At 40.9% G+C, this 208,314-nt stretch overlaps 3 protein-coding genes across 5 annotated transcripts; 2 read left to right on the top strand and 1 right to left on the bottom strand.

The window, feature by feature from the left end:
• The first annotated feature begins 936 nt into the window (after positions 1-936).
• On the top strand, positions 937-56,897 carry DHTKD1 (dehydrogenase E1 and transketolase domain containing 1). The gene is made up of 17 exons (XM_089686309.1): positions 937-1,159; positions 10,636-10,791; positions 11,467-11,678; positions 16,640-16,834; positions 20,394-20,663; positions 30,629-30,800; positions 33,207-33,405; positions 33,943-34,255; positions 35,014-35,098; positions 38,997-39,136; positions 40,037-40,187; positions 44,421-44,527; positions 46,475-46,639; positions 47,507-47,589; positions 50,011-50,180; positions 54,714-54,799; positions 56,610-56,897. Exons 1-17 carry the CDS (start codon positions 991-993, stop codon positions 56,709-56,711), a joined length of 2,775 nt encoding a protein of 924 aa, XP_089542435.1. The 5' UTR covers positions 937-990; the 3' UTR covers positions 56,712-56,897.
• Positions 56,898-82,717: 25,820 nt separating this feature from the next.
• NUDT5 (nudix hydrolase 5) lies at positions 82,718-119,901 on the bottom strand. The gene is made up of 10 exons (XM_089686322.1): positions 119,799-119,901; positions 107,597-107,663; positions 100,698-100,765; positions 95,675-95,727; positions 95,468-95,575; positions 92,332-92,427; positions 90,821-90,922; positions 86,012-86,020; positions 85,861-85,914; positions 82,718-84,475 (listed from the first exon to the last, which is right to left on the bottom strand). Exons 2-10 carry the CDS (start codon positions 107,657-107,659, stop codon positions 84,366-84,368), a joined length of 663 nt encoding a protein of 220 aa, XP_089542448.1. The 5' UTR covers positions 107,660-107,663; positions 119,799-119,901; the 3' UTR covers positions 82,718-84,365.
• A 282-nt stretch (positions 119,902-120,183) lies between these two features.
• On the top strand, positions 120,184-208,042 carry CDC123 (cell division cycle 123). 3 transcript variants are annotated; one of them, XM_089686287.1, is made up of 13 exons: positions 120,184-120,340; positions 130,147-130,218; positions 131,405-131,471; positions 137,474-137,506; positions 137,610-137,705; positions 146,560-146,666; positions 167,743-167,791; positions 176,909-176,984; positions 185,219-185,341; positions 189,013-189,041; positions 191,817-191,933; positions 201,687-201,824; positions 207,568-208,042. In XM_089686287.1, exons 1-13 carry the CDS (start codon positions 120,267-120,269, stop codon positions 207,601-207,603), a joined length of 1,017 nt encoding a protein of 338 aa, XP_089542413.1. In that variant the 5' UTR covers positions 120,184-120,266; the 3' UTR covers positions 207,604-208,042. The 3 variants fall into 3 exon arrangements, with proteins under 3 accessions (XP_089542413.1, XP_089542407.1, XP_089542421.1); XM_089686281.1 differs by having other exon boundaries at positions 131,405-131,477; XM_089686295.1 differs by lacking the exon at positions 185,219-185,341 and having other exon boundaries at positions 131,405-131,477.
• Positions 208,043-208,314: the final 272 nt, after the last annotated feature.

The raw sequence follows: 208,314 nt of genomic DNA, 5'->3' as shown, positions 1-208,314 counted from the left end.
GTAGTGCATGCACTGCTTTTGGTGCAGTGCAATTTCAGTCTGTTGAAAATGAATAAAGCTGAAATAGCACTGCACAGAACTGCATGTCAAGCGCACAGCGTTCCTGTGTGATCCACATGCAGTTCATAGAGCGAAAGGGCCCTAACAGAGAGATGAACTCATCCGTGTGCTGCTTCCTCTTTCACTTTTCAATCACAGGGTGGGGGAGAGGCAAGACCAATAAGTGTCACAAAGACAGGGCTGTACTTTAGGGCAGAACTGTATAAAACTCAGGACTGGATGGACAGAAGAACAAATCTTTTGTCAGGTGAACCAGATCCCATATACACTATGTTCATCATCTGGTTATTTAGCTGTCTGAATGGAGTTCGCCTTTAAAATGTATTTTGAAATAAAGGTACATAAAAACAGAGTTATGATAGTGATTGGGTGATTGTGCAAATATCGGGGCCCTCTGATCCCCCTGTATTCATTGTATTGTAATTGTACTGTCTGCCCTCATGTTGTAAAGCGCTGTGTTGGTGCTGTATAAATCCTGTATAATAATAATAATGAACGTGTACTGCTGTGCATGTGTCAATGTGTTGGCTTTACCTACATGCAGTCCTCTCCCACTGCCTGCTCCTCATTCATTATAAATACAAGGATCTCATGCTGTGCCTTGTAGTTCCCCATTAGTTGGCCCCGCCCCCTCCTCTTCACCTTCTGTCCTCCAGCTGTCAGTCCATCTTCCTAATCCCCTGTCCTGTCCATTCACACACAACAGCTCTTCTCCTCCACCCCTTAGTTTCACCAGCCCCACCCCTCCCCACCATTGGACAGCAACCATGCACGTTCGGCAACGCGCCCCCGAATCCAACCAATGGACTTTAGGGGGCGGTGTCCTCCACAACCAACCCTCCAGAGCTTGAAAGCCGCGCATGCGCTCTAACCTGCTATGAGTTGGGGTCATTAACACTTTAGTGTCTGCGGTGTGCGAGCTTGGTGACCATGTCGGCTTGGCTCGGTGTGTGTGTACGCGGGGTGAGACTGTGGCGGCCGCTTCTGTACCGAGGTTACCGCACCGAGCGCGGTGTGTACGGGTATAGACCGAAGAAGAGCGACCCCAATGGCAGCCGAGTGCGTGGACACCTCAGCGAGACAGCTGGTGGCAGTGCAGGTGTGTGTGGGGGCTGTCAGTGCTAGATCCACATGGAGTGTGTAGTGTACTGACGACTGATCACTGTGCCTGTGTGTCCAACCTAGAGAAGACCCCCTCTTCCCCATATGACAAGGCAGAGGGGGAGATCTCCTGTCTACAGTGTCAGCCCTGAGCCCGGCTCCTTCCATGTACACAACAGCCCTGAGCCCAGCATCCTCTATGTACACAACGACAGCCCTGAGCCCGGCTCCCTGCATGTACACAAGGACAGCCCTGAGCCCAGCATCCTCCATGTACACAAGGACAGCCCTGAGCCCAGCATCCTCCATGTACACAAGGACAGCCCTGAGCCCAGCATCCTCCATGTACACAAGGACAGCCCTGAGCCCGGCTCCCTGCATGTACACAAGGACAGCCCTGAGCCCAGCATCCTCCATGTACACAAGGACAGCCCTGAGCGCGGCTCCCTCCATGTACACGAGGACAGCCCTGAGCCCAGCTCCCTCCATGTACACAACGACAGCCCTGAACCCAGCATCCTCCATGTACACAACGACAGCCCTGAGCCCGGCTCCCTCCATGTACCCAACAGCCCTGAGCCCGGCTCCCTGCATGTACACAACGACAGCCCTGAGCCCGGCTCCCTGCATGTACACAAGGACAGCCCTGAGCCCAGCATCCTCCATGTACACAAGGACAGCCCTGAGCCCAGCATCCTCCATGTACACAAGGACAGCCCTGAGCCCAGCATCCTCCATGTACACAAGGACAGCCCTGAGCCCGGCTCCCTCCATGTACACAAGGACAGCCCTGAGCCCGGCTCCCTCCATGTACACAAGGACAGCCCTGAACCCAGCATCCTCCATGTACACAACGACAGCCCTGAGCCCGGCTCCCTCCATGTACCCAACAGCCCTGAGCCCGGCTCCCTCCATGTACCCAACAGCCCTGAGCCCGGCTCCCTCCATGTACCCAACAGCCCTGAGCCCGGCTCCCTCCATGTACCCAACAGCCCTGAGCCCGGCTCCCTCCATGTACCCAACAGCCCTGAGCCCAGCATCCTCCATGTACACAACGACAGCCCTGAGCCCAGCATCCTCCATGTACACAACAGCCCTGAGCCCTGCTCCCTCCATGTACCCAACAGCCCTGAGCCAGCATCCTCCATGTACACAAGGACAGCCCTGAGCCCAGCATCCTCCATGTACACAAGGACAGCCCTGAACCCGGCTCCCTCCATGTACCCAACAGCCCTGAGCCGAGCATCCTCCATGTACACAAGGACAGCCGTGAGCCGAGCATCCTCCATGTACACAAGGACAGCCATGAGCCCAGGCTCCCTCCATGTACACAAGGACAGCCCTGAGCCCAGGCTCCCTCCATGTACACAAGGACAGCCCTGAGCCCAGCATCCTCCATGTACACAAGGACAGCCCTGAACCTGGCTCCCTCCATGTACCCAACAGCCCTGAGCCCAGCATCCTCCATGTACACAAGGACAGCCCTGAGCCCGACTCCCTCCATGTACACAAGGACAGCCCTGAGCCCAGCATCCTCCATGTACATGATAGCCCTGAGCCCGGCTCCCTCCATGTACACGACGACAACCCTGAGCGCAGCTCCCTCTGTGTACAGCACCCTCCTCATCAGGTCACATGGCCTCATCTACTAGGAACCTGTCCTCCAGAGCTCTCATGTGTCCTGTAATAGAAGAATAATGGATGAATGTTCTTCAATTCTAAAATAATAAACCACATTAACTATAAACCTCTGCAGTATACACCCTTTTATTACCAGGACAAGTCCCACAAATTCTACAGGAATAACCCAAAACTGTAATATATTGCAGCTTATCAATGATTAGAAGTGGTGGCTGCATTCCTTTTCCTTTTTTTTTTTTATAAGGCTTTCCCCCCTCTGTTTTCACCTGGTGACACACATCCTGTACACCACTCTGGATGAAGGACCACAGGTGGCGTGTTTGGACAGCAGTGTAGGGATGGCAGTGTCAGATGTACTAGCAAGTCTGAATACACTGACAAACTAAAGCAAAATGCCAGCTTTATAATCAGATACAGTAGTTTTTTTTTCTTTAGGGGTAAAGGTTTTATCTGAATGAATAAAAGTTGATAATTTTAAACACCCCTGTCAGTGGTAAATGGTTCACCCCAACACTTCATCTGCAGGACAGCTTGAGCTGGTAGAAAAAAAAATAGACTTACTGGTTGGATCACCAGGTAAAAATAAAGGAAAGAGCCTAAAAAAAAGTGAATACAGCCATCACAGCTAAGAATTGGGAAACTGCAATATAATAAATGTTTGCTCTTGGGTTTAATGCCACTTTAATTTGTGTGACATTTTATATAATTGTTTTAGATTATAGATAGAACTTTTTTAGTGGTATTTATTAACCACTTTACAGTATAAAGCAGGGTCTTGGGTTAAAATTTACAGAGGTCCATTAATTAAAATGTCTTCTAGCAGAGGTTGAAATCTCATGTTTACATGAAAACACATCACAGCCCCCCTGTGCATTATTGTCTTTAGCAGGGGCGGACTGATCATTTGGAAATTTGGGCACTGCCCGGGGTCAGTAGGGGGCCCCATGAGATGCCCCTGGTACCTTTTTCATAGGCTTTTTGGAGTTTGGTCAAGGACACGGGCCCCATGATTCCCTATTGCCCGGGGGCCCCATGAGTTGTCAGTCCGCCTGTGGTCTTTAGCCTACCTTTCGCATCACAGTTGCCTTTACATTACAACCCCTTTAACATCACAGTTTGCCTCCTCACACACTTTATATCAGTGTCCATAGTACATCACAGACACCCTTCACATCACAGTCACACTCTCCTTCAAAGCAGTCCTACAGTGTCTTCTATTACCCTTCACATCAAAGCCTCTTTTACATTGGAGTGCCTCTCCACATCACAGCTCCCCTTTACACTGCAGCACCCTTCACATCACAGTGCCCCTTACAATACAAGTCTCTCCTGCTTAGGTCTACATTTGGCAGGGCATAGGCACTTATCAGTCTGGGGTGTGCGCCATTTTGCATGCCCCAGTTTTCGTACATCTTCACCTAAGTGTTTTTTTTTTTTATGGAGGACTTTAGCTAAAGTGCCATTGGTTATTTGTTTTAAGACTCCAGAGCAGGGGTCTCCAAACTTTTCAAACAATGGGCCAGGTTACTGTCATTCAGACTTTACAAGGGTCAGATTGTGGACAGAGGGGGTAGGTCCTGGGCCCAGCACTGGTGAGAATAAACATGGCCTCAGGGTTGGTGGTCAATAGGGCAGTAGTTACCCATGATTGGTATCAGTGGGAGGGATTGTGCCCCATCAATGATATCAGTGGAAGGGATTGTGCCCTGTCATTGGTGTCAGTGGAAGGAATTGTGCCCCATCGTTGTTAGTGGGAGGAACCGTGCCCCATCATTGGTGTCAGTGGAAGGGATTGTTCTCTGTCATTGGTGTCAATGGGAGGGATTGTGCCCCGTCATTGGTGTCAGTGGGAGGGATTGTGCTCCGTCATTGGTGTCAGTAGGAGGGATTGTGCTCCGTCATTGGTGTCAGTGGGAGGAAAAATGCCCCATCATTGGTGTCAGTGGGTGGGATAGTTCCCCATCATTGGTATCAGTGGGGGGGAATCATACCTGTGACTGTGACTAGGTGACTTAAAAGGGCCATTAGGAAGGCTTGTGGTATGGAGGTTTCAGAGAGCATTTCTGCATGATCTGCTAGTATAATGGCTTTGACAAATGCAAACCCATCAATGGTATCAATGGGAGGGATTGTGCCCCATCAATGATATCAGTGGGAGGGATTGTGCCCCGTCATTGGGAGGGATTGTGCCCCGTCATTGGTGTCATTGGGAGGGATTGTGCCCCGTCATTGGGAGGGATAGTTCCCCGTCATTGGTGTCAGTGGGAGGGATAGTTCCCCGTCATTGGTGTCAGTGGGAGGGATAGTTCCCGTCATTGGTGTCAGTGGGAGGGATAGTTCCCCGTCATTGGTGTCAGTGGGAGGGATAGTTCCACGTCATTGGTATCAATGGGAGGGATAGTTCCACGTCATTGGTATCAATGGGAGGGATAGTTCCACGTCATTGGTATTAATGGGAGGGATATTTCCACATCATTGGTGTCAATGGGAGGGATAGTTCCCCATCATTGGTGTCAGTGGGAGGGATAGTTCCCCATCATTGGTGTCAGTGGGAGAAATGTTGCTCCATCATTGGTGTCAGTGGGAGGAATGTTGCTCCATCATTGGTGTCAGTGGGAGGAATGTTGCTCCATCATTGGTGTCAGTGGGAGGAATAGTGCCCCATCATTGGTGTCAGTGAGAGGAATAGTTCCACATCATTGGTATCAGTGGGAGGAATCGTACCTGTGACTGTGACTAGGTGGCTTAAAAGGGCCATTAGGTAGGCTTGTGGTATGGAGGTTTCAGAGAGCATTTCTGCATGCTCTGCTAGTATAATGGCTTTGACAAATACAGAAAAAGCTGGTACCTGGACAGATTTGTAGGGAGACAACATGGACAAGCTTCTCTACGTTTGTCAAGCATTAAAGGTCGGGCTTGGCATCAGCCAAGAATTAGACATTTGGTTGAAAGGTCCTGCAGGCTGTTGTCCTGCCCTAGATGGTAAGTACTTGTTTATTCTCTCAAGGTGCTGTCCTGAAAGACAGACACTTTAGGAAACATTCGGGTTACATGTGTAGGTAACATGTTTTCCAGGAATCTCTGGGGACAGCAGCAACTGCCCACCCTTGTTGTGTTTGATTTGTGTTTGTTAAGGGTATGTTTTTCTTGTTATGTTGTGTCTCTTTCCAACTGGCTGACGGTGCTCAAGACAAACTAAAGGATCTGGCTAAAAGTGGCCTTTTAAAGACCGGGCAGGTGCAGTGTTTCCTGGGTAAAAAGGGGGGGGAGTCCTGAAATACACCTAAAAAAGATGTTACTGGTAAGGGTAACTTTTTTTTTTTACTCTGGCGCCATCCCTCACCACCATTCTTGCCTAGGCGAGAATGATGATATCCCCATCACATATTCCAGGAGGCTGTAGGAGCAGGGATACACAGCATCTGATGGCGGCACGTCATCAGGGGGCCAGCTGCAAGAACACAGAAGCAACAGCTTATTCTGATGACGTTGGAGAAGGTGGCAGTGTTTTGCAGCAGGACAATCATTGAGCTGGTGAGTATATGAATTAAGGATAACCGGCATAATGGATAGGAGGGTATAAAAAAAGAAGTGGGAGGGGGGGTGGGTGATGTTCTTCTTTAAGAAAGCAAGTCTATGATTGCATGTGTGCATGCACATGTGACCCCATAATGATGTTGTGCCACTCATTTACTGTTTCTGTTTATGTATAACTTGGTTCCAGGGACATGCAAAAAACAGACTATGATGTGTGAATGTGCTGATTTGCTCTGGATTTTAATTCCTGTGTATGAAGGTCCCACTGAATCTGAAGTGCCCTGGGCTCCCCCAAGGTCAAAATCTGGCCCCACTGGCCACTCCAGCTGTCAAATATTGACAGTCAAGATCTAGGATTCTAGAAATTTTCCCATTTTTGGGCATCGTAGAGGTGCACAGCTGAGCATGCTGCATAGTTTCTATATCCAAATCAGGAGCTTTTTTTTCTCTCTCTGAGGAATGATCTCTCACTCCACTAGTTGTCTGAGACATGAGGAAGAGCTGAAGCAGGCGTGGTAGAGGATGGCAGGTCATGACACATTTTACTGCCTACTATTCTGCTATTCTGTGGGCATGGGAAGTCACTTGCTGCTGAGATCAGCTGCTAGCATGTTAAAGGGTTAGCTCACCTTTACCAAAAACAGCTTATGCAGGTAAGGGGTGTCTGTAGATAAAAAACAATGTGTGCAGCTTTGACTTAAGGTGTAGGCCATTTACAGCATCTCACAGAAGTGAGTACACCCCTCACATTTTTGTAAATATTTTATTCTATCTTTTCATGTGACAACACTGAAGAAATGACACTTTGCTACAATGTAAAGTAGTCAGTGTACAGCTTGTATAACAGTGTAAATTGGCTGTCCCCTCAAAATAACTCAACACGCAGCCATTAATGTCTAAACCGCTGGCAACAAAAGTGAGTACACCCCTAAGTGAAAATGTCCAAATTGGGCCCAATTAGCCATTTTCCCTCTCCGCTGTCCTGTGACTAGTTAGTATTACAAGGTTCCAGGTGTGAATGGGGAGCAGGTGTGTTAAATTTGGTGTTATCGCTCTCACTCTCTCATACTGGTCACTGGAAATAACAGGACAGGTTCCACTTAGAACAGGGCTAGCCATGGTCGACCAAAGATGTTGAGTGCATGTGTGCAGCGTCATATACAGAGGTTGTCTTTGGGAAAAAGTTGAAGGGGTGGGGGGTCAGCCTGTCAGTGCTCAGACTATACGCCGCACACTGTATCAAATTGGTCTGCATGGCTGATGTCCGAGAAGGAAGTCTCTTCTAAAGATGATGCACAAGAAAGCCCGCAAACAGTTTGCTGAAGACAAGCTGACTAAGGAGATGGATTACTGGAACCATGTCCTGTGGTCTGATGAGACCAAGATAAACTGATTTGGTTCAGATGGTGTCAAGCGTGTGTGGCGGCAACCAGGTGAGGAGTACAAAGACAAGTGTGTCTTGCCTACAGTCAAGCATGGTGGTGGGAGTGTCATGGCTGTCGACACTAGGGAGCTACAGTTCATTGAGTAAACCATGAATGCCAACATGTACTGTGACATACTGAAGCAGGGCATGATCCCCTGATTTGGAGACTGGGCGGCAGGGCAGTATTCCAACACAGCTACCCCCTCATCCCCCCTTCCCCCTTGACATAACCCGCAGGGATTTCGTTGCTGCTCAAACTCCCTCCAACCCCATTCCCCCTCACTCAGCTACCCCTCTCCCACGGCCCCACCACTGCTCTGACCTCCACTTCCACCCCACCCTACATTCCTCATACTGAAGCTCCCCCAACACTCTGCACCTTTGACCTTACTACCATTGAGGAAGTCTCCAAGATTCTCTCTGATGCCCGCCTCACCACCTGCCCCCTCGACCCTATCCCCTCACAACTCCTTTGACCTCCCTCCCCCTCCATACTATGCTCCCTCACCCACATCTTCAATCTCTCCCTCTCCTCAGGCATTTTCCCCTCCCCTCTGAAACATGCACACATCACCCCCATACTTAAAAAGCCCTCCCTGGACCCCAATGACCAAACAACCTCAGACCCATCTCCCTGCTCCCCTTTACATCTAAACTCCTCGAGCGCCTCATCTACACCCGCCTATGCTCTCACCTCAACGACAACAACCTCCTCGATCCCCTACAGTCCGGCTTCCGTCCCCTACACTCCACCGAAACTGCCCTACTCAAACTCTCCAACGACCTGCTAACCGCCAAAGCTAATGGCCACTATTCAGTGCTCCTACTCCTTGACCTCTCTGCAGCCTTCGACACAGTCGACCACCCCCTCCTCCTCAAAAAACTACACTCCCTCGGCCTCAGATATTCTGCTCTCTCCTGCCTCTCATCCTACCTGTCACAACACTCCTTCAGCGTTGCCTATAATGCTACCACCTCCCCCTCACTCCCCCTCTCTGTTGGGGTCCCTCAAGGCTCTGTCCTCGGGCCCCTTCTCTTCTCCATCTACACCTCCTCCCTTGGCCAACTCATACACTCTCACGGCTTCAACTACCACCTCTATGCCGACGACACACAAATCTATCTCTCAACCCCCCACCTCACCCCCTCGGTCTCTGCCTGAATCACACACCTACTGAGCGACATATCAGACTGGATGTCGCTCCACTTCCTTAAACTGAACCTCTCCAAAACCGAGTTTCTTGTCTTCCCCCCAGCCTGGACACCACCCCCCATTGACTTCTCCATCATGTCCAACAGCGCCACCATCAAACCCGCCCTGCAGGCCAGAGTGCTTGGTGTCATTCTGGACTCCAACCTATCCTTCCAGCCCCAAGTCCAATCTTTAACAAACTCGTGCAGACTCCACCTTCGCAACATCGCCAAAATCCGCACGTTCCTAACCCCAGAAAACACTAAACAGGTCATCCACTCCCTCATCATATCACGACTCGACTACTGCAACTCCCTCCTCACTGGCCTGCCTCGCTGCTGGCTATCCCCGCTTCAGTCGATCCTGAATACGGCTGCCAGACTCATTCACCTTTCCATCCGCTCCATCTCCGCCACCCCCCTCTGCCAATCCCTCCACTGGCTTCCGATTGCGCAACGGATCAAATTCAAAATCCTAACACTGACGTACAAAGCCGTCCACCATACTGCCCCGAACTACATCACTGACCTAATATCCAAGTACCGCCCAGCACGCACACTCCGCTCCTCACAAGACCTCCTTCTCTCTAGTTCCCTGGTCTCCTCCTCCCATGCCCGCCTCCAGGACTTCTCCAGGGTGTCACCCATCCTCTGGAACTCCCTTCCCCAACCCATCAGATTATCACCTACTCTCCTCTCCTTTAGGCGCACCCTGAAAACCCATCTCTTCAGGGAAGCCTACCCCACCCCCTGCTAACTTGCCGACCTCCTCCACTCTTCCTACCACTCCATCCCCCACAGCTATCTCCTCCTGTACCACTATCCCCTCCCTCCTAGATTGTAAGCTCGAAAGAGCAGGGCCCTCAATCCCCTCATATTTTGCATTGTATTGGTATTGTTCTGTCACATGTTCTGTCCCCCTTTGTAATGTACAGCGCTGAGCGAACTATTGGCGCTTTATAAATACTGTATAATAATAATAATGTTGATGACCCCAAATACACCTCCAAGACGACCACTGCCTTGCTATAGAAGCTGAGGGTAAAGGTGATGGACTGGCCAAGCATGTCTCCAAACCTAAACCCTATTGAGAATCTGTGGGGCATCCTCAAACAGAAGATGGAGGAGTGCAAGGTCTCTAACATCCACCAGCTCCGTGATGTCATCATGGAGGAGTGGAAGAGGACTCCAGTGGCAACCTGTAACTCTCTGTGAACTCCATGCCCAAGAGGGTTAAGGCAGTGCTGGAAAATAATGGTGGCCACACAAAATATTGACACTTTGGGCCCAATTTGGACATTTTCACTTAGGGGTGTTCTCACTTTTGTTGCCAGCAGTTTAGACATTAATGGCTGTGTGTTGAGTTATTTTGAGGGGACAGCAAATTTACACTGTTATACAAGCTGTACACTCACTACTTTACATTGTAGCAAAGTGTCATTTCTTCAGTGTTGTCACATGAAAAGATAGAATAAAATATTTACAAAAATGTGAGGAGTGTACTCACTTCTGGGAGATACTGTACATACCTCCTAAAGCCTGACTGGAATACTCCGAGCACTTTTCTAGTTAAAGTGGTCAACTTGTTTGCATTGATTCTTTCATTATTTTGTGTGAGTGGTTGCCATTTATTGCTCTAGTGTGACTATTTGATTCCATTATGTTTTTTTGTCTTGCAGTAGATCATGGTCTTGTACGACTTGTTACAGCTTATCGTGAGCATGGTCACAAAGCTGCCAAAATTAACCCACTGTTTGCTGGCCAGGCAGTTATGGATATGGTACCAGAAATACAAGTGATTACTGAAGGCCTTCATGGACCCTTTCGCACAGCTGGTAATGTCGTCTACTTTTAAGCTGTTTTTTTTTTTTTTTTGTGACATCTTACCTTTTAATAAAGGATGTCCAATGCTGAGTAGGCAGCTGGATCTTGGAGAAATCTTCATTGTAGGGTTTGCCCTATCCTCTTCCTGTCTCCAAACCTCTCATGTGCAGGGGCTTAATAGCTATGGGCTGAGACGCTGTGAAAAAATCCTGGTGTGAACCCGCCCCCTCCTTTCACTGCCTGTAACAGGATCTGTGAATGGAGGAGAGAATTCTGTGACTCGTCAGACTCTCCCTCCATTCACAAATCAGGCAAAGCCAGTCAAATGCTGCCTTTTGGTGTGTGTTTTTTGTTTACATGGATTTACTTGAGCAGTGCTGCTTTCTAATACAGAGAGCAGCATATGTCAACACCCTTGCACACATTCTCATGGGCGACAGCGGTTTCCTGCAGCTGTTTCAGCCATCTGTGAGTGGCTAGCTGTGGCCGCCGAGCCCCGTATGTTTCAGTGACACATCGGTGGCCGTTGCAGTTATCTGTGTCTGTCCACAGATCCGGTGATTACCCGTGTTGATCCTTGCTGGACACTCACAAAGTCTCTTGTGCTAATGTAGCCTAAATCTGCTTATATATGCAGTACTCCCCTTCTAATTGCTCTGTCCATTATCATTTACCCTACTTTTTAGGGATACTGAATATGGGAAAGGAAGAAGCAACACTGGAGGAGATCTTGGAATACCTGGACCACACTTACTGTGGTCAGCTTTCCATTGAAACAAGCCAGTTGCAGCATTTAGAAGAAAGGGAATGGTTCTCTAAAAGATTTGAAGAGTTGAAAAGGGAAAACCTTTCCACAGAAGAGAGGAAGCACTTGGCCAAATTGATGCTGGAATGTCAGGTAACCTATATTTGACAAAAGTGCAGGACCTCTTTAATGTTGTTTTCTTTTCTCAGAGCTTTTCCTAGTTATTGGGATAGTTCCTAGCGCAGTACATCAAATGTGACCTATAAATATGCCCTTACTGGTAAAGGTCATCTTTACTTCATGCTAACATTTTATTGTAATTTAATTTGTTACATTTTAAATTAGATCAATGGAAAAATCAATAAAGTAAATAAAATTACTATGTTTTAATAAAAAAAAACTGTAGGCATCTCTATAAAAAGTTGCCCAAGCCTAATTTGCACTGGGGCTGTGTTCTGCACAGCTGGGGTGGTTCCTTGCCATCTGCTTATAAAGTTTAGTAAACCATACATACAGTGTATTGCACTTCACTCAGTAAAACTGGCAGGGCTCATGAAGCCTATTAAACTGTCATCTTCAGATACCCTTGAAACATACATTAAGTGTATGTATATTCATAACTTCTTTTTTTTTTGGCTAGTGTTGGGAAGGGTTATACCCCTGTCAGGTTATTTTTGTTGTTTGTGTCTTGTTAGTGAGAACGCATACAAAAATTGGTCAAACACTTAAGCAGCCAATACATTCATCCTTTTGTTTTTTTTTGTTTGTTTTTTTTTGTTTAATTTAACCAGAGGGTTGAACAAAAGTAAAAGATCAAATTCCTCTATCCACATAACCTTGCACTGTGTTATTGTTTTCTGATGGTGGGGAGCCTTCCCAGCCATTCGAATACAAGTTTCAGTGCTACCAGCTATAGCTGGCGGCACTGATCGATCAGGAAAAACCCAGCAGACTGGTTGTACAGAAGTCGATTAGTAGATGTGAATGTACAATATATATGTAAAGCACTCCGTAAATTGATGGTATTCTATAAGTACCTATAATTAATATATTTACTTTTATACAACCAGGTTGCCCACATATGGATCACAATTCTGCCGGTCCATGCTGAACCAGCTTAATTTCAATCCATGTATGGGCGGTTTAAGCCTAGCAGCTGAATAACTCAAGAAGAGTGCTATGTAGCACAGTGTAACACAATGCTTTTGCATTGTGAGTAATATATAAATAACACCTCTTTAAATAGTAAATAGGGTAGAGCCCTACCAACCCCTACAACAAATGTTCACTGCAACAATGCCCTATTGGTTGTGAATACCAGTGCACAATTAATCACTTTTATTGAAGACCACTGACAAACTTTATACTCCACAAAAGAAAAAAGTCTAGAAAAAAAATCCCCTCTGCTCATTAACTGACACATCCCAACAAATACGTTGGATGTTCTGACTGACGTTTGCTGTCATTACTTATAACACTAATGTAAGTTAGTGTAATTCAGAATTTTAACAAATGTGGCTCTTTGGAAATCTCTTAAAACTCCATTGGGAATTTTTTTTTTTTTAGTGGTTACAGCAGAATTAAACCCTCCTATTCTTTACAGCCAAAGGAGCTGTTGTCTTAGGTTCTGTTTCATCTGCAGTTGCCATGGTGCTGTATGTGAGTTGTGACACCAGCCATTTGATGTTTGACAGTTCAGTTGGGAGCACAAGCAAATGTGACTGTTATCATTCACAGCATCCTTAAATGTATACTTTTTTAGGAAAATATTAAATTGGTGGGTATATTTCCACTCTAAAGGTGTTTCCCATCAAATGTTTTTATAACCTTGAAGCAGAACTAAACCCATTAATTTAATGGTTTAAAAAACAGTTACATTCCCACTGGGAATGCTGTCACAATTGCTTGTATTCTCACCCAAACTGTCAAAGCATCAAAAATGTCTGGTGTCATAACTGATCACATGTACAGCATTTTGACACTTGCAGGTCAAATAGAGCCAAAGATGGCAGCTTCCTTGGCTGAGAAGGATAGGAGGGTTAAACTCCACTTTTAGGGCTTGTGTCAATGGCATCGGTTTGAGACACTCCTGAGTTTATTTAGAATTTGACAGATGCATTTGACCTATTTCTGACCTGTTTTTACATTCTTATAGAATTTGTATGGGAGTGCAAAACTTGTCTGAAGTAAGCCAAAGCCCACCAGGTCTGTACACTGTCTGAATGCCAGCTGTATCATTACGGCTCCACGCACACTAGTGAATTTTTTTACGCTCAAAAAACGGTGCACAAAAACCACTGGTAATAGCATTTTTAGTAGCGTTTAGGGAGCATTAGCGTTTTATTACCGTTTTTACAGTACATATAGAAAAAAAAAGAGAGAAGGCTAGCAAAAATGTAGTGCAGTGTTTAGGAGTGTTTAGGAGCATTTAGAAGCGTTTAGGGTTTTTTTTTCCTGCTGGAAAAATGCTCCAAAAAAAACTCTACAAAACAATTTTTTATTTTCTGCTCCTAGAAGCTGAACCTCAAAAACACTAATAGCCTAAATTAGTGTGCATGGACACATAGGATAACACTATTTAGCTTCTAGGAGTAGAAACAAAATGCTTTTAACAGCTTTTAAAAATGCTAGTGTGCTGTTATCTGAGCCCTAATTCAATCCAGCGCTGTGCCCATCTGCAGCTGTTCTCTCCCCCACTTCTTGGTCTCACTGGTTTTGCTGATGCCGCGTTTGATTGGCTCCCGCTGCTGTCATTCAAAGCTAGGGGTGGGGGATGTGACGATTGCGGCGTCAGACCCCAGCCCTTCTCACCAAACTCATGACCGAAGGACTAGCCAATCTAAAACCGCGCTGTCACGTGCGTAACAATGCCACGCCCAGCTGCACTTTGCACAACGATTTTCCAGCTAATGGACCACAATCAATGTACTTGCAGCCTGAGCGTGATTGTTACTGGGTCAGGTTAATTACGCAATTAACCTTTCACACTGCCACCACCTCCTTTTTGTACAGAGAAAGGGAAAACTCGGCAATATCAGCAATAACACTATGATGTTTGAATAATCGTCGGTATACCACTGTCACTGCAGGCAGCGATATACCAAAGTTTAAAACACGCACACAGTAGCGCTCTTCAGAGGCAGGGGTTTTTTAGTTTTCATTAAAGAGCTTTAGAAACAGTTCAACACTTTCAGAAAGTAAGATTTATTACTAAAAGGTCAAAAGGGTGCAATTAAAATATTTACAGAAAAAGATGTAGCCAATATATATATAAAAATATACAGAAACAATAGCACAGCAAAGAGATAACAGAAACTTAGAGGGTTAAAGTACTTGCCAAACGTCCTGGTTTAAGTAGATCAGGTTTCATGAGCCAAAAGGATTTATCTCCCACTATTAGTTCCGATGTTAAAAAGGGAGATTCTTCTACTTCTTTAACTCAGCTCAGCTTAGCTTTTTCTAGCAACTCCACAGGGTGTCTCCCTGAAACAGAGAACCGATCGCCTCATTTGTAGGTGGAGACCTCAGGCTATGACCAAAGCCTGCACAAATTATATTGTGGTTCATAACTTACCCTGGACACATATAACATTCTATCCACGAGTAGATTAACGGTTAGATATGAAATATCCGCTTGAATGGTTACAGAGATATAATTTTCTGCTCTCCTGTATATGCCAGATAGAGGGTGTGATATACCAGGAGACTTGTCTTAAAGTCAGCCGTCCGAATATGTGCTCCATGTTTATGTAATTATGTCCTATTTGAAGATATAAACTTATATGAAAAAGTGAGTTTTTAAATGTAAGTCTGTTTTTACGACTCCCTGGAATGCCTTTGAGCTCAGTGAGGACTTGGTTTATGGCTTTACGAGCCCTCTCTAGCAAGAGTCTAGCAGACATCGGGGCACCTAGCTAGTGAGGTTTATAGCCATGACGCCCTCCAAATGAGTTTGTTGCCTGTGATCTCTGCCAACACACACCGACCACATTCCTGAGGGAGGGGGAAATCGGAGGAGGGAGACTGATTTGGGAGAGAGAGATACAAGATGGATGGGTTTGGAGCAAAATGGATGTCCGCGTCCATCTCTGTGTGCATGATTACTACAGGGGAGCCTTACTGTCTGTGTCAATAACTGCAGACAGCGAGGCTCAGGATTGAGCCTGCACATGTGCCCTCATAGAAGAAGGTATCCTATGAGGGCACTTGGCTGAGGGGGAGGAGCCAGGAGTACCGACGGGTGACCCGAGAAGAGTAGGTTTGAGACCATTGCACAGAGCAGATAAGTATAAACCTGTTTGTTTGTTTTTTTCTTTTTTTAAAGTAAGCATTTACAATCACTTTAATGCATTCCAATGCAATAAAGTAGTTTCACTTTTTAGGAACTTTTCATGTGAAGCTAGCTCAGTCAGCTCAAACATTCTCTTAAATTATTTAAGTCCTTTTCACATATAGGCAATTCCAAATCTTAGCAAAACTTCCCGAATGGTACCCCAAACGTGTCGGATTTTGCTACAATTGTCATGTGACAAAATGCACACTTTGCAGCAAAGCAAAATGCACATGTAAAATTGTGCCTGGCTCAGGGCCAAAATTTGGTCCTTGAGCTTCTTTGGCATGACAAATTCCTATAGAGCAGCCCATTCAGGTGAATATGCTGCCCTATGCGCACCATCCATTTCCATGTGTGAATCACACTTTTAACTTGCTAGCGGGAACCCACATCTCTACTAAGCAGTATGTGAACAGGGAATTAAAATTTAATACATTATTTAGCTGTTGCTTCACTCCATCGGTATGATTTTAAGAGTTTGCCATTGTGTGGCTTTCACAAGTTTCTCCATTCCTGCTCCAAGAGCCTTTGTTAAGAATTCTGTAACATCTTTAACATTGTTTAGAGGTGGTCCAATCTTAAAGCCAGCCATAGATGGATGCGGATCTCAGCTGGTTCAGCAGGAATCGAGGGACCGGCCGAGATTCGACCATTCTGTGGGAAGTCTGGTTGTGCTGACGCTGACCTATCGGTTAATCAGCCATTTTCATTTCATTACTTGCAAACCATTATATAGATATTTGTGCTGTGCTTTCAGACTCCCAAATGTTCTTACCTACAGGAATTTGACCATTTTCTGGCAACCAAGTTTTCCACTGTAAAGCGCTATGGAGGAGAAGGAGCAGAAAGCATGATGGGATTCTTCCATGAGATGTTTAAGATCTGTTCCTTTAGCGGTGTGACTGATGTTGTTATAGGAATGCCTCACAGAGGGAGGCTTAATCTTCTAACAGGACTTCTCCATTTCCCACCAGAGGTAATTTTACTCCTCGTTCCTTTTCAAAGTTTCTAATTCTGTTTACTGTAAAGAAATCCTCTACCCCAAGCATTTATTCTATCAACCACGGGGAAACTGTGTGGACACAGTATAAGGCCCATTTCACACAGGCAGGCTCTACCAAGTGAGGGATCTGTCTGCTGATCCTCGATGAGCAAGCAGATGACAGATCCGTGTCCACTTCGCTTGTGCAGAGCAGACACAGACACAGGCTGCTGTTCTCTATGGGGCAGTCAGATGTAAATGGACCAGCTGTCTTTTTATACTGGCAGGCATCCAATTCGATCTGCTGGATGGGTAGGAAAGGGTTCCCATCCATCTATTTTTTAGCAGATAGAATTGGATGTCGGCGGATGTAAATGGACACATGCTTGCTTACACCTGCCGCTCCATAGAGGATAATGGAGGGTCTGATCGGGCCTATCAAAAAAGCATGACAGGTGGACCCAATTGGTCCACCCATGTGAAAGAAGACTAAGACTAGAGTTACCATTACCTTTAGAGCCCTTCATTTCATGCCTGTCACAGGAACATTCCCCTAAAAATCTGCTTCCTATGTGGCTTAAAGCGGCACTGATTTATAAAAATACCAAAAAAAAAAGCAATCAGGCAGGTATATATTGCAGAAGAGACAGATCCCAGTCCCCTTACCACTCCCCAATGTGAATGGGGTGAGTAGTACCTCTACTCATTCACCAAAAATATGACTAATGTAATTAAAAACAGCACACAGTTTTTGACAAATCTTTTATTAAACTAAAAAGAAAAAAACGCTCCTCCTGACAAAAAAAAAACGTCTTATGATCAATCCATTATCAATCACGATGAACACCACCCACATGAAGGAAAAAAAATGCTCCTCCTGACATTTTGGCTCCCAACGACTGAGACTTTTCTGCTCCCTGCCGCTTAAAGTGATTCTAAACACACACACTTGTACTCAAAAGTTTGCATACCCTAGCAGAAATCGTTAAATGTTTGGCAATGATATTGAAAATATGACTGATCATGCCAAAAAACTGTCTTTTTTATTTAAGGATAGTGATCATATGAGTCCACTTATTGTCACATAGGTATTTGGTTGCCTTTTAAATCATAATGATAACAGAAATCATCATCCAAATGGCCCTGATCAAAAGTTTTTATTCTCTGGAATGTTTGGCCTTGACACACACGTACGTACGTTAAAATGTCAATTAAAGGTTAATTTTCCACATCTGTGGCTTTTTAAATTGCAATTAGTGTATGTGTATAAATAGCCAGTGAGTTTGTTAGCTCTTACATGGATATACTGAGCCATGGTGAGCAGAAAACAACAAACATCAGCAGACCTGCGTAACAAGATAAGGGAACTTTCATACAGATGGGAAAAGGATACAAAAAGATATCCAAAGCCTTGAATTTGCCAGTTAGTACTGTTCAATCACTTATTAAGAAGTGGAAAATTTGGGGAACACTTGATACCAAGTCAAGGTCAGGTGGACCAAGAAAGATTGCAGCCACAACTACCAGAAGAATTGTTTGGGATACAAAGAAAAACCCTCAGGTGGCCTCAGGAGAAATACAGGCTGCTCTGGAAAAAGATGGTGTGGTTGTTTCAAGGAGCTCAATACTTGAACAAAACCGAGTTGCATGATCAAGTTAAAAAGCCCAGTTACAATATACTTGACAACACATGCTTCACAGCTTCTGGCACACTGCATTCTGGAGTGACAAGACCAAAATAGAGCTTTACGGCACAACCATAAGCACTTTGCTTGGACAGGGGTCAACAAGGACTATAGTGACAAGAATACCATCCCCACTGTGAAGCAATGTGGTAGCTCACTGATGTTTTGGGGAGGGGAGGGAACTCTAAAGGCATGGGGAGTCTTGTGAAAATTGATGGGAAGATGAATGCAGCATGTTATCTGAAAATACTGGCAGACAGTTTGAAATCTTCTGCTTGAAAGCTGCGTATGGGACACTCTTGGACTTTCCAGTATGATAATGACCCTAAGCACAAAGTTGACCCCCCAGTGGTTACAGCAGAAAAAAAGAAGGTCCTGGAGTGGCCATCACAGTCTCCTGACCTTAATATCATCGAGCCCAGATCTCAAATATACATTTCATGCAAGACGGTCAAAGACTTTGCATGACCTTGAGGCATTTTGCCAAGACGAATGTGTAGCTATACCACCTCCATACACATATATATATATATATATATATATATATATATATATACACACACACACATAATTTTATTTTTTATTAATAACAAACATGTAATACATACCTGCCCTGTGCAGTGGTTTTGTATAGAGCAGCCCCGATTCTCCTCTTCAATTTACTTGGCGGCCTGGGGAAGCTGCTTGTCAGTCGGTGAGAGCCAAGCACTGGGCAGTCACTTGCCTGGAGCAACGGTATCCCTTACATTGTATCCAAACACTGGGAGTGGCATTTTTGTTTTGTTTTTGTTAGTTTTTTTTTGTAATAAAGGATCTATCAAATCTGTGTGTTATTTTTTATTTATACTTACCCCATACTCATTCACATAAGTGGTGCCAGGATCTGGGGTTACCTCCCAGCACCCCCACAACCACCGGGCTAGGGTTTTGGGCAAGAGGTCTTGTCCTCATCAACATGGGGACAAGGTGCTTTTCCAGGGCCTACAAATACTGTAGCTGCTGATTTTTAATATTAGGGCACTTAGGGATTCAGCAGTGTCCTCACCCCAAACCGATTCTTCAATCGGCTGTCGGGTGCTAGTGCTTCCAGCTTGAATAAGGGAAACTGGCAATGAAGCCTTGTGGCTTCACAGCCAGTTTCCTACTGCACATGCATGAATCGCGCTGGGTTTTGTATATGGGCCACAGACATTGCACAGGTCCCAGAGGGCTGCGGGGGGAAGGAGGGGGGGCGAACGTCCGTCTTAGTTTGCCGAGGTGAACACTGAGCCGGAAGTGAAAACGGGTACCCGCCTCCCCCCCCCCCCAAAGGGTGCCAGATGTGGCAGTTGCTGGGGGGGGGTGTCTGGCAGGGGTTTCTACAGTTAAGCGGAACATCCACTATTTTTTTTTTTTTTTTGCAATTCTTCATTTAGACATTGTGCATTTACAAAGAAGTACCATCACACCAGAAATTCCACTTTTGAGTGGAGCTCCACTTTAACAACCTGCAGCCCTGAGTGGGACTGTCTCACATTTAGAAGTGGTAGGAATACACACATTAAATGTTTCACATCACACTGCAGCAGAAGTTCCAGAATGGTGTTTAAAATTACACCCAAAACGCATGTTAAATACAGCAAAATAACAAATTTAACTCTGTATTTAACATGCCATTTTTTTGTGAATTGCATGTTCATGAGCGTGAATATTGCATTATTTATTTCAACTTCATGTTGTATTTAACGTTTAGTGAATTGACCCCATTGGTCTTCTTAAATGATAATTGCATTAAATATGATATTGTTCATCAAGAGCTAATTTTTTTCAGACGTTTTAAAAATTATGTACATTTGAGGATTATTTACATGCCTATTTTATTTTTATAGCTGATGTTTCGCAAGATGCGTGGTTTAAGTGAGTTCCCAGAAAATTCTCCATCTATTGGTGACGTTCTTTCCCACTTGACTGCTTCTGTTGATTTGGATTTTGGTTCTGACAAACCTTTCCATGTTACATTGTTACCAAACCCTTCACATTTGGATGCCATCAACCCAGTAGCTGTTGGCAAAACTCGGGCAAAACAGCAGTCTTTGTCTGATGGTGATTATTCTTCTGACAGTCTTGCACAACCTGGGGACAAAGTTATATGCCTTCAGGTAGATAGCGGTTTTCATCTTCTTCTTGTTTTATTCTATGCTTATGTCATACAATGATATTCTAAACACATACAGTATTTTAACCAATTAGCTCCTCAGTAATAATAATTTGTTATTATTTATAATACAGAAGTGAGACACATTAGGTTTTTTTTTTTGCATTGTCTTCCAATAGTTATGTTTTAAAAGGCAAAATAGGAATGGATAAGTATGCTTTCTTTATCGTCCTTTGAGGGACACAGGAATTCTTAGACAGTTGGCTTATGTTGCCCCTACAGGAGAAATGGAAATGGGATATGTCCATACTCCAATCTAAGTACTTTTACACATAAAAGGGAATGCAAAATACAGTATTTGCTCATTGACAAAAGGCTAAAAATAAAACCTATGTGGCTCCCGTCCAAAGTTGAAATCGCTATAAATAATAAAAAAAAAAGAGCATTTTTAAAAAATCTAAAAATGGAGCACTGTCATATACTATTTAAAAGTGGCAATTAATATAACAATATGTAAAAAGTAAATGAAGGCCACAAAAAAATACAAATGAAAATTGGGAAGCTCAAGTCCATAATGGGGGTAGTAATTACATTACCCCAAATAATCCACCATATTTCAAAACTGATATGGTCCAGAAACATTTAGGCAAAATAAAGGTAAAAACCATTGTTGTTTTTTTTTCTTTTATAGAGACTTTTTTTTACCCTTTTACTATTAATTTAACCCTTTTACTGCTAATGGTAAAATATAAAAGATGGTGGGAAAGTGTTTGAAAATCTGACAAGCTGACTGTCAGATGAAAGTAGTCTGACTGACTGCCCCCACCATGATTTCCAGGCTCTGAACACCCATTTGTGGACCCAGAAATGGCATTGTGGGTGCAACCAGGTAGAGGGGAGGGAGATCAGTGAACGTATATTTGCTGATCTCCCCTTCCTGCTACTGGCCTGGGAACAATGTGTAAAATATCACTCCTCAGTTCTGGTGTCCCTTTCCCTGGAGAAAAAGCGAATGGAGTGTGATGTGTACTACATTAGCTTTATTGAAGGACAAGTGAGATATCAAGGGTCTTTTAGACCCCTGATGTCTCATTAAACAGCACCTGTCACCAAAAAATGCATCACATAGGGGACTCTTTGTCTTCTATGTGATAAAAACAAAGAAACTTTAGTAAATAAAATGCAAAACAATAAAGTTATACCCAAGCACTTAATCTCTCCCAAGAAAAATGTATGAGCTCTCCTGCAGCCCCAAAAACGTTGATTGCACTACACCTACACATGTTCTATATTGCCTTGCATGATGGAGTGAGAGCAATAATTCTAGGCCCATTATTCACAGTTCTCTCTAACTGATGACCTGTAGGGCTTTAAACGTCACCAATGAAAAATATAGGCTACTAAGGTTTGTCACTGTTTCACAGGTGCAAGCAATTTTAAGGCTTGGCATGTTTGATATCTATTTACTTATCACAACCTTATCTTTTATATTTTACCAACCAAATTATTAATATATTCTGTTTATGTGCCCTGAAATTAACTTTAATGATGGCCAGTTAGCTTAAGTTGTGTAGTCCAGAAGATACTTGAGAGTTTAATATAACATCACATAGAAGAGTTTGTGTTAGAAGGCAAATTTTGAACAATAGTGAGAATGGATTCATGAAAGACAGAAGTTATAAAAAAAAAGCAGATTTCTTTTTATGAGGAAGTAAGCAAACATTTTGAGTGGCTGTGGATGTAGTATTCTTAGATTTTGACACAGTTCCCCACACATGGCTAATATGGAAAGTAAAAAACTGGCTAAAAGACCGTATTCAGAGAGTAGTGGTTCATGATTCATACCCTGAGTGGTCTAAGATTATTAGTGGTGTACCCCAAGGTTCAGTGTTGGGACCCTTACTGTTTAATATATTTATAAATGATATAGGGTCTGGGATTAAAAGTACCATATCAGTGTCTGCATATGTCACCATGCTCTGTAGTGGAATAACATCCTAAGGGCTGATTCACGCTAGATGCATCAACTGCTTGAGGTGATTGTAGCCGTATTAGTGCATTTGCGACAGAAACAATTGAGTACTGTCCGTGATACGTTTTTTATTTGCACTAACATGCAATTTTGAGGACAAGCTTTTGGGGTATGTCCCCTTCTTCAAAGTCCAAGCAGTACTATTACAAATCACAAAGTTTAAGCAGAATGTTAGAAGGGATGAAAAAAAAAAAAAGGCTACAGATAAGATACAGCAAAAGCGAGGGGGGGGGATACAACACTTACACAGAGGGAGTCAAGCTTCAGCTAATAGTCATAAAACTGTCGGATAATGATTGAGGAATCCCATGTCCACGTTAAGGCGTTATCTCTTGTGTCAAATAGAATTATCATTCTTAGTTCAAAAGTTTTTCTTTCCTGAATGGATTTGAATGTTCCTTTCAGAACTAAAACATTGAGGTCTTCCATTGTGTGGCCTGGTTGTGTGAAATGGTGTCCTACAGGTGTGCAGAGGTCATCTTCTTTATGTTCCTTGATGGTATGTCTGTGCAGATTCATCCTTGTTTGCAACTTCAGTCCTGTTTCGCCAACATAAGATCCTTTGCTGCATTTTTGCACTGGATAAGGTACACAACATTACTGGAGGTGCAGCTGTATGATCCGGAAATATTGAAGATCCCTTTTGAGTGTCTGACACTTTTTGATGGATTGATTTGGTTGCACAGTTTGCAGCGTTTCTTATTGCAGGGTTTGCTTCCATTATTTGTGACATCTTGATCAGAAGGAAGTTTCCTACTGATTAGTTTATTTCTGAGGTTGGGGGTTGTCTGAAAGCCAGTATTGGGGGTTGCTGGAATATTTCTTTCAGAGTTCCATCCTCTGTTATGATGGGTTGTAAATCTTTGATTATTTTTCTTATTCCTTCTAGTGCTGGGTTGTATGTGGTTACTAGAGGTACACGGTTGTTTGTTTTTTTTCTCTTTGTACTGAAGTAGATTTTCCCTTCGTGTTCTCAAGGCTGTGTTTATGCTGTTGTTGATAGTTTTGTCCTTGTAACCTTTCTTATGGAAGGAGTCTGCTAGTGTCCCGAGATGTTTATCTCTGTCTCTTGGGTCAGAACATATTCGGTGATATCTAATGGCCTGACTGTGTATGATGGCACGTTTTGTGTGTTGGGGGTGGAAGCTGGAACTGGAACACTTTTCATCCATCAATCAAACTAAAAATGGAATACTCAAACACACACGTCAACTTCCTAGACACTACAGTATACATCAGGGATGATACGATTCACACCTAAATATACAGGAAACCCACCGACAGATGCAACTACCTCCACAGTTCCAGCTTCCACCCCCAACACACGAAACGTGCCATCATACACAGTCAGGCCATTAGATACCACCGAATATGTTCTGACCCCCTCCCCACCTCGCTTTTGTTGTATCTTATCTGTAGCCTTTTTTTTTTATTTTTCATCCCTTCTAACATTTTGCTTAAACTTTGTGATTTGTAATAGTACTGCTTGGACTTTGAAGAAGGGGACATACCGCGAAAGCTTGTCCTCAAAATTGTATGTTGGTGCAAATAAAAAAAGTATCACGGACAGTACTCAATTGTTTCTATACTGCATCAAAAATGCATGGACAGTGTTTGTTTAACCACTTCATATTTCCCCCCAGCATAAGCCTTGCACGGGCTACGCTGCGTTCTGATCTGTCACCCACTGGGTCCACCAAACACAGTCGATGACAGATCACTATACCAGCCGTCTGCCGGTACCATGTGATTGCTGTAACCAATCACAGCAGATTACCTGACAATTGTACACAATGGATGGCTTTCATTCATGACTTCTGTGTACTATTGTGTTCCTCGCTGTGATAGGCCTCAGTGATCACATGGTACAGACCGGGCCATACACAGCCCATCTGTACTATGTGATTTAACTGTGGCCCATCACAGATAATCATAACAAAACACATGAAATGAATCAATTTCATTCAGTAAAAATTATTGTTTATAAAGTCAGTTATAAGCAATCATAATGTGTAAAAATAAATAAATAATCCTGATATGACCTCCCCAATGTAGTACAATGTTACTATGGTAACACTGTGTTGCTCTGGTCACAGTATGTGTATATAAAAATAAACAAAAGTGTAATAAAGAAAAATATTTAAAAAAAGAGAATATATATATATATATATATATATATATATATATATACTGGTTATAGTATGGAGGAAAAAGAAAAATTGTGAAAAGAAATTTTTTGACATTTCTTCTTTTTCGAAAACATTGTTACAAAAAACAAATTTACAACTAAGTACGTTGGATTGTCTACTTTCCAAAAAGGGGTCATTTAGGTTACATTTGTACTGAAATTAAATTGGCTGCCAGTACGATTTTCAAATATATATCCCACAGTTTATAGACTCTATAACTTTCCTACAGACTAAAGAATATACACTGATTTGGGTTATTTTTACCAAAGAAATGTAGCAGAATACATTTTGGCCTAAACTTATGAAGAAAGATTATCTATTTGCAAAATGTTATAATGAATATGAAGACATTTTTTTTTTCCAGACTGTCAACAAAAGTATAATGCTTCAAAACGCATCAAAAACACCAGAACGCACATGTCCTCAATGAAGAAAAACATATATTAAAAATGCTTAATAAACATGCATACAAAAATGCATCTAGAATGCAGAAATTGTGGTGTGAACTGGCCCTTACAGGATGTTTCCAATTTACAAGCAGACCTCAATGCACTTTTTAGTTGGGCAATTGTGTGGCAAATGAGGTTTAATGTTGATAAATGTAAAGTTATGCACTTGGAAGCAAACACAATGTATCCAACATACATACTAGGAGGATAATAGCTGGATCAGTCAGTGGGTGAGAAGAACCTGGGTGTTCTGGTAGATTACAGACTTAATGAGAGCATGCAATGCTAAGCTGTAGTTTCTAAAGCTAATGTGTATATGTGTGTATGTATATGTATATATGTGTTCTATATTTATATATATATATATATATATATATATATATATATATATATATATATATACACACATATTTATATTTTTTGCATTAAAAGAGGTATACACTCCAGAGAGACATTATTTTGCACCTGTGCAAATCATCTGAAATATCCAGTTCAGTTTTGGGCACCATTTCAGAAAGAGGATATTGGGGAACTGGAGAGAGTGCACAGAAGGCGAGCAAACTAATAAGAGGCATTTTAGAGGAGCTCAGATCAGCTGAACTGGATTATCCTGAGAAGAGGGGATATGATCACCATAGGTGGTCAATATAGTGAACTTGATGTTGCAAAATTGACTTTCAGGTTGTTATAGTGGACAAGGGGGAACTCTTTACATCTGGAGGAAAAGGGACTGACCAGAGTGGTCTAGCGAGCGGGCCATCTCTCCTATCAGAACACAATCGCACAGCAAGGCGGATCGCTGTACTAACGTCAGATAGTATAGTGGCTCCTCCTGAGCTGTCAGGTTTTTTTTTTCATTCAGCCTGCTGGGTTAAACAAAAAAAAACTAGTGTGTACTAGTTTTTTTTTGTTTGTTTTTTGCCTTCCCCCTGGAACAACTGTGGGTATAGGATTGTATACATGGAGGTTTTCTATTTGTTTTGTTTTTTTACAGCGACTTGCTGTTGTGTTTGTGAATTGGACTTAACAGTTTATTGCAGTGGTTCTTAACCTGGGTTTGATCGAACCCCAGGGGTTCGGTGAGTCAGTCTCGCGGGTTCGGCGGAGGTGAAGACCCACACCCGACTCATATGATTCGTGCAGTAAATATTCATTATTATGTTTTTGTTTTTGTGTGAAAATCATGTTTTAATGGTTTTGTTCTTTGTTCTTAACGGTTTTGTTCATTTTGTGCACCTATGTATAAATATATACCTAAATATATACCTATGTTTTGAATTTTAAAAATCATATTTTATTTTTCCAATTAAGAAGGGTTCGGTGAATGCGCATATGAAACTGGTGGGGTTCAGTACCTCCAACAAGGTTAAGAACCACTGGTTTATTGCATTTTTTTTTTTTTTTTCTGGTATTTACTGACACATTTTTAATTTTGCGTTAAATACCAGAATGTGATAATTTATGCGAATGAGTCACGTTGGCAGTGTTATCGCATGCAGTAACCTTTAGTGAATTGACCGGTATGTAACCATATATCCATAAATGACTCTGACCACATGTTAACACTAAATAATTCTGTTAAACCTTCTGCACACTGCTCTGCACCCTCAAACATTTCTGGCAAACTTTGCATGCAAACAGGGATTTTTGGTTCACATATTTTGCATACATTCAAGCTGGCCAACTGTGTCTACGTAAACCCTCTCTGGCCAATCCCTACTCTACTGTACAAAATGCAAAAATACATGCTTATAGCATACTTCATTGGATATAGTGCCAATAAGAAGCAAATAGACAGAGTTAATTAGGAGAACTGCAAACTCCAGTCTGGTCACTGACTTGCACTATGCTATAGAAATAGGATGTCTGTGTTCAAATCCAAATAGCAACTGTGTCTATTTGCCAAATAGTATAATCAACCAAAAGAAACTGAAAAAGAGGGGAAAGGCCAATTTGCGGACTTTAAAGGCACTGCAACACAAATTAATTAATTTAAAATTACTTTTTATTTGTTAGCATTTGAGCCATTATAGTACATGACAAATATGTCCGCTAAGAATGCAAAACCCCCATGAAAGGGGGGGGGGGCAATACATTCTATGCAACGCGTAGATACATATAATAATTCAAATTTCATGAGGGTTTTACATTCTTAGTGGACATTTGTCATGTACTGTAATGGCTCATATTCTAGGAAATAAAAAGTGATTTTAAATTAATGAATTATTGTTGCAGTGCCTTTTAAAGTCTGCAAATTGGCCTTTCCCCTCTTTTTTCTGTTTCTTTTGGTTGATTATACTTGTTATGTAAGGACACGGTACTAGTCACTGGCAACAAAAAAAAGTTGATCAGCAGGATAACCTTGCCCACAACCATCATTCCTCAGTTTTTGCTAGTGTACTCCGAAGAGGGGACATGCTTTTTCATAACTCTGCTGGTCTTAGTTTTTTGCTGATTATATTTACCAGGCAGACAGTCCAGCCTCATCTGATGCCAGCATTTGGTCCTTTAGGCAGCATTCTGAGCTGCAGGCAGCCCCCAGGTTTCTGTTATCTTCCTGTGCCTGTTAGCCTTTGTTACTACAGTATGATGCCTTCCTCTCTGTTGGACTGCTTTTGGGTCACCTGACTAAGAATTCTAAAGCTTCTTGGAGCTCTCAATGGACAATAACGAAAATAGGGCTTTTGCATCATAGAATCCTATTCTTAGAGCCATTATTTCATGCTTTTGCTTTTACTTTGCTACAAAACAAAGGCATGGTGCTTGTGGGCTGGGTTATCCCACTGACTGTTTGTATTGTTGCCAGGGTCCATTTCTCCTGTAGGGGGCAGTATAAACCAGCTATCAAAATTAAAAACTGCTAGGGTTACAGTGACATTTACTTTGTGCTTTGTCCTGTTTTTCATGTCACCAAAATTATCTTTCTGGTACAGAGCATGGTAACATTATTTTGAGATGTAAACAAGGCACTTTTAAACTTGGGGAATTTTTAAGGTTTACACTACAAAAGAAAAACAGAAAACACATTTTTGTTTTTTTTGAAAGGTAGCTAAAGTGGAACTTTTATCAGAAAAGTAAATCCTGCTAGATCAATTCATGCTGGCCCCTTTTGCTGGTATAGCTATGTACTACATTAAAGTATAACTAAAGGCAAAACTTTTTGTTTAGTTTTGGATAGAGTGGAGATGTATTAGACCCCCCGTCAGGTTTTAATTGCTGTCTGTGTCCCTGTTAAGGCAATTCACACTCTCCATTTGCCCTATTTACCATTGTCATTGAAAGTGAAAGTAAAAAAAAATGGCAAATTTTGCGTTGTCCCCAGAAAAGTAATAGAGGGGTAATCTTCCAATGAGGACATTAGTTGTGGTGGCCTGGGGTCCCCAAGGAATTCCCCTAATTTGCAGTTCTTTAAAAATAAGCGGCTATACTGTTTAAAATCCAGTAATACACTGTTTCGCCCTGCCCTGCACATGCTCAGTTGCTCTCTATTTTTCGGCACTGTGCTGAAAATGTAGAGACCGATTTGTTGACAGCCTAACCATTTACTGCTGCTCAGGGCTTTAGGCTTTAACAAAATGACAGCCTCAGGGGCTGACTGACCATTTGGAAACTCGGGCACTGCCCGAGGGCCCGGGGGCAGTAGGGGGCCCCATGAGATGCCCCTGGTACCTTTTTCATAGGTTTTTTTGAGTTTGGGCAAGGACACAGGGGCCCCATGATCCCCTATTGCCTGGGGGCCCCATGAGTCCGCCCCTGGACAGCCTCCTGCAAGAAGAAACCGGAATAATGCTGTAGGTAATTTACAGCACACCGTACTTTTGGTAGCATAATTATTAATGTGGAATGTATGTTCCTTGCTGAAGAACATTCTTTTTTTGATCAAGTTTTTATGGGTAAAGTTGCACTTAAGGAAAGTGGGAAGGCAAAGAGTTAACATGTTCTATTTAGGTATAGCAAACAGTTAATCAAGGGATTTTCTTTTTTAGTTCTAAACTAGAGCTATAGTCAAATCATACAAAAAAATATTTAATGGAACAGGATAAGGCAAGCTTCATAGTGTTTACTATTTGTTTGCAAACAAGCAGAGTGTCAGTACTTGTAAAAAAGTTTTTCATTACATTGTTGTGTCACTCGCTTCCTATCATGAAGTGACCACGCTTCCACACACCAGCCCCCCCAAGCAGACTGTAGTCACTGTGTGCATCCACTTCATTGTTTGCGACTACAGTGTAGGTTGATGACCTCTACTGTCAAGTAGTACCAATACTCAACAACGTACTGCCTCCCCTTCTTCCTATCAGCGCACCCGCTCCCTCCCTATGAGGCAATGATGCCAAGAATGCTGGGAAATGTAGTTTCCCCAATCCTAGATTGTAAGCTCCAAGGAGCAGGGCCCTCAAATCCCTCTTGTATTGAACTGTATTGTTGCTGTATTGTCTCCCGTTATATTGTAAAGTGCTGAGGAAACTGCTGGCGCTATATAAATCCTGTATAATAATATAATAATAATAATTGCTCAGAGGGCTTCTAGAATGCAAGCTGCAATGCATATTAAACCAGCCCATCACACCCTTTCGATTTACTAAGTGGAGCACTGACCAGCGATTTGAATCACAGCTTTCTTCAAATTCCGATATTACACGTCATCAATGTGATTGGAGCTAAGCAAAGCGAGTGCATATGTCGCCTGTATTGCAGATGAATAGCACCACTCTGAGCAAAAAAACACTTTTTTCCTCCCTTCCATCCCCCTTTTTAAGCCATTGTGAAAGGAAATTTTTTGCCCGTACCTGGTTAAGGCAGCTATACTCCTCTAATTGCCCAATTTAGGTCCTTCTTTGCTGCCAGTTCTGGTGCGTGGGACCACTAATCCAGTACTGTGATGGCACCCCAAGACCACCGGTCCTCTGCTGTCCCCTTGTGAAGACATCAGCCTCTTCTCTCTCTGGAAAGGATCTTCCAATAGAAAGCGTCTGCCTTATGCATATTCCACTTTCATGTAATGGTTACTTACAGTATTCAGGCCAGTTCTGTGGCAGGTAGTCCTATCATTGCTTGTCCTATCATCCTTTACTCCAAAATGCTGATTTTACAGCTCGTAGTAACCACTGCTCAAGATGATTTTTATTTCAATATATTTCATTGGTGTGATTAAAAAGCACAAATGTCAAATAATGCAAGCATGATTAAACCAGTGTTGTGAGATATGGATGGGATTAATTATCTTCCAGTGACAGCTCTTAACCATTCTAATGGATTGATTGTAGATATTTGGATTTGTTTTGCTTTTTTCTTAAAGGTACATGGCGATGCTTCGTTTTCTGGTCAAGGAATTGTCCCTGAAACGTTTACACTTTCAAATCTACCTCACTATCGAATAGGTGGCAGTGTCCATCTGATTGTAAATAACCAGCTTGGTTATACTACTCCTTCAGACCGTGGCAGATCTTCTTTGTACAGTAGTGATGTGGGTAAGTGCTCCCAAGTGACACTCTAAGGTGGTTTATATGTACGTTTTAGCAAAGGAAGCTGTAGTGTACTAGGCCTACAATATTCTTTATGAACCTTGTGGATTTACCTTTGTACTGTCACTGATCTATCATGGCATCCAGGTTAATGTTTAAAGCTGTAGAATACATGTTTACTAGTAGGGTGCACTGTTCACTGCAGAGTCCTTTGGTCTTTTGTTTGCTGTTATCTGGTCAATAGGTTTGTGTTCATTGAACCTGAAAGTGCACTGACATAAAGTAGTTTGTTTGTTTTTCTTTTTTTCATTTGAGTATACTGTAAGAATAGTGTGTCCAAGCATGCAGCCAGCCTGTGGGTGGTATTCATATCTTCAGTTCTTGTCCAGAAATGGTGCAGCTTAAATTGGACCCTTCTTCATTCTCCATCTCCCCATGGGCTCAACTCAGATCTTTCTCCTTACCATTATTAACATATCAGAAAAAGACCAAGTAATAACTGCGCTAACCTGAATAAGTGAAATGAAAGATTACATTTGTTATATTTGCTTTATGCATCGTGCTTTTGAGTCAGAGGTCAATGGTCACATGAAGTCTGACATATCCCATTGTTTAACCACACTTGCTTTTTCTCAGCTCACCACAACAGTCTTAAATAATGCAATGCTCCATTAAAAATGAATTGCGAGTCCAGATACACTTTGCTTCCTCTTAGTCTCACAAATATCTCTTGATCCTGTCCGTAAAGGCTACCACATTCAGTTTCTTGTGATGGGGTAATAATGTTTTGTTGCTGCTGAGTTCAGAGCACTATTGTCATCCTCATGCAGGCTGTTTTTGATCTTCAGTGGGGTTGCAGGGGGCATTGCTATCAGCATTGACAATATTGATTCCTAAGTCTGTATATTGTCAGTAGGTACATGGCTTGCTGACAGCACCACCTCAGTTGGGGAAATCCTTCCACTGTATCCAGCAGTGTCTCAGAGGGGGGGAAACGAAGATGCAAATGAAGGATTTGGCTCACTCAGGAGAGGTTTTTTTTTTTTACTTTTGAGGCTTTTCATCACATAGTAATTGGATTGGGGACCTGTTTAGACTGTCAAACAGAATCCTTTAGATGTATTTTAAATGAAATGTCATCAACTAGGAGACTTTATTTGATGCTGTTATGTGCTGGGAGACAGTGTGTTGAGGCCATACAGTCGACAAGGCAGAATTTCAGACTTGTCTGACCTTTAACTTTAAAGCCAACCAGTTTTGTTCAGAAAGTTTAAAAGTAAAAAAAAAAAAAATCATAAGCAAGCCTCAGAAGAGAAGACATACTGTGTAGAACAGCTTGTAGAACCCATGTAAAATCATCCCTAGGAGCCCCAGCTGTAGTGTACAGCAGTACTTAGAAAGCAACTACAGGGTGCCGCTGTATACAGGCATACTCTGGTACTTGCATATCATGCATAGACATACAGCTGAGTCAAGGATTGTATGTCTGTGCACATTGCAACTTTATGCCAGTGTTGGCTTATGGCCACATACAGCCGCATCCTGTATTTGCTTTCCATGGATGCAACAGCTGGATAATTTTACACAAATTCTGTAACCTCATGAACGCTGTCTGGCCCCTTGCTGCAGAGCCCTAATGTCTTCAGTTATTATAACTGTCGAGGCTTGATTATGAAAGCTTTATATTTGTCCCATATTTTTTTTTTTTACTTTTCTGAATCAGCCTGTTTGGATTGAAAGTCAATTGTAAGCAGTCATCTAAGTCAGACAATTTCTGAATTTCTGCCCTGTCGACTGTATGGCCTCACAGAACTGTCTCCTAGCTTCTGAGTACACATAACAGCATCAAATCACAAAGTCCCATAGTTGTTGGCTTTTCTCTTAAAGTACGGTACATCTAAAGGGTCCTGTCTGACAGTGTGTGTGAGCCCCCCCCCAACAAAAGTTCATGCTTCCACTGAAAAGAATGCGTGATAACTTTTTTATACATAGAATGGAATGCAGTAAATTACAGAGCACTTATTTTTTTATTAGTGTAAAGTATTGGTGGCAATGGTGTTGAGGTACCTTCACTTACTGTTCTTTTGCAAGTGCTTAACACTTTCTTTTCTAGTTATGTTCATTATTTAACTCTCCTGATGTTGAGCCCTTTTTGTAGGAACATTTTATAAGGATTTTTGCAGCTTTATGTAGTTTCAGTGTCCTTCTAATAAAACTTATGAGCACATTTGGTCATAGATGGCCTCATTTACCAAGATGTCTTGCATAATGACTGTCTGTATTGCCCTACCTATCATGCTAAAATGTAACTGAACTTGTAGTGATGTCATAAAGTTTTTATTTGCTTTGCTAACATTTGCTAGTTTTACTAATGTGTATGTGGTGTAAGAAGTACTTTTTACTATGTTTTAGGTAAAATAGTTGGCTGTGCTGTAGTTCATGTTAATGGAGATGTTCCAGAAGAAGTCTTCAAAGCAACAAAATTAGCAGTTGAATATCAGAGGCTTTTTAGAAAGGATGTGATTGTTGATTTGTTGTGTTATCGGCAGTGGGGCCATAATGAACTGGATGAGCCCTTCTTTACTAATCCTGGAATGTACAAAATTATTCGGTAAGTCTAGAATCCTTAATGTTCCTTAATAGCAAACAATTCTGTGGATTTAGCTTTCTCTGGATGTGCCCTAAGTAGAGACAACCTGTATTGTCAAATATCTCTTTTATTATTGTAAATTCATTTCTTATCTGTTAATGATCTCTTCACCTTAATTTGATGTTTAACATATGTAATCTCTGCATGTAAAATGTGAAGAAAAAACTTTAGTTCGAAGATGGTAAATCTGCTAGGTTTATAAACAGATGTGGTCCTTGGAGACAAAGAGGCTGAATTCCTAAAGAAGTGAATCTATTTTTGTGAATGAGTGAAGAGTCACAACTCTAATTATCCAGTTATATGAGCAAACTCTTGGTATTTATTTTCATGTAATTGGGAATTCAAAGTGAAATCAGAGTGAAATCAACCCTATAGTATAGTGACATGGCTGTAGACACTGCAGCTCAGTTCCCTTTCCAATTGGTTGGTGATGTAGAGTTTATTCACAATTGCTTCACAGAGGTTCATCTAATCATATGCATGACTACTTCTGTTTAGATCTCGAAAAAGTATCCCAGACGTATATTCAGAGCGTTTAGTATCTGAAGGGTTAATGACGGACGATGAAATCTCAGACATTAAGACATCTTATTATGCAAAGCTTAATGATCATCTTTCCAATATGACTCTTTACACTCCTCCTCCCAACAATCTTCAAAATCACTGGAGTGAAATGGTAGAACCAAGTGCACGCATCACAACATGGGACACTGGTGTTCCTGCTGACCTGCTTAAGTTTATCGGAGCCAAGTCTGTGGAGGTTCCTGAGGAGTTTCAACTGCACAGCCATCTTCTCAAGATGCATGCACAGGTTGGTTCTAAATGAAAATTCTTAATGTGTCTGTGCTCAAAGGGACCCTTGCCATTTCTTTTGCTTTTACATTTAACAGTATCTATTCACAGAGCTTGTTGCAAGCTTTTATATTGCACTCTATATCCTGTCACAGTACTTTAGCAATCCTTAGATGGAATCTGGAAAACTGTAAAAAACCAACGTTAGTATTCCCAGATACAGTGATGTCCTCCATCCTTGACAAAATGACAGATTCTTTTCTAACAGAAAAGGGTGGCATCAGTGAATTAGGTGTGTGTTATTTATTTATTTATTACAGGTACTTGTATAGAGCTGTCAATTTACGCAGCACTATATATATATATATATAACACCCTCAAGCATATAATCTAAGGTCCCTAACTCCCATTCACACACACAAATACTAGGGCCAATTTAGACAGGAGCCAATTAACCTACCAGCATGTCTTTGGAGTGTGGGAGTAGTAGTAGTACCCGGAGGAAACCCATGCAGGCACAGGGAGAACTTACAAACTCCAGGCAGGTAGTGCCGTAGTTGGGATTCAAACCAACAACCCTAGTGCTGCCAGGCAGAACTGCTAACCATATAACCATTGTGCTTCCATAGGTTTTCTTAGTTATAACATCTCTATGATCCTGTGCCTAGACTGTTGTAATGGCAGACTACATTTCTAATATAGTTTTTGTATGTGATTGTAGATCTGCCTGTGTATTGCTGTTTTTTTTTATTAGAGGGTTACCTTTTTTCATCTTAGTCTAGAATACAGAAGTTGCAGGAAGGAACCAAGATGGATTGGGCAACAGCTGAAGCTTTAGCTTTTGGGTCGTTACTCTGCCAAGGTAATACAGTTACCTGTTTTCTCCAAATATATACTGTGAGGTGCTTGGGACTAGCTGGAACTAGTTTTCCAAGACAAATGGAACTTTCTGTTTGTGATAGGGATGCACCGATATATCGGTGGCCGAAAATATTGTTATCCATATTTTGCTGATAGGAATAAAGGTGCCAATTTAATGGCGTCTCTGTTTTTATTATTAAAGAAGCACAGGGTCGCGTCCTGTTGACTTTCATGCAGGGTCGCGTCCCGTTGACTTTCATGCAGGGTCGCGTCCCCTGGACTTTCATGCAGGGTCGCGTCCCCTGGACTTTCATGCAGGGTCGCGTCCCCTGGACTTTCATGCAGGGTCGCGTCCCCTGGACTTCAATGCAAAAACTCCCCCCATTTTCCACAATTTTTTTAAAACTGTCTGTTTCAGTTTCAGTGCATCCTGAGTTTGAGCCATGATTACTAGAGGCAATAATTATTGCCTATGCAGTTCTTAAAATTATCAGAATCACTTGCTTTTATCAAGCTCTTTAATGGCAGCTAGTGTATCTTGTACAGCGTTTCTAGTCTTCTTTGTTTTCCTGCAGTATTGTATATAGTTTTGGTTTTTTTTATTGACTTAATAGCAAGACACAAGCTTGAGCTCGACATCTTTTCAAAGCATTTGTAAAGGCCATTTTTTAAAATTAAAATAACAAACATGTTATACTCATCTGCTCTGTGAAATGGTGTTGCACCCCTCCTGTTCTGGGGTTTGCGATCTTGACTCCTCCTCTTCTGTGTCTGCCCCCATAGCAAGCACTTGTTATGCAGGCTTGATCCTGAGCTGATCTGTGTGCATTCAATGACATGCATTGTGGCTCATCTCGCACCCCACTCTGCTCACAGGATTTGATTGACCGCAGCAGGAGCAAATCATCCCCGGTGCTCTCAGCCAAACTTGTGAGATCCGGGAGAGGGGACAGAAGACCGGTGGACTGACACAAGACTCAGGTAAGTATTTGTTTTCTTAAAGGATACTTTCACCTTTCTTAACATGTTGCACCCATATTCAGTGTGTAATATGTAACATGTTATGAGCAGACCAGGCCCTGCAACCCCATCCCCATCGTGACAACTAGCAGGGGATCTTCTCCTCCCCACTAGCTGTCACAATTTGAAAAAAATGCTCTGCCTGCCCGGCCACGTAATTTTTTTCACTGTGTTCTGTGAATGAGTGAACTACAAGTCCCGACAGTCTTTACAGCTGTCAGCTTGTAGGCAATGAACTAACACGGTGCTGTGGTAGTTAATTTCATTGATTCTGTCCGTATATCTGCTTGTCTGTACATCCCCAACGAGCAAGCAGATATACTGACAGGTCTGCAGGAGACCTTCATGGTATCAGCAATCTGATTGCTGGTGCAATGCTTTAAAGGCTCCAAAAACAAGAAATAACAAATGCACATTTTTTTACCTGCAAAAAAATGTGCATTTATTATTTTTTGTAAAAAGGTAAACCTATCCTTTTAACTTTAATGCAAGGAATGCATTAAGGTAAAAAAATGCTTTACCTTTTAGTACCATTTTTAATTCTTTTATTTTGTTGTATTTTGGAAATTTCTGTATTGCAGGTCTCTGAAATATTTGCAATTAATGTGAATCCAAAGTAATAAATGGCATACCTCCAAATGTCCTTCCTTGCTCTTGATATAAAAAAATGTTTCATTAGAAGATTTACCCACCTAATTATGTAGAAAGCTGGGAGAACAATAGTAATTATACAGGAACATTACAAGTGGCCATCTTGGGTGATACAGGTTGAGTGGTGGTAAAAGATCTGCTGCGAAGAAACCAGTCACATTAGGTACTTCTTATGAAGACTAAAAAATAATGGAACAAGGGTGTGGAAATGTTTTTAAAAACTACTTGTCTAGTGACTAAATTGAGGTCCCAATCTACTTGTCCCTCATGACAATCTACTTGTCCTGATGAAAAAAAAAAAACATTTTTTTTGAAAGGTTGAAGTTTTTTATTCGGCAGAGGCGCTTTTAGGTATGTCTGGGGCTTTCAAAAATGAAAGGGGCTTTATGGTGACTTAAACTAACATTGCGCTGTTTTATCTCCTACTCACCTCTCTGCCTGTCTTCAGCACCGCACCCAGGAACTAGCAGGGAGAGGAGAGACCTTGCAGTGTGACCAGAACTGATTGGGTGCTCATCCGGAAAGGGGAGTTTCAGACTCTTAACGCTCAGGAGAAGCACATCTGCTAAGCATGTACATAAGACGCCAGCCCAAATGAGGAAAGAAAAAATAACTTTATTCCTTTCAGGCTATCCACGCACATGGAAGCACTTGGATGCTCAGTACTAGCACCTGCTGAGCAGACAAATCCAATCAAGCTCCAGTGTCTGGGTCATTGGGCCCCGCTCACACCTGGGTGTTTTGGGATTGCAGCAGAATCACTGCGATTCTGCCCCTAATCTCAAAACGCTCTACAATTGCAAAATGCAGGTTCAGGTGTCATTACTTTCAATGGCACCTAAAATGCGGAATTTTGCTGCTATTGTTGCATGATTTACTGCGTAACAATCACAATAGATTGCATCACTTGTTGCCTAAAAAGGAGGAGGAGCTTCTTTTGGGCGACAAGCTTCATGCGATGCGGATTGCCGCGATTGTCGTGTCATTTACCGCACGTTAATTTGCAGTGTGAAGCTTGTGACCCAAAAAGGAGCAAGATCTTCTTTTGGACGACAAGCTTCACGTGATGCAATTTGCCACACAACAACCGTAGCAAAACTGCACCACGTTTTAGGTGCTATTGAAAATAATGGCACCTGAACCTGCAGTTTGCGATCGCAGGTGATCCTTCAGTGATCCCAAAACAATGTGATTCTGGGTGTGATTTCAAATGCACAAATTCGCATGACAGGCTAGATATTATGTGTTCCTATTGAGGTGGCTCATTTTGAGTGCCATTATGAAAAGGTCCTATGCGAGTTTGTAGTGGTGTGTTCCAGATTTGCAATTGATAGTGAAGTGGCATGCGGAGATAGGTGTTCACATAGGATTGCTATTGACAGGAGTTTTTGCATTGAAGTCAATGGGGAGGACTGTTCGCTTTGAAGTCAATGGAGAGGCATGTTTGTTTGCATTGAAGTCGATGGGAGGCATTTGAGAGAGAGAGAGAGAGAGAGAGAGCTGGCAAAATTGCACCTGTACTGAAATCGCACAGGAATAGTATTCACATAGAAGCATTGTGATTTCAGCACACGTGTGTGTGAACCCAGGGTAAAAAGGCTGCTTTACCCACAGCAGGGCTAAGTGTCCAAAAAAAACCACGAAAATCAAAAAAACGCCTGGAACTGCACGCCCCGGGCGTCGGGCGATATGATTTGCGCATCCCTGCAGAAGAAGAAAAATAACTGCTTAAATGGATAATTTGCATTTTTCTTGATGGGGTGAGGGATACATTCAAAGCAAAAATGTTTCTTTTTACTGTAAGAGAGATCCTCTTTGCTGGACAAGTAGAAGGAATGGCCTGCAAAATAAAGGGAACATCTCGTTTTGTCGCTCTTATCCTGTGACAGCTGTAGTACTGTGGATTCAAATCACCTTTTGTCCCAGTGACTGTAGTCACCAAGAGAAATTAAGAGAGTGACTCTCCCCAACAGGACCCGGAAGGAAATTTAAATCTAACAGGGCTATGAACACTTCCAGACACTACCCAAAACTAAAAGTAATGGCGTTAGATTTTCTGATCAATATCAAATATGTAAGTGGGTAGATGGACATAATTGCAAAATTCAAAGCATTCCTTAAAAATAACCATTTGTAATAGGCTGTATATGTTACATCTAGCAGATATTTTACTGTTGGATCACAAGTATAAGTGTTAATAATCTGATGTTATTTCTGTTGTCATTAAGGGCTTAATGTTCGAATAAGTGGACAAGATGTAGGACGTGGAACCTTCAGTCAAAGACATGCAATGGTGGTTTGTCAAGAGACTAATGACACCTACATTCCTTTAAACCACATAACACCTGACCAGAAAGGCTTTTTGGAGGTTTGTAATATGCATAAGACAAAATATACTGTATATAGTACTTGTTCTTAGTGTTAAAAGGAGCTCTATCTTTAAAACAAAACACAGAACTGAAATAATGCATACTCGTATAGAACTGTGTATTCTTTAAATGTTTTTTTGGTATACTATTTGGTGCATAGTGCTGTGTTTGATGCAAATCTGAAAGTGAAATACGAGCAGAAGTCTAGTCATTATGTATTGTGTTTAGTTATTGTCATTCTTTACTGTTTCAGTGTAATTAAGAGAAAAACCAGCATTCACAACAATCCATTGTTTACTTGAAATTATCTGGAGTGTCGTCCCAATATTGACTGCGAAATGAAAAAAAAATACTACTGTTTGTAATATAACAGAGCTTACGATTTTTAAAGTGCATCTATGTCTCCCACACACAAAAAATGTAAACTGGCATTCTCCATGATGAACACATACGTCCAGATACCTGCATCCATCTTTATGCCCTGAAGAGTGCCTGGGAACCTCCAAAACCAAGACAGCTCTGTAATGCAACCAGTGATTAGGTAACATGGTTGCTGGCTGACTCCTGCTCTTCAATTCTTTTCTATCATGCTGTTGGCTAGTAGGGCTACCCCTCACAGTGATGGGCCAGTAGTAAAGTGGAAAACATGGAAGGGGACCAGTCAGAACCAGGGAGCACAGAAGATGGTTGCTGGTTGTATCACAGGGCAACCTGTGTTTTGTGGGTACCTGTTCCACTGTAAAGGACAGCAAAGCTGATATGTTTTTGTTCTAATAAACATTTGCTGCCAAAGGAACATTATTGGCAATGTTAAAAGGAGTTAAAAAAAAATCTGTTCTTTTTTTATTCAGCTTCTAGATGTAGTACTACTAAGTGTGCATTTTGTCCTCTCTCCAAAGGTAAGCAATAGTGCCTTGTCAGAGGAAGCTGTCCTTGGATTTGAATATGGCATGAGTATAGAAAGCCCTAAGTTACTGCCAATTTGGGAGGCGCAGTTTGGAGATTTCTTCAATGGTGCCCAGATTATATTTGACACTTTTATTTCTGGAGGTATGATGGTATAAAAATTTTTTTGCAGAAGTGTGAATTTCCATACAATTCACAGAGTTGTCTGCTCAATGCTTCTGTCTTGTTTACATCAATGTTATACACCTATCTACATCTTTGTAATCATATTGCTTGCTTTGAAAAATTCTTTGGGGTTTTACTCTCAAATGCTATTAAGATCATAAACTATATATCATATATAGTATATATATATCCTATCATACAGTACAGGACACAGGCACAGTATTCATACAACATGGGTTATAGGGATTATACCTCCATTAACTGGCAAAGCTTTATAGGACACACCTCTTACTCTGAGGACAGCCTGTAATCTTGCTTCGGGTATCCTACTTGGGGTGCTCACCTTAGCACTTGGTGCAACACCTTTGAGTTAGCCGCAGAGTTCTATACAGTTCCAGGGCAGTGGACCATCACTATGGAACCCAGTCCCTGAAGAGCTTTTCAGGGTATGCTCACCTTGACAGGTGAAGCCTGGACTTTATTTACAGTCCAGTGTTGTGGACAGGTAAGACACGGTCACCCTGTATCAATGACAATTACTGTTAAAAAAGGGCTATGCTTGGATTGTATTCATCTCACATTGTAAACTTGGCACTAAAATTCATCCACTCAGAGCTCAGTCTCAGATGGATAACTAGCTGTTACATCACACCACTGATCACATGCCTTAATACCACTTCCTCATGGAACCCTTATAAGATATTCAGGCAGTTCCTCCCGTCCTTTTGTCACAGGGATATATCACAAGATTAGACGGTCTACACCTTGGTTACTTTGTACTCCTTGCGGACATGCTTGACCTGTACTCCGAACTCCATTCAATGAGTATCCCACAGAGGAACACCCTCACTTGTAGCTAGACTACCACTATATTGAAGAGGAAGCTTCATGCAACATGCTTGCTAATGTTGAGAAACTCATTGCCTCTGGCCGCAGAATCCTTGGCATTGGACAGACTGATTCTCCTACATATCACCATGCCCTCTGTTTACGAAAAGATAGAATGTGCAATCTATTATTATTATTATTATTATTATTGTTATTATTGGGTCACTACTAAAGAAATTTTCACTTCCTCAAAATCTTTACTGAACTCTATCCTGTGGAAAAAAGAATTCACAAAGACGTGGAGACCTGTAGTTGATCCTGCTGTGTGTCCTCACCAAACATCACTTTTCATATTGGAAATTATTTTTCTTTCAAAGATTATGCTGATAGAAAATTTGGGAAGCTCCTAAAAGATTTTCTTTAATCTTGCAGGCCCAGCCCTGCATCTAGCTCTTGCTGCAACCTCTGTATGTATACATAGTTTATTACTTCCCACCAGTGTAAATCCTACCTCAGCTGCTCAAGAAAATAGAGGAAGAGAGGAAAATTGTGGTTCTATTTGTACCAAACTGGCCCAGAAGAAGCTGGTACACTGTCAAACTGTTAGCCGATGATCCCTGGGTCTTCCCAACAGGCCGGATATGCTATCTCAAGGTCTTCATCTCGAGCTCAACGACATTGCTGTTGGAACTCAGGTGTTAAGGGATAGAAGCGTTTCTGAGTCTGTGAAACTTACCTTGCTAAAAGCAAGAGAAGCCTCTTTTTAAAAAATGTATTATCACACCTGGAAATCCTTTTTGCCTGGTGTGAAAACTGGCATGTCAGTTCCAAAGATTACTCTGTACTTTACATTCTGGTCTTCCTACTATCAGGTCTTGACCAGAAATTGGCCTTTTAAGTACTCTTAAAAGTTAGGTCTCAGCCTTATCCATTCTTTTTAAAGACCTTTGGCTTCACTCTGCTTTATAAGAACCTTTCTTCAAAGTTTATCTCATATTAATCCCCCTTGTAGCACCCTGTGTTTTCTTGGGATCCCAAGTTAGTTCTCTCTGCATTGCAGAAACCATACTTTGAACCTATCAGGGATATCCCCCTTAAAGATCGCTCATGTAAAGTAGCCTTTTTGATTGCTATTGTGTTTGCAAGATGTGTTTCTGAACTGGCAGCCCTATCAGGTAAAAATCTTTTCCTCATTCTTCACAATGACAAAGTTGTCTTTATGCCCAAGACCCAAGATTTGAAGGTGGTTTCAGCATTCCACCTCAATGAGGACATTTTCCTCCCATCCTTGTGCCTTGCTTCTAAGTATCCAAATCTCTGCACATTGGCTGGATGTAGTCAGAGTATCTCTCAAGGCTACTGCTCCAATCAGACAGATTCCCTGTTTGTCCTGTTTTCTAGACTTGGCAAGGGACACCCTGCTTCAAAGTCCACCATTGCATGTTCAATGAGAAATATGATTGCAAGGTCTTGCATTCTCAAAGAAAAATCTCCCCCTATGCTTTTTATGCCCATTCCCCCAGATCAGTGCATTTCAGTACCAATCCTCTGTTGCCCAGTTGTATAAGGGCACCACCTGGCCTTTTGTTCAAACTTTTTCAAAAGTTTTATCAGGTGGAATTTTATTCTCCTGATGATGCAGCATTTGACCTCAAGGTTTTTGCAGTGGCTCTCTGAGGTTGGGTCTTTTGACCATTGTTGGGCTTGTTGGCACAGTTCTGTTTGCCTTATTGTTGCCCACCCTTCCTATTCATTGCTTGGGGACATAATATGGTGTAGGAATACTCTGCATATGACCTGTACTGTACAATTAAAATGGGAAGAATTTTGTCTTAACTGTAAATTCCATATTTTGGAGTACAGTACAGGACATGGGCTACCTTCCCTTCCATTTCTTGGTTTGCACTCCATTGCTTGCTACAAAACTGAGGACTGTGTGGAGTAGGGTTATAGGGGAGGTGCCCAGGGAGTGTGTCATCTAATGTTTTGCCAGTGTCCTATCACCAGAAAGTACTTGCCTATAACCCAGGGGTCAACAACCAGTAGATCATGATCTACCAGTAGATCTCGGCCAGGTGACTGATCGATCATGGTCGGCTTTCTGACCCGCCATCCCAGAAAATTAAACCGTGCAATGCAGAGGGACTACTTGTAAAATTGGAGCCGTAGAAGGGAGCGAGAGCACCATAAATTGATATCTTCTCTGTAGTGCTGGCTCCTACGCCCTGTCAAGATTGGTGGGTGTAGCACCTGCCAAGCATGACCCATTCAAGTGAATGAGGCTGCTCTGAAAAATCATGCATCCTTGTGCAGTACAGCAAACAAGGGGTTAAACAGGCAGCGGTGTGTTGCTTTAACCCCTTGGACCCTGCAGAAGCATGCAGTTGCAGGGAATTTGCAGTGTCCCCATTTACTTGAATGGGTTTCGACTGACAGGCAGTAGCACCCACCAGAAACAGGAGTGTAATTCCTGCTGCAGCATGTGTGTACCTTTTGGCTGCTGCCTCAACAGCTAAAGGGGGTAGGGATTGCAGGTGCGGTAAAACCATGCCTCAACCACAGGGTTTTACCACTGCCCAACTTTGCATGTGAACGAGCCCTAAGAATGCCGCTATCAGATGCAACTAAGGGCTCATTCACAAGTGCAGCAGGCACTTCTGCTCCTCTGCAAACTGATCCAAATGTGTTTGACAGGTGGTGATGAGGCGATATGTTGTCTCCTCACCACCTGATTTAAACCCTTGATTGCTGTGCAATGCATGTGATTGTGACATGGTAGTACTGCAAATAGAGGTTTAAATAAGGTGAGAGAAGGTACACTGGCCGACACTGTGCCCGGTGATCTTTGACGTCTCCCATGTTGTTCAGGTAGAACTCCACCTCTTTAAGGTTCCCTACCCCTGCTACAACTCATGGCGTATGAACACTCTGCATGTGTCCTGTACTCCAAGATTTGGAATCTACAGAGAAGTCAAAATTCTTTCTTTTTTTTTTTTTCCTGTAATATTTTTTTTTCTTTATTCTATATAAATGCATTTATTGTTAAAATACAGTAATTATAGCCACATAAATTCCACATAAATGCAGATAAGATTTTATAAAATGGGTGTATAGCCTAAGTGAATAGCTTATTGAAAAGAACAGATCTCAGATTGACTTTTAGCAGCTCAGTGCATGTAGCCCAGTAGTTTTTGACCAGTGGCTGTGATGTATTGTACATTATTGCTTCTTGTAATGTGGTATGTAATGGACCCATAGTTACACCCTTCTTTTTATGTAGAGGAGTAGAACTGTAAGCCAGAATGAATTATTTTCTAGAATAACGGTGCGTAAGCATGATATGTACCCCTCCTTATATTAAAAGCATTTACTTTACCTTAATAGGTGAGGCTAAGTGGCTGCTACAGAGTGGAATTGTGATTCTGCTTCCTCATGGTTATGATGGTGCTGGTCCAGAGCACTCCTCCTGTCGCATTGAGCGCTTTCTGCAGGTGAGATTCTACAGGTCATCTTGTTTGTAGGCAAACATATGATTCAGCCCAGAACAAAATGGTATAACAAAATAAAATATACAGCACTGGGTTTAGAATTTCCCAACTACATGGTATAATATGCTTGCAAAGCAATATGTTTTGATGGGATATTTATTTTAGGAGTTTATTAATATGGAAGTCAACTTTTATCTTTTCACCCCACTTAAAATTTTGTATCTCCCTTCAGTTTTTCTTTTTTTACTGATCCATTTGGTTTTCCCAAGCAGTACTTTTCACACCTGTCAATTGCAATAAACATACTGGATTGGGTGTAGGAGCTCAGTCATAGACTTAAAGTAAAAGTTAACTTTTTGCTAAAAAATTATAAATGCACATTTTTTTGCAGGTAAAAAGATGTGCATGTATTATTTTTTGTTGCAGGAACCTGTAAACCATTGCACTAGCGATCAGCAGATTGATGGTGCCATGCAGGTCTTCTGCAGATCTGTCAGTATACGGAATGTATGGGCAAGCAGATAGTTTGACAGGAAAACGCAATGAACTACCACAGCGCCATGCTAGGTCATTGAGAACTGTCGGGATTTGTAGTTTCTCATTTACAGAGGACTGTGGATGAGTGACGCGGCCAGGCAAACGGAGCCCCGCATGGCTGCTTTTTTTTTTTTAACTTTTGACAGCTAGCGGGAGGAGGTGATCCCCAGCTAGCTGTCAAAGCAGGGGAGCGGGGGCCGGTTTGTTCATAACATGTTACACCCTGAATATGTAACAAATTGTAACATATGAAAGGTGAACTTCTCTTTTAAACCCTTAGATCAGGGAGAGGCATTATGATGGGTATCCATTTCTACTGTTCTCCTTTGCAGCCACATTGTATATTTTACAAATTTTTGTGGCCAAAAACCACCAGTTTTATAAATGATTGATTACCATTTTAAATGAATAAACTTGCTCCAAGAAATAACTTCACATCGGAAGTCTCTCTATTACATCAGATCTCTTGCACCAGCCTGGTGGAAAAAAGAGAAAGGGGAGACATGATTGAAACCTTTAAATACATCAAGAAAATGAATAGGGTCCAGCAGGATAGCATTTTCAATATAAAGCCACAATCGAGAGCACAGGGACATGACTTCAAGCTAGTAAGAAGAAAGTTCATAATTAGTCTTAGAAAGTATTATTTTACCGAAAGAGTAGTTTATGCTTGTAATAGACTTCCTGTAGAGATAGCGAGTCAGTGAACGGTAAATGGGTTCCAAAAAACTCACAAGCACATTGTAAAAAAAACAAAGGTGTGCGTGTCACTCAACAGACTACCCAGTCTTCTTTTTCTGTTGTCAATCTTCTATGTTTTTTTTTGTTTTGTTTTTTCTTTAATCAGAAGCCCCTCATCACACAGAGTTCTCTGGTTCACATCAGAAATCCTCCATTTCATCTCAGAAGCCCTATTCCCCTTAACATTAGTGTCCCCCTTTTCAGATCAGATTTCCCCCATCATATCTGAGTTGCTGTGGGACAGGCAAAATCTTGTAGTGGCCCCCAGGCCAAAGTTTGGGGACTGCGGGTGTAAGTGGTTAATTTAAAAAGAAAATTTAGGACATTGCATGTAGATACCATGACTTAAAAAAACACATTTATAAAGCAAAGCTAGCTTCGAGACTCCATAGCCTGCAGAAATCAAATGGAAGGAGGAGAGTCCAGACACATAACCTGTCAGTCACATAACCTGTCAGTCACATAACTGGCTCTCTTCCAATCACAAAGCTCTCTCTGCTGAATTAAGGAGAAGACACTTGATAGGGTGCTGCCAGCTTCACACCACAGCCTGCATTTTATTAATGGGCTGTAAAATGCAGGCCATGGTGTTTATATCTCAGTTGGGTTTTAGTGAAATCATGTAATTGCTTGAAATTGAGCAATGACTATTATTTTTGGTGTTCCTTACAGATGTGTGACAGTACAGAAGAAGGTGTGGATGGAGATAATGTTAACATGTTTGTAGTTCACCCAACAACTCCCGCACAGTATTTCCACTTACTACGCAGACAAATGATTCGGAATTTCAGAAAACCTCTGATTGTGGCCTCTCCAAAAATGCTGCTCCGATATCCGGTAATCATTTTGTTAATTCACATAGTATGTATTGTAGGAAATATTTCACTATCGCATAAGTTTGAACATCAGAAAACTAAAAAGTGTTCCTTTGCAGAGGGGCTGCACCTGCACTTCAAGTTTTAACTCTTTGGTGCCTGTGAAAAAAGGTTTAATTACCTGATCCTCTGCTCCGGCAGGAATTAACTTTTTTATTACTAGACTTGCCATCTGGATTACTTTCTAGAAGTCATCCTTTACGAATATGATGTAAGTAGATATAGTAATTATATTGAATAAAATAGTAGACATAAGCCATATATGTTTAAGAAATTTCCTATGGCGAATGTTAGAGGTCAACCTTTTTCAACCATGGTTACCTTGGCAAAATGTGTAAAAATTGCACAAAAGTTGTATATAAACCAGTGGGTAGATGAAGCCTTTTAGTTACACAAAACCATGGGTTTTCATTGTGCGTCATTATAACCTTCCAGCCTCTGGCATCCTAACAACCAGTGATGTCATTGGGTGATGAGGAGGACGCCGGGCTCCTGCACAACATCCTTGTCTGCCCCTCTCCATCAGCACTGGGGTCACATTAGCTGAGTGAGGGAGAAGGGAAACACTGGAATATTAGTCAGTACCGGTGTGTACAGGAAGAATAAAGCTCGGTGTCGTATGGGTGTGGATGTTGCTGCATTTTTGTAAAACTTTTAGTTTAGTTTTTTACATTTTTGAATGGGGTGCCTCCAGGTTGTGCAGAATTTTAAAGGGTGCCTTAACTGAAAAAAGGTTGAGAAACCCTGTTATAGGTAATATCGAAAAATAACTAAAATTTTCATTCTTTGGTGAGGCATTTGAAATGTTCTACATTGTTTTATTTACAAGGCTGCTGTGTCAAGTTTTGATGAAATGGCACCTGGAAAGACATTTAAACCTGTTCTTGGGGAAGCTGTTGCAGATCCTAAAAGGTAATGCATTACGTTTCAGACCACTTTTATATGAAATCTGTTTCAAGGGAAAGAGAATGCGTAAAATCATGTATTGATTACAACACATGTAATTGCATGTAACAGAAAAAAAAAACAACCAAATCATTCTCTTCGTTCCTCCCAAGACTTCCCGCTCTCTAGCTCCCTTGTCACTTCCTCCCATGCTTGCCTCCAGGACTCTTCCAGCGTTTCTCCCAACCTGTGGAGTTCCCTACCCCAATCTGTCCAACTGTTTCCTACTCTGTCTACTTTTAGAAGATCCCTGAAAACCCTTCTCTTCAAAGAAGCCTATCCTGCCCCCAGCTAATAACTGTACTTTAATTTCTCCATCAGCTCCTCCAGTTATTCCCTTTTTGTATCACTTGACCCTCCCCTTTAGATTATAAACTCTAACGAGCAGGGCCCTCTGATTCCTTCTATATTGAATTGTATTGTGACTGTACTGTCTGCCCTCACATTGTAAAGTGCTTTGCAAACTGAGGCTACATGCAGTTTATACAGCACTCCCAGCCGCTGCATCTGTTAGTGGCAGTAAAAGTTTTGTTTTGGACCAGCTTGGTCCAAATAAAATATTTCAACTTCACTAAACCTGGAAATCACGCTACGCCTGACAGAAGGAAAACGCCTGCGTTCACATGCAAAGGTCTGAAAAGGACTTTATAATCGTACTAATTAGCACATTTGGAAACTACTAGGGCCAACTCAAACTAGGCATGCTGACTGTACGCTGTGTGGCAGGATGCCTTTTGCCTCCACTACTCCTTTCCCTCCTCATCTGTTACTGTTTGTCAAGAATGCTGACAGCTTCACAGCCAACAGACTCCTAACAACCTGTGAGGCTGACAGCAGACAGAGCCCAACAAGCTTTCAGAGACACGAGTTTCCCATCAGGGCCATTCTGTCTTTGTGATTGACAGCAGGCAGATAGGAGCGTCTATAAGCAATAGCAAGTTTTTCTGTTGGCAAAGGAATTGCCATCTCTGAATTTCCCATCAGGTTCCACCCACTTTCCTGCCAACTTTAGTCAAAGCTGCACAGTTTATGTTTATTTACAGTCCTACTTTACCTGCATAGGCAGTTTTTTTCGGTAAAGGGAAACTCTTTTTAATGTTTAGTAAAGCTGTAAAGCCTCTCAAACAAGCAGGGTACAATCTTTTTTTTATAGAAAAAAGATGGATGCAGTCTATTTATAGGACAAGCAGGTGCAAACTATTTGCAGAACAAGCTATGTGCAATCTATTTATAGAGATGGCATCATCCCTTCCTGCTTTGTTGCTAGGACGTTGCTAAGACACTCCCAGCAAATTCAAACCTATCACATGTGCTCTCTCATCCTTGTCACAGTAGCTCTGAGCTCAGCAATGCTGGGATGAAGGAGTGGTCCACATGTGTGGGGGTCTGAGAGCTCACTCCTGTGATAATGGGGTAAGCAATAATGTCACGTCCTAGCAACAAGGCAGGACTGGACGATGCCATCTCTGGGAGTTTTTCCAGTCAGGCTTTGGGAACTATCTAAATGGCCTTCACCTATAGCAACTTTATTTAAAATTACACAGTTTGTTTTTATCTACAAGGCATCCCTTACCTGCATAAAGAGAATTTTGGTAAAGGTGAACTAACCCTGTAAAATATTTCCGAACAAAGATCAGTTAATATTTATAACATACAAGGGTATATGACTATAAAGAGAAACAAAAGTTGTGAGACTTTGATAGGGCTTTAAAATTTGTTAATTGTTTTTGCCAGTCAAGTGACACAGTGATCTTGTTTCATATGTGACGGACTCCTAATTAAATAAGTTCTAAAACTAACATGTACCAAAGATTTTAGGAAAATAGTATCATTTACTAGTGCACCTTCCATACAAGTTAGGTGAAATGTCCCTTTAAAGCATAACTAAATTGTGCTAAGTGAGCTCTTGCTATAATGTGCAAGTATGCACATTTATCTCTCACAGTGCCCTCCGCCAGCGATGACAGGTCTAGGCTTAAGTCACATCCATCTCCCACCACTGCCATCTCCTCTGCTACTGCATCTGGCTATGCACACACGAGTTACATCCCTGGTTCCATTCTTGGTATCTTACTGATGCAATGAAAGACTGTACACTGCATGACACATGGAAACCTAGAAATAAAAAAAAAAAAACTGCTAAGAGCCAGCGGAAACTCCAACTCCTAGCAGTTTTTGTTATTGCTGGACCTGACGTCCGCTTTAATAAAGTACACATTCTGACCATCCATGAATGTGATGTTCTCAACAAAATAATATGTGAACAGAAGAAACAAAAAATTTATAAAAATCTACAGGTACAAACATATTTACATGAAAGGGCAGATTGTTTGTTTTATACTGTATCATTACTGTGCTGATAATCCTTTCTCATGTATTTTCATACAGTGTAAGCACAGTGATCCTTTGTTCTGGGAAACATTACTATGCTTTGGCTAAACAGAAAGAGACACTTGGAGATCAGGGACACAAATTTTCTATTATTCGCATTGAAGAATTGTGTCCATTCCCATTAGAAGCGCTCCAGCAAGAGTTGAGCAAATATCCAAAAGCCAACGGTAAGCCCAGTTTATTCTGACACACTTTAACTTTGTTTGGTATTACCTTAAAGTAGAACTATAGACAAAACTTTTTTTTTTTTCATTTTGGATAGAGTAAGAGAGGGTTATAACCCCTGACAGTTTATTTTTTGCCATCTATATCCCATTAGGAAGAATTCCCCTCACTTCCTGCCCCATAGCCAAACAGGAAGTGAGAGGAAATCACCGCTAATTAAGGGAATTCCTAGGGGACCCCCAGGTCACCAGAACTAGTCTTCCCATTGGAAGATTTCCCCTCTATTACTTATTTGACCACCCAAAACGTGGGATTTTCTTTTACTTTCACTTTCAATGATAATGGTAAACAGAACAAATAGCGTGCTCCTAGCAGGAGCACAAACAGGAATAACAATTGACAAGGGCTCTAATCAATCTGCACTTTGTCCAAAACAAAACAAAAGTTTTGCCTTTTAGTTATACTTTAAATGCCCCGAGCAAAGTTATATTATTGCTTCTGTGTGGCTGGAACCTGTGTCATGAAAATCAGTCAGTTTTTATTCATAAGTAAAAGTATTATTTCCTTTTTTTATATATCTGTAATATCAATACTTTTCTGCACACTAGCCTTTTCCACTCTTCTTGGAATAGAGATACTTTGCAGAGGTCAGACATAAATGTAATCATTTCTAACATTTTTTTTCGTCCCTTTGGGTGCAAGCTTAGGAAAAGCATTGGCTCTTCTGGCTGCCTAACCACAACTGTTTAAAAGGTGGTTCTTATATTCTTTATGATCAGTATTTTTCACCTTTATCTTTCAAGAAAGTAGATTAATGTAACAGTATACATGCATTGAAAAAAGAAGAGAGGAGTGATTGACTGCCAGTTAATCATTTTCTAAAAGCATATCCCCCATTGAAAAAAAAATGACATGATTAAGTAATGGAGGTAAACCTTAGCCCTTCTGTTCTGTTGAGTGCATTGAAGAATTCATAAATGTAGGCTCCCATTTGCACCTGAATCGGACTTTAGGCAGGTATCGTCTAATGATAAACCATATAACATGTTGCATTAGAAAACGTGTGTACGTACATAGTTACATCTGTTTGAACATAGTTAATCTGGTCGAACCAGACACAAGTCCATCTTTTTCAACCAATAAAAAGGAAAGAAAAATGTATACAGTCTTATATACACAATCCTATACCCACAGTTGATCCAGAGGAATGCAAAAAAACAGCAAAGCATGGTCCACTTTGCTCCAGCAGGGGAAAAATTATTTCTTTATCCCTCAAGAAGCAATCAGAATACATAAATAGATCAGCAGTATTTGAAATACTCAGACCAGCCTGTGTGGCACCAACAACCATGCCACGTTTAAAGTCATGTAATCCTGAGTGTGGCTTGGGGTTAATTTTCAGTATCAAAAGCGGTGACCCCAAGTCATACTCGGGATTACATTGTAGTGTGTGTTTAGTGTAATTTACCTTGTCCCTGCGATCCCCGATGTCCTCCTACTGTGTCCTGCGGCCGATGTCCTCCCACGGTGTCCTTCGGCCAATGTCGACATCCGTCTTCCGGGTTCCCTTCCCTGCGACAGCCGCGACGCAGGGGGGAGGAACCAGCGGGAGATTCAAAAGAGTAAAAACATGACATACACACAATACATTGTAATCTGTTAGGGTTACATTACTGTATCAAACCATTTCATCTCAGTTTTGTCCCTAGTGCTTTGTCCTGTGCCCTGCCTGCACTTTTACCGTTCTTTCTGCCTGATAACTTCAGAACGTTCATGGCATCCAAAAAGCGTCCCTTTAGGTCAAAAGCGGTTTTAGAACAGCTAGAAAACAGCAATAGTGAATTACAGTCACTTGCAGAATTGAGCAATAGTGATTCATGGGGAAATTCATCATCATACACTGAAATTTCCATGCAAAACAATGTACCGCTTTGACATTCAAAAATATTGACATATTCAGACCACCAGGGATGTTAAAGTGTTACTAAACCCAGGACCCTGCATTCACTATATCTGGTCTCCTACAATACACACAACATAGAAATGCAATTATTTTGGTAAATATAAACTGCTAAATACCTTTTCTCATCAGCAGTTAGGGCAGTCTTGTGACTTCTATCAGTGTTCAGCAGAGCACTGGTTAAAGCTTGTAGGAGGAGTTTTCTTTCTGTTCTAGGGGGATGCAAAAACCCTGACCTCTGTCTGAACAGTGCTGATTCGCCCTGTGCTGATCACATGCACTCTCCCAAGGAAAAAACCTCTAACAATACACACCAAGTTGAACACTGCAGAGTGTCTACACGCTATATGTCTTATCAGGAGATAAGAGGGGGACACTGGAAGAAGGGGAGGATCAGAGAAATCAGGATCAAAACTGCTTTTTACACATTGCGGATTAACCCCTTAGGTTCCACAGTGAGTATATCAAGCATGCTTTACTGCATATACAGACTGATTTTACTGTTGTGGGTTTAGTAACACTTTAAATCCCCTTTTTTTCCAATTCTGATGCTCGGTTTGAACTTCAGTAAGTCGCCTTCACCACGTCTACATGCCTAAATGCATTGAGTTGCTGCCATGTAATTGGCTGATTAGCAATTTGTGTTACAAAACAGTTGAACTGGTGTAACTAATGAAGTGGCTAGTGAGTGTATAAAAGCATAAACCAGTGCATAAGAAATTAAACAGTGTCCATGAAATGTGTATAGACAGTGATCGGCCCCATCCAAGAAGTGAGGAAAATCTCCATCACTGTGTGTAGTAGATATCACTCAGTGTGTCCTCTAACATCAAAGATAGTGGCAAGATGCAGGCTTTCCAGATTACAATGACCCCCTTATTCAGAGCAGTCAAAAAGCATGGGTGAGATACTCTGTCCCTAATGGCATCTCATTAATGGCATTTTGATGATGAAATGCGTAGAGCGGAGTCTCCTGCTGATGTCAGCGCATACCGCAAGTAATCAGAGTTTGATGGCTTTGGTCAATTTTTAAATGTGCATTGTTTGTTTTTATATGCCTGTGAGTGCAATTTTGAAGTTTAAGAAAGGTACCAGATGATAATTTACACTATGAGGGGCGCTTATATGCTTGCCTTTGCATGGGTTTATGCTGCCGGTGATCGAGCATGCTGCTTGGGGAATTTTGTCTGCTGAAGGTCTTGGGATGCGTGTGGAGAGACCGGAGTATTTCACCTCTGCTTTTTTTTGACCGCTCTGAATAAGGGGGGTCGTTGTAATCTAGTAAACCGACATCTTGCCACTAACTTTGGTGTTGGTGGTCCACACCAAAGATAGATGATCTCAGGGGATCATCCTGATTTCTTGAGTTCTATGGGACTTATCACTGTCTATATGCATTTCATGGGCTCAGTTTAATTTCTTATGCGCTGGCTTATGTTTTTGTATATCAGGTTGTTTTTCATTTATTTAAACATTTATGATGTTTTTTTAAATCAACACATTTAGTATTTATGTTCAGAGGTTTTGTAGCGCAACACGTTATATTGTTTATCTTTGGTATTTGGAGGGATATCTCCTTTTTTTGTGTTGTATAGTTTTGGATTTTGGGCACAATGGCATGGTTTCCTTTTAACTTTTTTTTAGGTATTGTCAAATGCAATCATTGTGTAGATTGCCCATACTTTAACATATCAAAAACAGAAGAAAAGTGTAACAGCTTTGTGTAAAATCTTTATTAAAGCTCTTTATAACCAGGCTATCTTGTACCCAAAGGTGCTTGATAAAAGCATGTAACATCCATCCATGTTGAGAACCACTCAATCGTCTGTCGAACCCGTACAACAATTTGTATTCGCTGCTCAAATGTGATTAGTGGTTTACACGTTTTAAGGGTGAACCCTCTTCTTCTGAGCTTTGAAAAAGTTGGTTCGCCTTCGAAAAGCATAAACCACTCTGCGTGTTTGAGGGAGTGATTAATTATTGTACGGGTTTGACAGATATCTGGATCCAGTCAATTGAGCGATTCTTAGCTTGGATGTATTTTATGTTATACATACATTTGCCAAGTACTTATACTTGTGAGTATAAAATATACCTGTTAATAAAAGTTTTATTGAAGATTTCACATGATGCTGGTGCATTTTCTATTTGTTTTATAGTATTGTTCAAGGATTCCCCTGTCTAGAGAGAGCTGCAGGACATGCATATTATCTTGTATTCTGCATACTTATGAGAAATATTGACTACATTCTGCTTGGAAGTAAACCACTAATTAATCTGAATCCTGTCAACCCTTTTTATTTGCTACTCCTGTTTTAACATATACTATATTGATTACCTGAAAGAGTAGTTTTCCCCAGACACAGGGATAATTACCAGCAGGTTTAGCCTAAAGTTTGGCAATAATTAGACAGGTAGGTGTAAAACAATCAATTTGTCATAACTGACACATGTATAGATGTCTTTAACATGCAACTTGATGCTCCATTGAGAGTAAGGCAAAACAATGCAATGTAAAATGTTCCAGTAAATAAAAGTTTATTTTGTCGGTTTTATTTTTTTCTTTTTGTCCAAGACTTTGTTTGGAGTCAAGAAGAACCACAAAATATGGGTGCATGGACTTTTATTGCTCCAAGATTTGAAAAGCAATTGGGCTGTAAGGTAAAACGTTTAGCTATACTATGACTGAACATTTCTGTTTTCTTTATTAAGTGGTTTTGCCTTATGAGTTTCTTACTTCTAATTAATAGAATTCAAAACTTGGCTACAAATAACACATGCAGATTTTTTCAAAAATCATATGTATTGAACAATACAGAGTGTAGGTGCCCTAATGCAGGAAGAGTGTTATTGGTCTAAAAAAGAAAACGAATGCAGTCATCACATCTGACTGGTAACCTGCAATGTTTACATTTTTGGTTTATTACCGCTTTAATGCTGAGAATGTATTAAGGTAATAATGCTAAGCATTTAGTAGTACTTTGACGGATACGTTCACCTTTAAAAAAAAAAAAAATGATAAATGCACATTTTTTTGCAGGTAAAAAAAAGTGCATGTACTATTTTTTTTTTTCTTAGGAACCTTTAAAGCACTGTATCAGCAGATTGCAGGTCCAGTGTCGGGCTCTTCCAGACTGCTAGTGTAGTCTTCTGCCTCCGATAAAGGCAGGCAGTGACTTCAGTCCTGGAAAAATCAATGAACTTTGAGGATGTTCACCAGCTTCCTCGTAGTTCATTGAGAACTACAAGTCATCAGCCACAAAAACTCTCGGAACTTGTAATCTATTCATTCTTTTAATGAATTACATGGCCCTGTTGGTGGAGCCCAGCGCATCTGTGCTCTTTTCAAATTGTGACAGTGGGAGCGGGGAGAAGATCATCGGTCCGCTATCCTGGGGGGTGGGGCGGTGCAGAATTGGGGGAGAGCTACAGGAGCGGTAACATGTTACATGTTCCACCCTAAAAACTGGTGGTATATGTAACGTGTTCCCAAACGTGAACTTATCCTTTAAGCTCTATTGTGAACACAGAATGGGTGCACAGGAAGAGGGGAGAGCAAGGAGCAGAGACCCAACTTATAATACTTTACAGCTTCTATTGTGACATTTGACAATGAATTCCTCCACCAAGCCTGCAGCTGCAAAGATAAGAGGGGACTTGTTTTAAAGCTTATTTACAGCTTGTTAAAAATACAGTATGCTAATACTTGAATGTTTATAGCCTGGCAACAATTCAACTTTTAGGAGGTATTTTTCATAAATGGTGAATGTGACATTCACCAAATATTCACTCCAGGTGTACCTTCCTGCATGTGTTTTAATTTTTACTGCTTTACAAATGTCCACCCTTAAAGTGGTTGTAAACCTTTACATATACCAAGTGAAGTGACTAGCCTCAGGTGATACACAGATGGAACAAGTCCTCCTACATTAGTTCTACCTGTTTATTTAAAGCCATCTCTTCTCTACATCTGTTCAAAGTGCAGAATTTATACAGCTTGTCTGAGAGTTCAGAAAAAAGGGGGCAAATAGAGCTGAGGCTGTCAATCTGCTGGAGCTCCTTCCCCTCTCACCATTTTTCTCTTTGTGTCAGGAAAACTGGTTAGAAATGATTCATGCTGATAGCAGAGATAAATGACACTTGGTGCTCTTAATTGAGACATAGTACATACTCTAGAGGGATGTATGCTTTGTTCATATTCCATGTCTGAGGTTTTCAACCACTTTAAGTGTCATTTAATGAACTCAATGAGTTCTATTTCTTACCCTTTACACCTTTTTTAACTGTGTATACAATATATGCAGTTGGTAAAAAGGGACATTTGGGAGTATTTCATTCAGCTAAATGTAAAAAAATAATTATTTTATCATCGTTTATTTTCAAATGATACTTGTGTAATATTTGTAATTGCGTTCTGTAGGAGTAGTATATGGAACACTATTAATTTATGTTGTTTCGCATGTCTTTATAGCTACGTCTTGTCAGCAGACCTGCTCTTCCTGCTCCTGCAGTAGGTATTGGGATTCTGCATCAACAGCAACAAGAAGATATAATTAAAAATACATTTGCATAACTGGACTAATTTTGGTAATACCTGGACTTCAACCTTTGAGTGTAACCGTTGGATAAAACAAGATTTTCTATAAAAACCTTTATCATGGGGATCAAAACACTAACGCGTTACTCAGTTTTTCAGAGTTTTTTACATTGCAACTGTATAACTTATTAGCAATATATCATCATTTAAAAAAATCCAAAAGTGATTTTATTTTTTTTTTTTAACTGAGCTCAAAGCAGGTAAAAAACATTAGTGCTGTTGTGTTAAAAAAGCTGCTGCTTCTGCATTGTCCAGTCAGCTGGCTGGGAGTATGTTGACCAAATGAAGGTGCTGCCGCATTGGAGGTAGAGAATGTGGTCATGCTGTCTAGCAGGCTTGCCTGGGTCACAAACCTGGTTGGTCAGAACAACAATATGTATGTATTTCACCTGTGATTTAGCTGTTTACCTGGAGCCCAATGCTAGACTAATTCTAGTCACAGATGATTCTAATATATAAAAGATGATGTTTGACTCCTGCCGATATCCGCTCGACTGTTTACATGTGCATATGGGAGTACTAAATTAAATTAGAACATTTCTAAGGGGCAGTAGGTTTTTTTTCTCAAGTTTGTTGCTGGAGTTATGTTTTAAAATATAACTAAAGGCAAACTTTTTTTTTTGTGTTGGAGTGAAGAGGGATTGGAACACCTGTCAGGTTTTTATTGCTGTCTGTGCTTCTGTTAGGGAAAGTCACCCTCTCTATTTGTTTAGCATCAAAAGTAAAAGAAATTTAAAAAATTGGGTTGTCCCCAGAACAGTAATAGATGGGAAATCTTCCAATGGGGCATTAGTTCTTGTGACCCTGAGGTTTCCTATCACTTTCTGTTTTAGCCATGAAACAGGAAGTGAAGGGAGATCTCGTCAATGGGACACAGATAGTGAAAAAACCTGATGGGATTATAACCCTTCCTTACTTGATCAAAAAAGAAATAAATCTGTTTTTCTTTATCGTACATCATGGGACACAGTGCAGGCTGTTCATGACTATGTGGGTTATAGGCCACCTATAGGTGAATGGACACTGGCCAACCAATCAGAGAGGAGGTCCTCCCCTATATAACCCCTCCTATACAGGAAGTACTTCAGTTTTCTTCGCAAGTGTTTGTAAGGTGGATGGTCACTGAAAGTGTTGCTTTGCTCTTGGAGCATGCCTGAAAGTCCAGAACGGTTCCATTAGAGAATCGGGGATTTTAATCAGATCAATTTGGAAAGCTGTGAGCCAAAATGGATGGTACTCAAGCCTCGCTGGATAAGGAAAAGAATCCTCAAGCTTTTGCCTGTAATGCAGGCCTAAGGCAGTAGACCCTGCACAGTTGAACCCTGTGCAGTTTTAAATCTGAGCAAGGCATTTCCAGTGGGGTGCTCTACAGGTTCAAAGCAGTGACCACACAGCATGGGGACTGAGTCCTTGACGGTCTGTATAACAATGCCTGCTGTGATAGGTGAAGGTTGGTACCTGATGGAAGTCAGGGACCTGCGATCAGGACTCGTAAGATATCAAACAAAGCTCTAAATTGGAGAAAAAAGGAGAGGGTTTGTTGTCACGATCGCGGCGTCAGACCCCAGACCTTCTCACCCAAACTCGTGACCAAAGGACTAGCTGATCTAAAACCGCGATGTGATGTGTGTAACAATGCCACACCCAGCTGCACCCTGCACAACGATTTTCCAGCTAATGGCCACAATCGATGTACCGGCAGCCTGGGCGATTGTTACTGGGTCAGGTTAATTACACAATTAAACCTTCACACTGCCACCACCTCCTTTTTGTACAGAGAAAGAGGAAACTCGGCATTATCAGCTATAACTCTATAATTATTGAGATAATTGTCTGTATAAAACGGTCATAACACAGGCCTGTTATACAGAGGGTTAAGCAAACAGTAGCGTTCTCTTTAGAGGCAGGGATTCGTAAATTGCAATACAGAGCTATAGAAACAGTTCAACACTTTCAGAAAGAAAGATTTATTATTAAAAGGTCAAACGGGTGCAATAAAAATATTTACAGAAAAAGGATGTAACTAAGATATATATATAAATATACAAAGAACCACAGCACAGCAAAGAGATATCAGAGAGAGGTGAAAAGGGTTAAAGTACTTGCCAAAGTCCTGGGTTAGCAGATCCAAGTTTCAGAGCAGAAGAGTGCTTTGATCTCCCTATGTTAAGATGGTCAATGGGAGAATTCTTCAACTTCCTACTCTTAGGCCTGACAGCCCAATTTGTAGTCCCCAGCAGGGGGTGGCTGTGCAGTCAAGGACCGCTTAGGGCATAGATTGATGGGTGGATGCCTCAACTAGAGCAAAAATCTCCCTTAACTCATATTTGGCCTATAACTTTTCATCTGCACAAGTGACTCCACCCTCGGGTAGATTGTTATGCAGCCAAGTCTGAAGATTGCTTAGATACGAATTATGAAAGTGCACACTGAACAGTTCGCAAGATCTATTTTTCTGCTTTCCTGAGTGTCCGAGACAAGGCGAGTGACCCACCAAAATGTTCGGCTCCTCTTAACCCATCTGGCAATATGCTCGGTTTTTATGTAAGTCTCTCATATTCCAAGATATGCGACATAGGGGAAAAATGGTTTTAACAGAGGTTATCTGATTCTGTCACCTATGCTGAATTAAGTTTTATGAGCTTGGAATCTCTCTCAACTCCAGAGAAAGCTTGCCTTATCTCTTCCAAGGTGTGAAATGGTACAGCTTTATTGGGACAGTGTGGCACCTCATGGCTCCCTGCTGGGATCTAGCCTGTGACACTTCTAACAGACACATATACTGCCATATGTCACTGTGCCTCATATGGAGGGAGGGGGGGGAAGAATAAGGGAGAAATATATTTGTCAGGACAGTTAACCCCTGTGCCAAGATGGAGGTTGAAACCAAAATGGTTGAACCGCGTCCATCTCTGGGAATACGCTGTTACATTTGTGACTGTTAGTTTCCACCAGGGGGAGTGCTAAAAATTGTTTCCGAGGTGTGCTTGCTCTTCTGTTTTCGGCCACTAGAGGGAGTACAGCCGGCGAGTGCGCATGCACAGTAGCAGACGGAAACAAAAGTTCACCATATTTGTTTATCTGGAGGCCAGTACACATGTGGGCTTCTGCTGCTGGGGAATCTCCTGTGACCGGGACACAGAGCGAGCTATTATGTAGGGGCACGTGCGTACTCCCCTGAGGGGGAAGGATGGACCAGTCAGTCAGGAGCCAACCTTAAGTGGCTCATAAAGTAACATTTGCATTGATTGTTTTTACTTCACTGCACCACTTGCATAGCTGTATCTTGAGATCTGTGTTTACTAGTGGAGGTGCACAGGTTTGCGCTATCTGAAAAAATGTCTTCCAGAAAGCGGAGTGGGGGAGGTGCAGCAGGAAAGAGCACTAATGTACCACCGCCAGGTCCTGAGGAACCTAGCCGAAGGTCCGCTGTAATATCCTCTCCGGGCAGGCCAGAAGCGACTGGGCAGTCTGAGCTGCTGCGTCTATCTGGCATTGTGGCTGCTACTGGGGCTTTTGCCTCAGCATACGTAACCAAGAATGATCTTGCTTCAGCCTTAGCTAGTTTAGAAGATTAGATCGCTGGGTTGATTGCATCAGTTTCTCAGGGGGCTAAGAAGCGGGATAGATCCCTGTCACTAGAACCACCAATCTTGGAGCAGGAATGGGTGGTGCCTGAGGATGAGGAAGAGCTGGAGGAAGGTCAGGCAGTAGAATTTCTGTCTAAGGAGTCACAGTCTGAGGAAGCAGGAGGTCCCTGCCTCCCAGTCTCAGAGATTTTTTTTTTTTAGTCCAGGACCTCACTGATATGGTGAAGTCTGGATTCTGGCTACTTCCCATAGACAAGTCTGAGGTTACATATTCTTCCCTGGGATCTGTGAAGCCTTCATAGAGTACTCAGGCCTTTCCGATGCATCCTCTTCTGGAGCAAATTATGTATGCTGACTGGGATCACCCAGACAGGGTTTTTGTTCCACCAAAGAGTAGTGGTGCACCGAAATTGAAACTCTGGTGCCGAAACCCACCCCTTAGTTTCCTTTAGCGGCAGGGAAAATGACAGCTCATTCTTGGAGCTATAGTGAAGGGGGAAAAAAAAGACAGTAATTACATTAAAAAACCGGCAGTGACATTTAGCAGTAGCTCACTGTATACACTGTTCCTCTCCTGTCTTTCTTCGCTTTCTCTCGCTTGGCCCTCTTGTCAGTGCACACATGCAGGGTTTTGTGGCTGTTGAGTTAGACAGCAGAACTGCCATGCAAAAAATAGTTGTCAGGTTTTCCCTTTCATGGGGAATGGCTGTTTGGGGAAGATTTGGACAAATATATCCAACAAATTTCAGGGGCTAAGAGTGCTCTTCTACCCTCTAAGAGGAAATCCAAACACCCTTCTTTTAAGGTGTAAGGGGCTTCAGTTTTTGGGCCCTCATCTACCAGGCAGTCGTCTCAAAACACAAGGAGGCTCTGGCTGCAAAAGTCGTCCAAGTGAGGGTTCTAGTCCAAGACAAATGGATCCACAATTTCTCTGGGATACAGGGTAGAATTTTGGGTATTTCCCTCTCCCCAGTTTCTAAGATCAAATGTACTAATAAATTCAGAGAAAAGAGATTGTTTTCAGGCACTCTATTGCCTATTGTCTCAAGAAGTGATCATGGAGGTTCCAGCAGACGAAAGATTTTAGGGGTTTTATACAAACCTGTTTACAGTCCCAAAACCAAATGTGGATGTAAGGCCCATTTTGGATCTCAAGGAGCTAAATCAGTTCCTAAATGTCCGATCCTTTCGTATGGAATCAGATTAGTCAGTAGTGGCCTCCCTGCAGGAGGGAAATTTTTTGGCATCCATAGACATCAAGGACGCATACCTGCATGCACCGATATTCATTCCTCACCAAAGATTCTGCGATTTTGCAGTAGGGCCTCAGTATTTCCAGTTCATAGCAATACAATTTGGGCTGGCCACGGCTCAAAGAGTTTTCACAAAAATTGTTGCTCCGGTGTTGGGGCTACTCAGAACTCAGGAGTATCGGTCACAAGTTATCTAGACTATTTCTTGCTCAGAAATCGGTAGGCGCCAGATGTGAAGCAGTATGTGGTCCTTATGATACAGTTCCTGGAACAGCTGGGCTGGGTGCTGAACCTCAAGAAGTCGGCCCTGGAACCAGTGCAGAGCCTGGAGTATTTGGGGATGGTCCTAGACACGGTTCAGGCAAAAGTATTTCTGCCTTCAGAGAAATGTTGCGCCCTGAAGAACGAAGTTTGAAGGCCAAGAGGTATCCTTCAATTCGCTTCTGTATGAGGTTTCTGGGAAAGATGGTGTCCTCGTTAGAGGTTATTCCCTATGCTCAATTCCACTCCAGACCGCTGCAAAGGTGCATTCTGTCTGTTAGGAACAAAAATATTCCGACCCTGGATTACTGCATATCTCTGTTTCCAGAGGTGCTGCAGAGCCTGACTTGGTGGTTGATGACTCACAATTTGGAGAAGGGAAGATCCTTTTGGCCAGTGGTGTGGAAGTTGGTAACCACCGTTACCAGCCTTTCAGACTGGGGGGCCATTCTGGAGGAGGGAACATGGCTTCCATGGGAAAGGTTTCTTCCAATTAAGGTCCTGAAACTTCAAGCAGTGAGGCTGGGTCTGAGATATTGGACATCCAGGCTTCAGAGGTGGCCTGTAAGAATTCAGTCTGACAATGCCACAGCAGTTGCATACATAAACCACCAGGGCAGTACCAGGAGTCTGGGTGCTCAGAAGGAGGTGAACTACATTTTGACCTGGGCAGAGAGATGTGTTCCAAGTCTGTCAGCAGTGTTCATTCCAGGTGTGGAAAATTGGCAGGCAGATTATCTCAATCACTAGCAGTTGATTCTAGGGGAATGGGCTTTGCATCCCGATGTTTTCAAGGAAATCTGCCAGTGATGAGGTTGCCCAGATGTACATCTATCGGCATCTAGGTTCAACAACAAGATAGGTCTTTTTGTGTCCAGGGTAAGGGACCCAAGCGCGGCAAGGGTAGACACCTTAGTGATTCCTTGGAACCAGTTCTCACTGATTTAAGCCTTTCCTCCAATCCAGCTGCTGCTGCGTCTCTTAAGCAGGATTCAGGAGGAGTCTATTCCGGTGATTTTGATTGCTCCGACCTGGCCCAGGAGGGCCTGGCACGTGGACATAGTGAAGATGGCAGTAGCCGTATCAGCCAGACCTGTTGTCTTAAGGTCCTATATTGCACCCAGCTTTACGGTCGCTAAATTTGAGAGAGTGGCTATTGAAACCCAGATCCTGAAGGATAGGGGAGTATCGGATTCTGTCATCCCCATCATGCTGGGTGCTAGAAAGGAATTGTCTAGGAACATTTATTACAGAATCTGGAAGGCTTAAATTGCCTAGTGTGAGGATCACAAATGGCACTCACGAAAGTTTGAAGAAATGACAGAATCCTGCCAATCACAGACAGGGTTGCAGAAGAATTTGGCTGTTGGTACCATTAAGGGCCAGGTTTTAGAATTAGCTATTTTTTTTTCCAGACGCCCTTTGCGTCTCACCCTTCGGTCAGCACCTCTTTTAAAAGGAGTGATGCGTATGGCTCCTCTTGTCAGGTTGCCTTTGAGTCCTTGGGACCTGAACTTGGTTTTGGAGGTTTTGCAAAAGCCACCATTTGAACCTATTGGAGAGATTACACTGGTCCTGTTGACTCTTAAGGTGGTGTTTCTAGTGGCAATCACTTCTGCGAGAAGGGTGTCAGAGCTGGCAGCTCTATCTTGCAGAGAACCATTTCTGGTTTTGCATCATAAGGTGGTGTTGCGACCTCATCTGTGCTTTTTACCAAACGTGGTTTCTAGCTTTCATCTCAATCAGGACATAGTTCTGCCTTCATTCTTCCATAGGCCTCTGTCAGCAAGAGAGATCTCTAGATACCTTGGATGTGGTACGTGCTGTAAGGGTCTTCTTGAACCGCACAGCACAGGTCATGAGGTCAGATGCTCTATTTGTGCTACCAGAGGGTCCTAGGAAGGGGCTGGTGGCATCCAAGGTGACTATTTCACATTGGCTATCATGGTGTCACCCTCCCCTCACATTTCTTATTACTTTGGGACATCCCACATAGTCATGAATAGCCTGCTCTGTGTCCCGTGATGTACGATAAAGAAAATTAGATTTTTTTTTCTACATACTTACCTGTAAAATCAATTTCTTGTAGTACATCAAGGGACACAGAGGTCCCTCCCTTCTTTCTGAAATTTTCATTGCTGGCTACAAAAACTGAAGTACTTCCTGTTGTATAGGCATTATATAGGGGAGGACCTCCTCTCTGATTGGTCAGCCAGTGTTCGTTCACCTATAAGTGGGCTATAACCCACATAGTCATGAATAGCCTGCTCTGTGTCCCATGATGTAAGAAATGGATTTTCCATGTAAGTATGTAGAAATAATCCAATTATTTTTACTTTTATGGTCTCAAATGTGTAAAATATGTCATGATGAAATTCACATTTTAAAGCGGTATTAAACCCAAATCCAAAAACTTTTTCTATGTTTAGGCTTTTTCCCCTCTGTCTTTACTTGCTGATCTGGTAATTAACACACATCCTATGTTAGCATGCCTACACTCTGGATGAAGGATCAAAGGGGCACCTTTAGACAGCAGCACTGTTAATCTGGGGGAAGGGGTATGTTAGATGTACTAGCAGATTTAGGTACACTAACAATTTGAAGCTGAACTTCAGCTAGCACTTTATAAGCAGTTACAGCAAACATTTTTTTTTCTTTTTGTTTTCCTTTTGAGATAAATAATAAATGAATGAAAGCTGACCATTTAAAAGCACCCCTGTCAGTAGTAAATGGTTTGTCTCAACCCTGAAATTGCTACATCAGCAGAACAGCAAAATATTTGATTTTGGCTTTAATACCACTTTTTACCAGAAGATTTTTGACTAAGGGAAGAACAATTTCTATGCAAAACATCTCTTTTCATTTTGTGTCCCATGCATTCATCCCCATTTTGCATCATCATTTGTACACTATTAAAGGAGGCATACAGCCAACACGCGTTTGGCTGTACTTCTCCTGTGGATCACAAGAGTGCAGTTGGTTTTGCACTCCTATGATCCATTTTCAGCTAACAGCAGGCTAAAGTCCGCTGTCAGCTAACGTCACTGGTTAAGGCTGGGGAATAATCCCGACCATGTGGTTGTGATCCACTCAGTAGCCTGGACGGCACCTGGCTCAGACTCTCAGCAAGCTGCTGAGAACCTGAGCCAGCCACTTCCGCCCCCCTGGGGAGGATGAACAGAGTAAAGAGCCAGAAATTGACAGTCCCGGCTCTCTGTCCAGAGCGGCAGGGAGAACTGAGTGATCAGCAGTGTTTGATCGCTCAGTTCTCACCCTTAGAACTGGCAGGGGACAGATACAGCATCAGATCGATGCTGCATCCACCTAGGTAAGTATGAAAAAATTTTTTTTCCATACTTCTCTTTTAAGAGGAGACAGAATATGAAACACTGCCAATTATGAAAGATGTGGAATCTCTTTTTTTTTAAATGTAGGCAACTTGGTTCAGCAGTTAACCCTACTAAAGCTGTTGGAGAAAACATGCAGAAAATCATTTATTAATCTAACATGTTGTATCTCTTTTGTTGGTATAGTTTACAAGTGAAATTTCACAAAGAACATGTCTTAACATGCAAGCAACTTGTATCACTTTGTTCCTCTAAACAGGTTTTATTGTATGAAAGTGAACATAATTGCTAAAATGCTGATTATATCATACTAGCTTTTACAAACTGAAAGAATGATACCTTGACATCAGGATAGTCATTTAATGATGCAAGTATTCATATGCTTCAGTTAGTTTAGATAGTTTGCATTTGAAGGCTACATTGTAAATCATTTGATAAGATATCTATTTTTCTGTAAGCTGAGGGTAAGTGTCACAATTTTTTGATATTGTGGGAAAAAGTTAATTGACAAACCTCTGGTGTTCTCAGGAGACTGCACTTTGTGTAATGCTGCAGAAGATTGTCAGCGGCTGGATGCATGTTACTCAAGAGTGTTAGTTTGCTAACACTCCAGCCTCCTCAATACTTCCAGTCCAGATACTGGACTCCAAAGAGCCAGACAGTAGGTATCAAATTGCTGCATGTGGCCCTTGAATAGCAGGTAGGGCACCAGGACTCCAACCCTTCCCTACAGTATCTGAAACTGGGAAAGAAAAAAACAATTATGCCTGGAGTCAGGCTTTAAATTTCAAACTACAATACTGCATGCAAACTGAAATGTAAACCATTGCAAAATAGTGGTGTTAAAAAGTGTTAAAAAATTGTTTTCTATATTGTCCATGGAGGGACACAGGAATTCATAAACAGTTGGTTATATTGCCACCTACAGGAGGTTGAGACTCTGGCTAACAAAAATGTTGAAGCCAGCCCCTTAAACATTGTCTAACTATAATTCTGCTAGCCTTTTTATTCTTAATTTTTCTTCAGTCAAGATACTTGATGCACCATAGATATAAACCATAGTTAACCATGAATGATAACCCTAGAATGATTGCTCTAATGCCAACAGGTCTCGTTGTGTGGTACAAAATGTGTTTTTGTACATAGGCTCACCCACCATGTCCTTTTTTTTATTTTTTTTACACTTAACTTTATTGCTACCACATAGGGGGGCCATATCCCTCTATGTGATAAAACACTACAGTATAATGACAGCTTCTTTTAATTGAGACTTCAGGGGTCATTCAGCTGCCTCTTCATCTTTTGGTATTATTGCACTCCATTGTGCATCTTCCAAGATTTGTTTGGATTCTCCATGTCCTGTGACCTCAGATTCCTACTTCATTAGAAGCCCATCCTTGCCCCCTCATTATGCGGAGCAGATCTCTTTCCATACTCTGTAGAGGAGATCGAAATACCAGGAGATAGGTCCGATTTCTGAAGCCGAGCTGCAATTTTATAATGACATCTCAATAGATTCCTCTCTTTGTTTATCAGGCAAACGTTAAAGAAAGTTCCTAGTTCTACTACTAGAATTCCTATTTCTTGCTCCTTAGCAGAAGATTTTTACACTTCACATGGGTAGGTTGGATAATTCTTAGATTACGAAATGGTTTGGCAGGTTTGCAGTGTGCCTATCACACCTCAGAAACACATATGGGTGTTGGTTGGAAGGGGTCCTACTCATTCTCCTGGTACTGGTATTTTTGTACACCTGTTTGAGTTACGATATATCCTCATCTCTGCCTTCCCTTTATTGCGGGTGTTCTTATCTTACTTATCTTGCTTCTCCTTCAGGAAGATTCAGGATAAGCACCCTTAAAATATTTTTTTAGGGTTTTTTTACTTTCTATTCTTTTTTTAGCTTGTTATGCTTTATGGACTCATCCATGGCTTATGACAGTTTTTCCCAACCTGAAGTAAAATAAAGAAAAATAGTAAAAGAAGAAAATTGCAGTGGTGTACCCTGTGACTGCAAAAAAAATACTTAATGCTGTGACGCCGGGTCGCCATAGCTGGGAACATACCTGGAATCACATGGTAATGTGATTACTCTTTTGTTTGGTTACCAGTCTCCAGTTTGCATACTAGTATGTCCAGCCTGGAAGCCTGAATGTTTGTAAGCATTAGTGACCTAATGTTGCATACATTCCAGAGACTTCCTCGTCTGGAGAGAAGAAGTATGAAGTATGGAAACAGCACAGAATGGCCGTGGATGATATCAGACAGGGGAAAATGACTGCTTTCCTAATTCTCAAAGTTTAGCTTTAAGTACATTTGCCTCTTACACAGAGTCGCAAAAAGATAAAGGTTAAATGCTTGTTAAGCCAGGGGGTGATGAAGAGCCCTACACGCCACCCCAGTGCTGCCCCCTTATTTAAGGGAGGTTAAATTTGGTATTACTCCAGATTCCGGCACCCCTAAATCTGACGAGCAGTTAACCCTTGCAGTGCATGGGGCCCCGAGGCAAGGGTATATTTTCACTAATTCTCAGAGTTAAGTTTTAAAATCAGCAGCAACGGGACTCACCCCAAACCTCACCTAATGCTGACAAGCTGTATACTTCTGAATCATAAGTAGTATACAGCTTATCAGTTTTAGGTGAATTGTAGAGTTCCTGTGGCTCTCATTTTAGGTACACTTACTACAGTATTTAAAAGATCAAACGTATACAGCTTGTTAGAATTGAGTGAGGTTTGGGTTAGTTCCTGGTGACTCTGTAGTTGTGATTTTAAGTACAGTTACTATAGTATTTAAAGGATCAAAGGTATTCAGTTATTATCACACTGACACTGTGAGAACATGTACACTGATTGAGTAAAGGTACAATTTATGGAAATGGACTGCCAAGAGGGATATGTAAGTAAAAAAAAAGATTGGGGCCTACATTCCTACGAGATTGATTGTCTACCCAGAAAACATGCTTCCATGAACATCCCTTTCTTTGAAGTTAGGCTGCTTTCACACTGATCCATTTTTCTTCCACTTTTGCGTTTATCTAAAAAAAAACAAAGCAGGAAGAGAAATGTGTAACCATGTATTCCTATGGGACATACTGATCTGTTGCAGATCTGGGGCATTTTTAAAATCATGCTTGCTGCATTTTTGGTGCAGGTTTGGTGCGGTAAAAAAAAAGCTCCAAAAACGCACCTCCCCTTTGAAATCAATGGAAAATGCGACAAGAATGCATTCTTTGTGCAATTATTTACTCGCATGTTGTGTAAAAAATACTGCAAATGCAGTAAAAACATTTTTGCTGTGGATCAGTGTGAAAATAGCCTTAAGGGTTAGGATGTTAAGTTTAAGTCTTCTGCTGTTGACTGGATATTCCTCTAGACTTGTTATATCTGTCTAAACAACATGAGGGCAGACAGTACAGTTTCAATACAGGAGGAATCAGAGGGCCCTGCTCGTCAGAGTTTACAATCTAAAAGGAAGGGTCAAGTGATACAAAAGGGAAAAACTGTGGGTGATGAGCTGAAGGAGAAAATAAAGTACAGTTATTAGGTGGCAGCAGGCTAGGCTTCTGAAGAGAGAGGTTTTCACGGATCATCCAAAAGTAGACAGTAGGAGACAGTCGGACAGATTGGGGTAGGGAACTACAAAGGATGGGAGAAACTCTGGAAAAGTCCTGGAGGCAAGCATGGGAGGAAGTGACAAGTGAGCTAGAGAGCAGGAGGTCTTGGGTGGAACGAATAGAATAGAAGAATGATTTTCTTCTTTTTTTCCTTTGCATGTAATTACATGTGTTGTAATCAATACATGATTTACACATTATCTTTCTCTTGAAACAGATTTTATATAAAAGTGGTCTGAAATGTGATGCATTATGTTTTAGGATTTTCAACAGCCTCCCCAAGAACAGGTTTAAAGGTCTTTGCAGGTGCCATTTCCTCAGAACTTGACACAGCAGCCTTGTAAAACAAGCAATGTAGAACATTTCAAATGCCCCACCAAAGAATGTACAATTTAGTTTTCATTGGATATTACCTCAACATTTTTTCAGTCAAGGCGTCCTTTAAAATCCTGGATAATCAAGAGAAACCCTATTCTAAAATGTAAAAAACTAAACTAATCGTTTTACAGAACACAGCAATATCCACATCCGTAGGACACCAAGCTTTATTCTTCCTTTGCACACTGGTACTGACTAATATTCCAATTCCTCCCTCACCCAGCTAACGTGACCTCAGTGCTGATGGAGAGGGGCAGGGAAGGGAAAACAAGGATGATGTGCAGGGACCCGGTGTCCTCCTTATCACCTCATTACATTATTGGTACAAGCCGAGGAACTTGTAATATGCACTTGTCAAGACTTTGGACTATGAGCTCTTTCCTCCCCCCTCTTCCATTCATAGAAACTATACTATAGCTTCCATGAATGAAAAGCACTCTATGAATGGAAGATGGGCAGGTGAATGAAAGGTCCGCCTTCTCCATTCATAGATCATTTTTCATTCATGAAGGCTATTGTATAGTGTCTCTAAATGGACTTCAAGATAAGATTTTTGTACTTTGTTTAATATCCTTATTTCATCACTGAATATTGTGGCTGCGTTTACATGTCTTAAACCCAACTCCTGGAATTACAAAATGTCTACCCTTGTAGTGGGGCCCCCCTTGTGCAGCAAAATGCTCATGAACCCTAGGGCTGGAGGAATAAGGTGTAATGCTTGGCTTACTCCTCCCTCTGGCAGGCTGCTTCCATGTACGCAACCAGTCCCCCACAACCTGGGATTCTCTGGAAGGTTGTTGCACGATGACGTAAAGTACAATGCAAAGCCAGTAGTTCTGCATTTTACAAAAAGACAGCAAGAGGCCACTCATAATCCGGAACAGGGGAGAGAACTGGAGTGAGGAATGAGGATATACTACATCCTCTTCTAGAAATGTGCCCTGATACTTTTGATAATTATTATATACACCCACTGGCCACTTTATTAGGTACACCTCACTAGTACTGCGTTGAATCCTCTTTTGCCTTGAGAACTGCCTTAATTCTTCATGGCAGAGATTCAACAAGGTGTTGGAAACATTCCTAAGAGATTTTGGTCCATATTGACATGATAGCATCATACAGCTGCTGCAGATTTATCGGCTGCACATCCATGGTGCGAATCTCCCGTTCCACCACATCCTAAAGGTGCTCTATTGGATTGAGATCTGGTGACTGTGGAGGCCATTGGAGTACAGTGAACTCCATTATCATGTTCAAGAAACCAGTTGATGATTTGAGCTTTGTGACATGGTGCATTACACTGCTGGAAGTAGCCATCAGAAGATGGGCACACTGTAGTCATAAAGTAATGAACATTGTTAGAAACAATACTAGGTAGGCCGTGGCCCAAAGTGTGCCAAGAAACACCATTACACCACCAGCCTGAACGCTTGATACAAGTCAGGATGGATCCATGCTTTCACATTGTTTACACCAAATTCTGACCCTACCATCTGAATGACCTCTGACATCAACAAGACATTTTCGTCCACACAACCATCGCTCACTGGATAATTTCTCTGTTTCAGACTATTCTTTGTAAACCCTAAAGATGGTTGTGAGTGAAAAACCCACTAGATCACCAGTTTTTGAAATACTCAGCCCGTCTGACACCAGCAACCATGCCACACTCAAAGTCAATTAAATCCCCTTTCTTCCCCATTCTGATGCTCTGTTTGAACTTCAGCAAGTCGTCTTCACCACGTCTTGGTGCCTAAATGCATTGAGTTGCTGCCATGTGATTGACTGATTAGCAATTTGTGTTACCAAGCAATTGAACAGATGTACAGTACCTAATAAAGAGGCTAGTGAGTGTAATTTTCTAATGAAGAGGGATATAAGGGCTGCTCAGATAAACTGTTTTGGCTCTACATACATGTAAAGTTTAGGGCAGTGAAAAGGAAACTTCTTCAGCTGGAAATGCACAGAATTGTTTTTTATGGGTGTACTAAGCTAAATGTATGATACTGTTGAATAAGTATTACTGGTTTGCTGAACAAAATAGGTACCGTGTGAATTTTTGTTTTTTTATCCTAGGGATTGCTAATGGATTTTTGATTACATTGCTTTTAAATATAAACATTATGATCAGTCATGATAGTACAGACTTCCACAATAATCCCATCATAATATTGTGACCTCTCCTCCAAGATAAAAACTACATTTTAAAATCTGTAATCTATTTTGCAATTGCAGTATTTGTGTGTGGTGTTTTCTAGAAAGTATATTTTGTGAATAAAGTATTGCAAACTTGACACATAAAAGGGCTATATTGTTCATGTGCTGTGCCACATCTGGCATGTAAATTCTGCACCCCTCCTATTACTTTAATGATCAAGAGTACATTACATATCTATTCTTTTTGTGGTCAGACACCCCAGCTCAGCATTCCTTGCTTGCCCTATACTTGCATGTCCCCTACTCCATGGTATTGTCCAGCTGGCTCATGTGCATGGCTGCCCCAGTCTCATTCAGAACAAGCATCTCTATAGAAAAAAATAGAGATTATTGAAGAGGCTGTGTGATACTATAATGTGAAAACTGAATTTTCTGCATTTTTCAATCTGGCTTGCAGGAATAACTATGGGGATATTTTGGCACTGACCTTTTTATACTATGTGGTTTCTGTAGTTTTAGCTCATTGTGAAGATGGTTTGCAACTGCTATCTGTTTAAGTTGTGGCAAAATCTGTTTTTTTGTTTTTTTTTTGATCCATTGAGGGACACAGCTTGATTGGAAGGAACCTAAGTTCATACTGCCACCTACAGGAGAACTGGACACTAGGCACATAGAAAACTGAAGGCCAGCCCCCTTAACGCTATAACCCCTCCTACCTCACACCCGCTCAGTTTCGCATTGTGTTCTTTTCCTTTCTTATATATTTTTTTCCTAAAGTTGGAAGATTTTTCTACTTTCAACAGCCACTAGGAGATTGAAGCAGGATGTCGGAAATGATGGAAATGTGTCCATGTAGCCAATGAGTGTAGGTATTCCCAGCTCATTAAATGTACTGGTGTTCTCATTGCATTCGGTAGTGGCAACCTGCCTGTGTTTCAGTTTATGAAGGATACTCCAGTGTTCATCCCAGGTAGTATATCAAGGAAATCCCTATAGAGGTACTGGGACAAGAACTGTGGAAGTTCACTATCCCAGTCTCTTAAGACTCACTGTTGCCAGTGGGTAAAACAGGTCTCCTGTGTTTGGGGAATTTTTCCCTTTTCATGTATCTGGGTTTTTGTGTGTGATACTTTCTTTAATAGCAGCTGTAGCATACTAAAAGCGGGACAGTTACTGAGCTGTGTTAACATTCCTTTTATTTCTATCTTGAACTTTGTATTTACCCATACAGGTTTATATGCAGGGCATTGTATTTATGGAGGTTGTGCATTGTATTTATGGAAGTAAAGACCCTCCTTTTTTACTTTTTGATCTTGGGTTGTACACCTCTGTGCTGTTTTGGTGGCTGAGCATTGTTTTTACCCACGGTTTTAAAACTCCCAACATTTTTTTTTCTCACAGCAGGGATCTGCTGGCATACTTCAAAGGAGTGAGTGTGCATGCACCAGCCTCTTTCTGCCACTGCCTTCTCTGACTCTGCCCACTAAGTGCTGTCATGTTGCATGATATTTGCCCTTCATTTCTCAGTCGCTGACTTTGGTGGCTGTGTTGAAGTAACGTGCTGTCAATGTATACCAGACATACAGTTGTGTTCAAAATAATAGCAGTGTGTTGAAAAAAGTGAATAAAGCTCAAAATCCTTCTAATAGCTTTTATTTCCATACACACACATGCATTGGGAACACTACACATTCTATTCCAAATCAAAACATGAAGAAAAATATATCAAATTTGTGTTGTTCCTCTAAAAAATTGAAGAAAAGTGAATATTAGACTGTTCAAAAAAATAGCAGTGTTTGTATTCTTCTTTACAAACTCAAACATTCACTATATAAACTTAAAAATGTTTAAAGATTTTGCTTTCCTTTGAATCACCTAATTAATATTTAGTTGTATAAGCACTGTTTCTGAGAACTGCTGTACATCTGTGTTGCATGGAGTCAACCAACTACTGGCACCTGTGAACAGGTATTCCAGCCCAGGATGATTGGACTACATTCCACAGTTCTTCTTTATTTCTTGGTTTTGCCTCAGAAACTGAATTTTTGATGCCACCCCACAAGTTTTCTATTGGATTAAGATCCGGGGATTGGGCTGGCCGCTCCATAACGTCAATCTTGTTGGTCTGGAACCAAGATGTTGCAGGTTTACTGGTGTGTTTGGGGTCGTTGTCTTGTTGGAACACCCATTTCAAGGGCATTTCCTCTTCAGCATAAGGCAGCATGACCTCTTCAAGTATTCTGATGTATTCAAACTGATCCATGATCCCTGGTATGTGATAAATAGGCCCAACACCGTAGTATGAGAAACATCCCCATATCATGATGCTTGCTCAACCATGCTTCACTGTCTTCACAGTGTACTGTGGCTTGAATTCAGTGTTTGGGGGTCGTCTGACAAACTGTCTCCAGCCACTAGACCCAAAAAGAACAATCTTACTTTCATCAGCCCACAAAATGTTGCGCCATTTCTCTTTAGGCCAGTCAATGTGCTCTTTGGCAAATTGTAACCTCTTCAGTACATGTCTTTTTTTCAACAGTGGGACTTTGCGGGGGCTTCCTGCAGATAGCTTGGCTTCACATAGGCATCTTCTAATTGTAACAGTACTCACAGGTAACTTTAGACCTTCTTTGATCTTCCTGGAGCTGATTGTTGGCTGAGTCCTTGCCATTTTGGCTATTCTTCTATCCATTCGAATGGTAGTTTTTCGCTTTTTTCCACGTCTTTCAGGTTTTGGTTGCCATTTTAAAGCATTTGTGATCATTTTAGCTGAGCAGCCTATCATTTTCTGCACTTCTTTATATGTTTTCCCCTCTCCAATCAACTTTTTAATCAAGGTACGCTGTTCTTCTGAACAATGTCTGGAACGACCCATTTTCCTCAGAATTTCAGAGAGAAATGCACTGTAACCAGCATGTACAATTGCTGCCTTCCTTTCTTAAATAAGGGCAATAACTGCCACCCGTTTTTCAAAGAATGAATGACCTCATTAATAGAACTCCACACTGCTATTATTTTGAACATTTCAATTAGTGATTCAATTACACAGAATCAGCAGCATGCATGTCATGACTGTTGGGTCTGTTGGATTTCTATTACTCTACTACACCTGCTAGTAAATTATTTGCCATGTAGAAATATAATTTCTACCAAAAACAGTGATTGATCAGGTTAGTGATGTCTGACTGCTATTATTTTGAACACAACTGTACATCAGCTTTATTGCAGGAATGTCTGGTCTATTTCTGCCCTCTGAAATCTGAGTGTGCAGATTCTGTAGGGAACTACAGTATGTGTGTTGACCAACAGGGCCACAGAGCTCACTACTTGCTAACCTTGGGTTTCTCCTCTGTCCCTAGCATTGTGAGATTGGAAGGCGATGAGCATCAGCTTTAATCCACTGGATCCTGAGGATCAGCCTTTGTCACAGGAATTGCATAGCTGCAGCCTGTACTGGACGATTTGGGAATATTAAAAAACAGATTTCACAGAGCTGGAAAAATGTTTCAGTTTTTCGTTGAACCACCTTCTGCTTTAAGCCTTTAGTCTGTTGTGATATATCTCTACTAACTTTGCACATCTAGACTTTGCAATATTTGCCAACTCTTCTTTGCAGAACTACTCAAGTTCAGTTAAATTAGATGATGACCATTTGTGGACTGCAGTCTTCAAGTAATTTCACAGATTTTCAATGGGGTTTAAGTCTGGGCTCTGAGTAGGCCACACAGGGACGTTCACTTTTTTCTCCTACCACTGCATGGTCATTTTTGCTCTGTGCTTTGGGTCATTATCATGTTGGAAGGTAAACCTTCTACCCCTTGACAACTTTCTGGCAGAGGGCAGAAGATTCTCCTCAAGAATTTGATGTTTTTTTGTCCCATCCATATTTCCTTCTATCCTGACAAGTGCTCCAGTCCCTGCAGCAGAGAAACACCATCATAACAGGATATTCCCACCTCCATGCTATACTGTAGGGATGGTGATATTTGGATGATGAGCTGTATTGAATTTCCACCCGACATATCATTTAGTGTTCTGGCCAAACCATTCACTTTTAGTCTCATCTGCCCATAATACCTTTTTTCATGTGGCCTCAAGATCTTCAAAGTGTGTTTTGGCAAAGCTCAGACATGACTGCGTATGGCCTTTCTTGAGTGGCTTTCTTTTTTTGCAAACCTCCCATACAAGCCACATTTTTGGAGAATTTGTGATATCATTGTCATATGCACACAATGACCACTCTTGGTCATAAATTTCTGCACTTGCTTCAAAGTTGCTGTAGGCCCCATGGTAGCCTCTCTGACCAGTTTCCTCCTGGCTCTTTCATCCAGTTTGGAGTGACGTCCTGATTCAGGGAGGGTCTGTGTTGTCCCAAATACCTACCACTTCTTAATAATAGACTTCACTGTGCTTCTAGGCATTGATAAAGCCTTTGAAATGTTTTTTTGTACCCATCACCTGACTTGTGCCTGTCCACAATTTTATCCAGGAGATCTTTTGACAGTGCCTTGCCACCCATAGTTGATTGCTTCAGTTGCACTATCAGGGACTGAAATTCTCTAGGAAAGCTTTTAATGCTGAGCTAATCAAAATGATCACAGCTGAAAGTCTAATTGCTTCGTGTGCTGTTGACAAGGTGATTAGCTACACCTGATTGAGTTTACAAGTAATTTTAGGAGGGGGGTGATCTTTTTTCCAACTCAGTGATTCTGTTTTGAATTTTATATTTTTTTCTGACATGTTGCTGTTATATCTTTCACTTAGATGTTATACATTGCACTGAGTAAATACAGCTGGATAAAACAAAAATGGTGTCTGTCTTCATTTCAGCCTGCAAAGCAACAAAATATGATTATTTTAAAGGGGGGTGATTCTTTTCTAAACCCACTGTATACATCTTTAGGTATGTTGGGCGTTTTTTTGGTAGCAAAACGTTCCTCTGAATGTGCTGGAACTGGGTTTCTTTTTTTTATTCCTCTAAACAGTTGTAAACACTTATGAGTGCAAGGACACATAGGCTAACATAGAGGGGCATTTAAAGCCAAAAAAAGCCCAAAACATCAAACACCCTTAAAAGTGCTGTTTTTGATGCCCAGTGTGCAAGAGGCTGAACAGTTGTCTGTTCCTGTAGTTGATCCTGCAGTCTTAAAAGGATCCTATCTAGCTGGATGCAGCATCGGTCCCCCACCAGCTCTGAGTGTGAGAACTCGGCAATCACATGAATTCTCAGTGCCACTGTGAGCAGAGAGCAGTGACTGTCAGTCACCATTGGCTGCTTACCTGGCTCTGTGTCCCAGTCCCACGACGATCCAGTCTAGAAAGCGCTGCTTCTTCATTCACTCCGGCTACTCCCTCACTCGATGTTCGCGCTGCCGCTCAGCTCCGCCTCCTCACTGGTGATTGGGCGCCAGAACTGTAGCTCAGGAAAGGCACACAGGCGGCCAATCACCTGCGTGGAGGCAGAGCCGAGTGGCCCTGCAAGCATTGAGTGAGGGAGAGGCCGGAGTGAAGGACAGCTGACAGGTAAGTGTGCCATGCAGATGGTGCTGCTGCAACCAGGTATGCTGGCTGCAGCAGCACCATGCTGGAACAGGGGTCAGCAAGTTAAGTGTCATTGTCACATTGGTGTCAGTGGGAGGAATAGTATCCCATCATTGGTGTCAGTGGGGGAAGAAATAGTGTTCCATCGTTGGTGTCAGTGGGAGGAATAGTGCCTCATCATTGGTGTCACTGATACTAATGATGGGGCATTATTCCTCCCACTGACACCAATGATGGGGCACTATTCCTTCCAACACTGACGCCAACGATGGGGCACTATTCCTCCCCCCACTGACACTAATAATGGGGCACTATACCTCCCACTGACACCAATGATGGGGCACGTTTATTCCCACTGACACCAATGATGGGGCACGTTTCTTCCCACTGACACCAATGATGGGGCACGTTTCTTCCCACTGACACCAATGATGGGGCACGATTCTTCCCACTGACACCATGGATGGGGCACTATTCCTTCCACTGACACCAATGATGGAGCACTATTTCGCTCCATAAGACACACTTGGGGGAAATGTCTGTGCTTTTTATGTAGCGGCCGGCCCAGTATTCCCGCCACCGTTATATATCTGCAGTCTCTGGTCATCTCCTGTACTGTGTCCGCATTTGTTCATAATTGTTTTTTTTTTTTTTAAACTATAGTCCGGCCCTCCAACGGTCTGAGGGACAGTGAACTGGCCCCCTGTTTAAAAAGTTTGAGGACCCCTGCCCTAGAACATGTCATAAGACAAATTTCTCAGAATGGCTCTAATGTCCATTCGCATGGGTAGAATCTTGTGGCTCAAAGCCTGGTCTGCTGAAGCTACCTGGAAAAAAAAAACAACTCACACATATGCCCTTTCAAGACAAAATTATTATTTTTTTTAAGGAGGCACTTGATTAATTCATCAAAAATGTCACAGGAGGGAAGGAGCGAACTACTCTATGCAGGGTTTAGCTTCAAAACCTAAGTTCAGCTCTTCCTTTCAGAGCAAGTCTTATGCCACTAGGCCCACTACCTCTTCATCGAAACGCCCTTTAGCAGGGCAAGGAGTCTTTGCTCGTAGATGGCTTCTTGGTGATGATGGCGATTCTGCCACAGTGCTGGTTGCAGCGGTCCTAGGTTTCTATGAAAGCCTGTGACTTCTAATGTATTGCGGTTAAGGAGCTGACTTTCCTCTTACCACTACTATCTGGGCTACAATCAAAGCTTGGGACACTTCCCACTACATTTTGGATTCTACCTCTATGCTTGTCTTACCGGCCTCCCTAATCTGGCTCCTGAGTCCAAAGTTTCCCCACTTTGCTTCTATATCTGACGCTATTATTTGGGCATCGAAGCGTATCAAGACTGTAGGGGATGTCTTCTCAAATTTGATGACCTGAAACATAAATTGCACCTTACCAATGTATATCTCCTCCATTATTACCAAACGAAAAATGCCACTGGCACCCAGTTGGGTTCCATTGACATAAAGACTCAGCCTTCCTCAGTTGAAAATGTTCGTAAAGATGAATCACTAAAAAAAAGTAATTGTGACAATTGTGCGCCAGAGAGGCATGGACGCTGTATGTGACAGCCATCTTGTTAGGTCTCAGCCATGTTCTCTCCTGTCCTCCCTCCTCAATGGAATGCATAGCTGAGTTGAAACGGAGGTCAAAAGGATCTCTTGTCTTAAATAAAACACAGATAGATCAGCTCCAGGGCTGTAAACCGCTAATTAGCCTGGTTCCAGGGGGTCTGCTTGAAAACCACTTTCCTCTGCCCGATCGTAAAACAATAACTCAGTCAGTCATGGCCTGTTAGGCCATTAGGGCTAGAGCGTGCCATAAACGTACATTCCACATGAGTAATTTTTCATACAATTCATAAACTGCAGCAGGAACTGGGCACATTAATATGAAGTATATATTCACATAGATCATTTTAATACAAGTCACACGAGACCTTACATCACTATATTAGTACCTAGAAGAGAGAAGAAGCAGTCTCTTTTATCCTGAGTGACAAGGGTATGCTATGTTTGGTATCTTTGCGTTTGGAATATAATTCTAAATATTAATCTGCTAGTTACTAGGATGCTACCTGTACCTATTGAAGGTTATTGACCTTAGTATGAAATTATAAGGGATTTGGTCATAACCTTGGTTACCGCCTAACACCCATCCCCAAACTGGATGATTGGTCATTTGTTCTCAGGAGACACCCCTATGATATGATAGAAAAGACTGACAGCCTGGAGAAAGACAGCTCTTGTTTAACATCAATCAGGAACCATCTAAGAGACTTGAGAGCCAAGGCAATCTTTTTGTTCGGACAATTGGACTTGTTTTATTTCTATATTTATATCTTTGTTACATCTTTTTCTGTAAATATTTTAATTGCACCATTTTGACCTTTTTAGTAATAAATTCTATTTTCTGAAAAGTGTTGAAATGGTTTCCAAAGTTTTTAATGCAAACTAAGGAATCCCTCTCTCTTGAAGAGTGCTACTGTATGTAATAATCCTCTGAATATATCTGTCTATGGTGACCGTGTGTATTACAGACGCTTATACTAATATTAGTGTTGCTGCTAAGATTTGTGAGTTTCCTCCTCTGTAAAAAGGTGGTGGCAGTGTGAAGGGTTAATTGCGTAATTAACCTGACCCAGTAACAATTGCTCTCAGGCTGCTGGCACATAGATTGTAGTCCTGTGAGCTGGAAAATCTTTGTGCAGGGCGCAGCTGAGGGTGGCATTGTTATGCAAGTGACAGCGTGGTGTGGGATCGGCTGGTCCTTTGGTCATGAGTTGGTGAGAAGGGCTGGGGTCGGACGCTGCTTTCCGTCACAGTCCTAACTTTATAAAGAACTTTTTCCGGTTCTTCCTCCTTCGGTGACTTGTTGCTGGGTAAAATGGGCAGAAGAAGTCCCAGATTTGGATGGAGAGGACTAGGACAACATATGGATCTCTCCATTTTCTCATCTGGTATCCTCTCAAGATAGACTGATCCATTTCAAACTTTTACATTGGATTTATTATACTTCTACTAAACTGGCTCAAATCTACCCACAGGTGTCTGTGGACTGCTGGCGCTGCTCACACTCCCCGGCAACCTTTGGACATCTCTTTTGGAATTGTCCTGTAATTCAAAATTTCTGGAATTAATTATTGCATTGTATTACTGAGCTTACAGCTGTACCAATACCTGTGACTGTGTCAGTTTGTCTCCTTGGCCTGGTAGAAGGTCTAGCTCCCACTAGGGCCCAACGCACCTTGCTTAGCCTTCCATTATTTTACACCTGCAAAAGCCTTAATTTTATATTAGAAATAACCCGGGGAACCTCTTTATCCTTCTGGAAGGGGTTGGTTAACAAAATGATGAAGACCACCTACAGGAGCAGGGGGTGCCCCAAAAAAACTTTTTAAAATGTGGCAAATCTGGCTAGATAGCTCCTCCACCACTGCCTAATACTGGGTGTTTTAATTTAAATCTGTTCCTTACTCTGGTGCCCTGAAGTCCCATTCAGATACTTCCTTGCTCCAGTTTATGGATTTTTTTCTCTCCCCCTGGTTTAAAGATGACGCTAGATGATTCTCCTATTTTATGAGCCCAATATTTTCTTCTTATTTCTGAGGCAAAGTTAGACATCTATCTTTTTCTGTGGCCCACAGAGTCTTTGATATCCTGTACTGCCATTATCTTGTAGGTTGGGATAGCCTGGTTTGGGACTTGTTTAGAATGGTACTATATTGTTAGAGTTATTACTGTCGTCACGGCCCTGGGAGGCTGCTGGTTGTTGTGTTTTTTGTTATTTTATTGTCAAGCTGTATGTATTTACATATTGAAAACTCAATAAAAAGTATTAAAAAAAAAGCTTGCCCTCCCATCTAATGGGCTAACTCCCTGGGTACTCCCCAAGAGAGACTTAGAAAGGAGAAGTGATATGGGCTCTGATCAGTCCAGGATTAGCATGAGAAAGGGTTCTTTAATGCCCAAGGCCACTAAAACCAACACTCTTCTGGTTGATTGCCACCAGGAAAGCAGTTTTCAGCAAGAGGTACCACAGGAGGCTTCTTTGATTGAAGGCATCTGATGCAAAAAAAAGTCCAATACCATGGGACCCACCATCCCTTATGGATGTTTCACACAAATTGAAGTTTGAAGAACAGTATAATTAAGTGATGGATGCTAGTAAAGGCAGAGAAAGCTGAAACATGAGCCTATTGAGTACTCATTCATAGACCTAAATCAAGCCCCATCTGCAGAAACTTCAGAACGTGATAGACCTGTGAAGAGCCCAGTATAAAACCTTGATAAGCAGCACTTCTTTGAATTTGTCATATTCTACTATAATATATCAATCTTCTCCATTCAGAGAGAAAAAAAACAAAAACAAGGGGGGCAGGCTTCACAGTGGCTGATCACTGACAGGCAATCACAGCGATCATGTGACCCAGAATCGGCAGGCCCGATCGCCACAATGGGACCCAGGGCTCTCAGTGACACCCTGGTCTTTGTGCTGGAAGAGCGCTGTATGGCGCGCTCCCACCACAAAGACAGGTACGCAAATATGCAGCTCCATGAAAAAAAAAGCCCAGTTCTGTAAGGCCGCATATTTGTGTGACGTCAGTGTCAAGGGGTTAATTGATTGCCTACATTGCACTACTACTTTTCTATGTACACTATCAATTAAACTGTGACAAGACTGTCATAAATTATGTGAGGCCAGTCCTGGTAGCCTATCTATAAATGGCAATGTACTTGCGCTTCAGTCTAAACTGAAAAATCTCAGAGTGATATTTGATACTAATTTAACCTTTGCTTCACATGTGCAAAATGTTGTCAGAACATCTTTTTTCCAGTTGATAAACATTGTTCAACTGCATCCTATGCTATCATACACTGTAGCTGATCCATACATTTTTGTTGTCCTGACTTGACTACTGCAATGCTCTACTCGCTGGTGTACCTAAATCCACTATTAATAGACTACAATATGTACAAAATTCTGCAGCCAGAGTCCTCACTAGGTCTGGTACAAGTGACCATATTACCCCTATTCTGGAGTCCTTGCACTGGCTACCTGTCTGGTTTAGTATAGACTAAGATCCTCTTGCTCACCTATAAGGCTCTTCATGGCTTGGCACCCCATTATCTGTCTGAACTTTTATCAACTTACTCCCTTTTCTCAAATTCTGGTCTTCTGTGTGTTGTTCCCCCCCCCCCCCTCAACATTCAATGGGAGACAGAGCCTTCCTCTGCTGTGCCCCAAAACTCTGGAATTCACTTCCAAGGAACATCAGAGAGTCATCTTCTCTAAACATGTTATTGTAGAAAGGCTTTCAGTTAATTGTCCCCTTTTTCTTTTGTTTTACCTGTGTTTTTCTTGCTCTTGTTTTGTAAAGCACTTTGAGAAGCTACCTTTAAAAGGCACTATATAAAATAAACTTTATTACTACACTCATTGCTCCTAGTCCCTGATTGCCATCAACTTCCTGTGTACCTGAGCTGTCAATCTCAAATCATATTACCAATGCACACTATACCACAATTCTCCCTGGTGCAGGTGCTTTAATGACCCAACCAGCATCTGGCACTGGGGATAACATCCCTATATCATCAGTCCACCATTGTGTTATGCAGATTTTTTTTATTTATTTTTTTTACTTCACACCATAAAGCACACGTTCGTTCATCAAAGCATGATAACGTTTTTCTAGACCAACACAACTTGAAGACACCTACACTAAACACTTTGTAGCACCAGGGCTCAAGCATGTCTACATATTTTGATTACTGTAAATATTAAAGCATTTTTACATCAAATTAAAAAGAATTAGAGACACACAGAATTTTTTTTCCAGCAAATAGTTTAATATAAAAAAATTCAAAAACATGTGCATTTAAATGCTATTAAAAATGTTAGAGTCTAGATTTTAGGATATGCTTAGACCAGTGTTTCTCAACCACAGTTTCCTTGGAACAGTGAAAAATGGTGGACTGATCTTCCACCTATATGGACCTCCAATGAAAGCAGGACTTTTTCCACTAACCACCAATAGAAGGGGTCACTTCCACACAGATCACTAATGTTAGAGAACACCACATTTTATTGTCTGCCTTTCCTTTCATTTCCAGAAAATTACTAAAAACTGTGTAGGGGTTGGTAATAAAAAAAAAAATGCACTTGGTGCCAAATACACTAGGAACTCAATTTTACTTATTTAAAAGGCTTGTTCACACCATATCTATTGAACTGCATCTTTCTGCATACCATTGCACATGTATGGTGTGAACATAAGAAATGGTACATAGAAAACAATTGTTCAACATATTGATGTAAAACATTCTTTAACTTATTGATCACACTAATGTACCATAAGTTGTAGGTGCAATTCTTTTTTTAGCAAGAACCTGAAAATGATTTCAAGAGCTATTCAGGGGTTAAAAGGTTGAGAAAGGCTGTTCTAGACAGTACATAAGCAAAGCTCCAATACTAACAACCGGTTTGAACCTTATGTTACAGTTCATAGAATTAAGAGGTAGAAATTATGTTATCAAAGTATATAGATGATTAAAATAAGCAGCAGCTGTCCCATCATTTTATTACATTTTCCTACATTGGTTTCTTTTGGGCTGACATTATTACATGTAACATTTAGCAATAGGTGGGTAATGCAACAGAAGTTAACTGACAACATGGATAATATTACTACATATGTCTTGATATTAAGCACACGACACACCCAGCCATTCTGATATCTTACAGTTAATTAAGACAGATACCATTTTTATCTTCTTTTCTAAATGATTAAAATAGCAGGACACTGACAAGAGTTAGTGGGGGGGGCAAAAAAAAAAAAAACACATCGGATGTCAAACTCTCTTCCTTGGATGGCAGCCAAATGAGTATCCTGTCTTTTTTCTTGTACAACTGGCCAAAACAGTTAAAAGTCGAACCCTTATGTTATTAACGTGTAAAATTATTCTTCAATCTACTGCAGACAATAAAAAGGATAACAGATTTTTATATTTGGTCCAAAATTGAATACAGCAAATTCACCTCCAAAGATCAATAATTCCTCTGACAAGGCAATCCTTTATAAAGATTTCAGAAAATGCACAGATTTGGTGAAGGACAAATAGTGTACAAAAGTGTCCTGCTACTTCTGAGCTAAGATTATACAGTTTCATTTTATTTATCAAACCTCTTTCTAGTCATGCAAAAGTCACATGCTTGAAAAATGTATAATCAATCTCTACAACAATGTTCCAGTCCATTTGAAAGTCACATGCTTTTGTTGTGTACCCAAGTATTTTGGATTTTAAACCTTAGGTTTATAGAAATACGTGTTCTATAGTGGATGGCATATGGAAGTAAAACTGCAAAGTGCATTAGCACTATGTTTGTGACACACATTGATGGGGCTGCTGCTGTTGTGTAATCCAAAGATGTAAACAAGTGCCCAGTATGGGTATGCAGGTTACAAACTAGCAACCTTAACCCTTTAGGAATGGCAGCTCATAAGGTTTAGCAACAGCATGTTCCAGAGCCAAGGCATAGGTGTAGACTCTTGCATCAACCACCAGCTTCTCTTTTGCCACAAGCTCTGTTAACAATTAAAAACATGCTGTTAGATAACATACCAATAAAGACAAATGTAAAAGCATTAACATAGAAAGTTTCTTTTGGAACTATTACATAATCATGCATGGCATAACCAAAGCAAACCTTTCCCCCATTTACATGGATTACGCACTCATTCAGTCTTACCTTGCAGTTTCAAAAGAAAGCTAGTTATTACTGAGCATATGCAAGAATTGTTACAGAGGTGTTGGCTTCTTTATGGAAGCTTTCCCCCTTGTTTACCTTGCTGAGTCTAATTCTTCAGTTTCATGGCTCATTCACACAGGATTTTACCCACAGCTGTGGCAAGAATCCAGTGTATTCCTCCAGATGGATTCACAGGTGAATGCAGATAGTTGCAGCCACTTAGGCTGTACAAAGCAATGACAGACTGGCAGCAGCTCTCTGCAGGTGTTCAGATGTAATTGCACATGGAGTGATTACCTTGTTGTTAGGGACCAACAATTGCCCCTAGATGCAAGCTGCTTGCTTTCAGGAACCGTCATCATTCCCTAATAGATGTTTCCATTCTGCATTAACATAATGGCTGCAATTCTATATTAAACAATGGCCATTCAATTAAACTTTATTAATCTGCGCTGAAACCAATTTATGCCCAGGCAATATCATGTTACTTTCTTTCTCTATCAAGTAAAGAAGAAATGTATCTAACTTGGGGAAGAAGGCCTTGTCCACTTGCAGAAAAACTAACGCGCAGATTTCACTTGCAGAGACATCAGTTTTCATGCACGATTCAAGTTTTATACACATTGCAGTTTCCTGCATAGGAAATCTGCATGTGATACCACTGATGTGGTGTAAACAGTGCACGGAGAACAATTGATTTTGTTTTGCCCTTGCAGAATGTGTGCAGGAAAGGCACACACACACACCTTTGTTATACTAGAGTAGTAGGCATCACTCACTGGTTCACTTTTACTCCACACAGTGCTGAAACCCTCAAAACCCAAACAGACATTCTATCATATTAATGAACCCAAATTAAAAATGCCAGAATGTTGTTTCCCATGCTTCAAAACAGAGGTGGCCAACAGAAAGGTGTAGGAAGGGGCAAGCCAAACGTTAACTTTACAGTTCAGTAAAAAATTTAGGCAGTCACAGGCTCCTTAAAATGATGAGCAATGAGGAGGTCTTATTGCAATGAGCAGCTTCTCAGTGAAAAATTTGGATACCAGATTCTCCGGGGCTTCAGGCTTCCCCGGATGGTCTGGAAGAAAGGTGAATCATTGCCAGACACCTGGAAATGATTTATACGAATACTATAAGATCCAAATATTAACATCCCCTTTTGAGGATCACCAATGTTGTAGAATAATATATTAATATTTAAAGGAGGAAAAAAAATACCATCGATACGCTTGTGCAGCTCAATTTTCGGCAACAAGATAGTTTCTGTAAATTCTGTAAACAAAATAAGAAGTTATTATAATGCTGTATGGAGATTGCATAGATAATTCTGTACAATGTGGACAGACTTCAAAGAAACAAAATCACATACCTCCATCAGCTAAGTGTAACAGGGTGATAAAATAAAATATAAAAACAGAAAGAGAGAAAAAAAATATTAATTTGGACACCAGCTAACAAATAAAACAATACATTAATAAAGGCAAAGCTTTTATTTTTTTCAGGGCATACTTAATACAGTGGGAGTCTTTCATTTACATAGACAACCTCGGCCTAACACAACATACTCAAATTCTCTCACTAATATTGTTTTAAAGAGTTACTGTAAATCAAAATAATCTCCAAATTCTCAGATTGCTCTAGGTCATCAGGTAGTTGACAAGTACTACACATGGGCCACATATGTAACATTTAAAGAGATGCAGAAAATGGAAATGGTTTGGTCTCTCCTCCCTTTCCATCTCATGGATATTTGTACTACTAAAGATATATTCACGTGGTTCGTCACTTCAGAGAACACGTCTCCAGTGCTCTACAGTCTTGTGACGGCATGCTTTACACCACTGAATTCGACACTTTGCATTGCATTTGGTGATGTAAAGCTTGGATGCAGCTACTTGGCCATGGAAACCCATTCCACGAAGCTCTCTACACACTGTTGTTTCTAATCTGAAGGTCACATGAAGTTTGGAGGTCTTTAGCTATTGATTCTGCAGACAGTTGGCAACTTCTGCACACTGTGCGCTTCAGCATGTGCTGACCCCGCTCTGTCATTTTACGTGGCCTACCACTTTGTGGCTGAATTGCTGTTTTTCCCAGTTGCTTTCACTTTGTTATAATATCACTAACAGTTGACTGTGGAATTTTTAGTAGCAAGGAAATTTCACGAATGGACATATAGACTCACCTGTGGCCATAGAGGTGATTGGAACACCTGAATCCAATGATTTGGAGAGGTGTCCTAATACTTTTGGCAATATAGTGTATATACCCTGCTCAAAAAAATTAAAAGGAACACTTTTTAATAGCATCAAGTCAATTAAACTCCTGGGATAGTGGGGTCTGGTCTGTTGAGTAGCAGAGGGGGTTGTTAAAGGAGAAGTTCACCTTTGGAAACATGATACACCCGTATTTAGGGTGGAACATGTAACATGTTCCCAATGCTGCAGCCACTCCCACAACTTAACAGATAATAATAATACATGAGAAGTCTCCCCCTACTATCAGTTTTGAAAAGTGAAGCTGTGCGGGGCTTCGCCCACACGGCCTCATCATTCATTCAGGGACTTCCATGAATTAATGAACTACAAGTCCCAACAGCCTTAATGGCTGTGGACTTGTAGTTTTCAATGAACTACCACGTTGCTCTACAGCACTATGGTAGTTCATTGAAGCTTCCTCTCAGAATATCTGCTTGACCGTACGTTCCTGTATGGCATGCAGATATTCTGACAGGTCTTCAGGAGACCTGCATGGCATCAGCAATCTACTAATCGCTGGTGCAATGCTTTCCAGGCTCCTTTGGACAAAAATAATAAAAGCACATTTTTCTACCTGCAAAAAAATGTGCATTTATTATTTTTATCTAAAAATGAACTTATCCTTTAATCAGTTTCAGCTGCTTTGGTGTTAATGAAATTAACAACAGGTGCACTAAAACGCGAATGGTATTACAGGTGGAGGCCACTGACAATTTTTTTCCCTACTCATCTTTTCTGACTGTTTTTCACTAGTTTTGCATTTTGCTAAGGTCAGTGTCACTACTGGTAGCATGAGGCGATACCTGGACCCTACAGAGGTTGCAAAGGCAGTCCAACTCCCCCAGGATGACAAATGAATACGTGCCATTGCCAGGTTTTCTGCGTCTCTCAGCATAGTCTCAAAAGCATGCAGGAGATAGGTAGTTACTCTAGGAGAGCTGGACAGGGCTGTAGAAGGTCCTAAACCCATCAGCAGGACCGGTGTCTGCTCCTTTGTGCAAGGAGGAACAGGATGAGAACTGCCAGAGTCGTACAAAATGACCTCCAGCAGGCCACTGGGGTGAATGTCTCTGACCAAACAATCAGAAACAGACTTCATGGGGGTGGCCTGAGGACCCAAAGTCCTCTAGTGGGCCCTGTGCTCACTGACCGACACCATACAGCTCAATTGGCATTTACTATTGCACATGAGAATTGGTGTGCTTTTCACAGATGAGAGCGGGTTCACCCTGAGCACATGACTGACATGAAAGGGTCTGGAAAAGCCATGAAGAATATTAAGCTGCCAGTAACATCGTTTAGCATGACCGTTTTGGTGGTGGGTCAGTGATGGTCTGGGGAAGCATATCCATGGAACTACGCACAGACCTCTACAGGCTAGACAAGGGCACCCTGACTGCCATTAGGTATCGGGATGAATCCTTGAACCCATTGTCAGACCCTATGCTGGTGCAGTGGGTCCTAGGTTCTTCCTGGTGCATGACAATGCCCGGCCTCATTTGGCGAGAGTATGCAGGCAGTTCCTGGAGGATGAAGGAATTGATACCACTGAATGGCCCCCAAGCTCGTCTGACCAAAATCCAATAAAACACCTCTGGGATATCATGTTTCGGTCCATCCAACGCTGCCAGGTTGGACCTCAGACTGTTCAGGAGCTCAGTGATGACCCTGTCCAGATCTGGGAGGAAATACCCTAGGACACCATCCGTTGTCTCATTAGGAGCATGCCCTGATGTTGTCAGGCATACATATAGACACATGGGGGCCATACAAAATACTGAGTACCATTTTGAGTTGTTGCAATGGTGGACTAGCCTTCTGCATCTTTTTTTTACTTTGATGGAAATTAAAATTATCAACCTACTGAGGACTGAATTCAAAGACACCCAGAAAATCAAACGATGGGGCATCCTTACATTTCTAACACATTACCCAGTCCATATCAGTATAGATATATCCAGCATGATATTTCTCCCTATTGAGATCTGATGAGTTTTCAAAGTGTTCCTTTAATTTTTTTTGAGCAGTGTATATGGGTTGACACGTCTTTCACTAAGATTTTAAAATTGAAAAATTGTAGAAAATGACACAAACACAAAAAAAAAAAAAAAAGAAAAGGGGGTCTAGCCACTTCAGGTGAAAAATGGGAGGCAGGACTAAGCTGCAAAAGGGTTAATTATCAATACACATCCACAACTGAACATCACGAAATTAGGTATAGAAATAATTATCACACAATGACAAAGCGGGTATGTTTTTTTGAAAGTCTGTATACTTACATTCTAAGAACTGACATTAAATCTACCACATTATAATTTGATTTGTACAATATTCTTTAGACTTACCAAAGACCATGCCATGCAAGGACCTGCTCAATTATATATACACACCACGGTAAGCCCACAGACTGGAAAATGTATATTATATAGGGCGCGCTTGTTGGAGCCCAACCTCTGTAGCTGTAAGATAAAGGTGCCAGATGGATATCAGGGATGGATGGATGGGAGCAGTAACACTGAGGCAGCTCTTCTTAGAGTGGAAACAAGACTCTAATGCAGTAACAAGAAAAAGAGAGGAAGGCGCCTCTAAGTGCAGTATTAACAATTTATTAGTAAACAATGGAAAATTTGCACTTACAAGATAAACGGTTAAAAAGACTCATCGTGTGGTAATTAGATCCAGGTGGCACATCCAGCCGTCCAGCAGCAAGCTATGCCTATAGGATCAGGAAGTAGAGTCCAGGATGTGCCTGTGCATCAAAAATGAAGCTTGGAGAGCAGAGTCAGATGTAGCAGGTGAAAGGGGCGGTTATGCATTTCGGAGCATGCTCAATAGGCTCCTTCTTCAGACCTCTGCACAGGCACATCCTGGACTCTACTTCCTGCTTCTATAGGCATAGCTTGCTGCTGGACGGCTGGATGTCCCACCTGGATCTAATTACCACACGATGAGACTTTTTAACTGTTTATCTTGTAAGTGCAAATTTTCCATTGTTTACTAATAAATTGTTAATACTGCATTTAGAGGTGCCTTCCTCACTTTTTCTAAGCCCACAGACTACATATTTAGTAAATTTAAATGAGATGGTAGACCAGACTTTAATGCATCACCAGTCTTAGAGATGCCGCAGCAACCAGTTTGCCCATTCTCCTCTGACATCAACAAGGCGCTTTTGTCCACACAACTTCCTCTCACTGGATATTTTCTCTTTTTTGGACCATTCTCTGTAAACTTGAGATGGTTGTGCGTGACAATCCCAGTAGATCAGCAGTTTTTGAAATATTCAGATCAGCCTGTCTGGCACTAACAACCATGCCACATTCAAAGGCACTTAAATCCTCTTTCTTCCCCATTCTGATGCTCTGTTTGAATATCAGCAAGTCGTATTCACCACGTCTTCGTGCTTAAATGCGTTGAGTTGCTGCCATGTGATTGGCTAATTAGCAATGTGTGTTACCAACCAGCTGAACAGGTGTACCTAATAAAATGGCACTATATGAAGAACTTTATTCCAAGCTCACAAGCTCTTACATGGGCTACTGTCACACGGATGCGCCTGAAAAACTCATAGGCGTTTTACCGTGTTTTTTAAAGGACACATGACTTAAACCTGCACCAAAAACACTTCTCAAAGGCTTTTTTTTTTTTTTTGATTTCCATGGGAAGAGGCGTTTTTGGGGCCTTTTTTTTTTTTTTTTTTTTTCTTTAACTCCCCAAACATGCTCCAAGCAGGAGTTTTTACATGGTAGGCAAGCACAACACCTCAGTGTGAAAACATACATAGATATACATTCACATACATAGGGAAGCAGTTTTCTTGAGATTTTCAGGCACTTTTTCTAAGTGTGAAAGTAGCCTAATGCGCTGGAAAGATCCTCTTTCTCCCTTGGTCACTGAACTCCTTATTAAAGTTAACATACCAAGCTTGGGTTTAGGTTTGCTGTTTACACAATCATCCCCGTTAATGTGCACAGTTACAACATAGGTTGTACAATTTGACAAGCCAGGATCCAAGCAAGACACTACAAAAAAAAAAAAAAGTTGGTGAACAAAAGCAAACTAGGAAAATATAACAAATGTCACTTTTCTATACAAGCCAACCTTGATGAGATTGCACAATTATATTTTCTTTATCATGAGTAAATACAATTTTTAGAAATATTTTTCTTCTCTAGTCAAGTAAATAGAAAGTATTACATATAAATAATTTCTATTTTCACACTAGTGGAGGTCTTGTTTTAGTTCTTTCCCATGTCCCCTGAACTGCCCTGTACTGGAAAAGTTAATCTTGCTCAAAGATCTTTTATGTTCAACAGTTCTGGGAGTGTCAGATGCTGACATTCCCTGCTGCACTCTGTGGTTCCGTCTGCTTTCCCCAATGAAGCAGGGGACCATGCATGCGATACACCCGGAAATGTACTAAGAGGAGACTGGAAGCATGAGCAGCAGGACAGGTGGATATTAAGTTCTTCCTCTGCAAGGATTTACACTGTTTAGAAAGTAACTTCACTATTGTTGTAAAAAAAAAAAAAAATCAATCGTCTCTTGGTGATTTGCATGGATTGTAATAAACGTTTAATATACTTTGTTGCTGATTCCAACCAGTCTCTGCTCGGAACGAAAATCAGTTTATTCTTCTATGTCTTCTGGATACTGCTTCTGAATAGGAATGATTTTTTTCATTATTGTTTAGCTGATGCACTTGCAGTGCTCTAATGAGGAAAGCTACAAGATCTCCATCCCTTTAGAAAATATTAGTCCTTTAGGAGTATCTCACCAAAAATGATTTTTTTTTTCGCTGCAAAAGGATGCCTAAAATCTGCTTTTTTCCGTGTAAATTTCTGAGAAAAAAAAAATATATCAGTCGGCTAATCATACTTGCAGGAAATAACATTTCTGGAGACATTCTATACACCAATTGTGTATAGAACACCTCCAGGTAGCGATTTTGCATTACATTTTACAGAAAATTACAGCACTGCAAACTGTAAAGGAAAGGTAATTTTTAATAGCATTAAATTACAGTATGACTTGTGTCCCAATTATATATGCTATATTTTTTTTTAAATCTCTATTTTTTTTCCCCCACAAAAGTGTAATTTACCATTTAACCACTTTGCACCGGCCGTACGCGTATACGTGGTCTCTCTGCAGATGGACCCTAACGCAGAGAGGACGCATATATGTGGCCCTGTATAAACAGATTACCATGCGGAGAGCGAGCTCCGAGCACAGTAGCCGGAGGGGATCAGTAAGCTCTCGATGCATACTTGCCATCAGGAGCTTTGTGATCATGTGACCACTGTGAGAGCCAATCACAGAGGTCATATGATTCGAATGCCCGCCTTTGGGGTTGACTTTTGAAAATAGCAACAGTTTAACTTTATTAGTCATTCATAGGGGAAAAAAAAGGGAAAATGTTCAAACACACCAGGAGAGCATTCCATAACTTCTCCTTTGTATCCAGTTTCTTCCTCCAGTTCTCGAAGTGCTGCCTGTTCTGCAGTCTCATTCTCGTCAATAAGGCCTGGCAAGAACCCAGTACACTGATTAAAATTGATATTTTATTAAATTATACAGACTCTATAATTTTTTACAGAACTGTTAAAGATATTCGTGTTTAAGTAAAAATAGACAAAAAAATATGCAAGCTACTAGGCCTTGAAATAAATTGCATAGAAGGTAATAATACCATAGTGGCACTTTCTTGGTACTGTAAAAATGATCAGGTGGCTTTACACCCACCAGGATCATTTTTACATGGCATACAAATTGCAAAACAATATACCAAACATACTTTGCTATGTAAAGTGTTAAAGGCCCTTATAGGTCATTGGTTTACAGTTAACAGTGGAAAATGGCCCTAGAGATACTGCTCTCACTCCAGCATCATCAGGGGTTTATTAGACCCCTGAGGTCTACCCTGCACGCCCTTGCAGCTAATACAGTTCAGTACCAGAGCATGGGATACAGTACATGATGGCAAGTGGGGAGGCAGTCCTGGTGCTTATGAAAGTGATTAGACAGTTTTACAGCTGTCAAGAGTGTAACTAAGGGCTGCAACTGCCACCAATATACAGTAGGGAAAATAATTATGTGATCCCCTGCAGATTTTGTACGTTTGCCCACTTACAAAGAAATTAGGGGTCTATAATTTTTATCATAGCTGCATTTTAAATCATAGAGACAGAATATCAACCAAAATTCCAGAAAAAAACACGATACCAATGTTATAAATTGAGTTGCAGTTCAGTAAGTAAAATAGGTACTTGATCCCCTACCAACCAACAATAAATTCTGACTCCCACAGACTGGCTATGTGCTCATGTGGTATACAGATTAGTCCTGCCAATTTAATAAGGTGCTCCTAACGACAACTTGCTACGTGTATAAAAGATACCTGTCCACAGAATCTCTTTCTTGGGCACCACCATGGGCAAGACCAAAGAGCTGTCAAAAGGACATCAGGGACAAGATTGTAGACCTGCACAATCCTGGAAGGGGCTACAAAACCATCAGCAAGAAGCTTGGTGAGAAGGAGACAACTGTTGGAGCTATTTGCAAATGGAGTAAACACAAAAAAAAAACCAAAAAAAAAAAACACATCAATTGCCCTCGGTCTGGAGCTCCATGCAGGATTTCGCCTCATGGGGCAAGGATGATCATGAGTAAAGTCAGGGATCAGCACAGGGGAGGAGCTTGTGAATGATCTCAGGGAGCTTGGGACCACAGTCCCCAAACAAACCATTGGTAACCCAATATGTCTCCATGGACTGAAATCCTGCTGTGCCCACAAGGCGGTGGAAACATTATGCTTTGGGGCCGTTTCTCTGCTAAAACTACAGGCAGACTTTGCCACATTGAGGGGCCAATGGACGGTGCCATGGATTGTAAAATCTTGCATGAGAACCTTCTTCCCTCTGCCACAACACTGAAGATGGGTCGTGGATGGGTTTTCCAGCATGAAAATGATCCAAAACATACCACCAAGGCAACAAAGGAGTGGCTCAAGAAGCAGCATGTTAAGGTCACGGTGTGGCCTAGTCAGTCTCCAGTCTTTAATCATATAGAAAATGTATGGAGGGAGCTGAAACTTAAGTGACAGCCAAGAAACCTTAAGGATTTAGAGAAGATCTGTAAAAAAGAGTGGACCAAAGATGTGTGCAAACCTGGTAACCAACTACAAGAAACATCTTACCTCTGTGCTTGCCAACAAGGGTTTCTCCACCAAGTAATGTTTTGCTTGGGGATCAAATACCTTTTACTCACTGAACTGCAACTCAATTTATAGCATTTGTATCGTGTTTTTTCTGGATAATTGATATTATGTCTCTCATTTAAAATACATCTATAATAAAAATGACAGACCCTTCATTACTTTGCAAGTGGGCAAACTTAAAAAACCTGCAGGGGATCAAATAATTATTTTCCCCACTGTCAACCTTATGTGGGTGACAGAGAATGGGTCAAAGGGCTTGCAGTCTGCCAGGACCCTGTTTTTATAGAAAAAAAAATGTTAATGCCGGTGTTGTAAAATTTGAACATTTGTTTCTCTACAATGCTTATAGATTCAGAGGTGAATGAGGGCTTGTTTTATAGTGCTTTTACTACTAGAATATGTATACACTTACTCTACTTCACTTTAACCCCTATTTTCGAATGCTCAACACATATGTACAGTGGTAAAAGAGTGGGCTTTAATGTCCACATGTGTTGCTGTGTAGGCTGTTTATGAGCTGAGAGCGCACTTAACTAAATGCTCCACTACAAAGGCCGAGCTGTTGAAGACATCTCTTGGTCCAGATTAAACTTCTGTAGCAGGTGGGACCAGCTTCCAATCATGTGACCACTATGACAGCACAGCAAACATGTACCACTACACAGTGTATTCAACTCCAGTGTGAAGTGAATGAAAGACAGGCTTTAGCGCAAGTCCCTACCCATAGGTCATGCTCACCCACACTGGGCGCTATGATTAAGCCCAATGTGGGTGAAACATTTTAGAAGGGCAAGACCAATGTGGGAGTACGTGAGCTGAAGCCTATCTTTCATTCACTTCACACTGGAGTTAAATATAGTGTGTGGCATTAATTGTATGCTATAGGAGCAAGATGTGCTCTGTCTCTGCCAGTACCTGTGTGTAAGTGAAAACCCACAAAAATAATACTGTGGGCTTGGATAGGCACTGATCTGTTATGGTACACTGTGACATCACATGATTGCTCATCCTTCCTGCCCCTGAACATTCAAAACTGCCAAGAGGAACACCATGTTGGGTAGGAAGGGGTTAAAGACCCATTTACGTGGTTGCCAAGAATGTGCACAAAAAAAAAATAGTGCATGCAGCATTTCAGCTCATGACAATGCTCATTCGTAGTGCGTTGAGAAGGTGCAATGTAGTGCTGAGCAAACACTTTGGCGCTATATAAATACTGAATAATAATAATGTAGTGTCATTCAGAATGAATGCTACTGCTTGTGGTAACACATATGTCACCACACTGGAATAGTGTGAATGGCTCTAAAGACAGACCAACTGACAATTAGGCTGGGAAAGCAGCACTGACCTGCAGGGAATTCCAGGCAATAGCAGCCTAAAGGAGGTCGAAACTGTTTTATGAGCACCATACATTCATAATGAAGAGTTCTCTGTAGTACTGGTATTATTGCTACACCTGTTGAACAACAAATACTTTAATAATTAACACACTTTAGATGAAACAATATTGTATCCTTCATTTTTAACAAATGAAACTCAACAGAAAATTGCTCACCATCTGCAGCATTTCCTTCTCTTCGGGTTGTACGTTTCACAGTTTCCCATGTTCTGATAAAAGTGATAACATGAAGATGAAGAAAAAACTCTTAAAACTTAAAATAATTGTCAAGCTAGAACATTTTTTAGGGTTTAGATTTGGGTAGAACTCTGGTTTTGTTTTTACTGATATCCAGGGATCCTTCCACCTTTTGTCCAAATTTCAATGATTTTAACAGACAGAAACGAAGGGAAAATCTGCACCCTCAAGAGACATGTGATCGGCCTGGAGATTTTAGAAAAGCCAAGTACAAAACAAATTTGCAAACCAGCGGAATGTTCACCAGAGGTTTTTAAATCTGTGGGGGGAAATGTAGTGTCTTGGATCAGACAACATCCTAAACTCTGTGTAGGAGACTAAATGCAGCACTCTTTTAGGAGCATTCAGACGGTGTATAAAAAAAAAAAAAAGAAAGTTTGAGATACTTTTAAAGCTTGCCATAAATTGATTGAAATTTTTCAAGATCAGCAAGGACTGGATGGATTTATATCATTGTGAGCCTGTCCCTGCTTGGCAGAGATCAATCGTTTGATCGACTTCTGTTGAAGGAGAATGTTGGAAAACTTTCTCATTTGGGGCCACAGCTTGTAATAAATTGTATTCTGACAGCAGCAGGAGCCACTATTGGCCCGAGGCAGGCAAATCCTCTATCCACCTTGTTTGTGTGGATAGAGGAATTCATTAACAGGCTGAAAAAATAAATAAATAAATAAAAAATAACCATCCATTTTGCGCAACCTCAGACATGAAATATGAACAAAGCATATACCTCTATAGTGTGCACTTGTGTCATTTAGGAGCACCAAGTGTTATTTATTTCTGCTGCTTATTTCCTCTGCTATCTGCATGAATCACATCTGACAAGTTTTCCTGATACCAACAGAAAAATGGTGACAGGGGACGTACTTCCACCAGCTTGACAGCCTCGACTCTATTCCTGTGCGAAGAGGATGCGTCTTTCCCCCCCCCCCAATCAGCTTTCAGAGCTCCCCTCACTGAGCTCTGCAGTGTGTAATTTCAGCTCTCCACCTCCTTTTTTCTGAACTCTGAAAAGGTTTATAAACTCAGCACTTTGAACAAACGTAGAGGAGAGATGGCTGCATATGAACAAGTACAACTTATGTAGGAGGATTTGTTTAATCTCTATCACCTGAGGTCAGTCACTTCACTGAGTATATATAAGAGTTTACTACCACTTTAAGAACTGTCCAGGATCCTTTGGAAGGCACTTGTGACCAATATGTTTCAAGCTGCATTTGCTTCCCCTTGGCTTGCATTCAGAAAAAGGAGTTTTGATGTGACAATGAGTACATATTGCGTGCAAAAGTCCTAAATGTGTTTCAAACAAAATGTGGATGTAACTATTATACAAAAAACACCTTCGAGCAATACTGAATCCTCCAAATCTACCCATGCTGTATTAAAAAAAAATTACTTTCGAGCGTGAAATGATTTGGTGCAAACGACAGTCAGAAAAAGAAACACAGCCTGATGTTATGCAAGATCACTTGTGATTTGCATGCTGCCTTATCCATACATAATTCATTTCATAACTTCACAGTAAATTAGAAATCCCAATGACAGAGCCTTTCTAAAACGCACATTTTTTAAGATCTTTTTCTATATAACCCTCCATTAGAAAAAGTCCACGTTATGCATTTGACAGCTGTGCAAGTTAAACCTACAGAAAATTCAGATGAGCATGAGTTTTTTGCACATATTTTAGATACCCTTTCTAAAATGTGTAAAGAGAAAAGTCACTTTCTAAACTGACTCAATTTTTAGAACTTGTCTATCTCAAATGTAAACCAATAAAGGAAATCCTTCTCTACCAATAACTGTACAGCATAAATGAAAGAAAAGGGAATTGGTGACCCTTCCATTATTATGTTTTATTAAAGTAGAACTATAGGCACATTTTTTTTTCATTTTGGATAGAGTAAAGGAGGGTTATAATCCCTCTGGTTTTTTTTTTTTTGCCACCTGTGTCCCATTAGGTAGATTTACCTTCATTCCCTGTCCCATGGCCAACAGGTGAAAGGAAGTCCCTGCAAATTAAGGAAATCCATTGGGGTCCCCTAGGTCACCAGAACTAATATCCTCATTGGAAGATTTCCCCTCTATTACTTTTCTGGGGACAACCAAAAAAGTGGGATTTTCTTTTACTTTCGATCATAACGGTAAACAGGACAAATAGCGAAGGTGAATATCCATAACGGGGGCCCAAACAGCAATAAAAACTTAATAGGTGTTCTAATCCTTCTCCTCTCTGTCCAAAACTAAAACAAAAGTGTTGCCTTTAATTACATTTTATTATTGTAGCAAGTAAGTTATTGAAGATGGAAACAAAGACTGCTAAATATAGTGAAAGCCCCCCGTAAAATCTGATTTCATTATAGCAAAATTTGGCTTAGGAGTTAGCATTGGAATAGAATCTAAGTAGTCCACTTCAGCCAACAGGCTCCCAATCAATTTTTTAGCATTGTTCCCATGCAAAAGGGAACAATGTAATTATAGTGAAACAGAATATAATTTAGGCCTAGCCAACATTTAGTATGTTGTGGCGCAATCAGTACAGAGGTATCGACCTTCAGTTATGGAGATGAAGGAAATATTTCTGAACTACAAATTGTGACGTCACACCTTCGGTAGCAAATAGGACATGTAGGAGCTGACTGGGAGCGATCCCAGACCTGGAAGATTCAACCGTGCTGAATTCAAACAGTAATATTGAAAACACCTTTCAATATGCTAAAGAAAGAAGGGGAAGGGGGTAAAATGTAACAAGGTCTAAAACATTTCACTGGCCTTTAAATCAGTATTAAAATGTGATGGTTTCTTCTGTCATAACTGCTTCTCCATGTTTGTCAGCAGTAACGTACACAGAATCGCACATGCGCACTTCAGGGTACATTAGGGCACCAGCCGACCCAACCTAAAGTTAGATTTCTATTTCTCAGGCTGTTATTTTGTGAAATGTACAGTATCTATGCATTCCAAGGCATAGTATTTGAAACCATTTACAAACCCCTTATTAATGGCCCATGCAAGGCAGTAGGGGAATTTCTACAATTATAACACACAGCATGCCCCCCCCCCATTATTTCCATAGCATGTACACAGTGTCACAGCAGCAGTCTCAGATCCCATCACTGCCACCAGAATTTGGTTTACTGAACTCTCAAGCCTCACCCTGCACAGTTTTTTTTTCAGCTGGCAGGGCAACAATCTAAGCATCAGAGTGAACATCGCAGCTACTGGCTAACTCTGCAGTTAACCTTTTAAGGTCAGTGGCAGTAATAATAACCCTCAGCATTGGTGTCAATGAGTGCAATAACCCGCAGAATTGATGTCAGTGACTGCAATAACAACCCTCAACATTGGTGTCAGTGAGTGCAATAACCCCCTTGCATTGGTGTTAGCGGGTGCAATAATAACCCCCTGCATTGGTGGCCAGTAGCAGTGAAAGTTAAACCCCATCCCCTACCCCACCTGGAGATGAAAGGGCAGTTTCATGTCAAGTAAAGCCAGATGTACGACAGCTATTCAAGTAGATAAACACAAAACCTCCTGTGCTTGAGTTTGGGCCCAAAGGTAATGTTAAACTACTTTCTCATCCTGGCTGTCTCAGATAGCACTTGCCTTGCTGCCTTCACAAGACTGGGGAAGTCTGGAACCAATGAAACCACAAGATAAAAGAGGGCGCACTGGCCTAGTGCATTATCCTTCTAACATGTCTTATTTTTCAAAAACGGTAAACATTTTACTCACAAAGTGGCAAGTGCACCAAAAGCTCATCATAACAACAACGGCATCCAGTCAAAGATACGTCATGGCAAATAACAGGACAAAGGGACCTCCAACAGCCAATGTGTTTTGAGAAACTGCCTCTTCCTGAGATCCCTCTGAAGAAGAGGCAAGTCCTTGAAACACATTAGCCTGTTGGAGGTCCTTTTGTCCTGTCATTTGCCATGACGTATCTTTGACTGGATGCTGTTTTTACGATGAGTTTTTGACGCAATTGTCAATTTGTGAGTATAATACTTACCATTTTTGAAAAATAAAACAGGTTCTAAGGATAACGCACTAGGCCAGTGCGCCCTCTGTTTTGTCTTCTTGGTACGACAGCTATTCGCAGGCTCTGGCTTAAGGGACATCCCACTAGTGGGGTTTAATGAAACAGCTGCATACCTCTTTGTGGGTTTGTGTTTTGTCAAGGATGCTTTAACAGGAATGTTTAATGAGATTTATGATGGCTCTGTTTTGTTTTGAGGTTACAATTTTAGGGGAGGGGTGTTACAATCTGATTTGTGGCTTTTTAAGGATGTCGCTTCTCTATAACAGATTTAAATATTTTTGTTTTGTCATTGACTTACACATTTTTGAGAAATGAGGGTGGCAGTTTGTTCAGGGCAACTACCTTTTTTGCCCCACTCAGTTTGGAATTCAAAAGACCTCATTATCATCACAATGGGTACTACTAACATTAAAATAAAATAATAATAATAATAAAAAAAAAAAAAAAAAAAAAAAAAAAACGCAATACATGGCATTTTGTATCTGGCTTCAATTTAGCTTTAACATGTTATTTGCCATTAACATTGACCAATGAGATCTCCCAAACATGTAAACTAACAGCTATACCTCTCATAACATATGTTTCATTTTAAACTGTCACTACAGGACAACCTGCAGTTCCCTTAAAATATGACCTACTTCCTTACACTGGAAAACAGGCACATGCCTACATTTAACACTGCCACCGCTTGGGCAATCTATTAGCTGGTCCTAAGAATAATAGGTTAATCTATGAAAATACCAATTTTGAGAGAGGACTGAACCTGGGCTGAACTGAAGTGCGAATAGTAAAATACAAGCTGATAACCGAGTACAAGCTGACAACCTACACTTTACTTTTCCCACATGCGATTGTGCAAAATAAATACCATGCTATTATGTAGAGCTGAAAGCTGATACCAACCTGGTTTCTCCTTCATGGTCCAAATATGTGGTTTCCTCAAGCTGCACCCATTTTCCTGTGGCAAGTGTCTAAAACAAAAACACACATGTACTTTAAAGTGACTTTACAACAGGAGCAAATAACCGATGAATTTTATTTAAACAGCAGTAAGTAATGTCATATAAAATGGAGTTTAATGCTCATCCAGTGCAGAAAAAAAATATCTGAAAATGAGAATTAGGTGTTCTGCAACACTTGTAAAGTGGACATTGTGGATAGTTGTTCCTAGACCAATTATCAGCCAAGACATGATACTTACCGTAACTGGCCCATCTGTAGGCGTATGCCTATTACCTTGGCACATTCTACCAAGTCAATATCCATTTGCATTTTAAGTAGCAGAATAAAATCATATGTAAGATAACCAACTCTTCCCATGTGACATCACTGTATGATGTAAATTATGCATACAGTGGAACTATATTTGTAGAATACTCACCTCTGTTCCAGCGAGCGTTGGATCCTATGAAGGCTGATGACATCTTTTCCTGGGCAACAGGTTTTCAATCACTTGATAGGTCAACGAGAATGAAGTGACTCCCATGCACATGAATTCTGGCTTAATGGCACCATTCCGAGAATGTACATTGGGCTGCATATTTTCAGCTCAATGTACATTCAACAGAAGATTGCAAACAGGCAGGTACGTTTGTTTCATTGCAGTATAATATATAGGTTTTTTTCTTACATTTGATGGGATTTTAAAGGCAACCTTTAAAAATGCACAAGAAAAACCACTTCTTTAAACACAAGCCTACAGGGCACTTATACCCCCTTCCTGCCCAGGCCAATTTTCAGCTTTCAGCGCTGTCGCACTTTGAGTGACAATTGCGCGGTCATGCAACACTGTACCCATACGAAATTTTTAACATTTTTTTGTGACAGATATAGCTTTTTTTGATGGTATTTAATCACCTCTGGGTTTTTTATTTTTTTTTAAACAAACCAAAAACCACTGAAAATTTTGAAAAAAAAATGTTTTTCTTAGTTTTTGTTATAAAAAGTTGTAAATAAGTGATTTTTCTCCTTCACTGATGTGCGCTAATGAGGCTGCACTGATGGACACTGATAGGTGGCACTGAAGAGGCACTGATGGGCATTGATAGGCATTACTGATGGGCACTGAAAGGCAGCACTGATACATGGCACTGATAGGCGGCACGGTTAGGCGGCACTGATATGTGGCATTGATGTGCACTGGTAGGCACGGATATGTGGCATTGATATGGCACTGATGGGCACTGGCACGAGGCACTGATGGGCACTGACAGGTGGCACTGCTGGGGCTACACTGATCATCAGTGCTCCGATGATCAGTGTACATGTCCCCTCCGGAAAGCCGATTACCGGCTCTCCTCTGTCAGCGTGACAGCTCGAGAGGAGAAAAATGCCGATAACCGGCATTTCCCTGTTTACATGCGATCAGCTGTGATTGCACACAGCTGATCACATGACCGAGCTCTTTCCATGGATTGGTGATCCGCTGTGTCCGAGGGACACAGCGCACCGCCAATCGCTGCGTGCTCCGAGACACGCATCCGCAGTGGGAATGGGAGGACGTCATATGACATCGTCCCAGAACGAGAGAACCAATTTGCGTACGTCATATTACTATAAGGCGGCCGGGAGGTGGTTAAAAGGATCAACATTTTATTTGTAAATCCAATATATAATTAAAAGTGTTTGCTCTACAAGCACATACAGAATGGATATCAAAATATTTACAGATACATTTCAGAGCAATTCAAGCTAATTAAAGTTCAAATATTATGTGTTCCAACATTGATCCAGTGGTATCCCCCATAGCTGATTTCCATCTTGCAGTTTCATTGCAGTAAAGACACAGCACGTCTCTCGTGCAGCAAAACGCTGTCTGCTCACAATTTTTTTTTTCTTTACTGAAGCTTTGTTCCACTGTGGTCAAGGTTCTATTTAACATATATCGTTTTTTTTCCAAATTTACAAGGCACTGAAACAGGGTTTATAAATTTGATTTGTTCTGCAACCCCACTACATTTCATAAACTAATAAAGCTTTATTTCAATGATCATCTAGTATCCCATCTAAACATTCAAGACGCCTTCTGTCTTTTACCTTTACAGCTGTTCAAGTGGTTATAAAGCTTGAAGGTATTTTACCTTTATGTATTCTATGCAAGGTAAAAAAAAAAAAAAAAAGCCTAGTGTGGTCTGCTCTCCCCCCCAGCCTCCTTTACACTTACCTTGGACCAATCTCGATCCAGCTACGTGCACGAGAACAGCGGCTCTCTCTCATCGGCTGAGAGACAGCCGAGGGAGCCATTGGCTCCTGCTGCTGCCAATGACAGCCAGTGAGGAGAGGTGGGGGCAGGGCCAAGCCACGCTCTGTGTGTCTATGGACACACAGAGCAAGGCTTGAAAGCAAGCACGCACGAGTGCTTGCTATGGGAGCACTTGGTGGGAGACCCAAGAAGAGGATCGGAACTGTTCTGTGCAGAAAGTATACCATGTTTGTTATTTTAAAAAAATAAAACATTATCCTTTACAATCACTTTAAGATTGCGTCTCCAAAATCTTAAAGAAAATGTTAATCTATGTCTGGCCAAGCATACATTACCATGGATATTATAGTATCCTACTGGACAAACAATCTATGTTTGGAAAGACTTGGGAACTAGGTTTTAAACGTGCAGATGTTGCAGCACTCTGCATAGCGTAATAATGTAGCAAGCCCTACGTTTTTCAGCACACCCAAACACAGCACATTGGTGTGAACTGAATTAATATGATATATAGCAAACTACCTTGTCTGTGAGTTGGGCAAAACTGCCTAATGCATATAGTGTGAATAGGTCCCTATTAAAGTGATACTAAAGGTTGTGATTTTTAAAAAAATAACAAACATGTTATAATTTACCTGCTCTGTGCAGTGGTTTTGCATAGAGCAGCCCCAATCCTCCACTTCTCGAATCCCTTGCCAGCGTTTCTGACCCTTCCCCCCTTCTGAATGCCCCCAGAGCAAGCTGCTTGCTCTAGGGACACTCATGTGTGTGCTCATTCCCGAGCCACCTGTGTGTGTCTATAAGACACAATGAGTGCGTCTCTGCCTTGCCCCTGCTCTCTCCTCACTGGCTGTGACTGACCGCAGAGTGAGCCAATGGCTCCCACTGCTGTGTCTTAGCCAATGAAGAGGGAGAGAACCGGGAGAACTGCTGCTCTCATGCATATTGCTGGATCAAGCTCAGGTAAGTATTAGGGGAGCTGCACACAAAAGGATTTTACCTTCATACATAGAATGCATGAAGGTAAAAACCCATCAGCCTTTAGAACCACTTCAACTTCATGTCCTCATTCTTGCTCTGCTTCCCGCCCTTTTCTGCTCAGTTTACTTCTTTAACTTGCCACTACCTTCTATAACCCTCTACTAACGCCATACTTTGTTTCATGCCCTTTTAGTCATCTGCCTGTACTATAGCCCTTTGTAATTTTTTAACAAGCATATGGCTCTGCTGTTATTATTTGGTTAGGGTGTGTGTGTGTACACACACACACACACACACACACACACACACACACACGAAACTCGAAAAATTAGAATATCGTGCAAAAGTTCATTTATTTCAGTAATGCAACTTAAAAGGTGAAACTAATATATGAGATAGACTCATTACATGCAAAGCAAGATAGTGCAAGCCGTGATTTGTCATAATTGTGATGATTATGGCCTACAGCTCATGAAAACCCCAAATCCACAATCTCAGAAAATTAGAATATTACATGCAATCAATAAAACAAGGATTGTACATAGAACAATATCGGACCTCTGAAAAGTATCAGCATGCATATGTACTCAGTACTTGGTTTGGGCCCCTTTTGCAGCAATTACTGCCTCAATGCGGAGTGGCATGGAAGCTATCAGCCTGTGGCACTGCTGAGGTGTTATGGAAGACCAGGATGCTTTAATATCGGTCTTCAGATCTTCTGCATTGTTCGATCTCATGTCTCTTATCTTTCTCTTGGCAATGCCCCATAGATTCTCTATGGGGTTCAGGTCAGGCGAGTTTTCTGGCCAATCAAGCACAGTAATCCCACGGTCATTGAACCAGGTTTTGGTGTTTTGGCAGTGTGGGCAGGTGCCAAGTCCTGCTGGAAAATTAAGTCAGCATCCCCATAAAGCTAGTCAGCGGAAGGAAGCATGAAGTGCTCCAAAATCTCCTGGTAGATGGCTGCGTTGACCCTGGACTTAATGAAGCACAGTGGACCAAAACCAGCAGATGACATGGCTCCCCAAATCAACACAGACTGTGGAAACTTCACACTGGACTTCAAGCATCTTGCAGTGTGTGCCTCTCCATTCTTCCTCCATACTCTGGGTCCTTGGTTTCCAAATGAGATGCAAAAGTTGCTCTCATCAGAAAAGAGGACTTTAGACCACTGAGCAACAGACCAGGTCTGTTTTTCTTTAGCCCAGGTAAGACGCTTCTGACGTTGTTTGTTCAGGAGTGACTTGTCAAGAGGAATACGACATTTGAAGCCCATGTCCAGGATCCGTCTGTGTGTGGTGGCTCTTGATGCACGGACTCCAGCCTCAGTCCACTCCTTGTGAAAGTCCCCAACAATTTTGAATGGCCTTTTCCTGACAATCCTCTCCAGGCTGTGGTCATCCCTGCTGCTTGTGCACTTTTTTCTTCCACACTTTTCCCTTCCACATAACTTTCTAATAATGTGCTTTGAGACAGCACTTTGGGAATATCCAACTTCTTTTGCAATTACCTTTTGAGGCTTTTCCTCCTTATGGAGGGTGTCAATGATGGTTTTCTGCACAACTGTCAGGTCACCAGTCTTTCCCATGACTGTGATTCCTACTGAACCAGACTGAGAGACCATTTAAAGGCTCAGGAACCCTTTGCAGGTGTTATGGCTTAATAAGCTGATTAGAGTGGGACACTTTGAGCCTAGAATATTGCACCTTTTCACAATATTCTAATTTTCTGAGATTGTGGATTTGGGGTTTTCATGAGCTGTAAGCCATAATCATCACAATTATGACAAATCACGGCTTGAACTATCTTGCTTTGCATGTAATGAGTCTATCTCATATATTAGTTTCACCTTTTAAGTTGCATTACTGAAATAAATGAACTTTTGCACGATATTCAAATTTTTCGAGTTTCACCTGTATATATATATATATATATATATATATATATATATATATACACACACACACATACACACACACACACACACACACTATATTAAAAAAAATGTCTGTTATTGTAAAAGCTGCTCTCCAGTTAGCAGTTATTGAGAAAAAAAGATTCAATGATAAACTCCAAGTTTTAGTAAAGGTAAAATTATCTGCTTGCCGACCGCCTCATGTATTTGGATCACGTATCCAATACGTTATCCAGCTATTCCGGATAGGGGCGCGTGCGCTCGCTGCCCCAACTGTGCTGTGATTAGTCACAACACAAGCCAATCAGCGAGTCCCGGCCAATGATTGCCGACCCGGAACCCACTGATTGGCAAAGAGGAAAACAGGACAGAGCTCTGTGAATGTAAACATGTAAACAACACAGACCTCTGTCTTGTCAGCGGGGATGTGCCTGTTTTTGTTTCTCTGCAAAGTGAAAAGTAAAAACACCACACAGTGAATGCAGCAAGCACTGTAGGCAGACAGGTAACCGTTTGATTGCTCCTAAATGTTAACCCCTTCCCAGCCAGTGTCATTAGTACAGTGTCAGTGTATATTATTAGCACTGATCACTGTATTAATGTCACTCATTCCCATAAAGTGTCAGGCAGTGACAGATTTCCCGCCATACTATTACAGTCCCACTTTAAGTCGCTGATCATCACCATTACTAGTATAAAACAATTAAATAAAAATCCCAGTATATATACACCATAGTTTGTAGACGCTATAACTTTCATGCAAACCAATCAATATACACCTATTGCGATTTTTTTTTACAAAAAATATGCAGCAGAATATACGATGGCCTAAATTTATAAAGAAGATTTTTTATTTTAATTGTATATGTTTTATAGCAAAAAGTAAAAAGAAATACTGTTTTGTTTTATAAAAAAAAAAAAAAGTTGTTTTTTTTGTTTATATAATAACAATTAAAAACCCAGCGGGATACCACCAAAAAAAAAAATTGCCATTTGTGTGAAGAAAGAAATATGTTATAAATTTAATTTGGGTACAGTGTTGTATGCCCGTGCATTTGTCTTTTAAAGTAACGCAGTGCCAAACAGCACTAACCTTCACTAACAGATGCAACGACTGTGTAAATTACATGTAGCCTCAGCTACATACAGTAAAAAGCAGTGAGATGGGAACTTCCGGCACAATATTTGAAGAAATTTGAGCTGGGCTGAATGTTGCTCAGCCATTCACAGGCAGCTTTGCATTCTATGAATGAATACAAAGCTTACTGATTGGCTGAGGCAGACAGTCGGGCAGATGTTTTCTCAATCTCTGCCTCAACCAATCAAAAGTTTGTATTCATTAATAGAAGACAAAGCTCCCTGTAAACGTCTAAGAAGGTGTCAGCCTGTCTCAATTTTGTCCTAGGAGCAGGAAAGGAAGTTCCCATCCAACTGCTGCGAACACAGCACTGTATAATGTATGTAGCCGAGGCACCATACAGTTTATACATTGCTTACAGTCGCTGTGTCTGTTAGTGAAAATAATAGTTTGTTTGGACTAGCTTGGTCCACTATTGAAACGTCACTAAAAGCTGGAGATCAACTTTAATGTTGAAACTGAAAACTTCATGTGTAACATAGGATTGTAGGTAGGGTCAGTGAAAGAAATCACCATAAACAAAATAAAGTTGACCTATCTAAATTGTGTAATAACTGCAAATATACCTTTTCTTTTATGATGGTGTCCTTTTTAGGATTTGATACATCTTCTGAATTCATGCTTTCCATTTCTCTGGAAAAAAACAAAATACTATTTATTCTTTCTCTACTAGCAATGGATAGCAAGAGAGACAGCAGCTCAATATTGCATTTAAAGCAAACCTATCATCAAAAAGCCACCATTTGATCATGTAAAAACACTTCGTATATAGAAAATAAAAGTGTGTGTATAATTATATATATATATATATATATATATATATATATATATATATATATATATATAGATATACACATACATACATACACATACATACACACACACACACTTATACACACACCTAACGGGTGGGAGGCCTCACTTTCGTCATTCACTGCACGCGCTGCTAGTAATACAGAGTCATGCCAGAGCTTACTGAACTTCAAAGAGGGCAAATTGTTGGTGCCCGCTTAGCTGGAGCCTGTGTGACTGAAGTTGCCAATTTATTTGCCATGTCATGAGGTACAGTATCAAAGGTTATGACAGCATATAGAGTTTCCAGGGAAATGTCATCTGATAAGCATAAGTGTAGGTGACATGGTCAACTGACCCAAAGAGGCAAAAGGACATTGCGCAGGATGGTGACCCAGAATAAGAAAACAACTGCTGTAAAAGTGACTGCAGAGCTCAATCTCAGTCTTCACGGGGCTAGGTCTTTTTGGGGCAACCTAAAATCTGAGATTTTCTTTCACTCTCGCATTTGATGATAATGAAAAGATATGACAGCTATAGTAATAAATATGACAAATAAAGGGGGTGAATCTTAACATGGACACAGACCGCAATAAAAACCTCCTGACAGGTGTTCTATTCTCTCTCCACTCTTTCAGAATAAAAAAAAGTTTTGCCTTTTGTTATACTTTAAGGTTCTTTTATTCTCAAAAAAGCACTTTATACAGTATATGACAGTTGACTGTCAATCTCCATGCGGCTGGAGGTGCTGCATTCAGGCAGCCCATGTAAGCCTATGAGAACAGAGATGCTGTACGGAAAGAGTCAGTTGTCCCAATGTGTCAGGCGGAGTAGGTGAGTGGTCCCAAATGCATACTATCTTCATTTGGAGCTATGCACTCACATGCCTTCCACATTATGACGAGCAGCTGTATCCGTACAGCTGCTGCATCCCCATAGACTTACATGGTCTGCCTGCCAGCAACAACTGGTGTCTCTGGCTGCATAAACAAGAGCAATAACAACAAGGCCTAAAAACTGACAACAGGCCTGGAATAGCTACTTCGGGTATTAGTTGCACTTTGTTACCGGAACCAGTCTTTCAAAGCTAACTCATACCATATTTCACTGTCTAGTGAAAGGTTTTTAAAAAAAACGTAAGGAAAACATTTGAGGAATGTAAGTATTTGTAAAGATATAAAAAAAAAATACTCTTCTACTGCTTGTGCAGATAAATGTCGGTACATTTCTGTGAGATAGTTCCCTGAAGTCAGCTGGTAAACCAACACTTCTGCGAGCATTGACCTTCTGGGTCCCCCACAGAGCTCACTGATTTTACTCTCGGACCTCAAGGCCACTGCTGAGCTTTGTAATGACATAGAGGTCAAAAAGACAAACAAGCAAGCTTTGTGGGGACCCAGAAGTTCTGACCCTCCAGGATTTGTCAGTTGCCCAGACTTAAGAGGGCAATTTCTCAGCAATGGATTGGAGTTCAGCAGTGCGGGCAGCAGGAGAGATACACAGAATTCCTGTAAAGACTGAGATTGAGCTCTGCAGTTACTTTTGTAACAGTTGTTTTCCTTTTCTGGGCCATAATCCTGCGCAATGTCCTTTGGTCTCTGTCAGTTGACCATGTCGACCGCGCTTATGCTTATCAGACGACGTTTTCCCAGGAATTGTATATGCTGTCACAACCTTTGATACTGTACCTCACAAAACGGCAAATAAACTGATAACTTCAGTCAGAGGCAACAGCTAAGTGGGCACCACCAATTTGCCCTCTTTGAAGCTCTATAGGCTGTAACACGACTCCATATTACTAGCAGCACACACAATGAATGACGAAAGTGAGGCTTCTCAACGGTTAGCTGGGTGTCTCATTACACAGTGGAAGCAAAAGAATGTTACATCACTTCCGCTTTCAACGCAAAATATGTCATCACTTTCACACCTGCAAATCATATAGCATTTCCATTTTTTTGTCCAACCCCTGTATGGGTCTACATCATGACTGTGCGGCTTTGCACTTCACGGTTTGATTAACTTGTTGCCGACCGCAGATAGCCGAATGACGGCTGCACTGCGGCCGGCCAGTTCTGAGTGGACGTCATATGACGTCCCCCCAGAACGCGCTCTCCTGCGCGCCCCAGGGGGCGCGCACCCGGCGATCTCCGTGATCGCTGTGTCCTACGGACACAGCTGATCACGTGATGTGGTAAAAGGCCAATCACAGCGGCCTTTTACCACCTGATCAGCGGTGTCCAATGACACGCTGATCAGAGGGAAATGCAAGTGCCGGTTCTCGGCTGCACTTTCCTCACGCTGTCAGAGCGTGAGGAAAGTACTGCCGAGAACCGGCAGTTGTCAGAGCGGGGATCGGCACCGATCATCAGGGCACTGATCATCAGTGCCCTGATGATCGGTGCCCAGCAGTGGCACCCGCAAGTTCCGCCCACCTGTGCCCAGCAGTGTGCCCACTAGCTCCGCCCACCTGTGCCCAGCAGATCACCCACCTGTGCCCAGCAGTGCACCCACCTGTGCCACTCTGCAATGTCACACACCTGTGCCCAGAAGTGCCACCTACCTGTGCCCACCAGTGCCACCCACCTTTGCCCACCAGTGCCACCCACATGTGCAGCCCAGCAGTGCTGCCAGTCAGTGCCCAGCGGTTGTGCCAGTCAGTGCCGCCAGTCAGTGCCGTCTATCAGTACCCATCATCAGTGTCGCCTATCAGTGCTGCATATTAGTGCCGCCTATCCGTGACACCTCATTAGTGCTGTCTATCAGTGCCACCTATCCGTGCCACCTCATTAGTACTGCCTATCAGTGCCCTTTAGTGCTGCCTATCAGTGCCGCCTATCAGTGCCCATCAGTGCTGCCTCATCAACGCACATCAGTGAAGGAGAAAAATTACCTGTTTGAAAAATTTTATAATAGAAACAAAGAAACTTTTTTTTTCTCAAATTTTTGGCAATTTTTTATTTATAGCGCAAAAAGTAAAGTGCCCAGCGGTGATTAAATACCACCAAAAGAAAGCTCTATTTGTGAGAAAAAAATTATCAAAATTTCATATGGGTACAATGTTGCATGACCGCGCAATTGTCAAAGTGCGGCAGCGCTGAAAGCTGAAAATTGGCCTGGTAAATAAGGGGGTATAAGTGCCTGGTAGGCAAGTGGTTAACAAGAATCTCTGGAATGTTACTGAACTTTGCCCAGCGTTTTGTCTCTTCAGCTTGCTTGCTTCTATGTCATTGTGCTACCCGCTGTTGCTGGTGCATGTACATGTGTTCATGGCTTCTAGCCTTCCATCTTCTCTGTGCAGCGACAGCTGTGTTGGTGTGGAGGTGTGCAGTCTTCCACCAGCACCATTCTGACACATAATCACTATACTCAGCTGACAGGCTGTCTGCATATGATGATACAGTATCCTAAAGCATAGTACATGATGTGCTTGTGACCTATGTGTATTGCAGGCTAATATGTAATAATGGACTTTATTTCATCCACTGCATGTTTCAGAAAATATGTACTAAACCCTGCAAACTCCCCACAGTATGTTACCTCACTTCTATTTTGATTATTTTTTAAGCTTTATTTTCTGCTGAACATACACACTTAAAGGATAAGTTCACCTTTTAGGAGCATGTCACATTACACCCATATTTGGGGTGTAACATGTACATCCACCTCCTGCTGCCAGCGCTCCCCTCTCTGTGACATAGGGCCTGGGATCTTCTGTCTGCACCCACTGTCACAATCTGAAAACAGCGCAGCTGTGTGGAGCTCCGCCCACAAGGCCCTGTCATTTATTCGCCATTTCCTGTGAATGAATAGACTACAAATACCATCAGCCATTGTGGCCGATGGCTTATAATTCTCACTGAACTGCGAGGGTGCTGGTGAACACTCTCGTAGTTCACTGATCTTTCTGCCATTCAGTAACTGCCTGCCCATACCTCCCGTATTGCTTACTGAGAGTCTGCAGGATCCTTATACTGCACCCTCCATTGTGACAAAAAAAAAAAAAAAAAAAAAACACACCACAATGAACGCACATTTTTTACCTGCAAAAATATGTATTTATTTATTTTTTACATAAAGGTGAACTTATCCTTTAAGTGGTTAACCTTAGACATGAAACAACAAAGAATATCCCTCTATACACCAAGAGATAAGTTGATGGAACGAACCTCCAGCTCAAAGATTGTGACTGACAGCCTTAGCTCTGCACCTGCATGCTGTGTAAAGTGTGGTGTGTACCTCTAATCAGCTCTCCTCACTGAGCTTTGCAGAATGTAACTTCAGCTCCCTGCTCATTGCTTTCTGGAAGCTCAGACAGGCTGTAAAAAGTAGAGGAGAGATGGCTACAGATAAACAGGTACAACTTATGTAGGAGGTTGTGTTTCATTTCTGTGTATCCCCCGAGGCCAGTCACTTCACTATTTGTGAAGGTTTACAACCTCTAACCTTTTTATGGCCAGGGCTGTTTGTGTTTTTTGGGCCTGAAGATTTAATCAAATTTTATATATTTTTTGATTAGCAAACCAGTCTACGAATTGCACAATTCAGTATAAAATACACTACATTTAATTATAGGGCACACAAATGCAATAACATTTCTTGTTAAATTAGTTGTAAAGGCTCAAGGTTTTTTTATTTTCATGCAATCTATGCATGAAGGTAAAAAAGCTTCAGTGTGCAGCAGCCCATGTTCTTAAACTTACCTGAGCCCCATCGTGATCCAGTGATGTGCACGAGAGCATTGGCTCTCCCCCTGCTCATTGGCTGATACAGCAGCAGGAGCTCATTGGTTCCCGCTGTCAATCAAAGACAGGAAACCAATGAAGAGAGAGCAGGGCCAAGCCGTACTGTGTGTGTGAATGGGCACACAGAACAGAGGCTTGCGAATGTGCCTGCTTGGGTAGGCCCATAGCCGCACTAGGCAGGAGGGGCCAGGAGCACCAGCAGGGGGACCTAAGAGGAGGATCGGGGCTACTCTGTACAATACCACTGCACAGAGCAGGTAAGAATGACAGGTTTTCTAATTTTAAAGAAAAAAAATGTCGTCATTTTAAGGGCATTTCCATTGTCCTGGTGCTCCAGAGCCTTCAAAACTGTGATACGTAGTCAGGACATTAGAGGTTTTATTTATGCCCCTAGAATGTCTTAAGGTGCTACTTGAATGTTGGGTCTCTGTATGTGGCCAGGCTGTGGAAAAGACTCACATGTGGTATCACCATACTCAGGAGGAGTAGCAGAATGTATTTTGGGGTGGAATTGCAAGTATGCCTATGTTGTGTGTGAGAAATAACTTATTATGACAATTTTGTGTGGAAAATTTTTTTTTTTCATATTCCAAACAACTTTCCTGGTATGTTAGGGCCTCAAGAAATGATATAGGCCATCAGTACATCAGGTGTGATCAATTTTCAATGATTGGTACCATAGCTTGTAGACATATGCAGGCCATAGACGGTTCGTTTATCGGCCGACTTTTCGTCCGAAAAACAAAACATCGTTAGTTCTGTTGCCATCAACGATTGCAAAAATCGACCGTTTTTCACAAATTTTCCAGTGTGACCAATAAACGAAATGAGGAGGAACCGCGAAAATAGTCCGATGCCATTGCCCCACTAACAGTGTGAAAATCGGCCAATTATTCTTTCCGATGAAAAATCGGCCGATAAATGAACCATCTATGGCCTGCATAACTTTCACACAGACTACATAATATGCATGGATTTGGGTTATTTTTATGAAAAATGTAGCAGTATAAATTTTGGGCTAAATTTTTGTAGAAATATTTTTTTTTGTAAAATTTTATAACAGAAAGAAAAACACGTTTTGTTTTATTTTCTGTATTTTTTTGCTTATATCTCAAACAATAAAAAACCCCACGGTGATGCAAACTGTTGTAATTCCTACACTGTTCACCTGATTTGGATGTAAATACCCTCAAATTAAAGCTGACAGTCTGCAGTTAAAGCACATCTTGTTCGTTTAATTTCAAATCCATTGTGGTGGTGTATAGAGCCAAAAATGTTAGAATTGTGTCGATGTCCCAATATTTATGGACCTGACTGTATGTGTTTTTTGCAGAAATGGTCTCCTATGGGACACGTTCACATCTATGCTTTTTTGAGCAGCTGCATTTTTGGAAAGGGTCAGGAGCTTCTTTAAATGCAAAAAGCAGCATTTTTGCTACAACAGATTTCAATGGAGATACTGCTGAAACACATGTAGTGTGTTTTTGCTGCGTTTTTATTCCGCCCAGCAACAAAACATTTCCACTTTAACAAAATAAAAACCCGCTGGAAAAATCTCGGCAAAAACGTGTGTGTAAAAACGTAAAGCAAAAGGCAAAAAGCATTACAAAAACAGATCTAAAGCAAACTGCATTGGTGCAAACCAGGCCTTAAAAGGTCATTAGTATAGCATTGCAAGGGAGCTCTGGTGCCAGAACTATTGCTCTCACTCCGCCGTACACAGCAATATGTAACATGTGTATCCCAATTGATATTTACGTGTGTAGGCGCCCTTGATGTGTGCATTTACGTTCATTGTGGACGGTGCCACAAAAATTTATTTTTTTGGGGGGTTATGAGCTTACGTGTAAACTTATTTATTTTTTTACTTTTTTTTTTTTTCATCATATAGGACAAAGTCCACTATGTGATGATTTTATGGTGACAGATCATCTTGTCTCACCTGTGCTGCAAAGAATCTAATCGAGTGCATATTGCACTGCATTATCGCCCAGTGCAAGTGGGTCTAAAACTTTAAACAAATTGGGACGTACTAAACTGCATATTGGGATGATTATTATTATACAGGATTTATATAGCGCCAACAGTTTGCGCAGCGCTTTACAATATAAGGGAGACAGTACACTTACAATACATTTCAGTGCAGAAGGAATAGGAGGGCCCTGCTCGTGGAGCTTACAATCTAAAGGAAGGGGGAGATGATACAAAAGGTGATAGCTACAGGAGATGATCTGGCGGAGGTGATTCAAGTACAGTTCTTAGGTGGAGGTGGGGTAGGCTTCCCTGAAGAAGGAAGTTTTCAAATATCGCCTAAAGGCAGACAGGGTAGGGGCTGACTGGACATGCTGTGGTAGGGAGTTCCAGAGGATGGGAGAGGCTCTGGAGAAGTCCTGGAGGCGAGCGTGGGAGGAGGTGATGAGGGAGCTAGAGAGGAGGATATCATGGGAGGAGCAGAGTGGGCAATTTGGGCAATATCTGCGGATGAGGTTGATGATGTAGCTAGGGGCAATGTTGTGGATGGCTTTGTAAGCTGTGGTTAGTATTTTGAATTTTATACGATGAGTTAGTGGAAGCCAGTGAAGGGATTGGCAGAGAGCGGCAGCAGTCGCTGATCGGTTGGTAAGGTGTATGAGTCTAGCAGCAGCATTCATAATAGACTGAAGGGGGGATAGCCTGTGTAACCCTAGACCAGTGGGGAGGGAGCTGATATAACCAAGGCGATGGGATGATTGGATTATTGGCTGCAATGCTCACTCTCATTAGGTGTCAGTCTATTTGAACACACACACATGGTAAGGACTTTTTTTTTACTCAAAATAGGTTTCTTTTCTGCAGTGCTTGATACTATGTTTCAAGAAGTAGTGGCTAATGTTTAACTCTTCACTTGCTAATATATATGCAGCTGTAAAGTAGAATCATTGTAAATTATACAGAAATAATGGAAACTTTACTCACTATATTTCTAGGAATAGATTTACTGATGTTATACAGTACATGTATGTGTGAAGCACTACATTTGGAATGGTTTTATTAGGAACCTTGAAAAAAGAGGTTTCAAAAATAAAGATTATAAATTACAAACATAGGTATTATAGATTAAATATAATGGTTACGCATCCCACATAATACATTTCACCATTTAAGATAAGAATATGGGGAAATTCTTTTATATGTGTGGATTATGGGTGTAATATCATGGTTATACTTAACAAGGAACATATTTAACCTATTTTGGATAAGCAAATGCATAAAATATTTTTCCACATGGGGATTATGGATGGAACATTGTGGATATGCATACCAATAACCATATTTGACCTGATTCTGATAAGAATATGAGAATAGTTATATTTCCATACGGGGATTATGGGTGTATTATTGCGTATACACAAGCAAAGGACCATATTTTACCTATTTCTGAAAAAGATTATCGGTATAGTTATTTTTCTACACGAGATTATGGGTGGATTGTTGTGGTTAAGCATGCCAAGGACCATATCTGACCGGTTTCTGATAAGGATATGAGAAAAAAAAAAACAAGGTTACAGTGGGCTAAAGAAAAGCAATCATGGACTGTGGATGACTGGATGAAAGTGATATTCAGTGATGAATCACAAATCTGCCATGGGCAGGGTAATGATGCTGGAGTTTGGTGCCGTTCCAATGAAATGTATAAACACGACTGCCTGAAGAAAACATACAAATTTCCACAAATCACTGATATTATAGGGTTGCATGTCAGGTAAAGGTACGGGAGAGATGACAGACAATCTTCAATAAATGCACAAGTTTATATTGAGATTTTGGACACTTTTCTTATTCCATCAACTGAAAGTATGTTTGATGACGATGACGACATCATTTTTCAGGATAATAATGCATCTTGCCATAGGGCCAAAGCTGTGAAAAACTTTCCTTCAAGAAAGACATATGTCAATGGCATGGTCTGCAAATAGTCCAGACCTCAATCGAATTGGAAATCTATGGTGGAAATTAGGGGTGCACCAAAATTTCAGCGGCCAAAACGTTTCGCCCGAAAACACCCCTATCGGCCGTTGGCCAATATGAAAATAAGCACCGATACAGGTGACGAAAATAACCCCGCCCCTCACCACTGCCACTCCTTGCCGCTCGGTAGTTCTGAGCCTTACCTGAGAAACCATTGAACGATCCTGGTGCTGGGCATATGGATAAGTGAAGGAAAGATGGCCTACACTCACCTCTATGCCCTTGGAGGACCAGAGCAATAATCACTTCCGGCGCCATGTAAACAAGGCCATTTTTTTTTTTTTTAAATAAAGCACTAGATCAATGTTTTTTATGAACTAATGCTTTACATTGCAGAGGAGAGATATGGGGGTCTTATTGGCCCCATATCTCTCCATAAAAAGTACCTGTCGCTAATTATGCATGCATTCCTTGTGATAGGAATAGAAGTGATTACATTTTTTTTTTTAAAGGGACCGTGTTAAAAAAAAACAAACAAAACAAAATAAACCCCTTCAAAAAAAAAAAAAAAAAGTTTAACGTGCCCCTGTCCTCGCATGTAGTAATGAACGCATACGTAAGCCACACACACATATGTAAACAGTGTTCAATGTTATAGGCGTTTGAAAATTTTTTTAATTCTTCCATATTCAGATGGTGCCCAGAGCCTTTTTTCGTCATGAAAAATGCATGCAAAGCGTTTTCCCCCTACTCAAATGGACCTGGTACACCATACTTTGATGTTTCGCATGAAAGAAAATACGTTAGACACTGCTGCAATAATTTCTGCATAGAAATGAGCTGGAACACATCCAAACACCACAAAAAAAGACAGCTAATCTCAACAAATACTGCTCTCTCTGCTTCTGCTCTCTCTGCACCACGTTCCAAATTATTATGCAAATTCTATTTAAGGGTCACAAAGATTAAATATTTTGTTTTTCAGTTTAACTCATGGATGGCATTGTGTGTCAGGGCTCTTTTGATCACTGAAAACAATCTTGGACACCTGTTATAATTAGATTGGCCGGTGAGCCCAATTTAAGGAAAAACTACTAAAAAAGGATGTTCCACATTATTAAGCAGAGCACCATTTTCAAGCAATATGGGGAAAAAAAGGATCTGTTGCCGAAAAGAGTGAAATAGTTCAATGCCTTGGACGAGGTATGAAAACATTAGATATTTCATGAAAATGTAAGCGTGATCATCGCACTATTAAGAGATTTGTGGCTGATTCAGAGCACAGACGGGTTCGTGCAGATAAAGGCACATTGAGGAAGATTTCTGCCAGATCCATGCATCAGATCAAGAGAGCAGCTGCTAAAATACCATTACATATCAGCAAACAGATATTTGAAGCTGCTGGTGCCTCTGGAGTCCCACGGACATCAAGGTGTAGAGTCCTCCAAAGTCTTGCAACTGTGCATAAACCTTCTATTCGGCCACCACTAACCAATGCTCACAAGCAGAAACGGCTGCATTGGGCAGAAAAATACATGAAGACTAATTTTCAAACAGTCCTGTTCACTGATGAGTGCCGTGCAACCCTGGATGGTCCAGATGGATAGAGTAGTGGGTGGTTGGTGGACGGCCACCCTGTTCCAACAAGGCTGCGATGTCAGCAAGGCGGTGGTAGAGTCATGTTTTAAGCCGGAATCATGGGAACAGAGCGAGTCGGCCCCTTTAGAGCCCCCGAAGGTGTAAAGATGACCTCTGCAAAGTATGTGGAGTTTATGACTGATTACTTTCTTCCCTGGTACAGAAGGAAGAACTATGCTTTCCGTAATAAAGTCATCTTCATGCATGACAATGCACCATCTCATGCTGCAAAGAATACCTCTGCATCAATGGCTGCTATGGGGATAAAAGGAGAGAAAGTCATGGTGTGGCCTCCACCCTCCCCTGACCTCAGTCCTATTGAGAACCTTTGGAGCATCCTCAAGCAAAAGATCTATGAGGGTGGGAGGAAGTTTACATCCAAACAGCAGCTCTGGGAGGCTATTCTGTCATCTTTTAAACAAATTCAAGCAGAAACTGTCCAAAAACTCACAAGTTCAATGGATGCAAGACTTGTGAAGCTGCTATCGCATAAGGGGTCCTGTGTTACAATGTATTGTGACCTGTTAAAATGTTTAAAAAACTGAAATGTTGTTAAAAGTTTGATTGAAATAGCTTTTGATTTCAGTAAATATGCTGCAAACACAACAAATGACAATTTTCAGTTCTTTACATCCTATAAAGTGTTTTGAAACTTACTGTGCATAATAATTTGGAACAGTGCATTGTAAGTGTTTTATGTTTAACAAAAATCCTGTTATCATTAGGAGGTTTGTTCAATAAAATGTGAATTGTACTCTTAATAGCTGATAACATGAGAATTATGCTGACTGTTATTTCCATCAATTATTTAGGTAAATGAGAAAAATATCATTTGCATAATTTGGAACACGGTGTATTTATTTCAAAATGTCTGAAATAGTAAATTTTTTACTGTTTTTCACTGCATTCTGGGCATTTTGGAAGGTCTCGAGGTTATCTTTAAAAAACACTTCTAAACGCAAACGCGGTATGCAAACGTGGCTAAACAGATGTTTTTAACCTCCGTTTTCCAGCAGTTAGTTTCCATCGTTCAGAAGTGTCCCGTGTACATGGGGCCTAAACAATTGAATGAACATTTTCCAAGAGTGGGGATTCCAGGGGTTGTACTTCTTGCAATACAAGAGGTGCAGAAGAGAAAAACACATTTTGAGTAAAAACATTACCATTTATGAGTGTAAAAACATACTGACACCTAATGAGAGTGCTGAGCATTGCAGCCAATAATCCAACCATCCCAATATGCAGTTTAGTACTCCCTCTCCCCTCCCCCCAAAATAAGAAGGGTTTTGCCTGTAGATCTCTAGTATTGATCCTGTGGCAGTGTGCTGTTATGAAGCAAAGGTTTTCTATAATAATAATATTGTCCTACAACCTTCCTGTACAGGAGGCTCCTTTCTCTATGTGGGGGACACCATACACTAGTGACCCCCTTTTTCTGGTATCCCCAGATTGTGTACACTTTCTCGCCATGTACTAAGCGAAAGTAAAAGAAACTCCCTCTCGTGTCACAGAGCACAATCTCCCTTCCAAGCACGGCACATTCCACTCAGCTAAAACCTAACACTCCGGACCTCCACTGCTGCACACAGGCCGGGGAAAGCTGGCACCTCTCCCAGGCACTGCCCGCCCCCTCCTCCTCACCTACCTGTACAGCAGGAACAACACAGCAAGACACAAGTCAGGAAGTGAGAGGACACCATGCAGCTACAACACACCCACCACCAGGCCACACCCCATCACTGCTGTGCCCGCCCCCTGACCAATCAGCAAAGAACCTATTGCGCGTTCCAAGCCTCCTTTCGAAAAGAGCTCTACCAATCACCTTCTCACGGGTCTGTGAAATGACATCCAAACGAGGCGTGACTCGCAAATGCCACATGACCGGCCCAGGTTTTAACTCTGCCAGGGCTGGAAATGTTGAGGCGTGTGTATGACTACGTCTCATTTATTAGAAATGTAGGAACGTGATATTACAAGGCTAGCAACGCTTTGTGGTGTCATTGAAACACTCTTAGCTCTGGTTTGTATACCACAAGAGGTACCTTTATTTCGTAGTAATGTTTTCTGGGGGAGGTACTAGGGAGGGCACACTTCCGGTCCCGGTGGTTCCAGCATGAAGAAGGAGCAGGTGGTGAACTGCCAGTTTTCTGTGTGGTATTCCAGGTTTAAGCGGCTAAGTATCAGGAGGTGAGGAGTGGTTCATGCTTCAGCCTGGAGAAGGGCCATGGCTCTTATTTAGGAAGGAAGACATTGTGCAGAGTACACTAACCCACTGATACTGTTCACTTTTCCTCATTCAGTCCCTAAACCCAGATTATGTTATGGAAATAAGAGGGGGGGGGGGTTCTTTAGTCCAGCTATCATGACAACACTACTTGGCATTTTGGTGCAGCAGAGGTAGAGTTGTCAGTTGACAACAGGAAGTGAGGAGCCTGGGCTTTGTAAGAATGTTCCAGGCTCAGAGCTGGGTTCTATGTGTCTTGTCATGCAGCCTGGGTGTCTTTAGTAAAGCTGAACTCCATTGAAAACATTTATAGTTTGGATAAAGAGGGGAAAGGTTAGAACTGTGTGAGGTTCTTATTGCTGTCTGTGCCCTAAATCTTGGAGATTTCTCATAACTATATAAGTACCTGAAATAAATAATAATTTCCTGTCAGGACAGAAGGTGATGGTAGCAATTTCAGACAACGTTGGTTTTTGTAGATTTAGAACTACTGATGTTGTTTTATTTGCTGTCTCTGTCCCACTGATCTCTGTATTTCTTGTCCTGAGTTAAACTCTTCCCAATCATAGGCATACCATATTTTTCACTCCATAAGACGCACCTAGGTTTTAGAGGAGGAAAACAAGAAAAAAAAAAATATTCTGAACCAATGGACTGCAGACATAGCACAGGAGATGACCAGAGACTGCGGATGTACTACAGGAGATGACCAGAGACTGCGGATGTACTACAGGAGATGACCAGAGACTGCGGATGTACTCCTGAGATGACCAGAGACTGCGGACATAGTACAGGAGATGACCAGAGACTGCGGACATAGTACAGGAGATGACCAGAGACTGCGGACACAGTACAGGAGATGACCAGAGACTGCGGACACAGTACAGGAGATGACCAGAGACTGCGGACACAGTACAGGAGATGACCAGAGACTGTGGACACAGTACAGGAGATGACCAGAGACTGCGGACACAGTACAGGAGATGACCAGAGACTGCGGAAACAGTACAGGAGATGACCAGAGACTGCGGAAACAGTACAGGAGATGACCAGAGACTGCGGACACAGTACAGGAGATGACCAGAGACTGCGGACACAGTACAGGAGATGACCAGAGACTGCGGACACAGTACAGGAGATGACCAGAGACTGCGGACACAGTACAGGAGATGACCAGAGACTGCGGACACAGTACAGGAGATGACCAGAGACTGCGGAAACAGTACAGGAGATGACCAGAGACTGCGGACACAGTACAGGAGATGACTGCAGACATACTACCGGAAATGACCAGAGACTGCGGACACGGTACAGGAGATGACCAGAGACTGCAGACATACTACAGGAGATGACCAGAGACTGCGCCCACGGTAGAGCGGGTGACCAGAGACTGCGCCCACGGTAGAGCGGGTGACCAGAGACTGCGCCCACGGTAGAGCGGGTGACCAGAGACTGCGCGCGCACGGTACAGCGGGTGACCAGACCTTTGGGAAGCGGGGGGGGGGGGGAGCGGGTACCCGAATTTGACCGGTACCTGCTCCCACTTCCGCGGAGTTGTCCTTCCCCCTCCTCCTCGTAGTCTTCTGGGACACGAGACAGGTCCCAGAAGACTACAGAGCCAATCGCAAAGCGCAGCTCCTCTCGCGCATGCGCAGTGGGCACCCGGCTGTGAAGTCGCAAGCTGTCACAGCCGAGTGCCCACACTAAAGATGCCAGGGAGAGAAGACAGTGAGGGCACCGCTGGACCAGGGAACGGGTAGGATCACTGGAGGTCTGCAGGTTCTGCTGCACAGAGCCAAGCGGCCGGCCCGGTATTCTAACACGGCGGCAGCAACGGGGAGAATACCGGGTCAGCTGCTCCATAAGATGCACAGACATTTTCCCCCATTTTTTTGGGGAAAAAAAGTGCGTCTTATGGAGCAAAAAATACAGTAAATAAAAACATGACTGCGATGTCAACTCTTCCCTACTCTGTTAACAAATGGCACGGTGTGGGCTTTAAAAACACATTTAATTTGTCTATGTGTAAGAAGCCTTAAAGTGTTCACATTTTCAGAAAAAATTAAAAGGTGAACTAACACCCCCCGCCCCCCCCCCCCCCTCCCCAAGACCCTGCTGTGCTCTTACCTTTGCAGGTGATGAAATGTCAATGCCCATGCAACTGATGTCCAGGGATTCAAAGTCCCCACTTATTACCCCCCCCCCCTTTCTGCAGGGCTTTCTGGGATGGATCAGACTGATTCTCTGTGCCAGCACTGACCAATCAGAATCACACTGATCTGTCCTAGAATCTCTGCAGAGAGAAGGGGTAGAGGAGCAGAGAGCATTGCCCTGGCTGCATATTCACTGACTGTTCATCACCCCTACGAAGGCAAATACAGTGGGGACTGGGGTTGTGGAGAGGGTGTAGAGTGTTAGTCCACCTTTTCATTTTTTTCTGAAAAGGTCAATTTACACTTTAAGCTGGCCATACATTGGTCACATTTTCTAAACGTTCCTCCCTCTCCCTTATCCTCAGTTGTTTTGTATTTCCAACCATCCAGGGGTACCCTATATAAGGTTCCTTTTCTTTTCACTGGCTCTGATTGTGGTTTTCTAGCTCCCCTCAGATGACTAGGTTCTGGTCTGTGTGGTTTACGTGAGCATTTCCTTAAAGTGATACTAAAACTAAAAATACTTTTTACCCTAATGCATTCCTTGCATTAAGGTAAAAAATGTGTTCTATTTCTATATCTTCCTCCTTTCCTGTGTCAAGGGGAAGAGAGTGGAGAATAGATCCTGTGGCTGTGCATGGCTGCATCTCCTCTCCACTCTTTCTCTTCACACAGGGACTCAAACAGCAGCAGAACCCATTGGCTCCTGCTGCTGTAAATAAAATCAGTGAGGAGGAAGTGGGGGGGGGGGGCAGGGCTGTGTGCGTCTATGACACACAGCTCGGGAGCGAGCAAACAGTGTGCCCCCATAGCAAACGGATTGCTTTGGGGACACTTGAAGAAGAGAAGGAGCCAAGATCACCAGCAGCGGACCTGAGAAGAGAACGATCGGGGACGCTCTGTGCAATACCACTGTACAGAGCAGGTGAGTAATACATGTTTGTTATTTTAATTTACAAAAAAAAAATAGACTTTAATAACACTTTAAGATTTCTGCTGGACCTTTGCAACTTGACCAATTCAGGCAACTCTGGCTACCCAATGCTTGATATCTATCACTTCTGATGAGGGGCGTTCTCCTGTAGGCACTCTGTGGCATAGGTGTCTCCTCTGTGGTTTTACTCAGTGGTGTGATGGAAAAGCTGTGGTAGCGTGGACCAAAAGGAGATACTGAGGGGGACCAAGATGCTGCTGGCTTAATTTGCTGCACCAGGTGGTTACGCACTTCTTTTGCATGAGGTGCACACTTCCACCAAGCTACTTACAAGCAAGGGCATGCACACTCCAGTGCCATTCATTGGGGTCAGCACCACTGCTAGATGCTGTTCACTGTAGGCAGTTGTGCGGTAGGCAGTGGTGCAGGAGCAGAACGTGTTCTACTGTGAGACCTTGTAATGGTCCCAGTCAGCAAACATACTATAGAATCTGCCCTTAAAGTCGCTTTAAGGGGAGGCACCAGGAATAAGTGAAACCCATGGGAAGAGTAAATAAGGATCCACCTCTGCGACCAGAGCCTTTTCTAAGGTGGACAAACCTATGAGGAAAAGATATAGGAATTGTAAAATCAAGGTTTCTGATTCTTATAGCAAGCTTTTGTGTTAAAAATGTATTATGCCTCGTAGCAGGTTTAGAATCTTCCATTTACATGAAAGATTTTATCATGTCAATGTGTGAGGAAATGCTTTCATCCTTCATGTCCTTCAGGTCACTTTTAGCAGATTTAAGGCCTTCCATTGGTTTCCAGGCAGTTTCTGTTCTGGAAGAGGGGGAGAATTTGGCTACCTCTTTTGAAGTGGGATCTGGTTTTAGATCAGGAAGATGCATGTGGAGTCAGTGCAGCTAGGTACCTCTTTCTGGTATAAAAATCTGATGAGCTTTTGAACGTTGTTTATTCATTTGAGCAGATTGAGGATAGGATTCACAGCCAGTCCTGTCAGTCCAGGATAGTATGTATAGGGGTTTTTGGTTGATGTAGCTGTGCCATTAGTGAGGGCCACGGCTAAAACTGCAGCCCTTTGGTAATTGAGCAAGAAGAGGTATTTGCTATAAGTCATAGGAAGGAGATTTAACCTCCAAAATTAAACTTTGTGGGATTCCTTTTTAAGGGAACCTTTTGTTTGGTACTGGGTTTGAAGCAGTATTAGTATTTTTCTTCTGAAAAAGGGAAGAAATTCCCACCAAGGCAAAAGAAGTTGCATAACAAGAATCCTTTTTGTCCCTTATGGGGTAAACCACAAGCTAACCTCAATAAAGACCAGTTGAGTTAGAAGAGATGTGAAGGAGAGTTATCAACTAGAATTTTTAAAACTCCTGCATCTGTATTTTTTCATTACCAAAATGCTGAGAGACCAAAGGAGACAAGTAGCCATAAAGGAAATGATTGCTCACCTGGGAGAGGAGCAGGGCATTATTCAGGTTCTACTCCCACGGCTTTTTAGTACAAAAACCTGGAACATTCAGAGTGATTATATACTTCAAAAGGTTCAACAAGTACCGGTATATTGTTTACAATTATGTATGAAAAACGTTTGGTAAGGAATTTAAATTTCCAAAGCATATTTATGGTGTCTCTGGACTTGCAGGATGTATATCTTTATGTTCCAATCAGCCAAGACTATCAGAAGTTCTTAAAGTTTGCAATTTATACCAAACTTGGTCTTCAGCAGCATTGTCAGTTCAGGGCTCTTCTTTTTGGCCTCTTGACAGCCCTCCAGATATTCACCAAAATGATTGCCTTTTTTGTCTGTATGAAATTTTGGTTAGTCGTTATCTGGATGTTTTCCTGGTTTTTTTAACCATGATAGGTAGCAACTGACATGATTCTCCCCACCTTCCCTGAGTTAAGTTGGAGTGTCATCTTGGGCAAGTCAAGTCCGATCTTATCTCAGTTGGTGGTCTTTTTTTCTATTTTGATACAAAATAGACACAGTTCAACATCTTTCTTATGAAGGAGAAGGTTCAAAGAATTGTCTCCATGGTGAAATAGATAAAAGCTGTATGTGAGTTTTTTTTTTCCCAACAGGTCATGCAGAATTTAGGGCTCACAACAGTGTGACTATTCCAGGTGTGATCTGGGCCAAGATGGACTCCAGAAATTTTCAGAGATCATTGTTTAATTCCTGGAATTGCAAGCATGAATTTATGAATGTGTTGGTAGGTTGCCCAGAATGGGTTCCCTGGATCTCTCTTGGTGGGTCAGCCTTGGATGCAATCTTCCCCTTGCAAAGCCACCAAGGATGCCAGTTCGTGGGGATGGGTGGTCTCATTGGGAGAGTCTGCAGGCACAAGGAACTTGGGATCCAGAGGAAGTGAAGTGGAGTAGTCCTCCAATCAGAGGGAGCTTCTGGCTGTAAATAAGGCATCTTTCTTGCGAATCTGCACTTGACAGTTGAGGGGGAGGACTGGACTGATGTTTAGCAGGCTACCTACAAGGTATTCCAGAACATTTTGGTCCTCAAAACTGTTTATGAAGTACTATTCAGTTGGTACCTTGTTCCTGAAAGATGAGCCAGATATGCAGGGCACCCACAGCCAGGTTTGGTGGACTTGGCCCTATTACGGTCCCTTTTGTCCAAAATCTTCCAAATCATAACCCATCTGTTCATTGTGACTATCCAACCAGGTTGCTCTGTTAACCGTGTGTCCTCCAGAGTTGACCAAAATTCAGTTTACACTCCTGCTCCCAATCACCACAGCTGCTAAGTAAACATTTGCCAGATCCTGGAAAACACTTGTGCTTGGTCTCCTTGAAGCTAAGCACAAGGTAACCAGGCAGTGATACACGAGAAGGTTGAAGCAATCCTGCAAAAATCAGGTTCGTAGTTACTTAAAACTGTGGAGACCAAGGGTAGAACATTTCTTCCCCCTGAAGTTGATGAATCCTTTGTAGAGCTTTGACTTTTTGATGGCTCACCATGTGGTATTTCCTTTGGTGGGTGCTGCAGCACTGATGACCCCTGGAAGCACATACCAATCGTACCCCTGATTCGAAGTGCTTTTCTATCCACTTTTCTGTTTTCACCAAGTAACTTAATATTTATCCACGTGCACTGTCTCTATGATTCCCCATTATATGAAGCATAGAAGGTCCTATGTGTTATGGGCACTGATGTGATGCAGTGCTATCTCCTTATTTTACATTGTTAACCCATCCCCCTGCCCTCCCTGCCCAGAGGTTATACATATATTCATTAAGACATTGCTTTTCTCTTTTGTACGATTTGCCAAACCTTTAATAAAACTCCTTTGCATCCAGGCAAAACAGCAAAGTGATAAAATATTTTTCCCTGGAATGGGAAGCCCAAGCTTTATGCACAGATGCCCTGTCTCATTATTTGGTGATTCAAGTTATTTTTTGCCATTCCCTCAATGTTCCTACTACCTCTAGTGGTCAGGAAGATTATCCAGGACCAAGCAGAGGTAATTTTGATTGCTCCATGGTAGCTGAGAAGGCGTTGGCTCTTTGGCCTGATGTCTTCGGCAATCTGTCCTCCCTGAATTCTACTAAATTATCAGGAGTTGTTATCTCAAGGAACGGTGTTCCATCTGCATCCTCAGCTCTTCCACTTGATGGCCTGGAGAATGAGAAAAGAATTCTCAAGATGTTCTGAAAAAAATATTAACACTCCCCCCCCCTCCCTTCCCCAAATAAAGTTCTTGTTTATCCTCACAAGTTGCTGTCCTGATTTTGGAGAGCCATGTTTTTTTTTCTTACCACTAATAGTACTTTACACCCAGAGGTTTCTAGTTTGAGATGGTGTTGGTGTTTTTTTGCTCATGACTTTGTTATCTAAATTTTCCACTTGTGCATGTTGGTGGAGGTTGTTTACTTAAAAAAACTGAGGATGAGGGAGGAAGGAGGAGCTTTATAACCTGTTTTTCTCTTTCAGGTGTGTGTTTCCTGTTGAGCGACCTTGAGTACAACCCCCATTTCAAAAAAGTTGGGACACTGTGTAAAATCTACATAAAAACAAAATGCAGTAATCTGCAAATATTAACAACCCATGTTTTATTCACAATAGAAAATAAAAACATATCAAATGTTTAAACTGAGAAACTGTACCATTTTATGAAAAAAAGTAAGGTAATTTTGAAATTGATGGCAGCAACACGTCTCAGAATTGGGACAGGTAACAAAAAGCTGGCAAAGTACAACCCCACTTGCAAAAAAACTTGGGACAGGAGGATGTTTACAATGATGTTGCATCCCCTCTTATAACCATTCCCTATAAACGTTTGGAAGCTGAGAAGACCAGTTGCTGGAGTTTTGGGAGAGGAATGTTGTCCTAATAATACCTGAGCATATGCTGCTTTTAAACCTGAATATATCTTTCAGCATTGATGGTGCCTTTCCAGAATAGGGGTGTGGAAATTTTCGAAAAAATTATTTGTCCAGGGACAAAATCGGGGTCCTAATCTACTTGTCCCTCGTGACAATCTACTTGTCCAGATGAAAAAAAACAAACATTTTAACAGAAACCGTTTTTAAATTGGAGGTGATTTTAGGAATAACATGGGGCTTTTAAAAACAAAAGGTGACTTATGGCGACTTAAACATGTAATAATTTTAACATTGCGCTGTCTCCAGCATCGTACCCTGGAACTAGCAGGGAGGGGGAGAGACCTTACAATGTAATGAGCACCGATTCGGTGCTCATCAGGAATGGGGAGTATCTGGCTTATCCTTTATCCCTTTTGCTTCCAAAGTCCTTTTTACGTTTTTTTTCACATGTTTAAAAAATAATTTGAGACTTGAAAATTACATAAAACCCCAAAAACATTATGTATTTTCTGAAAGCAGAGACCCTAGAGAACAAAATTGTGGTAATTCCAATTTTAAATGTCATACGATATTACCACAAAGGTCTAGGAAACTCAAAATTTCAGTAAAAAACTTGTATCACAATTGACATTTTCATGTGTGGGGCCCCGGTGTGTGTTTGTATGTGGGGGGGGGGGGGGGTGTTATGTGCTTGGGTGTAACTTTAACTTTTTTTTTACAATTTAAAAAAAAAAAATGTAACAACTTTTTTTTTCATCAGATAGGAGACTAAAAGTCCCCTGTGTGATGATTTTTGGTGACAGGTTCTCTTTATTGAGACATCCAGGACATCCAGGATGTCTCCCCTGTACTCCACTGGCTGTAATGCAGTGCACAACGCACCACATTACATTCTTTCCTGGCCTCAATTTGATGCACACTAATGCACACCCCCATACCATCAGAGGTGCAAGTTTTTGAACTGAGCACTGATAACAAGCCAGAAAGTCCATCTCCTCTTTAGACTGGAGCAATGGTTGCCAAAAAACAATCGCAAATTTTGATTTGTCTGACCACAGAACAGTTTTCCACTTTGCAGTAGACCATTTTAAATTATCTTTGGCCCAGAGAAGATGGCTGCTTTTCTGGATCATGTTCCGATATGGCTTCTTCTTTGCAGTGCTGTCCATTACAAAATCATGCCTGTGTTTAATGCATTGCTGTCTGAAGACCTGAAGATCATGGGCTTCCAAAATTGCACTTCAGCCTTCTCCCTTGCTCACAGAGATTTCTCCAGATTCTCTGAATGTTTTGATATGTACTGTCCATGATGATATAGATTCTTTTCAATTCTACATTGAGGAACATTATTCTAATATTGTTTGATAATTTCTAGATGCAGTTTTTCACAAATTGGTGAACCTCTGCCCATCTTTACTTCTGAGACACTCTAAGATGCTCTTCTTATACCCAGTCATGTTACTGAACTGTTGCCAATTAACCTAATTAGTTGCAAAATGTTCTTCCAGTTCATTATGTTACTACCACATACTTTGCCAGATATTTGTTTCCCTGTCCCAACTTTTTTGAGATGTGTTGTTGCCATCAATTTCAAAATTAGCAGTTTTCTTAAAAGCGTACACTTTCCCAGTTTTAAACATTGGATGTTTTCTATTTTTTACTGTGAACCTATAGGTTTATGAAATTTTCCATATCATTGCAGAGACAAAGCATCTCTTCTGCATTAAAAATCCTTCCTGTTCATCCATTTTTATGTACAACCTAAAATCCCACTATATTTATATGCAAAATTATATGCTGTAATTTAATTTATGAACTTGCGAGTACTAAGGGCTGCAGAGAAGGAGTGAGATCGTCACTTGTGGCTCATAATACATTAGATTGAAATGCTTGTTCTTTTTGACCTTTTGAGATTACTGTGTTTCATGGCCAGGGCATGTGACTAGTATAGCTATGGGTGATTTTCTGATTATATGTAAAGACTTATATTGTATATAATTGATGCATGTGTTTTTCTGCTTCTGACCTATATAGGGATTTATTTTGACTGTTCTTTTCGAGGAAGCATTGCTATCTGTAAAATGCTTGACAATCGGGCTGGGTGCAGGGATGGGGGAGGTGAGGAGGGCAGACCTGGAGCATGTTACACATTTCCCCCTAAATATGGGTGTAACTGTAACATACTCAGAAGGTGAACTTGTATTCTAAAGTCCCCAAACATGTTTTTCTTCTTTTCATAAGTGTAAGTAGCATATTATTTTTTTTAATCGTACTTGGGACTTCTATTGAGTTTTTTAATGCATCCTCATATATCACATTCCTCTCTCTTGTTTAGTGTTATAATCCCACTGCCAGAAAATGTGAAAGACTATTTACTTGATGATGGAACTCTTGTTGTCTCTGGAAGGTACCTTTTATTTTATTATTCCAAAAGTTATTTGCAATTATGTGTGTCTCTTCTTGTTATTGCATGTGTGCTTCTTGTGTATTTTTTTTTATGTGGATTCTTTTTAGCAGTTTTACTAAAATACAAATACAAAACATTTCCACTACAAAAACATAAGGCTGCACAGGAATAACTGACTGCACACGGCCTTGCAGACCGCTTAATCTAGAATAGGTATCCCCATGGATATATTTCTAGTCTATTCCTGTTACAATTAACACAAACCGTTTACTGATTGGATGAGGTGGAGATTGGGCTGTGGACCCCACCACCCACCCACCACCATTCCACCTCTTTTACTGAGAAAATGCTGTGTTCTCTGAATAGCGTCTTTGCTGAACAAGTGACTTCTGTGTTCACTAAGCAGCAGGGCAGTCCCTCAGTACGGGGCCTGAAAGCGTGCGGTATTCACTCTAGTAGTGGTGCCTATTACAGTGTTTATTAGCTTCCACTGGGATGGGCCAGGTATGTCACATGTATACTTACATTGCACCAAGCTGAATCAATGTAACTGTGAAAAATGTGCGTACCTAAACTTTAGCATGTACCTCTGGTTGGGAAACTATGAAATATAGTATTCTCTTCTTATAACCAATGGCATTTACATGTTATCACATCCTTCACAAACCCAAATTTAGGCATACCAGACAGAAGCATGCAAGTCTTTCCTGAATGCCCCCATGGCCATGTCTGTTTCCAGGACCAAGGGCTTATAGCCCAAATACAGTGTGTATAATAGTAGAAATAGGCACACCAAACAGAAAAATATTTACTGCAACAAATTCAAGCAATAGTCAAATTCGGTTTATTGTTTGCTATCATTGCCACATATGGAATTGCTTTGTTTTCTGGGTCTATTGTGAAAGTGGTGACAAGTAATTGCCTTCTGTTTAAAGAAGGAAATGATAATGTACTACCTTTTAGCTGTATCTTTACATGGTCTGACTTTATATACTGGAATGAATGGAATTTGGATAATTGGTTTTGTATATTGGGCTCAATATTTGCTATAGCACAGATACTTTTGATTAAGAGTTGACCATTGGGGTATACAATAAATATTTGTTTTGCTGCATCCTGTATTCTTATTTGTTTTTCTCTGCTACACAGTGATGTCATGAAGGTCTATAATTCTTTCTGTTTTTAGGGAGGATTTTGCTGGATGTTCCCACCCAGACATCAGACACAGTAATGATGATGAGGAGGAAGAAGAGGTACAGGTAGTGTTTCATTTTTACACTGATAATAGTCAAGGCTACAGTCACTACATTATCGTTATTCAGTTGTTAAAAATATAGTATAGCATAGTGCTATCTCAGAGGAAGTGAGTTTTGAGAACAGCCAAAAATATCACTGGCTGGCAACGAATAATGTAGTCCTAATAGTATAAGGTTTTTTTACCTTAATGCAGTCTATGCTTGAAGGCAGGGGTCCTCAAACTACGGCACGCCAAAAACATCCGGGCCGCCTGGAGAAGAAAAATAAAAATTAGGCGGGGGGTGGGGGAAGCCTTTGCGATGGCCGCCGGCAAATAGCTAGACTCGGCCATGAGGACCCAGCGAGTGGCAGCCTGCAAACCTAGGATTTCACTTGTTGCTGCCAGAGGAACAACAGGAAAGGAGGAGCGCACACCAGGTTCAGTGCATTGTGGTCATCGGTGTCATTGTACAGTGCATTGCTGTGTACAGTGCATTGCAGTGCCAGTGTACAGTGCATTGCAGTGCCAGTGTACAGTGCATTGCGGTGTCCAGTGTCAGTGTACAGTGCATTAGAGTCCAGTGCATTGCGGTGTCCAGTGTATTAGTGTATAGTGCGTTACAGTGTACAGTGCGTCAGTGTACAGTGCGTCAGTGTCCAGTGCATTGCGGTGTCCAGTGCGTTACAGAGTAGAGTGCATGGTGGAGTCCAGTGCATTACAGAGTACAGTGCATTGCGGTGTCCAGTGCATTACAGAGTACAGTGCATTGCAGTGCCCAGTGTGTTACAGAGTACAGTGCATTGTAAATATTGTATTGTCTTTTTCCCGTTATTTGCACTACAAATAAGATATGTGCGGTGTGCATAGAAATTTGTTCATACCTATTTCAAACTATAGTCCGCCCCCCCCAACAGTGTGAAGGTCCGTGAACCGGCCCCATGTTATGGTAAAAAACATTTTGTGTGCAGCTACCCCCCCCCCCCCTTATGTTTACCTGACGCTGATCTCAGTCCAGAGCTGTGCCTGAGAGCATTGGCACTCTGCGCTCTCTCTCTTCACTGCACATCGAGTCAGCAGTGGACTGCATTGGCTGCTGCTGCTCAGTCAGTCAGAGGGCTTGCAGTTAAAAAGCCAGGCAGACATGTAGTTAAAAATATCCAATCTGTGCAATGGCAGAACATGTCAAAATATATTGTAGCAGCAAAATTTTAAAATAAAGTGTACCTTTTTGTAATTAAAAGTAGTTCTTGAGCTTTTGTCATGCGGTGTCATCATTCTGCTGCAGGCAGAAGAGGACTTTTCTCAGTAACTCATCCCCTGGTAATAGGCTGAGATGGTTGTAACTTGCCTCCAGAACATGGAAGCCACCAGCAGGGTGCTGAAATGCGTGGGGCATCCTGTATAGACCCAGCCAAAATAGTGCTACTACAGAGGCAGCAGAATTTACATATTTGTATCATCTATGACTTGGCATCTTAGTCCAGAAAGTAAATGCTGACCCTAAGTGATACCTGCACATATAGGAATGGGCTTCTGAGTGGAAGGCCATAAATTCTTTGTGTTTTCCCAATACACATTTGTTTCGAGAAAGCCACTTGAACTTGTGGTGAAACATCTTCAATATCATTACAGTAACAAAGTCTCAGTTGCCTGTTTTCTCTGGAGATTTGTATCGGCTACATGTTTGTTGTTGTTGCTGGCTACAGTGCTTATCTATGCAGCTGCATTGGATATGGATAGCATGAGTAGCTGTGGACTCATGCTATCAATACTCAGCGAATAAGTTACAAATTGCTTGTAGTCTTAATGACATAGCACTTTCTTTGACTGCAGATCAGTTTTCCATAGAAAGTAAAAGGCAAAGAAGAGAAACTGTAGCTGATACAGATCGCTGCTACAGGACTGCCTGCATGACATCAGCCGAAGGGTTTCCCTTTTTCCTTAGGAAATCTAGGGGTAGATTTAATAAAACTAGTGCAGATGTGCATGGTAGCCAATCAACTTCTAATTTCAGCTTCATCAGTTAAGCTTGGGCAATAAAACCTGGGAGCTGATTGGTTTCTATGTAGAGTTGCACCAGATTTTGCATGCTCCAGTTTTAGTAAGCTTTTGTTCCATAAAGCTTAAAGAGAGACTGTTTATACCTGCCACCAATATTAAAAGTAGTTCTCAACTTTTATCGTGTTGTACTTTTTTTATTCAATTTTTTTTAGGGAGTTTTCATTTTACAGATTAGATATACAGCTAAAAGAACATAGCGTGGTCCATACAAAGGATATCCTAATCACATAATTTTGTACAAGTGCAAATGTCAGACTGACAGGGATTTAATCGCAAAAGTTATCGGTATGTCAAAAACACAGATAGTACCTGGATTCCAACATCATGCACAAGGATAGTAAATTGACAATCCAGATAGATAACAAACAAGATCTAGGACATCAAATTGTGTCTAAGAATCAGAAATTAAATAGAGAATGCCCCTGTAGTATAGAAGGCATTAATCTATGCCGCTAGTAAAGGAGGGTCATTCAGCAGGCAGGGTAAATAGACCAGCACAATAATCCAGCCAGGAATTCCAAATCATACAGGGGGAGACTTACTAAAGCTGGTTCGCTCAGAATCTCACGCACCTGTGCATGGTAGCCAATCAGCTTCTAACCTCAGCTTGTTCTGTTAAGCTTTAGCAATAAAATCTGTAAGCTGATTGGTTTCCACACAGAAGTACACGAGATTCTGAGTGAACCAGCTTTAGTAAATAAACCCCACAATGTCTTGTGGGAGCCTCTTTGTGCATAGGTTACTTTTTTCAAAGCAGTCAGTTTATAAAGCTCATTTACCCAGACCTCAAGAGAAGGTGGAGCAATGGAAATCCATTCCATGTGTAGTGAAGAGTGCCCTAGATGGGGTTGGAGCAGTGTGTGTAAATCTAGCTCTGATGGGTCAAATGAATCCAGTGCACATGTAAGCAGGGTATGGTTGTTGAGGCTGTAAAGACTATATTTAACGTTTTTTTTATCTGTTTATCAATAGTGCACCAGCTCAGGGCATTGCCATTTACTTTTCTTTAGTTCAATTTAAGCAATGCAGCTTCTTGAAGACTGATTGAACAGTAAAGGAATGGCAGCTCACTGCTGTGGTCCTCTCTCATCTGCATGCTCTCTCTTCAATCAACAAGTCAATTGTTATATTCCCAGAACTGTGCACTACAATGAAGCCTTATTGGCTAACAGCACTTTCCTTTCTTTCCTCCCTCTGAATGCTGGTGTGCTGAAATTACTTAACACTAGTATTTTAGACAGGTTGAAGTTTTTTAATGATTACATAACTCTAATAAAAGTGGGTGTTTTATATAGTAACTCCTTGAACTTTCATTTTACAGAGCAACTTCCATACCGGGCTCTTTTCCCCTCCTCCTGCCCAGGCCAATTTTCAGCATTCAGAGCTCTAACACTTCGAATGACAATTGCGTGGTCATGCAACGCTGTACCTAAACTAAATTTGTGTTTTGTTTACACAACTAGAGCTTTCTTTTGGTGGTATTTAATCGCCACTGGGGTTTTTATTTTTTGCTAAATTAACAAAAAGACCGAAAAGTTTTGAGAAAAACATGCAGTTCTTTGTTTCTGTTATAAAATTTTGCAAATAAATAACTATTCTTCATACATTTAGGCCAATATGTGTTCTGCTACATTTCTTTAGTGAAAATAACCCAAATCAGTATTTTAGCCTGTAGGAAAGTTCTAGAGATCACAAACTATGGGATATATCTGAAAATTGATCAATCCTAAAGTACTGGCGGCCAATCTAATTTCTTGAGGCCCAAAAATGTCAGGACAGTACAGATATCCCCCAAATGATTCCTTTTTGCAAAATAAACAGGTATTTAATAGGAGGCATTGCGCGTTTTTTGAAGTTTTCATTTTTTTGTTATATTTTGGAAAATTAAAAAAAAAACAAAATTCACAAATGATTTTTTTTTTTTTTTGTTTTTACATACTATCACCAGTGCAGTACAGCGTCCTCATATAACTGGTGTGGAGGTGATCAGGGACACTGGCATAAGTTCACCTTTAGGAACGTGTTACATGTTCCACTTGTTTTTAGGGTGGAACATGTAACATGTTCCCATAACCGCAGCCGCCGCTTTTCGCTCCCCCCCCCTCCTTCTGACATATAGTACGAGGGAACTTCTCCCTGTACTATCTGTCAAATTTGAAAACAGCGTGTCCGTGCAGGGCTCTGCCCACACGGCCACATCATTCATTCATGGACTTCCGTGAATGAATGAACTGCAAGTTCCGACAGCCTTAGCAGCTGTCAGCTTGTAGTTTAAAATAAACTACGATAGCGCTGTGGAGCGCCGTGGCAGTTCATTGAAGCTTTCTGTCAGAATATCTGCTTGCTTGTACACCCCGTACGGCAGATATTCTGACAGATTTGCAGGAGACCTGCATGGCATGGCAATGCTTTCCAGGCTCCTGTAGAAAAAAATTATAAATGCACATTCTTTTTTTGCCTGCAAAAAAATGTGCATTTATTATTTTTGTCTAAAAGGTGAACTTATCCTTTAAGATTTTTTTTGTCATAATACACTGTGACCAGAGTAGCATAATGTTACCATAGTAACATTGTACTACTTTGGGGAAGTGATCAGTATTTTTTTTTTTACACATTATGATTGCTTATAGCAAAGAAATCGCTTCATTCAGGTTTTTTTGTTGTGATTAGCTGTGATTGGCCATGGTTAATCACATGACACAGATGAGCTGTGATTGGCCCAGTCTGTATATGTGATCACTGAACAATTACAGCTAGTGACACATTTTTGTACAATGAATGGCATGAAAGGAAACCATCCATTGTTTACAATTGTCATTTGACCTGCTGTGATTGGTCACAGCAGGTAACATGGTACTGGCAACAGGCCAGTACACAGATCTGTCATTGGCTGTGTACACAGCCAGTGACAGATCTCGCCACAACGCAGCCTGGGAAGCACGCTCGGCCGTCCCGCTCAGCCGTCTTTCTGCTATTGGCCAGGTGAGAACAGGTTAAAGTGACCATTTCCTACACTGCATATTAAAGTATTAACATATTTGAAAGATGGGTAAAAGTAATACCAGCCCACATTCCCCTTTGTGGCTATAGGCATTGTGGGAGAAATTATAATTTTTTTTTGTTTTGTTTTTAACAATCTTTTTTTACAATAGAGGGATGAAATCAACAACTTTTTTTCTCTTTTTGCTTTCCAGAGAAACACAATCTCAGTAGCTTTTTTGATGTAAAGAAACATCAGATGCTTGTGAGATGCAAGGGGCTAACTGAAACCCAACTTTAGAGAGTGTTGTACTATTGGGGATCCTTGAGAATGAATTAATTTGCAGTACAAGTAGCTAGAAACTTTAATTTCCATAAACCTTTACTGTCCATAGTCTGGGCACAGGTGCACTTTAAGCATAATATAGCATTGAAATGAAGCACAATATAAATCACTAGGTGTAAGTACATCATTTCCTTGCAGGAGCTGTGCTCACTCCCTCTGGATGACAAAAATGCAAATTAGTGGAATCTCCTATGGCAAACCTGGTTAGCTGTGATATGCTATAGAGTGGAAGAGTGGCCACCTACATGCTTTTATTTTTATTTTAGTTTTTAGTTTAGTTAGAGGCATGACAACCACCTTTATTAAGTATTTTTTACATTTATTAAATAGAATTGGGTTGTGTTGTATGGCCAGTTTAGATGCAGACAGTATTTGGCTAACGATTTCCTTAAATATGGAACTTAATGTGAACTAAATAATGTATAATGCAATTATAACAGATTAAATGTCTGTTCAGTGTAACTGAATCTGGCCGTCTGGTGTTACTTGTTGATGATGCTGGTTATGCAAGATCCACAGACAATGGACAACATCTATCAATAGGGTAGCTGGAATTCTTGTATGTTTTGTATAGTTTAACCGTTGTCTTCAATGTCGATACTGAAACCTTCTTTTTTTTTTTTTTTTCCTAGTGGTCAGATGATGAAAATACGACAACACTTACAGTAAGATGTTTTTATGGAAACCTTCCGGACTGTAAATTACTTGCAAGTGTGTTGGTGCTTTTGGCAAGTACTATGGAAGTAATCTATCTTTATGTTCACATAGGCCCCAGAATTCCCAGAGTTTTCCATAAAAGTACAAGAAGCTATTAATTCTTTGGGCGGCAGCGTTTTTCCTAAACTGAACTGGAGCTCCCCAAGGGTAAATATTTACTGTTTTCTATTTTCAGTCACGTAAATATTTATAATCATTCTTTACATCTACAGTGAATCAACCATTTTATTAACACTGTCAGGACACGAGGAGTTATCATAAGACCAATCTTATCTATCATGTGAACAGCAAGGATAGCCTAGAACGGGTGTCGGCAACCCGCGGCTCCAGAGCCGCATGCGGCTCTTTTTCATCTTTGCTGCGGCTCCGGAGCACACTGCCCACCAGGTGACAGGCAATAGGGTTTCAGTGGTCGGCAAGCCGCGGATCGCAAGCCACATGCGGCTCTTCTGTGTGCCGGGCGCCCGCTCCCCTCCCTCCTCTCGGGCGGCCGCCTCAAAAGTCAGGACTCTTTTAATCCGGCCCGCGGAGCGTGGAACATTAGCTGTCAGGATGTAGGCGGGGCAGCCAGGATGTAGGCGGGGCAGCGTGACGAACTCCTCTCACAGTCCGCCCTGAAGACCGGAACACAGCGCGGGAACACAGCGAGAGGAACGCGCGGAGCAAAGGTAAGTGAATTGAGACAATATGGGGAATTAATTACTATAGGGGGGATGAATTACTATGGGGGATGAATTATTATATGGAGGATTAATTACTATGGGGGATGAATTACTATGGAGGATGAATTACTATATGGGGGATGAATTACTATGGGGGATGAATTACTATGGGGGATGAATTACTATATGGAGGATGAATTACTATATGGGGGATGAATTACTATATGGGGGATGAATTACTATATGGGGGATGAATTACTATATGGGGGATGAATTACTATATGGGGGATGAATTACTATATGGGGGATGAATTACTATGGGGGATGAATTACTATGGAGGATGAATTACTATAGGGGGGATGAATTACTATAGGGGGGATGAATTACTATGGGGGATGAATTACTATATGGGGGATGAAGCTAACTGCACGATCCTGTATATAGCATTAAGGTAAGAAACAATATATGCAGTGTCGGATTTGTTTTAAATGTTGCAATGGTTTTGCGGCTCCCAGTCTTTTTTTTTCCCTTCGGAAACGGGTCCAAGTGGCTCTTTATGTCTTAAAAGTTGCAGACCCCTGGCCTAGAAAATAGTAGGTATTGTTGTCATGCCTTTTTAAAGTGGTAGTAAACTTCCAATATTTATTTTTTTTACCTACAGATGAGCTAATAATAAAGCTTACCTGCAGGTAAAATGAATATCTTCTAAACGTACACCGTTTAGGAAAATATTTGGTTGCTGGGCAGCCAGTGACATCACCGGCACATGCGCTTTGAAGGAACGGCATACACGTGCTGTTCCTTCAGAGCTCTGTGCCGCTGCCATGTTGTTACGTCATCACGTCTCAGCCATTCAAGTGGCCACAGCCCACTAACTCAGAAAAGAGACCAGAAGATGGAAGCCTCTGCAGCTGTGACAGCACACCACTGGAGGGCTTCGTTTTTAGTTACGTTTTTCATAATGTACTAGTATTCGATGCATACTAGCACATTATGCCTTTACCTTGCAGGGAGATTTTTTTTTTTTTTTTTGTATTTACGTTTACTACCGCTTTAAAGAGACACTCTCAACTTGTACATGAAGGGAAGGTGGCATTATCTGTGGAAAAGGATTCCCTCATAATCTTTGCTGGTTTGCCCTCTCAGCTCCAGGAGTTGACAAGGATGCCCGCACTTCCAGGTATGAGGGAGGATCTAACATGCTCCCCTCTAATGGTGCTCAGGCCTAGCAGATATTTTCAAGGCTCAAGCACTGTCACCTAATCAAGGGAGTGATATGAGCCTATCTCTGGGTCCGATGCAATTGTTATCATTACTGACTGCGCAGTACCAGGGAGCTGCGAGGGAGCAGAGGTAAGTTGAGTATAATGGGGGTGGGGGGTACCCTTTCTGGAGTATGGACAATGTGGCAGTGTCTCTTTAATAATGAGTTCAGTCTAATTAGAAAGATGGACTTCTTAAAGTGGAACTGCACTGCATCTGAGCGCCACAAACCGAAAATGCTATTTAGTTTATTGTTAATATTCAGTGCAAACTCAACCATCCATCCAAGTCTCCATGCTTTATTTTGCTGAGAATTAATTTTGAAAAACACCCCCTGGTATTTCTGGCAGTGGCCATCTTGAGTAAGGGCAGATGACTCATGTAGCATTTACTTCCTGAATCCCATCTGCCCTTAGCTCAGGCATTGGCTGAGCTGAGAACCCTTCCTCCCCTCCTGAAGGCTTCTGGGATGTGTGACATCTTTTGCCTAGGCATAGAAACCAGGAGGTAACTAAAGAATTGTAAAAAAAAAAGTATAAAACGAGTAAATATGATCTACAGTGCCTTGAAAAAGTATTCATACCCCTTGGAATTTTACACATTTTGTCATGTAACAACCAAAAAGGTAAATGTATTTTATTGGAATTTTATGTGATCGAACAATACAAAGTGGCACATAATTGTGAAGTGGAAGAAAACTGATAAATGGTTTTCAAAATTTTTTATAAATAAATATCTGAAAAGTGTGGCGTGCATTTTTATTCAGCCCCCTTTACTCTGATACCCCTAACTAAAGTCTAGTGGAACCAATTGCCTTCAGAAGTCAGCTAATTAGTAAATAGAGTCCACCTGTGTGTAATTTAATCTCAGTATAAATACAGCTGTTCTGTGAAGCCCTCAGAAGTTTGTTAGAGAACGTTAGTGAACAAACAGCATCATGAAGGCCAAGGAACACACCAGACAGGTCAGGGATAAAATTGTGGAAAAGTTTAAAGCAGGGTTAGGTTATAAAAAAAATATCCCAAGCTTTGAACATCTCACAGTGCACTGTTCAATCCATCATCCAAAAATGGAAAGAGTATCACACCACTGCAAACCTACCAAGCCATTGCCGTCCACCTAAATTGACAGTCCAGGCAAGGAGAGCATTAATCAGAGAAGTAGCCAAGAGGCCCATGGTAAATCTGGAGGAGCTGCAGAGATCCACAGCTCAGGTGGGAGAATCTGTCCACAGAAAGGCTATTCGTCATGCACTACACAAATCTAGCCTTTATAGAAGAGTGGCAAGAAGAAAGCCATTGCTGAAAGAAATCCATAAGAAGTCCCATTTACAGTTTGTGAGAAGCCATGTGGGGGACACAGCAAATGTGGAAGAAGGTGCTCTGGTCAGATGAGACCAAAATTTAACTTTTTGATCTAAAAGCAAAGTGCTATGTGTGGCGGAAAACGAACACTGCACACCACCCTGAACACACCATCCCCACCATGAAACGTGGTGGCAGCATCATGTTGTGGGGATGCTTTTTTGCTCAGCAGAGACAGGGAAGCTGATCATAGTTGATGGGAAGATGGATGGAGCCAAATACAGGGCAATCTTACAAGAAAAACTGTTATAGTCTACAAAAGACTTGAGACTGGGGCAGAGGTTCACCTTCCAGCAGGACAACGACCCTAAACATACAGCCAGAGCTACAATGGAATGGTTTGGATCAAAGCATATTCATGTGTTAGAATGGCCCAGTCAAAATCCAGACCTAAATCCAATTGAGAATCTGTGGAAAGACTTGAAATTTGCTCTTCAATGACGTTCTTCATCCAATCGGCAGAATAGCTCAAGCTCTGTCAAAGAAAAATGGGCAGAAATTTAACTTTTTAGATTTGCAAAGCTGGTAGAGAAATACCCAAAAAAACCTTGCAGCTGTAATTGCAGCGACAGGTGGTTGTTCCGCAAAGTATTGACTCGGGGGCTGAATATAAATGTATGCCACACTTTTCAGATGTTTATTTGTAAAACATTTTGAAAACCATTTATCATTTTCGTTCCACTTTACAATTATGTGCCACTTTGTATTGGTCGATCACATAAATTCCAATAAAATACATTTACGTTTTTGGTTGACATAAATGACAAGACAACATGTGGAAAATTTCAAGGGGTATGAATACTTTTGCAAGGCACTGTATATTCCTATCTATTTACTAATGCTACCAGCATAAGGATTAAAAATAGTCAATGATGATTGAGAGAGTGAAGTTCCACTTCATAATAACCACATGTATAGGTCAAATACCACATAGTCAGGTTTCTGAGGAACAGACCAAAAATATATAAATGAAAACACATTTAATAAGATTTAAAAAAATCTGCATTTAATAAACTTTTGCATTCAAGTCTGCAGAGCATTGCAACTGTGATCAGCGCAATGTGGGTGCAATGCACAGGCCCATACTACCCCCCCCCCCCCAGGTATGTACGTAAGTGGACTACAAGTCTGGAAATGTGATTGCACTTGTGCTCCACTGAAATCCACAAGTCTGTCTGCTATGGTGACAGATGGGACTTGTAGTCTTTTCATAAATTGATCCCTGTGAATGGATAACATGGATGTGCAAGCAGAGCCATGTACAGGCATGCCAGATTCAAAACAGTTGTGGGCAGGGAAAAGAACCCTGCTATTCATGTAAGTAATAAGAAACATGGTCAGTAGGGTAGACTGCTTTTAAAGGCAATGTTTAATCTGCCTAGATTTCTGCCTTCCCTGGTTCCCACTTTCCATCCTCACCACGTTAATGAACATTTTTAAATAAAATATTTCCATTTTTATTACAATGCTCTGCTACAATGGCTTATATCACAGATGGGTTTCAATCTTATATTGACATGGGCCTTTATTCTAGACTGGAGCATTCATTCCAGAGTTTAAAAAAGAAGGTCAAGTTACTGTAGTGTCCTGGCTGTTGCTTTAAGATGGTGTTGAAAATCCCTACAAGGGTCACTTGACAGCAGTTATGATCTGGCAAGTGTTTAACCACTTGCCCTCCTGAAGATTTACCCCCCTTAACCATTTGCCGCCAGCCCTATGGCCAAATGGCGGCCGAAAAATGTCATCAGCGTTCCGGGTGGATGCCATCTGGCGTCCTCCCGCACATGCGCAGATTGCGCTTCTGCAGAGCCGCGCAGCGGCGTGATCTGTCACCGGCCGTGTACCTCGGACACGGCCGATGACAGATCTGAGTATCGGCCCCCGTTGCCGGTACCATGTGACCTGCTGTGACCAATCACAACAGGTCACATGACAGTTGTATACAATGGATGGCTTCATTCATGCCATCCATTGTATACTAGTGTCTAGCGGTGAATGGTCACAGCTAATCACATGCACATGTCATGTGATTAGCTGTGGCCAAATCACAGCTAAGCACAAAAAAAAAACAAAAAAAAAAAAACCCTGAATGAATCGATGTCATTCAGATAAATGCTTGCTTATAGCAAAGTAATTCTTTGCTATAAGCAAATTGTGTAAAAAAAAAAAAAAAAAAAAAATACTGATCACTTCCCCAAAGTAGTACAATGTTACTATGGTAACATTGTACTACTTTGGTTATAGTGAAATATGAAAAAAAAATCTTAAAAAAAAGAAAAATGTAATAAATAATAATAAAAAAAATATATATATTTTTTTTTTCATACTGTCACCAGTCAGTGTCCCTGATCACCGCTATGCCAGTTATATGATGATGCTGTACTGCACTGGTGACAATATGTAAAAAAAAAATAGTGAAACTAATTTTTAATTTTCCGAAAAATTATGACAAATAAAATACAACTTCAAAAAACTCGCTATGCCTCTTATGAAGTACGTCGGACTGTCTACTTTGCAAAAAGGGGTCATTTGGGGGATATCTGTACTGTTCTGACATTCTTGGACCTCAAGAAATTAGATTGGCTGTCAGTACTTCAGGATTGATCAATATTCAGATCTATACCATAGTTTGTGAACTCTATAACTTTCCTACAAACTAAAAAATACATCTTAATTTGGGTTATTTTCACCAAAGACATGTAGCAGAATACATCTTGGCCTAAATTTATGAAGAATACTTATTTATTTGCAAACTTTTATAACAGAAACAAAGAAAAACGTGTTTTTTTTCAAAATTTTTGGTCTTTTTTTGTTTAGCAAAAAATAAAAACCCCAGCGGTGAATAAATACCACCAAAAGAAAGCTCTAGTTGTGTGAAGAAAATGATAACATTTTAGTTTGGGTACAATGTTGTATGACTGCGCTATTGTCATTCAAAGTGTGAGAGCGCTGAAACCTGAAAACTGACCTGGGCAGGAAGGTGTAAAAGTGCCTGGTATTGAATTGGTTAATGACCAGGTCTCTTTTTGCTACTCGGCACTGCACTAATTCAACTGATAATTGCGCGGTCATGCAATGCTGCACCCAAACGAAATTTATGTCCTTTTTTTTCACACAAATAGAGCTTTCTTTCGGTGGTATTTGATCACCTGTGTGCTTTTTATTTTTCACGCTATAAACAAAAAAAATTTTGAAGAAAAACAATATTTTTTACTTTCAGCTATAAAAAATGTATAGTAAACTCAAAGTTCGTTATAAATTTAGACCAAAATGTATTCTGCTACATGTTTTTGGTAAAAAAAATCCCAATAAGTGTATATTGATTGCTTTGTGTGAAAGTTATAGCGTCTACAAACTATGGTATAGATACTGCAATTTACGCCATTTTTTTGCGGTCATGCAATATGGTACATAAATGAAATTTATGTCCTTTTTTTCACACATAGAGCTTTCTTTCAATGGTATTTGATTGCCTGTGCGTTTTTATTTTTTGTGCTATAAAAAAAAAAGTCTTAACAATTTTGAGAAAAAAAAACAATATTTTGGACTTTTTGCTATAAAACATGTCCAGTAAAAAAAAATATAAAATCAAATTTCGTCATAAATTTCGGCCAAAATGCATTCTGCGACATGTCTTTGCTAAAAAAAATCCCCAATACGTGTAAATTAATTGGTTTACGTGAAAGTTATAGCGTTTACAAATTGCGGTAAAGATACTGGGATTTTTTTTTATACTAATATTGGCGGCGATCAGTGACTTATGGCGGCGATCAGTGACTTATGACAGGACTGCGGGACTGCGGCGGACATTCTGACACTGGGGGGGAACTGACTTGGGGTCACTGACATCCCCAGTGACACCAATACAGTGATCAGTGCAAAAAAAAAAAACACTGACACTGTACTAATGGCACTGGGGAGGAAGGGGTTAACGTTTTTATTTACTGAAAGGGTTAACTGTGTGAGGGGAGTGTTTTACTAGGGTGCAGGGGTGTGTACTGCACGGGGAGGGGGGTGGACACGCTGATCGGGAGAGATTAAACTCTTCTCTCCGGCTCAGCATGTCAGGAGCTGACAGGAGACTGACAGAAAGCAGAGCTACTGCAGCCCTGCCCTCTGTCAATGATTGCCGCTAATCGCCGGAACACAGCCGATAACGACCGGCTGTGACCCGGCGACTGACATCCGCGCCCGTGATCGGCGGGACAGGTAGGGCGGAGGCGTGCCTCGCGCATGCCCCCTACCTGTTTGCAAACACACGTTTTAAAACACGGTTTTGCCCAGCCGTGCCGCCCTGCCAACGTATTTCTACAGTGGCTGGGCGGCATGTGGTTATACCATGTTCCACCAAAAGCTAAAGAGATACCCTTCAGAGACCAAATTTATTCCTTCCCAAAAAAAATAAAAATCTTTCGACCCAATTAAAGTATTGTTTTTATGACATACTGTATTTTTGTTGCACATATGATGTGCATTTTATATACACCAAATAAACAACGTAGTACTCATATACTGAAGAGGATTTATGAGATTGCTCCAGAAACTGTGAAATGTTGCAATCTGTTTCAGCTTCTTCAATAAACAAGTACAGAGATTAGACAAAAAATGGAAACACTACATGATTTTGCAGGTGTGAAAGTGACCACATAATTCATGTTGAGCCTGGGTTCACACTAATGCGGTGTGGTACATCACATGTGATTCGCACAGGAAACGCACTGCATTCCTGTGCAAATCACATGCTATTTCTGTGCGGTGCAATTTGAGCCATACATTATGTTCACTAGAATCGGATCGCTTGGGTATTCACATCTATGCGATCTGATTCTGCACATCGCACCGCATTTTGCGAACCAATTTCGGGGTGTTGTTAACTTAACATACATACCTGCAGCATTTTGCATAAACGGGGTGCAATTGTGATGTGTGGAATTCGCACAGAAAATGCTGCAAATTCCTCACCACATCAGCGTGAATCCAGACTGAAAGTGGAAGTGATGTAACACTCTTTTGCTTCCGCTGTGTGATGAGACACCTAGCTGAGTGGGAAGCCTAACTTTTGTCATTCACTGCATGCACTACTAGTGATATGAAGTCATGTCAGAGCTTCAAAGAGGGCAAATTGTTGGTTCCTGCTTTGCTGGTGCCTCTGACTGAAGTTGCCAATTTATTTGCTGTGTTGCGAGGTACAGTATCAAAGGTTATGACTGCATATACAGTTCCTGAGAAAACGTTGTGTGATAAGCATTAGCGCAATCGACATGGTCAACTGACAGAGGCAAAAGGACATTGCGCAGGATTGTGACTCAGAATAAGGAATCAACTGCAGAGCTCAATCTCAGTCCTGTGAAGACTGAGTATATGTGTATACCTCTCTGCTTTGAGATGCCGTTACCAGACAATTTGTTTCTCTCTTTTTCTTACTCTAAAAACTGATCCATTTTGCTGGGGATCACACTGACATTTCTTCTTTCATATACCTTTTGTACTAGAGTTGCCCTTTTTTTTTTTTTCAATTATGGTCTTCTAAACCCGTGTAATGAAATGTAAGCTTTAGGAATGGGCATTGAGCATTTTTCCCCATTTTATCACATAAACACACTTTGTGCTTTAACCGTTAAGTTGTTTAGAGGACATATGTAGGTAACTTGAGTGCTTCCATTGTGTCATGTTTATGTTACTTATTTTTTTTATTTTTACTGTCTGCACAGGATGCCTATTGGATCGCACTGAACAGCTCGCTGAAATGTAAAACCCTGAGTGACATCTTTCTGCTTTTCAAGAGCTCTGATTTTGTGACGCATGACTTCACACAACCGTGAGTAGTGAAGATTTTAATTGAACATTTTCTGCTCAGTGGAGTGTATGGCCTTTTGCTAATAACTTCATTGCATCAGTATTGTTTGTGGAGCTGAACATTCCTGTCACAGATGATTTCTCATCCTATGCTTTCAGATGCAGCTGCTGATGTGCTGTGGAAAATCTAGCATATTTAATGCCTTGTTGTAACATGTACCTGCTGCGGTCTTTTAATAGATGTGCTAAGTGGGAGTGCCGCCAGAGTTTTTAAAAATAAACCACCACAGCAGTTGCTAAAGTTGTCCAGTAGAGGGATCCTTACTGCATTTCTTGATGTTTATTTTCCTTTCTGTAGAACTCTCACAGATCTTTAGTCACCTGGTATAACTATAACCATTGTAACCTTGAATGTGTTCATGTGACTTGATAAATCCTTGTTGCAGATTAGATATACAGGGAGTTTCCCAGCTCTGCTCCTTTATATACATTGGGTTTTACAGTTTGGTTATTACAAAGTGTCTAATGCTGTGCGCCTCAGAAAACCCTTGTGTTTATTTCAATATAAGAGGTGTAGTAGGCTTTTACTACGACTTTCAAGAGTAAGCCTGCACGATCTCACAAAAGGAGCGCTGTCAGGAGGAGGGAGTAAACGCACACCACTGATGTAACAGCAAGGGAGAGGTGATAAAGGTACTGCTGACTGCACAGCAAACAGTTGTTTAGTTGTAGTCGGTTCCTGCTTAGGAAAACACAAATCAAAATCAATTGATCAAGAAGATGTCAGTTGTGAGGTGCTTTACACCTCTATTCAGAGATCTGTTTTAAGTTTTTGGTGCAGTAGGTAGACACCAGGGCAGTTTAAGCTAACCACTATGGTAAGCAGGCTTATTTGATTTGAAAAAACGCACAGCAATGTGCAGAGTGCACTTATCCATTGTAGCCATTCTGTATCCTATTTTACCAACCTGCAAAGCTAACTTGTGCAGCACTCCTCTGTGATCTAAATCACTCCTAACTAAACGTGTATAGACTCAAAGATGAATGACAAATAACCAATGTTCCTATAGTAGAATAAACCCTAAACTTATTAATATAAATAATATGCCAGATCATCCAAACCGAATGCTTACTTGTGCTCATATAACTGACATGAATACAATCTATAGTGCAAAATATCAAACAGATGTGATTTACAGCAAATAGCTCTATATAAGTGATCCCCCTCCAAATCATATGACCATAAAATCCTCACTTAAAATAATACAATTGTTGCACTGTGTTACTAAATTAAACGTGTCTTAGTTACATGTATCCCAATACAAAGGATCATAATGTTATTAAAAATAAATGTGGTATGTGTACCAACATCACAAATCCAAATACAATAGAAGAAAATGAAAATTCAGAGTGTGACACCGCTATTCCAAAGAGAGGCAATCAATACAAAATACCAATTCATAAATCAAAAACATAGAAGCTGGTGGAAGCCCACCACCTACGATATAGGCAAAAGTCCAAATTAAACAAGTAGTTATGTGTAGGAGGATTCCACCACCATTGCAAATCTTGTCAAATGTTTCCACTTGTGAATGACAATAAGCAGCTTTGTGATTTCAACACCACCACCAACTGCAGCCTCTTACCAAGTGATAACACCCTAAATTATAGGTGGTCTTATGACAGCATGTTCAAAATCACATGGTATGCCAATCAAAACACATAAAGATCAATGAAAGTTTTAAGTCTCCTTTAAATCATAATGCGTGAATTAAAACCACATTCAAATCTTCAGTCCCATTTAAATCTTGCCCATCCACAGTGCAAAAACCTAAATAGTGCATCATTGTGAATTTCTTCCACTGTTTGTGCCTCATGGTTATGCTCTCACCTATGATATTGAACCTCTTAGGCTACTGGAGGTCAAAAACAGTATTGTTCCCCTCAGGAGATGGTGTGCCTCAGCTCTACAAAATACAAACAGGTCATAGTGCATTTGATAATATCGTTTATTAAAACAAAGAGGAGGGGATTTGTGTTTGCCATCCTTTTTTTCCTAATCCTAAACATCCCACAGAGAAGGTGCTTTACTCTTTGAATACTGTTTAAGCTGTTCAAATTCATCTGAAGTCTACAGCTTGGTTTCAGCAATCAGTCCCTGTTTGTTTTCACAAGATTCAGGCTAGTTCTCGATTCACTATTTCTAGGTGAATTTGTCAGCTCGTTTCTCAGGCCTATGGCGTCAAGGCTAGGTTCCTCCTTTCTCAGTTAAGGCCTGTTCCATCAAGAGTATCAGTGCTTCCTAGGAAATTCAGCATCAAACCTCTGTTGTTCTTTGTAAGGCTGCTACTGGATCTTCTTTTGACATGTTTACTAAGTTTTACCAGGTAGACGGTCACACCTCTGCAAATGCCAGTTTTGGTTGAAAGGTGTTGCTGGAGGCCTTGGTTTTCCCTTATGCTGCTTTTTGGTTTTGGACGCATGTTCGCTTTGTTGCCGTGTTGCCCATCCCTAATGTTCAGTGCTTTGGGACATCCCAAGTAGTCATCAATATGAAGTAACCTATGTCCTATGAGGTACAATTAAGAAATTAGGATTTTTGGTTTACATGTAAAATACTTTTCTTGGAGTACATCACAGGACACAGGTATCCCTCCACTCTTTGTCTGGAACAGGAACTCATTGCTTACTCCAAAACTGAGGCTTTGGCTAGTGTCTGTTCAACTGAAGGTATCCGCATAACCCAAGTAGTCGTGCATATGAAGTATACTGCATCCTGTGATATACTCCAAGAAAAGGGTGCTCTGCCCCGTTAATTATTGACCTCTCCATGTGGTAGTTTTAACCCAGACTATTCAGACTGTATAACCAGCTGCTGGATGTAGAGTTTAAAAAGACTACCATAGTGGTGGTGGTGGTGGTCAACCCAATAGAACACCTTTAGGATGAATTAGAGTGGAGACTGTGAGCCAGTCACAAATGTGATTCTGGAAGAATGGTCAAACATTCCCATAGACACACTCCTAAACCTTGTGGACAGCCTTCCCAGAAGAGTTGAAGCTGCAGAGGGTGGGCCAACTCAATATTGAACCATACGGAGTAAGACTGGGATGCCATTAAAGTTCATGTGCGTGTAAAGTTAGGCATCCTAATACAGGTGTACCTCGGTTTACGAATTTAATGTGTTCTCTGGGATGTTTCGTATTGCAAAAAATTTGTAAACCGAAATGCGGTTTCCCATAGGAATGCATTGAAAACCAATTAATTTGTTCCGGAGGTCAGAAAAAAAAAAAAAAAAAAGTCACTGTAGGTCAGTGCCGGTTTTTAAATTTAATTACCAGCTTTTTTTTTTTCCTGAACTATAGCTCAGAGAATCAGCTGTCACTTTCCCCCCAGTTAAAAGAAAGAAAGTTTCCTTTTAGTTTATTTTCCAGAGTTAAAAGAAACAAAGTATCCTTTAGCTTCGGGGAAAGTGACAGCTAATTCTGTGCGCTATAGTGAAGAAATAAGAAAGCCTGAAATTGCATTTAAAAATCAGCACCGACATACTCTTTGTATTGGAAAAAAATTAGTAAACCGAGGCATTATTTTCAATGTATTTTCATTCGTAAACCAAAAATTACGTTAACCGAGGCGTTTGTAAACCCATGTACACCTGTACTTTTAGTAATATAGTGTATATTTAACTGTGTGACTATCTACTTTTTTAACCCTGAAAAAATATTATTTTTTCATGTCCTCCTGTAATTTCAGCTTTCTGTGTTGTACAGCTTGTTGATTCATTTCTTGGTTGCTGTTCTTTTTTGCAGGCATTACAATAAACTAAAATGTTTGCTGAGTTTCCGAAATCATCAATTATAATGTTAATTTGACTCTGGATAGCACATTTCACGCTATTTGATTATACTGTAAACTGCTGACACTGCTTGGAAATATTTAAATGAAGTTTTAGAGTAAGACTTTGATTCTTCTTTTTTTTTTTTTTCTCTTTTTTTTATAACATAGGCGATCTGTTACATGAATGTACCTACATTATATACACTATATTGCCAAAAGTATTGGGACCCCCCTCTAAATCGTTGGCTTCAGGTGTTCCAATCACCATCATTGCCACAGGTGTATAAAAGCAAGCACCTAGGCATGCAGACTGCCTCTTTAAACATTTATGAAAGAATGGGTCACTCTCAGCAGCTCAGTTAATTCAAGCGTGATACCGTGATAGGTTGCCACCTGTGCAATAAGTCCATCTGTGAAATGTTCTTGCTACTAAATATTCCACAGTCAACAGTTAGTGGTATTATAACAAAGTGGAAGCAACTGGGAACAATGGCAACTCAGCCACGAAGTGGTAGGCCATGTAAAATGATAGAGGGGTCAGTGCATGCTGAAGCGACGGTGTGCAGAAGTCGCCAACTGTCTGCAGAGTCAATAGCTAAAAATCTCCAAACTTTGTGTGGTCATCAGTTTAGCACAACAACAGTGCGTAGAGAGCTTCATGGAATGAATTTCTATGGCCAAGCAACTGCATCCAAGCCTTATATCGCCAAGTGCAATGCAAAGCGTTGGATGCAGTGGTGTAAAGCATGACACTGTCTGGCAATCCGATTGACGTGTCTGGGTTTGGCATTTGCCAGGAAGATTATTATACAGGATTTATATAGCACCAACAGTTTGCGCAGCACTTTATAAAATGAAGGTAGACACTAGTTACAATACAATTTGGTACAAGAGGAAACAGAGGGCCCTGCTTGTTAAAGCTTACAATCTAGGAATGGTACTTGCCTGACTGCATTGTGCCAAGTGTAAAGATTGGTGGAGGGGGGATTATGGTATGGGGTTGTTTTTCAGGGGTTAGCCTTGGCCCCTTAGTTCAAGTGAAGGGAACTCTTAAGGTGTCAGCATACCAAGACATTTCAAATGATTTCAGGCTCCCAACTTCGTGGGAACAGTTTGGGGATGTCCCCTTCCTGTTCCACCATGACTGCACACTAGTGTACAAAGCAAGGTCCATAAAGACATGGATGAGTGAGTTTTGGCCAAAGGGACTTGACTGGCCTGCTCAGAGTCCTGACCTCAACCCGATAGAACACCTTTGGGATGAATAAGAGCAGAAACTGCGAGCCAGGCCTTCTCGTCTGACATCAGTGCCTGACCTCACAAATGCACTTCTGGAAGAATGGTCAAACATTCCCATAGACACATTCCTAAACCTTGTGAATAGCCTTCCCAGAAGAGTTGAAGCTGTTATAGCTGCAAAGGATGGGCCAACTCAATATTGAACCCTACGGAGTAAGACTGGGATGCCACTAAAGTTCATGTGCGTATATACATATATATATACAGTGGGGCAAAAAAGTATTTAGTCAGCCACCAATTGTGCAAGTTCTCCCACTTAAAAAGATGAGAGAGGCCTGTAATTGGCATCATAGGTAGACCTCAACTATAAGAGACAAAATGAGAAAAAAAAAATCCAGACAATCACATTGGCTGATTTGGAAAGAATTTATTTGCAAATTATGGTGGAAAATAAGTATTTGGTCAATATCAAAAGTTCATCTCAATACTTTGTTATATATCCTTTGTTGGCAATGACAGAGGTCAAACGTTTCCTGTAAGTCTTCACAAGGTTGGCACACACTGTTGCTGGTATGTTGGCCCATTCCTCCATGCACATCTCCTCTAGAGCAGTGATGTTTTGGGGCTGTTGCTGGGCAACACAGACTTTCAACTCCCTCCAAAGGTTTTCTATGGGGTTGAGATCTGGAGACTGGCTAGGCCACTCCAGGACCTTGAAATGCTTCTTACGAAGCCACTCCTTCGTTGCCCGGGCGGTATGTTTGGGATCATTGTCATGTTGGAAGACCCAGCCACGTTTCATCTTCAATGCCCTTGCTGATGGAAGGAGGTTTGCACTCAAAATCTCACGATACATGGCCCCATTCATTCTGTCCTGTACATGGATCAGTCGTCCTGGTCCCTTTGTGGAGAAACAGCCCCAAAGCATGATGTTGCCACCCCCATGCTTCACAGTAGGTATGGTGTTCTTTGGATGCAACTCCGCATTCTCTCTCCTCCAAACACGACGAGTTATGTTTCTACCAAACAGTTCTATTTTGGTTTCATCTGACCATATGACATTCTCCCAATCCTCTTCTGGATCATCCAAATGCTCTCTAGCAAACTTCAGACGGGCCCGGACATGTACTGGCTTAAGCAGGGGGACACGTCTGGCACTGCAGGATCTGAGTCCCTGGTGGAGTAGTGTGTTACTGATGGTAGCCTTTGTAACGTTGGTCCCAGCTCTCTGCAGGTCATTCACTAGGTCCCCCCGTGTGGTCCTGGGATTTTTGCTCACTGTTTTTGTGATCTTTTGACCCCACAGGGTGAGATCTTGCGTGGAGCCCCAGATCGAGGGAGATTATCAGTGGTCTTGTATGTCTTCCATTTTCTAATTATTGCTCCCACAGTTGATTTGTTCACACCAAGCTGCTTGCCTATTGCAGATTCAGTCTTCCCAGCCTGGTGCAGGTCTACAGTTTTGTTTCTGGTGTCCTTCGACAGCTCTTTGGTCTTCACTATAGTGGAGTTTGGAGTGTGACTGTTTGAGGTTGTGGACAGGTGTCTTTTATACTGATAACAAATTCAAACAGGTGCCATTGATACAGGTAATGAGTGCAGGACAGAGGAGCCTCTTAAAGAAGAAGGTACAGGTCTGTGAGAGCCAGAAATCTTGCTTGTTTGTAGGTGACCAAATACTTATTTTCCACCATAATTTGCAAATAAATTCTTTCCAAATCAGCCAATGTGATTGTCTGGATTTTTTTTTCTCATTTTGTCTCTCATACTTGAGGCCTATGATGCCAATTACAGGCCTCTCTCATCTTTTTAAGTGGGAGAACTTGCACAATTGGTGGCTGACCACCAATATGTATATATATATATATATATATATATATATATATATATATATATATATATATATATACCAGCTGGTGGCAAATGAATAAAGTACAACATGGTAGTGAATTATAAATGAACTGGGCAGAGAGCAGGCAGGCATTCCTGTGATTACTAGACTGTGTATAACCTGACAGTAAAACGGTCCCTCATCTGCAAAACCAGTGTGCTTCAAAGCAGAAACATGCTGTGTAAGATTATTTGGTCAGACAATACTCCTGACAGTTAACTCAAGCACATATCAATAATCTGATGTTGCTAGGTGCCGCTTCACATCATTCTTCATGACAAATGGAAGGAAGCTGATTAATGGCCCAGTACTGTCTTGTTCTGTAGCTAAATATTAAACATACTTCTATACACATAGGTTGTTGTAATAATTTATGGAAAATTACTAGTAAAATGCTGCTTACCAATAAACTCAGCTGTTATCAGTTAACTGGTATTTTTGTGCTGCTAGATTACTTTGGAAGGAAGAGGCTCCATTTCCCATTTGTCAATTCTTACCTTGGCTGGTATAAACTCTGGGCCCTCCCCTTCTCCTGGACTCTAGCTAGCCTATACAGTAAGTTTGTATGCAGTGCAGCAGTTTTTTTGTTTTGTTTTTTTAGCACGGACAGGATACAAATACTTCAAAATATTTAAAACCTTGCAAACCAAGATTGCAGTGCTGATATCTTTAAGTGCAAGGACAATTGGTCTTCAGCACATAGGATCTTCTTACAGGAGAGGTGATTGTACAATTCAAATGTTAATGCAAACTTGTGCTGGGGAAAACAGCCCCACCCCTAACAACATATACTTACCCTTCCTTTGCATATGACCACTCTTTTCAACCCCTTGGAGTGAGTTATGGAAGTCCTGTGTAAACTCAGCTTCATCCAGTGCCAAACCCTCTTTCTGCCCCATTTAACAGCAATCCCCAAGAGTGGCTATACCTCATGAGAAGGAAGGTAGTGATTTAAAAGTTTGCTTTCAAAAAAAAAAAAGAAAACTCCAAGCTTTTGTTTTTGTTTGTTTTTTCACATGTAACTTCAATTTAGAGTTGTCCCTTGCAGTACTTTGCCACAAGATATTCTAAGTCCTCCAGGTTGAATGACGCCCAGAGTCATTCATCCTGGAAGATTTAGGGGGCAGACTGTTAAGTGCAGGGCTCTATGGTCTTACTCCCTGCCCTCACTGAGCAGTGGTGGAGTTGTTTTATAGAGTAGTACTGACATACTCATGTCAGCCCCATTGAGGGCCACCATTCACTGTCTGGAGGCAGAAGAGAACCCTTTGGCATCATGAGCACAGAATAAAATACTGCTGGGGGAAATCTTTAGGAGTGGAAGAGGTGAGGCCAAATGTGGCTATTACATTTAAATCAAAAAGGCTTAGTGGAAAGTTTGGGATTAAAGGGAGCAGGGCATTGAAGAGAATATGAACCTTAGAAGCTGAGCCCAAAATAGACAGACAGAAGGCAAAAGAATAGTCAGCTGTATTGCCTGTGCTTTCTCCCTGCAGCTAATCTTTCCTCCATTGCTGACATGATGTGCCTTGTTGTGCACTCTGTCTGTATGGAGGCACCTATCTTGGAAGAGGTGGGGATTTGTTTTCTGATGTCAGAGCTTCAAGCAAGAAGAAGAGTGAGCAGCACTTGAGCAAGATCAGAAATCCACATCACAAATCTCACTCCAGGTCTGTCATTCAGCAATGCCTTAGTTCTCACACTGCAGATAAACAACTATGATCCTGGTGGCACAGGAGTGCTTAGACAGATTTGCATATAAAAATAGCACACTGCTAGTTATCAAGAGGCATTCGAGACAAAGGGTAGATTTTTCAGGGTAGGCTTAATTAACACTTGAATAGATGTTCCCTATAACATAGAAAATCTACACACTTTTTTTTCCTAACCATTTTTAATGATATTTTGCGTTCTTCAAGCATTACAAGTCTTGTATGGAAGTTCAGTTAAATGAATGTCAAAATTAAAGTTTTTAGCATTTTTAATTAAAATAAAAGCGTCCATCTTTAAATTATCTTTTTAACACTTTATACTAAGTAACAGACTGTTGGTCACAGATAGTGGTTTTGTTTGTAATTTGTGCCCTTATATTTCCTGTGCTGGAGATGGGGAAAGAAAAAGTTTAAGTGATTTTCCTTGCAACAATCCATATTTATTTTTGTATAGCTGGAGTTTCAGTATGGGGGAAAAAACAGTCAAAACATTTTGGAAGTAAGGGTCAATATCTCCAAAAATAACCTCTAAACTGTAAATGACAATAAAACAGGTTCAATTTCTAGTTTTGATCTATCCAAAAAAATAAAAGATTTAGAATTTTAGTTCCTCTTTAGGGGTTCAAATCACCTTTTAAAGACTTGGTAGTAAAGAAGAATGTAAAAAAAGAACAACATTTGAAATGTAAGAAAAAAAAATCTATAGAAAAGTTGGAGTTATAGCTTATTTGGCTATGAGTCTTAACTAAGCAGTCTGTTGTTTCAGAGGAATCAGGTAAACCTGCACAAAGTATTATCTGAAACATACTTTTTGTGTTAATTATTGAATCATGTTGGAACCAGCTAGCTTGTATGATATGCTTTGTGGATCTCATAGATAATCCCCTTTATCTAGTGCCCAAGAGACCTGTAATTTCTCACACTGTCCATCCTTATCAGTGAAAGAGCAGACCAGGATTTAATCTGGTATAATTACTGACTGCCTAATGACATAATGTACTACATCCATATAATTAGACCAAGAACTGTGCAATCGCATCTGCCCTAACAGACTCTTCATTAAACTCTAAACTGTTTAAGGATGCTACATTCCTAAATTAGTATACATATTAAAGTGAGAGGAACGAAGCATAAAGCTGGTATGTTGCCACCCCAAAAAGTTATTTTTATATTCTGATGTTTAATTATGTTGTGAAATGCATTGATTACCTGTGACGTCATATATATATATATATAGATATGCTGTACATATTGAGAGATGCAGTACTGTGCAAAAGTTTTAGGCAAGTGTGAAGAAATGCTGTAAAGTAAGAATGCTTTTAAAACTATATATTTTAATTGTTTGCTTACTTTACATTATTAAAATTTATAAAAACAAACAGAAGAAAAATGTAAATTGAAACCATATTTGGCGTGACTACCCTTTTGGATTCAAACCAGCATCAATTCTAACACATGCATACTTTGTACACTTGCACAAAGTCAGGGATTTTGTAGGATTAGAGTCAGGTATATCAGGGCTCTACAACTCCCAGGCGCCAGGTCAGCATGGCAACTAGAAATTCTGTCCTGGCGCCTGGGATTTTGTCAGCCGTCTACATCCGCCTCCCACTTGCTGACCATGCTGTAGCTGTCTTTCTTCCAATTCTGGGAGGGCGTCTATTGACATCCTCCCAGAACCCTGTCCCCCCTCCCACACTGTGATCACTGTGTCTGAATCACAGCTGCCCTTTTACAGTGTGATCAGCTGTGTACAGCCACAGCTGATCACATGTAAACAAATGCTGGTTAAGGGGGTGTGACTTGGCCATCTATGTGAGCTTTAGTGTTTCCCTGCAGTTCCGCTAGAATCCTGATCGTTATCCTGATAGGAGACCTTTCTACTCCCTATACTTACTGGGACCACGGTCGACCTTGTTCACAGCCACATCCTGTTACTGCCACGACCTCAGAGAGTGGCAGCCATGACAAAACAAAAGGAGGAGGGTGTCGCAGCCTCGCAGCTTTTTTTTTATTTTTTTATTTGTTTAGCAAAAACTTAAAACCCAGTGATGATCAAATACCACCAACAGAAAGCTCTATTTGTATAAAAAAAATACAATTTGATATGGATACAACAGAGTTCAAAATTTCAAGTCCTGAGCTACTAGCCAGCCCTTTAGAGTTAGTTACTTGCCACCAGTTGCCCCACCAAACCGCTACCCTGCCCGACCCCCTAAACACTCCCTCGGAAATTCTCTCATGAAATGGCACTGTTAAATGATCTATGCAGAATACATTTACAAAAATAAATATTAACAACAACTTTAACAATTTACAAACAAAACAAAGCAATATAAACATAAAAGGAAAATAAGTGCTTTACCTCAATGGGGAAGCAAAATGACGCGCAGAGTGTATGGCAGTGGGTAGTATGTGCAGGAAGGGAAAAAGGTGGGAAGGGAGGTCGGACTCACATGGATGGTTCCTGGCTCAGTCAAAAGCATCACAGCGCTGCCTGCTGCTCTATATACAATTTCCCGCTCACATATCCCCTTCTCAGAAGCTTCACGGACTGGAGTGTGGGCAGGCACAGGGGGAGGCAGAACAGATTCAGCCCCTCTCCTCTCCTATTGGTGTGGAGGATGGGGGGAGGGGCTGGGCACTGAGGAGTACACAGGGGTGCCTACAAAGAAAGGGAAATCCGATGGATATTTGGGAGTGATTGGTGCGGTGGGGGGCAGTTACAAGCACCAATCTCTCTGTATGGCTTTTAGTGAAGCAGCTGTAAGCCGATTCTCCTCCGCTCCCTCCTGCAGCTCTCAGCTGCTTCATTGAATCAGTGCTTGTAACTGCCCCCCACCTCACTGATCACCACAGAATGTCAGTTTCACTTGCTTAAGTCTGCCAGCCTTATTTAGTAGGGGGAGGGGAGGTTTGCACATGGGATACGAGGAATAACATGGGAGTCAGTGATAGGGGCTGCCACGTGGCAGTGACAGGGGGGAGAACCTGGAGGGGAGAGAGAGCACAGCGTGAACCTCCTCCCAGCGCTCTCCTCCTCTCTAGCTCAATGCTGACTGTAGCAGTAACGCTGCTGTCAATAATTCTGTCAGCTGCAACTCCCACCTACCCCTTGTCCTGGCCCCGCTCACCCCAACATTATTTCCGCTCGCCAAATGCAAGCGGGCGAGTGGGAATTTTGAGAGCTGTGGCACAGCGTTTCATGACCACGCAATTGTCATTTCAAAGTGACAGTGGTGAAAGTTGAAAATTGGCCTGGGCAAGAAGGGGGTGGAAGTGCCCTGGAGGCAAGTGGTAAGAAAAAAAGTCTCCAAACTTTTAGCTGGTTCCTAGATTTAAAAGCAAATTTGTTAAGCCCTGTTAATTAACCAACCAGGTGTTAATGATAATCAATTTCATATGTAGGTTGAAACACAGTTGTTAACTGAAGCAGAAACAGCTTTGTAGGAGGCTTGAAACTGGGTGACAAACAGCCAAATGCTGCTACTAAGGTTAGGTTGTGGAAGACAGTTTCATGTCACAGGTCATTCATCATGGCAAGACTGAGCACAGCAACAAGACACTTGGTAGTTCTATTGCATCAGCAAGGTCTCTCCCAAGCAAAGATTTCATAGTAGACAGTAGCTGTTCAAACTCTTTTGAAGAAGCACAAAGAAAAGGGCAACGTTGAGGACCGCTGTGGTCGGCTAAGGAAACGTAATGCAGCAGATGATAGATACATCATGCTTACTTCCCTTCAATTCTGGAAGATGTTCAGCAGTGCCATCAGCACAGAACTAGCGGAAACTAGTGTAATGCAGGTACACCCATCTACTGTATGAAGAAGTCTGACCAGAAGTGGTTTTCATGGAAGAATTGCGCCCAAAAAGCCATACCTCCAACATGCAAACAAAACTAAGTAACTCAGCTATGCATGAAAGCATAGGAACTGGGGTGCTGAAAAATGGCAGCAGGTGCTCTGGACAGATGAGTGAAAATTTGAAATATTTGGCTACAGCAGAAAGCAGTTTGATCGCCGAACGGCTGGAGAGCGGTACAATCATGAATGGTTCAGGTAACAGTGAAGCATCGTGTAAGTTCCTTGCAAGTTTGGGGCTAATGGAGTTGGAGATTTGGTCAGGGTCAATAGTGTCGTCAATGCTGAGAAATACAGACAGATATTTATCCATCATGCCAGGGAGGCATGTGATTGCCCCCAAATGTATTCTGCAGCAGGACAATGACCCCAAACATACAACCAATATCATTAAGAACTATCTTCAGTATAAAGAAGAACAAAGAGTCCATGAAGTGATGGTTGGACTCCCACAGAGCCCTGATCTCAACATCATGAAGTCTGTCTGGGATTACATGAAGAGACAAAAGGACTTGAGGCAGCCTACATTCACAGAAGATCTGTAATTAGTTCTCCAAGATGTTTAAAACAACCTACCTGCCAAGTTCCTTCAAAAACTGTGTGCAATTGTACCTAGAAGAATTGATGCTATTTTGAAGGCAAAGGGTGGTAACACCAAATATTGATTTGATTTCTCTTCTGTTCATTTACTTTCCATTTTATTAATTGATAAAAATAAACTATTAACACTTCTATTTCTGAAAGCATTCTTAACAGCATTTTTTACACCTGCCTAAAACTTTTGCACATATGTGACAGAATCTCTTTAGGTGACCACAGATTTTTCTTCTAAAGAATTTAGCAAAATTATGTATAAACATAATGAATGGCAATCATACTAGGCCATGACATGCTTGGTATGCCTTGCTAAAACAAAACATAGTCACTTCTTATAATAGAAACAATTAAAATAAGTCTATCCAAAAGTGTAGTGTCTATAACACATTTTCTCTGTGAAATTAAACAGCATTAATAATCGCTGGATAAAAATACATAAATGTTAATTGTGTATTGCTAGATTATTTGAAGTTATTAGACATACAGTGTGTGTGTGTTTTTATTTTTTTTTCTGAAAGTAGCAACTGTTAAATATTTGGCAGTGAAGTAGTAGATGATTTATAGCTGAAAGAGGAGATGTCCCATGTATCAAACCTGCTTCTTCAATCATTCTATTACATGTGCTTTTGTGACCTGAACATCATGATAGCTAATCTCATTACATTTCATATATTTTACTTTGAAGGGTTTAAAGTTATATTGTCAATTTTTATATTTCATCCAGCTGTATTAGAAGTTTTATGATTTTTATGTTAGTTGAGCTATCAACGTACAGATCAGTTTTATGAATAGCACACTGTCAATGTGTCTTATTTGAAGGACAGGCACATGCAAACAACACCAAATATATAGAGGAGTCCTTTCTAAAAAGTTCTTCTAATAACTGAAAAATCTGGATATGCACTGGAGTCATAGCTTGTGGTGATCAGGCAGTTTCTGATCTGCTAGACATAAAGAGGTACTTATTTAGGAATCTTTCTGGAATCGGGCCTGGTCCTCTGTTATGTGCCAGATGAAAGGGTAAAAATGCTGCAGATGCATTACCGGCGTAATATATTGGCAGGTGTTGCTAGAAAGACTTTTGTGAGGATGGAGGATGTCTACTCTGTCATTTTCAGGGAAGTATTTTTTCATCTATGGCCAGCATACATGTGTCTGCATTTGAGCACTAAAGCCCTCGTTGATTACCATGAAAACTTGTCCACATTCCCACTGTTCTTTGTTCCTGGTACAAAGATAAGCTGGTTCTTCATGCAATATTTCAAAACACTAGATGTTTGGCTGAATAAAAAAAATTGTTTACCACTGCATATAGATATTTAGGAATATATATTTTTTTACTTTACATATTGCCTAAATTGCACACCACACCTTGTTTGAGGATATTATTCAATTAATCAAAACAATAATTGGCCAACTAATTGATCATGAAAATAATCATTAGTTACAGCCCTACATTGGTATGACTACCGGTGTGCGGCTTTGTTTTCATGTTTTCTAGTTGTTTTCTGTACTTGCTGAAAATGTTCTTAGCCTGAAATGGGAAAGAAAATTCAAGGCCTTTGAGCTGATCATTTTGATTCATCTATAGAAAATACCTGTTTACCTTGCCAGAAATAAAGTGTCCTTGTACTTTTTGGAGAGTTTAACAGCACAAAAAAACATTATCTGCATTCGCTTTAATTTTTTTGTTTTTGGATTTAGATACAATTTATCGCAGCACTAGCACATTAATGGTAGCTTACTCCTTTATGGTTAAGTCCGTTATTACAATTTCAGCTATTGGCCTATTCATTTGGCAATAAGTTTGTCATGCCTTTCCATACCAATATGAGACATTTTATACGGTGCATGAGTTCTCATGGCAGGTGGACAATTGATTGTACTTACAGTTGTGCTCAAAAGTTTACATACTCTTGGAGAATTGGTATTAATGTATGTACCATTTTTAAAGAAAACATGAGCTAGCGGGCTTTTATGTATTATGGGATTCATATTTGACTGTATGTGTCAGGAATGGACTCAGAATGGTAGTGGGACTCACCTGCCGTGTGGGCTGCAGTACCAGAGCTGACCAGCGGGTGCTCTCAGCAGCCAGAAGCTCACACGTGCAATCAGCCAAACCTGGGGCTGATTGCAGAAAGGTGTATTTAAGGCATGACCAAGCCTGTGCTCTGGGCCTTGGTGTATGTTTTCCCATGAGCCTCTGTACCTGGTATCTTGTGTTCCTGCTTCGTTGCTGACCCGGCTTGATACTGACCTCTGCTGACCGTCTCCTGTTGAACCCCTGGCTTGCCTGACCATCCTTCTGCCTGATCCCCCGTACCGTGCTGCCCGTGAGTTACTGAACCCGACTTGTGACCTTGACCATTCTCTGCCTGCTCCTTTGATACCTTGCTGCCCGCACGTTGCTGACTTGGCCCGTCTGACCACGCTAACTACTCTGCCATCCATCCATCCTGCACGGATCCAGCCGTACCTGCACATACCTCTGGCGGATCCCTCTACCACTAGCAGGTGTACTCAGGGGCCGCGACCTGGTTCCTGTCTGCTCCAAGTCCATCCCCACCATCAGGGGCCCTGGTGAATAAGCAGACTGGGACTTAGACTCCGCGCCCTGGGGATTCCTGTCCTGCGGACCGCTAGAGGTACCACCAAACGGTCATTACAGAACCCTACGGCCGGCCTGACCGTTCCACCTCTCCAGCCCTTACTACGCCTGTGTTCCTGCACCTCCTAAGATTAGGGGAAGGTTGGTTTGCTCACTGTGCATTTATGTATATATCTGGAAGGTTGGTTTGCTCACTGTGCGTTTATATATATATATATCTGGGTGGCTAATAATAAACTGTATTATACTGTACCTGAAACCTGCGTTTCCCTGTGTTAGTCCACACCTTTCTGGTCATTCCTAGATTCCTGACAGTATGTCATAACAGAATGGCATAATCATAAAACAAAACATGGCAACAAGCAAACAAATGAAATGACCTAAAACCTTAAAAGTCTGCATACTTTGTTCTTAATACTGTGTATTGCCCACTTTAGCAACAATGACAGCTCGAAGTCTTTTGCAATAGTTGTCTATGAGGCGCTGAATTCCTGCAAGTGATATAGCTGCCCATTCGTCTTGCCAAAATGTCTCCATGTCATGCAAAGTCTTTGGTCGTATTGCAAGAACCAAACGTTTGAGATCCCGATGGCTCAATGATATTAAGATCAGGAGACTGTGATGGCCACTCCAGAACCTTCATATTTTTCTGTTGTAACTACTGGAGGGATGTGCAGTGTTTATGCAGTAGAATGCAAGTTGTCTGCCAGTATTTTCTGATGACATGCTGCATTCATCTTGCCATCAATTTTCACAAGATTCCCCGTGCTTTTGGAGCTCTCACATCCCTAAAACATCAGTGAGCTACCCCCATGCTTCATAGTGGGGATGGTATTCTTGTCACTTTAGGCCTTGTTGACCCCTCTCCAAACACAGCGCTTTTGGTTGTGACCAGAAAGCTCTATTTTGGTTTCATCACTCCAAATTACAGTGTGCCACAAGCTGTGAGGCGTGTTGAGGTGTTGTCGGCATATTGTAACTAGACTTTATTGGTGCAGTAAGGGCTTCTTTCTGGCAGCTTAACCACGGTGCTAAATTTTGTTCAAGTATTGTCGTATTGTGCTCCTTTAAATTACCACACTGTCTTTTTCCAGAGCAGCCTAAATATCTCCTGAGGTTGCCCGTGGGTTTTTCTTTGTATCACAAACAATCCTTCTGGCAGTTAGACTGCAGTCTTTCTTGGTCTACCGTTGTGGATATCTTTTCCATCTTTATAAAGTTCCATTACCTTGTTATGCAGGTCTTTTGATGGTTCTACCCATGGCTCAGTATCTAATCTGTTTTGTGCATCCACGTGAGAGCTAACAACTCATTGACTGTTTATACACAGAAACTAATTGCAGTTTAAAAAGCCACAGATGTGGAAAATTAACCTTTTAATTGCCATTTTAATCTGTGTGTGTCACCTTGTGTGACTGTACTAAGGCCAAACATACCTGAGTTTGTAAACTTTTCAGGGCTATTTGGGTAATTTCTGTTATTATGATTTAAAAAGGAGCCAAATGACTATGTGATAATAAATGGCTTCATATGATCACTATCCTTTAAATAGGACTGGTTTTTTTTTTTTGTTTTTTTTTTTGCATGATCAGTCCCATTTCCAATATTAATGCCAAAATTTCACAATTTCTGACAGAGTATGCAAACTTTTGAGCACAATTGTAAAGCAAACCAGTGATTTGCTCATGCATGGTTGCTGCTTCATTTGCCCACTAGAAATGAAAAAGGAAACTGTGTAAGCTCCAAGTGAGTCACAGGCCATCTCATACGTGAATGTACCAGGTAACTTCAACTGGGAGAAAGGACCAGAACAAGAGTAAATATTGACAGTTAATATGCTAACAGTGGGGAAAATAAGGTGAGCAGAGAGGTGGTCCTTATCACTGTGCTGCCGCTCCTTCATTGTCCATTTACCAGGCTGGGTGTCTTTTTGGACAGTGTTTATGGCCAAGTGCTGCTTTCAAAGTGGAGGTTGATTTTTATGTTTTTTGAGTGTACTTTTAGAGATGCCTGGATCACAAAACTGACTGCTTAGGTTTGCAATGTTTTTGAGATGTAAAACATTTCTCTCATATGCGGATGGATTTATCAGTTTGCTTGAAGTTCAGCTTCAGACACCTGCAGGGTAAATTCTTGAGAGTAGCTAGTCAAGTTGTCACCCAAGGCAGTTTTTTGGGAAAAAGCAGAAAACAATTTTGATATGTGTGGTAGGTCACAGAAAAGAACACTTTAGATATGTTTTGGGTTTTTTTCTGTTTCACATATCATCGGTTAATCTGTCGACTGACCCTCTGTTCGTAGGAGATTATCCTGAAATGTGCGCTGTTTGTGCCCAGTACACTGAACTATATAGCCAATGTTATTGAAGGAGTCTGTTATATTAAAGCCATTTGTCATCCCCCTTGTAATTATGTACATCTATCTTCAGTGTTTCATTTACCAGTCTGTGTAGCTGTTGAGGAAAATATGTATATTCTCATTTTTTTCTTTAAAGGCTGCAAGGGACTAAAGTTATAGACAACAGTTTTAATAGTGTTATTAGAGCTAAATTAAAATATTTTTCTTAAATGGTTAGTTCACCTTTACAAAAACCTGTTTATGTAGGTGTTTGTAGATAAAAACAAATGGTGCAGCTCTGACTAAAGTTGAATAATGCTCTTGCTGTAGGTGTAGGCTGTTTGCATACCTCATGACTGGAGTACTCTCAAGACTTTGCAAAGCACGGCCTAGCTGTTACTGCTCCCTTTCACCATCACAAGAGTGAGCTTTTTTTCTGATTCAAATGATTCAAACCCCCTCACATGCTCTTTCTCTCCCCTGTTGCAGTAACTCTGAGCTCAGCATTTGTGAATTCCTCTGGTGCAGGATGTGAGCAGTAAAGACTAGGCCTAACTTAGCAACGTCCTAGCAATAAATCAGCTTGGACCATTGTAACAACGCTTCCCTGCCTTTTGACCTCCTCCAACCAGAAAACACTTTGTATTGATTGCGCAAATGCAAAATGATCACTGGATGGTGTTCCCTTTGCAGTTTCCCAGTTCGGCTGATCCTCTTGTAAGCCATACCTGGACCCTGCCATGATGAAGATGCAGGGCCTGCCTGTAATATGAGCTTCAGGCACTGGACCCTGCTACTGGCACCCCCCCCCCACCTTTTTCTACAAGACTTAGTTTTATCCCTCCAAGTGGATAACACTTTGCAGAATTTGTGTGGCGACATTTCAGTGTCATATACTTTGATATTCTTTATTGATATGTGTTGCATTCACCTGGCAGTATGCAGTTGGTCTCCTGCTATTCTCTGAGGGCTAAAGCTTTGGAGTCTTGGGCTGTGGGACAATGTACAAGTTGCAAACACCTCATTAATTACAGCAGGTTTTTTTTACGTTTACTTTTTTTTTATTGCTGCACCACATTGCCTTGCGTGCATGCGCATGCTATTCCTGTCTCTCCCACATTTGGCTTGAGAAGAATTACCTTTGGTTACTTGTGAATATAAATATGCTAATACCAATATTCCCAAAAGTATATATCACACAAATGTATTTAAAAAAAAAGTCCAAAAATAGATAAGATTAAAATAAATATAATATAAAAAGTCACTCTGTGCCAACTTCAATCCTCAAACTTCATATTCAGCCTTTCAATGGCTCACAAAGAAACCTCAACATAAAAAGAAAAATCACATAGTGCATTGTCTTAAATAAAATATAAATGAAACAGATGTGATAAACGCAAACAACCATGCGTGATCACAAATAGTGAAAAAAGTGAAAGTTTCAAAACCATGCCAGTGAATCAATCGAGTGAAAAATATACATCCAAAAACAGCCTGTGAAACACTGTGTCCACATCTATGGTGTAAGGAGTGAATACCCTTACCAAAAATATGTAAATAATATGCCCTTACACCTCCCGGCGAGAGTATTATCACAAATTCCGCTTCAACCAAAGGATCATCACAGCCTCATGGATCAGATCAAGATGTCATCCAGATATAGCAGCTTTCAAGTATAACCATCAATCTCCACCAATCCACCGATGCCCACCATATATAGAATAAATCATAGTGTGAACCCGCATAAACAATTTAAATACTTTATTGAATATTCTTACATAATGATTCCTCTTTAAAATAGCCTTTATCAGAATATCCAAACCTCTGAGTTCCCTGGTTCCTCCACGTGAACTTCTATTAGGTTTTTCCAGATTCTAAAATGGCCACTGGATCACTTCCGGTTCCTCTATGCGTCTGACATCACTTCCCTTGACATGTTTCGTCACCTACGCACGTACGCAAACCGGAAGTGTCGCCGCGGCCATTTTGTTGGTTATCCACACATGGTTTTCTGCATTTGTTTGTTGGAACTTGTATAGGAGCCATGTCTGGAGCTGGAATTTCTAAATTTTAAATGTAAGTGGCTATTAAAATTTTCCCTATACTTTGAATATGAGTCCTGAGACCCTTCTTGTCTTTCTGAGGACCTTGGAAAAATATCTTTGAAGAGAGAATGGAAGATCTCTGATCCATAATGCTGTTAAGCTGATTATATACACACAGAGGGTAATAGCATTTAGTACTATTGGTGCTGGTTTTTGGTGTATGCACAGTGTTGCAGTGTTCACAGAGTGCCCACTGTTTAATTTGTACTACATATGTGCACTATATAAAATTTTTTTTTTTTTTTAAAAGGCTTTTTGGCACATTTTTAAGTGGTTGAGTTTTTGCACTGAGTGATTATTCCTTTATATAAAGGTAATGCACTAGAGTATTTTATTTTTTTATTTTTTGAGGTTCTTACTGAATAGAATAGAATTCAATCCTTCCTATTGGATGAAAAAGTTTGGAAATCTGGGACCTTTTTGAACACTGGACTTTTCTTTGGACTTTTTTTTTTGGACATTTTTTTGGGGATTTCTGAGATTTTATATGACACTTTAGGGTCTAATTGTATTATTGTATCACAAAAAGGGTATATTATATGTTTCGTCACCTGACTTAATCATAAGGGATCGATTTGGTTACTTGTTAGGGTCCCAGGGCAGTCCTCCTTGCTCCTACCTACAGAGATTTAGTCACAGAAGATCACATAACCTCTCCTGCTTCTGCAGCTGAGTCGTGTATTCTTTGAAATATCTCACTTTTCCATAATATCACGGATCATAAGTGCAAGGGCCTTTTCTGCTCATGATTCAGTAACAGCTGCGGAAGGGGGGTGGCATGCAGCATTCCTCCTCTTGGACCTGACACCAACAGCCTGGTAACTGTTATAAACCATCATAGATCTTTCTTGCAAACAGCAATGTTCTAAAAGATTTTGTATTGACAGCCTTTCAATGTTCTGATCCACAGGTTCATTCATTGCACAGATGATTCTCCTGACCCAAATGTAAAGTATGAGGTAAGCTAAATTTGTATGTGGATAATTTTTTAACCAGAAAGAAGTTGTGTTTGTGCATCATTCTTTAAAGTGTTACTAAACCCACAACCGTAAAATCAGTGTGTATATGCAGTAAAGCATGCTTGTTGTTCTCACTGTGGAACCTAAGTGGTTAATCCTCCACATTATCTAAAAAGACTGTTTAATCCTTTCTTCTCTGATCCTCCCCTTCTACTGTCCCCAATCCATTTGCTGATAGTACAGAGCTCTAGGAGCCACTCTGCACATGCTCAGTTTAGTGTGTATGGCTAGCGAGTTTATTTTGCTTTTTTTTTTTTTCTTCTTTGGGAGAGGGCATGTGATCAGCACAGGGCCAATTAGCACTGTCCAGACAGAGGGTCATGGGTCATTCAGCCTCATAGGACAGTTGGAGGAGAATAATTACTTCTCCTTTTACAAGATTTAACCAGTGCTCAGCTGGACACTGATGGAAGTCACAAGGCTGCTTTATACTACTTATGAGAAAAGGTATTTAGCAGTTTATATTTACTAAAATTATTGCATTTCCATGTTCTGTGTACTGTGGGAGACCAGATAGAGTGAATGCGGGGTCCTGGGTTTAGTAACACTTTGAACTTGTACTTCTTCAGTTTGAAGAGAATGTATAGTGTATTTTGTTTTAATTTGCTTGTTTGTCCTTGAACCACAATTGCAAGGATGAGAATGTATTTTTGTCAGCATAATTTGGTCTCAGCATCATTTGGTAAATTGCTCACTTTTTGAATTGTAACCACCTTGCAACTTTCCAAATACTTATTTGGGGGGATGTATTAGAATGTTTGTACAGTATATTTTTTTTATTATGTTCAGGAATAAAACATTAAATATTCAGGAAACACTGCTTTGCTGAAACAAAGACTGCACCCCCTCTTTTTTTTTTTTTTCATTGTAGGACTCCATATAGAACTTTAATTTGAGAGAGACAGTCACAAATAAAGAATCCACTGCTGTTCTCTCCCTTTAGAAAGCTTGAAATGCTATGCAAGCCCAATGACAATATATAAAAATGTATTTTAACATAAAGATGTATAAATAAAGAAATCATCAGTTATATAAATACAATAAATAAAGTATGCTTTAAAACCTTAATAATTATCAAAATCGTAACACCATTCTTTATAAATATTAAATTAGGTTTTCCATTATAGCATTGAAATAATATTGGTAGATTGTGTATTAACTTGGCTGTAATTCAAGTATTTGCTTCCCTGTCTGATCTGAATGAAAATGACCACCAGTGTTATGACCATGTCAAAGCTACAACTGATAATTTCAGATAAAACAGATAATCCTGTATAATAATGCCAGTGTTGAAAAAGGTATAGAAGTTAATACACGTGGGCATTATGGACCTGCAGTTAGAAATTAAGTGGAAAAATGCTTTGTTGGTTTTTGTGTAAACAGCAACCTCCTCAATGTGTATATGTTCTACAGCCAGCCAAAATAGCACTTATACAGTATACATAGATGATACCAGCTGCACTTTGTTACTAAAGCTGACTATACACTATACAATCTGGAGAAATTCTTTTGGCAAATCAAGATGACAGCTTTAAATCCTGCATCTGTGAAAACGTGAAGTTAGCAATGCTAATAACCTCAGAGCTTCACTTAAAATATGAAGAAAATTAAAGCCATCATGCCACAGAAATGTGCCCTAGGAAACAGCCTTTTGGAATGAAATTGTGAAAATTGTTTTGAAATACTAAATGTTAATGATGGAGATATAGAGGGACTTCAATACCTTAAAAAAAATATTTTACGGAGTAAAGGTAAAAAAAAGAGTAAAGAAATGAAAGAAGGATGTACAAAAAAAAAAACCACAGGCCTTATGACAGCTTAATTAGAGGGCAGAGGGCAGGTAGAAAAGACAAGGATCAGCATTACAGCAATATTTGAACAGAAGATAAGCTTCAGTATAACTGTGGAGCCGGAAGGCTACTGATTGAACTATAATTTTATCTTCTTTTGAAACTAGTTAAGATTCTCACCAAATATTTCTAACAAGTGTAAGGTAAACAGGAAAATTGCCAAATGACCAAAGTAGAGTTTGCGTACCTAAGGAACAGACAGCCTAAGAAACTATTGTACCGCTTCCTTATTGGCACACAACAGTAAGGTAACATAAGAGATTGTAAAAAAAAGGATATTTATATATAGAGAATTGCCCAGTTTACAGTCAGGTTTCAATTAACAGGTCATATGCTCCTGTTAATTGAAAAAGCAGATCGCTACCAGAAATTGCCATGTGCTTTATTGACTTCAATAAAGTCTTTTATTTGTGAGGATCATGTCAAAATATGGAAACTCCTCAGGACAGGGAATCCACCAGAATATCAGATTATTATTATATAAAAGGTACCTCCGTTTTGAAGCTACAGTGATGACAGAGCATGGTGAAACAGGCCAGGTTTTCTACTGAATGGGAACACTGCAAAAAAGCATGTATTGCGTTTTTGCCGCGTTTTTGATGCGTTTTGGATTTTTTTTCTCCTTGTTGCTATGCTGATTTTAAACTCAAAGCGCACCAATGCAAAAATGCAATACATGCTTTTCTGCAGCATTCCCATTGAGGTCTGTAGATCCAAAAATGCAATGTTTTACGTGAAAAAAAGTTCCTGACCCTTTCCAAAATACGCACAGGGTGAAAACGCAGAGTCGTGAACCTGTCCCATAGGAAATCATGTTAACCTCCCTGGCGGTATTTCCAAGTGTAGCTTGGGGTAAAGTTTCAGCACCAAAAGCGGTAACCCCGAGCTACACTCTGGAATACCCTGCAGCATTGCTCCAGGATCCCTTCCGCACTTGCCTTGTCCTGCGGACCCACGATCTCCCCCCTGCAGTGTCCCTTGCAATGTCCTCCAGCCTCATATATTAGTTTCACCTTTAAGTTGCATTACTGAAATAAATGAACTTTTGCATGATATTCTAATTTTTTGAGTTTCACCTGTATATATATTGGAAATTACGTAGCTTTTACTTTCTGACTGCCTATCACATTTCTTGAGGTGCTAAAATGCCAGGGCAGTACAACCCCCCATGAACTCTTTTTGGAAAGTAGACACCCCAAGGATTTTGCAGAGAGGCATGTTGAGTCCATGGAACCTTTTTGTTTTTGCCACAAATTTTTTGAATATGACAATTTTTTTTCGCACAAAGCTGTCACTTTAATGATATATTGCTCATGCATGCCATGGGTATATGTGGAATAACACCCCAAAACACATTCTTCTACTTCTCCCAAGAATGGGAATACCACCTTTGAGAGGCTTTTTGGCAGCCTAGCTACATAACAGCCCCCAAATACAATGACCACCTCCAGGCTTTCAAATGGCATATTTCCTCATATCACTTTCCCACTACCTATCACAGTTTCAGAGGATGTAAAATGCCAGGATAGTACAAACACCCCCCCCCCCCCCCCAAAGTACCCCTTTTTGGAAAGTAGACACCCCAAGGAATCTGATAAGAGGCATGGTGAGTATTTTTGTCACAGGGTTTTGAAAAAGAGGAAAAGAAAAGAAAAACATGTGGCAACAAATGAGTTCTGCAAATAGCTTGGAGTGTTTACTTTCCAAAAAGGGGTCATTTGGAGGGGTTGCTCTTACTATCCTGGCATTTCAGGGCCAACATTAGAAGCTTATGCCACACATCACCCACTCTTGAAGACCAAGCCTTTTCTGACACTTTGCTCACATGAAAAAACTGTTTTTTTGCTAGAAAATTATTTTGAACCCCCCAAACATATATTTTTTTTTAAAGCAGAGGCCCTAGAGAATAAAACGGTGGGTGTTGAAATTTTTAACATCACACAGTATTTGTGCAGCGATTTTTGAAACGCAAATCTTTTGAGAAAAATACACTTTGTAGAATTTTAATGCAGAAAAACACAATTGTTTGAGAAAATATAAAAGATCTTACGTTGAGTAAATTGATACCAAACATGACATGCTTTAAAATTGCACATGCCCCTGCAATGGCAACAAAATACATACATGTTTATTATCGATAGACGATGCTTTAAAAATTATATTTACCAATTTATATTTATAGTCACCAATTTATATTTACACAGGAGTTTTAGTGCTACAATTACTGCCTTTGATCTGACGTTCGTGGCGATACCTCACATGCATGGCGCAACCGCTGTTTACATACCGGCACGGGGTCAACGCTTGTGCACGCAAGTGCGTGAATGCAGGGGGGGCAGGGTGCTTTTTTGTTTTTGTTTTCTTTTGTTATTTTTGATTTGTTTTATTATTTTTACACTGTCCCTTTCATTTTTTAAATCCTTTTTAATACTGTCACAGGGAATGCAAATATCCCCTATTACTTCAATGGGCATTGTCATAGATTCTTTTTTTGTGAAATCTGGGGTCTATCAGACTCCTAGATATCTCCTCTGCTCTTACATCATCTAATCTCACCAAGAACTGTGTGATCAGATGCTTTCCCAATTTACAAATGGCACTGTTTATATCCTGCAAAACTGAAGTGATGAAATGCTTGTAGCTTTTGATTTCTTAGACTATAGAGATGGTTGGAGTCATTCTGGTCTCTGACCAGCTCTATGGTCAGCCAGCGAAACTTCCGGCAGCATTCTCGGATTCCCCTGTGGGACAGGTGAGCCCAAGAAAACTGGAAGGCAATTCAGCAGCTAATTGGTCACTAGGATTGCTTTTACATGAAAGCTGACCGCCAACTGAAAAAAACAATACCAGGATGATGCCTGTAGCTGCAGGCATCATCCTGGTATAACCACGCAAAGTCCAGCGACGTACCAGTACATTGCTGGTCCATTTTGGGCATATATGTACCAGCAGAGAACACGGGCATACGATAAATTGGCTCTGTGGATCAATATGACCACAATTCATTCTTTTTTGTAATGCCAAAGTTGAGGATTAGGCCCAAAAGAGTTTTCAATTCGTAAACCGTGATAGGTCTCCATGTGAATTGTCTGGCAAGAGCTGAATTTGGGTGCGCGGAGATGTATTGTTGTGCGTATAAATTGCCTTGGCCCACAAGCAATTGATACAAATCTTCCGTGAAAAACAGCGGAGAGGCTAAATGCTAGTGCTGGCAGAGAACGGGACCGATCCTACTAACTCGTTTTTGGAGACACTATACAGTACAAAGAAGGCACTAGTATAGTTCTGTATGTGATCAATATCTTGATCAAACACTATACTAGTAATAGCGGTGATCAGCGACATATAGTGTGTGGGCAATCTAACGCTAGCTAACCCTGGCTGGGTGGGGCGCTTACAGACCCTGATGCTATCTGATGTCGCTAGTGGCAGGAATACAGTGATCAGTGAAAAATTCTATACACTGACACTGTACTAATGGCACTGGATTGGGTGACAGGCTGAACAAAGGGTTAATAGGTGTGTAGGTAGGTAGGTGTGTCCCCGTTCGTCCCAGGACTGGCGGGGGCGCAGGTGCGTTCACAGCCCAAAATAGGAAGTGACGCAAGATTACGTTGCTTTGCCAAGAGCTGCTACTTGCCCGCAAAATGTAGATAAGGCGTTGGCAAGTAGTTAGAAATTTTTTTTTTTTTTTCTCAATATTGTATTTTTTTTAATACTTTTATCAGAATAGTACAATGTTACCATAGTAACTTTGTACTACTGTGGGGGCTGATCAGGGATTTTTTTTTTGTTTGTTTTTACACTTTGCTTTGCAGGAGAAATAGAGTTAATTTCTCCTGCAATGCAAAGCTTGCTGTCATGAACCTAACTCATTCATGAAGTGAATAGTGATCTGTTATTGGCTGGAGCTGGTCTCATGGTACAGGGTGCTGTGATTGGCCCCATGTATCATGTGACAGCTTTGGGCCAATCACAGCTCACTAAGAAGGGGAGCAGAGCTGTTATGAATGAGATTGATTCATAACATTTTTGTTACATGTTCTACCGATACCTTACATTTGTACAAATGGCATTGACAAAAAAAGGAATATTAAAAACCTCTGATCAATTTTTGCAAATAAAATTGCTTTCTGGGAAGTTGCAGTGATCAAATCTGTCTTTTTACATTAGAAGTATGCAAATTATATATATATATATATATATATATATATATATATATATATATATATATATATATTTATATTTCTCTAGACAGGCAATCACTGGTAGTGGGTTTTCAGGCCACTTCCATTTCTGGCTCTTATTAAAGTCTCACACACTGTGACTCTCTGAAGTTGTATGACAAGTACAGCATGAGCTTAAGTGACAATTATGGTGAGTGGATATAGATGTGAGGTTTTGGGAATAATTGGTAAGTATGAGCAACATTTTAAAGGCACATTGCTATTTAGAAATTCCTAGCATTCTGGCAGCGGTTATTTCAGAATTAAAGATTTTTTTCTTTTTTAAAATTGAATGCTTCAACGATGAACCCAAAAATGCTTTGATATTTTTTTAATGAAAATCTAAAAATGTTATACTTACCTGCTCTGTGCAGTGGTATTGTACAGAGTAGCCCCTTACCTCAGCAAGCAGTCTGAGGAGGGGCAGCCATGCGAGCACGCTCCCAAGCCAGGCTGTGTGCATCTACAGATACACACAGTGCAGCTTTGCCACACACGCCCACTCTCCCCCACAGTATTTGACTGACAGCAGCAGGAACCAATTGCTTCTGCTGCTCTCAGAGTCTCCTGTGAGAAGAGGGAGAGTGAGCAGTGGCACTACAAACAAAAGAGCACTAGATCCAGAGATGACTACGTGTTTAGGGATGGGGTTAGGAGAACAGATAGTGGAAAGTTTTTTTACCTTAGTGAAAAGAATGCATTAAGGTAAAAACCTTTTGAGTTTGTAACCACTTTAAAAAACGCACACGTCTATTTTTTGTCATGTGTTATGTAAACTGGAAGATAATTGTTAACCAAAAAAGTGCTGGAAAATATGGATTTAATTTTATTTTTCCTTTGTTGTCATTCATTCCTAGAGTCACATGAACATTTGTTACTGTACCTGCACAAAATCTGCATGTATTTAACCACTTGCCCTCCTGAGGATTTATCTCCCCTTCCATGCCATTTTTAGCGATACGGTGCTGTGGTACTTTAACTGACAATTGCGCGGTCATGCAACACTGTACAAAATAAAATTTGTTCTTTTTTTTCCCCACAAATAGAGCTTTCTTATTTGATCACCTGTGCACTTTTTATTTTTTTTGCGCTATAAACAAGAAAAACTATTTTGAAAAAATGTATATATATTTTTGACTTTTTGCTATAAAATACATCCAATAAAAAATGTAAAAAATATAATTTCTTCATAAATTTAGGCCAAAATGTATTCTGCTACGGTTTTTTTTAAAATTCCCAATAAGTGTATTTTAATTGGTTTACGTGAAAGTTACATCTACAAATGGTGGTATATATAGGAATTTTTTATTTTTTTCATACTAGTAATGGGGGCGATCAGCGACTTATAGTGGGACAGCAGGAGGCATTCTGACACTGTGTGGGACCCGGTGCATGACATCCCCAGCAGCCAATAGCGACATGAGTAGGGTGCACGCCCCCTACCTGGAAATGCAAATCACGTATATATACATGATTTTGCGCAGCCCTGTAGCAGTACTATAGGGCGGAGGGCAACTGGTTAATATATGGTTACAGAATATACTTTCATTTTATAACATCAGTGTTGTAATAGCAATAAAAACAGTAGTTATATTTTGACAATCCGATATAAGCTTGAAAAATCCCCTTTCATGCTGTGAGTTCTGTCTGTCTACTGGTCACCTCTTTCCACAACTTCCTGGATTACCTGCATGCTTTGTAGCTTTTCCTCTACTGTTTAATTTTGATTTCTAAGAACTACATATCCCATGGTACCTTGCTGTGTGCAAGCAGTGACTGCTGTACTGACTCCACCTCCTGAAACTCCTCCTCTCAGCACCTCTGTAGATCAGAAGGCAGCCTCTATGAAATGTGTGACACAGCAGTGCCTACTTAGAGGGCATAGTAAATACTTGTCTTGGAGTTCAAGGAAGTAAATGTGTGGGATTCTTACACAAAGTAAGTTTAAAAACGTCATAATTGTTGAGATTAATATGATTAGGTCAGAAATAATTGAAATAAAATGTGGAATGAGTATATGATTTTACATTTTGACTATAGAAGCTATTTGAGCACTCTGCATTTAATGCAGTGATATGAATAGGCTCCATAGGAATGATTGAGTTTCCCTGCCTGGTGTCCCTTTTACTCTTGGAAAATATACAGATGTGAATGAGCCCCTAATGTAGGTTCAGCCTTCTTTCTGGTACACCCAATGCATATATGACCCCCCGACCTGTTAGTAACCAGGACAGAAAGTGAGAAATCTTGCTTACAAGGACATAGAACAGTAAAAAAGTCACAGAATCGAACTCTTCTCCACTGTGTCCAAATGACAGATTAGGCTGAAGTTGGACTTCAAGGACTTTTTTTATTTTTATTGAATTCAGAGTGATGGTTATATGTTAATATAAATTACTTAACCCATTCTATATGTCATGTAAATGTTTTCCCTTGTTTTGCAGCTGTTATATACATTTTGTATCATGCCTTATGAAGGACTCAAATTATTTAGTTGGCTAGAACCAGCTGTATAATTTTTATGTCATGTATGTCATTTGTAAATGCAGAAAGACTGAATGAGAAAATGTGCTGTTTTTTAGCCATGTTTAAATTCAATTATTTTAAAAGCAAATTTCCTATAAAACACTTTTTGTTTCTTTGCCAGACATGAGGGTGATGCTTTTCAGCACAACCACAGCTCTTATGACATATTTTTACAGAGAGAGAACTTTACAGAGATTTATTTAGTAACCAAGCAGACATCGGCTTTTACCATTATGCCTTCAATACTCTAAAGAAATGTAATTGGTTGACATGTGCGAGTGTGTATCATTGTTGTTTGCACTACTCTGTTAATTATGAGTTATTTGTCTAACATTTTATAGATGTTCATCTTCTGTGAACAGCACTGTCAATTCCACATAGATATACTGTACTTCATAATGGACTGAATTTAAAGAACGTGGTTTAGATTCTTTTTTTTTTTTATTTCCCTCTAGCTTGTTCTAAGGAAATGGTGTGAGTTGATTCCAGGTGGAGAATTTAGATGCTTTGTTAAAGAAAACAAACTAATAGGTAAGCTTTTCCAACCCCAGGAGCACTCCATATTGGATTTAACCGTTTAACTATCTGGAAGTTTTTTCCTTTCATCAATATGTAACATTTGGTTATGTTCACGTTTCCCTAAGATGCATAAACTTCATCTTCTATTTTCTTAGGGTGTACCACTGCATTTCAACCCTTCTTAATTTGCACACAACGAATATTTGCATTACCCATACCTGTTTTACAGTGTGTAACAAACCACAGATGCACAGGCTACATTCTGAGAAATAAACTCTTTTTAATTACTATATTTTATTAAAAAGTAATGGATACTTACATTTCAGGTTGAAGCCTAGGCATGCATATGAATATTGCCATGTTCTACTGTATATTTACTTATATTTGTTTAAATGGTGTTTTGGTTGCTCTTTGGCTCGTGTTCATGTGATGATTTCCAACTGTGTTTAAGTTTGAACATGTGTGTAAAATAAATGTATTTCTTTAAAATATGTCAGTTACGTGTTTTGCTGAGTTTGGGAAATGTTGCTCTTTAATGTTTATAATAACAAAAATATGAATGTTTAAGTTTGTAAAAATGTTGTTCTGTGAAACAATCAAAGATTTAGATTTGACTAAGCACACACACATACACACACACTTATCTCAACACTTTGTTTTAGAGGTCAGCCAATGAACTACAAGTCCCGACATTGCGGCTGTCGGTTTGTAGTACTCAGTGAACTACCATGACGTTGTGGAGTGCCGTGGTTGTTCGTTGATTTTTTCCTGTCAGTATATCTGCTTGCTTGTACATCCTGTATGGGCAAGCAGATATACTGACAGGTCTGCAGGAGACCTGCACGACACCAGCAATCTGCTGATTGCTGGTGCAATGCTTTAGAGGGTTTAGAAACAAAAAATAATCAATGCACATTTTCTACCTGCAAAAAAATGTGCATTTATTATTTTTGAGAAAGGTAAACTTGTCAACTTATCCTTTAATGCTCCAAGAATCATTCAAGTGAATCTGGTGAAGTGTTCGTGTGATGCATGCAACACGTGTGCATTTTTTTGATGGTTTTAATGTATTTCAGGCCTGGTTCACAAAAGTGCAGTTTGCGTTTTGTCTGTTTTGCAGTGCGTTTTGCATTTTTGCACGTGCATTTTTCTTGCATTTTATTAATGCGTTTTGTGTTTTTTGAATGTTTTTATTTATTTTTTGGGCAACTTGTTGCTGGGCAGATTCAAAATGCATCAAAAACATGGCAAATGCATAAAAAATGCACTACGTGTGTTTTCTGCAGCGTCTTCATTGAAGTCTTGAAAAGTAACATTTTGTTTTTTTTAAAAGTCCCTGACCCTTTCCAAAAACTCAGCAGCTCAAAAAAGCATAGGTGTGAACACTTTCCATAGGAAACCATGTTAAATGGACTGTAGTGCGTTTCTTCAAAAAGCACTAAAAAACGCATCGGTGTGAACGGAGCCTTAAAGGTCAACTTATCCGTTAATGGTTACCTAAACTGTCCACTTCAGATGGATGAATTAGATACTGCTTACAACGAATACGTGTTCATACTAGAATTAGCTACACTCCAGAGATTTGCTCTTGGGTAATATATAATCTTTGTTTTTAATATTTATGCAGAGTTGATATAGAGCACAAGTGTAGCTCAATATAAATACACACCAATTGCAGTCTATTTGTTGAATACAAAAATAGATAAGTGTGAAATCAGAATTGCAATCTGCTTTCCATAGATAATATACAGTAGATATTTGTTGCTTATCTGCTGTATTGTTCTGCTTAGACAGCTTAAGCCAACCATCGATGCAGCGAATCTTGTCCAGTTCAGCAGGGACACTCCGAGATTCGATCCATCTATCGTTTTCAGTACAACCAGCCTGTGGGATTTTTTGCATTTGATTACTGCTAGCAGATATAGCTGCCAGCAGTAATCATTATGATTTGCTGGCAGGGAATGCTCTCTGCCGGCAGAAAACAATAGCACTGCGGCAGCGATTTCCCCAATCAATACTGACTGTGTCCCCCCTCTACATAAAAGCTGGTGCTGACAGCAAGTCATGTAACTGGACTCAAGCGATCTCAGAATAGGTAAGTATAGATATCTTTCTTTTTACAGGGTATAAAGATCAGGCTTAGAATGAAGGTGGGAGTAGATTTAAGTTTTAGTTTCCAATTAAGGTTTTGATCTCCAATTTAAGCTAGCCATATGTTAGTAGATTTTCATAAGAATGTTTGTACAAATAATCGTACAAAAATTTGTAGGAAAATTCTCAGTACTTTCATCAGCTTGACAAATATTGCTCAAAAGTACTTAGAAATGTTGTTTACTTTTAACAATTGATTTTGGAATGAATGGACTTTTTTGGACAAAAACTACATAAACTGTTAGTAATTTGTTCATTCAAGAAAAGAAAAAAAATATCCTGCTGCTTCATATTTTTTATTATCTCCTGATAGAATAGAGTCTTGGGGGCAAGCTGCACATGCTTAGTGTTGTGTGTATTGCTAGAGAGTTTTTGTTTTGTTTTTTTCTTGTGAGAGTGCATGCGATCAGCACAGGGCTAATCAGCACTGTCCAGACAGAGGCTCAGGGGTTCTGCAGTCTCATAGGACACTGAAAGGAGAAGGAAAACAAGTAACAAGACTGCTATATACTGCTGATGGGAAAAGGTATTTAGCAGTTTATATTTACTAAAATAATTGCATTTCCATGTTCTGTGTACTGTGGAAGACCAGATATAGTGAATGCAGGGTCCTGGGTTTAGTAACACTTTAAGGCTGGCCATACTTGGTTTTTATTTTAATTTCTTTCTTTTTGGAGGTTGATGCAGGAATTATTTTGCTGGGACATTGGGGTCATTTCACTAAAGGTTACCACATGAGTCATTTGCATAAAATATTGCATGCGTTAAAAAATTGCTCAATTCACGCAAAACATGAACGATTATGCAGTGTTTAATTTATAAGAATGTGTCAGTAAATATTGCAAAAACCAATTGTTAAGGTCATTTCATAAATGGAAAAGGAAGTTAAAAAAGGCGTGATAATTATCTCCAGGGTTTTGCTGGCGGTATCATAGGCGATGAGGGTGTTGGAGTCTGGTTGCAGAGAGAGCCATAGAGGTGTCTGAGTGCAATCTGCTGCAGTTTAACCTCCCTGAGGAGGATTAGAAGGAAGAGAAGAGTTGTCATAATGGCACCCAGGCATTTTCCTGAGCGCACTTTATTGGATGACTTCAGATGTTGAAGCCCTGAAAAAGTTTAGTCTGATGTAGGACCTCATTCTCGCCCTTTACGTTAGATTGCGTTTTGTGTTGGAGACCACCACCCAGCAATACCTGACATGACAAAATTGTTAGCGGTGCTCCATTTCCTGGAAAAAGCCTCCTTCCAAAGGGTTGCTGGTGAATTGATAGGAATGTCGCATGCTTCTTTTTCTCGTGTACTGGGAAGAATTCTACCTGATTTCCATAGCATAGCGGCTACCTACATATATATATTCCAACATCACGCCAAGAGGGGGATCAAATCAGAATTGGATTTTATACTATGACATCAATCCCCAATGTATTGGGTGCAATAGATTGCACATGTCCCTTTATTCTGTATGTTGTACACAGGCACATGTGATACAGTTGCAAGAAAAAGTATGTGAACCCCTTGGGATTACGTGGAGTTTTGCATAAATTGGGCTCTGAACGTCATCTAAGTCACAACAATAGAAGAACACAGTCTGCTGAACATAATACTACACAAACATTAGATGTTGCCATGGTTTAATTGCACATAACATGTAAACATTCACAGTGCAGGGAGGAAAAAGTATGTGAGGCCCTAGCTTAATGAGTTCTCCCAGAGCTAATTGGAGCCAGAAGTGAGCCAACCTTGACTCCAATCAGTGTGATGATATTGGATGTTTTTGCTGACAGCTGTCCTGCCCTTAAAAAACACACACCTGTTTCGGGTTTACTGGTTTCAAGAAGCACTGTCTGATGTGAACCATGCCTCCCAGAAAAGAGCTCTCAGAAGACCTACGATCAAGAATTGTTGACTTGCATGAAGCTGGAAAGGGTTACAAAAGTATCTCCAAAAGCCTTGATGTTCATGTGTCCACGGTAAGACAGACTGTCTGCAAATGGAGAAAGTTTAGCACTGTTGCTACTCTCCCTAGGCGTGGTCGTCCTGTAAAAATGACTGCAAGAGCACAGCGCAGAATGCTGCATGAGGTAAAGAAGAATCCCAGAGATTCAGTTAAAGACCTACAGAAATCTCTGGCACATGCTAACATTTTTGTTAACACATCTACAATAACGAAAACATTAAACAAGAATGGAGTACATGGGAGGACACCACGGAGGTAAATTAATATTGCAGCACGTTTGAAGTTTGTAAAGGAGCACCTGGATGTTCCACAGCACTACTGGCAAAACATACTGTGGACAGATGAAACCAAGATTGAGTTGTTTGGGCAGAACACACAACACTAACTGTGGAGAAAAAAAGGCACAGCACACCAACATCAAAACCTCATCCCCACTGTAAAACATGGCAGAGGGAGCATCATGGTTTGGGGCTGCTTTGCTGGCTCAGGGCCTGGACGGATTGTTGTCATTGGTGGGAAAATGAATTCCAGAGTCTATCAAGACATTTTGCAGGAAAACGTACGACCATCTGTCCGCCAACTGAAGCTCCGCAGAGGATGGGTGATGCAACAGGACAATGACCCAAAGCATACAAGTAATTCAACAAAACAATGGCTGCAACAGCACAGAATACGCCTTCTGGAGTGGCCCAGTCAGAGTCCTGACCTCAACCAGATTGAAATGCTGTGGCATGACCTTAAGAGAGCGATTCACACCTGACATCCCAAGAATATTGCAACACTGAAACAGTTTTGCGAAGAGGAGTGGTCCAAAATTACTCCAGATTGTTGTGCAGGTCTGATCTGCAACTACAGGAAACGTTTGGTTGAGGTTATTGCTGCCAAAGAAGGGTCAACCAGTTATTAAGTCCAAAGGTTCACATACTTTTTCCTCCCTGCACTGTGAATGTTTACATGTTATGTGCAATTAAACCATGGCAACATCTAATGTTTGTGTAGTATTATGTTCAGCAGACTGTGTTCTTCTATTGTTGTGACTTAGATGACGTTCAGAGCACATTTTATGCCCAATTCATGCAAAACTCCACGTAATCCCAAGGGGTTCACATACTTTTTCTTGCAACTGTAAAAGACAGAACACTAATATGCGCTAATTATTGCATTAAGGACTCTTTACCACATGCGTTATTTAACAAAAATTGAGTCATTTTACTGCCTTTTTTAATAGTTATTTAACTCTTAGTAAATTGACCCTTGTATGTTTAGAATACACTGATCAGTGCCTGCAGTTGTTGATCACTGGATTTTTTTTTTTCAACCTGTCAATCTTGCATCTTTTTCTGTTTTGTCTGCCTTATGCTATCCTCACTGATGCTGCACATTTTTAAAGAAAGGTCATGTTGACACAGCTGCATTATTCAGCATGCTGGTGTGAACTCATTTCTCAGTGACAGTCAGTGACAAGTATTTAAAAAATTCAGTGGCATCAATGCAAAAATATGATGACAGTGCTATGAATAACATTTTAACCAGACTGATGTTCACTGACAAGCAGTATATGTACCTTGCTCCAGCATTGTCGTGTCAACTCTTAAGTACATCCTCACAGTGCTAGTTGCTTGATGACTCAGATGTGAACTTTCCTTGTGGAGTAAGTAAGAGTATACCATTATATAGCTAATTTAGTTGGGAAGTTTTTAATACCATAGTCATTTCTTGTGTTTGTAACATGCACTATTGCACATAAGCATCAATCCAGCAGGCTGTGCAGCCTTTTAACATGACATCTGTGCCTATGGGGCTGTAATGAGTATGTAAAAACTGGCTTGGCTGAAGGTGTTCTATTTTAATCTTAATTCTCTGGATTCATACTTTTTTTTTTTTTTTCTTCAGAATTTCTTTTTTCCCTATTTTTAACTGAATAACCTCTATTTTACTGACTCAGCTGTAACTGAAGTGGGCACTGCCACTTAGAGTAGCTAACTCAACTGTCACCTACCTATATATTGAACCAGAGCACCCCGATCATGCATGTTATGTTATAATAAGTTTATCCATAGCAGTGTGGAGCACTGGACAACTTCTTCTGAGTACTGATTAAAGTTTAAGGTTTTGTGGGTTTCCCTTTAAGCAGCTCACTAGTGGACAGATTCCATAAAGCAATTCCTATTTCAATCGCTGCCTACAAATTCATGGAAAAAAGTGCCAAGCACAAGGTCTGTGTAAGTCCAAAATAAATTGTATTCAGAAGATTTATACTGTAAAAATGGGCAACTAATTTTGGGTGTTCTTTTGTAAACTGCTAATCCAAGTTAAAAGATAAAAACAATATAGTTAAACCCATCCAAGCTCCTCCACTTCGTTTTTGCTGTGCAAGGTGACAATATTGAGTTGTTTACTTTAATTGCCCATATATGAGGGGCGTTCAAGTCAAATTGGGCCTTTTAATTTACAGTTATAAAAAGGGATGCTAGAGTGGTGGTGCTACATGCATTAGTAAGTGGCAAGTGTGTCCTATTACTGATATGCGGCGCACATGTCTCGAGCCAGTCCAGAGACCATTAATCAAGATGGCAGACAACAGTGTTAGTGCGGGCATGGAAAAGCATGTAGTGATTAAGTTTCTTGTGAACGAAGGTGTAAAACCTGCAGAAGACTTCAAGCACACTATAGTGATGAGACACTCAGCCGCAGTAAGACATTTGCATGGTGTAAACGTTTCAAAGATGGCTGTACGTCTGTCAGTGACGATTTCAGCCGTGATGGTTCCCAGACCACAGCAGTCATTCCTGAAATTGTGAAATTGCACAAGAGATGAATTTCAGCACTGATGACGAAGTGAATCAGGCTGTCCTAGGATGGTTCAGGGATACTGACAAATCTTTCTATGCCGAAGCTTTCCAGGCATTATTTAAATGCTGGGATAAGTGTATAAATGTAACCGCAGAGAATGTCGAAAAATAAATGCAGTTTCCACTCCTTGAAATTTGTTATTTAATTATATAAACTCAAAAGTCCCGGTTTGACTTGAACACCCCTCATAAATCTGGGAATGTTGATACCTACAATTTAAGGGAATGGAATTTGCAAGGCTTTAAAACTGTGTAACACTTTTTTTATATTTATTACGGTTGTTAAGTTTATACATTTATAAAATGGATGCAGTCTAGAAAACAGATGATTGTTATGCATTACAAATTGCATTATAAATAATCCCTGATTATTATATCTGTTGTTCCATGTTTAGAAATTTGTGCTGGGAAAGAAGTTATTCCTTCTCCTAAAGCTTTTTGATTTGATTGTGCCATTTCTTATTCTGGTAAAACCTGGGCATGGATGGGCAGACATCTCATCAGGAGCAATGGGCGTTTGTAAGATCTGCCTGGAACAGTGACAAATGGCATCTGTTTGTGCAGTGATGGGTTTATTCCCTTTTTGCCCTGGGAATGATTGGAATCAATCACCAACCTAGTTTCAGAAGCAATGAACCTTTGGCTGCTCATTTGTGTTTCTTTGGAGAATAAGTCCCCTTTCACACAGGTGGTTAGATTTCAGCTTTTAGCTATGTTTAGAGGAACTCATTTACCGCAGCTATATGCAGACAATGCATCTTTATGGCTCCATTCACACACTGCGTTTAGTAACGTTTTCATAACATACAGTTTTATGTGTTTAGGAAAAATAAAGTTGATAGCATCCAGGAGCGATGTACTGCAGCTAACTGTACATAAACGCAGTTAATCGCAGTACAAAGAAAAAATAGGTAAACCGTTGCAGCCGCATGCAAATGCACGTAATCGCAGATAAACGCAGTGTACAAACACAAGTGATCTCTGTGTCAGGAGTTGTGGATTTTCAAAATAAAAATACAGGCCTATGAATTGATTCTCTCTCCATGTGTGTGCAGCATCTGTATCATGATGGTCTGAGCAATCTTCACTCTCTTGTTCCTGCAGAGACATCTGTTTACTATGGTTAACTCAAGGTTTACCACCATGTACTGTGCGTAGTGTCACAACTGTTCACTATGGCTGTCAGCCTCATTCACTGTGCAACAATTGCCTCATTTTCTAGCAAACACACAAAGAAATGCTGCATTTTAAAATGAACTTATCAAGGAAATATTTCAACTTTGCAGGTATATCACAAAGAGATTATACACAATATTATGATCACATCTGTAAGCAAAAAGAGGACATCCAAAGATCAATACAGAAATTCTTTAAAAAAAACATCCAGTACAATTTCTTTGATGAAGACTGTAAGTATTTAATATCAAACTTTCAGCATTTCTGATCATGTGTTGTCCATCCAAACTTTTTTTTTTTTTTAGTTTAGTGTAATGCAAATATTAGCTCTGTAGAAATGCCAGTGTCTATAATGGCTGTGTGTTGAGTTATTTTGATGGGACAGCAAATTTACACTGTTATACAAGCTGTACACTCACTACTTTACATTGTAGCAGTGTCATTTCTTCAGTGTTGTCACATGAAAAGATAGAATAAAATATTTACAAAAATGTGAGGGGTGTACTCACTTCTGTGAGATACTGTATACACAGACACACACCTTTTGCCTGCATTTCTATTTTAAACAGTGGGTTGTTTTACAAGGTAAGGGTTCTGATATATTTTAATTTCATCATGGTGGTTGTGTTCATGTTCCCAGGCTCAGATTTCCCATTGAAAAGTAACACGTATGTTTTTCACATTTTATACTGGGTTGCCTTGAGGTTTTGCATGGTTTTAAAAGGCTGCCAAGACTAAAAATGTTAAGAAACGCTCTTTAGACTAGTGTCTAGCACTCTGCTGCTATCACTTTAAAATATGTTTCAAAATAAGTTCAACTTTTCACAAAAAAAACAAAAGGTGAACTAAAATATCCTGGCCAACTCTCCAAAATCCTGCTGCACTTAGGAGCGGTGACGCTCTGTGCTGTCCTGATGCCTCAGATGCAGTTTTCATTCACGCGACTGCTGACCAATGAACGCTTGTCATTGAGCATTATAATGGATACTCACTCTGGGGCTGTGTATTGCAGTGTACAAACTGCTACATTTGTAGCATAGGGCCTCTCAGCTGCTATGTGCAGCAGGGTCCAGAAGGGTGGTCAATTTATTTGGAGTTAATTCACCTTTTCATTTCTTACAAAAAGGCAAACTTACCCTTGAGGTAATGGCATTTATCTGTACATTTCAGTAGCAGGTACTGAGGATGGTTAGGGGCTTAAAGAGCTTCTAAAGGCTGAAGGTTTTTTTTTACCTTCATGTGCAGCAGCCCCCCTTAATTCTTAACTGAGTTCGATCTCAGCCCAGCGATGTGCATGGGAGACCTGGCTCTCCCAGAACTCTCCCTCCTCATTGGCTGAGACACAACAGTGGGAGCTGTTGGCTCCTACCGCTGTCATTCACATCCTGCGAGAAGAGAGCAGAAGGCAGATCCAAGCCGCACTCTGCTCTGTCTTACGAATGCAGAGAGTGGGGCTAGGGCGCGAGCTCACACCAGTGCCCCCAAAGCAAGCAACAGCAGAGAAATACAAAGCAGCATGTCTCTGTTGTAAAACAGCACACATAGTATAACACACAAAGCACACATCTAATCCTTTGCCCAAGAGTTAAGCCCTTCCTGCCCAGTGTTATTAGTACAGGGTCAGTGCTTTTTATTAGCACTGATCATTGTATTAGTGTCACTGGGGATGCCGTTAGTTCCTGCCCAGTGTTAGATTGCCCATTGCAGTCCTGCTATAAGTCTCTGATCGCCGCCATTACTAGTATAAAAAAAAGTAAATAAAAATTCCAGTATATATGCCGCCATTTGTAGAGGCTATAACTTGCAAGTAAACCAATTAATTTACAGGTATTGAGATTTTGTTTTTAGCAGAGACATGTAGCGGAATACTTTTTGGCCTAAATTTATGACGAAATTTGATTTTTTAAATTTTTTTTATTGGATATGTTTTATAGCAAAAAGTCAAAATTATTGGGTTTTTTTTTCCAAAGTGTCTGTCTTTTTTTGTTAATAGCGCAAAAAATAAAAAAACACAGAGGTGATCAAATACCACTGAAAGAAAGCTCTATTTGTGGGAAAAAGGGACATACATTTAATTTATGAACAGCATTGCATGATAGTGCAATTTTTAGTTTAAAGTAATGCAGCACCGTATCGCAAAAAATTGCCTGGTGAGGAAGGGGGGTAAATCCTCTGGAGGGCAAGTGGTTAAAAAAATTAAAACATACCTTTTTAGTATCATTTTAAGCCAGCCATACACAGATTGAAATTTAGCTGGTTCAGCAGGGTCCAGACAAATTTCAATCCATCTATAGGCGGGGTGGTTGTACAGAAGCCGATCTACCAATCAACTGTACAACTGTCCTGTCGGATTTCCCCGCTTGATCAGTGCCACCTGCTATAGTTGGCAGCACTGATCAGTATTTTCTGACATTGGGGAAGTCTCCCTGCTGTTGGAATACAATAGCTCAGCAGGGAGGATTCCCCTATCCACATTGAGTGGATGGATGAGGGAATCCTGTACATTTTATTTATTTATTTATTTATTTATTTATTTTTTGTTTAACCCGCTGGTTGAATGAAAAAAAAAAATATCTATGGGCTACCTTGGAATGTTATGTAATTTTGTTATCTTAGAGAAGAATAGTTTTATCCAGATTATTTTTCCCATCGTTGTCTACATTGCTTTCATTACATATTGCACTCGTCCTAATATCACTAAATGCCTGTTTCATCAATTCCTTCTCCTTTTTTTTTTTTTTGGAAGAGAGAATGTAGCAGATGTGCACAGTGCACAGCGACCAGTCAGCTTTTATATTTCATTTTCAAAGCTTAACTGAACAAGCTTAAAGCGGTAGTAAACTGTGGCTTTAAAACGAAAAAAAATCCCTTGCAAGGCCATTGTATAATATGCTAGTATGCATCGCATACTAGCACATTATGAAATACTTAGTCAAGCCCTCCAGCAGTGCGCTGACAGGGCTTCCATCTTCACCCGGGCTTCCTTTCGGGTTCATGAGCTGTGGCAGGTTGAATGGCCGAGCCGCTATAAAGTCACTCCCGCACATGCATGCGGGAGTCATGAGCCAGGGCACAGTGTCTGCAAGAACAGCACGGGTATGCATGTCAAAAGAGCAAATATAGGCCGAAATAAAGTCAGGTTCAGCATTTCTTATGCAGCTCACTTTACAGGGACGAACAGACAGGTAAGTAGCTTTAACGCAAGAGAGATAAAGCATGTCTCTTCTGCATTAAAAATCCTGCCTGTCCAACTATTTTCATTTTCTAGCCTAAATACATCATTGTTTAAGACCTGGGTTTAGAATATAAAAGAATATAAAAGCATTTCCATAATTTATGATGTGGCTTTTTGATCCATATCTCTGGATCAGCCAATACAGATCAAGGGTGACTATTGGAGCTAAATCACTTGCTGCAGCTGTGTCACTTAATTACTTGCCCGAATCTATCCATAATTACCTGCAACATTGCTGAATACAGTGTACATATGCCAGATATTCTTGGGCTAGTAAACACTGTGGGGCACTGATTGAGCACAGAGGAGCACCTTTCATTTTATTAGTATTCAACACTTGGGCACCTTATTTTTCCGAAATTGGACTGAATTTTACAATTCACTTTGTATATGTGAAGCATTATCACTCATGTATTGTCAAATTTAATGCACTTAATGTATGCACGGTCCACATGGTATTTTGTTCTTAAATCTCGCATGTCTTTCTATCAAATTATAAAGTAGACATTTGCTAAACATTCTAGCATCTTTGACTTTTTCTTACCTGATATAAATAATTTATTCTGGGAAGTATAGAAATGTAGGTATGCTCCTGCAAACCCAGTTTTTAAAATAACTTTTATATATACCGTACATTTTATTTATTTTTTTTTTTTCTTCTTCTTATAGTTGTTTTTGACATATACAGAGACAGTGAGGTAAGTGAAATATTCTTTCTTTAACATGATGTATGAAAAAGCTTACACGCTGGATAAATGCATTTGTTTAACAATAATAATAATGAATAAAGATTCTCAGTTTGTGTTTTTTGTATTTGTTTATTTAAAATGTGGTATAGCACTGATTATACTGCTTTTTATGGCAACAATATTGGCAGAAAATACAGCAAGAAAAAAAATATTAATATCACAAATCGAAGGCACAGTTTAATTGCAAAAAAAAAATCCCATATTTATTACCATATAGTTGTAAGTGCAGTAGAGCTATTCTGATACAAACAAAACCCCATCAACAGCGGCCCTAACAATTAGCACATAGGAATCCTTTTAACTAGTAAGGTTGATTTGGCCTAATTTATCAAGTCATAACAGCACTTTAAAGCTGAGCTCTAGTCACAAATATAATAAGGAATAGTCTAAATGAGAAGTCCCTAAATCCTTTAGCTAATCAACCCTGTAATGATGTTTCAGATTGTTCTTTGACCTCCACACATTTATTATATAAAATAATGGAACAAATACTACAATATTTCACATTCCTCTTGTTATTAGCAGCTGCCATTGTGGTTGTTACAATGCTGAAGTTTTAGTAAATGCATAGTAATCCGTTCTTTCGCAGTACACTTATTGCGGTGGGGGATTATGATCAGTGGGGAAAGTAGACACGTAGGATGAAAGGTCACAAGCACACAATGCAAAGCATGCTGGTAAATAGGGGCCATTAACAACACGGAGGTGATCTTGACATCTCAAGATTCTTCTTGTGGCTGACCATTCAACCCTGGACAGCACTAGCTCATTGCTAGCTGCCTCATCTTTAGGACTGGCAAAGAGCTCCGCAGAAACCTCTAAAGATTACTTGACCCCAATCTATCTTCTATCATTTAAGAACCATCTATTTACCTCAGACATTTACTGACCCTCTTGACTCTCAGACTTTTTATCAACTCACCTTGGATAGTCTTTTGGACCCTTGGGAGTCAGTATTGACCACTTGGGGAACCCTGCCCTAAATGTTGCTAATGCTAACTATGAACATATTAAAACAAGTTAAATATAAAAATTGCTGAATTTCAGGAGTGTGTAGACTACTTTAAATTAATACAAAATATGAAAGTGATGAAGGTGTATAACCAACAAACTGCGCTGAATGTATAAATGAGTGATACTTATCACTATTAAATAACGTCTGTGTATAACCAGTACGCTGCCACTTTAAAAAATATACAAATCATCAAGAAAAAAACTTTAGAAAGTATTCAGGTGGAGCATAAATCAATTTTCAGTGCAAAAACTCTATAAAAAAAAAATATATATAAAGTGAGCAAAATCTTCCACACAAAAGAATAATTGATGAAATTACAATAATTAATAATATATTCCAAAAAGAAAAGTCCAAATGAATCAGTCCACAAAACGATCACCCCATGAGGAAAACTTGTGCAGAATGAGTAAATACATAAATATATGTGCAGTGCTCACCTCTCAGGTGTGCACTCACCAAAGAGTGTTGCCTCCCACTCTCATGGTTGGCACACTAGGCTTTAATAGACAATTTTCCAAGAAATAAGTCAGACCACTATGATGTTTTATTCTACTTTATATCTTGAAACATACTCAAATGACCATGTAGGAGGAAAAAAACAAGAAAGCCCCAAATGGTGCAGTACCAACTAGACGATTCTTTATTGTCACAATAGAGTGCCACTTACAAGAAGTAAATAAGTGAAAAGCCCAAAGATGTTAGCTTTAGTAAGCTCTTAGTTTAAGGAAAGCTGAATCAGTGCTGTTACCACCGCTGGCCCTCGATCTCTGACGCTCCCACGTCACTTCTTTTTTTTTTTTTTAGTTTTGGATAAGAGTGGAGATGGATTAGAACACCTGTCATTTTTTATTGCTGTCTTGTGCCCCTAGTAGGGAGTTTCACTCTCTCTATTTGTCCATTTTACCATTATCAGAAAGAAAAAGTAAAAGAAAATCCCACGTTTTGGGTTGTCCCTAGAAAAATAATAAAGGAGAAATCTTTCAATGGGGACATCAGGTCTGGTGACCTAGGGTTTCCCTTAATTTAGAGATTTCCTGTCACTTTCCATACTCTATCCAAAATGAAAAAAAAGTTTTGCCTATAGTAGTTCTTTGAAATTGCAGCTTTTGATTTGGCCTCTGTAGTTTTATTTCACTTATGTTTTAGAGGTTGTACATGGTTTGATTATTTTCTCTTAAGTTCATACACCTCTGAATTTATGACATTTTAATATCACAGTTACTTTTTTCCAGTTCAGTACTTGCTAACTTGATGTCTTTTTTCCCATTCTTTTACTGCATTTCACATATTTTATCAGCCCAATTTTAGTACTTTCAACCTTTACAGAGTTAAAGGTTATATAATACAATTTGTTGGATAGAATGATAAAAATCAAATGTGAGACTGACATTAGACATGATATGACCCTTGTATAAAAATGCCTGTTATAAATTCAATCCACCCAAGTCTAAGTTTTTTTTTTTTTTTTTTTTTTTTTTTTTTAACATAGAAGAGCACTGGTGATGAATCAACCATTGTCTTATATTATCTATGGTGCACTACAATACTAGATTCACTGTACTTTTTTAAAGTTCCTAGTTCTACATTTGCTCACTATGAAGTCTTTCTTATTCTACTGCAGCAGTAGTAGCTGCACTTCTGTCTCTGCTTTCTCTGTATGCACTGTTTAACAAACTATTTTCATAATCTAAAGGGATCCATGTTTTTAGGGGAAAGTTTGGTTAATTGACTTTAACCCATTTGGAGAAGTAACAGACTCATTGCTGTTCAGCTGGGAGGAGCTGACCAAAGGAGCAAATCCAGGAGACGAAGAAAATTTTGATCAAGTAAGTGAATAGTGGGGTGGTTTAGAGACATCAAAGAATAGATTGTGTCGTAAATGTCTATTTTTAATATGCCGTGTTGCAGCCTTCTGTAAAAAAAAAAAAAAAAAGGTAGAACCTCCCACCTCCCACTTTCTGTCCAGGTGACAAATGTCAGACAGAACAGATGCACAACCCGTAGGTCACAATCCCAAGTGTGAGCACAAGAATATTCAGAGCATTCACGGTAGTGGTAAAGGCTCTTCCACCATATGCCATTATTTTACCATGGGCACATGGGACAAGTAGAGCCATGCATGCTTCTCCAGGTAACCACTGCTTCCATTGCCCTTTGAAACTTCCTGCCCTGCCTGCAACTGACATCTGCCTTCCTGTTGCCCTTGGTAACCACTGCTTCCATTGCCCTCTGAAACTTCCTGCTCTGCCTGCAACTGATATCTTCCTTCCTGTTGCCCTTGGTAACCACTGCTTCCATTGCCCTCTGAAACTTCCTGCTCTGCCTGCAACTGATATCTGCCTTCCTGTTGCCCTTGGTAACCACTGCCTTCACTGCTTTCTCAATCGCTAAGCTACTTTGCATGCCTGAAATCATCTGCTTTATTAGATTTTTTTTTTGTAACTATTGTGTATACTTGCCTGTATGAAGTTACCTTAGCCTCATAGTGCCTTAGCTGAGATCAAACACCTTGCCTTATCTTGTGTCCATCCTGCTTGCAATTTGTTAAGGGCAGAACACATCCCCCATGTGTCATTTTATTAGCTCTTAATTGAACGATTGCCTAAACTCCCCCCCCTCCTCGTCTATCCAAGTATAAATTCAGTATAGTCCTTGGGACGGCTGGCGAGGGGACAGGCTGGCATTCCTTGTGCAAAGTACGCATTACGGCGCTAAGTACATGGCACTTTGACTAAGGCAAGTACTAATATTAGTGCTCCACATCAAGTAGATTGCGTGTGCTCTTCCCTCTCTTACCTCTTTCCTTCAGCCTTTCTTTGTTATCTCTCCTCTCTCCAGCATGCTCTTGCTAACTCTCTTTGTTGCTTTAATGCCCTCTCTTCTCAAACTGTCTTGTTTACCCCTCTTCCCCGCCCCACAACCTGTACATATCACCCTCACTTCTGCCCTCTCAGTATCATTGCACTTATCTCCTGCTCTCTCTTGGTCCACATAATGTCACTGCTACAAAATCACTGCGGCATTTCCCCTCATATAAATCTTGCTCCCACCTCACCTCCCTCACCTCCTATTACTACTAACTTTTGGAGACATTGCCCCAAACCCTTGACCTCCACCATCAAACTCCAACCCACAGAAGCAGCAGCCTCCCCTCTCTGGCCGCAGCCGCAACCCTCACTCTCTCATCTCAATTCCCCTGCTTCCACGCACCAACCCCTCCCTCTTATGTGCCCTCTGGAATGCCCGCTCAGCCTCTAACAAACTCTCTGCTATCAATGACCTCTTTCTATCCCACTCCCTCAACCTACTTGCTATTACTGAAACCTGGCTCCAGGATTCCGACTCTGTCTCCTCAGCTGCACTCTCCCATGGCGGCCTCCTCTCGACTCACTCATCCAGACCCAGTGGATGAAAAGGGGGCGGGGTCGGACTTCTTCTTTCCCCACAAAGCACGTTCCAGGTTCTTCCTGCCCCTCCACTCTTTTGAAGTGCACTGTATTCGTCTCTTTTCTCCTGTTTGTCTGAGGATCATAGTCATCTACCGGCCCCCAGGCCCAGTTTCACGCTTTCTTAATGACTTAACAGCATGGCTACCATACTTTCTCTCCTCTGAGGTGCCTGCCATCATCCTCTGTGACTTTAACATCCCAGTCAATGTTCACACCTCTGCCACCTCTCAACTACTCAACCTAACTTCCTCTTTTAACCTAACACAATGGTCACAATCCACCACCCACTCCAATGGCAACACACTTGACCTTGTATTCACCCACCTATGCACTCCCTGTAACCTCTCTAACACCCCTTTTCCTCTCTCTGATCACAACTTTATCAACTTCAAACTCTCCCTGCCTCCTACCTCCCATGCCTCCAACCAGCAAACCGTCACCTGTAGAAACCTCCACCACCTCAGTCCTGACTTTCTTCACTCCGCTACTGAGCGACTCTATGATGAAATTGCACCCCTGTCCTGCCCAGAGCTGGCCACATCTGCCTACAACAACTATCTATCATCCTCCCTGAGCGCTCTTATTCCTCTTTCTACACGAAAAACCAGGCCTCGCCTGTCACAACCCTGGCAAACAGATAACCTTCTTGATCCCCGAAAGTCTGGCTTCCGCCCACAACATTCCATTGAAACTGCCCTACTAAACCTCACTAATGACCTACTAACTGCTAAAATCAACGGCCATTACTCCATACTCATACTCCTTGACCTTTCCGCTGCCTTTGGCACAGTCAACCACCCGCTCCTCCTCAGTAAACTCCACTCCATCGGCCTCCGTGACTCTGCTTTCTCCTGGTTCTCCTCTTCCCTTTCTCCGCACACTTTCAGTGTCACATGCAACTCCTCCTCTCTTCTTCCTCTTTCTGTTGGGGTACCCCAAGGTTCTGTCTTTGGGCCCCTCCTTTTCTCTCTCTATACCTCCTCCCTGGGCTAACTGATAACCTCTCATGGCTTCCAATACCACATCTATGCTGATGACACCCAGATCTATCTCTCCGCTCCCCAGCTCACCCCCTCAATCTCCTCAGGTATCACAAATCTATTAAGCGCCATGTCAGCATGGATGTCACATCACTACCTTAAACTCAATCTTTCAAAAACTGAGCTTGTAATATTTCATCCTCCCCGATCCCCCACTCGCGACTTTACCATTAAGATCAACAGCACAACCATTGGTACTTCCCCTCATGCCAGGGTGCTAGGCGTAATCCTAGACTCTGACCTCTCCTTTGGGCTCCACATTCACTCACTGGCTAAATCCTGCCACCTCAACCTCCGGAACATTTCCAAAATCCACCCCTTTCTGACCAATGACACCACAAAACAACTTATCCATGCTTTGGGTATAATCCCGCCTTGATTACTGCAACGCCCTCCTTACTGGTCTACCGTTACACAGGCTATCCCCCCTTCAGTCTATTATGAATGCTGCTGCTAGACTCATACACCTTACCAACCGATCAGCGACTCCTGCCCCTCTCTGCCAATCCCTTCACTGGCTTCCACTAACCCAACGTATAAAATTAAAAATCCAGAGATACCTCCCAAATCGCCCACTCCGCTCCTCCCAAGATTTCTTCCTCTCTAGCTCCCTCATCACCTCCTACCATGCTCGCCTCCAGGACTTCTCTAGAGCCTCTCCCATCCTCTGGAACTCCCTACCACAGCATGTCCGATCAGCCCCCACGCTGTCTGCCTTTAGGCGATCTTTGAAAACTCACTTCTTCAGGGAAGCCTACTCCACCTAAGAACTGTACTTGAATCACCTCCACCAGGTCATCCCCCGCAGCCATCACCTTTTGTATCACCTCCCCCTTCCTTTAGATTGTAAGCTCTACGAGCCGGGCCCTCACATTCCTTCTTTACTGAAATGTATTGTAATTGTACAGCGCCAACTGTTTGTGCGCAAACTGTTGGCGCTATATAAATCCTGTATAATAATAATAATAATATACTGTAGTATCTTTATCTTCATGTGTTAGCTTTGCAACTTGAGCCTATGGGATCATGTAAAATCTTACAGCTCATTTTTGAGGATGAGCACCACTTCTCTGGGGGGGGGGGGGGGGGAATATAGACTATTTAAAATGTCATTAGTGGGGACACATATAGAATGTTAGTTATCAGGTAGTTTCCCATAAACACCAGTAACAGTTAACTGTCAAAGCATACAATTTAAATTTCCTATCAGATATGTTTTATGTAAACCCTAAACCAAACCTATCCATTGTAAAGACAGTTACTGCAAATTAAGTCAACACCTTGCAGTACCTGCTTAGGTTCACATATGTGCAGCTCTGTGGGCTGTGGTTTGACTGGGCATGGCAGCCCATTCATTTGAATAGGCCCCTGTGCCTCCTGAAATGCAGAGAAAAAAGTCCCTGCACCATTTTTTGGTGGATTAATGACACCCACCTCCATCTCCTGAGGTTCACTGTGCTGGTGGCTGCAGCTGCAAGAACAGGTGCAGGTCCCACAGCGGCAATCACTGGCACACGAGGAACCTAGCCTTAGGCCTCTTTCACATGGGCGTTCCGTATGTACGTTTTTCATCTGTCCGTTTACAGATGAAAAATGGACACTCATGTATTTCTATGGACTAGCGCATGTAAACGGATGATCATTGGTTTACATCCATTAATGTCCGTATTCGTTAACATCTGTTTTTTTGAACAGAGGAAAACCCTAAAAAAAAACAGTTGAAAAATGGATGTAAACGGATGCAAAATGGATGTAAACAAATCAGTTTTTTCTTTGAAAAAACGTGACTGAACTGATGAAAAAAAACGAAATGTCCCATGTGAAGGGACCCTAAAGCACTCTCTCAAACAACAATATAAAACAGTGGTTATTAAAGGGTAACTCAACTTTAGTGGGAAAAAAGATAACTAATAAATATAGCATATACAATGAATATAAAAAGTTTATACATCCCTGTTAAAATGTCAGGTTTCTGTGATGTAAAAAAATTAGACAGATAAATAATTTCAGAACTTTTTCCACCTTTTTTATGTAACCTATAAACTGTACAACTTGGTTGAACAACAAACTGAAATCTTTTAGGTGGAGGGAAGTAAAAATAAAAAAACTAAAATAATATGGTTGCATAAGCGTGCACACCCTTAAACTACTTTGTTGAAGTGCCTTTTGATTTTATTACAACACACAACATTTGCCCACTCAAAATCTGTCAGATTGCCAGGGCATCTCTTGTGCACAGCCCTCCTCAGATCATCCCACAGATTTTCGATCGGATTCAGATCTGCGCTCTGGCTGGGCCATTCCAAAACGTTAATCTTCTTCTGGTGAAGCCATTCCTTTGTTGATTTGGATGTATGCTTTGGGTCGTTGTCATGCTGAAAGATGAAGTTCCTCTTCATGTTCAGCTTTCTAGTAGAAGCCTGAAGGTTTGGTGCCAATATTGACCGGTATATATGGAACTGTTCTTTATTTCCTCTACCTTGACTAAGGCTCCAGCTGTAGAAAAACAGCCCCAAAGCATGATGCTGCCACCGCCATGCTTCACTGTGAGTATGGTGTTCTTTTGGTGATGTGCAGTGTTGTTTTTGCGCCAAACATATCTTTTGGAATTATGGCCCAAAAGTTCAACCTTTGTTTCATCAGACCATAACACATTTTCAAACATGCTTTTGGAAGACTTTAGATTTGTTTTTGCAAATTTAGCCGGGCTTGGATGTTTTTTTTCATAAGAAAAGGTTTCCGTCTTGCCACTCTATCCCTTAGCCCAGACGTATGAAGAATTCGGGAGATTGTTGTCACATGTACCACACAGCCAGTACTTGCCAGATATTCCTGCAGCTCCTTTAATGTTGCGGTAGGCCTCTTGGCAGCCTCCCAGACCAGTTTTCTTCTAGTCTTTTCATCAATTTTGGAGAGACGTCCAGTTCTTGGTGATGTCACTGTTGTGCCATATTTTCTCCACTTGATGATGACTGTATTCACTGTGTTCCATGGCATATCTAATGCCTTGGAAATTATTTTGTACCCTTCTCCTGACTAATACCTTTTAACAATGAGATCCCTCTGATGCTTTGGAATCTCTCTTCTGATAATGGCTTTTTCTGTAGGATGTGACTAAGGAAATGTCAGGAAAGACCTACTAGAACAGCTGAACTTTATTTGGGGTTAATCAGAGGCACTTTAAATGACAGGTGTGAACTGACTGCTATTTAGCATGATTTTGAATGTTGTTGCTTAATTCTGTACACAGCTACACCAGTTATAAGAGGGTGTGCACACTTATGCAACCACATTATTTTAGTTTTTTTTATGTTTACTCCCCCCGCCCCCTTAAAAGATTTCAGTTTGTTTTTTAATTGAGTTGTACAGTTTATAGGTCACAATAAAGGTGGAAAAAGTGCTGAAATGATTAGTTTTTGTACATCACAGAAACCTAACATTTTAACAGGGATGTGTAGACTTTTTTTTATCCACAGTACATGGGCTGCGCAATCCATATTGTAAATTAATGCCATTAAAATGTATCTTTCCTTTTAAATCTGTAGTGCTGTGATTTTCAGTAAAATTCAATGCAGTATGGCAACCTGGAGGCCTGCTGTACACAGCTGGTGTACAGAACTTCCCCAGAAATGTCAATCTCCGCTTGTGTGATTGGATCACTGATTTTCCCAGAAGTCTGCGCTATAATACAAGTCAGATTTTAGGCATACTCTGCAACAAACATTTAATTTTTGGTGAAATACTCCCAAAGGGTTAATTACTTCTAAAGGGACGCAAACTCTGCATTTTCCTTTTTAGAACCCTACAAGTACATCAGCTGATTAATAATGAATAGCTCTCACCTATTCAGATTCACTATGCACATTGACATAATTAAACAAACAGCTTTTTCATGATATCAGATAAAAGTTGGAATCTGCAACAAAGTTTGTTAAATTCCATGCAATGTACAGTACATTGATCACACAGAGGGGGCTGTTTTTTTTCTCCATAAAAGTGGAGTTAATCTTAAAATAGCACCAAATAAAGATCTATCGATCTCAAAGAAAATTATATAAAATTAATTTGGGTGTATTGATGCATTAGAAAGTAACTGTCAGTGAGACAACTTTGAAAATGGAAAATGGCTTAGTAATGAGGTAATAAGGTATGTGTATATGTGTAGTACTCAAGTAGTTAAAGCGGTAGTAAAGTCCTCCAATTACAAAAAAAAAAAAAAAAAAATTGGGCCTCCTGGTGGTTTAAGTTCTAATGAGCTACTATTTACCGCCTACTAGCTCATTATGACCAATTTACCTTAAAACCCCTCCAGCAGTGCGTTGTCTCCACGGACAAGGCTTTGATTTTTACCCAATCTTCCTTCTCGGTTCTTGCTTTCTGGCTACTTGAATGGGCAGGGCGTGATTACGTCATTCCCACACATGCGTACAGGGGTCACAGTTGAAGCCCAGTTTTCCCAATAAACGGCATACTTTAGTGCCAGTGATGTCTTCGGCCGCTACAAAAGTGAATATTTCCTAAACGGTACACGTTTAGAAGATGTTCATTGTACCAACAGGTAAGCCCTATTAAAGGCTTACCTGTAGGTGCAAGTCAGGGAATAGAGTTTACTACTGCTTTAAAGTGTTACTAAACCCAGGACCCTGCATTCACTATATTTGGTCTCCCACTAAACAGAACATGGAAATTCAATTATTGTAGTAAATATAAACTGCTAAATACCTTTTGTTATCAGCAGTATATAGCAGTCTTGTGACTTCTATCAATGTCCAGCAGAGCACTGGCTAAAGCTTGTAGAAGGAGTTTTTCATTCTTTTCTGACTGTCCTATGAGGCTGCATGACACTTAACCATCTGTCTGGACAGTGCTGATAAGCCCCGTGCTGATCAGATGCACCCTCCCAAAAAAAAAACCTCAATACACACTAAACTGAGCATGTGCAGAGTGCCTCCTAGGGCTCTGTACTATCAGCAGATGGATGGGGGACTGTAGAAGAAGGGGAGAATCAGAGAAGACAGGATCAAACAGCCTTTTTACACAGTGCGTACTATTAACCCTTCAGGTTCCACAGTGAGTTCAGCAAGCATGCTTTACTGCATATACAGACTGATTTTACTGTTGTGGGTTTAGTAACACTTTACGGACTAGCTCACCCTTCAGCCTACATTTCATAGCTTTTGGTATTTAAACAGGACACTGTCACCTTGCCCATACAGGCAAAGCAACAGTATCTCTGCAAGGCGCATTCCACAACCCATTATACTTACCTTACCTGCATTCTCTAGCATTCCTTGCATCTCCACTGCTAGTGAGAATACCTGGCACTTCCATCATGTAGCCTCTAGCATGTAACCTGATCCTCAGTGACAGTACTCAGGCCTAGTGGCCAATTGCTAGACCCAGACACTTTCACATGCCCAGTAGAGTGATGTCCTTGTTTTCCCGAGCCACAAGCGCAGGTGATTTTCAACTGCAGAGAAGCACGATGCTGTAGGGTGCACAAGTGAGGTGAGTATTTGGAGGGTTGGGAAACACCCTTTGAAGAGACGCTGTCACTTTGCACAGCATGGACAAGGTGACTGTGTCATGTTTAATAACCAAGAGCCAAATGCTAGTCCTTAAAGTGATAGTAAAGGTAAAACTTACTAGCTCTAAACCTACTCTCAGCCACCTTCAAAGCCTAATCTGTCTACCCCTGTTCAGAAAAAAAAATCTCCATACTTACCTGTTCTGCCGCCGCTTCGGTCCAGTCTCCAGCGGCACCCTTTGTGTGTAGGAGACAGCCAACAATGACGTCAACCATAGAGTTACTATGGGGCTTCAGTTGTCGACTGCCTCTCCTGTACTCCGAAGCTGCCACTGACAGCTCAGCGTGGGACCAGAGTGGAGCAGCTGCAGAATAGGTAAGTATAGTGAACATTTTTCTTTACAGGGCTAGATAAATTAGGCTTAGAATGTGGCTAAGAATAGCTTTAGAGTTGGTTAGGTTTTGCCTTTACTTCCACTTTAACCATTTGAGTACTAGCCTGTATAAATCCCTTGTTATTGTCTAAATTTGATTAAAATTTGTAAATATTTAATATACAAAACATCCGTTGCTTTAAGCAATGTGTACTTTTTATGACTTATGACTGTAGACAAAACCTAAGACTTCTTATGTGTCTCGATATGTCTGATTAAAAGGCAACCATGACAAAATAACAAATTCCAAAAAAATAAACAGGCATTGGGGTTTATTTACTAAAACTGTTGCACTCAGAAGCTGATTGGCTACAATGCACAGCAGCACCAGAATCTAACTTCATCTTGTTCACCTAAGCTTTTGGCAATAAAACCTGGAAACTGCTTGTTTTCTATGCAGAGCTGCACCAGATTGTGCACCATTCAGTTTTAGTAAATAACCCCCATTGTGTTACTATAGACTGTAGCAATATGACTGCAGATTGTACATGGTTACAACTTGGTTTTACCTTGGTAAAACCATACAGTTCTCAGTATAATGATAGTATCTGATTAGGAAGATTTTGTATTATAAGTTGCATATTGCAAATTCCCAGACTTGCAAGCAAACGTTTAATGTTACAATCAATTTTCAGACCTTTTATCACAGCCAATAATAGAGGAAACCCATTAAAATATAGACTGTGAGATTAATGTATAATTATTAAACTTGTTGATGGTCACAGAGGTGGAGAATGTAATTTATTGCTAACCATAGCATTTCCATTGCTGTATCTATGCTTTTGACTCCCTTGGCTTTTATAATGAATATAGCTTAGATGCCTTTTTAACACACACACACACACACACTAACACACACCACTAAAATTGTGATTGCATTGTGCATCCCTTTACTGGGGTGTGCATAGCATACTGTAATGCTGCACATCCTCAAGAACTGAAGCAAATGTCTTCAAAGTGCTTTAAAACACATTTATGAAATCGCCAACCCTGGCCCCATATTATCAGTTTTGTGCAAGCTCTATTTTTTCTTTATTATTAAATGGATCATTTGTGATGCTAGTGGGTTCATATGACTAAAGGAAACACAACAGAATAATATGAAGTTAAATAAAGGCATGTATTGCAGGATTGTCCTATATTCCGCTATACAACAAGTGAAGTCACAGTGCAGCCTAGTCCGTACTTGAGTTACCGTTTGCCAAAGGATTTTGTCGATCTTTCTACAGGAGAGGATGCTCATAAACTCATTGATTTTCTTAAACTGGTGAGTAATAATTTATTTGGATTCCTGTTCCTTCTCTAGTGGAATGGTAGTATGCCTCGTATTTTTATGGATTTTCTTCTTTGCCGCATTGTCTTTTTATATTTCAATTTTATGGTAGATGTGAAAAAAAGAACTGTAATAGATAGCCTAGCAAACACTGCTGTATATCATTGGCTTATTTACATATTGAATAGCTGAATATAGGCTAGGGTTGACAGATGCAATTGCAAACATATGCATTACATGCAGCTCTATGGACAAGCAGATGTAAACAGATTTGCAGCCATTTACACCCTCCTACCTCCGAGTTTGTCCAGGTCTGGAAAAAAAATTGAAAAGGACTGGGTTGGAGGTAGCCTGATGTAAACAGACAGCAGAGTTTGTTTACATCTGACTGCTAATAGAGCTATAATGGGTGCCGCCTGTGTCGGCCAGACACAAACTTAATTGGTTCGCATGTCGAAAAACTGATATGCGTCCCATTCGGGCCCTGCTGATTACACGGACACCACTCTGTGTGAAAGAGCACTAAAGCCACTACAAGTACTAAAAAATGTGTTGATCTTTGCCAGCACCCACAGACTGTCTAATTTCTAATTTTTGTTGTGGACTGACAACCACAGTCTCTTCTCAACAACAGCATAAAATTATCTGTAGTCTCAAGGTAAGAACTAAGAGGGCTTAAGCTCCCTGAGACAGATCATGCAAATACACAGGACAGTTCTGAATTTCCTGCACAATCAGCAGGTATATTTTGCACTTAATGAACAGATATAAGAAAACTCTTATATTTAAAAGACTTGGGAAGCTAATAAGATCATTGTTATGGTTTACATACACTTTTTTTCTTTCTAGGTTAAAATTCCTAACATTTTTTATAGATGTTCTTTTAAATGTATAGGTTATAAATTTGGCCTATATTTCTGCAGTTTTTGCAACTAAAAATCCACCTAATGGATTGAAACAGCTAATATTGCGTGATGTGAAGATTAAATAAGCTGGCACCATAAAGTTGAGTGAACACATTTCTAATACTGTGAGAGGTTGTTGTATACTGCGTAAGTACATATATGTGGCTAATTAGTAAATAGTTATATAACAGATACTGTAAATATATAAAGCACAGTAAAATGAAAATAAGCTCAGTGCATAATACTGATGTTGCACTAAATATAAAGCTGCCATATATACAAGCTTTATATCTTATGCATAGCTGGCTATTCAATAAAAGCAAGTTATTTATATATATATATATATATATATATATATATATATATATATTATGTAATATGACTTCATCTAAGTGGAAACCTTATGGACATTTATATTGCCAGCCTTGTTATGTTTATGAGCGCATTGTAAAAATAAATGGCTCTCATGCCAGTGATTTATGAATGGCCAAGTCCCTCAAAGGAAGCATTTTTTTAATGTGGAATTTTCTGTTTCTCCTTTCAAAATGCTGGTGACTTATTTATAGTGCAGCCTTAGGAGCAAATTGCACCTCTCTTAAAGTGCCCTTGTGCCTTACTATTGGACAACAAAATAAGAATGGCCGTGTACAGTGGATTAAAACAACTCACCAGCACAGCCTTTCTATCAAAATAGTACTTTTATCTGTAGTATTCATGCAGTGTATTTTCACCTTGTAGCCAACTGAAAGCCTTTACTGTCAATTGTGCTAGCAGCAGCACTCCTAAATACTCGCTGTTATGTAAGTTACCACCCTCTTCTCCTGCATATGCGCTAGTCTTACTGTGTAGAAGCTTGGAACAAGGACATCCTGTCAATCAGGCTGAGTCAAAAGCTTGGTTGCTTGGTCCACCGTGCTGGAGATCTTTTAGCAGACGGTGAGCAATTTAACCACTTCAGCTCCATAAGATTTACCCCCTTTCTTGACCAGGTCATTTTTCGCAATACTGCACTGCAATACTTTAACTGATAATTGAACGGTCATGCATCACTGTACTCAAATTAAATTTGTCTTTTTTGCCCCTACAAATAGAGCTTTGTTTTGGTGGTATTTGATCACCGCTGCAGTTTTTACTTTTTGCGTTTAGAAACAAAAAAAGGCCGACAATTTAAAAAAAAAAACACTATTTTTTATTTTCTACTATAAAACATATCCAATAAAAACATTTTAAAAATCACATTTCTTCAAAAATGTAGGCCAAGATTTATTCTGCTACATATTTTTGGTAAAGAAAAGTCCCAATAAGCATACATTGATTAGTTGGAACAAAAGTTATAGCGTCTACAAAGTGTGGGACATATACTGAATTTTTTTAACTTTTTTTTTATTTTTTTATACTAGTAATAGTGGCAACCAGTGACTTCTAGCGGAACCGCGATATTGCGGCAGATGTTTTTACACTAACTGACACTTGTGGGAACCAGTGACACTAATACAGTGATCAGTTCTAAAATATACACTGATTACTGTACTAATGACACTGGTTAGGAAGGGGTTAACATCTAGGGTGATCAAAGGGTTAAGTGTGTGTCTAGCTATGTGCTTGGTATACACTAGGTGGTGCTGGTACAAGATGAAGTGATAGACAGTGTTCCCAACTCTGCAGAGATACACGATCGATCACTTTCCTCTGTCACAACAATCTGTAAACCTAGGCACAGCTTTGTTCTTCCTCCCTGCCTGACAGTCTGTGGGTGCCGGCAAAGATCCGTTTGACGGGACTTGCATATCAGCTTCTGCTGTGACAGTTCACAGCCGAAGCGATTTGCAGGCAGCGCTCGCATGCACCCCTGTGAGGTGGAAGTGCAAAATCATATATCATAATCACACACACACATATATATATGTGTGTATGTATATGTGTGTGTGTGTGTGTGTGTGTGTGTGTGTGTGTGTGTGTGTGATTTTGCACAGAAAAGCCACCCTGTAGCAATAAGTGAGGTGAAAGTGGAAAATCACGTATGTATATACGTGATTTTGTACAGGAGAGTCGCCCTGTACCAGTAAAACTGCTGTAGGGCAGATGTAAAGTGGTTAATGCATTTCCCCCAACTTTCTGATCCGCACACATGGGACACTCTTTACCACAAATTAACTAATCACAAAACTGCTTTCTTAAACATACATTTCAGGACACAGATTTCTTAAAACTTAGACCACTGGCTTATGCAGCTGCCTTCAGGTGATTGGACTGGCAAACAAAGTTGTTTTAAGGACAGCATTATATAACCCTTTCACCCCCAGGAAGCCTAAGTTTTTCTGCTGTCCTTAGGTGAACAGAAGCAAACTCTGTTTTTGTTTTTTTGCCTTTTTTAATCAAGATATTCTTCTACCGAGATTCCTTTGCAGCTACATAGCCACTGCAACTATTGTTGCAGGTTCTGGATCGATTGACTCCTGGTTATAGTTTGGGGAACTATACCCAGACCCCACTGGGAGGAAGATTGGTTCCACTTTGCAACATTGCCTAGGGCCATGGATTCTAGTTTTTGCGGTCAACTAGGCACGAAGTTCAACATGATGAGTAAGCCACAGGGTGCTATTTGTTTCCAGGTTTTTGGTCTGTCTGCTAGTGAAACCAGGAGGGTGAAAATCTGGATAGGGGTTGGTTCCCTTAAACATCAGGTTTTGGTTGTAGCCATTCTTTTCTGAAGACTGCTTTGCTCTCATTCTTTGTTGAAAACTGTTATACAGGGTGTTGCTGCCTTATCTTGTGAAAAGTGCTTCCTAGTGTTACACAGGGATAAGGTTGTCTTGAGGCCTAAGGCCACCTTTCTACCTAAAGTGATTTCCTTCTTCCACCTTAACCAGGGTATTGTGCTTCACTCTCTACGACCTGCTCCCAAACATTCTTTGGATAATCCTCACACGCCATCTTCATGTGGTATGTGTGCTGGTTGATTCTCTTTGTGTACAGCTGCTTTTGGACTATCAGATTTACTGTTTGTCATTCCTAGAAATCCCTGCGTGGGACATTCTGCCTCATGCTTCACTGTTTTTGGGTGGATTAGTCGTCTCATCTTTTGAGGCACTGATTTAAGGGATAGGATGCCTCCCTTTCCTGTCAGAGCACATTCCACCAGATCTGTTAGTGCTTCAAGGTCTTTTTAGCATTTGGCATCTGTTTTCTAGATTTGCAAGGCCGTCACCTGGCCTTTTTCTCACAGATTCACAAGTTTTATCAGGTAGATGCTCAGGCCTGTCTTGATGCCGGTTTTGATCGTAGGGTGCTTCAAGCCGTTCTCGGAGTCCCTTTGAGCCTTCTTTGGCTTGATGGTTCTGTGGGTCTGTTGATGTTTATTTGCTTTGTTGACCACCCCTCGGTTGGACTGATTTTGGATGTATCAATGACCTAAAACCATAATGGCCTTAGTCCTGTTTTGTACAATTAACAAAGTAGATTTTTGGCTTGCATGTAAAAGCTGTTCTTGGAGGAAGGCCCTACTTTACTGTGTTGATGGGCTATTGTATATTATACACCAAGGAAGAACACAAAATTGGTATCCTTTTTTTACATATGTGATTTTACATATGTGAAGGGCTCTTTGGTTGAAATGTTGGTCTAAGGAGCATCAGTGAAAGAAACACATCTTGTTTTATGCCCTTTGATGAGGAACACCTCTTTGGCAAACTTTATTAAAGAAGTCATTGAGCAGGAGGAGTCATTTATTTATTCTCACTAAAATTCTTTCCCATGAATTTTACCCTCTTTGGGCTATTGTTTATTCCTGTTGTTTTTTCAGATATTATACAGCAGTTCCTGGAATACATTTATACTTTTAACATCACTCTTTGTCCTAGTGCAACACATGCACAGTCAGAAAAACACCCATCCACACTGTAAAAGAAGTATCAGTGGAAACCCACCCAAACAAGACTACAGCTTTCCAACTTCATGTAAATGGAAGTACAGTATCCCTTTGCTGCAAAACTTTAATACTTCTTAGTGTTCCACTGAGCTTCCACATTGACCTGCTCCTTGGATTTCAGACATTCCCTTCCTGCATGTGTATTTACTGCGTGTAACTAGCCCTTATGTTTGTACTAGGAACGTCATTACCTTTAAACTCCGCTTTTGTTGTATTTTAGTAATGTAGCCTAGTCTTTCTTTTGACCTTGGGTAATGAGAACCATGGCTTCTGGGAACATTGAAGATTACATTTAGATATTTAAATATACTAGAAACATATTTAAAACCCAACTCCAGGAGCAGCAATGGTCTTCCACCGCAAGGAAGGATTTTAGGGTGAGATTTACTAAAACTGGAGTGTGAAAAATCTGGTGCAGCTCTGCATAGAAAGCAATCAGCTTCCAGGTTTTATTGTCAAAGCTTAATTGAACAAGCTGAAGTTAGAAGCTGATTGGCTACCATGCACATCTGCACCATTTCTGAGTGCTCAAGTTTTAGTAAATCTCCCCCTTAGTTTTCCCAGAGTTCATGCAGCGTTCCCACACTGTGCTTGCATAGATAGGAAATGAAGGCAAGTACTGTACTTGTTCATAAGTTTACAGGGCCATGCATCCAATGCTCAGTATGTTCTGCCATCTGTAGAACGGATAGAGGAAGGCAATGGATTAAGCTGATTAAAAGGTAACTGTTCTTTTACAAAACCAAGCACTGCATAATAATGTACTGAGAACAGTTGTAATGCATAGAGATGCTGTTGACAAAAGTCATTGTCATTAAAGTTGACCTAACCCTTTCAATATGTTTACCACAACTGTATTATATACTGTATCTTAATTTATTTTAATATGTTCTAACCCAAATAGAAAAAGAATCAGCAAGAAGAGGACTCGGATGATTAGGTCAGTCCGGTCTGCCGTCTGTGAGTGACAGCTCCCTCTGGTGTTCTTATGTAATCAGGTTCAAGTGAAAGCTAGAATGGATGGAATGGAGTTCACACTAGATCAAAAATCACATGAACTTTTAAACTTAAAGTTTGTTCTTTTTGCTTTTTCCAGTTGCTCTGTATGCTGACTGAAGTGAGTGGCAGCAAGCTGGCTGTGTTTGTATTGAGTTCAGTGTAAAATCACTTCACATTATCAGGCTTCAGTCTTGATAGCCTCACAAATTCTACATACTGAGGATTTATAAATACTTACGGTATTTGCAGCTGGTTTTCATCCCTTTAACTCACTGTAAATCAATAGTTTGTACTTGCCAGAGTTGTTGAGTGATTTAATTATTATGTAAATTTTACTGCTTTTCCCTAACTCTGTAAAATAAATATATATTTTACGCTAATATTTTTCCATTTTTTTTTCATCAAACTAAATATACTTAACCTATCTGTATGATTTCTGAAAAAGTGGGGTTGATGCTCCATTGGAGTCTGTACGGCTAATGACACATTGAATATTACAAATTAGTGATCACTAATTCCAGATCATTGACCATGCACCACCCTCCAGCAGCTTCAGTTATGGTAGCCACAAGCTGTGTAAGGCCCGATAAAAAACCTGAGCTTTTTGTACCTTGAATCTCCAAAACACTCTAGGAGAAAAAAATTGATTATT

Source organism: Staurois parvus, unplaced genomic scaffold (genome assembly GCF_062004578.1).
Source record: "Staurois parvus isolate SC_StPar_1 unplaced genomic scaffold, SC_StPar_1.0 ptg000019l, whole genome shotgun sequence".
Classification (NCBI taxonomy): domain Eukaryota; kingdom Metazoa; phylum Chordata; class Amphibia; order Anura; family Ranidae; genus Staurois; species Staurois parvus.
The sequence above is the reverse complement of the archived record's forward strand: the minus strand, read 5'-3'. Positions and strand labels throughout refer to the sequence as shown.

Coding starts and splice junctions, on each gene's coding strand:
- DHTKD1 (XM_089686309.1), top strand. CDS start 991: ATGTCGGCTTGGCTCGGTGTGTGTGTACGCGGGGTGAGACTGTGGCGG. Junction 20,664..30,628: donor ACAAAGTTATATGCCTTCAG/GTAGATAGCGGT, acceptor TTTTTCTTAAAG/GTACATGGCGATGCTTCGTT. Junction 46,640..47,506: donor AAATGCTGCTCCGATATCCG/GTAATCATTTTG, acceptor TTTATTTACAAG/GCTGCTGTGTCAAGTTTTGA.
- NUDT5 (XM_089686322.1), bottom strand. CDS start 107,659: ATGGAAAGCATGAATTCAGAAGATGTATCAAATCCTAAAAAGGACACC. Junction 95,728..100,697: donor GACCATGAAGGAGAAACCAG/GTTGGTATCAGC, acceptor CACTTTTATCAG/AACATGGGAAACTGTGAAAC. Junction 90,923..92,331: donor AGTTATGGAATGCTCTCCTG/GTGTGTTTGAAC, acceptor TTTTTTTTGTAG/TGTCTTGCTTGGATCCTGGC.
- CDC123 (XM_089686281.1), top strand. CDS start 120,267: ATGAAGAAGGAGCAGGTGGTGAACTGCCAGTTTTCTGTGTGGTATTCC. Junction 130,219..131,404: donor ACTCTTGTTGTCTCTGGAAG/GTACCTTTTATT, acceptor TTCTGTTTTTAG/GGAGGATTTTGCTGGATGTT. Junction 137,507..137,609: donor AAAATACGACAACACTTACA/GTAAGATGTTTT, acceptor ATGTTCACATAG/GCCCCAGAATTCCCAGAGTT.